Source organism: Ceratotherium simum, chromosome 18, assembly GCF_057802395.1.
Source record: "Ceratotherium simum simum isolate JZ-2026a chromosome 18, ASM5780239v1, whole genome shotgun sequence".
Taxonomy (NCBI): domain Eukaryota; kingdom Metazoa; phylum Chordata; class Mammalia; order Perissodactyla; family Rhinocerotidae; genus Ceratotherium; species Ceratotherium simum.
Window position 1 is genome coordinate 30,012,258 of NC_141917.1, and position 213,414 is coordinate 30,225,671.

At 41.1% G+C, this 213,414-nt stretch overlaps 1 protein-coding gene and 1 pseudogene across 3 annotated transcripts; one reads left to right on the top strand and one right to left on the bottom strand.

The window, feature by feature from the left end:
* The first annotated feature begins 14,997 nt into the window (after window positions 1-14,997).
* SLC1A3 (solute carrier family 1 member 3) lies at window positions 14,998-92,424 on the top strand. 3 transcript variants are annotated; one of them, XM_004422742.3, is made up of 10 exons: window positions 14,998-15,088; window positions 16,648-16,919; window positions 37,629-37,766; window positions 75,080-75,284; window positions 78,089-78,131; window positions 81,167-81,459; window positions 83,813-84,046; window positions 84,599-84,793; window positions 88,144-88,278; window positions 90,085-92,423. In XM_004422742.3, the coding sequence occupies exons 2-10, from the start codon at window positions 16,739-16,741 to the stop codon at window positions 90,287-90,289; spliced, it is 1,629 nt and encodes a 542-aa protein (XP_004422799.1). In that variant the 5' UTR covers window positions 14,998-15,088; window positions 16,648-16,738; the 3' UTR covers window positions 90,290-92,423. The 3 variants fall into 3 exon arrangements, with proteins under 3 accessions (XP_004422799.1, XP_087299327.1, XP_087299328.1); XM_087443201.1 differs by lacking the exons at window positions 14,998-15,088; window positions 16,648-16,919; window positions 37,629-37,766 and adding an exon at window positions 38,158-38,209 and having other exon boundaries at window positions 90,085-92,424; XM_087443202.1 differs by lacking the exons at window positions 14,998-15,088; window positions 16,648-16,919; window positions 37,629-37,766 and adding an exon at window positions 49,727-50,313 and having other exon boundaries at window positions 90,085-92,424.
* Window positions 92,425-97,599: 5,175 nt separating this feature from the next.
* On the bottom strand, window positions 97,600-164,222 carry LOC147914603 (uncharacterized; annotated as a pseudogene).
* Window positions 164,223-213,414: the final 49,192 nt, after the last annotated feature.

A 213,414-nucleotide genomic window follows, 5' to 3' on the forward strand; every position in this document is an offset into this window, starting at 1 on the left:
TCTCCTGCTACTTCCTGGGTAAACCAAGTCAGTGGAACATCAGTTAACCTTTTCATTTTTATTTTTTTCCAGTTTTATTGAGATATAATTGACATATAATGTTATCTAAGTTTAAGGTGTACAACATAATGATTTGATATATGTATAGATAGTGAAATGATTGTCACAATAAGCTTAGTTAACATTCCTCACCTCACATAGTTACAATTTTTTTTCTTGCAATGAGAACTTTTAAGATCTACTCTCTTAGTCACGTTCAAATAAACAATACAGTACTCGTAACTATAGTCATCATGCTACCCCCTGCCTGTGACTCAGGGGGGCATATCTGCCCAGGTCTGAGGTTCAGCTCACAAGTCCATTTGGAGGTCGTACTTAGCTATCCAACTCAGCCTTGGTCTTTAATAAAGGTTATACAGTATTTTGATTTCCCATATGCTTAATTCTTTACCTTTTTTCTCAGTTTGTTCAGAGCCTGGACAGAGAAAAGAAATACTATATATTAGGTGCCCTGGGAAATCCCAACAAAATATTAGGATTATGAGATATTAGAGTGTATAAGCTGATTTTAAAGTATAGAAGCAAGCAAGAATAGCTAAGATAATTGTGAAAAACAAGAGTAGTAAAATAAGGTCTTTATATTATAAAGCTATAATAATTAAAACTGTGATATTAGCACATTGAATATGCAGACAGATCAATGGATCAGAGTAGAAAGTCAAGAAATAGACCTAAATATATGTGGAAATTTAGTAGTTATTAAGATGGCATTTAAAATCAAAGGAGAGGGGGCCGGCCCTGTGGCTTAGCAGTTAAGTGCACGCGCTCCACTGCTGGCAGCCCGGGGTTCGGATCCCAGGCGCACACCAACGCACTGCTTCTCCGGCCATGCTGAGGCCGCGTCCCCCATACAGCAACTAGAAGGATGTGCAGCTATGACATACAACTATCTACTGGGGCTTTGGGGGGAAAAACAAATAAATAAATAAAATTATAAAAAAAAAGAAAGAAAAAACATGTAAATAATGCTCCAATGAACTGTCTTCTTTTGCATATTCAATTGGCAAAAGTAAAAAACCTGCACTGAGCAAAGCATGGAGGAACCAGTACTATCAATACATTGTTGCTGGAAGGACAAATTGATACATCCTCTACCAAGAATAAGTTGACCATATCAATTACAAATGTACATACCTTTTGTCTCAGAAATTCCTCTTCTAGAATTGTATTCTACCAATATATTGGCATACGTGAAAAATAACATATATAATGTATTCACTGTAGCACTGTTTATAATAGAAAAAGATTGAAAACCATCTAAATATGCTTTATAAGGGAAATGGTTAAATAAATTACGATAAATCTCATTAGACTATAAGCTCTATGAGGGAAACGATTTTTGTTTGTTTTGGTCACTGATACATGAGAGCTTAGAAAAGTGCTTCACAGTTAGTATGTTTTCAATAAATATTTGTTGAGTATATGCATACAACAGAATTCTAGTTAGAAGTAAAAGAGAATGAAGAATCTTTTTAAATACCGATATGGGATGATGTCCAAAATATATTAGTAAGAGAAAAAAAGGAAGGTGAAGAACAATGTGTATAATATGCTATTCTGTATCTGTGTGTGTGTGTGTACAGTACATGTATATACTTATATATGCATAAATATGTCTATTTTGAATAGTCGATCTTTTCCTCATTTATCATATTTTAGCAGCTTTGCTGAGGTATAATTTATATATAAAAATAAATATTTACATAAATAAATATCTCTGTAAGGATACAAAAGAAACTAATCACATTGATTGCCTCTAGAGAGGGAAATGAGCAATTGGGGCTCAGATTGGGTATGAGCAACAAAGAAACTTTTTACAGCATAACATTTTGTGACTTTAAATTTTGAATGATATGATTGTATTAACTATTCAAAGATAAATAAATAAAATTTATGATATTAAGTAAAAATAGCTCACTATCTTGATTGTGGTGATGGTTTCATGTATATATACATGTGTGAAAACTTATCAAACTGTACACTTTAAATATGTAGAGTTTACTGTATATTAAAGCTGTTTAAAAAAATATGGTAAATTAGGAAAAGATTGACTATCCAATAAATGATGTTGGAATATTTGGCAACCATTTCAGGAGAACAAATTAAAAAGTTAGATCCTTACATCACAGCAGACATAAAAACAAATTCCAATTGGATTAAAGAGCTGGATGAAAAACAAAACAAATCTAAAACCCTATAAAAATGTTGGAAGAAGACATTGGAGAGTACAGTATTTTTATAACTTTGGAGTGGAGAAGGTCTTTCCAAGAAATACTCAAAACCTGAAAGCCATGGAGAAACAAGTAACAATAGCAGACTTCACTACCTAAAATTTAAAACCTCAGATGAGAAAAGACCTAATGAACAAAGACAATGTCATTGACCAAACCCTCAAGATATCCAGTAGATTATTATCACACTATCTGTAAGAGTGGTTTGCTGCCAAGAAGTGGGAAGTATATGGAAAGAACACAGGACACAAGTTCAGCGACAGAAGGGGTTCTCCACCTTTCTGAACCATTGTCCTCTTTGGCAGTCTAATGAAGTCCCTTCTCAGAATAAAATAAAAAATATAAGTACACAAAATAAAATGCAAAAGATTACAAAGGGAACCAATTATATTGAAATAGTTGTATGTATATGTGCTTCTTTACTAACACAATAAAAAAGATATAGCATCAGGTCTAATAACTACTGCAATTTTGAAGTCTTGAGGAGCATAGATGACATTTTGAGATATCTGAAACAAAGGTAAGGCGGTATGATAATAACTGTGATTTCTATTGATGACAAAGTCCAGGTCCTGCTAATACTAATGGAGTTTGTTGCCTACATTCATAATTGAAGAAATTGCTGAATTTCAATTAAAAGCTAATGAAAATAAAATCATAATGTTTTCTCCATCCAAATTCACAGATCACTGGGTTCTATCCACAGAAGACCCTTTGGAGGGCTCCTCCAACCCCAGATTCAGAATCCCAGGGAAAGATCTTGACACAACCTCAGAAGATAAAGAAATGACAAGTCCAGTCTTGTGCTGTAGCTCCCCTGTGGTTACTCAAAGACTCCAACCTGACTTGAATGGTAGGTAAAGAAACTCAACCCCCTGGGGGTTATATTATGTGACCATTCCACCCTCTCCCCTTCGGATTCCTGGTGCAGAGACTCTAAAGAGCACCTCAGCAACTCAGTCAGGGATTGAGAAGCCATGTTCTGATGTCTGCAACTTCTCATGTCACACCCAGCCAAAATCTCTGGTCAGTGTGCAACGCTGATTAGCTGGAAATGTATGGCTGGAAACATAATTCCAAAATATTCCTTTGGGAAAGCAACCTCCAAATTATTTGGATGACATAATCATTTTCTTAGCAGGCAAGTATCTATAATCCTGCGGAGATTAAGAACTAAAGACAGAGATGATGTAAATCAAATCTATGGTACTCTACGCTTGTGTTAAGTTTAAAAAGAATCTGCGACTGTTTGATATTTTAAGTAGTTGTAATGTTTAAGATAATTTGGCATATTAGACAACACTTCTGCTTTTTCCTCCCTTACCTCACTGTCTCTCTTCCAATTCCTCCATCTCTAGACATTGGAGAACCCCCCCAGGCCAGTCCTTGATTATCTTTTCTTGATTATCTATTCTCTGGCCACACTCACCCCCTGTGGAGATGACATTCATGTCTTTAATATTAAACTATACAATAGCTTTAAACATTATCTAGATGTTGAAAACACCAAATCTAATCTCAAACCAGACCTCTCCCCTAAATTCCTTCTCCCATATCTAACATCCTAGTCAGCATCTCCACTTGATTATCTCAAGTTTTGATTTCCTGCCCTGACCACACCCCACACAAGTCTGTTCCCGGTCTTCCCCAAATTGGTAAATTACAACTACAGTCTTCCAGTTTCTCTGGCCAAAAACCTTGGTGTCCTCCTTTTTGAGCCAATAAACGCTTATAAAAATTTGGCTAACAATATGAGGCAGAATAATAGAGATTCCATTAGATATCATTCCAGTCTTTGTAATAGTGCTTGGTGTACTAGCATGTATAATGTTCAACAAAATAACTTTGACTATTTAATTTTTAGTTATTCCATTCCATTCCAGTTATGAATCTTCTCCTTTGTCTTCGTGCACTCTCATGCACTCCCTTGGCACACACATGCAGAGCTGTAGCTTTTAATTCCATGTGTGTGTGACAAATCCCAGATGTGGAATTCTAGCTTCCCCTCTCTTGAATGCCTTTGCCACCTGGACATCTCCATGCAGATATCTGAGAGGATCCACAACAGAACTTTCTGGTCACCTACGTCTAACCTAAACCTGAGCTCTCCACCTCATTTCAGTTACACTCTATTTACCCAGTTGCTCAAGCCTAAAACCTTAGTTCCCTCCTTCACTACTCTCTTTCTTTCATACCCTTCGTCCAGTTTATCATCAAATCCTGACAATTCTTTCAAAATACATCCCCAAATGGAACCACTTCTGACCACCTCTCTGGTGAGTCACCTTAATCAAGCCACCATCATCTCTCACTGGGGCTCTTCCAGTAACCTTCTAACTAGTCTCCAAGCAGCAGCCAGAGTTGGCCTTTTAAAAAGGCCATTTCACTCCTCTGCACCAAGCTAAGCCCTACTATGTCACCTTATCCCACTCAGAGTGAGACCCAAAGCCCTTTCCTGAAGCAACGAGCATTCATTTGTTTAGGGTCTGTCTCTGCTCGACTAGAATGAAGCTCCATGAGAGGCAGAACACCCTCTCCTTTCTTCACCACTTTACTCACACAGCACCTGAAACAGTACCGGGCACGGAGTCAGGATTCAGTATACATTTGCTGTATGAAGAGTAAATAAACTGCTGACTGTGGACTGAAGGTTGGGAGTGTGAAGGAGTGCAGAAGAGCAACACTAACATTTTACTTTATATTTTTTACTCTTTTGCGATGAGAAAACATTTTGGAGACCTAAGTCTTCAAACATTTTAAAACGAAAAAATTTTCTTAACTATGTCATCAAGTCTAAGCCCTGTATATATATAAGGACTGAAGGGACACTAGAATAAGATAGAAAAATCTGTAGAGCTCATGCTGGTGGAGCTGAGGGATCTGAAAATGTTCAATCAACCTTAAGAGAAAGATCAGAAAGGAGCCTTCCTCTAGTCTACACTGGCTTTGTAAGGAGAATCAAAATCCCAACTTTGGTCAGACCCTGTTTTTTCCTTTTGAAGATTATTTGTGCCCTTGCCCACTGTCATGTTTGTTCTTTTCCCTTTTCTCACCCTAATCACACCAATTTCAGTTCATGCAGTCAATGGGCATTTTTAATTCTCCAGGAAGCTCTCAGCAACTCAAGACAAGTCTGAAGGGAGAACCTTCTTCCATAAAGCCCCAATATCTCAAAGATTGCGATCTCATCGAGAAGACCCAAGGAAACAGTTCTAAAAGGCCAGCAAGGAAGTAATGAATTCTTGTGGTAAGAAGTTGGAAAAACTAGATAGTCCTGGTAGATAAAAGGCATGCCAGAGGGGTAGCTCCAGGATTAACAGTAAGTGCCTCCTGGAATAGGGCTAGTTCCGGAAGGAGTAGGATTCACTCAGTGCTGGGTTATGATAATGAGTTTGTAGTAAAAGGTGCAAAGGGTAGTTAACCTGGGGTAAATTTACCCCTCAACATGCATCCTTTCCTTAATCCCATCCCCCTCACACACACATTTTAACCTCGAGGCAAACCCTGGGCTGGGATTAGATTGCGACCACATTTTAATCAATAAACTTCTCCCAGAACAATAGGCTTCATCTGGTGGCTCCAATTTCCCAGAAGAATTTGAAAACAGAACAAGCAGTGAAAGTTCTGAGTCCTATTGGATTTGGCGGAGGAAAGACAAGTATAATCAGCCCTAGAGAAAGGGGAGCTCCAGCTACTGTGTCAAGGGCGTGAGTGAGTTCTGTCTTAAACATTTGAAAAACACAGCAAACACCTAAAAAGGGATTCCAACACATTATCGAATAAAATTGTTCACTCTCTTCTACATCTGGTGAAAGCTGCTTTTTCCAGTCTTTTCTGCCTGCCTCGTAAATGTTAGCAATTGTTATTCTTTGGTGAATCTATTGCCCTAGAGACAGGCCTTCCTCTAATGGAATAGAAGAAAACTAGGATTTTGACCAGAGTGTGGATTGGGGTTGGGGATGACAAGGCACTCTGTTTCTGCTGATAGAGATCCTGGAATATGGAAGAATGTTGGCCACCAAGGGATCAGTCCCAGGGTGTCTTTGTTATATTTGGATATATTCCTTTTGGCTTATGAAGATTGGGTAGTTCTTGGAAGGTCTTAGGGGCTGATTTTGTTGTGATTGGTATTCTTGCTTATTATGCTAGATTCTAGAAAAAAGACTTTAGTATTCTACAAAGTGCATTAATACAAAGCTACCTTTGGTTTTGAAAGTTGCACCTAAAGACTGTTTCTCAACCCAAGAAATGCTGTTACCACATTGTCGAGAAAGCAAGGTATATAAGTCGTTTCTACTTTCTTACTTCTCACTCCTCTACTTGTCCAAAACATGGTATGCTCTATCTCTTCAGTCCTTCCTTTCCCCTTTTGCCATGTATTAATAGCCCATCTGGAGTCCTTGCTGGTCTCCTCACAAAGCTCTGTGCCTTTGCTCCTGCCGCTTCTTCCACTTGGAATGACTCTCCCTAGCTATTTCCAACTGTGGAAAAAACTTCCTCATCTCTAGAGTTCCTTCTGAAATGCTGCCTCTTCCATGAAACCCTCCCTTATTCCCCACAACTGGAATTAATCTCTCTCCTGTCTAGAGAAATTCATTTTTTAATCTCTCATCAGGTCTTATTTTGTCATATATTTCATTGCGCATGTGTTTTCCTGGCTCAATTGTAAGATCCTTGAGGACTGCAATCATTTTCCCCCTCTCTCTGTATCCCACCGTCCCTCCAGTGCCTTCGAACATAGTGGGAATTTGTAGAATTCTGAGGGCAGTATTTTCGTTGGGAGTGTTAGTTCCGCCAAAGCAGAATTGTGTGGCACACAAGCGCCTGAGCTTTGAAGGCAAGTGGCCTGGGGTGGCATCCCAGTCCAAACACTTAACCAGCTCGTGACCTTGGCTGGTTGCTGATTCTCTCAGAACCACAATTCCTTCATTGGTAAAGCGGAAATAATAATAATAGGGTTGTTGTGACAAGTAAATGAGGCAAATGTAAAGCACTTGGCACAATGCTGGCACATAGAAAAGACAATAAATGGTGGCTGTTTTTGTTATTATTACTATTGCCGTTAGCATTAAACCTCTGAGCATAGACCACAATATCCTCACCACGTTAATCTATTTAAATAAATTGGGAGAGAATGGGCTGGAGAGGGGATTGCTAGCTCTGTCAGTTCCAAGGACTCCTTTATCAAGCACAAGGATTCCTCTATAAAGAGAAATCACTAGGGCCGGCCTCGTGGCTTGGCGGTTGGGTGTGCGCGCTCCACTGCTGGCGGCCCGGGTTCAGATCCTGGGCGCGCACCGATGCACCACTTCTCCGGCCATGCTGAGGCTGCATCCCACATACAGCAACTAGAAGGATGTGCAGCTATGACATACAACTATCTACTGGGGCTTTGGGGGAAAAATAAATAAATAAAATTATTAAAAAAAAAAAAGAGAGAAATCACTATATGACAGTGTTCTCCAATGGAAATATATGTGAGTCACATATGTAGTTTAAAATTTTTTACTGATCTCATTAAAAGAAACAAAAAGAACAGATGAAACTGATTTTAATATATTTTATTTAACGCAATATCTAAAATATTACATGTAATCAATATAAATAATTATTAATGAGATACTTTACATTTATTGGATTAAATTTTCAAAATCCAATGTATAGTTTACACTCACAGCACATCTCAGTTTGCACTAGCCACATGCCAGTGCTTCATAGCTACATGTGGCTAGTGGCTACCATATTGGACAGCATAGCTTTATAACATTGGATTTGAAAACCTTTGCCTCATAAATGAATCAAATCATACCAGACTTTCAATGTAATTGGTATCATAGGACAATATGTTTCTCTGAAAATGATTAGGGCTGGGAGCGAGCACTGGGTTCTGGTCTTGACTTTAACACTCACTTGGTTGACTTTGGGCAAACCATTAACTTGGCTGTGCTTCATTTCCCACATCTGTCCTGGAGCTTAGCTAGGTCACAGGCCATAAAAAATATGACCAGTCCCTCAGTCTAGTCTGTCTCATCACCACCCACCCCCCTAGGCCTAGGCCTGAGAGCTGAAACACATGACCCCACACATTTTAACTGTTTTGAATTTACTAGAACAAGTCATGCCTCCATACAATTTATTAATTGAGGCGTCACTAATACTATGGGGTTCTTAGGGTTTACTTTATGCCTTTTACCTTTTCCTCAGAGGTTATTCCAGCCTAGGAGAATATTATTCTTAGAATTTGAGTTCTTCAGGTGACCTGATACAGTCATTTCCATATCTTGCCCTGAGAACCCACTCAGGGTCCAGATACTGACAGTGGGGGCAAGGGAAGAGGGAGGGGGAGGGGAAGCCAGAAGAAGGGCAAATTTAGTGACCCTCACATTGGGCTTATCCTTGATGTGCCATATTACTGATCATTTCATCATGAGATTTTATTTGAACAAAGAGTTTTTAAAAAGTCTGAACCCCAGTTCTTGTTTTACCTTTCATTTGGAGGAGAGGACCACAATATTTGCACAAGCTTACAATCTAACCACAGTCTCAGTGTATTTTTCCCCAATGCCATATCATCTCCCCTAGTTTCACCTTTGATGTTAAGAGACTTTGAAGAACTAACTGGACTTATGCAATGCTAATAGAAATACCCTTTTACAACCGAGGCCTGTTGACAGGAATGAACTGGTCACCCTGAGGTAATTTCATTCTGCAGGTGTGATCTTGTGTGGGGAGGCAGCTGGGTGAGGAAGGAGGATCGCCGTTGCCTCTTCTGTGACCCAGAGGTGAACTGCCTCAAGAGGCAACAGCAATTCTGCGCGGCCAAGGAAAATGGGATCAGTAAGCATTCGGGAGGCTTTCTTCCCTGGTCTTTCTACTTAGAATCAATCCGTAGACACAGCATTAGCAGAAGATGGACTTTGACTCAAGAGCACAGCACAAATCTTGAATGTATGTTTTAAAGCATAAAATAACTTTATTCTGACCTTACACCAGATTACTGTAACAGCATCCAATGACCAAAAATTATTTCAGCCGCCAAGGTTGATTTGTGTTCAAGGCCCAGACAGTTTCCACCATTCACCCTGTTTTCTCAACTCAAAGCTGCATTTTCTCTTGCTCAAAAAATTTGCATATTTTCTCAGTGCCTGTTTCTGACTCACAATAAACAATGCCCAGACCTCCTGCCAAAAAAATGTCCAAAAGCGAAATAGTTGCTATAATAGTCGTTTTTGTGATGGCAACTTTGAGCTGTGTGCTTTTAAATTACAATTACTTTCTTTCCTTACAAAAGATGTGTATCTGTCTTGATTGCTGTAATTATGATTCTATACCACCAAACACTTATAAAAGATTCATGTTATCCCTCTGCTTCATAAAACCCTTGCCCTTCAATAAGCTCCCTTTGGTGACTGTTTATATGTTTGTGTTTAATCTGTGGCAGAGAGATCTAATGAGAAGCCATTAATCATTGAGCTCATATAAAATTTGTGTCCTTAGCTAAATAGACCAAAGTGGATAGGGCAAGCCCATTATTGGCATGACATGATTTACAACCATAGAATGTTAATAGGGAAAGCGACTTGAGAAAAATAATCTAGTCTAACCTCATTTTACAGAAGACATTCAAAATTGGGAGGGGAGGAAGATATGATTTAGTGATTGAAACATGATGGGAGCAGGACTGGGGGGACCCAAGTTCTAAACCTGGACCTGGCACTAAGGAATCATGGCACAAGCAGATTTGACTTCCTCATTCATCCCTGTTTTCAAGAATGATAGGTGGAATCCATGATTGATGAGGTGCCTCAGGGGCCTACTTGGCAGAGGGAAGAGGGGGACACTGAGGTAGGTTCTGACCCCTACCCCCCATCAGTTCAATTAGAGCAGCCCCACTTGGATCTATTTTATATTGTAATGAGTGAAAGAGGAACTCATTGGCTTTTTTTTTTTAAGTTTGATTTTTACTGATGTCCTTTCTCTAAATCTTAGAATTGGAGAAGGATTGATGAAATCTCTCATATTTGTGGCTGTGTTGTGTCCATTTATTCATGCCGCAACTCTTCACTGAGCACCTTCTGTACTGGTTACTGAGTACGCAGCAGTCACAAACACAGGCTCTGCTTTCAAACAGCCCACAGTCTAGAAAGGGAGAGTTGCAGCACAGGGTGGTGATCGCTCTGGAAATTTAAGCCCCAGGAGCCTTGGGAGCACATAGGAGGGGCAATGAACACTGTCAGGGATTTGAGGAAGAGGAGAAGTTTAGGATTGACTTCCCAGAAGAAATAACAGACGGTAGGCCTTCCTTTTCATGTTCTTTACTTTCTTTTCTATCTGTCTTTAATAAAAGCTGTCAGGGACTTCTTTTGGAGAAAGATGAGAAAACAAAGTTCCCAGAAATGTTAAGAACTCTTGTCACTCACTGACTGTAATCTGGGCAAATTGCTTAATCCCTGTGAAACTCCGTGTCAACATCTGGATATTGGACCAGTAATAATAGAATGTACCTCAAAGCATTGTCACAAAGATTAAGTTTGATAATGTGTGTAAAAGTGCTTATAAAACTATAAAGTCCTATAAAAATGTTGACTGTTATTGTTGCTAACACTCTGCTGAAGGCTTTAATTCCAATTAACCTACAAAATCTTTCCCAACTAAACCAATATTCTGGTCCTTCAGAGATTTGGCTCATGCTGAGCAACTGGGAAAAATGCCATTCCACAACATAAGTCATAATTAATAGCAATAATACTTATGAAATCTTCATTAAAAAGCAGACTCTCTTTAGTTTTAGGATGGAGAAAATGTGTTAGATTTCTTTAAACCACCGTTATGTCCTGCTCTTAGCTAACTTGTGATAAAATGGTTGGTATACCTTCTCATCATTTTCAGATCTATTTAGCGGGCCCCTCTTACTCTACTTCCTCCTTATGTTGGAGTTCCCTGGGCCTGTGCCCTTGGCTCAGACCACTTCTTAAACCCCTTCAAAACATTAGAACGTCCTAGAGGAACACACTGGTAACTAAACCACGTGAAGTGGGCAGGCCAAGTGACTTGGACAGTACACACTTCATCTAATGGAAGAGTCTCGACTCAATGCCAACCTATCCCTTGAAGGGCCTCGATACTGTGAGATTGTATTTTTCAACAAAATCTATTTTTTTAAATGTGTGTGAACTATCCCAGTGTGTATATGCCCCCTCTCCCCCTCAGCTTCCTAACTCATCTTACTCACTTAAAGGCTTTTCATCAATCTAAAATTAAAATTAATTTTTTAATTTATTGCGCTTAAATCCCGTGGCTCTCTCTTGCCTAGGAGTAGAATTCAAGTTCTTTAATTTCGCGTTTGGGGTCCTCTGTACATACAATGTTGAGCCAGGCACAGCTCCTTCAAGGAGCTCTCAGTCTCGTAGGGAGACCTAGTAAATAGGCCTCAACACAGAGTTCCCCTAACTCTTCGTGGGGCCCTCCCATTGCCCACTGCATAATAATTATGGATGTGTGCTTGTGGGCTCTTTGAGGAAAGGGACTAGGATTTGGAGCATAGTACTTGCTAAAGGTTTGTTGAATGAATGAATGAATGAATGAATATGATAAAGGTTAATTACAGTTCACCTCTATAGTTGGGCTTTTCAGGTTTCACGTGGGTTTAGGATAAATCCAGTTAGTTAAAAATCCAACTAACCAGAATTCACCACAGATTTTTTGTTGTTTTGCTTTTTACATTCAAACCTAAGAAAGAAAAACTTTAAGACAAAACACCAACTACCACAAGTATTGCTTCTACTTCTACCACCTCTAACACTTCCACTAAACCAAATCACGTCCCATTCATTGTCTTAACATTCTACAATTTCCAAATTGTAAAAGGAGAATTGACACTCCTTATGTGATCCTAACATGCAAGCTATTTGAACAAAGAATGACAAAATCCTTCATGAAATTAAAAATAAAGCAGAAAACATTTAAAAGTTTAAAAGTTTTTCTAATCCATTTTCTTCCTCAAATTCCAGAATTACCTTATCTTAAATGCTAAAATTTGACTGTTCTGTACTATGTTACAGTGCTTACTTGTTAATCATGACCCCTCTACTTCAAACTAATGAATGGCAACAGGCCATTCAAGGATAGAGTGGATTTGGTTGTTTCTTGTTATAGTGACATTTTTTCTCAAAAAAAAGAATTTACCTACAACATACTTTATAATAGTATGTTCAAAGAAAGTTCTTGGGAGATTTTTCAAAAGGAGCAGCATTTGCCATGTGTGGGTTTTTTTTCACTCTGGAATACCAAAATTAATAGGATTCTCTGGCTCTGCATCTCCTACCCAGAGCAGCTTTAAATGAAATACAGCATACAGAGGCTTGTTCATAATTTCTTGATCTTTCACTTATTTAGTATTTTTATGAAGGAAAAAAATGTTTAACACTCAAGGGTCTTATTTATAAGGTCAGGGAAAAAGCAGAAATATGTGTTGAGTAAACCTACATTGCCCCAAGGGCATTATTCCTATTGCTTTCCAAAAGAGAAAGTGGTTCTTAAAAGAAGCAATTCCCAATATTCCCCCCAGACTAAAACCTTATAATTCAGGTGAACTCTGAACTGAGACTCTTTGCATCTCATTTTCTCATTAGGTTTTATTACAGCCAACAAAACTTTCAGTGGTGAATTACTTCCCTTACCAAGGGTACACCAGACTCCCATAATGTCTGTGCAAGCTAAAATAATAAAATGGTTTTTAACCAAGCTTTAGGGATTATAAAAAAGGAAAAAAGAAGGGACACTAGGGCCTTCTCATCTCTGTGCTAACCAAAGTGTGGTTTTTCTAGTCCTTTTCTTGCCTACGAAAACACAGAATTAAAAAACAGACATCCATTTGGCTTGAAACTCCATTTAAAATCATTTAACGATTTCTTTTTTAAGTTCTCTCGAAATACAAGTCACTTGCACAAATGTGGACAAATTGGTCTTAAACCCATGGCTCAGCTAGGACTTAGTGTAGTAAATAAATACTTTAAAACGTATTCAGGGTATTGAGAAATGACATCTGCTCCATCCACCTAGGCCAGAAGCACCAACATAAAAACAAGTAGTTTTGTTTTCACACAGAAAGTTGAAAAGCATTTTGTTTCATATCCTTGTATTACGCCATCCATTTATAAGAGTTATTTCATTGTACTATGTCTCAGGCATAAGATCTGTTCTTGCCCTCAAAGAACTTAAAATTTAGTTGAGAAGCCAAAATTTAACTTGACTTTAAAAAGAAAGGAACAGTAGAAGACAGTATAAATTAAGTGTTAAACAATGTGGTACAGATGCTAATGACCTAGGAGATCAGAGGAAGAGAAAGATTGCTGAGAGTTAGGACTGTCAAGAGTATATATTTCCAATAAACTCTTAAAATAATGCCAAATTTTAAAGTTGTTATAATTGCTGCTAATTTGTAATTTTAAAGCATTTACATCATTCACCATTGCTTTCCAACTAGTATCTGTTCAAAAGGGCGTACCTGGAACAGTTGAAGCTGGCAGGAGACATGTCTTTAGAATCTCCCTGGATTTGCTAATGAGCAGAAAAGATATACTTTCATGTTGGATAACAGACACAAGAATTAAGCAGATTTTGCCTGGGGAATATGAGATTTAAGGAACAGGAATACAGAACTCTGGCTGTAATTTTTGGTATGGGTTTTTGTTTCTCTTAAACTTTTTTCTTCATGCTAAACAAATTCTAAGTTTTGGAGCTGAGTCAGGCTCAAAAATTTTTTCTAAATTTTTAAAAATCTATTTTCACAATCTATTTTCCTTCTTAAAAGACGGAAAGTGGACTAGAAGCACAAGTTATATTCTCAAGGCAATGAGAATTTTCTAATTCCCAAAAATGATAGGGTCGGGGGGAGAGTGGGAGACATTTAGCATCTTTTAAAATTGAGACATCTATCTGCACAGTGACTTTGCTTTTACAAGTCACAAAACTTCAAGTGTGCACTTACACTCTTAGTCTTACAATGCTTTTTACTGTATAGTTTAGCAGACATCCTGCTCTCTTTGTGTTTCTTACCTTTTTAGTCTTTGCAATGCAGGCAGTTTGAGCTCAATTAGATTTGTTATAATAGAGTTAAACTGCTAAAATACAGACACGTCTCATCTTGTATTTTGAGTAACTTTGGGCAAGTTTGGAGAATTATAGTAAGCAATTCTTTTTCTGCATACTTGATTGTGTTCCGAGTCTTCCCAAGAAATGTTAGTTATTTCCCCAATTCTAAAAAGAGGGACTCTTTCATAACAGTTGTACAACCAGGCAAAAGAGCACACTGTCGTGTTTCTTTAAGGGGGGGAAACCTGCAATAATGTGAGATAATTAAATTTAGCCTTAGAACAGTCTGCTTTGAAACGTTCTAATCAAGACTTCCAGCTTTCTGAGTGTGTGTGCGCTTTATTCTTCAATTCTTCCCGACCCCGGTTTTGCATTGCTAATGAAAGTGAACTGACAAAGCGTGAGAGTGGTCTAAAGAGGAAAAAAAAAAAGCCAGCAAGCACGCTTCTGGTGCGCCAAGATTCATCAATATTCCAGAAACCTCGGGTTTCCCCCCGCCTTCCCCGTGGTGTTTTCATTTTTCCCCACTCCCCTTTTCCCGGGCACAGACTCCTCCCCTTTTCTTAAGTTGCCCTGATAGTAACTTGCAGTTTCAGAGCACATGCATGCGTCGCTCGCTGCGTTTAGTTACTCCGCTGTACCTGCCGGGGAATTAACCTTGTCATTGCCTGGGGTATCTGCCACCCGTTACAAAATCAAAAAAGGTAAGCCTAACGTCCTGTATTCCCGCTGGGTTTAAGTTCTCGTTGCACTTCTCTGCCACTGTATGTTGTTTCCCAGGCAGAGGAGTAGCGAGAGTAAAAGCTAGCCATTTTGGTAGATAAAGTCCACGTTAGTAATTTAATATAATGAGCGTGTGGTGTCTATTTATGCCGTGTCCTCTCTTAATTTGGAGTTGAGTCATTCAGAGTGGATTGAGGGCAGATTGTGGTTCCAGATCTAGAAAAGAATCAAGGCTGAGCTGGTCTGTTTAAAAGTGACTGGTAAAGGGAATCAGAGATTAGCGTAAAAAAAAAAAAAAAAAAAAAATCTAGTCTCTCGCGTCTCCCCTTCTTCACTTCTCCCTAAACTTTTAATCTGCTGTGAAGTCTTAAACACGTTGTAGGTCTTATTATCACTGACCCTAACCTGCAATTTTATTTAAAAGTCAAAACTGCTAAGTCTTTTTTTCCACACTTGGATCCAGTTACCACCCCCACGGAGGCACACGCTGGCTGCTTGCGTTGCCAGATACGTCCACAGGCATGACCGTTTTTTAGTTGGATTGATCATGGGTAAGATTATGCATTAGAAATCTTGTAAAGCAGCAGGAGGAATCCCTTAATTTTTCAGACAGCTGATTTCCACCGAGGAGAGATTTACTTAGATATATTTGAATAACCTAAGAGCACTCTAAAGAAACTAGAAACCCCACACTGTAACGTTTGGAATGAAAATTCGATTCATAGCCTCATCTGTTCTAGAAATCCTAAATTGTAAAATGCTTAGAAGTAAGTGAGAGTTTCCTCAGAAGACTCCAGTATGTTTGCCACAAAGACAAATGCTATTTTGTACTTGTACTTGTAATAAAAATGAAAATGAATTATGATTTCAGATCATTTATAGATGTGCCCAGAATACTTTGCTTATTTCATGGAAAAAATTAAAAAGTTACCCTGTAAAATAGTCAAATGTATTTCCCAATTCCTGTGGGTACTTGTGTTCTTTTTATTACCATATTTACTGGTTGATATTATCATGGTTTTTTTCTTAATGAAGAAAATAGTTACTTACAGAAAGATTCAATGTGAAATATCAATGTCTTAATTCATTTTATTGACCTGTTTATGCCTTCACCATGTACAGCATAAGTCTTTAAGTAATTATTCAGCACTTCCTGTGCATTCAATTCAATTGGACATTTATTGAGGGCGTACATTGTGCAAAGCACTCGCTAGGTTCCGGCGGCGGGTAGGGTTGAGGTAGGGGTGCTCAGTCACACTCAGCTCTGATGAACCCTTTTATAGCCTCATTGGAGGGGGAAGGACAACTTTTTAAAAATAGAACACAAGTTTCTGCTCATCTGTTCTGAATTTATGCCCATTTTTCACACGTGGTCCAGTAAAATATGTACATTCTAGCCTTGAAACCTGGCATTGAGCTTCTTCCAGCCCTTGCTTGCTACTGAGATTATGCAGTTTGCTAACAGCTTGCTCTAGTGTGGAGCTCACTGATTTCTCATTCCTGCAGGCTGAAACTCTTGTCTCTTTCTCTCCCATTCTAGTTGTGTTCTCTAACACCAGAGGTCTGGCTTTCTGGGGGTGGTTCCAAGACATCGAAGTACAAAGAAGAGACAACTCCTGGAGAAGTAAAATATGACTAAAAATAATGGAGAAGAGCCCAGGATGGGGGGCAGGATGGAGAGATTCCAGCAAGGAGTCCGTAAACGCACGCTCTTGGCCAAGAAGAAAGTACAGAACATCACAAAGGAAGATGTTAAAAGCTACCTATTTCGGAATGCTTTTGTGCTGCTCACTGTCACCGCTGTCATTGTGGGTAAGTCATTTGATAACAACCAAAAAAAAAACTGGATCTTGTTTCTCTGGGGCATCTGGCTGCCTGGGAATATTATCAGATGGACTGATTGTTGGTATTCAAAATGATAGCCCAGGCTTTTCTCTGAATTTCAAGATTTTTTTCCCATTAAATGACAGTTTGTTGGCATGTTTGGAGCAATATATGGTAAACACATGGGAGTCTGAAAGAAGCATCATTAGGCATTATGCAAATAAGTTGATTATGTGGAGAAGGGAAATAAATCAAATGTTTTCCCATCTTATGTAAGGATAAAAGAATGATCATTTAATCATTAGGCCTGAGCAGTTAAATAGCAATAAAAACAAGCAAGCACGCTAGACGTGGCCAAAATGTAATCATTATACAATGTCACTTTTCACGTAAAACTAGTTTATATAATTAGTATATCCAGAATGAGATACAGGTCCCTAATAGTAATTCTTTCCTTACTGATGCTGACTTGAAGCTGAGTATCAACACTTAGACGCAGAGGCTGAATCTTTTATGTATTTGCACTCTCTCATCCAGTGACTGGGAAAGGTAAATTGGGGAAAATGTTAACACAGATCTCTTTCATTCATTGCTTCAAAGCCCCTGCCATGAATAGCTATACCTTTTTTGAAACATTTCAGTCTCTTACTAATTTAGCATTGTTGAAAGTCATCTATACTAATAAAACATTATCGTTTTGTTGGATTTATTGGTATCTGAAATTATAGTTTATAACTTATGGGTGGCATTGATCCTACTTTAAAATACAGCTGAAAAAACTACTTATTTGGAATCTTTGATTGAACCAATATAGAAATCCTTAGGCTGGAAACAGATAAGCTAATGTCATGTTGTAAAAAACACTCTAACTTTAATATCTACTAATCTGCCACCAAAAAAAAGGCATTCATGTACAGTTTTAATCTCTGCCTTGGAGTTTGCCAAGATCTCGATCAAATATAAAGAGCTAATGACAAGAAAAACTAAGAAAATTCTGCAGCATATAAATATAAATATAACTTTATCCAAAAAAATAGGATTTGTAAATTGCAGACAACTAGGAATACAGCAGAAGAGTATAGTTTGTCACAGAACTTTAGATATATTCCATTTTAACATCTTTGGCTCCTTTTAGTAATTGTTGGTGATTAATGACTATTTGATTAAGTTTAGAGGTGTTCAAAGAGAAATTATCCTGATAGACTCACAGAAGTAATGGCTTTCTTTAGTAGGTTCCCAGGTTTGAATACATTCCTGGAAGAAGTATTTCAGTACTATGTCATTGTCTTGGAAGTCAGTGTAAAATGCAGTATGCTCACCTCATTTTTTTCTTTGAATTACAGTCATTGTCAAGCCAAGCAATAGCAACGAATAATGAGCATTTGTATAGTACTATTTCAGCTACTTTCTAGGTCTTTTGCATATATTAGCTCACTTGATCCTTAAACAGGCCTATGAAGTGAGTGAGCAGGTATGATTACTATGCTCTTCATTTGATACATGAGGAGACTGAGCATGGAGAGATCAAGCAACTTAAAGTCATGCAGCTAGTAAATGCTAGAGCTGGAAGTCAGACTCAGGCTGTCTAGTGCTAGAGGCCATTCTCTTAACCTCTCTGCCATCCTGCCTTTAGTTGACATCTTGTGAGAAATGCCAGGAAGAGGAATGCTGCTATGTCTTGGTAGAAGCCAATTAGCAACCAATGCTAGATGCGTTCACATAGTGTTGCTATTTTACTATATGATTTACCCAATTAAACTCAGCAGAAAACTTATAATTCTCCTACAAATGATTAAGCCATGTCCCTCTCATTTATTTAACAAATATCCATTTATTTTGCAATCTTATACGTGTAATAATAGAGCTCAGTGATACTAGAGTATGTTTGGAAAGGATGCAGAAACACTTACTCAAAATGGTGTTCAAAACACAAGAGTTCAATTTCTAGGACAGAAATATTTCAGTTAAAGAATAATGAAATGGAAAGTAATAAAGCCTGAACATGGACAGCAGATGGATGAAAGAATATAAATATTGCAAAGAAATAACATCTCTAATAGAAGGAAGATAATGCCAGGATTTAAGAGTCCATGTTCTCTATGAGTTCTGGGATCATTTCCTAGCCCAATGATGACTTTCCTAAGATTTGTGAGAACTGCAGTGAGTTGGCTGAGCTGGAGTAAATAACTTGGCAGGATGCCCTTGTGGTTGGCTTTACTAATGGAAACTGAGGAGGTAGAAATAACAAGAAGAAGGCACTAACAAAGAAACAAATAAAAAGAGCTCATTGACAGTCAGAGAGACCACTGAGTCTGCATCAAGGACTTGGAATTGCAAATAGACAACTTAGTAGCAAACAGATTTAGAAGAGAAGGAAGAACCCTTCAGTTATCTCTTGGTACGTCCTCCATTGAGGGTCCAGTGGAAAAAAAGACTCCATTTAGCTTGTCACTGGGTACCATGTCTACATCAGCCCTAAAAGAAATAATAGGGAAAGAACATGTCTGGACATCAACTCTCTAATTCATATACTGCAGCATAGGAAAAAACTGGAAAGATGCTAGCAAGCAAGAAGAAAATAGCTATTTTCCCCAAAGATGAGATGAGAAGAACTATAGCTATTACTTAGTTTTCAAATTCTTAGGTTTTGATCGCTTTTAGTGAAAAAAAGACTGGGAAAATCTGTATATTGGGGTGAATTTTTTGTTCAGTCTGTTTTCTTTTGTCTTTTTGAAATAAAATGAAATGCACATTTAATGTGTGGAAGTGGAAACTAGTAAAATATTATGGAGGAGGAGTAGAGACACGTGAATCCATATATTTCGAATAAAGCAGAGAATTGTAACTATTTCAATACCACTTCCTCTACAAGCACAGGCATAGAACCACTTGTGCAATTTTATGTCATTTCTAAGCAATGACATTTCTTTTTTTTTTTTTTTTGTGAGGAAGATCAGCCCTGAGCTAACATCCATGCCAACCCTCCTCTTTTTGCTGAGGAAAACTGGCCCTGAGCTAACATCCGTGCCCATCTTCCTCCACTTTATGTGGGATGCCGCTACAGCATGGCCTGACAAGCGGTGTGTTGGTGCACACCCGGGATCCAAACCTGCAAACCCCTGGCCGCCAGCAGCGGAGTGCGCGCACTTAACCTCTACGCCACGGGGCCGGCCCAGTAATGACATTTCTAATGTCATTTCTAAGCGATGTCAAAGTCTGAATGTGCCATGCTATGATGAAGTCCATGTAACAGGAGCAGGTTAGCAACTTGAGAAATGTGCTAAGTCCCTTTAAGAGAGTTCATTATTAGATAATGCATTAGATAAAGTGTCTTCCAGGGTTCTTGTAGACATCTGTCTGACAAAAGCCACACTGAGAAGAATGGTTACTGTCTCTTCCTCCAGGAAGCAGTTTCTCATTTCAAAATGTGGTAAGTTGTGTTAGAGTGACCTCAGCCATCTCCCTGAAAGAAAGGGAAAGCCCTTTGTCATGTTCATGCCACTGAATGCCACTGTTTCCATGTCTAGGGAATGAATAGCATGATAAAAATGAAATCTCAGGCCATAGAATTATGAAGAAATAGATCATAAGATCAGCTTCAAGGCGAGGGAATCTGTCAATAGAATTGCATAGGATTAGACAGTGGTTTTACCTAATGGAGTTCACAAGCACCTTTCTCTGCTGTTAGTCTTAACACACACACACAGTTTATGTTTAGCTAGTCCTTTATATGGGTTGGAGAGAAACTGGTGACTTTTCAGGAAAGAAAACTTACTGGCTAAATGTGTATAAAGCATTTCCCAGCATTCCCTAATACTCTTTGGCAATAAATTTAATTTGCACTAAAATTCAATGCAATTCAATAATATCTCTGGAAAGATATACAAGAAACTGGTCACCATGGCAGCCTTTTGGGATCGGAGCTGGATATCTGGGGAATGGGATGGAAGGAATATTACTTTCCTCTAAATAAGTTTTTACATAGTTTGAATGCTTTTTACCACATTCATATATTATCTACAGTTATCTATTATCTGCTAAATAAATAAGTTAATTATTTTTTTTAAAAAAAAGATTTGATGCTATTCAGCAGTTTAACTAATACTGCATGTTGTGTATTTGGCCTTGTACTATGCAATGGGGAATCTCTGCCCTCAGGTAGTTTAGTAGGAGAGATGGATGAAAAATGAGATGACAAAGGAGTATGCAAGATTCAGAGGTAGTAATAGAGAAGTTTGTAATTAATTCTAAACATTTTTTTAAATAAGATCATATTATGCATACTGTTCTATATAATATATGATGTCTTTCTCTATTGGTACTTTAGAGGTTCCACTTTCTTATTAACAACCACAATGGGAGCCCTAGATGTGCCATGTGGAAAAAAAAGAGTATGGCTTTTGATGAAGAATAGACCTGGATTCATATGCCAGCTGTATTATTTAATATCAGTGTGATCCTAAAGGAGGCAACTTATCTGCTCTGAGTCTTGGTTTTGTCATCTGTGGTACATGTATAATATTTATTGTGAACGCTTACACTGTGCCAAGTGCTGTTGTAAGTGTTCTTAGCATATTAGCCTTATTTAGTCCTCACAAGCCAGGGAGGGAGGTATTTTTATTCTCATTCTATAGATGAGGAAACTGAAGCTCAGGTACTTATCACACAGTTGATGCATATTGACTGGGACTCAAATCCACCATTCTGGCTCCAAGTTCATGCTCTTATCCACTATGCTGTTCTGGGTGCTGGTCCCTGCCCTCGTAGAATGTCTGTTCTTGTTTTATTACAGCAGCTAGCTACGGGGTGCACTGACCATCCACAGGAGGGATGGAAAGGAGAGATTGAATTGAGATCTCATTACAAGGGTCAGTCCTGAGTCCTGGTGATTGATTGCGTGAGAGAATTGACAGAAAAGGTGGACTGCGGGTCAGTGGTCCCATTTCTGGCTTGGGTGACCGAGTGGTGATGGTACCACCAGTAAAGGTAGAATACAGGAAGGAGATTGGGGAGGGGGTGTAATAAGTTCAGTTTGGGATATGTTGGGTTTGAGATGTGGAATGCCACTACAGTGGAGACACAGGGCAAGAGGCTCAGTGTAAATAGAGATTTGGAAAATATTATCTCCAGACTGAACGAGGACATGTTCTGTCTTTGAATGTTAAATGAATAATGATCAATGACTTTGTAAGTGAGTCTATTCTCAGAACAGTAATTCATTCTAAGGCCCTTCTTTATGACTAAAAGCAATCATCTCCAAGAAATACCGCAGTGGTATTCTGTGCCTCAGACACATATGCACTATCTAGCTGAGTCAGTTAGTTCAGCCAAACTGGTTCATCCATGTGGTTAACTATCAGCTACTGCACTGAAGTGAGTGGCAGTGGGACCAAACTAGCCAACTGCTTGAGTTAGTGGTGTGAGCACACTCTGGCACCCATGCTGACATCCTCACAGCTTACAAGAGAAAGGCATCTTCACACAGGTTGAACAACAGGAATTCAAAGAATGGTGAACAGATTTCTTCAACACTTCCTGGAAATGGGAAAGGAGGGAGGGAGCTTCAGGAAGCTGGGGGGAGGGTGGCTCCTGAGGCGGCCTTCCCCCGCCGTGTTACCAGAGTTCAGCTATTTGCTGTCACTCACACAGGCTCCCCAGGCAGAGGGCTGGGAGGGAAGGGTTAGGCCTTCCGAGAAGATGAAGCAGAGAAAAATCAGACTCTAGTCTGCTAGGGTCTCTAGGGAGCAGAAATACAGAAAAATTGTCAGGGACAGTAATAGCAAATACCTGACTCACGGCACATTTGATCGCAGCCCTCTCTTCCACCTTCTCAAAAAGCATTTCAGGGAGCTGGGTCCTATCATGGGGGAATAGTCCAGTATGGTATACGGGAGTGGATCAGAGCTACGGATTCTGGAGTCAGACACTTAGGCTTATGTCTCAGTTCTGGAACTGAGCCTTTGTTTCTTCATGTGTAAAACAGAATAATTATAACACCTCTCCGCCAAGATTTATATCACAGTTCTGCCACGTATAACCATGTGGCCTTAAATAATTTCCTTAAATGCTTGGCAGATAAAGTGTGCATAGAAACTGTAAACCCCTCGTCTTTTGCTTCCATCTTTGCTATGGCATCAAGTGAAAATACATACTGATTTGATGATGCTGATCTGCTAGAGAACTGAGACCCAGGGATGTGGGGAGGACAAGGAGTGGGAAGGGGAGAAAGTGGTCACCTGGTTTAGGTCTAAGAGAAGTGGCTTCTCTTTCCCCAGCTAGAGAAGAGAGTCAAGAGAGCTGTAGGAAGAGATTTAATGGTTGTAAAGGGCTTTGAAAGGCAGAGATGAAAGCCTCAGAGTTAAGTGATACTGTCCTTATCTGTTCCTTACCTGCCTGGCCTCTTGAGCCGAAGCAGAAAGTAATCCCCAGACAGCTGTTATCACAATACAGACTGCTCAATGGAGGGAGTGCCTGACAGTAGATATCTCTCTCTGGAAAATGGGAAGTTGCTGAGAAAATGTTTTCAATAAATGTTTTAACATATTCAATAGTGCGTTTTTGTGCATACCTGTTGGGATCCATCTGAGAGTTCACCGCCTTCCTGGTTTTTCCTTTTCTCCAGCATTTCCGTGTCTACTGCTCATTAACTGCCACCCCCGTCAGAGGGAGGGCAGGCAAGATGAGGGGTTCTGAAAACTTGGAAGAAATGTTGCTAGTTTCTAACAGAGTTGGTAAAGGTTATTCTGAAGTAGGAGGTAGAAGGCTTAACGTTCTAAGATTGTCTCTAGATTTTATTTTGCTCTATTTTCTTCCTGCTAATTCAGATAATGAGAAAACTGAGCAGACAATTTTAAATTTGTTTCTCTTTCAAGTAGGTAATCAAACAAGCAGGTGTGTTCAGAACAATTACCTGCAATAATAATACCTTCCATTGTTGCGGTGTTAGTTTACAAAGTGCTTTCCCATTGCACTCTATAGCAGGCCATGGCCAGTCGATCCCCCTTCTAATTAGTAACTGCAAATGTCTGGAATGCAGCTGAGAAAGCACCGAGAGTCTAAAGGTCCTGGTTACAGACCCCGCTCTGCCATCAGCTAACTCACTTTATGATTTAAGACAAATCTCTAGGCCTCATATTTCCTCATCAGCAAAGTACATTTGGACTAATGTCTGCTTCCAACTCCAAAATTCTATCATTTTAAGTCTAATTGCCCTCCTCTAAAGCATCAGAATATATGGAATAAGATACGCAAGTGATTCTTTCCAGTCCATGAAACTGTACAATTCCAAGGATCTTTTCCCCATAGTGATATCTCCCAACCCATTCTAACCCATTCTTCCCCATCTAACAAGCAACCTCCTTCTCTTGCTTTGAATCCTTGAGGACTGTCAAGTTCCTGACTCTGGGTGTGATGATCAATGTTTCCTAATCAACATTTGAGGACACAAGTGAGGTACACCTCTGCAGAAGCCACTCTGCCCTTCAGTCTTCTACTCATCTCATAAATCAGAGGAGGAAAATTGTGGGCGTTTGTTTTTGCTTTAGAGTAAACAAGGTTGTGAAGAGCCTACACTGTTTGGAAGAGGCAACTGGAATGTAAGCTCCGTCTTTTCCAAGCTGTACATTCCAGGTGTTGGAGTACTTGATATTTATGGAACACTGGGGTGGTATCATTCATCAAGTATTTGGTCTGGCAGCTAGGTGAGCTGTATCATTGCTGTAAGATGAGGAAACACACAGAACACTTCAGGGCACAGAATGTAGCCATTGTGCTCACTGAATATAAAAATTATGAGTTTGATGTCAAGCTTCAGTGCTATCAAAATTGCCCAGAGTTTACTCCCTAGACCGAGAATATTCCCATCACTATGCCCAATCAAGAGATGTGCTCAAGCAGTTTTGCAACCAAAAAGAGAAGAATAAAAACCCCAAAACTAGATAAAGGAATATATACCCTGGATGAATTAAGACAAGGTAGGGAAAGGCACTCCTTTTTTTTTCTCTGTGTATCATATCAAAGATCAAAGGTAGACTTAGGAGCAATAAGTTGAAAGCCAACTTAAGTTTTGAATTTCAAGACTGAGTTCCTGTCTCCAGAGAAGGCAACTCCATTCTTCTTGTCCCCGGCGAGACTTCTCCAGTTCTCCAACAGCGATTCCAGGCGACAGACTGCCGCTGCTTCTCAGAGAGAAAACAATGACCTATTAGTGAGAGCCTTTCTATTCAGAATCCTGTAAGATGAAGCTCATTTACCCCTAATGAGAGTAGAGATGGACAATTGCTGCCCTTCTCACCCTGAAAAGATGGCCCTTGCTGTTAGACACATTACAACACTTGAAATTCCATCTTTAAAGTAAGTAAGGCAAAACCTCAGGGTTACATGTGCTTGGTTGTGTCTTCAGCTTGTTGATGGATGTGAAGGTAAAGCCATCAAGAAGGGAATTATGAGTCTTTTAAGAGACTGCCTATGATCAAAATTGTCTTCTTTTTTATTTATTTATTTTTGTCTTCGATTTGCTTTCTTAAGGCAAATGAAGTAGTCATGTAAACAAAGCTGAAATTCAGTGAACGTCCCAGGGCTGTGTAAGTTCTGGCATTGCAATGCTTTACACAATACAATGCATGATGAAAGAGCATACTACCTTTGCCAAGTGGTTTACAATGTGAGTTTTCGGCTTTGGTACACTTGTAACTCCAACGGCTCGTTGGTGGAAGCAGCACATGAGCCTATAGCAATTGAGTTCAAAGTTTTTTCAGATTCACTTCCTTGTCTCCAAAAAAAGAGCTGTTTGATCAGAAAGTGATCCACTCACTATAAATCTGAGCACAACTAGTGACTTTCCTTTCCATGGTCCAAATTAAGTAAACTCATTATTATAGCACATTAAAGCAGGACTGAGGAGAAACCAGCCAGATCCGAAGTGACTTTTTGGAAAGATGCAGGCGTCTAACAGAAATGATGTAGAATAGAATTCAGTCAGTAAGAAAAAAATCGTGGGCCATTTTTTTTACTTATTTTGTTATTTTACTTGTGAAATAAATAAATGTATATTGCCGCAAATCAAAAAGTACAAAAGAATATAAAATGAAAGTATCCCACCCACTGGCGTCCCCCAGGGATCCACTTGACCTTGTTATTAGTTTCTTATGTGCCTTTAGAGTTATTTTATGAGTATAAAAATAAGTACAGATTTATTCTTTTTTTGCTTTTGGTATACAAATGGTAGCATAGTATATATAGCCCACTTTACACTTTACTTTTTTCACTTTATCATTCACTTTATCAAATAAGGTGTCATTCCTTATTAGCACATAAAGAGCCTCCTCATTCTATCTTGGGGCTGAATTGTATGAGTGTACCATAATTTATTTAAGCAATTCCCAATTGATCACTTAAGTTGTTTCCAACCTTTAGATATTATTTTTAAATGCTTAATGAATAATCTTGTACAAAAGTTATTTCACCCAGGTAAAGTACTGGGAAATACATGGGATATAGAAATGAAACTGCTGAGACTAAGGGTATACACATTTGGGATACTGATAAGTATTGCTAATTTGTACCCCGTAGAGGTTGTAGTAATTTGCTCTCCTAAATTGTGGGATTTATAAAAGAGTTAGCCCCACTGCTGCCCCTGCCAGGGGTAAGGATGAGTGGGCTTTGCAATTTGTGTGGCCTGACACATGAGCAAAAGGCAGAGGGGAAAGTTGGAAATTTTAAATGTTTCATTTCATTTCTGGTTTCTACTCACTCATAACAATATTTTCTTTTACCAGAAAGCAAGGAAACAGGTTTTGATGATTTTAGTTGCTGTTTCTAAAATAGAATATTTTTTTTTTATGACAATGGATTGGACATTTAACAGACTTGTAAGATTATTTCTAAATTAAATTACCATTTCACAAAGCTTATGTTGGTGCAGTTTTAGGAAGAAAGCACCAGGCTTTTCAGAACTGCAAGGTTCTTCTGATCCAGTTATCTGTCAGAGTTGCAGGCCATGTGAACTTGAGGTACATCTGCACCCTGCTTGGTCATCAGTGACCCAGGGCTGGTTCCTCTGGGCATCACTGGTGGAACAAGGCTGGAGCAGGTATTTCCCACCTTCAGCAACAGGAAATACCAAAGGACAAAAGAATGAGCCAAGCCAGGGCCCAAATCTCTGGAGGATGTGGGAACAGAGGAGTGGGGGAGGGTTAAAAGGTTGCCTCAACCACAGAGTAGCTTCTCACCAGGAAATGCCTGGAAGTTAGGGCTGAAACAAAAGACTAGGAACCAGCAGACCTCTTGGGAAGGTAAATTCACCCTTATGCCCTTGCCCTCTTTGTAAAAAATAGACTAATAGAACGTTATGTCCACCAGCTTCATCAGGCTGGCATGAGACAAGCTTACAATATCTCCAGATTGGGCCACAATCTAGCCAAGTTCTGAAATAAAAACTTTCCTATGATCTCTCAAATAGTTATTTATTGCATACTTGCTGTTGACACAAATAATCCATAATCAATTTATAATCAAAACTGGGGTGAAGTTATTATGAGCCAGATCTGAGGATTAGCCCGGGGTCTTCCTTCCCCAAGGAAAGAAGGGCACTGAAGAAGTGGGGTGTACAGAGTGGTTCTATAGCATCCTGGAACAAAGAGCATACATCACATATAATAGGAATGTCCTTTTTACAGTAGTCATGAGATTGCTTTGCTGGCACAGCAGATTGGTGATTACAGCAGGTGTGGTCACAAGGTGAGTGGTCACAAGGTAAGCACAGCAGGTCAGTAATTAATCCTTAGTTTAGGGAGAGATGTTTACCCTTAAAGAAATGCTGATATGGGGGGAAGTTACATCCCTATTTTTAGGGGCATCATTCTTGTTTGGGACATAGTAAATATTTAAAGCAGATATACAATGCATGCTCAACAGACCACGTTAGGCCCTTTTAGAAAAACAAGGTCAGGCCAAATTAGTTTTAACCAGATGGCTTCCTCATATACCCCAATATATCCTATTGCTTTTCATTTATTTGTCACTGCTATAATAACTGTAATGGCCAAATTGATAAAGCATTTTTTGACTTATTAAATGCTTTTATAAGCACTATCAAGGACTTTAGAATTCATTAGAAGAAACAAGATAAATTCATAATAAAGCAGCTAAGATTTATAATGCTTTGGTTTACATGGTTCTTTTAAACTCAGAACATTTAGCTAAGAATATTAAAACTTAAGAGGATCTTAGATACTGCCTGTTCCCATCTATCCCTCACCCCCCATTTTTCAAATTAAAAAAAAAAAAGAGTCCCAAAGAGATTTTGTGATTTGAAGACATGGGCTGTGGAAACAGACAGATCTAAGTTTGAAACCCCATTCTGTCGACATCATTTATTGGCCATGTCACCTTGGACAATGTCTTATTCTTTCTAGGGTTCAGTCTCCTCATCTATCAGCTGGTGGTATTAAACCCTGTAGGTCTTATATGAAGATTAAATCATTTAAGTAAGGTATCCACAAGCATAATTTACTGGCAGTATCAGGCCGAGAACCCTCATCTCTGACTCTCAGCCCATGATCTTTCTACAGCATCACACCTGCTTTCCTTCATATTAAAAAAACCTGCCTTGTGAGAGAAATAGGGATCAGAAGCTCCTGGTTTGTGAATCCAGAAACCTAAACACAAGAGAAACTGCAGTTCAGTCAAGACCCAGTTCCACACACCATGAGAGAGAAATCACCGTTTGGAAGAGAGGGGATGTTCCTTAGGGTCTGCTACTATTGTTACCACACAAAATTGGGGTTCTCTTGCCTGATGCACATTTAAAAAGCCAATTATTATGGCGTCAGCTTTTGGGAAAAGAGATGTAGCTTTATTTCGCAAGATTGATCTGCAAGGAGACAGGGGGCATGTGCCCTCAGATCTGTCTCCCTGATCCAGGGCTTGAGGCACAATTTGTGGGATGAAGGGCAGGGCAGTCTAAAGTGTGGAGACAGATGATTGGAGGTAAGAAGTGAGGTAATTGATGATCTGTGCAAGCGTCGTCAAGCTTCATGGCTCTTCATAGGACACGGCATCACCATGATCTGAGGGTGGTGTTTTTAGCTCCTTGACATCAAAAAGGTCCCTTATCGTGCATTTGTGCAGGCCCAGTTGATGGGTTGGTAATCTCAACTGGCCTGAACTGGACAAGGGGTTTCCCAAAAGACAACTCTTAATTACTCTGTTGATAGGGTGTGGTCTGTTGAACTGGTCCTGGGGGGCCTGTGGTTACATTGCTCACAGAGTGCCATGGGGAATAGGATTTACTGTGGAGCAGAGAGCAGTGATTCCTCCATTCAGGAAACATGTTCTACACCAGCTGGTTATCTGAAAGAGAATAAGTCATGCTGTTTGTTCATTCATTCCACAATATTTTGAGCACCTACTATGTGCCAGGAACTGTTTTAGGGGTTTAATATACATCAGTGAACAAAACAGAAAAACAAAAAAACCTGATTTCATGGAAATTTATATTTCAACAGGCAGAGACAGCAATAAACAAGTATAATAAATTGGAAAATCATACTGTATTTTGGAAGGTGATAATAACTACTGAAACAAATAAAGCCAGCTAAGGGAGAAGAAAATTCAGGGAGGCCTCATTAAGAAGATGACATTTGAATTAAGTCTTAAAGGAAGTAAACCTTGTGAATATCTGGGAAGAGTGTTATAGGCAAAGGGAAGAGCCAGTACAAGGGTCTTAAAGTGGGATCGTGTCTAAGGTGATAGAGGAACAACAAGGAGGCAAATGTTGAAACGGAGGTGAGGGAGGGGAAGAGTAGGGGCTGAGTTCTGAGGATGGTGGAGTTGGGGAAGCAGGCCAGGTGCGGCCATCGCATGGCCTTAGGCTTTCACTCCACAGGAGATGGGGAGCCAGTGGAGGGAGCAGAGAGGAGTGACATTCTGACCTAGGTTTTGAAAGGGTCCTTCTGGTATTATGTTGGAAATAGACTGTAATTGGGGGGGCAGGGGGCAAAGTGGAAGCAGGGAAACCAGTTAGAAGGCTACTGCAGTAGTCCAGGCAAGAAAGAGGATGATGTTTAAATCTTGGAGCCTTCTTCATTAATAAGTTAGAAAAGAAAAAAAATGAGGCATAGGGAAGGTCCCCTGGAGAGTTAAAGGCAGGGCTAGGACTAGAATCCTAGCATCATTCATTCACCTTATATCTGCAGAGCATCTTCTCTGTGAGTATGTCTACCCCACACTAGAAGCAGCTAGGTGAGGAGGCCTAGAGACCTTTTCAGGTTAGACAGACCCCATACTGCCATATGCAGCTCACTTGTTGAGTGTCGGCGGGATCTGTGGCCTTGCTTCTAAACAATAGAATATGGCAAAGATGATGGATGTCACTCCTGTGATTTTGTTACATCATACATTAAATTGTTGTAACCGTGAGACAAAGTAGTGCTAGGTTTGTTTTTTTGGTACATAAATGAAAAAATCGTACCTGGGAAATAGTAGCACTTTGTCACATAAAACCAGTGATGTGTTATCAACAAAAATATTTGATATTTGGGCCGGCCCCGTGGCTTAGCGGTTAAGTGCGTGCGCTCCGATGCAGGCGGCCCGGGTTCGGATCCCGGGCGCGCACCGACGCACTGCTTCTCCGGCCATGCTGAGGCCGCGTCCCACATACAGCAACTAGAAGGATGTGCAACTATGACATACAACTATCGCCTGGGGCTTTAGGGGAAAAATAAATAAAAAAAAAAAAATAAAAAAAAAAAAAAATATTTGATATTTTATTTACCTTGAGCCATCTTGCATACAAGTGGACAGCATGGTCCCCTTTCTGGTTAAAGATCTGAAGGTCAAGCTTTTTCTGGGTATGACTTTGAATGTCCTTCTGACTGGTTTGCGGTGTAAGTGCTAGAAGAGCTAGTTGGCTCATCCTGGGTGGGCATTTGGTGGTTTTCTTATGGTGGCCTCAGAACGTGAGGTCTTTCTCTCATGATCAGTGCCACTATTACTTTTAGATTCTCTTTTGGCATGTGAGCTCTTTGGGGGCATCATCTCTTTTTCTGAGAATTTTGCATTGTGAAAATTCTAGAAGGCTTTGGTCTGCCAATATGTTCATGACAGACTTTGGAGATAGAGTGAAAACGTTAGTAAAATTTTACTATTTCAAACTCCAACGTTTACCAAAAGTGAAGTGGTGATTTGGTCCAAATTTTAGTTCAAATTGTGCTTCATGGGGCCGGCTCCGTGGCTTAGCGGTTAAGTGTGCGCGCTCTGATGCTGGCGGCCCGGGTTCGGATCCCGGGCACGCCCCAAGGCACCACTTCTCCGTCCAACGCGAGGCCGAGTCCCACGTACAGCAACTAGAAGGATGTGAACCTATGACATACAACTATCTACTGGGGCTTTGGGGGGAAAAAAATGAATAAATAAAATCTTAAAAAACAAAAAATTGTGCTTCATTCTTTTACTCTGAAATATTTTCTGGCTTCTTAATATTTTCAATAATTTTATCAGATTAAATATTGACCAAATTCTTAAAATAGGTCTAGGTTTTAACTTGTTTGGGTGTTTGGCCTTCAAAAGCAAGCCCATGGTGTGTTCTTTCTGAGGCTCCAGTGTGCACATTGTTTCTTAGTTTAGAAAGCCAAGTGATATTTAATCTTCCAAAGAAGTGTTTGTTGTGTAGACTCCCCAGGGGAAACGGTGAATCCCTGAAGGACTCCCTTCTTGAGCTTTCCACGTTAGGGCGAGAGAAAGTATTTAAATAACAACGCATCTTTGTTCATAGCATCCAACTAGCACAGTTCATTTTGATCGCTATAAACATTCTAGTTAAGGTATTTCCTGGATTCTTGTTAAAATACTAAAGCAGGAATGATATAAGACGGTTTACAGAGAGTGAGCGATCTGGGTATTGCTTGTGACGTCTGTGTATTATACAATGTCACCGAGATGCGAACTTTGCAAAGTTTGCTTCAGCTCTAACAAATCCTGCTGGAAAGTTATTCTGATTTTTATTGTTATTTTTGCAGAGTAATCAATAATAAAGGATCTGTTCTTTTGCATTAAAGATCTGGTAGCCATAAGGTTTTTATTAGCTCTGGGAACATCAATCAATGTGCTTCAAATAAGTGCCCACTAACGGAGCTCAGCTCTGCAGAGGCAGTGAGCTGCTGTACCAAAGGGAAACAGGACTCACTCGCCCGGCTACCTCTAATTGGTTAGAAGGGCAGAGGGTAGAGGGCTCTGAGAAGTCTGTGCATCAGGCTGTAAGAACATGTTTCAGGGAAGGCTTTTTTTATTGCTGGGCTAGAATGTAATCAGAAACCTGAACTGCTTACCCAAAAAAGCAATTTTCTCATTCAGAGCAATTCTTCCTAATTTGATGCTGATAGCTGGCTGACCTTATCACACTGGCTTCACCTCTAACGCTGCCTGTTTGTTGGAGCAGAAAGATGAAGAAAAACGTCTTTTGTTTATTTATTCAACAAATGAATTGAAAAGAGCTAGATGTTGACTTTGTTAAGTAAAAGCAACAAAACCTTTCCCCAACTCAAGCTCTATGTTTAGTTAGCCTAATTCAAAATAGAACAAAAAGAGGCAAAATATTGTGTACTAACATAGGCTCTTTAAATTAGTAGTGAGACTTTTGAGAGGTTGTGAGTACAGCATAGTGGGGAGAGTCTGGGCCTGGAACTGGACAGCCAGGTGTGACATCCACCTCAGCCATTCACCTGGCCTTGGAGAAGCAGCTTGACGCCTCTCTGCATCAACCATGGCTCCGACCTGTACCAGCTGTGTGGTTTTGGCAGCTTACCTATCCTCTCAATGACTCTGGTTCTTCATGTGTGAGTTGTGGGTATTACTAGCCCTGGCCTCCATGGCATCTGTGAGGTAATGTGCTTGTGAGGACTTAGCATCTTGCATGTGCTGGAGACTGTTAGCTGTTGTCGTTAAGCACGGGAACCTGAAGCATGTTGTTATGTACTATCCTTTCCACCTTTGTTACTGATGGTTTCCAAGAGTTAGAGTGTGCTGTGGAGGGAAAAGGCAGGCGATTTTAATTAATAAATTTAAATGTTTAGTTAAAGCATTCCATAAAAAGGGGTTTAGCGTAACCATTTTAAACAGTGACCTGGTACTAATAACCCTATTTTGAGGTCCTCAACAAGTAAGAAGACCTATGATGGGTTCCAAGACGTGCTGGGTACCTCCAGGACATGACTAGCAGATCCAAGATTATTATTCAAGTGCTTCCATGATTTAGGGGTTAGAGATGCTGAAGACTCAGGAGCCAGGCTCTTTTGAGAACTGTCCTCAGGCCCAGGCTACAAGGATGTGTTTGTGTTTGAGAGGCATTAAAGTGTAATAGAAAGAGCACTGGGCTTTGTTTAGAATCCCCCAGGTCAACCACTTACTAGCTCTGTAACCTTGAGCAAGTTAACTAACTTCTGAGCATTCCTGTATTCATCTTTAAAATAGACATGATAATATCTACCCCATAAAGTTGTGATGAGGATCACGCCACCATTGACACATAGTAAGGGCTCAGTAAATCCACTTCCCCAACATAATCTCCTCTTTCCCAAGAGCAGAGATGGCTCACTTGGTAAACCCAGAGATAGTAAACAGACCAAAGCATAGTCAGGGACAAAACTGATTCAAAGTATATTTGCAATGTGCTATCACTCTAAATAACTCCTCTCTTCAAACCGTTTGACCTAAAACTATCCCTTATAAATAGATGATGTCGGGCTGGCCCTGTGGCTTAGCGGTTAAGTGCGTGCGGTCTGCTACTGGCGGCCCAGGTTCGGATCCCGGGCGCGCACAGACGCACCGCTTCTCCGGCCACGCTGAGGCCGCATCCCACATACAGCAACTAGAAGGATGTGCAACTATGACATACAACTATCTACTGGGGCTTTGGGGGAAAAAAAGGAGGAGGATTGGCAATAGATGTTAGCTCAGAGCTGGTCTTCCTCAGCAAAAAGAGGAGGATTAGCATGGATGTTAGCTCAGGGCTTATCTTCCTCACACACACAAAAAAAAAAAAGTAAAAAAAAAATAGATGATGTCTCCTCTCTGCTGTTCCTACTATAAAGAAGAGCTTTTAGAAAATATGGGTTCTGTATTGGAGACTATAAAAAACCTGAGACATCCTAGAATAGCTGATGCCAGGGCTACACTTCCAAGCAAGACTTGCTAATTGACTGGAAGAAGACAGAAGAAAAATATCACAACCTCTTGAGATTTTGCCTCCCCAACTGTCTTGCTGTTGCTCTGTTGGATACCTATTTGGCAGGTTGGAGAGTTAAAAGACTTTCTCATTCACACATTGCCCAGAATTCATTCACTGAACTGGCTTACTTTCCCTCCTAACACCTAGATGAAAATTGGTTGCACTGAGTAAATGCAGGGTTTGATGGAGGAAGAGAAGAAAAGGTACCAAGAACACCCAAGGAGAGAAAGAGGCTGGCTACAGCTGGTGTGATTGTAGAGAGGAGGGTAGAGCCAGTGTTGGCACAGGTTAGACTTTGGGAGATGGGATCAAGTGCACCTACTATTTAGAAAGAATAATCCCTTCATTCATCTACATTGACTTATCTCTTGCTCTTAGAACCTGTATCATTAGTAGAGCAGCTAGTCTTCAGTTTTTTCTAAATTATAACTTAAATAGGTTTTCTGGACTTGCCAGGATCCTACCCACCCTTGGAAATATTGTTGTATATGAGTAAATACATTTCTAATAGCAGCCAATTTAGAAATGAGCTTGTAAAAGCAAACCTGGTCTTAAATTGTCACTTGAGGGATATCTAAAATTCCTAATAGCTTGATACATTCAAGTTCCAGATGACCAAAATGAGTTTCTTGTGTTTACTGTGCATATTTTTTGTTACAATCGAATGAAATATATTAAAATGCATTTAAATAAGGATCAGAAAACATAATCAATTCCAGTGAAATTACATTTGCTTGGAACTAAAATTTATAAATATTTATTTATTTACTTACTCATTATAAGATGAAGCACTTATCTCAGTGTGACTTGGCCTTTATATGAACAAGCAGGACAGAACCACATACAACCAGAGCCTTTTATAATTCATATGTGCTGTTGATGCACACTGAAAATCGGAGTTAAATGCATTCCCCAAACCAAGTTCCAGGAAGGTTAAAGTTTCAATATTTTAAGACAAAGTAAGCAAACAATCAAAAAAGGAAAAATCAATGAAAGATTTATCAAACTTGGGAGAGAGAGGGAAGTTAAAGTTTATAACTCTTGAAGAAATCACCTAATAAAAAGGTATGTAAACGTTATTTTATAAAAATGCAAAACACCTGTACATTTTAACATAATAACATATGCCACGCAAATTAGAAAAATAGTTATAAAAATATTATTTTATACATAGGCAAAGGGTAATTACCTTTATTATATAAAGAATCTATACCAAATCCATACACATACACACATATAAACTCTTAAACTATTAGGATTTAATAAATGCTTAGAGAAAATACAATTAAGAGAAATGATCATCATTAGATATTAAATAAATTCAAAAGAAAAGAGAAATACATACTATTTAGTCATCACATTCACAGATTTTGCTTTTTATAGCAATTCTTTATGATAATACTCTCTGCTCCTGGAGGGATAGGAAATAAAGCCTTCTCATTCGCTGATGGAGCATTAAACTGCTGGGCCAATCCATTGGGAAAGCAATTTGATAGCATGACTTGAGGTAGTCATATTCTTTAATGTTCTGGTTCCCTTTCTCTAATCTATACTAAAAAAAATTCCTAAGTATCAAACAGCTTTCATATATTCATCATGGTGTTTCATAAAAGTGAAAAATGCTAAACAATCTAAATGTTCAACAGTAAAGGCTGTATTAGGTAAATTTTGATGCAGTCGTTGGATCTGACATCATGAGGCCTAAAAGTGGAGTTTATGGTGACCATATATGGAAAAGTATATTCTGTGTGATTTCCATATATTTAACTCTGTATGGGAACATTCTGTAAAGAAACTCACTGAATCACTAGCTGTGGTTGTCTCTGCTCTACTGGAGAGGCAGGAAGTGTGTGAAGTGGTCAGGAATGTAAAATCTGAAAGCAAACTGCCTAAGTTTAAATCCCAGCTCTGCCACTTGAGTAGCTGTTTGACTTTGATATTGAGTAGCTATTGGAATTGGGCAAGTTTTAGGTGCATTGTGATTAGATTTCTCCATCAGTGGATTGGTGGTAAAATAGTACCTACCTCCCGGGGTTTTTGTGAGGATTAAATTTACTATCACAAGTAGGACACTGACAACAATGCCTGGCACGTGGTAAGAGCTCAGTAAGCATTAGCTATTTGCTATTTATGTGGTAAAACCTATATGGGCAGGCTTTTGCCTCCACTTTTCTACATTTTCCAAATCAATTTTTCTCTCCTGAATATATTACCATTACATTGGAAAAAAACAATAAATATTTTCCTGAAGGCCCTGAAAACTGAATCAGCTGGATTTTCTAGTCAAATAGATTCAGACTCTTAATTGGAATATCACAGTATGTAATTAAAGAATGGATGCTTCTTGGTGGCTGAGACCCAAGAATTGACATTGGAGTTGCAATGACACTTGAAATGAACTTTGTGCCCCATTTCACAAGAGAAGAAGCCCATTTCGTAAGAAGTTAGGATGATTCCGTTTCCTCAAAGGACTGCTTCCTTCCTTTGGAAAACCTTGTGTCTACCCAGTCTTCTCTTCCCCTCCTCCAACCTCTAGCTTCTAGAGAACTCAGTACTTCTCTATAACTCACATAACTTTTAGTAAGAGTAGGGCAAAAATTATGAAAATGTCTACAATAATGGAATAAGTAAATTTCCTTTGGCAAGAAAAGTAAATTAAGGAAAGGGGAGAGGGAGTAAATTTATTCAATACCTTTGTGAATTTCCTAACATTTCAAAAGGTATCATGCATAATTTGATTTACATAGAAAGTCATCATTTTAAAAATATATTTTAAAGTTCCAGGAGCAGAAGGGAAATTGCTTTCTCTTCCCCCTATTCTCCCCTAAGTTTTCAAGGAAAACTTTTGGAAAAAAAGTCTCTGCTCATTTTGGAGTCTTCTCTCGCCAGCAACTAACAAGTCTGTACAATATGGTTGCCAAGGCGATATCAAGACTGTGTAGACACAATTGTGTGCAGACCAGGAGATGATGAAAATGTATTAACAATGTGAACAAGAGTTTTGTTAATTAGAAAAAAATAAAATTACACTACCCTTTATTGGTAGTTATGCTAGCAGTTCTAACATCTCTTGTTACAAAGGAATTTCATTATAGTAAGGCTTTTTGTCCCTATATTGCCTTGTTCATGTATACATGAATTGTCTCCTAGTTATGCCCCAATCTTTGTAACTCTGTACAGAACCATGTCAAAGTTGGTTCCACTGCATTTAAGTTAGACAAAGAAATTTTTCATTTGCTAAAACCAGGAAAATTTTTTCTATAAGTTCTACGTAAAACCCTGGATTCAGCCAGATCCTACGACTGAAAAGATAGGCACACCCCTTGGTCCCAAAGCAGCACAAATATTTGCTGCTTAAATAAATTTACTCTTGTCAGACAGGAGTGATTACCAGCCAAATACTTGCTCATTTTTCTAGAACGTTACTTCAGTTTCAAAAAAGACTCAATTTTTCTCCTTTTTTTTTCCTTCAGGTACAATCCTTGGATTTACCCTCCGACCATATAAAATGAGCTACCGGGAAGTCAAGTACTTCTCCTTTCCTGGGGAACTTCTGATGAGGATGTTACAGATGCTGGTGTTACCACTTATCATCTCCAGTCTCGTCACAGGTACCATATGCAGTTTTTTTTTTTTTAAGTGTGCTTATTGCAAAAGATCGCTTAGAAAAACCAACGCTTTAGGTTTCTGCTGGATGCATGCTCTGTTCTAGAAAAAAAAAACTTCCTTCAAAATGATGGAAAGGAGGCTTTAGTAATGCATGAATGATTATAACTCTCGTATTTTACCAATCACAAGAGGAAACGGATTTAAACAGCCACGTAGTCTGGTCTGCCTCACTACGAATGAGGTGCTCTGCTAAACACTACACAACCAGCCTTCTCTGACCACAGCGATGTAGTTGACAACAGCGTACAACAGGTCTGTTTTCTCACCCTCTTATCCCACCCAGATAACATCTGGTTGGACAGCCTATTAGCTATTGATGCAAGAATGCTTGTTCTCAGAGCCACCAGGACTTGAGCGGGAGCCTTCTTGGAAGCCTCATCAAGAGGTAATGCCCACAACACACTCACCAACTCTGCTGCCACCAACACTTTATCTTTTCCTGGTGAACCCGCATGATTTCATTTCCTTCTCCAGTTGTCCTCCACCCCTGTGGCCTTTTACTCTGGTGGGAGAATGGGGAGGGGGTGGGAGACTTCCCCATCCAGGTATTTTGTCAGTTGACATTTGGATTTTCCACGAGTGGAAGCTTTGCAGGATAGGATTCTATTTTCTATGACAGCAAGATAACAATTTACTCCTACATGGGAAATGGTTAGAGTCATTTGTACATGTGATTGGTAAAAACAAACAGAGCCAAGAAGTTGCAGAAAAATGTTACTGTACATTCCTTCCTGCCCACTCTTCTCTTTCCCCACAGCACATCTCTGACTTGGAGAAGGAATGTCCATAGACACTGCCCCAGCAGGATGGTTTCTGGGTTTGTAGCTAAAGCCCAGAACTCAGGTATTACTGACCCTGTTCTCTCTTCCACCGTTAGCTCACTGTCCCCCCTTAGGCAGATCACTCGGCCTTTATGTGAGCTGGCTCTGAGCATCTTTTCCCCTCCCAGGGAGTTCTCAAGGATATTTATAATCTCCTTGCAAGATCTCTGTGTAATAAGAACTTCATAGTACAACTCAAAAGTCATGGGGCGAGATTCTGACTACTACATACCTTGGAGGGCTGGCCATTACTTGGACAGAAACTATGTCAGATTTTTCCTCAATGCGTTGCAGATCTCTGCTGGCTTCCACTTGTCCAGGTCTTTAAACAAGTGATTGCATGTACAGGAAGCTCCATTGGAGGAATGAATTGCCCATAAAACAATCATGTAGACAGGATGATTTGGGGTACTTGTTTTTGAAACTGGCCTGGCCCATTGTTGACCAGGAGTAATCATAACAGCCACAGTTCTTATCACAGAAGCTAGATTAATGCTGATGTGAGGGCACATCCTCATTTTATTATCCATGTGCTGCCATTTTTCTGGGAAACAAGTTCTTCGCGGTAAGCATTTAGAGGACAGAACTCATATCCGCCATTTTATTTAGTGAAGCAAGGAGTCTCTCTTCACTGTCCCTACTGACTGGCATCTGAATTGAGTACCTGCAGTTTTCCTGGGTGCAAACTGAGGGGTCCTGCATCCTTTTATACTATCTCTTTAAGGGTGGGACCAGTTTTTAGAGATTTCTGCTTTCTGGTAATTGTGCTAAAAACCCACTGTGTTACCCTTTATAAGAGGAAAGCCCTCCTTAGGTACAATTAGGGAAAATATTACTTCCCCTTAGTAGCAATTCTAGTTGACAGTTGCCTTGAAGCAGCATTTCCTGGTATTTTCTAATACTTAATACGTCAACTTTATTGAAGGAATAAGAGCTTTTGTTGAGTAATTTTGCAGGAAAAAACACTATGATGCAATCCCTTTTGCGTGGTTAAAAAGAAATTTGTGGGTAAACCTTGGAGAAATCATCAACATTTATAATATTGTTGTTAAAGAGAAAGGAATTATAAGCTGCAAGAAACCAATATAAAATGAACTTTTAAAATGTAGCCTAGTTGCAAGTTGGGAATGCTGCCACTTGGGACCATTAAGAGAGTCTCAGTTCTTTTCCAGGACTGTGTTAAGACAAGGGGCATAATTTAGTTTGCCAAAGATCTTTTTGAGGTGTTAGGCCTTTTCAAAGGAGTAATTTCCAAGCTACACGGTAATTTAGATACTTATGATCAATTGGAATGAATGATTGATTCAATAAGAATTTCCTTCAGAGTTTTAAGTACAATGATTCTAAACCAAAGTGGGGTATGACTCAGTGGGAATGGGAGGGAGGGGGGACTTTTGCAAATTACACACATCCCTGGAGGACCTCTGTGTGTGTTGGGAGATGTTAGTAGAGAATGCGTTGCCTAGGGAGGGAACAAAGTCAGGCTCCACTATTTTAGAATGGAAAAGCAAACTCATATGCCACCAGTGGCCAAGCAGATGACGTATATATATGAAGCTGCCCTTTCAGGCTACATTTTTTTTTACTTTTTATCAAAGTTTTGCTACTTTGATAGAGTCATGGATACAGAGAACTACTTCTCTTCGAAAAGAGAAGTAACAGGGACAAGTGTGATGATAAGTGGAAAGTGATCCAGCTGCAGCATAGTGTAGACAGAGGGAGGCAAGGAGACCATTGTGACCTGAAAAGTATCAGCTCTAGCCATTTGTTACCATGTGTCAAGGGCCAAATCTTCCAATTTTCAAGAGAATCCAGAAATCCAAAAATTTTAAGAACCTCTAGATTTTTTAATGGTGATGCAATTAACAGAACAAAACACTGCAAGCCAAAGCAGATTTGGAAGCCCCATCCAACCCTTGGGCTACCAGTATCAGAACTCAGGTTTGAATGTGGGTGCTATTAATTATAAGAAATGCACTGCTAAGCTCGTGCGTCCATTGGGCTATCACTGGGTTTTGTATGTTGCCTTATTCCACTGTTGACAGTTCTGTACCAAAGCTTAACTCAACATGGAATCAGCTACTAAACACCACATTTATTGCCAGCTAAACAAATAGCTAATGAAAACTTTTCCTCTCCATCTTCTAGGTATAACCATGTTGTGTCATAGCTGTACTGGTCTTTTCTGCACCTGACAGGAACACCAGAATAAGAACTCTGAGGTCATGTTCCCATAGAAAGTATTTCCCAATGGGAAAATGCTTGACAGACTTAGTGCTCTTAAGTTCAAAAGTCTCTGGGTCTGTGCAGACAGAAGTTGAAATGCTTGAAACCCTTATTGCATTTCCTGGAAGAGATGTTTTCTTTTAGAAAATTCTGTACACTTAGTTGTATAGAAGTCACATTTAAACTCTGAAAAATCTGAGCTAAGTTTTTGTACTTGAAACATCGTGTTTGTGAGTTGTAGCCCTAAAACCCCTGTAAGCCATGTTCTTCTTTTCCTGAATTTGAAATTCCAATCTTTCCAAACATCCCTGGTGTGTATTAGCATTCCAGAATGGCAGAATAATGCTGACAGAGGGATGCTGGGACAAAGTCTAATGGCTACATTTGTACTCAAGTACCTATTTTTTTGAACAAGAAGAAGATGTCTCTGCCAACACACCGCACAATAAAATTTAGGATTTTGATGCCAGTTTCTATTAATTTGGTCAGGATAGACAGCCAAACTAGATATTTCGTGCCAGAAATATGAGTTGGTTTGGCTGGCTTAGCCTGCCAAATTAAATTTACTGGATAACAATTAAGCTCCTTTTCAGGTTGTGCTGTGTAGACGTTAAGTATCGCCTCCTCCTTACATTGGAATCGTTTTAGAAAATTAGTGCTTTCTTCTTTTCTCATTCTAAGTATGCATTCTTCCTCAATCACTTAGCTCAAAAGGTATCTTTCATGTTTCCAGTTTTCTGGAAATGGGGAGCATAACTTTTGACAACCAATCTCTGTGGAGTTGGGCATATAAAAGGGGTTGATGTGGGGTGTCAACAGCAACAAAGTAGCAACAGTGTCTGAGGCCCACAGTAGGGCACACTGAAGGTAAGATTAAAAAAATGAATGAAGTTTATCTTTTAATGTTCATTCGTTCATTAACAGCTGTATATTGAGCTCTCACTATGTCAGACACTGAGCGAGGCACAGGGCATATGTACATACAAACATATAGTCCCCAAGATGTATATAGGGTGGAGAGGGCAGAGCTTCCCTGCATCCCTTAAATCATGCAACATACCTGGGCAAATTCCAATTCTAACCTTGAGGGAGTAAGGCTGGTCCTCTGTACTCCCAACAAGAAAGAAACAATCTGATTGATTTTAAGAACATGATCCCAAATCTGGTTTTTGGAGTCGTGGACATTTGCAGTCCATTTGTCCTTGGAAAACTCTAACAATTCTTTCCTGTATCCAAAATGAAACAAACAAATAAAAAACAGAAAAACAAAACAAAACACCTGCCTGCCTGTAATCCCTCCTCCATGTGACAAGCTGTGACATGACGTGTCACATATTTTTTAGGCAGCTTCCTTCCAAATCTATAGACCAATGAATTCAGTGGAATGTGCGGCTTAACTATAGTCGAGGCCAAGAAGCTGCAGTCACCAGCAAAGGGCTCTTTTCCCTGAGTAAATGAAAGTAGAAACAATCACTGTTGTACCTCAAAGTAGGGCCCTTTGGCTTCAGAGGAATGGCAGTTACAATAAGAGTAATCTAAAGTTTTGTCTTTCATTTAACATGAGAGGGCAAAAAATGAACTAGACAATTCTTAATTCTTGGACATGGGACGGGTTTGTTAAGGGCTTGCAAAAATGAGAGCCAAAATCACTTAAGAAAAAATTAATACTTTAAACTATTCATCGCCATGGCTCTGGTGTATAGCTGAGGCCTGTTTGAAATAATCCAGGCACTTATGTACAAGGAAAAGGACTGTAGATTTATCCTCTTTCCCTCACACATACATTTTATTGAAGAAAAAGAAAGTATCTATCTCTGGTGGGGAGGAATTTCTTTGCGCTTCCCTTTGATTAGAGAATGAAGGTGATAACAGTACTTGTGTCATGGCGTATTGTGAGAATTTACACTTGGCACAGTAAGAGCAGCAGCAGTAAGAGTGTCCTGGTGGTTCACGTCGTATAAATGAAAATTCTAGAGCAAGAGGAGATAGCTTCAGTTCAGGGACATGGAATTAAGCCTCCAGATTCCACGTGTCCCATTTGTCTGTGATCCTTGCAGCAATTGCTTTCCTATTAAAGGTAAATTAAAGAAACCATGAAGTTAATCGGATAACAACATGGGAGCCAGAGAGAATTCCTTCCTCACCACTGGAGGGGGTTGATATCTGCCCAGCGGCCCAGGATATGATTACCTTATCACAGCTGCATAATTCTAAATATTATCATTCATTATACAACTGCCCAGTCTTTCCTGAGAAACTCAGCCCCAGTGTGTGGCACCCTGGAATCCACCCGGCAGCAAATCCACACGCTGCTGACTTGCTGTGAGCAGAGCCTTTCTGGCTAACCAAAACTCAAGACAACCAAGTCGCTGTCTTAACACACAAACATACTTCATGGCGGCCTGGAAACAAGCCAGCCAGAAGGAAGCTTCAACCCAGCTCATTTGAAGCCAACAGGCTGGTTCCTCTTTGTTTTCTCTCCAGGTCTGTTCACAAACATGGGAGGGGAGGTAAGTCATGTCCATCTAGAGAGGAAGGTTGTAGGATAACGTGGGAAGACCCATCTGAGAGGTCACTGGGCTTTTTTGCATCATATAGAAAGGAAATCTGGGCAATTAATTTTTTTTTTAGTGGATTTGGGTTTTGGTAAAGTCATTTAAGTCTAGCCATTCCAGAAAATGTCTACCTTTCCACTGCAGACAGTTTCATTCAATAAGCATTTGTTGAGGTTTTTTTATGTACCAGCCACTTTTCTAGGACGTGAGGATATCAAAATGAAGAAGACAAGGTCCTTGACCTCAGGGAGTTCAAAGTCTGGTCAGGAGATAGACCTGTGATTGTGATATCACAGGGTAACAGTGAACCAGGGAGGATGAGCCCAGCTAGGAAACAAAGAAGGGAATGAGGAATGCGACCATTCCTTTTCCTGACTCTCCAGTTTTCAGGCTCTCTTGTCAGGGAACAACTCTACCACCAGGGAAGAAGGAGCATTTTTTTTTTTTGTCCAGCATTGTTTTCCTCACACCTGACCCTTTCAATATTAAATGCAATAAGAGCCAGAGGTGGGGCCCTGTAAGGTTCCCAGCAAAGTAACCCCTGGGAATGTGGTGTCACAGATGGAAAGTCAGAGAGAAGAGGCTCCTGACAGGGTTTCAACGACAGAAACTTTCCCTTTCAGAGGGGAGCCACTCAGCTCAGGAGGGGAGCCGGGAGACTTGAGGCTCTCCAAGCTGGAAGACACGTAGAGGTAATACTGTGCAACCTGACTCCCAGAGCGGGAATCCCCTCTTCAGCACCCCTGGAAGATGGCCGTCAGCTGCCGCCTGGATGTTCCATTCTCAGATGGTCCAGACTGTTGAGCTGATGTCTGTCTGCCATAAGGTCCACCTTGTGGTCCTAATTGTGCCATATGGAGTAATAGAGGACAATGGTTCTTCAGAGGGTTTCATGAGAGCACCTGAGCACAGCCTCGGTGTCCCAATTCTTCTCATGTGCCCAATTCTTCTAGGCCCTTCACCATCCTGGTTTCCTCTCCCAATCCCTATTGTGTTCCCAGAATTGAACCCAGTGCTCCAGATGTCACATGACTGGGTAGGGACAGTCACCAGGACCCACCCCTCTGCAATACCAGCTGAGGTTGTGTCAGCTGTTGTATCAGCTGCAACAAACCATTGGCTTAAAGGAGGTCAGCCTGTGGTCACCTAACCCCTCAGAATTGAATATTTGTGGAAAAATTTTTGTGGTAAAAATGGACAGATCTTGAGTTGAAAGATCAGAGGCCCTAGACTCAAAGTTCTGTGTGAGACGTGACATTCCAGAGGGCTTGGGCCTATTCGAGTTGGGAATTCTTATCTGTGAATTTCAGCAGCTTCAAGTAGACCTATGGTTTTGCTCAGTTCTGGTTTGTAAGACATTTTTGAAAGTTTCTTTAAAAAAATAAAAAAGAAAGAACATTTAAAATCTTTCTTTAGGGCCAGCCCCATGGCTTAGCAGTTAAGTGCGCGCACTCTGCTGCTGGCGGCCTGGGTTCGGATTCTGGGTGCGAACCGACGCACTGCTTCTCTGGCCATGCTGAGGCCGTGTCCCACATACAGCAACTAGAAGGATGTGCAACTATGGCATACAACTATCTACTGGGGCTTTGAGGAAACAAAAAAGGAGGAGGATTGGCAATGGATGTTAGCTCAGAGCCGGTCTTCCTCAGCAAAAAGAGGAGGGTTAGCATGGATGTTAGCTCAGGGCTGATCTACCTCACAAAAATAAAAATCTTTCTTTAAAAAAATGAAATAAAATCTTTCTTTAAAATTAAACTATTCTTTAAGAAAAATAAGATTTTTTCCCCCTTATGCTACCAATTTGATAATTTCCTTCAAACCACTGTGGAACTGCAGGTCTGTGGGAGGCGTTGGAAAGAGATGCTTTTCTTCTGTTGATACGGTAATGGTTTCCAGGAGAGCAAGTTGCCTGATGAATTCTGATTGAAGATTTGTGCTTAAGGACTAGAAGTAGTGAGTGGGGGCTGGGGCAGGGGTGGGGTGCTTCTGCAGTGGGATACCATCCTGTGCACTTCTAACTTCTGGAGTTCACATTCTGAGAGTCTTTACTGTCCCATTCAGATTAATTACGCAACATGGGATATAATGCCCAGATGCCACCTCCTCCCTCTCTGCCCCTCAAATTCTTCAATCAATTAGCCTAAAATGGGGCTTGGGAATTGATGTTTCTTTATAGTTCTCCAGGTGATTCTACTGTGCACCCAGGGTGGGAACCACCACTTTACACTTTTTCTAGAATTGGTCTTTGGAGATGTCACCATTTAGTTCAGATCCTTATGAGTTCTCACACACCCTCTTCCAGGAAGCCTTCCCTGGCTTTCCCCTGGGCCCTACTAATACATGCCCCTGGAGGCCTAGGTTCATTATTTATTCCATACAATTTTATTTAAAGTCATTTAAATAAAATGAATGCCTACTATTTGTACGAGTAAAACAATGTAGAAATATACACAGCAAAACACGAAAGTGCCGCCCCCCCCACACACACACACACGCACACAGACACCCAGTCTATTGACTTTGATTTGAATGGACTTGTGCCAGGAGAACTGCTTACCCTGGAAATGACTGGGAACCTGCATTCCATTATAAAAGACTTCTCTTTTATATGGAGAATACTTTACATAAAGTATTTACATAAAATGCGAAAGCCAAGTAAAAAGATGCTGGAGTTTTTACCAGAAGGAGACAGATGTAGAGAGAGAGACATATATATAGAGAGAGAGAGAGAAGGAGAGAAAGGTTCTACAGCCAGACAAGACTTTCTGTGAAGAACTCTTTGGGAAGAGTTCTATAGGAAGAACAAAATAGTTGTGCGTCTCTTAGATCCAGCCTATTAAAATGGCATCCATATTACCAGGACTTGTCAGTACCGTTGGGAAAAAAAAAAATCTGCCTATATACACACACACTCTTGTCTCATCTATAATACCCCTGGGCCCCCTACCCCACCTACACTCCCTCCCACCACTGGATTATTTTGAAGCAAATACCAGATATTTCGTTACATTTCTAAAAACAAAGGAAACATAAGACAGGTATAATATTTTAAGATGATTTAAACATCTTTTATGTTTCTTTAATGTCCTACCACCATAAACACACACACACACCAAGAGTTGTCAGTCACTTGAAGAAAGTGTTGCTAACCAAGCTCTTTACTTTCTTTCCATCTATGAAACAAACTTCTGTACCAGTGCTTTATATTAGTTACCTAAACCCTCCTGCAGCCAGAGTATGATATGTCTTCAGTGGGAGATAATGCAATAAAATGTTCATGCTATGAAATTTTGGAACACAATTTTTCAATATAACACAATATGAGTGTGTCTGTGTGCATGCATAGCTTTGTATGTTTGTTTTTTCCAAAGTCCTTCCAACTCTGAAAAGTACTGTAGTCTGACCATGACTCTACTGTTGGTAACTCGTTTTTAATTTACAACTTTTCCAGAATTTGTTTCTGTACTTTAAGGTTTCTTAACCAGATTTCTAGTTAACCTGTAATTTGAATGCATTGTTCTCAAAGGCGCTTGTGCTAAGTGCTAAAGTTTCATTATTTTAAAGCTAATTTCCTAAAAGTATATCACAAAACCTTACCAAATTGTAATATAGTGACACATACAAAAAAATCCTTAATAGCGGCATACCTAACCTACACACTAAATACTTAAGAAAAAAATGGAAACATTAGTAGCTTCTATACTGGAATCTTGGGCCTATGCTTAATAACATATCTGGAAGCATTTCTTTGGCATGGACCCGAAGATAGTCTTAGAGCCAGACATTAATGTAGTAGTTCTTAAACATACTTAGGAATAACAAACTGAAAATTCATAACACTCTTATGGGTACATTCAAAAATGTTTAAATATTGAATTTTATAGTATGATACAGGAACACATTTACTATAAAAAAATATGGCTCTTACACTGTACAAGAGCAAAACTATAAGCATATTTCCATTAACAGTATAAGCTGTTACATCTAAGCATGATTGACAACTTGAAATTTTCTAATATCATTTAGGTATAATATTTCGTAGTTTTCAAACCCTTTTTCTGCTAGCATTCAGACAAGTGGAAGGCAAAAAAGGCTTAAGAAAAATTTATAGTGAAAAATCTTAAAATTGAGAGAATTCAATCTATTAACTTTAATCTATTCATTTTTTTCCCTCTGAATTGGGCACATGGCATCATTATTTGATTTTAGAAGAAAACATTTGAGTTATCTTACAGAACACAGATGTTCTATGGGAACATGGCTTGAAGTCACTATATAATTTCCCGTTAGATAAACATCTGAACACTAACTTAACAACTACCAAGTGAGGTCAAGCGCCTGAAAAATGCTGTATCCATCACATAAGTACATGTTCCTAATGTGAGACGTGGGTATATAGCATTGTGGAGCAGACCTTCTACTGCTAGAGAGATACTTGTTGCCATGCACCACTGACCTTCTCTTGTTCATTAGAATGATAGAAACCTATTTTTACAATAGAGAGAGAGGTTCTTTCATTTATATGAAGTCCCTAAAATTATTTCTTGGTACTGGGAGACTATCTTATTTCAAGATGACACTTATTTTTTAGCAGCTTTACTGAGATAAAATTCACCTGTATACAATTAGCCGTATTAAGTGTATAATTCACTGGCTTTTAGTGTCTTCAAAGACTTGTACTTCCATCATCACGATCAATTTTAGAACATTTTCATTACCCCGAAAAATCCTCACACTCCTTAGCCATCACCCCCCAGTTACCCCATTCTCCCAGCCCTAGGCAAACATCAATCTATTTTCTTTCTCTATAGATCTGCCTATTCTGGGCATTTCTTATAAATGGAGTCAGACAATATATGGCCCTTTGTGACTGGCTTCTTTCACTTAGCATAATGTTTTCAAGGTTCATCCCTATTGTCACATGTATTAGTATTTTATTCCTGTTTATGGCCAGATAATATTCCATTGTATGGACATACCACATTTTGTTTATACATTCATTAGTTGGTGGACATTTAGGCTGTTCACTTTTTTTTTTTTTTTGGCTATTAAAAAAATGGGTATTTTGACTAATGCTGCTTTGAACATTCATGGATATATGTTTTCATTTCTCTTGGGTATATACCTTGGAGCAGAATTGCTATGTCATAGGGTAACTCTATTTAACCTTTTGAAGAACTGCCAGACTGTTTTCCAAAGTAGTTGCACTATTTTACATCCCCACCAGCAGTGTATGCGGGTTCTAATTTCTTCACATTCACATTCTTGCCAACACTGGTTATTATGTCTTCTTTTCTTTTTCTTTTTTTTTTGGCTTTTATCTGTAAAAGATTCATGTTTTAGCTTAAACTTTTGTGGTCATAAGATATATAGTCTGGGGAATTTCAGTTGCGCATATTACATTTCAAAAATGATAAAAGTTAGGGGCCAGCCCGGTGGTGCAAGCGGTTAAGTGCGCACGCTCTGCTGCAGTGGCCCGGGGTTTGCCAGTTCGGATCCCGGGTGCGCACCGACACACTGCTTGGCAAGCCATGCTGTGGCGGCGTCCCATATAAAGTGGAGGAAGATGAGCATGGATGTTAGCCCAGGGACAGTCTTCCTCAGGAAAAAGAGGAGGATTGGCAGATGTTAGCTCAGGGCCCATCTTCCTCACAAAAAAAAAAAAAGATAAAAGTCAAATATTAAATCTTTGGCTATACTAAAATGATTATTGAAATCTCTTAAAATGTATGTAGACTTATCAATTATAACTTTTTGTTACATTAAAATGCATGTTAATTTCTTCAGTTATAGTGAATTAAAATAAAGTTAATTAAAAAATTAAGAGATTATACAACAATGTGAATATACTTAACACTTCTGAACTGTACATTTAAAAATGGTTAACATGGTAAATTTTACATTATATGATTTTTAACACAATTATACATTTTTAAAAATAAGGTAAGTGTAACATTTTAATGTCAGTTCTTTTGAAAGGGGCATTCTAAATGGTTATTTCCTTATCAGTCTAACCTACCGCAGTTAGAGTTTTTACACAAAGCTTTCCAAGGACATCATCCTCTGCTTGAGTCGGTTTTCTCTCTGTGCCTGGATTTCACTTTTGGAAGCGTGTGGTACAGATACTTGGGTTATCCAGAATGTTAGTTCTTGAGGGCAGAGATAATCTCTCCAAATGGAGACATTCTTTGGCTGCCCCTGTGGTTTGGGGGTGAGGGTGGGGGTGGGAGAAGAGACAGACTGAAGCAAGAGGACCTCTGGATTACATACTCAGTTCCCTCCAAGGAATGTGGATGCTAAGACTGGAGAGTTGATACAAATCTCATTGGTGTGAAGTGGATTTTATGAGTTACTTCAGTTGTCTGGTACATCTCAGTTTACAGAATGGTCCTGTTGCTGGAAGTTCTGTTCAGGTCTTTTACAATACTATCGAATTATATATTCATTATAATTCTCTTTATTATGAGCTGTAATTCCAGGTCAGTTATTTTCAATTCAGAAAGAAGGTCAATGTTTGTTTTCCTTAGGTGTCAGCATTTGTGTGATCGCAAGAGCCCCTCAAGTCATATTCTTTTAGGACACTCCCCTTTTTAGAGCACTAGTAAAACCTCTTATCCAAATCTTGAACTCTGCGTCTTTGAAGAATGACTTCTGCTGCCTGTTGGCCATCAGTAAGAGTCAAAGTGAAGCTTGCCAACTGACCATTCTCAGTAATTTTAGGGTTGTTTCATTCACCTTCCATCTCATGTCTTGAATTCCCAGCATAGTTTTACTTTTACTTGATGAACTAGTTTCTCGAGGAACTGATTATTGCTAATTTTTATGCCTAAATAGAGCTACAGCCCAAGGAACTTCTTGCGTTGGTGTTGACATCCTCTTACAGATATGTAAGTAACGTACAGACTAATTACAAGTCATTTCTTTGTGTTCATTAAAGAAAACTCCCCAAGAGTCCTTAGTGTAAGCTCGTTTTAAGCTACTGAACACTCTTTAAAGAAACAAAACTATATTGTTAAGGGAAAACTAAGGATGGTTGGATCTTTTGAAGTTGATGTCAAGGAGGGCAGCATTGGTGCTACTGCCAGAGACAGGATGGATTACTGGTCTGACCAAGTGAACTCTGGAATTTTAAAGAACACTGGTAGAGTATTCCATGGACTATCCTTGATAACAAGGGCTAGCTTCTTTTTGCTAACAATTGGTTTCCTCTGTTTATTCTGCTGTTTCTGTGTTGAAATCCACACAAGGGGAATAAAATTAAAACCCTCAAAAAATAAACAAAATATCCCAAGCTTTTTGGAAATCTAAATGTTAGACATTGTTCAGTAAAGTCTGCCCCCTGTGGTTGGACAAAACCACACTCTGGTATGTATGTGTGTCGGCTTTGTTCTTCGGCCCTGGGAGTTGCTTTTGGTGGCTCAGGGCCAGCGTTTCCTCTCGAGGTGCAAGCTACATGAAGGCAGACAGTGCGTCTCCGCTTTGATTAAGCTGTACGGTCAAGCTCTTCAGTAGCTGCCACACTGGCACAGCGCTGTGCGGACTGTTTGTTCATGTTGCTAATGACAATTTAACCCCCCTAATGGGAAATGGAATTTGAGTATTAGAAGGAAAACAATTTGTGGCCTTGTATTTGTGGTCTCTTTAAGGAGAAAATTCCACTGAGTAGTTCCGAAGTCTTTGAAAACTTTCTATTTCAATATTTCTATTTCGAGAATACTCACAAATAATGCCCAAAGGGATGTTTTTGAGAAAAAAGAATCCTTGAAATTTTGCAGGTACAAGTAATTGCTGCCTCAGTGGAGTACAAGTAGTGCTATGTGAGGGAAGTAGAGGTGTGGGCAGGAGTTTAAAAGTACACCATATCCACCCCATGTTCATTGTGCTATTGGGATCTGAGGCTCAGGGGTAGAATTGGTCCCATGGGATGTTCCTCATTGAAATCATCTCTGTCCACAGCCCTGGTGTCACTAGCCAAAATGTGTCTATTCTAATAAAATATAGGTCCCATATGACACCCAATGTAAAATACATATTTGCGAGTTGTAATGGACTTAGATCTACCCACCTCATACTCACACACACCTCATACTCACACACAGGAGATGCAGAGGAAGTCTCCTGATTCTGCATGACTCTTAGGTTTTCATTTGTTTTCTTTAATTACCCTGTAGGAAATGTGTAGTTCTTCTTTTGTAGTTTCAAGTAAGAATCTCAATTGATCATTTTCCTCTTAAAATACTTTCTGAGTCCTGGGAGTACTCAACAAACACTCACTGTTAACCAATTTCTATTTTCAGCCACATGCCGGTCATGATGTAACTTACTAAGAGGACTTGAATGAAATAATTTAATTATTTTCAATGTACAAAAGGCAAAATTAGCTGCCATGAATTTCCTTGGAGCAAAGCACACTTGATCCTTCCAAATAAATGTTTTCGCTTTTGACATTCAATCAGGATACACTCAAATTCAAATATATCTTTTGTTAAGTAGACCATTCTCTTTGGCATTCAAAATGATTTCAAACTTTGCTTGGGAAAGAAAGAGAGATCAAATGTATTAAAGCAAATTTAATCAATTTTACTTTGGCACATTATTCCTGCCAATCTACCCGTCAGTCTACTCACACCAAAGAGTACATACAAAAATTAAGATAAAATCAGTGATTCTTTCATGGAAAGAGATTTTTGTCAGCACCAGAAAAAAGGCAGATTTTGGTCAAATTTTGACTGAAATGCTGTTTCCTTAACAAACATCCCGACTCCAGTCATCCATTTTCTTCTATTTTTATAACTGAAATCAGTGTTTGAGAAAAGGCAGCAGTCGCAACAATTATTATACTTTAAAAGAGAACAGTTTCTTTTGGCACCGTTTATCACAGTAACTCCATGGCTTTTTTGTTTCTTGTTTTTAATTTATCCCAACCTTTATGTGGAGGAAGCTAAAATGGGCTTTGATTGCTATGAGTTTGTAGTGAGCATAGCAGGACAGTGAGGGTCCTGTTATTTGAATCATCCATAATTTTCTATAGCATTATAGACTTAGGGTTAATGAAAGCTATTCTGCATTTCTATGTGATCATTTAGAATATTCTTTCAATTAAGGCATTAATCAGCATTTTTAGTATATGTGCTGCCGAAGCGAGCACTAATCAGCATTAAACTTACCATTCTGTTTGTTTTTATCCTTTATTTTGAGGACCAAGCACATAGATGTGCAAGAAGTAGTGTTTCATTCTGCTAAATACGTTTCCATTATTAAGTCTTTAATAACAATTGCAGGGGCCAGCCTGGTGGTGCACGCGGTTAAGTGTGCACGCTCCGCTGCAGTGGCCCGGGGTTCGCCTGTGCGGATCCTAGGCGCGCACCGATGCACCGCTTGGCAAGCCATGCTGTGGCGGTGTCCCATATAAAGTGGAGGAAGATGGGCATGGATGTTAGCCCAGGGCCAGTCTTCCTCAGCAAAAAGAGGAGGATTGGCAGATGTTAGCTCAGGGCCGATTTTCCTCACAAAAATAAAAAATAAAAAAAATAATGATTGCACTGTCTCAATGTTGAAAGGAGATTTTAAAAGGTTTGTGTGTTCAATTATTTTACCTACAGACAGGACTATGCCACTCTGAGCAAGAAACATAAGTTTCAAAAGTTTAACTTAGAAACTTTACAAGGAAATTTGAGATGTGTGTCAAGAAACCTTCTTTACTGGTGACTAATATAATTTGGAACACAGTTCTTAAATTAATCTACCATTTTTTGCCCCCATAATTAGATCTTTGGACAACCTCCAAATGCATTCTGTGCCACACCTCAAAGTCGCTCCTCCTCTGTATAGTTGAGAGTTTGACTTTTACAAGCTTTTGCCTTTGGAAGGTATTTATGGCTTTGATGGGCTTTGTTCACAATCGCAATGTTTTTGTAGGATAAACCCCCTGGCCTTCTTGTGACACTGAGCGACTGATACCAACTTCCCACATGTACAGATAGTTGAAATCCTCTCTCAGAAAGTGCAGCCTCATCAGGGAGAGACTTGAAAAGGACTTCTTTAGTCATGAACAGGCCCAGTGTGTGACTGGTCATTAGAAAGAACGATTCTCTTTATTTTTCCTTTAAACCACACACATTGTGAAAAGATTCAATGGAGGAAAGTATAGGATTTGATCTCTCATGACTCTAACTGCATTAATGACCTGTGGTTCAAGGCTTAGTAAGATTTCAATAGAAGAAAAAAATATGAAAACGAAAAAAAACATTCAAAAGAAACACCACAAATATATACTTTTATACTACTTATAATGAACAGTCCTACCTGTACAGTTCAATTATTATATTCCTTGTATATGTTTAATTATAAAAATCATAAGTCAATCCTAGCTGAATGAATTTATCTGATTGGTTCATGGGTAAAAGTTTCTCTGAGAATTTCCTTATCTCAATCATGAAAATGGACAATTGGCTTAAATTCCTATTTTTTAGGCTTCCCAAAGAAAAAACACAATCCTATCTTCTGTTGGTTGACAAGATCAAGATTGAAAAGTGACATAATGAGCAAAGCTTTAGCCTTTCTGCAGCTTGTTATCTGTCTGTTAAAAGGAAAAATATTCTTGTCTCTTCATTCCAACAGATTTGTTCTAAAACAATTCCTATGTTGAAAGATCAAGGTACAGTTCACTTTGAGAAAATACCCTAAAGAAAAGTGCAGATCAATGGTTCTCAAAATTTTTCCAGTCCCAACATACTTGAGGGATAAAAATCACTCTTAATAATTAATAGTAGCTAATGTAATCTCTTATTTTGTTTTTATTGGTGTGGGGGGAGCAGAAGAAGCTATGTAAACTTGCGTGGTTTAAAAGGACTCTAAAGATTATTCTGATACCAATGCTCGCTTCCTTCAATCCAGCCCTTGAGGGAGCTGTGCATTCCCAATTGAGAATAATTGTGTCAGTTTTCCAAAAATAATGAATTGTAAAACGCTCCACCATAGATTATTTTAGTGCATTTAAAATTTGACTCAAACTTTTAGGAACATTGATTTCACTTTCAGTTCACTTTCAGAAATAAATAGCTGGGTAAATGTGAACGTAGACTTTGGGAATGTCAGCCTACCTTACTGTTTTTCTCTGAGCATCTAACTCTTATGTAGAGGCAGGTTGCGAAAATAGATTAAATGTTGGGCGAACTTGTCCACTGTTTCTACTGTGACCTGTAGTTCTGGGATGAGGGTAAAGGCCTTGTCTCCTGGATACAAGATAAGGACTTTCTGTAGTCTGAGGGAAAGGCTGGTTTCTGTTAGAGTCATTTATGTCTAAAAAGAGAAGGATTCTTTTCCCTAAACACAACTGTAATGCCCATTATCACTTGTTTAAAAATTAACAATAATCCCTTAATAATATTATCCAGTGAGTTTGCAACAATCCCCGTGTCCTTTCTCCCTCTCTTTTCATAGTTTGCTTGAGTCAAGCCACGTTTATATGTTGAATTTGTTTTCCATATCCTTTAAATCTCTTAATCTTAGGTTCTTTCCTCTCTCTCTACCTCTTTCTTTCTTTCTCTCTCTTTTTCCCACCTTTTTCTTTTGCAAATTGTTTCATGAAGAGACCAGATTGTTTGTCATGTAAAATTAGTTGTCCACAATCTGGATTTTTGCTGATTACATCTCCCTACTGTGTTTTAATGTCTTCTTCTGTCCCTCAGACCTTGGTTCTTGGTCAAGAGCTTCACAGATAGATTGTGAAAATTTGGAAATTGAGTTTACACTTCCACAAGCACTGGAAGTCTATAGCTGAAAGATGCTTTGGAGAGCCTTAGTAAGCATAGCTGTTAGGAACTGATAAAACTCAGTTGGCCAAAGAATATTGAGTTAGTTAAGCTTAAAGACACAGTAAAGACTATAATTCTGAGCCTTCCTCCTTGCCTAGGAAGAAGCCACTGGCCCCTTTTAAGTTACCAAGATTTTATGGAGCTGGTTCATTATTATGAAGATGGTGAGTGCATGTAGAATAAATTTATTCTTGGTGAAAGGACGTAAACATGGAGGGGAATTCAGCTATTTTAGATTTAGAAAGAAAGAGTAGGAAAACTATTGAAAAGTTTTATTTAAAAAAATCAGGGCCGGCCCTGTGGCTTGGTGGTTAAGTGCGCGCGCTGCGATGCTGGTGGCCCGGGTTCGGATCCCGGGTGTGCATCGAGGCACCGCTTCTCCGTCCATCCTGAGGCCGAGTCCCACATACAGCAACTAGAAGGATGTGCAGCTATGACATACAACTATCTACTGGGGCTTTGGGGGGAAAAAATAAAATAAATAAAATCTTTAAAAAAATCAAAGGAAATGTAGAAACTAGGGGCTAAGTCAGAAATTTAGCCCCCTCCTGCGACTCCTTCCCCAGTCCCAGACTTGTTGGTTCTACCTCCTTAACTCTGATTTATGACTGTGGCCACAACCCACACCCTAGTCCAGACAACACCAACTCACTCCTAATCTATAGCAACAACTCCATGTCTATCTAGTCTCCCTGCCTTCCCCCACTCCCCATAGGAACTTGCCCTTTTCTGACCTGCTTTTTCACACAAAGACAGTACGATCTTCCAAAAACTCACCTTTGAGCTTATCTCCCACATTGCTTTTGGAGTAAAGGTCAAACTTTGAGCATGTCTTGTATGGCTCCTGCTTAGCTCTTTCCATATCATTTCTTACCACCTCCCCACCCCCACCCCCGTATCTGCCTGGACTGTTTTCTCCTACCTTTCACCAGAAGCCCCTCCTTACCCTCCGGTTTTATCTCAGATGTCACTTTCCTGCCAGGGCAGTGTAATCAGGTGACCTCATTGTCATTCTCCACCTCCTCCAGCAAACTGTAAGTTTCATGAAAGCAGGGACCCTTTTGTTTGGCACTCCAGCCCCAGGGGCTGGCAACGTCATTTTCTTAGATCCCAGAGAGTCTTCAGTTATTTTAGAAAGTGTCATGAAAGTCTCCACTTTCATGTAAAAAAGTATTAGACACTGCATAACATTTTTGGGACGGGTTAATATAAGAGAGAAGAGGGGTCAAAGTTCCAAGGTGACCCAGCTCCTCCTGAAAGTATTCCATTGCTTCCTTGAACAGTAACAGACCAGAAAATCCACCATTTGGACTCTTGACTTAGAGAAATATTGCACCAATTTATGTGGTTGACTTTTTTTTTTTTTCTTTTTAAACAAGCAAAGAGAGCTTTGCCATGCTTTTCCTGGAAAGATTCACTGATTCAATCTTTCAGTTAATTTTTGGTGGAGTGCCTACTGAAGGCATGGCATGCAATTCTGCCCTAGGACATGAGAGTGTGTGCCGTTTAAAACAGTGAGCGTTATGTGGGAGTTTTCTGATTGCCAGCTAGTTCACTTCCCTGATAGGCATTTCCGGATGTAAGGAAAGATTTATTTTGGCACCCCCAGCTCTAGCTGGTATGTGTGTACACACACACACACACACTTCATACTTTCTCCCTCAGTACTTAGGATCATCTGTCTTCAAAGTTTGGAAATTGAGTTTACACTACAGCAGAATAGCTGGCTCTTGGTAACTTTCAAGGAGAGAAAGGGCATACTTCCCTCCCCTGGAACTGAGTACAACAGCTTAAAAATAGAACAATGTGTGTTTGGTGTTTTCTTTTCATCCTCTGCATCAATAATAGGTGTACAGTTGCAGACACAAAGAGCTAGATTCACGTCTTCTGTATGCCTCCGGAGAATTCCCAGAGTTACCCAGGGAGCAAGAACTGGGCCTAAAATCTTGAGTAAAAACAAAGTAACCCAATATAGCTATGTGTTACTAACACTGCTGTATCACATGGCTTTATTATTCTCCTCCCACAGTGACTCTGTGATGTAAATGCACAGTGGAAGAAAATTTCACCAAGAACGATTCTTAGGCACCAGAAAAAAAAAATAAAGTTTAAACCTCTAAAAGTTGAATTCGAGAAGCTGACGTGGCTGCTGTAAATTGCAGGCTTTGCTATGGTTAGGGTGAGGGTCCTGAAGATTGAAATGCTTCCACTGGAGAGCATAAGTACAGCTTCGTAAACAAAAAGTGAGAAGTCAGATTGATTTGCTGGCTCGTTTTTAAATGCATTTTCTGACTTTCTAAAAGTCAGTCACATAAATTGGTGCAATATTTCTCTAGAGTCCAAATGTTGGATTTTCTGGTCTGTTACTGCTCAAGGAGGCAGTGGAATAGTTTCAGGAGGAGCTAGGTCACCTTGGAACTTTGACCCTTCTTCTCTCTTATATTAACCTCTCTAAAAAATGTTATGCAGTGTCTAATACTTTTTTACATGAAAGTGGAGACTTTCCACTTTTACATGAAAGTGGAGACTAAGATGTACTTCTTAAATTGTCTTATGACCTCTTAGAAGCATTGACATCACATGTGCTTTGTGATTAAATTCCTTGTCCATTTTGCAGCATCCCCTGATCAGTAATGGTATTACTAATGAATAAGTTCGCACATAAATTTGCAGTGTGGAAGCGGCATCCCCTGCTAGCACACTTCTGGACAGCTGCTTGCAATTCTTTCACATTCCCTTCCCGAGGAAATGGTTCATAATAGATTTGAACAGATGCTAGGTGTTTGGCAGCATTGTGAGGGGTACTAGCTTTCAAAATTTGGGTTATTTCATGTCTCATAATTAGAATTTCAACAGCCTTTATGCCTTCGATGTGTTCCAGTGTTCACATAAATACCTAACCTCTGACTCCACGTTTACCCTTCACGAGTTCTCCTAACCTATTTATTGGTTCTGACAACATCACTACTAAATCCTTGGCTCTCAACATGCAATCGGGTAAACATGCACAGGCAGATCTGATTTGGCACTAAAATGGCTCCTTTTTTCCAAAAGTGCTTTTCCAATTGTGCCCAACAGCAGAGTCAAGTGTTGTCAGAAATCCAGCTTATAGGTTATTGTAGTTCCCCAGGGCCCCTCTCATCTGTGACACACTCTTCCCTTCTTTCCCAACCTCTGGTATGAGGCTCACCCAACCCTGCCCCGCCTGCCGGAATGCTACGCTCCCCCATGGGCCTGGGAGCATTGAGAACAAGCGTGAGGTGGTACTTCTATCTATAGCTCTCGCCTGGCATAAAATAAGTGCTCAATAAATTTATCTCAAATGAACCAAGGGTGATTAAGAAAAAAGGAAAATGTTCATGTTTTCTTATTAACATCAGAAGACAGAATCCACTTCTGAGGGGGTTCTTAGCCCCTCCAGGGGCTGTTAGGGAGCATACAGAAAATTGTTTATGCATATGGAAAATCGGCAGTGAGTGGGATAAGCCGGTGGGAATGTGCTCATGCTTCAGAGCACTCCGTGGTAGATGAAGGGGCGTGTTTGTGCATCTTGCGTACTGATTCCCCGTGGGTGGTTATCCCATTCACCACACTCCTTTACAGTTTATCTCCCTACTTGAAATATTTTACATTTCTACTTATTTGGAAGTTATTCCACAGGCATTCATGAGGCATTTTCACATGCTGTGGCCTTGGTGAGACTGTCGGTACACTTCTCAGGGGGCACAGACTGCCCTGTTTCCTTTATTTTCCCTGTCAAACCTTGTATGGCTCTGTGCTTTCACTGGCTACGCAGTAAATAGTCCTGACAGCATCTCCATATGTTTTCATGCTTCATTCCCTTCCTTGTCCTCATTGCATTTGTGCTCTGAGTCATGCACAGCAGCTATTGTCCAGTTGAGGTTGTTAATTCATTCAGTATTGAGCTCCTCCAGTCAGCTGTGCTAGGTGCTGAAGAAGGAAGTCACAGAGCGTTAAACAGACTCCAGGCCCTGGATCCTCCTCCTCTGCAAAGGCAAGATGTTTACATCTGAAAAGTTGAAGAGGGCCCAGCTGAGTAGTGCAGAGGATCAAAGAAGAGGAGACTCACCCGGGCTGCATTTTTCTGTGACTATCTCTGTTTTCTGTTTAAGAACACAAACTTGGGAGCAACCAGACTAATTTCTATACCAGTCACAGCACTGACTAGCTGTGGGGAAAGTCGCTTCAGCATTCAAGGCTTATTATGGAGTGGAAATAATAGTTGTGATAGTAATAGACATACTTCTCATCCATGCCACATGGAGGACCCCAAGGTGAGCTCGGTGAGATCATGGCTATGAGCACGCTTTGTGTGAATTTTAGGCACTGGACTAATGTGAGTGATTATTACCACTCTTAGATTCTGCTTCAATACTATGAACATCAACTTCAAAGGCCCTTTTGGCTCCCTTGCTGGAGGATATCAGGTGTAAGGCCCTTCCTTGCCTGTGCACCTAGGATCTGCCCAGAGAGGATCATTTCCTCAGTGCTGGGCCAGGGCATCTGATGGCGTTCTCATTGACCACGCCTCGGCTTTGTCGCTGAGTGGTAGCCAGGTTCAGAGATTGTGTTGTGTGTTCCCTCACCTTCTTTCAGCTGACTTGCTGTTTCCTAAGTCATGCTCACTGCAGCTTGTCCATGTTTCTGAATGAGAAAACTGCTTGTGGGTAACCCTGAGTAAGAAATTGAAGTCACTATCTTTTCTGCGTTAGAATTAAAAACCCACTTGCCAAGAAAGCTCATGACCTTCCAAGATTGGAAAAACTTCATTTGTTTTAGATGTAACCAGTTTCAAGTTGGTGTGCTAAAGCAAAGCTTTAAACCACTTTGCAAAAGGCCGTGGTGAAGCTGTTATTCTGTCCCAGCCTCACCACTAACTAGTGGTGTCTTTTTGTACATCATTGAGCCTCTTGGTTTCTTGGCCTCATTCTCCAAACCTGGAGGTCCTCAGCCATGACTCAGCCCCAATTTTAGGCATTTAATTTTGGCTTTTTGATGATAGACTTGGTTTCTAGGGGTGTTTGCAATTTCCTGTGGGATTATGTTCTGTACAATCAAGTTTCCATAGCATTAAAATGTGTGCAAATTAGAGACAATGCTATATGGTTTACTCAGCCTGGGACAGAGCCTGGAACATGGTAACTCCTCAATAATTAGCTAAATAATGTGAGATTTACATCCAAAGCTGAAAACATATGAGAACATTGATATTGCCATTCAGATTGTGTTTACTCTCTTCCAACTTAAAGTGGTAAAATGATCATCTTGATTGCAGATTTATTCTTTGATTGGTCAGTGACATTTTTTATTTTACCTGCATAATAATTGCTAGTCATTAAGTATAAAAGACGTGCCGGGCATCAAACATACATACTTGTTATCCCTGCTGCATTGTTTTTATTATTATCTTCATTTTACAGATGAGGAAAGTTCCCAAAGTCTTCCCTGCTAGCAAGTGGCGGAGCCTGGGTTCAGTCTCAGATCTGTTTGTGACTAAAGCCCCCTCTCTGTGGTGCCACGAAACCCCTGATGTAGTGTGGCCTCTAGATTTGTACTGGATCAATTTATAATGATAACATGCATCTGTTGCCTTAATTTACTGCCTGTGATAAAGTCTATTCTCCACATGAGCTAAATATTTTCCAATACTTGTGCACTTAACTCTTTATGTCATGTGTGGTTGAACATTTGATTATTTGGTGAGAACATGACTTGTCTGTTGGTTGATGAGAGTATGATTGTCTACTCAACAAAAGAACTCCTTGTGAGTAGGAATTACTCTTTGTATATTTGCATCCCAGCACTAGTTGCAGTAATGAGCTCTTGTTATAGGAGATGTTACATAAATAACTCATTGATTTGCGGGTTGAGTACAGTTGCTTAATTATTCTCACCTGCTGAATTTGCAGACTTTGTCATTCATCATTCATTCAACAGATATCTATTGAGTCCCTACCGTGATAGCCACTGGGCATATAGCAGTAAATACAGACCATCGTATGTATTTATAATTGAAGGACTATAACCTGGAAAATCACGAGCTGATATGTTATTGTGGAAAGAGTAAAAATGAAGATGAATAAAAATGAAGATGAATTAAAGGCATATACCTTTAAATAATGGACTTTTTAATGATCATTGTAGCACATCCAGAATTTTTTGCCAATGAGTTATCCAGTGAACTTTCTTGAGGCCTAAAATAATTATGTTATTTCTTTGTCATATGAATAATTTATGTTTGTATTAATCCTTGATGTATTTACACCTCTACCCAAATGATATTACAATTCCTATTTAGTAGAGAAAGATATTTATCAGCATACACTTTTCTAGATTGATACTAATGATTCTGTTAGGAAAAGAGAGTTGTTTCCTCAAATTACAAAGTCAAGCTTACTGTATTCTCACAAAACATCTTGTAATAGCTCCATGTACTACAAGGAATTTTTTTTTATTTTAAAAATACTCCCTTCCTATAATAATGTTTGGCTATGGAATTCCTAACACAATTTGTTTTGGTTATTCTGAACATTTTTGAGTCTTCCATAATACCTCTGACAATAAAATAGAACCTAATAAAACAGTGAAGTAGGTTTGAAACTGGCTGAACCTTTAGATCTAAAGAGTGTTTAGGACTCCCTGTCAACCTGGAAAGATACCTAGTGAAGTACCCTAATGTACTTTTTAAAAACCCTGTCCTGTTCCATGTTTTTATCAACAACTTAAAGACCTAGAAGGCACCTACATTGTGTTTTCAGGTGATGTAAGCCCAAAAAGAATGGCTTCTACCAAATATCCCTATGATTACAATTCAAAATGACTTCAATAGGCTGCAATGCTGGATGGATACCAACAAGATGAAGTTGAGTGGGGGACAAATGTACATTTCTGCTTTTAGATTCAAAAAGCAGTTGTGCAACTGCAGGATGGCGAAAGACTGAGCTTGGCAGCAGTTCGTGTGACTAAAAGCTTAATATGAACCAACAGTAGGATGTGGTGGCTAAAAAAGAATGAATACAGTCGTGTGCTTCCTCTGTAGAATTATTAATAGTTCACTGTACTCTAAGCTGGTCACACTGCATCAGGAGTAATTTGTTTATTTCCAAGCACATTCAAGAGTGACTTTGACAAAGCAGAGTAGCTACTAAGAGGGTATTGATCCAATCCAAGACACATTTATTGGACACCTGTTTTGGACAGGCAATGTGCTAATCGGTGTGGGGAATAAAGATATGAAGAGACATTGCCAGTCTCTGGCGTCAAGGAATTGAAAATTTAAATGGAGAGCTCGACAGGTACATACATGTCTGTAAAACAAAGCAGACTCTGAAGCCAAGAAGCACAAAGAAAGTGCTGTGGGAATTCAGGGGCTGGACTACCAGTAGAATTTCCACAGGAAATGAGGACGAGGGCAGAGGAAGCCTTAAAAGCAAAGACGCAGCGACAGGAAAACTCAAGGCATGTCTAGGGAATACTGAGTAGTCTAGGTTGCCTGGAAGAATAGGGTAGGCCTTACTAGGAAATTAAGCTGAGAAAAGAAAGTATGGACCAGAGCATGAGGGCACTGACTGGTAGGCAGTGGGAAGGATTACAGGTTGGTGAGCATCTGGAAATAATGACACATGAGGATCAATGGAGAAATGATGGGTATTTAGTCTGGAGAAAAGAAGACCAAGGTCCCTCTGATAAATGTGAACCAGATTTGCTCTGTGTTCCTCCAGAAGCAAAAATTTATCTCAGGGGGAAAAGTATTATAAGGAGCCAGAATTCAGTTCTTTCTAAGTACCATTTTTTAAAAATCAAAGCTGCCCAACCATGAAGAGCTAGCCTAGGTGATGGTGAGCGCCATCATGGATGGACTCAGAGGAAGTTTGATAACTGATACTCTAAAAAGAATTGGGGGGAGGGGATGCTGCAGCTTCACCAAGAGACCTGGAAGTTCTAGGAATTACCCAAGGCCTTTACAATGTGTAATTATCCGTGGTTGAGTTTTCTATCTTTCTTCTTTGATGTAGGATGTCCATTAGTATATCACCTTCTAAATAAAGCCGGCATGTTATGAACTCTCCAGTTCAGTGAGATGTCAGACTAATTTCAGTGCAGGCTGCTCAGTGCCTTGCCAGTAGCCACTCATCTTCATTGCTTTACTTTTCAACACATGCACCATCCTTTTTTACTATGATATATGGCATGCTTTCAAATATGAATTTAACAGATTTTTGTCAGAATTTCCTATGAGTTGAATCAAATGCAAATCAATAATTGATACAAGTCCAATGCAAAGAAGACTATTTTACAAAGATTCTCCAGGGCAGTGAGTGTAGGGATGAAATAGTAGGTTCTGGAGGCGGAAAGACTTGAGTTCAGATGCCAGCAATGCCACTTACCAACTGTGTGATCCTGAGCAAAGACTTTAACCCCCCTGTTTCCTAATCTGTAAATGGGGATTGACCGTTGTTAGTCCCAACCTCGCAGGTTGTTTGGGAGGATTAAATGAGATAAAGCACTTAATGTGTGCCTGGCAGTGTAGAGTCTAATTTTTCTTACGGAGTTTTCGCATTTTACAGTGGTGTTCCAAGGAGCCCTTCAGAGCTAAAAGTATCTTCAAAAAGCAAAAACAAAAACATCACTATCGTCGCGGCTAACTTTATGTGCCAGATGTTGTTGTAAAGCGTCACACGTTGAACTCATTTAATCCTCAGAACAAGCCTATGAAATAAATAATATTGTTATCCCTCATTTACTGAGACACGGAGAGGTTATGTATCTTGACCAGTCACCAGCTAATAAGTGAGGGAGCCAGGATTCAAAGCAAGCAAACTGTAGAGTTTATTACAACCATTTCCTTTCAATACATACCAACCCATTTCCCTAGTTTCCTCCCAATTTCATTCCAAATCTCTCTGCTAGATAATTTCATTTGTTTCACAATAATATATTTTGTCTTACTTATACTAAATACATGAGGGCCCTAATGATCATGTCTTTGGCCAGCATATTGAGAAGGTCCTTAATAAAAGCTGAATGAATGCATGAATAAGTGAAAAATTTTTAATTCTAGAAACAGTTAATATACCCATTTTTAAAAGAAGCAAGTTACCCTTAATATAACTTCACTACATTACCGCCTCTTTGCATTATTTGTGATGGGACAGTCATGGACATTTGACTCATTCATTTGAAATCAGTGCTTTGCACCCTGCTTTCCTTTGCCTTATTTATAAATCTTTTATCCCATATTCCTTTTTAACAACAATGTCTCCAGTTCTTTCCCTCTCTCCCTCTCTCTCTTTTTTGCCATTTAGTATTACCAGATTTTACTCGAAGATACCCATCCACTAGTTGTGTTTTTTCCAAACACTGGTGACTGCATTGTTACCCACCCTGTTCCTAAATTCCAAGTTAAAGAACCAGTTCAATCCATGCAACATCAGTCTCAAATCAACCAAATGCCATTTCCACATATTTTCTTTGACACACTGCTGGATCCCTGAAGTCTATTCAAGATAAGTGAAATCTGATGTAAGGAGCTGCCCATAATTTTCTTTGGAGAATTTTTGGGAATTCCTAAATACCGCTTGAAAAAAACATCAAAATATAAAACTGAGAAGCACATAGAAACTATGTACATAGATTTTATAAAACTAAAGTAGAATACACAGAAACATCTCTCTTCGGTAGATGGAAAAAAGCTGTGAAAGTGTTGTGTCACTACTTGTGGAATCTATCAGTAATAATTCAATTCCATGGCTCTGGGGGCAAAAATGCAGCTTTTCATGTTCCAATGAGAGAATGTTCTCTTACTATGCATAAAGCAGAGATGAGGGAAGCCAACCAATTCCAAAGTTTACAACAGTCTTTTTGACTCTGTGAAGTGATACTGCTTTATTGTTTGGGTCAGGTAGCTGGAAGCATAGTCTCCCACTCCCTGGGTGCAACTATTCCTTTATAGATTAGATAAGAACAATTGATGAACTTTTAAACGCTGAGAAAACTAATCAGAACTGAAAAGGGTGTGTTGGCCACAGCCCAAGAAATATGCTGACTGAGATAAAAGCACCTACTGAACTTTTTCTCCGTAGTTCTCTGCTTTTTAGTCTCCTTTCTTTCCCTTTCTCTTTTCTCTCTTCTCCTGTCGTTCTCTCAACTCTCGTATCTCCACAATCTTCTCTTCCTCCTCGCTTCAACCCAACTCTATCCCCAAAGACTGAATTTTACACACTCTCTTAACTGGCCAAAAGGTGGACTTGAATTTTTAAAAATTTATTCTTTTATATAGTGTATAAGATTCTACATTCTGGATTTAGTTTAGAAAATAGCTGAGGTGAACATGTTTTATTCTCAAATATTTCCTTTTTTAGTAAGATATATATCTTTTAAAATGATCTTAATTTTAGTTTCAAGAAACAAACTTAACATCAGTTCATTTCAGAGTTCTCAGGCTGGGTTACAGTTCCAGAATCTTTTGATGGCAAGAAATGGGGCAGGAGGGAGGGGTGGGAGGGGACACTGGGTCACACAGTGTGGCCCCAGGAATACTCGCTGCTTCCCAGCCTCCTTTCTTTTTTTTTTTTCTTTTTTTTTTTTTTTTTTTAATTTTTTGTTTATTGCAGTAACATTGGTTTATAACATTGTAAAAACCAGCCTCCTTTCAAGGCCTAGAGTCAACTTTTCTTCTAGGAATCAGGGCCAGGTTGAATTGGTTTTTAATGTCTATATGTTGCCTTCAATTTCTATGAGGCTTTCAATTCCTTTTCTTCTGTGAGGGACAGGCTTCCCTTGGGAAGAAAGGGCACCCCTTGAGTCTGACATGTTCTGCAGTCAACTTGAGATGTCTTTTGATTAACTTCGGACAAGTCTGCCCCAGTTGTGGAATTTGGTCCCATTCAGCATTCTGCCAGCTAGGAAACATGCTGTCTTGATCATCGCCTTCCTGAGAAAGTTACTGGGGGCCCAGAACATAAAGGTCTTTTCCACAACAAGTAACACAATCCAAAGTAAGAAGGCTGTTTGGAAACCACTCATCCAGTGGTTGGTTGTAAATCATGATTCTTCTGGGAAAAAAGGCAGAGGGGGCTGGAGCTCTGGCCCTCAAAGAACTTCCTCTGTTTAAACCAAAGCAATTTGCTGCTCTCTGCATGCTCTTTCTACTGTGGGTGAAGTCACCTACTTTCCCCATTCACATCAGTGCTCCTGGTGGGTGCTTATTGGTGGCCCATCGTGTGTTGGCGCATCGTCTCACGTGATAGAGGTTTCTTGTCAAGGCCAGGCTTCATAGGTATAACCAAGGCAGGGTCTGATCAGCCCCTTTCCCCTACTGTCCAACCCACGTATTTTCTTTTAGCTGCTAGTTTCTGTGGTCCTGGGTTTCTAAATCTTGGCGAGAGGACAGTCATTCCTTTGTGCTTGGCTGTTACAATGAGGTAACCAAAGAAAGGGTCTTGGTCTGAGGCTGTCAGCTGTTACTAATCACTACTCCTCAGCTCATCATGGGTCCCGCTTGCCTCTCCCTCTTGCTCTGCTTAGCACACATAAAGAAGATGAATTACTCCTTGGTTCCTCTTCAAAAAAGCATATTGTGTGGCGCATTCCAATACCGTGAGCAAAGGATGGGCTAATGTGAAGGGTAAATGGGTATCTGAATCACCTCTCAGTGGGTCTTGCGCCAGCAGCTGTGGGCCTGTGAGAAGTGAATTTCAGAGCTGGCCCATCTGACAGTTTCCTGAGACCTTGCTGGGAGTGGAAGTCCCTGTGGCGGGTCCTCTGGCAGACCACATTACTGAAGGATTGCAAGACTATGTTCTTCGGCTGTAATCGGAGTCTATTGGATGGTTAAGACTAGCGAGGAGAAAAGCAAAGCTTGACCACTCAGAGGACCTCACCAGCTGGTTACCCAGGAGAAGCAGTCTCCACCCCAAAGGTTAAGGAGAAGGCTGCTGGAAGCTCTGATATTAGAGGTAGCAGCAGTTGAAGATGGGCCTCAGTTGCTCCTCACTGGTGAAGGAGAAACTGTATGAAAAGGATGAAAGGATGACTCTAGCCAGGGAAAAGGGATTGTCCGCTTAGTCCTACCAGACTGAGGATAAAAGGTGATTTATGTGACTTTTTCTGCCACTAATATTGTCTGCTCCACTGATTTTTCTATTTAAATCTTTCAAAAGAGAACATTTCTCTTTTTCCTTTCCACACTTCATTTTCATAGCGAACACTGGAGCTTAAAGAAAGACTTTTGTTGACAAATTTTAAGAGTGAAATCAAAAAATCAGTTTGCCTGACAAATTATACGCCACCACAAGCAGTAAATTTGAAAGGAAGCTTCCTTGTTATTCTCATGCAATATAACCTCATAAAACTAAGTGGTGTTATAGGCAAATGAAATGTCAAATTTTGTGATATTATGAACAGCCGTAATGGGAAGGAAACTTTGGCCAGGATGAAAACCCATGTGAAAATACTTGTGATTTAATTGACTGTGAATTCCACAAAATCGCTCTCAGCTCTCTGTGGAGATGGTCTGACTTTCTTCACTAAGAATCACTGATTAAAGTAAAAGCCTTTTTTGCTTAAAATTCCATGAAGCAAACCTTTTCTAAAACTTTTTCCCTTGTTACAATATCTGTAGAATTTTTGTTCACATAAATTGACCAGATACCAGAGATCAGCACCCTCATTCCCTTGGTCTCCACTAGGGAGACGAAACAAGTTCTTGGGTGTGGTGGACAGCCCAAGGTCCTAGGAAGCGAAGATGATAGAAAGAGAAGACCACAGCTCATAGTTCCTTTTTAAAGTCTCTGCCATTAACTGAATGGGGTATATACCTGCATTTGCAAACTTTTTGGTTTTTTTGCCAGAACTTACAAATAAAATAGAAATGTATTTTACATTGTAACCTGGCCACACACAGCTGAAAAAAGTTTCACAAAATAATACTTACCTTTACCACAGGTGATGTACTCTAATATTTCCTAGTCTATTCTCTTTCATTAATAGATAAAAATACTAGTCATGGGGCCAGCCCAGTGGCATAGCGGTTAAATGCGCGCGCTCCGCTTAGCTGGCCCAGGGTTCACAGGTTCGGATCCCGGGCGCGCACTGATGCACTGCTCATCAAGCCATGCTGTGGTGGTGTCCCATATAAAATAGAGGATGTTAGCCCAGGGCCAATCTTCCTCAGCAAAAAGAGGAGGATTGGCATCGGATGTTAGCTCAGGGCTGATCTTTCTCATAAATAAATAAGTAAATAAATAAAAAATACTAATCATGACCCCCTACATTGATTTCATGACCTGTGTCATCAGCACTTAGACCCCACTGCCTCTTCCATTCCCTTCTCAGAGTTTCTTTTTTCATGTATTCACTCATTCTTCTGTTAACATGTGGACAGATAGGACTATAGCAATTACTTATATAGGCTCATCTGCAAGAGTGAATCATGTCAGCAAAAGAGGGAAAATAAAATAGGAGTGGGAGAGGGAGAGGGAAGGGAAAGAGGGTGGGTGCTCCTGCTGGGGCTCAGCAGAGTGATTCCAGCCTCCTGCCCCTCCTGACCAGCAGTGACACCGTGCTGTGAAGGGCCTCCCAGATCCAAGTGATTCTGGACCACTCGTCCCCCACTGTCTCTCGTTCTGCAAGAGAGAATGACCCTCACTATTTTGGGTTAATTGGGGGAAGAGCAACCAAAATTGGTGAGTCAGAATTTCAGAGTATTTTAAACAAAGGCAACTTTTTAGTACTTGTCGTTCATACAGCAACCTAATATAAATGTTAAAAAATGTTAACCTTTTTTTAAATGTTAAAAAAAAGTGTGTGACCTCTACCAGCATAACAATAATAATGGTGATAAGAATGACTATTCAACAAATAATTATTGGGTGCCTTCCTGTGCAAGCACTGTTGTAGGAACTGAGGCTACATTAATGAATAAAACAGGTGGTTCTGCTCTCTTTGCACTAAAATTCCAGTAGAGGGAGGCATATAATGATCTTAACTAGCATTTATCAAGGGCCTACTTTGTACAGATTCTTTATGTAAGTTTTCCCTAAGCTTGCAATGTCGGTATTATTAGCTTCTTGTCTAGATGAAATGGAGGCTTAGAGAGGTCAAATAACACTTAGTGAGGAGCTCGTTTATTATTTGTCTGCTTAATTAATAATAATAGCTAACATTTGTTGAATGCCTACTATGTGCCAAGTACTATGCTAAGTGCCTTCTGTATGGAAGACCCTTTAATGCCGGTGAAAACCCTATGAGGGAGCTTCCGTTATTCCCATTCTACAGATGAAGAAACTGAGGCTTACAGAGGTCATATGGTACCAGAGCCAAAAATTGAATCCAGGTATTCTAACCTCAGAGCCCAAACTCTTAATCACTGTGCCATAATTTAAAAAAAGAATGTGCTTCTAAAAATGCCTGAGGTTGGCCTTAAGTAGTTTGAAATACTGTCTTTTAGATTAAGTTCTGAGGCTATAACCTGCTTATCCTTGTGACTCAAAATTGTGATACAATCATTCATTACTGACAATTTCTAACCTAACTTTTAAAGATTTGCTTTCTGTTCCAGAACCCATAGAATCATAGAACTTTACTTTTTTTTTTACAATCTAGTCTATAAAGGGGCCAAAAGAAAATATTTTAGTGAAAAAAAATTAATATAGTTTTAGACAGAAATTTAAAGTGATTTGCTTCATGCTCACCCCCCACCCCACCCCCGCCTTTCCCCTGAGCTTTCTGGCACTCTCGCTCCCTCTCCTTTATGAGGGCTCCACTGTGCCCTGGCTCCAGCAGTGGGCAGCTGCCTTAGGACACGAGAGCCCATTTTTCAATCTGCACATATGAAGTATATTGTATTTTTTACAGTTTGTTTCTTATTAAAAAAATCATCACTTTGTATTCAAATGAATACGGTACATATTAGACCTCATCCTTGATTTCCTTGTTGTAAATTTGCCCATCTTGAAATTCTAGGAGGGCTGAGAACAGGCGGCTTTCATTAGATGAGATTTTGTGAAGCCCATTGGAAAATGAGTACATCTAAAATAAAATAAAAGCTGAAACAGAACAATATTCTTGAATCAGCAGTTGCCATCACTCCTTTCCTTTTCTTTCTGGGCCTGGTCCAGTGGTCCTGGAAAAACAATGAAGCAACATGAGGATGAGTGGAAAGACAATTTGTAACAGAAGACTTCTTCTTTAGAGTTCTTGTTGCAAAACCAGAGATGGGAATTATTGGGAGAAGTATACTGTGAGACACATTAATGTATAAGACATAGATTTTTAGCAGATGGGAGAATAAAATCCATGCAAATAATAGAGCCTTGGGAACTTGACATTATTTATATGTTATCCTTTAATACTTGGCTGAATACATATTTCTTTTATTCAAGAAGTCATACCAAATATTATACCAAAAGAAATCTAATTTACAATACAGACTTACAGAGTTCCACATACATATTTATGAAACACTCCCTCCCCCACCCCTAAAAAAAAAAAAAACATGAATTTGGTGCATATTTGTTGTGCTAAACTGATTACCAAAAGACTGTTTTCGTAAATAAAAAGGTAAATGCATATTTACCCATTTGCATCGAGAAACTCTCTTTTGCTTCTTTCCTCTCTCTTCAGAGTGACTGCTGCCAGCTATTTGGAGCAAAATATTAATCTTTTACATTCTAGAAAACATCTTGTTCAGTCTCCTATAGATGCTTAACTAATTGGTGAATATGTGATAGGTTTGCAGAAATGATTGATGGGTTGCTTTCTTGATGACTGGTTATTGATGGATTGATTTTAGAAAGGAAAATAAGGCTTATGTGCCCACAGCCAGCAAGTATCCATGGCCCTCCACACTCCATTAGAACATGCTCTGGGCTGTTTTTCTAGGAATGATGAGGAATTTGTAATGATTGATCAGTTTTCCAACTAGTCCTTCTGGTGACCAATGTTACCCACTTCCCCTTAGGGTGGGGAATGCTGAGGAAAGTGTCAGAGTTTTTCCACAGTTCCCTCTCTCCATAGAATTTTCCTCCAGCCAGATGGCTCATCTCAATATTACACTCCAATGCAAGAAAGTTAGAGAAAGCTAGTGTAGATAACAATCAAATGAAATGTGGGTGACTCCTAGCTTGTCCATAAGAGAGATATGGTAGAAAGGGTACTCCCTTGAGAGTGTGGGTTCTAATCCTGCCACTGCCATTTACTAGCTATGCAATACTGGACAAGTTACTTAACTTCTCTGGCATCTTGTATCTTCACCTTTAGAATGGTATCAACAATATCTACAACATACAGTTGTCATGAAATTAGATGAATATGTGTCATTGATCAGAGGTAGGATTTGGTGAGTGAGTTAGTGGACCAGCACAAAAGTTAACTCAAAATATATAAAACATAAAAGCTTAAAAACCTGTCATTGTAATTGGAAGAACCATCACGGTACCTGTAATGATACTACAATATAGTATTTCTTTTGGTTTCAGGAGGGTCTCGATTCTGATGGTAGATTGTTTTCATAATAAAGATGTCAGGATGTCTTGAATGGGGCTGTTTAGCTAAGCCCAGATCAAATGAAGGAAAAGAGACCAGGCAAGATCATTATCTGTACTACTTGCTCTGGAATGTTTTTTTCAATTATGTATTTTGATGAATGCGTAGTTGTAACACACTCCCACAAGGCCCTGCAGACCCAAGTAACCTCCTATCTCCCTATTACCCCAAGGCCCTTTTATTCCACATATTTTAAAGTGAAAGCCTCAATGCAAATTTTCCCCTTCCCAAACATTTAGGGCACTTCCTGCTAAAGTTCCCTTTTCTACAAACTGATTTAGTACTTTACCCTTGCCCCCGGATACTCTGACACTTATGTGTAGTCTCTGGCGTAGAGCTTTGTCTCAGATTTCATGAAGCTGGGGAAAGGAGATGGTCAGAGTCTGGTTTGCCCTGATGACAGTGTGTGGCCTTGTTTCTGGTGGTCCTTTTGGTTTTACAAGCCTGTCTCAGTGAAAAGGGGAGTGGTTAGAGTTGGAAGGAGGCGGGAGGGGAATGCTGGAGTACTGAGAGCAGAGGTGGACACCAGACCCCTTTTAGTGGAAGGACCTACATGGAGAATTGTTTCATGAAGATACTCCCACCCCTCCCTTCGCTGAAATAATAGCAACTGTTGCTTACTTCTCTTTCAGAGGAAAATGAGATGTTGGTGAGGCCTCTCATTTCACTATTGATTCTCCTTCTGGGCACATTGCTAAAAAAATGCCTCAATGGTTGTCTTCAGCTATTTCAGAGTTAGAAAGTGTGGAGAAAATATTTTCAGATTGGTTTTCATTAGAAACACACACACACCTATAAACTTTGTTTCCTAGAGTTGATTGCCTGTAGCTGTTGATTCTGGGGCAACTTCCCTCCTCTCTCCCCGGTGGTGGGAGGGAGGGAGATTGAAGCCTCCTTCTTTGTTTGCCACTTTGGTTTCAGTGCTCTGCCTTGACCACTTAGCGCTCTCTCTGAATAGCTATAGGTCGAGAATAGTGGGCAGGAACGTCAGAGAAGAGTTGGCGTGAGAACGGAACAGCACCACAGAATAGAAGGCGAGAGGGAAAGAAAGCATCTCGGAGGAAGAAAATACTGCTGCCTGGTACCCCCTAGCAGAGATATCCGGCCTGTTGTGCCCACACCACTCACCGGCCGAAGAATTGCAGGCTTCAGTGGTGACGAGCTCAGGCAATGATGGGAAAGAGAGTGGGCCCCTTCTGAGAGAAATTATGTCAAGCACTGGAAAGCCAAGATATTTTAAGATGTGATTCAGATCTGAGGATGAAAATGGGGGGATGGGACACTGATTGAGAACAGATTAGCCCATTTTTAATGTTGGTGAAGCGTTGAAGTGGCACCATCCCAATAAATGGATACTTAACCCTGGGTTTCAAGAAACCCAGGGCAAGGATAAAAGAAGCTAATTTCATGCATTAAAGCCAAAGTTGGCCTCCTCCTTTGTGCGGGCTGCAGTTGGTTTTCTCAGGGGCAGAAGGTGCACTAAAATGGTCACTGTTTCACTATTGTGAAATTAATGTACTAAAATAAAAGTACACTAAAATTAGTTAATAAGATCTGAGTTTAAGTTCCCACTCCCTTTTACTTGCTGTTAACTGAAACCTTACACCGTTACTTAAGTGTTTTGAAATCTGCCTTATAGGTGGTTGTTAAAAATAAGAACATAACAGGTACTAAGTATGTGCTTATTATGAAAATTATGAATGATATGATTCAGATACAAATGAAATTATAAATTGAATGTCCTGGCTTCAGTTCCCATCTAAGCTCATTACCATCGAATCAAGATTTTTGGGCAAACACAGCCAGTTATCTGGCAATCGTGGGCACTGTTTTTTTTCAATACCTTACTTTGCTCTAAATATGTTGGTATGAACAGGGTCACTACCCAAATATTAAACCACTATTAGAATCTGATACAGATCATTGATACAATGTAACCTTTGAATACATTTATAGAAGCACAATTTTAAATAGAAAATAGTCCAATTAACTATAATTGGATTATACTATGATTGGATTTTAGTTTTAGTGAGATTAGGGAGGAGAAAAAAGGAAGAAAAGTGAAGAAATAGGGCCGGCCCTGTGGATTAGTGGTTAAGTTCACATGCTCCACTCTGGCAGCCCGGGGTTCGCAGGTTTGAATCCTGGGTGCAGGCCCACACACTGCTCATCAAGCCATGCTGTGGCGGTGTCCCACATACAAAATAGAGGAAGATGAGCACAGATGTTAGCTCAGGGCCAATCTTCCTCACCAAAAAAAAAAAAAAAGTGAAAAAATAGCTAATGAAACAGAAGAGTCCATATTAACATAGATAATCTGATCTTTTGAGAGTTTTGTGTCATTTCTGATTTTTTTCCATCCCAAGAGGCTCTGAGATGTGTTCCCTTTGCTAGAGCAATTAGGGAAATCTTCAAAGCCGTGCCTCCTTTCTTACCTAAGATAACACCTTGCCTGAGGTAGACTGTGAAGCTGTCCTGAAAATGAAGGGAAGAAGAATGTTTAACATGAGATGAGGTACTCCAGGCCTGTGGGAAAAGGTGGAGGAAAGCAGGGTGCAAAAAGGGGAAGAACCCCACCAAAATAATTCTTTCTTAAAAATTTTGATCAGGTGAGATGAAATGAAACAGCAGAGAAGCTATGTGAGAACTTTGGCCTTATAACCCAATGTCTACCTTAAATGCAAATTGAAGATAAATCCGTAAGTGATCAGAACAATAGCTTAAATTTTACATAAAAACATCAAAAAAAGATTCCCAAGAACATGTATAAAATAATAATTCTTTTGAAAGAATTTAATGGCAGTTAATCTGTGAGTCACCACTGTGCTTGAACTTGAGACATGCTTCGATTATCTTGCTAGAAATTTTTTTAAAGTATCTCTTTATACACACACGCGCGCACACACACACAAAACTCACTATTCGCACTCGTAGCTTCTCAAACTAGTAGTAAGCTAGGAAAGAATTTGATTGCCCTTTCAAACCAATAGAGAGTCACGTGAAATTAACTCTTGGGACAGAAAAGGGTGATCACATGTTCACTGACACAGCTGATGCTTAGCCATTCTATGGCTTTTTCTCTTCACTTCTCATCATCTTTTGTGATGCCCTGATTAAATTTGGTGCCAAGTTCTCATAACGTGTATAAAATCCCATTGCTGGGTGGGCTAGGGGTAAGGGAGTGTAGACGGAAATACTATTCCCATTACCTTCCACTGGAGAATTCCCTGGACTGACTTCCTGAAAATCTCCTTCTGTTTACCTTCACCAGGAATGGCGGCCCTAGATAGTAAGGCATCAGGGAAGATGGGAATGCGAGCTGTAGTCTATTACATGACTACGACCATCATTGCCGTGGTGATTGGCATAATCATTGTCATCATCATCCATCCTGGGAAGGGCTCAAAGGAAAATATGCACAGAGAAGGCAAAATTGTACAAGTGACAGCTGCAGACGCCTTCCTGGACTTGATCAGGTATGTCCTTGCAAGCCCATCCTTTGGGTATATTTTGAACACCCAACCCCTCTTATTTTGAGGAGCTAATCAAACCCGGAAGAGGTGTCCTACTGAACCAGGCTTGCCAAGCTTGAAATGAAGGTCACATCTTTACTTCTTTCTGACAGAAATTAAAGTAAGGATCCGTTTTCTGACCTCATGTGAAAGAGGTGAGAAGAGCAAGGAGAGGATATAGATTTTGAGAGCCTTGCTTTTAGGATTCAGAATCTGATTACTCAGTTGTCCTCTCAACTGTGCAGCTCACATTGGAATATTAATAATTCTTAACTGACTTTTCTCAAATCTTTCTCTTTACAGCTAGTTTTTATTCAAGTATAGCCTGTTCATTGGATCCTTCTAATTTAGAACTTGCGATCTGTATCATCATCCATTATACACAACAGTTTATTTCCAGAAGGGACTTTAGACATTGTCTGGTCATACCTGGTCCAAGGTTTTCCTTTTGTACTATTTCTGAAGAAAGGTTTTGGCAGATCAGTAATAAAATATTAAAAGTTGGCTTCTTTAGCATTGTTTTATGTACAAACCATACACTGATTACAAATGAGTTTTATCTAATGCTTGAAACAGACTTGGTGATAGGGTTGGTCTTAAACAGAACTGTGGAGTAAGCTAAAGTTCAATCCTGGCACCTTCCTGCTTGCTCTCTCTACACCCCTGCCCTTGCATCAGTCAGGTCCTGGCAGGAAGCATATTGCATTTTCAAAAGGATCATTGAAAAGGGTTTGCAAAGGTACGAGTAGGGTTAAGGGAACCTACGAAGGATGGTGAGGCACCAGGGGACTAACAGCAATAGGAGGCTGTTTTGTTGCCACCCCTAGCTCTGAGGGGCAAAGGAATGGGCTGTTACAGGAACTCCGGAAGAGCTACAGCCTTGGGAAAGGGCCCTGAGGTTAGGAGATATAGCTCTAATTTGGAGGGAGGGAGCTGCTGTCCAACCTGTCAAAGAGAGAGCTGGAAGAATATATACATCCACTCTCTCTTCTTTCAGCACATCCTACTGAACAAACCCAACAGAAGCCAAAAGGCAAGAGAACCCACAGGCTACATTCCAAGGGGTCAGCCTCCCAGGTTGCAGAGCAGGATCTAGAAGAACAAATGGAAACTATCCCAGCTCAGGCCTCTAGAATCCCCTCCTGCTTAGCATTCTCCCACCATTTAGCCCCACCCATCCTGTCCTCCTCAAACCTAGCCCTTTCCTCCCTTCTTTACAACTTACTTGCAAAATGACTGGTTTGCCAAATCGAGATACCTACTCTAAAGGGTTCCCCATTGATCCTCTGAAAGAAACTCCTCCTAGGTACTTGATTTCACATGCCATCTCAAGAAATGGGTCTGTGGCAAGTAGATTCAAGAGAGATTTGGGCACAAAGGGTCTCTTCAGCAGCACTTCTCAATTCCCCCCATGGGTGACTTTGTACCCTTTGTATGTAAGCGTAGCGCAGCCCCACAGGGCCTCTTCTTGAAAGCCTTTTTCAGGGAGTTAATCACATTTACCTGAAGATAACAAGCCACCCTATAACATTATTTCATACCAAGTTGTCACCCAATAACTATGATTTTATTTAGTTCATACAATTAAGGCTTTTCACCATTTTTTCGTGAACTTTACCCTCAGGTAGTTTGGATTAGGAGTATTTTATTATATTCTTTCTTTATAATTTCTACTCCTTGTTTGAAGAATTGGGATCTTGTCATTCCCTGTCTGGTTGATCCATCAGAGCGCTGTGTGTTTCTGCTCCCCCTTGCCCCAGTGACCTGTATGATTAACCTGTCGCCACCCAGTCACTTGGCTTAAGCATTTATCCTAGAATCTCCTGAACTCAGGAGTTTATAGAAACAGACCCATAGAGCATAGATGGGAAGGAAAAGGAAACAGGATGGTCTAGGCAGTAGGAAGAAAGGGACAAGAGTTTATAACCTTAAAATATGACTTTGATAGAGTACAACTGCTGGACTCTCAGGCTGTACAACTGCCTGGGTCCTGTCTCCCTCTCCCGCAGTCTTCAATCTTGGAGCCCTAATGATAGTTGAATCGAAACTCATCTTTAACAGATGAGTCGTCTGAGACATAAATGGGTGCCATGACTTGGCCAAGGTCACATAGCTGGTTAGAGACTCCCCAACTAGAGTGTTGCCACTTATCCCCCTCAACTCCATAAACTCAAATACTGCTCTAAGGAAATGACAAACACTGCCACATGGGCCTCAAGTTCAAATTTTGTGGGCCATCTCCCCCTCGGTCACCAAAGAGCCTCAAAAGCTCAAGCAATTCAGAGTCAAGATCCCATCCCCCAGAGGGCCTTTGAGAGGACTTTGTGAAGAACAAAATTCCACAGTCCTACTGTGACATTAGGTTCATAACATTTGGTCCCTAGACACATGGCACAATACCAAAATGCCCACTATTGAATAATACCTCAGTTAACCAGAATACTTTTGACAAAAGGTATTTCTGTTCTCACTTTGATTCTTCCTAGGAGCAGGGTTGATGATATAACGTCTGAACAAAAAATTCCATCGTCTGACGAGAGGACAGATGAGTTGAATTTGGGACTTCCCAAAAAAATCTGAACTACATGGGCCACACTTGGGGATGACCATATGTCCCATTTCAAGTTATAAAATCCACCAAAATCTTTCTCTTTTTTCATTTGCTGCTTAGTTCAATGCAATCTTTACCTTAGACACAATGAAAAAGTATTTAAGGAGCAAACTTATTATTTGGGAAATTTTTCAAGTGACCGTCATTTTCTTTGCAGGAATATGTTCCCTCCAAATCTGGTGGAAGCCTGCTTTAAACAGGTAAACACTCCACAGCCACTAATTCACCTTTGAAATTCTTCTTTGGAATACCAAACAATGTGGAACCCCTTTTTTATTTTGTTTCATTTTTTTCCATTTCTCTGCAGTAAGAAACTGCAACCTATCTTGCCAACCAGATAGAAAGCGCTAGGGTTTTCTGGGGAATTTAGGGCAGGGAGGGGAAGGGTGGCGCTTAACTTGTATTGAGGGCTTATTAGTTGCCAGACACTGTATGTCTTGCATACGAATAGCTCACTGAGTCTGTGTTAATTATTAAGAAGGCTAATCAGGAGACTCCCTCCCTCTTCCTGCCCTTACATCCCACACACAAAACCCACCAATCAAGCAAACTCCAATATCAGATACATTTACAACTTGCTTTAAAGATTAGGGAGATTATTCAAGTTTCTGGGTTTGATTTTAAGAATCAATGGGCTGTTTTTTAGAAGTCTGCAAGGGGTCTTGTGGATTCTAAAGGAGTAACCATATCAGAAAGGAATGGCATCATCATTTATTGAATGCCTGCTATGTGCCAAGCACTAATGTTATATGTAGTTCTCACCTAAATGTGATGGGTACCATTATCCTCATTTCATTGATGAGGCAACTCATCTGTGATAATTCAGAGAGACTAGGTAACAGGCACAAGATCTCACAAGCAGTAAATGGCAGACTCAGAATTCAAATCCGTTGTGTTGACTCCAAATTCTATCCGCTTTCTGCTCCAACATTCTGCCTCCTGGAAAGGGGTATCCAGGGGGAAGAGACACCTACCTGGAGGCTACAGTGAGGTCCAGTTCCTTTTAGTCCCATATCCAAGCAACTCTTGGCTCCTGTGTTGTGAATATAAATACATTTTACTATTAGGGGATAAAATTAGTAAAATTCATTCTAACCTCCCTTGAATAAAAAGACGTTGTTGCCTAATATATTAAAAGAGAAACAAACATTCTGGGTTAAATAATAGTTCCCCAACATTTCTCCAGCTGGTGCCACTTCACCCTTGTCATAAGTCCCTAACCCTTCAGTTTAGGATCCATAAAACAAATAAAACAATACCTCGACCTCGTGGAGGACCAAGTTTTATATATATGTCACCCTTTTTTTTCCCTTTTTAAAAATTTTATTGACTATTTTTAATAGATAATGCAGCACACACTGCAAAATTCAAACAGAATCCTTTCTTTAAAAAAAAAAAAAAGCTTAAGATGCCAAAATCTAACTTTCTTTATTCAAAAACAACTGTAACCGTAAATAATAAGCCCCTTTCAATCTGACCAGCCAACCCCAGCACCATAGTGCTGACTATTCCAGTTAGTCAGCTGGCACTGGACAACATCAAAAATGCTGATTTCTAGCAGCACTATGAAAAGTGCTGACTTGAGCAGATTTATTGTATTTGGTTTTGGATTGCATTTACAGGATTTTGAAGGAGAAGCTAATGTATCTTCCCAGATCTATTTGTCTTAGATCAGAGTGCAAATGAGGTTGCAATTTCTGTGTAGGCTACAAACTGTGTCTAAGGGGAAAGGTGAGGAGGCATAGGAAAAGCTAATCAGGATTGAAAATCTACCCTAGATAATCCATAAAATGCATGAGCACTGCAATGGAATAGAGATTGGAGAGTTGACTGAATTAGGACACAAAGAGGGGCCAGTTTCTTTGTTACTTAAAATTACCGGCAGTAGCCCTGATTATTCAGGGATGTGTCCACAGTATTGACAGCTGGCTGAGTCCTTGTTTGGGAATAGTTGTTTCCCACTGCACAAGAAAGTCTCCCATTTACTCTTGGTAGAGAAACGACCCAGCACTTCACGTACAGCTGTGCTTTCTTCCCCTAGACTCCAGATCCAGTCAACATCCATACATTATTATTCTCTTTGATGCTTTACTACCACCAACATGAAGACCAGGAATGCTGCTCTCGTTAAAATCATAGAGGGGGAAGGGGCCGGCCCGGTGGCGTAAGCGATTAAGTGCGCGCACTCCGCTGTGGCGGCCTGGGGATCGCCGGTTCGAATCCCGGGCGCGCACCAACGCACCGCTTGGCAAGCCATGCTGTGGTGGCATCCCTTATAAAGTGGAGGAAGATGGGCATGGATGTTAGCCCAGGGCCAGTCTTCCTCAGCAAAAAGAGGAGGATTAGCAGATGTTAGCTCAGGGCTGATCTTCCTCACACACACACAAAAAAAAAAATCATAGAGGCATGGGCTTAATTGTTTCATATGGCCACAGTAATATACTCTGCATCTTCTGTCTGGGGCGTCCATGCAGGAGCTATGGGGAAAAGACCATTTCTTGAGTAAGAAGAGAAACTTTTCTATAGATTTGAGACATGGGTTGTTATCATCAACTATTAATCAAGCACCTATTCTTAAGAATTGATATTATCAGGAATGCCTTGAAGACTGTTGTTTGGGGATTTTTCATTTTTAATATCTATTGAAACTCCAACTAAGTCTAGTCCCTGAAGGGCTTTGTTACTGAGCACCCTTATCCAACCTTAGTATATAGTACTTTAAAATTTACAGTATGTTCTCATGTATTCTGTTTAATTTGATTGTCACAACAACCCTAAGGTAGAACCAGCACAGTTATCCCTGTTTCTCAGCTGTGGAATATGAGAAGAAGGAAGTTAGGTGATTTGTCCTTGATACTATAGCATGATCCCATAGAGAATAAATGGACTATTGTGAATATAGTTTTTTTAAGGCTCATTATAGTCATTTTATTGGAGGTTTCAGAAGAAAGCAGAAGCACTTGTATATGTTTAGTCCAGCATCTTCAACCAGATAGCACTTTTCTATTGTGATTTGTTATGTATTTCAGTGTGTATGTGTGTCTGTGCTGAGTTAAGTGGTAGGGGTTTGTCAGAGATTAGATAGATGGTAGATAGATAGACAGACAGATACTTTCTACAACACTATTCTCTCACTATTATAATGTATATCATTATAATAAATTGGAACAACAGGAAAGTACAAAGAAGAAAACAAAAATCACCTTTAATCCCTGTCGTGCCTTTTCCTTTTAAGTTTAAAACCAACTATGAGAAGAGAAGCTTTACAGTGCCCATCCAGTCCAACGAAACGCTCCTGGGTGCTGTGATAAACAATGTGTCAGAGGCCATGGAGACCCTTACAAGGATCACAGAAGAGTTGGTCCCAGTTCCAGGGTCTGTGAATGGGGTCAATGCCCTGGGACTAGTTGTCTTCTCCATGTGCTTCGGTTTTGTGATTGGAAACATGAAGGAGCAGGGGCAAGCCCTGAGAGAGTTCTTTGATTCTCTTAACGAAGCCATCATGAGATTGGTAGCAGTGATAATGTGGTATGTATTTCCGTTTGCTATGTATGCTATATACAAGATGCTTATTGCCATCAGCATGTGTTCTGTACTGAGGAAGATGCCACCAGGCAGGATGGCCAATTGCAATGCTCTCAGGTGGGTAAGCACAAGAAAATCAATGACTTCCTGGGCCTGTAGTGGCCTTGAACCTATCTACTAGCCTCTCTTAATAAGTTTGCTTTCTTGTTTTTGAAAAGTATCAACTCCTTTACCCCAGTGCTAATGGGATCCCGTTCCTCATTCCTCCATTTTATATCTGTTTAGTTATTTATTCAATACATATTTATTGACTGTCTGCCATAACCAAGCATATAGTACCAGGCACTATGGATATAGCAATGAAGAAAACATACAAGGATGTCCTGGATCTTACATTCTTTTAAAGGAGACATAAAATAAACAAATCAACCATATGTGTTAGTCACAAGTGCTGTGAAAAAAAATAAAACAGATGGTGCACAAAGGCCTCTGAGGAGGTGACATTTTTTGCTAAGATCTGAATGTCTAGGAGAAGGCAGCCATACAAAATGCCAAAAGAAGAGTGTTTCTAGTAGAGAGAAAAACAAACATAGAGGCCCCTAGATGGTCAGAAAAACTGAGATCTCTTCTCTTCCACTTCAGCCCTAAGAAAAATATGTAAAAGGCATTTCTGCTGCATGTCTAAAGGACTCATGGGAAGTATCAAGCCACAATTTATAACAAAACTTCCTTCAAATAAAGTTGAGAGCAAGAGACAAAGGAAAAGACTAAATCCAAAGAGGAACATTGACCTTGGAAAGTAAACTCCCCCCAGCAGAGAGAGAACCCTTTGATTGGTTTAGGCCTCATGTGGGATTTGCTTTCCCTTTCTCCTTTATTCTTAATCCCGACTCCTTCTTGGCACCTGAGGCAGGAAATCATCCATTTCTAAGAAAAACACTCACCAACATGATTAAAAATATCCTTTGTCTTTATTGCCACTAAAGCCCAGAGAAATCCATTTTCCAGGAGTTTGTACAAGATGGATATGAACTTGGGCGCAAAGACTGATCAGAACGTGGTCTCCACGGGGGTCCCCAGTTGAAATCCTGAGGGCCCTCCTTTGAAATCCTGGCAGGGCTGAAAGTGGACATTTATCTTCATATTATTAAAATGCCTCCACCTTTCACCCCTTTTATGAAAGAAGCCCATTCAGGGCCGCTGAATGAACCTCACATGTAGCTTTTCTAGCTGTACCTTCAACATTGAGTTATTACATTTCTGAAAACAGGTACTCTTATAATTTCCTGGCCTCTGTTTTTAAAGGACTTTTAAAAGAAGCATTGTATTTTTCAATTTGAAATAAATCCTCCACAGTTCCCAGCAGACCCTTCTCCTTAAGGGGGATTGGCCTCTCTGTTTTTGGCCGCATGAGTTAGGTTGTAGTTTACAGCAGACATCAGACAAAGCGAGTTGAAAGCCGGCAGCCCGGCCTTTAAGCAACTGAGGTTGTTTCAATATGTACAAGTCATTTTGTGTCTCAGTAGTTCATTCTTACCGAGTCCACAGGGGAAAGATCACAAATGGCGGTAGCAGTAGTAATTAATGGCGGTAGTAATAACTTAATTAGAACCCCTATGTCCTGGTTGTGGTAGTACATACATGTACCTTGTTAACTTTAATAGCTCTCAATTTATTTTATGGTTGCCTTCTGTTTATGGCAAATGGTACTAGTTTTCCATTTGCACTATAACATAAAATTTCCTCAGAGTAAATTAAGTAAAAGCGTTTATTTGAAGACTAACACTAAGTAATATTGTAAGTGGTATGTAATATGGGAAAAAATAATAAAACCGGCCGTTCAGTAAGAGAGCTGACTGCACATCTAAAACACTGAAATGGCATTGTGTGCATCTTGCTTTAACATGGGAACCAGCTTTGATGTGGGAAATGCTCCCAGAAGTCTGGATGATGGTTTAGTGGATTCTGGCAGTTCAAAGCACTTAGCAGGGGAGCAAGAAGCAGGGGGAGTAGGTGGCATCTGAGGACCAGAAAAGAGACCCAGGTGTGGTGAAAGGAGAGTTATCTAGGAAAAAGGAGGTGGGTAACAATCTCTGTACATGCCTTTTTTCACAGGTTTAGGAGAAAAAAATTGAGACCCAGAGAAATTCTGAGTAAGAGTGAAGCCTAATTCTGCCATATTTATATTTAAAAAAGAAAAGAAAAAGTCTTACAGTTTCTACAAGTCCTGATAGTATCCTGGGCAGAAAAGTTTGGAAATCAACTCTCTGTCACTTTTTCTTATCACTTGATAATTCCTGTGGAATAGCTTGTTGGAAATCAGACTTCCAATTGTGCGTGTGTTGCTTCTACATAGGTACGCCCCTCTGGGCATCCTCTTCCTGATTGCAGGGAAAATTGTTGAGATGGAAGACATGGGTGTGATTGGGGGACAGCTTGCCATGTACACAGTGACAGTCATCGTGGGTTTACTCATTCACGCAGTCATTGTCCTGCCCCTCCTCTACTTCTTGGTAACACGCAAAAACCCTTGGGTTTTTATCGGCGGGTTGCTACAAGCACTCATCACGGCTCTAGGAACCTCGTCCAGGTATGTACGTATGTGTGGTTTACTCCTGTCGGAAAAATGTATCTCAGACTTTGCTTTGAACCAGAACCCTCAGGTTGGGAATAGGGAGAGGCATTTTTTCTGAGTTTTAAACTTCCAGGCATATGAATTGGCTTTTTCACTTCTGATGCTAATCAGACCTATTTGGGATTCAGGGAATACCTGGCTATGCACCTTTTTAGGGGACAAAATGGAAATCTGCTATCCTTTCCTGTCCTTTCTAATCTCCCTCTTCCAGTTGACTTTTGCCTGAGGGAGAGATGGCACAGTGACTCAGCACAGGCTGTGTGATGGGGAAATAATCACAAGTGATGCCTCACGAAGGAACCCAGAAGCAGGAGAGGTGCCAAATGACCCAGTGAAGGGACCCATACTGTCCCTAACCCTGATCTCCTATTTATATAAGTGCTGACTTAGTTCCCTTTAAATTGGGACAGGGAAGAGGAAGGAACTCTCTGTCCGAAGTACCAAACTCACAGATGCTGTCTGAACTATCAGGATGTCAGCTGACCTGCCCTGTTTTACTGTTCTCAGTTCTGCCACCCTACCCATCACCTTCAAGTGCCTGGAAGAGAACAATGGTGTGGACAAACGCGTCACCAGATTCGTGCTCCCAGTAGGGGCCACCATTAACATGGATGGGACTGCCCTCTATGAGGCTTTGGCCGCCATTTTCATTGCTCAAGTTAACAACTTTGACCTGAACTTTGGACAGATTATTACCATCAGGTACAAGGAAAGTTCTACACAACTTTTTCTTAAGAATGACTTTAGGGCCGCCCCGTGGCTTAGCGGTTAAGTGCGCGCGCTCCGCTACTGGCGGCCCGGGTTGGGATCCCAGGCGCACACCGACGCACCGCTTCTCCGGCCATGCTGAGGCCGCGTCCCACATACAGCAACTAGAAGGATGTGCAACTATGACACCCAACTATCTACTGGGGCTTTGGGGAAAAAAAAAGGAGGAGGATTGGCAATAGATGTTAGCTCAGAGCCGGTCTTCCTCAGCAAAAAGAGGAGGGTTAGCATGGATGTTAGCTCAGGGCTGATCTTCCTCACAAAAAAAAAGAAAAAAGAATGACTTTAAACAATGAGATAGTGATCAGGGATTGGGTGAAGCAACTGGTTGGGAAGGGGATCACACACAAACAGGAGGTTGGGGTTTGTGGGAATAGTTTTATTTTTGATATTTAGATATTTTTATTGGTTTTTTAAAAATACAGATGTGTACATTCATTAATAAATGAAAGTGTGTAAAGTAAAAAGTGAAACGTGTCTACCACCATCACTCCCATCTTTCTATAGGTGACCACTGTTAATTTTGGTGTATAAAGACCTTTTCCCATGCATACACACACACACACTTTTTTTTTGTAATTAATGAAATCATACCATACATACTGCTTGCCACTTGATTGATTTGCTTATTTATCAATATACCATCTAAAAGTATAACTAACTCATTCTTTTTAAAATCTGCAGAATACATAGTATGGATATTTCTCTTTTTAACAAATGTTAGACTGTACTTCAATTTTAAAAGGCATTAAAATATGTTAGCTTTTATTGACAGTATTAGAAAATAAAAATACACTTGAAAAACTGGATTAACATTTTCTCTTGGGTTAATTTTTAGGCAGTATAAAATAAATGAAAGACCACACTGATAAATAGGCTGAGAATTTGATTTTTGTGGACTATTTTTTGTGTGTGTGAACTATTTTTTTAACTATTATATTTGAGGTGTCTAGTGAAAAGTAATTTTCCCTCCCATACCTTCCCCTAATCTCTTAGTTTCCTTCTCCCAGAGGCAACCACTGTTACTTGCTAGTTTCTTTTATGTCTTTCTAGAGATAGTCGATGCATATCCATGTGCATATGTGAATAGAATTCCCTCTTTTTACTTACTACAAGTCAGTATGCACAACAGACCAATAAATAAGTGTAATGTAAAGTTGAAACCTCACGTCCAGATCAGACCCTGCTCTTCATTGTGTGCATGTATGTGTTTTAATTATTATTAGCAATTTATTTTCGAGATCAAAATAAGTTGGATTTTTTTTTGTTCTTTCAAAACTTTTTATTATAAAAATTGTCTTACATATAGGAAAGTTGAAAGAATATTATAACAAACATCCTCTACCTAGATCCAACAATTGTTAACTTTTTGCCATTTTTGTTTCCCCTTTCTCTTCCTCTGCCTTCGTGACATTTCACTTGTACATGATTCAGCATGCATCTCCTAAGAATAAGGGTACTTTTCTACATAACTACAATAGTAAGAATCTTAAAAATACTTCCAAACTGTCCAGCCTATATTCAAATTCCCCAGTTGTCCCAAAAATATCTTTCATAGCTTTTTCCCCAGACCAAGATCAAATCCAGACTTATGGCTTGCATTTGGTTTTGATGTCACTTTAGTCATTTTTAATCTCTATCAGCTTCCCCACATTTTTTTGTATGTGTATATATGTTTATTTAGAAATAAGCTATGTTAGACTATATATGTTTTGTGTTATTGGAAAATGATAATAGTTGTAGAATGCATTGGGATAAAAAAGATGAGGCCAATCATGGCCAGAGACAACTGGTCTGGGAGTTCTAGGGGCCCCAGGCCCAGTCTGGCTATACTGGGGCTGGGAGATTAGTACCTCAGCTCACTTGTAACCCATTCATGGGCATACCTTGGCATACTGCTTGAAAACCCCTGAGGTATGAAAAAGGTTCAGTTGCATGTGATAGAATTAAAAAATATTAATAACAATAACACTGACTTAACCAAGATAGAACTATACTTCTCTCATGTGGAGCAGCCTGCTCCACAAATCCTCAAGGCTGTAGGTGTTCTACGGTGTGAGGGACCAAGGCTTGCAGTTCCATCATCCCTGGGGTGTTGCCCTCATCCACGTGGTCCAGGATGGCTCATCATCACCTCCAAATTTTAGCCAGTGGGAAGAAGAGGAGTGGCACAGCCTACAAGTTGCTTGATCACTTTCATCCATGTCTCATTGGCCAGAACTTAGTCTAAGCTCCAAGGGAGGCTGGGAAATGTAGTCTTCATTCTGGGCAGCCACATACCAGCTAAAAATTCTAGTACCAGAGAATGGGAACAACATGGGGGAGCCAGGAACAGTCTCTGCCACAGACTTAGGACTTTATTAATGCCACTTTATATCTAGGTAATATTTTACTATTTTTAAAACATTCTCACATCCCCCTATCAAATAGGTATTTAACAAACTGAGTCCCAGACAGATTATGTGTCTTACAAACCAGGTCCACACAGCCTCCAGAAAAAATATTTATAGTGCTAGAGAACTTCGTTCATCAATCATTTTGTTTCTGAATTAATACATTTGATTTCATTTCTGATCACATTAATCATACAAGTTCAGTGTCTGGACAATCCTCCACTTGGATAGAGAAATTATTAGAGACAAATTATTATTGTAACTATACAGCATTTTATTTTTATTTTATTTTATTTTTTGTGTGTGAGGAAGATCAGCCCTGAGCTTAACATCCATGCCAATCCTCCTCTTTTTTGCCGAGGAAGACTGGCCCTGAGCTAACATCCATGTCCATCTTCCTCCACTTTATGTGGGACGCCGCCACAGCATGGCCTAACGAGCAGTGTGTTGGTGCGCGCCCGGGATCCAAACCCCAGCTGCCAGCAGCGGAGCATGTGCACTTAACCGCTACACCATGGGGCTGGCCCCTATACAGCATTTTAGACCTTATAAAATACTTTCAAGTACATGGAAAAGTATGTAGCCACCAATTTCTTCATTCAAAAATGGTTAAAATAATAGGACCAACTTCCTAAGGGTTGTTGTGAGGATCAAATGAGATAAGCCATGCTTAGCATATCATATGGCACAGAATATGCGCTTGATATATATCAGTTAATATGATTATTAGCTCAATGGGTGTTTTACAATCACATTTACATTTATCTAAAGCACATCTTCTTCTGTTAACTTGGCAAGTCAGGCATTGCCGCCAGGCATGTTTTGTAGGGTATACTGTGTATTTGGGGAGATTTCTACAAATGTTTTCTGTTCCGGGACTTCTTTTAACAGCATCACAGCCACGGCTGCCAGTATTGGGGCAGCTGGGATTCCTCAGGCCGGTCTCGTCACCATGGTCATCGTGCTGACATCTGTGGGCCTGCCCACCGACGACATCACGCTCATCATCGCAGTGGACTGGTTCCTGTGAGTATGCTCAGCTGCGTCCCGGCTCGCTGTTACAGGGGCCCCCATTGTCATTCTAGGGCACCAGGCAGCCTGGCACACCTGCCAAAAGAGCTCCGCCAGGAGGGGCAGCTTAGACTGTAATTAAATTGTCTTCATTGCTTGGTCTTTGCCGTTATCTAGAGACCAAGCCCCAGATATCATCACACTCACTTCCTTATCAGCCCGTGGGGCACATCTGGCTGCTACACTTCTCACTCCATAAAGCCATTCAAGGATTGGGAAACCCCTGTCTGCACAGTCAACCTAAATCAGCAAGGCCATTTCTGAATTGCACAACACAACCCCACGGCAGCTGAACAGAACAGCAGGCCTCACACGATGGCTCAGGCCCTTCCTCCTTGTGCTTCCCATTCCAATGGCGTAATGCAGCCCAGATGTTCCCATCTGAACCCAACAAGGAGAGGGGCGGCCATGCAGACTGTAGGAAGAAAGCTAGTGTCACTGTCTGGGAATTGATTTTTGGCTCTGGGGAAAGTTCCAAGAAAAGTACCTCTGACCTCTAGGGCCCGTCCCTCTGCCCTTTTCCCTCACCCTTCCAGCTGATAGTCTCTGCCTCTTTGCTCTCACAAGTTTCCTTCCACTTTCAAAAAATTTCTCCCCGGGATGCCCAAAGCCAGTGCCTAGAAAGACACAGAAGGTGCTGGAGTCAACACATGTTGACTTCACTAGATCTAATGGCCATGAGGAGTCCAACAGTATGCTCAAGGCATGATACGTAGGGGGAGGGTAATCAGTGGAGAGCAGGAGTTCCACAGTCGCTTGAATCTGTGTTTGTGTCCCTTCCCTGTGTGACAGTGGGCAGGTTACCCAACCACTCGATTTCCTCTTCTGTAAAACGGGGATGACAATGTCATCTACCTCCTGGTGGTGCTGTGAGGATTAAATACAATGATGCATGGAGAGCATTCAGCCCACTGTCTGGCCCCTGGTCAACACTCAACTGATGTGAGCACTTTATAGTATAAAGCTGTGGTTCTTAAAGGTTTTAGTCTCAGGACCCCTTTACACTCGAAAATTATTGAAGATTCAAAAAGCTTTTATCTATGTGGGTTATATCTGTCAATATTTATCACATGGGAAAAACTTAGAAATGTTTAATATTTCCATTTCATTTAAAGGTTACAATATTAAATTCACTACATGTTAATATAAATACCATTTTTATGAAAAAATATCATTTTCCAAACCAAAAATTTTGGGAAAAGAATCACATCATTTTACATGTTTGCAAATCTCCTTAATGTCTGGTTTAATACAAGACGGCTGGAGTCTGCTGACTGCTTCTGCTTTCAATCTGTCACGATATCTTTTGTGTTCTGTTTTAATCTTTGCAAAACTCCACTGTACATTCATGAGAAAATGAGAGTGAAAAGGGCAGATAGCATCTTAGCATTGTTATGAAAATAGTTTTGACCTCAGGGAACCCCCAGGGGTCCCTGGACCACACTTTGAGAACTGCTGGTATAAAGGAAGGTAAGTGATAGGAAAGAGAAATTTTAAATAGAAAGAGAAAAGGAAGGGTCATTCCCCACTGTTGGTACTCTAACTAGTAACCGAAAATTCATAATCTACATATGTCCTTATAACCTTTAATAACTACTATTACAAACGTTATATGTCTATTATGTAATCATGCAGTTGGTGGATACACCAAGCAAAATTTTAAGAGATGCCTCCAAAGATTTAGCCGGTGGTTCAAAATCTGAGCTGAAATCACATGATGTTCACAGGATTTTTTTTCCTTCCTCCCCACCCTTCCCGCAGGGACCGCCTCCGCACCACCACCAATGTGCTAGGAGACTCCCTTGGAGCCGGCATTGTTGAGCACTTGTCACGACATGAACTGAAGAACCGAGATGTCGAAATGGGTAACTCAGTGATTGAAGAGAACGAAATGAAGAAACCATATCAGCTGATTGCCCAGGAAAGCGAAACTGAGAAACCCATCGACAGTGAAACCAAGATGTAGACTAACAGAAAGAGATGCTGTCTTGAGTACCAGGTGTTTGAAAACCATTATGAAATGTTTCCATCTTGTTACAACTCATTCTCTCCAGTAAACCCCTTACCTCCCTTTTCCTCCCTACTCTGATAGGATTGGGAAGTAGTCATACAAAAACAAGGGAAGATCTTGCAGCAGCCAAAAAGTATAGTCTTCATCCCACATTTGAAATTTTTAAGTCATGTCATGTTAGTCTTATCTAATAAGGTACGGAGATCAAAAATAGTCTTGATCAGATCTTACAAGTTTATGGGGCACACAGTCCTATAAATGTGATTTTTTTTAAATAAGTTAAAGAGTCAAATGAAGAGTAAGCTAAAAACATGCTTTTAAATCAACTTTCAAAATTTAAAAATCCTTCGGAATACAATTCAGTTTTAGTATCCAAATCAAACAACTTGATAAGCTACAATCGGTTATCGGTTGGACAGGAGAAGGGTTTTTTCCCTTTCTCCTCTGATTTGTGCCTTTATTTTATTAGTAGCAGGACAAGATGAATACACACCTAGCACAGCTGTGAGGAGGCGCATAAAGTGAAATTTCCACGTGGCCACGGGCAAGTTACGTCTCATCTCTAGGCCTCAGTGTTCTCATCTATAAAATGAGTAAGTTCCCTGGGTGCCTACATAGCCTCTTCTAGCCCAGACATACTATGGCATCATGGAAGAGCCTGCCCTCTATTTCCCTCGGAATATCCTGTAGGAAGTATCATTCCAGGGAGTGTGGGACTTTCAGAAAGGACATTTATTGGGAGTGAACATTTCCAAGTAGGAGCAGGATGGCTGTGTGGTTTACCAGGTCCTGTGTCCAAAATGTCAGTTATACGAGTCACCAGGCTGGAAGCCCTTCCAGCAGTGGAATTATTCACGAAACTCTGCTCGGTTCTTCCCAACAGATGAAGTATTCCCTTCTTTCCTACTCTTCCCAAACTGAAGGGACTGCACTGGGAAGGATGTCTCCCACCACTCCTCAGCTGGTGATAGACTTTTAGAAAATAAAACGTAAGACTAGCTACTAGCAAGGGTGCTCAAGGTCTTACTCTGGAACACTAGAGAGCCAGCGAGGAAAGAATGGAGCATGTTTAACATTATAAAGAAAGGATTTTACAACACCAAGATTATAGGTCATCTTTAAGGAAGAAGAAAAAAGGAGAGGTTCATTGTTTTTAAACCAGAAACATTTTTTTCTCTTCAGTTCAAAATTATTCCCCAAGGAAGTCTGCATATCAAAATATAAGGTTATGTCTTATATGTTTTAAACAAGTCAGATAAATGAGCTCTCTCTCTAATAGAGGTCTGTGAGCTGGGTGGGGTGGTCTCTTATTTGAAAAGGTTTTTGACTATACTCAAAAGTTCTTAGAATGAGAGAAACAAGATACTTCTTTGTGTTGAAATTCCACTTACCAAATCATTCAAAACCTTCAGCTGGAGTGGGGTTTGGTTTTGTTTTGTTTATGTCCCTGAGAGAAATGGTAGAAGATGAATCAGTATGAAGACATTGGCAGTGTGGTTCCAAGAAAGGAACAGCAGGGGCATTAGTTTCCGGCGAGGCAGCTCCCAAATTTAGAGAAGATTAATTTTTTACCTCCTAAGGAGTATCCAGTCAAAGACGTGAAGTGGGAGCTGTCAGACAGTACCAGCTACGGTTTGAGTTTCTGACTAAAAATGGTGAAGAATGAACTTAATTATGCTAACAGACTGAAAATCTAGATGACGTCCTCTGATATACAATTAGGGATATTTTTATAGGGATCCTGAGCATTATGTGTGTACAAAAGTTAACAGTAGGCTGTGGTGGAGTAACCATTTAATGTCAAGGCTCTGTTTGGGAAATACACTACAAGTTAATGTACATGGCTGTCATCTTATGACGCCAGTAGATCAAAAATTAATCATGTCAAATTAATTCTGTTACACGATGTGATCTTTTTTTATACTAACCATTTCTCATGGAAAGCAGGCCTTGTAGGATGATCCTCTCGCCAGCCCATCACGGGTTCTGCATATGTATGCACCCAGTGTGGACTGAGAAGCATTACTTTGTAGATGTATTTTCAATAAAGAAAAAAATTAGTTTTACATTATACCTTTGCATGTTGTTGTTATTCTTCTCCCTGAAGGAAAATTAATTTTCCATTCATAAAGTTATTGCACTGAGCTCAGGGCAATGCTCAAGAAGAATACCATGCAGATTTTTTTGGATTTTACTAGGTAAAATTTTGGAAGGACAGGATGGAGGAGCCAGCCACAAGAAAATAAGTAAGGACAAGCTCTCCCTGCCCAACTCCCAGGACTGGAGCTAGAAACAGGAGTTGGTGAGGGAAGCATTTTACTGTAACAGCCTGCACTTACCTGTCCACATCAGATTCAAATTGCTCAGATAAATTGAATCATTTCCATGTTGGGGTTAGAAAAGTATAATGCCTCCATTGGTTCTTCCAAAAAAGTAATTTCCTGTCTGACCTTCAAATTAGGTAGATTTATCTATGTGATTACTACTGCCATTTGTGAAAAGAGCTGACTGAGATCTCAAGGGATAGTTCTGAAACAGCCATTGTGCTAGTGAACCATTCTGTTCATGAAGAACAACTTACTCCATCATGCTTATTAATAAAGAATTGGCAGGCAATATCAAGGAATGCCCAGATTGAAGTTGTGTCTGGAGACCCTTTAATCTGACCCTCTACCTGCAGGTGGCAGCCACTGGGCGGGGAGGCTCTTAAGTGGGATCCACAAACCCCTACGTGATCCATGTGAAGACTCCAGTGAGTTCATATAGCCCTTTAAATTGTGGGGAAAGTTTTGTGCATTTGCCTTTTTCCAGAGTACAAAACTTTAATTTCCATCTTTTGACCAAAAGATTTTACAAATCACTGTTTGATCAATCCATCCTAACTTTTTTCAAGGCGTCTATGATATTCGAATGGCTGATTGGGGAAATGGCAGGAGGCTGCTCACAGCCTGAGGGAACCAAACCAGCCAGCTCTGGCCACCCTGAGGGGATCTATATCTGCACATCTGTGGGACATTCTGGACACTGAAGCATTCAAGGAAGTGCCACAAAAGATCTATCCACTGCTAGGAAGGGCTTCCTTTCGCAGTCACCAGTTTCCTTTCCTTCTGCAGCCTACGCTGGACTTTGCCTCCCTCCACAGTGCAGGCCTGAGAAGCTGGTCATCAGCCGGTGGAAGATCTGTGGAGATGCCATTGCATTATGGTTGAGGGACATGACAGTTTTGCCAGGGTGTGACTAAGATGATGGGGAAGGGAGCATAGATCCCTATGTGTGGTAGTCACAGATCCGTTCACAAATGGAACTATGAAAATTTTTCAGTATAATATTTCTTTAAATGTTTCTAAGTAAGTACATTCCTAACAAATTTTTTAAATCCTACACTTTGAGAAGTTGGGGGTCTATGTGCTCCCCTTCCATATTTATCCCTTCAGCACCACTGTCCCACCCCGAGCAGGATTCCCTTTCCCAAGCTGGAGTCGCACTTTCTCAGTAAAATCCTTTCTTGTAAGCCCTTATTCATATACATCACGCTGAAAACAGAGATTTTAGTGCTGTTAATTGCATGGGTCTGAAGGTGAAGGGAACTTGGAGGAAGGGCTCGTTTCCGCTGGATGGGAGCGGAGTGAGGAGGATCCTGCGGGAGGCGGGGAGCCTAGCTCTCTTTCCAGGCAGCCAGCTGGGCACTTGACCCGAGGCTGCTGTCAGTCATCCGGCCTCCCCGGCGATGCGCTGCCCCTTCTCCCACCCGGGTGGTCCCTGAACTGCGGCAACAATGACCAGCTCCATGTGGCCTGCTACCAAGGGCCAGAGCAGCTGGGAGGTGTCTCGCCGAAGGCAGGCTCTGAATAATAAGCCAACAGAAAAAGAGCAAGGAAGGAAGAGCGAAGGAAGTTGATGGGCAGTATTTTAAGCGAAAAAGTAGGCGATGAGAAACCTTCTGTATACAAGAGGCAGGGTCTGGGAGAGCGATACCCACAATAGCCACCAGAGGGACCCCGGGGCTCTTCGCGGGGAGGGACTGAATTTCCCCTTAAAGAAAATTCTCTTGGATAAGCATTTACGGAATTCCAAGGCCTGCAGAACAGAGGGAGGATCAGTATCTGAAAGTCATCAAGCAGTTTAAAATTCTTCAGTTACCCCATTTGTCTTTTCCCTCTGGTCATTCTGTTTCTCCAGTAATATTTCCCAGGAGCCCCTTCCTTTCTGGGTATTCTATTTTGTGCCCCGAGTGCCCTCCCTCTCCCTGCTCCCACCTCCTTTTTTGCCATCCTGTTCTGGATTTTCACCTTCCCATTCCATCGCTTATGTTTCCCAGGCACAGACAGGTACTCAGAAAGCGGCACGGTAACATTTTCCAGCTGATCTTCCCTCATTATGCCCACAAAACTGCCGTCTCACCCTTCAATTTGGAAACAGTCACATTTTACTGAATCTACACATACAAGAAAGGGTGCCAGATAAAAGACAAGACACATAATTAAATTTGAATTTCAGATAAGTAACAAATAATGTTTTAGTATATGTATTAAATAACAAATAGTGTTTTAGTGCAAGTATGTCCCAAAATATCTCAAGAGGCAACCTTTATTTTTATTTGTTAATCTGACAACCCTACATACAAGTGAAATGAAGAATTCAAGACAATTTATGTTTGCCTCCCATGAAGTAGATATTATAGGTGAAAGAGTTTGTGTGATTAAAAATAATCATCCTAAAAATTAATTTCTCTCTGCAGACAAAAACGTGCTGTAAAAGGCAGTCCAGATCTGGGACATTTCCTAGTATTTATTTGCTCTGGGGACGTTATCACTCATTACGTGCTTTTAAATCTTGCGGCTAAATTTTAAAAGCCTGATCAATCACTTTCAAGACTTCATAGAACAGTCTTTAACAAATTAAACAGCATTTCACTTATCCATGCTTGAAATATTTTAAGATTCACATCTGTTTTTCTTTTCTTCTCTTCTATTTTTTCTCTCTTCCTTTTCTCACTCCTTACTCCTGCCCTCCCTCCCCACTCCAAACATAAAATATTTTCTGTAATGCATTACAGGGCTGAAAAATTTGGCATTCACATATTGTTTTCCAATGATGAACACATTTTTTTCATTTGGGTGCTCCTTTTAGAAAAGCACCCATATTTTTTTCATATCGTGCTATTCAAAAAACATCCTTTTCCAGTCGTCATAAAGTTGGGAATGAGGCATTTTTCAAAGTCTCCTCAAGGAACTCCGGTCTCCATGGATGGGCATCATTCCCACAAAAGCCTCTTCTTTAAGCCAAGACTGAAGGATATGAACAGCCGGGCCCAATTGTTACCACAAAAGGAGTACAAAATATGCCCCTTAAAATCATAAACTCTTTCCCAATAATTGCATACATACAGTCATGTTAAAGAGAGCAGTGAGTTTCATAGAAGATGGTGTCAGTTGACAACTATTGGATTTCTTTTCCAACTCTGCAGGTTCAGAGGATCAGAAAAAGGCCTGAAGGCAGCCAGCCAGAGGTTGCAGATAGAGCAGGAGAAAATAAAGACCATCTAGGAGTCAGCTCAGCCACAAAAGGAACTGATGATGGGTCTGCCCTGGAGAGAACTTAGCACTCAAAGATTCTGTCAGCAACACGAGTCTGAAAACTGTCACCAAATTCCAGTGCCTTGGCACTACAGTGCCTCTGTGAGGCATTGTTTCATTTAAGCTGATGATGAGCTGTTAGCCAAAGAAGTAGAAAACAAATTCGAGAAAGTCTACACACGAGGTAGAAAACTAACACAGCTAGACTAAAAATAGCTTCACGCTTCCTGAAACCTAGAGGCCCTCAGCTTCAGAGTGGCGGGTGAATCCAAACTTGGACACAGTGCTGGGCTGAATCCACACCTATTCTACCTGAATTCCTTTTTTTTTTTTTTTAATAATTTTATTTATTTATTTTTTCCCCCAAAGCCCCAGTAGATAGTTGTATGTCATAGCTGCACATCTTTCTAGTTGCTGTATGTGGGACGCAGCCTCAGCATGGCCGGAGAAGCGGTGTGTCGGTGCACGCCCGGGATCCGAACCCGGGTCGCCAGTAGCGGAGCGTGAGCTCTTAACTGCTAAGCCACAGGCCGGCCCTCCACCTGAATTCTTGACAATTTCATCAGGGGTCCCTGGACCATCTTGGTTAACCCTAGAACTTAATCTATTGACTTCGTGGTGATGGTAGTTTGAACACAGCTCCACTGGGCAGGTAGAGTGGAAAGCAGACCTAGACAAGGAAGATGAGCTGTCGTCTCTCACTTGGTTTTAACCAACTGTGGTACCTTGGCTTAATCACTCAGCTTCCCTGGACCTCAGAGTCCTCATCTGTACATGTAGGGGTTGATGAAGCCCACAATCTCCAAACCAATTTTCACATCAGGTGTCCATATATTGGAGGAGGTGTTAAAGTGGGGCTCTGTGGTCAACTAAGCTTGGCAAATGATGGATTAAACTTCAATTTCCTCATCATAAATGAATATAATGATATCTTCTTCATGAGGGTGTAATGAGAATTAAAGAGATGATAATGTAAAATTTTCAGCACGGTTCCTGGCACTGAGGAAGATTCTTAAGATATTTAGAACAAAACCAGCTCAATGAAGGAGGAAGGGGTGTGAGGGTGATGCTGGAGGAGGGGAGAGCGGTTCCCAGCTCCCTCTGGGCCCACTGTGAGCAGGACGGAACTCCCCGAGGAGGCCACAGACCTACATCTTCTGGGAGGGAGGCTTTGCAGAGGCCCGTCACCCCCGGAAACGGGCATCATGAGAAACTGCCAGGCCTCTTCACTGAGGGGCCCAGGCCTCTGCGCCCGGGGCGGACCGGCAGCCCCTGCCAGTCTTCTCCGGGGCCTTTTGTCCGGCTCGGCTCTCCCAGCAGCCCTGCACTGCATGGTGGTTTTGTGAAGGGCACAATTCGACACTCTGAGGAGACCACCCAGTTTACTCCCTCGTCTCCCAGAGAACAAAACTGCCCCTCTGTGTGCCAACGACCTCCGCCTCCGCCAGGCCCCCTTCCGCCATCCTCCTCGCTGCCAAGGGGAAAGGGAGAGGCAGTCAGGCCCTTGCTCTGTGGGAACCCAGGCGATGGTGTGCTAATGAGCTGTCCCCAGCGCGAGGCCAAACACTCTGTACCTGGGATGCTGCTGCCACCCTGTGGCAAAGGTCTTTCTCCAGGCTCTTGACAGCCACACTGGACCAGACTGCATGGAAACACAGAGCATTTACTGGAAACTGGTTACTGATGGACTCAAGCAAAAGCTATAGAGACAGAAAATAGTTCAGAAGTCTGAAGGAAAAAGGAACTTGAAACGTACAGCAGTAATTCTCAAAGTGTGGTCCCTGGACCAGCAGGGTCAGCATCCTCAGGTAACTTATTGGAAATGCAAATTTTCAGATCCCACCCTAGACCTACCAAATCAGAAACTGGGAGAGTAGAGCCCAGCAATCTGTTTAACAAGCCCTCTCACTGATTTAAGGGGAAAAGAGAAGACCACAAATAGGAAAAATTATCTATTTCCATGATAAGAGGGCAATGGATACAAATGCACAAAAAAGAGGTTAGATATGATATCAAAAACATAAAATGAGGGAGGAGGGGAGTTAAAGAGTAGAGCTTTCAGACAGAGGTCAAACTAAAGAGACAATCAATTCTGTATAGAAGGAGAAAGGAACAGAGAAGGACTACTAAAACACTGAGAAAAAAAGTTAAAAAATGGCAGTAGGTACATACTTATCAATAGCTACTTTAAACGTCAATGAACTAAATGCCCCAATTAAAAGGCATAGGGTGGCTATTGGATAAAACACCAAGACCCATATATACGCTGCATAAAAGAGAAACGCTTCAGACCTAAAGACACTCACAAACTGAAAGTGAAGGGATGGAAAAAGATACTCCATGCAAATGGCAATGAAAAGAAAGCTGGGGTAGCAGTACTCACATCAGACAAAATAGACTTCAAAACAAAAACTGTAAAAAGAGACAAAGAAGGGCATTGCATAATGATCAAGGGAACAATCCAACAAGAGGATATAACACTTGTAAATATCTACGCACCCAATGTAGGTGCACCTAAATATATAAAGCAATTATTAACAGACATAAAAAGAGAAATAGACAGTAACACAATAATAGTAGGGGACTTTAACACTCCACTTTCACCAATGGATAGATCATCCAAACAGAAGATAAATAAGGAAACATTGGCCTTAAATAACACACTAGAACAGATGGACCTAGTAGATATATACAGAGCATTCCATCCAAAAACCGAAGAATACACGTTCTTTCAAATGCACATGGAACATTCTCCAGGATTGATCACATATTAGGCCACAAAACGAGTCTCCATAAATTTAAGAAGGTTGAAATAATACCAAGCATCTTTTCTGACCACAACGGTATGAAACTGGAAATCAACTATAGGAAGAAAATCCGAAAAGCCACAAATACGTGGAGATTAAACAAAATGCTACTGAACAACGACTGGGTCAACGAAGAAATCAAAGAAGAAATCAAAAAACACCTGGAGACAAATGAAAATGAAAATACGACATGCCAGAATTTATGGGATACAGCAAAAGCGGTTCTAAGAGGGAAGTTTGTAGCAATACAGGCCTGTCTCAACAAACAAGAAAAATCTCAAATAAACAATCTAACAATGCACCTAAAGGAACTGGAAAAAGAACAAACAAAGCCCAAAATCAGTAGAAGAAGGGAAATAATAAAAATCAGAGCAGAAATAAATGAAATAGAGACTAAAAAAACCAATAGAAAAAATTAATAAAACCAAGAGCTGGTTCTTTGAAAAGATCAACAAAATTGACAAACCTTTAGCTAGACTCACCAAGAAAAAAAGAGAGAAGGCACAAATAAGTAAAATCAGAAATGAAAGAGGAGAAATTACAACAGACACCTCAGAAATACAAAAGACTATAAGAGAATACTATGAAAAGCTATATGCCAACCAATTCTACAATCTGGAAGAAATGGATAAATTCTTAGAATCATACCACCTTCCAAAACTGGATCAAGAAGAAGTAGAGAATTTGAATAGACCAATCACCAGTAAGGAGATCGAAACAGTAATCACAAAAGTCCCCAAAAATAAAAGTCCAGAACCCGACGGCTTCCCTGGTGAATTCTACCAAACATTCAAAGAAGACTTAATACCTATCCTTCTCAAACTCTTCCAAAAAATTGAGGAGGGGGGGAAGCTTCCTAACTCATTCTATGAAGCCGACATTACCCTGATACCAAAACCAGACAAGGACAACACAAAAAAAGAAAATTACAGGCCAATATCTCTGATGAACATCGATGCGAAAATCCTTGACAAAATACTAACAAATCTCATACAACAATACGTTAAAAAGATTATACACCATGATCAAGTGGGATTTATTCCAGGTATGCAGGATGGTTCAACATTCGCGAATCAATCAACATAATACACCACATTAATAAAATCAAGAATACAAATCACATGATTATCTCAATAGATGCAGAGAAAGCATTTGACAAGATACAGCATCCATTTATGATAAAAACTCTAAATAAAATGGGGATAGAAGAAAGTACCTCAACATAATAAAGGCCATATATGAGAAACCCACAGCTAATATCATCCTCAATGGTGAAAAACTGTAAGCTATCCCTCTAAGAACAGGAACCAGACAAGGATGCCCACTGTCACCACTCCTATTTAACATGGTACTGGCAGTCCTAGCCAGAGCAATCAGGCAAGAAAAAGAAATAAAAGGGATCCAAATTGGAAAGGAAGAAGTGAAACTGTTACTATTTGCAGATGACATGATTTTATCTATAGAAAACCCTAAAGAATCCACCAGAAAACTTTTAGAAGGAATAAATGAATACAGTAAAGTTGCAGGATACAAAATCAACATACAAAAATCAGTTGCATTTCTATACACTAACAACGAAGTAGCAGAAAGAGAAATTAAGAATACCATCCCATTTACAATTGCAACAAAAAGAATAAAATACCTAGGAATAAACTTAACCAAAGAGGTGAAAGATCTGTACACCGAAAACTATAAAACATTGCTGAAAGAAATTGAAGAAGACACAAAGAAATGGAAAGATATTCTATGCTCTTGGATTGGAAGAATTAACATAGTTAAGATGTCCATACTTCCTAAAGCAATCTATAGATTCAATGCAATCCCTATCAAAGTTCCAACAACATTTTTCACAGAAATAGAGCAAAGAATCCTAAAATTTATATGGAACAACAAAAGACCCCGAATAGCTAAAGGAATCCTGAGAAAAAAGAACAAAGCTGGAGGTATCACACTCCCTGATTTCAAAATATACTACAAAGCTATAGTAACCAAAACAGCATGGTACTGCCACAAAAACAGACACACAGATCAATGGAATAGAATCGAAAGCCCAGAAATAAACCCACACATCTATGGACAGCTAGTCTTTGACAAAGGAGCCAAGAACATAAAATGGAGAAAAGAAAGTCTCTTCAACAAATGGTGCTGGGAAAACTGGATAGCCATATGCAAAAAAATGAAAGTAGACCCTTACCTTACACCATACACAAAAATTAACTCAAAATGGATTAAAGACTTGAATGTAAGACCTGAAACTATGAAACTTCTAGAAGAAAACATAGGCAGTACGCTCTTCGACATCTGTCTTAGCAACATATTTTCAAGCACCATGTCTGACCAGGCAAGAGAAACAATAGAAAAAATAAAAATGGGACTACATCAAACTAAAAAGCTTCTGCACAGCAAAGGAAACCATCAACAAAACGAAAAGACAACCTAACAATTGGGAGAAGATATTTGCAAACCATACATCTGATAAGGGCTTAATCTCCAAAATCTATAAAGAACTCATGCATCTCAACAACAAAAAAACTAACAACCCAATTAAAAAATGGGCAAAAGACCTGAACAGACATTTCTCCAAAGAAGATATACAGATGGCCAACAGACACATGAAAAGATGTTCAAAATCATTAACTATCAGGGAAATGCAAATCAAAACTACAATGAGATATCACCTCACGCCCGTCAGAATGGCTATCATTAACAAGACAGGAAACAACATGTGTTGGAGAGGATGTGGAGAGAAGGGAACTCTCATACACTGCTGGTGGGAGTGCAAACTGGTGCAGCCACTATGGAAAACAGTATGGAGATTCCTCAAAAAATCAAGGATAGAACTACCATATGATCCAGCTATTCCACTGCTGGGTATTTACCCAAAGAACTTGTAAACACCAATGCATAAAGATACATGCACCCCTGTGTCCATTGCAGCGTTATTCACAATAGCCAAGACTTGGAAGCAACCTAAGTGCCCATCAAGGGACAAATGGATAAAGAAGATGTGGTATATATACACAATGGAATACTACTCAGTCATAAGAAACGATGAAATCCAGCCATTTTGTGACACCATGGATGGACATTGAGGGTATTATGCAAAGTGAAATAAGTCAGAGGGAGAAGGTCAAATACCGTATGATTTCCTTCATTAAGTAGTAGATAATAACAACAATAAACAAACACATAGAGACAGAGATTGGATTGGTGGTTACCAGAGGGGAAGTGGGGAGGGAGGAGGGTGAAAGGGATAATGCGGCACATGTGTGTGGTGAAGGGTTGTAATTAGTATTTGGGTGGTGAACATGATATAATCTATGCAGAAATAGAAGTATAATGATGTACACCTGAAATTTATACAATGTTACAAACCAATGTTACTGCAATAAAAAAAAATTAAAAAAAAAAAAAAAGCCCTCTCCAGGTGGTTCTGATGCCCACCAAAGTCTGAGAACCACTGATTTAGGGTCTAAAAAGAAACGGACTTTGGAGTTGACAGACTGGTGTCCTAATCTTGGCTTTGCCTACGAGCTGTGTGACCTTGGATGAGTTACTTAACCTCTCCATGTTTCAATTTGTTCATCCCCATCTTGATGATAATCATTCCTATTTTCTAGGATTGTTGAGGCTTTGATCAGAAACAGAGGTAAAGTCACTGACATATGTACCTGCTTGACAAATGGTGCTTGTTTGGGGTGTTATTATAACAGGGTCATAAATTTGTTCACAGTACCACTAGAATATACAGAGAAAATGCAGTTCTTTCCTCTATTTAGTTAACAGATATTTGTGGAGTGCCTACTGTGTGCCAGGCACAGTAATGGATAATGTAGACTTAGCAATGTAGAGATAAAGTCCCTCCCTTCATGGAGCTACATGCCAATAACTGTGTATTCCAAGGGTGCTATGGACTGAATATTTATTGTGTCCCCTCCAAAATTCATATGTTGAAGCCCTAACCTCCAACATGACTGTATTTGGAGACAGAGCTTTAGGAGGTAATTAAGGTTAAATGAGGTCATAAAGGTAGGGACTTAATTCAACAGGATTGGCGGCCTTCTCTCTCTCCATGCACACATACCAAGGAAAGGCCCCATGAAGACATAGGGAGAAGGCTGCAGTATTCAAGCCAGGAAGAGAGCTCTACCAGAACCTGACCATGCTAGCACCCTGATCTCAGACTTCCAGCCTCCAAAACTGTGATAAAATAAATCTCTGTTGTTTAAGCCACCCAGTCTGGTACTTTGTTATGGCAGCCTCAGATGACTAAGACATAGGGTCAAGTTGTAATCATTGTTATGAAGAATAATAAAGCCAGTAAGAGTCTGGAGAGAGATTACAGTACTGTTTAAATAGGGTAGTCATGGAAGGCTTCCTGAGGAGGCTCTGCATGAGGAGAGACCTGAATGGAGTGAGAGATCAAGGCTGTGGATTAGAAGGGAAGAAAAAGCCAGTGGAAAGACCACCCCCCCAGGTTCAGGAGCGAACTGCATGATAGGAACAGCCAGGAGGCCAGGGTGGCTGGAGAAGGCGAGTGATTCAGAGAGGTGCTGAGGGAAGGTTCTCAGGTAGGATTTTGCAGACCACGGTGAGGACTGTGGATTTTTTTCTAGGTGTGATAGGATGCCGCTGGGGGCCTGTGAGGCAGGAGATCCTTTAGTTTATCTCTGACTTCTCTGTTCATCCTCCAGGTTGACAATCCCAACCTTTGCCCATCTAAATAGTTTCCTTTGGGTAACTCACTAATTTCCATATCAAAGCTCGGCATCCTTCAGTGTAATCCCATATACTTTCTGCCCCCGCCCCTCTTCTCCACATTCTTCATCCAGCCCTGGAACTCACTCCCACCGAGGCAGGGCTCCTGTCAGACCTGCTGGCTCTCAACCTGATGTCCGTACCACACAGGAAATGAGAGAGGTCTCAGTCATGCAAACCTCACCCTCTGCTGGTACAGGGCAGCCACACACAATAAAGGAGAGGGTCAGAGCTCTCTGCCTGTGGGGTTCTCCCAGCTTATGAAACACCTGCCCTCTTGAACGAAAACTTGTCTCATGGCCTCCCTTCTTTTTCCAGCCACCTCATGGATGGAAGGAATGGGTTTTCTACCACCCACTTCTCTTCCTGCGTGAATCTCCCAATGAAAATCGTAGGGTCTGGTTCACCTGGCCCAGGTCTTGATAAGCTGAGGAAGGAAATGAGAGAATTTAGAAAATCTTCGCTCTTCACAATGCCTGCTTTCAAGTCTATTTTCTTGAAATAAGATCCTATTTTGAGAATCAGAAGATAAATACTATCAATTTCTTTCTGCTGTAATTATCCCAGTTTCTTGAGGCAGATGAGGGCCCTTGGCAGAAAGTACATTCAGAGAAGCAAAAGAGAAAATCATGTCAACTTTTTCCACCAGAATATTATGTAATTATTATAATAAATATTATTATTATAGAAAAATGAGGCCTAGTGGCAGGGAAACCTTCACTGTGGTTCTTTTTCATTCAATGGATTTTTCCAGTGTCTTTTAAAGACTGATTTTTCACTTCTACTTAAGAAGTCCTTATTTCTCCCTTTGAGATGTATTCATTTATGAAATTCAAACTATTTGGGGCTTTTATGTCTGGCGTAGGCTTTTCTCCCCTCAATTTCCTCCATTTGTCCCTCCTGTGAGGTTGTGACTTGCCCCAGTTCACGCTGCCAGGTCACGCTGGACCTCTTCGCTGCACTTTGAGGCCCATGAGAGAAAAGACTCAGGACCCCCATTGGAGAAAGGGCTGAGGAGACGTAGAGCTCAGATACTGGAAAAGAACCCAGGCCAGGGCCTCTAGCCCTGAAGGTCATGTCTGGGTCCAGTCCAGCCATTCTGCTCAAGTAAGAGTCTTCTTGAAGTGGAGAGAAGGCTTGAAGTAAAAATAATGAAAATGTTTTTCAAATCCACTCTCAAAAAGATCAAGGAAAACCCTGACATAGGAAAGATCACCATTTACTATGCGTTGTCTGCCCTAAGGGGAATCAGAGACCAGGATGGCCATAACCATCTCTCAGAGGAGGAAATCAAGGAGTTGATCTAAACAGAACAGAAAAGACTCCCTTACCCACATGTCTCAAACTCTCAGACCCCAAGCAGGTGCTTCCTGGTTCCCGCCTTGTCCCAGCTATGTGCTTATGAGACAGTGAGTCACCCCAGAGTGGTTAAGCCTGAGCATGAGCTTTGCCATCAGGTGCTCCCAGCCTAACATTTCCTCCTCTGGTGAAGTATCATTGGGATCACAGAGTTTTACGAGGATTTCGTTAGCTAATACTTATCTCATGCCCAGCACATACACATGCTCAATAAGCTGTAGCTATTCCCAGGGCTGAAAACCAGTGCGACAGTACAGCACACCAGTTGTTTACTGCTGTGTCATTTCTGATTAGTCAGCATCCATGCTTTAGCAATTGTAAAGTATTTTTACTCTCACCTCTGGCTATTGTGAGTATTGATGTTATTTTCACTTTTGTTTTCACACTATGTGTCCAGGGTGGCTTTGACTGGAAAGAGACAGATCTTGCCACAGGATGGCAGCAAATAATCTCTAAAGTCCTTCCCAGCTCTAAAGTTTCACACGTCTATGAAGATGATCTATAGCTGAAATGGAGTCAGGCCAAATTGGATTGAGTTGTAACACAAGCAGTTGTTGGAGCCAGGAGGAGCATCCTTCCCTGCTCCTTCCCATCCTGGTGGGAATTTGCAGGTGTCCTTTAGGAAGTCTAGGGCTGTTCCTGAGGTTCAGAGGGTTTCTCCACTTCCCTGCCTTCTTTCTCTTCTATCCTCCGCTCTCTCTTGATTGCATGTAATCTCTCTCTCTCTCTTCCTTTCTCTCCCATTCTCTCTCTCTCTGTCTCCCTAGCCCTCAGACTGAGGACTCAGATAGCCTACTGGCTTTCCATTTCCACTCCCCCTAAGGCGTCATCACTTGCACCACTAACCCCCTAGCTCTCTGCTCTGAAGCAATGCCCCTGCAGGCCAGGCCCAGGATGCTATTCCACTCAATTCCACTCAATTCCACTCAATTGCAACACTCAATTCCAACACTCAATTCCAACGTGGACATGGCAATTCAGACTCCTACTTGTCTGTGGGGAATCACACTGCAAATTTCTGGGTCTGTCAACCGACCAACCTTCAATATGTATTTATTGAGTGCTGCAAACATGCCGAGCACTGAGTTAGCAGCTGTCTGGGCCATGAAGGGAGGTGCCATGAGTGCTGTGGGTATGCCCCAGCTCTGGCATTAGAGGGGTGAGTTTGAATCCTGATTCTACTGTTTGTGAACTGTGTGACCTTGGGCAAGTTTTATACCCTCTCTGAGCTGCAGTCCCCTTATCTGTAAAATGGAGACACAACAGCACCTACCGTGCCATAATAGCTGCGATGGTAGGTGCTTATGCACACATACAGCAGGTAATGACAAACAACGGGCATTACTGTCATAAATCAGGTTCACGGGCGTTACAATCTAATGGGGAGGAGACATATAAATACCTCACAAGAAAACAATGCCAACAGTGGTATGGATTATTATGCCAGGAGCCCAGAGGAGCTAAAGTGCTAGGAAATCAATCTCCTCCTCAGGTAACGTAAGTATGAAGCTCTCGTAGACTGAAAAAAACGTATATAAGCAGCTCCATTATAAAACAAATTACAGTACCCCAACGATCAGTATTCATTACCTTGAAAATTTTAAAGTCGGTTTTCCCTGTCCCTCCTGCAGCACCTCACAGGGCTCCTTGGCTAGAATTCTCCATATGGGATGTCTGACCCACTAGTCCCAAGTTCATTCACAATTGTGCATAATTACACAGTATTTTGAGCACCTACTGTTTACCAGCCAAGCATAGATCTTAGCAGGGAAAATCATTAAATGAGTAATAATGTTTATGTGATAAGAACTAGGAAAGGGTCAGACAGGGGAATTCCAGTGAAAGCACGGCTGTAAACTGGACACGTCTCCCTCTCCCCACACCTCGAAGAGACATTATTCCAGCACTCTGCCTCTGAGTAAGATTACCCCTGAACTACACACACAGGATTACTCTATTCCTGAGGATTTCCAGTCACTGGTTTAGTATTAATCCCCCTTCCACATCAGAATGCCCTCATTTAGTTAAATTGTGAAGTTGTCTAACCACATATACTATAGAACCCTTCAAGAACAGAAAGGGAAGGCATATGCTGAAAGCCTGTTATCCAGGCACCGTACAACAGTCCCTTGAGGAGGCATTATTATATCCATTTTATATACGAGAAAGTTGAGCTTCAGACAATAGGTAGCTTATTCAGGTTCACACCCACAGCAACAGTTTTCCCCTTAGACTATTCTAACCCTGGAAATGAACTCTGATTAAGCATTACAAACCCAGGACCTCATCTAAAACACACTATGGGATAACCTCCTGGGTCAGTGCTGTTCAAACTGTTGGTCGTCAGTTTGGTGGGTCCCAACTAGCATTTTTTAATGAAAAAATAGAATAGAATAGAAAACATCAGAGTGCCTCACCTATAGTAAAGTATTGCTTCAGGAAATTTTTATTTTAAGTGTGTGTGTGTATAGGCTTGCATTGTGAGTAAATTACATTTCATGATTAAAAAGTTTAAAGCTACAGTTCCAAACATTTGCTGATCAATAACCAATAATCAATCAATGACTTTTTTGCCTCGCGAATCCAAGGGTTTGAGTGCCTTTTGGTTTCCCCAGCTGACCACCCTCAAGGAACTTTCATCTTCCAAATACAAATTGTTCCATAGGAAATGATGACTTGGACTTTTACCTTAAAGAGCCAAGTGTTCTACCACCACACGTTGTCCAAGTTCAGTTCTGGGCTCCACTAACGTGTGTTCCTCTGACCCAGCCTCCAAAATCACTCCACTTGGGTAAATTTGAAGGTGGGCTCCACAACCAGGTTAGACTTCTCTTAGCTGTATCTGCCTGTGTTGCTTGCCTAATGAAGAAGTAAGTGCACTCTGGCTCTTAGCTCTGGAAACAGAACCAAGGGGAGAAAGTCCTTGTTAGCAGTGACATCTGGTGGTCGTCAAGAGGCCGGCACCCCAGTATCTTGAACTTAAAGGAAAGCATCAACCTGGGGACAGGTACCAACCTGACTGCAGCTGAATTGATTCCTCATGTCCCCACACCCTTCCTGGATCACCTCCCTTCTCCTTGCAGCTGGACGCAGCAAGGTGGAGGGAAAGAACAGGGACTTAGAATCAAACAGAGCCAGGGTCCATCACCTATCATGAGATCCTGGGCAAACTGCTTAAACTCTGGAAGACTCAGCTGCAAAATCAGGATAAGAAAACAACAATGTACAGCGGACATGAAGGTATCTTATTTTATTTAACCCTCAAGACAACTCCTTTGATGTTAAGTTCCAGACACTTATTAAGCATGCAAAAAATATTGGTTCTCTTCCTCCTTCCATCATTTTATATAACACACTCACTAGTTGTCCTTCAAAGCCTAGAGTCCTACTTCCTTCCCATCATGGCTTGCCTGGCTTACTCTATTAAAATAATAATGAAGGGGCTGGCCCCGTGGCCTAGTGGTTAAGTTCGGGGTGCTGCGCTTCTGCGGCCCAGGTTCGGTTTCCCGGCCCTGACCTACACCACTCATCAGTGGCCATGTTGTGGCAGCGATCCACATACAAAATAGAGGAAGATTGGCACAGATGTTAGCTCAGGGCCACTCTTCCTCAGCAAAATAATAATAATAATAATACTAACGAAGATTTATGGAGAGCTTTCTATACACCAGGAGATTTCTAAGAAAAATCTAAGAGTGTTCTAGTAAATTAGAAATCTAAGAGTGTTCTAAGAGACTTGCGTGGTTAAAATCGTCATATCAGCCCTCTGAAATAGGGACTATTATCATCACCCATTTTACTGAAAAGGGGAAAATGAGATGCAATGAGTTTAAGTAGGTTGCCAAGGCCACAAGTCATGGGACTAAATTTTTAAACTCAATAGTTTGTGTGGGTCCACTGGACACACTCTTAACCTATGAGCTAAATTTGCCCCTTTGCCTCCCATTATAACAATAGCTAACACTCATAAAGTGCTGAGCTCTTTCTATACATTGTCTCATCTAATCTATATTAAAACCCCATAAGATAGTTATCATTATCCTCATTCTACAGATGAGAAAACTGAGGTTAAATAACTTGCCTGAGGTCACAAAACTAACAAATGGTAAAGTTGGAATTCCAACTCAGATAGTTTGATTCTAGAGTCTTTGGTCATAAGCGCTCCTCCACACAGTGCCAGCCTCCCAGACTAGCCTGTGATCTCGAAGGCAGAGCAGCCTCTGCTCACAGAAGGCACTCCGTCACCAGGTGGTTGATGATGGTGGTAGTGATCATGGCCAAGTGGGTGAGGGAGCATTTGTGACTGTACAGGAGTGCAACCACAAGGAGAGAGAAACAGATAAAGCCCAGGTAACTCTCAGTGGATTTCCTGTCCAGTGTCTGAAGACAGGTGACAGAAGAACTGACACTAACAAAGGTCTCAATTCAATGGCGCCATCCCTGACTTGGGGTGTCATTCCCTTGATTTAGACTCTCCAATGGCTTCTCACGACCCCAGGATAAAGTCCAAACTTCAAAAAAGAGTTTCAGGACTCTTCATTATCAGACCCCTGCTTCCCTCTCCAGACTCGTGTCTCAGTCCTCCCCCAGATCAGAATCGAGGTGGCCAGCAGATTGAACTTCTTGTGTTACCCCAATGCACTGTGCTCTTTAACTCCAGGTCTTAGTTACACTTGCTGCTCCTCGCCTGGAACCTCATCTCTTTACCCCGCTGTCCCCCAGAACCCCAAACTACTCTGCCCACCTTCTCCTTGCTGATTCCAACTTTGACTTCGAGGGAGGCAGCATGTTCTTCAGGAAGCCTTCCTGGAACTCTGCGTTGTTCCCCTTGTTCCTGGGTTATTGCTGTCATGGCAGAATGTGATCTGTCCCCCACCAAACTATATGCTTCTTGAGGGGGGCAAAAAGTGTTTCTTTTCCACCATTGTACCCAGTACCTGGCACAGAGTAAACACTATATATGTATATATCTGATGAAGTCCAAATGGCCAGTGTTACCATCTATTTGAGTACTATCCCCTCCCTTGCAGTGTCTCTCAGTAGAGGTGTTACAGTCATTTTGGGTGAGACGGTTCATCAGGTGGAGCTGCCCTGAGAAATATAGGCATTGGGTATCCCTGACCCCTGGACGTTAAGTGCTGGCTGCTCCCCACTCCTCTACCTTCCCCACCACCTCTCCTCATTTCCAACCCTCTCATCCCTGTTGCTGTGGCAACAAAAAATACCTTCACACATTTCAAAACGGCCCCTAGGAAGTACCTTCCCCTTCCTACACTGGTTGAGAACCAGTGTAGCTGAAAGGTGGTTTTCCTCTAGATGCAATATACTTTCCCTGAATCAGGCATTCACAATGTTTATGGAATTCTGATATTCTCTCTCTAACACCTTTGCTTGTCAGCTATCCGTCATTGTAAGCTCCTCCCAGCCTGGCACTGTGTTCTGTTTTATAAGATACATGATATTGTGCAACATACTGTTTTCATTTATGAAATCACAGAAACCAAACTCTCTTAATTTTGTACTACCTTCTGGGTCTTTCAGCAGTGCAGTTGATATTGTGTGTATATATTTGTATACACATATTATATATATACACATACATGTATATACAATCTAAACAAACATATTTAATACAAGAACAAGTCAATAACTTTTTAAAAATTGAGGACTTCAGGACACTTTTGATATAAGAGGCGCTCCTGGGGTGTTGTGCAAAAAAAAAGGGCAGGAATCATTGTTTCCAATGAATGAGGACAGCAATTGGCCAACTCAATCTTTGGGTGACTGTTTTTTGGTTTTTGTTTTTTGGTGAGGAAGATTGGCCCTGAACTAACACCTGTTGCCAATCTTCCTCTTTTTTGCTTGAGGAAGAGTGGCCCTGAGCTAACATCTGTGCCCATCTTCCTCTATTTTGTATGTGGGATGCCACCACAGCATGGCTTGATGAATGGTGTAGGTCTGCGCCCAGGATCCAAACTGGCGAGCCCGGGCCACCAGAGCAGAGCACTCTGAACTTAACCACTATGCAACCAGGCCAGCCCTAGGTGACTGTCTTCTTTTTGTTAATAAGCTATATTATTTTCCTATTGCTGCTGCAACAAATTACCACAAACTTAGTGGCTTAAAACAACACAAATTTATTCTTTTACAATTTTTATTCTCTTACAGTTCTAGAGGTCAGAAGTCTAAAATCAAGGTGTTGGCTGGGTTGCATTCCTTCTGGGGGTTTCCAGAGAGAATCTATCTCCTTGCTTTTTTCAGTTTCTAGATGCCATCCACATCCTTTGGCTGATGGCCCATCCTCCCATCACTGCAATCGCTTGCTTCCATTGTCACATCTCCTACCACTAACTCCAATCCTCCTGCCTCCCCCTTATAAGGACCCTTATGATTACATTGAGTCAACCCAGATAATCGAGCATAATTTCCCCACCTCAAGATCATTACAAAGTCCCTTTTACCATGTCAGGTAACATAATCACAGGTTCCAGGGATTGGACATGGTCATTGTTGGGTGACCATGATTCAGCCTACCACATAAGCCTAGGCCAGGTTTCCTCCCACACAGGGTTTTCCAGGTTAGGGTTCTGCTTCTCTAACAGGATGGTACTTGGAATCTCCATGAGGCCTGGGCTCCACACCCATGAAGTGAGCCTTTATTCTCTACAGTAAAGCAGCATGGTGTGGTGCTTTAGAATCAAAGGACAGGACTTCTGAGCTCAGCTCTTATCACCTTTTATCAGTTGGATCACACGCTACTCACTGCATCCCACTAAGCCTGTTTCCTTGTCTGCGAAATGGAAATGCCACCTGCTATCAGGGTTGACAAGAGGATTTAAGATCAGCTCTGGAAAGTGCCTGGTCCATAGTAGGAGCTCCAGGAGACCCTCTTGGGTGACAGTGCACTTGAGCTGCCCAGTAATAGCGTTGTCATGATGAGGCTGCCCATGATACGGATGAAAGGTGAGGAGAGGAGGAAGAATCCAGAGAGAAGAAAATGTTGGTCACGTTGCCAAGGCAAGGATGAGGTAGTATTCTTCTTTTTCTACTTGACCTACTTCGTGCAGACAATAAACATCTCTTTCTGCTTTCTCATTATCTATTGTTCACATCACATATACAAGCAGTAGACTTCAGGTCTGTGTTGGGAGCAAATGGCCAGCCTGAAGAGATGCCTGTGTGCTTTGAAGATGGGGCTGGGATTTAGGAGACTTAAAAGTTATGTTGAATATTCAACGTTGCTGATACCCAGTTGGATTGGGAAAGCAAAAATCCTTAATTTCCTCAGTTTCCTTCTTTGCAAATGAAGATTTAAAAAAATGCCTGTCTTTCTAACTGGGTAGAGTATGGAGGAACCTCAAAGAATTTTATTAATGAATGTGCCATTCATCTTTCTATTTTGAAGGATAATCATTGCTGAAGTCAGGACTTGTGTTTTAGTTATTGGTGTCAGCACATGAAAGGGTTAAGGATGGAACTCTGTTATGAAAAAGACTTGTGAAACTCTACTATTGTTTCTTTTGTGCTCATGGGCACTGATCACTTGAATCAAAGACAAGACACCTTCCTTAAAACAATTAGCCTTGACAATACATGTGTAAGCAGAACATTAAATTGTAAATGTGTTCATTTTCTTCTTCCGTGCCACATATACTAGATAACAGAGACAAGAAAAGTAGGTGGAAGATGATTCCAAGTAATTTCAGGGCATTATTATAAAGTGAGGCTGGTGAGATTTTTGTCTTTTTGACAAATTGAAGGTAGCCGGCAGAATAAATCTTGTTTCAGAAGTGCATTTTCACTTAGCTATACTCTAAGTGGAAATGCATTGCCCCTAGAAAGAAAAATCAAAGTTCTGCCACTGCCAAAGATGAAATGACAAATTTGGCTCCCAGCAATACATTTTTGACAGCTACTAGAGTTCCAGGAAGAGAAAACAAGAAAATTAAATTTGACGGAAATGAAAAGGAGGAAGAAAGAAGGAATTTTTTCCAGTTAGCATCTCAATGCCTTTCAAGGGATTTTAGGGCAATTCAATAACAGACCACTTATGAATCCCCCCCATTTTACCCTACAGACAGGAGTGTTATTTTAATGGAGCTGCCACCCTATAGACAACAGACAATGTGGTGTCTACACATTTAGTCCATGGATTGATTGCATGATAACTTGCTCAAGACAACCTGAGAACAGACGTGAGCAACAACCTGCCTGGAGATGAATTGTATAGCTTTCCATCAGCCCTCACTTCTGTACTCAAGACACACTTCCATGGAATGCTTGCAAAAGACTGTTCTCCAGTCTGAGCTTGGGATTGAGAAGCTTGTTTGTTCCATGTTTGGAGACCTGTGCTATCAATATGGTGGTGGCTATTTAAAATTAAATTAATTTAAATAAGTTAAGTCAATTATTGAAATTAATTAGTGGACTTTATTTAAAGTTAAATGAAATTAAGAATTCAATTCTTCAGTTGCACTAGCCACATTTCAAGTGCTCAATAGCGACTTGTGGCTAGTGGCTACCATGTTGGACAGCACAAATACAGGACATGGCCATCATGGCAGTTTGAGTTAACTCTGAGCTCGGGACACCGTAGGTTGATAGTGAAGAGTGGGAACTGGGAGAGGTGGTACAAAAGGAATGAAGTTGGCGAGGAGGCATTGCAGTGGACTCTATGAGCAACCAGTGGGGAAGTCAAGCCAAACAAATACACATTACAAAACCACTTTAATACAAGTTACAGTGCCAAAGAGACATATCATGAGAGAGCTATGGGGGTGCTCAAGGAGTTACTAATGGAAATTAAAAACAAGAATATTTGAATGGCTGAAGAGTGGAAGAAAAAAGAGACCACAGGGTAGGAAAGGACCCCAGCAGGGAAATAACAGGGATTGGAGGGAAATGTCAGAGTGGAATTGTTGACAAACACAAGCCCAATATGGAGTTAGACTAGCAGAGGCTGTAGATTCCCAGCATCGGCAAACACCATTTTTTATTAGTCTCCCACCACTATGTTTTGAAAGATATTTATCATTATTACCTGAAATGATAGAACAGGCATGTGCTTTGGAGTCAGAAAGACTTGGGTTCAAATCCTAGTTCTACTACTTACCAGCTGTGTGACCTTAGGCAACTTACCTAATCTCTCTGAGCCTGTTTTCGTCTTCATCTACAGAACTGTGGATTATAACAGCTATTTCTAAGTATTCTCTTGAGGATTAAATGAAATACTGTATGCGAAAGTGCTTAACAGAGTGCCTGGCACTCTGTTAGTAGAGTTACTCTGTTAGTAGTAGATACTCAACAGGAGTTAGTTTCCCTTCCCTTTCCTGAAGGCAGTGGCTAAGCCTACAGGCTTTGAGGGCAGACTGCTTGGTTCAACTCCTGACTCTGCCTCGTACTGGCTGTGTGATATCGGGCACGTCGCATCCCAAGAAAGGCATTCCCAAATGACAGGTGAGTGTGGACATGTTACAGCCCAAGCCTGAGCATACCACTTTTTGCAGCAGAAATGGGAACTATTGGCAAAATCACTTGGTAGGAATCTGTTCACACTTCTTATGTTAAAGATAAACACTTGCCAGTTAATTTCATAGTAACAATTTGAAAATGGTGGTAACGAACATTGAAGCAACCACTCAGAACAATCAGGGGAGTAAAAAGAGTTGAGTACAGTTCTGCTTTATTTCCACTTGTGTGGTCAGCTCTGTTTTAATCTGCATCGGTAGTGACACCTCGTAACATTCCCTATGGGTTTACGCTTTTAGAACTTAATCACATACATATTGGGCTTATAGTGTTATCTTTTATATAACAGCTCATCTGCTTCCTTTTCATTTATTTTATTTCCCAAGCCAATATGTAAGTTTTTTGAAAGCAGGAGCTGAGTTTATGTTGTTTATATCCCACGTGGTACCTAGTACAGTCCTGCACTTGTTGCAGAAGGAAGGGAGGGAGGAAGGAAGGAAAGAAGGGAGGAGCTTGTATTAGTGTTAGAAATCTGAAATAAACGTGTATTTGACAATAAAATGGCCATCCTGGTGATAAATTAATGGCAAGCAGTAGGATATATTGGAGCACATGAGGAAGCCATTTGGGGTAAAACTAATTCGGCCTGGGTTTGTTTTTCCAAAACGGCCTGTCGCCTGCATTGTGTATCTGCTTTCCTGTGTCCCAAAGAGAAGAGTAAATGCTCTTAAGATAAGGATGTAACTTCCCCCACATTGACATTTCCTTAAGGATAAGCATTTCTCCCTAGGCTAGGATTTGACTGCTGTACTCATCCTGTGACCACCCAGCTCGAGACAACAGACCTGACACCAGCCATGCCCATCGAGACAGCAGACCTGCTCTCCACTGTGTCCATCAATAGCTATTCTGGCAGGACAATCTGGCAGGAAAATCTTGTGGCTATTGTAAAAGGGACATTGCAATCCAATGTGATACATGCTCTTTGACGGTATACAGCTGCTCAGTACACCCCACTTCTTCTGTGCCCTTCCTTCCTTACAGAAGGAAGGCCCGGGCCATGGTCCTCAAAAGTTGGCTCATAATAAACTCACCCCAACTTTGATTTATAGATTGATTATGGTTTATTTACGTCGACACTGGGTAAGACCCACACGGTCCATTATAGTCTAATATTGGGTGTCTGATGATGGTATCATGACATCAAGTGCTGTGTTGTGGAAGACTCTGGTCCTTCATGTCAATCTCAAATAATCAAAACTATATCCTATAAATATGCTAGAAAAACTCTTTTGGGTTCTGCAGCCATTACTTGTTCTAAATTATTTTAAAGAGATATATTAAATTCTTTCTCACATTTTACATGTTTTTTTAAAATAGTACATGAATGCACTCTCTTGTAAAAGATTTGAATGATAGGGAAACGTACAGAGTAAACCATGGAAATTGCCTTCACTTCCTTATCTCATTCCCCACCCCGCTGACAGCACTGTTATAACTATATGTGCATTTCCCTAAAGCAATTTATGTTTCAAGCCTGTACCATGCTTTGGGCTGCTGAATTCCTTCTAGATCAAAGATTTCATGATTTTATAATTAAGAAGGGGCCATTAGATATAGTCATTCATCTAATAAATATTTACTGGGAATCTACTCTTGGCTAGGGGAATGCAATGGTGGATTAAACATACAGTGCTGCCTTCTCTTGCTATTGACATAGAGACTCCAAGAACTCTCCTTTGAAGGGCATTTGGAAGATAGATGACAGGAAGTTGGGGGGTGGTTGGGAAGGAGGGCTGAAAATTTTACTGCTGTGGTTTTGTGAAATTTGGCTGTGAAAGAAAGGCTTGTGATGTGGTAGCTGCTTACGGAAGTAGCAGGGGCAAGGAAAGATTCCTTTCAACATGGGAAGAGCCTGTAAACTCACGTAAGAAGTATTTTTGTACACCTACCATGACCAGGCACTGGGCTTACATACCACAGGAGTATGTGTCACTTAAGTTCATTCAACAAGTGTGCGATGAGTTCCTTCACTCTTGGCTGGACACCATGGAGTGTGTCAATGTGTGTAAAATAACCACTGCCCATTTACGAGCGCCACTATCAGGTTTGAAGGCAAAAGTGAGGGGAAAAATCACACCTAGTATGACAAGAGTTGATTAAGTTGGCCAGTTCCAGGGAGATGCTGGGAGGATGACTTAGGGGACCAGGTGGGAAGATTTATTTTGGACCAACTGGAGGACGCCTTTCCTTTTCATAGAAGAGAATGGCCAGTTGGTACAAATTTTCTATAAAGTAACTGGGAAAAATACATCAAAAGCCTTAAAAATGTCCAAACCCTTTGACCCAGTGATTCCTCTTCTAGAAATCTTCTCTAAGAAAATCATCAGTACCTGGTCAAAGATGACAAGCATATTGTGGTAGTTATAGAATATGGACTCTAGGTTCAAATCCTCTGCACTCCGATTGTATTACCTTGAGCAAATTTCTTAACTTCACTTCCCTCAAGTCAAAATAGGGATAATATTATTTTTCTATAAGCTTATTGTGAGGCTTAAATGATCTAATATGTAAAACATCTGACACTTGGTAAACACAAAAACATTAAAGATTTATCATTAAAGCAAAAGAAAATGGTAGCAACAGTACGTGGTTTATATAAGTGGAAGACAGCCATACAAAGTGTGGCAGAAACTGCTAGCTGACACTCAATATCTGTCTTCTCCTTCTAAAGTACTAGTAGGAACCCTGGTTTTAGCTAGAGTAAATACTACATTTCCCATCCTTCCTTGCAGCTAGTTATGGCCACATGACTAGGTATGGGCAATGGAACGTGAACAGAAATGATGGGTGTACTACCTGGGTTGTGTCCTTAAAGATTAGGGGTGTGCCTTCCCCACCTTCTTTTCCCCCTTTCTGATTTTCACACAAACATGGTGATGAGACATCTTGGACCCTGCAGATGAGGGCCACACCTGGGGATGGCAGAACAATACAAGAAAGGAACCTGAGCCTCGGCAACCTCACCAGGTAGAGCCATCACACTGGCTCAGACTGCCAAAGCAGAGAAACAAATTTCTATCTTGTTTAAGCCACTATCATTTTGTGTCTCTTTCACAACATCCAAACCTATTTCCTGTTAGCACAAGGAAATATTATGCCACTCTTTTAAATGATTCTTTAAGAAGCAGTTTGAATGTCATGAAAGAATGTTTATGATATATTAGGTGGAAAAACACTGGTACTAAATTGTATATATAATATAATCTCAGCAATTTTTTTTTAAAAAATCACAGTTAAAGGCAACAGAAGGAACTATACCAAAATAGAATTATGTTTGAATATTTTCCTTCTACTTATCTAGACTTTTCCAAATTTTCTGCAGAGTGCATCCAATATATTGATAATCAAGAGAAGATAAAGTATAAAAATTCTAGCCACCTATTTCAAGACAAATCTGCCCCAGCTGCCAGGAATACCCCTTCCTCTTCTTCGCTTATGAGTCATTTTGTTTCTGCCCCTGCTATAGTGTAAGCAAGCACGGTGTCTTGTATAACTCTGTGTTGCACAGAATTTCACCTCTAGTAGACACTAAGTAAGTATTTGATGGATAAATCATTACCATTAGAAAGGCAGAGATGTTGATAAATACACTAACTTAAAGCAATAACTTGGCTGCTTTATTTGTACACTACCTGTATTACAAGCAAATTAGTCACAATCCATTGTTTTTAGTTTATCTTCCAATCTTCACCTTAAGAACAATACAAAATTTATTGTAGCTGCATTTGAGTTTTACACATATTTTCTTTCTTCATATTCACCAGCACCCTATTAAGCAGGTGTTATTATCCCTATTTTACAGATTTCAAAACTGAGGCTCAGAGAGGTTATTTGCCCCAGATCACAGAACTAGCAAGTGATGAGGCTGAGATTGTAACCTAGATCTTTCTGACTTCACCACATTATCCTACCTAACATCTTTTCATCCAAACATTTATTTTAGTGTTTGCTTTTAACCTTTTAACCTCATAACCTCATAATAGCAGTAGTAGTAATAGATAACATTTATGCAGCGTGTACTAAACACTAAACAATTTCTAAATTTTGTATATATATATACACACACATATACTCTTTTAATCCTCACAATAATCTACATAAGTATGTTTAGTGTACTAATAACATATTTGCTTTTCTATTAACTAGTTTTTAATTGAAAAAGGAATACATGCCCCAGTTTAATCATGAGAAAAACATCAGACGAATCCCAATTAAGAGACATTCTACCGACTAGTAGTCAGTAGTGACCAATACTCCTCGGAGCAGTCAAGATCATCAAAAACAAGGAAAGTCTGAGAAACTGTCACAGCCAAGAGGAGCCTAAAGAGACATGACAACTAAATGTAATGTGGTGTCCTGGGTGGGATCTTAGAACAGAAAAAGGACATTAAAAAAAAAACTAAGGAAATTCGAATGAAATATGGACTTTAGTTAATAATAATATATCAATATTGGTTCATTGTGACAAATTGTGAAAAATGTACCATACTAATATAAGATGCTAAAAATAGAGGAAACTGGGTGTAGGTATATGGGAACCTTCTGTACTATCTGTACAATTTTTCTGTAAATCTAAAACTATCCTAAAATTAAAAGCTTATTTTTTAGAAAAAAGAAACACATGCATTTGAAAAAATTTCAAGTGAAATCAGAGTGTATAAAATGAACAGTAAGTCTGCCTCTTACTTTAGACTCTTATTCTCTTGGTGCTCCTTCCAAGAGGCAACCATGGCTGCCAATTTCTTGTGTCTCCTTCTCTACAAGCACATATAGGTACTGACATATTTTTCAGTAGAGAGATCAATACTCACGACTTAAGAATCTAACTCACTAGGTTCAAGTTAAGTAAGTGTATCAGTTTCCTACAGCAGCTGTAACAAATTACCACAAACTTGGAGGCTTAAAACAATGAAATTTATATTCTCTTACTCTTCTGGATGTGAGGAGCCCAAAATCAGTACGGCTGGGCCAATATCAAGGTGTTAGCAGGACCATGCTCCCTCCAGAGGCTCTAGGGGAGATCCTGTTCTTTCCTCTTCCAGCTTCTGGTGGCTGCTAGCATTTCTTGGCTTGTGACCACATCCCTCCAATCTCTGCCTCTGTGGTCACATTGTCTTCTCCTCTTCTATGTATTTCAAGTTTCCCTCTCAAAAGGATTATACTGTGATTACGTAGGGCCTGCTGGATAACCTGGGATAATCCTTCCATTTCAAGATCCTTAACTCAATCATATCTCCAAAGAATTTTTCAAAATAAGGAAACATTCACAGGTTCCAAGGATTAGGACCTGATATCTTTGGGGGCTATGATTTAGCCCACTACAGTAAGTTGTGTTTTTTTAACATTAAAGATTTCATTCACAAATTAATGACAAGAACAAGAATAAAACTGCTGTCCAGACTTTATTCATGTTAATGAAACTTAGAAAGGCTAACATTCTGATGAATCTCTAACATCCCTCATCACTTTCTCTCTAAGTGACATAACTATATTCCCTTTAAGGTCATCTTAAAAGATGTGGGATGGTCTCAGGTAACATGCAGCTGGTAATTTAAATTCAGCACCTCAAGATATTGTTTTTAATTTTCCTTTCCGTCTTGTCTTTCGCAAGGGTAACAACTCCCAGTGCTACCAGCCGCTTCCGTCCTGTTGCATCAGTTTTCAACTGTGGCTGTTCCAGCCTCATTGTCAGAGCAATGTGATGAAAGACCTTCGGCATCTGATGCAAGACTGTGCTCCCTCGGTGTCCTCATGCCCCAACAAGTTGGCTCTGTGCCCCAGTGTGAGAACCGGACTGCCCTACTGGGGAACATCTGCACGTCCCTGGAGCCCCAGATTCTGACTTTGAAAGCAACCTATTGGGCTTTACCTGGGAAGCCGAAGAACCCTGGAGAACAGTGCACACAGGTGGGTTCACTAAGACAGTGAGGACGGTAGGAAGGTGCTGTATACTCCAGGAGGTGGGGGAAAAAAAAAAAAATCCCAGCCTTCACTGACCTGCCATCTTCTCCTGATTCATTTGCTCCAACCCCAAAGCTCAGACCTTTCTGAGACAGCCTGGAATGCCTTGCCTGCAGAATATGCAGTACAGAGACTTGGTATTTGTTTTCTCATATGGTTAAGCATTGAAAATGATGGTTAATATTGAGCCTATCGGGAGAAGTTAAGTTCAAAACTTAGTACTTTCTTACATTTTAGGCTCTTAATCCTTGCTCAATCTCACCAGTATTTGTTTTACTGCAGGGAAGGAAGCAGTTAAATTAATACGAAATAAGGGCTCCCAGTATTTTCATTTACCACCAGTAGTTGCTGCTCAGGGAAAGGATTAAAAAAACATATAAAGCATAATTCCAATTCCCCATAGTCTGCCTGCTAGTTCCTTTCTGTAGCCAGCATCATATTTACCAATACATTCTAAGCCAAGCAGGAAAATCAAGAATACCAATAACTTTGTTATTTGGCACGCTGACAAAGGACATAATGGAGCTATTAAACACCATGTATGACCGAGCTCATTACACAAATATGCCCATTCTCCTGGAGGGCTATTGGGAGGAACAAGTGAGGTAATGTATCCAGGGTGCTTCGCACAGAGCCTGGCAAGTGGTAAAGGCTTGATAAATAGCAGCTTTCGCTATTATTAGCACAACAGTGGGGCCCCCATGGAAACTCCATCAGGTATTAGGCAAAGGCAGGAGAAGAAATGAGGAGGAATGCACAGTAAGAGGCGGGGAGGGAGAGAGAAAGAGAGACCAAGAATCAGACAGACAAGTTTTACAAGTCTTCCTCAGGATAACTTTTATTCTAGATGCACAATCCAAAATGACCTTTTTATCTGATTATTAGATGCTGCCAATTGAGCTAAAATTGTATACTTTTTATGTCAGAAAACATTTTCCAAGATTAGAAATTCAGTTAGCTATATTTAGTTTCTTTCTTTCTTTTTTTTTTTTTCAAAAATGAAAGACCCTGGTGATAATTTTTTCCACCTACTCAGTCCTGAGATTAAATACTGGCGTGTTATAGTTTCATAGACCACTTGCCTATCTGGAATATCTGGAAAATGTGCCTGATTGGGTAAAGCTCCTGTCTTCTGAGCCAGGCAACCAAGACCTCCCTTGATCCACATAGTGAAATAGGCGACATTTGTACCATCCCCCCAGCCCTTTCGATGTAGAGGAGTAAAATGCACTGCTGACATTCATCACTAATCTCTCGATGGGGAGAGGGACGTCAGAGTTAATATTTTACATACTTATTTGTGTCCTGTATTAGTCCACGGAGGATTTGAAGAGCTTTTCAACAAGAACACCTACAATAATATTATGACATAATATAAACTACAAATAAAGAATCAGCACAGGGACAATATAAATAAAAATAGAAAGTCGAGACTGAGGAAAGCCCATGACAAAGCTTACATAAGGCCTATAATTGTCCCTCAAACTTAGCTACAGAGAGAAATTTCCAAGCAGCCAGAGCAACAACCTAGGAACCAGAGCCCAGGAGGCCAACCTCAGGCCCAGAGAGGAGGGAACGGCAGGAGCCACTGGCCTCACACGGAGGACTGTAGGGCAACAGCACACTAAAGGTGAGGCTGAACGCCTGAGCGTCTGGACCACGGGAGCCAGTGAGCCAGAGATCCCCTACTTTGCTCCTGTTATTGCAACCTAACTCCACCCCCATCCCCATTTAGTGTGGCCCCAGGAAGACACACATCACTAGTTTCCAGTCAAGGCCCCGGTGTGTAGATAGTGTGAGATGCTGGTCAAGAGTGGATCCAGATGCCTTTGGGATCAGATGAGCAAGTGGCAAAGCGAGCATCTGCAGGGTCCCCGTGGACCAAGCCAGGAATTTTCTCGAGATACAGGGTCCAATCTAGCATGGCAACAGATAAATGCTAAGGTTGTGGAATTCTATGCCATGGATCATGGCTCTGATACACTTGGCATGGACTATGCTTAAAGCAGCCATTACCAATCATTCAACAAGGTCAAAAAACAAAATCTCAGAAATACCCTCATAAGCACCAGCTTCCCAGTGACCCTGCCTGGATGAAGCAGCTGCACCAGGTGCCCCTAGAGGAACTGGGTGAATTAGCCTGCAGCAGCAGTTACTAGAGATGAAGCAATAAATTTTGGAGGACATCTGCCAAAAGAATAATTTTCACTTTAGAATAGTTACTATCAAATGGCTCTTAAAAAGAGGAAAATATTTAGCTAGCAGGACCATCTGTTTGTGGTAGGCCCCTCCTGGTTCCTAACAAGGGGCCACATATGAGCAAATTGAAAGGTTTGCATGTATGTATTCTCCTGTTATCTACAGCCAGGCTTCCAGGTAGTTGCAAAGAAGTTTCAAATCATTTAAATATAATTTTGCAAATAGGTAAGAAGTGGCAAGACTAAACAGTCTCAAATTATTACCTAACTTCTTAGCAATCCATTCTGGCTAACTCTGGTTCTTACAGAAGTATGAGTATACGATGTACCGGGCTTCTTCTCAGGTCTGAATTATTAGTCTACCAGTTTTTGAGTGCCTTGGCCTCTCCAATTGCCTCTTCTTATTCAAAAAGTATGGAGAAGGAATCCCTAGGGTGTCTTCTCCCAGGGCCCTCATCCCTTATTTCCTTATGATAAGTAGAGTAATGGCCTCCAAAGATATCCACATTCTAACCTTCAGAACCTGTGACTATGTTAGGCTACACAGCAAGGAGGAATTAAAGTTGAATGTGGAATTAAGTTGCTAATAAATTGACCTTGAGATGGGAAGATTAACCTGGATTATCCTAGTGGGCCCAGTGTAATAAGAGGGTAGTTAAAAGTGGAAGAGGGAGGCAGAAGAGTCAAAACCAGGGAGATGGCATCATGAGAAAGACTCGACCAGCCTTTGCTGGCTTTGAAGGTGGAAGAGAAACAAGAATCAAGGAATGCTGGCAACCTCTAGAAGCTGGAAAAGTCAAGAAAACAGATTCTCCCCTAGAGTCTCCAGGAAGGAACCCAGCCCCACGGACACCTTGATTTTAGCCCAGGGAGCCCATTTTGGATTTCTGACTGTGCGATGGTAAATTTGCTACTTTACTAGTACAGGCATGCGTCGCTTAACGATAGGGATACATTGTGAGATATGCAGTGTTAGGTATTTCATCATGCAAACGTCACAGAGTACACTTACACAAACCTAGGTGGCATAGCCTACTACACACCTAGGCTATATGGTACTAATCTTATGAGACCACCATTGTATATGCGGTCCATATTTACTGAAACGTCCTTACACAGTGCATAACTGTATTTTATTTCTCCCCAACTGCAACTCATGTGTAACCTGAGAATTCACCTCTCTTCCCAGGCTGCAGTGGTTCTCCAACCTCGGATACACATTGGAATCACCTGGGGAGCTTTCAAAATACTGAATCCTGGATCCCACATCCAGAGATTCTGATTTAATTGGTCTAGGGCCAGCCCAGGAATCAGGAATTTTTACAACTCCCCAGATGATTCTAATGTGCAGGTGAGTTTGAGAGCCACTGACGTAGAAGGTGTGACATACGTCCTCATTAACTCCTCAATGTCTTGACAGTTTTTGGTCTCATACTCTTCAGACCACAACTGTTTCCTATCAGAATCAAAAGCTGATGAAAGAGCAATAAAAGACATAAACTGGCATGTAATTTTTTTGCTTTTTGTGTGTGTGTGTGAGGAAGCTTGGCCATGAGCTAACATCCGTTGCCAATCTTCCTCTTTTTGCTGAGGAAGCTTAGCCCTGAGCTAACATCTGTGCCCATCTTCCTCTATTTTGTATATGGGATGCCTCCACAGCATGGCTTGATGAGTGGTGCATATGTCCAAGCCCGGGATCCGAATCTGCAAACCCTGGGCTGCTGAAGTGGAACACGCGAACTTAACCACTACACCACGTGGTTGGCCCCTGGCATGTAATTTTTGACAGATTTCTCTCCAGAATAAACAGAGAGCATAACAAGCAGTGGTAGAGAAGCCACACCTGCACCTTGCTTGCTCCTCATGTAATATTGTCACAGGACAGTGGGCTCCTAACCCTCTACATTGATCAGGGCTTACTTACAAAGGGCAGGACCCACTGTAGCTAGTTTAAGCAGAAAAAATACTTATTACAGGCTTACTGTAAAGGCTTCCTGAATCATTGGGAAAGCTGAAGAAATAGCCTCTAAGTCAAGCTTTCAGGAACAAAAAGCAACTATGTAGAAATGGGTCACCAAAGGAGATTTGCCTCTTCTGTGATCAGGAAGCAGCTGGCCCCAGCATCACACTACACCACTGTGATCAGGAAGCTGCCACATCAGGAAATTGCACCATGCCTGCTCTGACACACACCCGCAGAAGGGAGGCCCCACACTTGGCCTCTTAGTACTCAAACCAACTGAGTTTAGACACTGGTATCTATGTTAATGCTGCCACAGAAAAAAAAAATCACTCCATGACTTCTTTCTAGAAGAAAGCCAGAGCAGCAGATGTACAGCCTCCATTCCACTTCTGCCTTTGAAATCTTGCACAAGTGTGTTTGACTGGCTCAGCCTAAATGACATCCAAAATCTTAGCTGCAAGAGAGTCTGGGTAAAATAATTTTTTTTACTTTCTAACTTCTACAGATCAGGAAAGTTCACAGAAGAAAGCTTGAATGGATATTGAGCACCAATCTGCCATAAATGCCATAGACTGTTTCTCCAGCTATTCAACATCCATATTTACCTTCTCTCTGTATTTAAACTTCCAAACAATATTAACATAATTGTCCCTGTACCAAAAGAAATATACTTACCTGCCCTCAAAAGGGGAGACCCAAGGTTCCATAAGTCTCTGCATTTTATCTTTGGGTGATATTCATTCCTTCTCTAGTTCAGTCACAATTCTACCATGATATTCCATAATATATAAATTAACTTAAAAAATTAACTACCATCAGTAAATTATTCATAAAATTGTAAGGACAAGGGAAAGGGAGGAAGGAAAATGGTTAATATATATAAAATATACCTAACAGAGCAAGGAAGAAATCATTCGTGGTTATGATAGTTCTAGTTTCAGTTGCATGTCAATAGTTGGTATTTACGACTTTTTTCCTCCACAGCCTGTTCCAGGTTACTTTTGCCCTTAGTCAGCATCACAGCAGGGCCAAGTTATTTAGCTGGTTGAGTCACCCAGATCTTTATTCCTTTATTCCTGGTATAATCTGATTATACCAGATTTCTGTGGTCTTCCATTAAAAGTTAATGTTACATATATAAATTAAATAAATATACACATTAAATATATAATTTAATATAACTTTTACCGCTGCACATGGCACTACCATGAAATGCCCCAGAGGATCCCCTGGGTTCCGAGAATACTTCTCCTTGCTCCCATCATACAACAACAATCCTATTTCCTCTTGATAACTGAGCTTAATCACCCAGTTGACATAGTAATAACCTCTCTTTGGCCCGTTGGTTCATTTGCGTGAGGTGCCCAAAATGGTGAATGGCAATCTCAAATTCCAATTGAATGGGACAAATTGATATCATGTGCCTCCTGATGTTCTGATTGAGAAGGACACAACATTAGTTATGTGGTTTTCCTGCCAAAAGTGCATAATTGGAATCTAATCATGAGAAAACGATCTGTCAGACTGGAAAGAGAGGCTTACAGACATCCACAAAACAGGTCAATGTGTCCAATTTATTTTTCAGCAACTTCTCCTCAAAACATGCCCACGCTGAACAAACACACGAGTCACACATATCCTCATATTATGTGCCCATCCTAAGAGTTCTGTTCACACATCTCTTCCCCAGTTCTTCTTGACACCAGTCCTCCAATCTTTTTCCTTTCAAATCTCTGACCACCCAGCTAATCCAGTGCCCATTAGCCATTACCAACAAATCTGTGTTGACCTGGACCTCTGAACATCTTTATTTTCAAGCAACATTGACAAGTTCTTCCCTTTGAGAGGTTTTCTTTTCCTGCTGTCCTTCAAGATCACCACTGAGTGGTCTGTAATGCTACAGAAGTTGACTTCCAGCTGACTCAAGCATATCATATGGACACATCCATAAACCAGGCTTGATTTTTTTCCTTCTCAGGTAACTCGTTCGTTGGGTCCCAAGAATCTATAGGTATTGGTTGAGGGAGAGGGCAATGCAGCAATAGGTAATGCCCTGGGAGTGTGAGAACTCTGTTCATGCAACATACTTGTGCCTTCAAGACCACTTAATGATGAAGTATTGAAGAATGGAGAAGGAGAAGACCCATTCTTACAGCATGGTGAATCAGATAACATCCAGCCCAGGATGGACAGCTCAGGTCACATGGTCATTTGGTGTTTCATGAGAAGCAAGCCAGGCCTATTTCTCAAAGGGAGAGTAATCAACTGACATATAGGGCATGACTTCACTCCAAAACCCTAGGGACATGTAATGTAGTACTCCTATAAACGTTTACTACAGGCTCCATGCACCATCCTTATCTGATAAAGACACTCCAGTTATGTGAGATAATAGAAAATATATATATTGGTCTCTGCCCTAGTTCCTGTCACAGAGTTTCTAAAACCCTTGTCAATTCCTAAGTGAGAAGAGCACTAGGAGTATCTTTTGTTCTAATGAGGTGATTCTGGATGGGCTCCTGGATGGATCCTGGCTAGGGGCTGGTCATCAGAAAGACCAAGCCATGATTAGAAGCTTGGAATTTTCTGCATCCCCAACTTCTCCAAAGAGGGGAGAAGGGCTGGAAATGGAGTTAATACTTGATCGTGGCTATGTGAGGAAGCCTCCATAAAAATCCCAATAGTACAGGATTTGGAGAGCTTCCAGGCTGATGAACACATACACACCAGGAGGGTGACACACCCCAACTCCACAGGGACATAAGCTCCTTCACTCAGGACCCTCCCAGACTTCACCCTATGTATCTCTTCACCAGGCTCTCCATCTGTGTCCCTCATCATATCCTTTAATAAACTGTTCAGCATAAATAAACGTTTCCCTGAGTTCTGTGAGCCACTCTAGCAAATTAATCGAACCTAAGGAAGGGGTCGTTGGAATCTCCCATCTATAGCCAGTTGGTCAGAAGCAGAGATGACAACCCGGGCTTGCGACTGACATCTGAAGTGGGTGTTTGGGGGCAGTCTTGTGGGATCGAGCTGTCAATCTGTGGGACCTGATGTTATCTCTGGGTAGATAGTGTCAGAATTGACTTAAATTGTAGAACACGCAGCTGGTGTCACAGAGAATTGCTTGCTGTGGTAAAAAACCTCCCCACATTTGGTAACCAGAAGTGTCAGAAGTGAAGTGTCCATGTAAAAGCAAAGGAGACTCACAAGGAAGAAACACATAGTTGGCAAGAACGGGGTTTTTTCCTACGCCCAGTCACCACTTCACAAGTCACCACTAGATCAGCTGTGTTATTAGCGCCAAGTGGCAGCCCTGCTTGTACCGCAGCCTGAACCATCTGAAAAGCCTTTTCATGCTCTGGGCCCCACAAAAAACTGGCAGCCTGACAGGTTACTCAGTAAATGTGTCTGAGCGGCACACGCAAGTGTGGTACATGCTGTCTCCAAAAGAAACCTGCCAAGCTTGTGCTTGTTTCTTAGCAGAAAGTGCAACAACTAGTCTTTCACTGTGGATGAGATACCCCAAAATGCCCGAGACCATTGGCCTTCCATAAACTTTACTGTGGGGACAGACCCTTATATTTTTATGATTTTTAAAATATCCTCTGTCATGTATGCATCTTACCAAGAACTCACGCTACTTCTTTTTCACCAGGCCCAGTTGAATGATGTCATCAATACAGTGGAGCAGGATGATGTTGTATAGCATGATGAGATGATCAATGCCCCTGAAAACTGAAAGATGACAGAGAATCTGATAGTTGACATAGGCCAGAGATAAGATAGGGAAGTATCTTACTATCTCCATGAGGTAAAGACAACTAATTCTTGTGGTCTGTACTTACTAGAAAGAAAAAAAGAGTATTTACCAAATGTATAGGTCCATACCAGGTGCTAGAAACTGTGTTAATTTGACTTTTGGAACTGCAAATATAATTGGAGTCACCAACTGATTAAGTTTACAGTAATCCACTGTCATTCTCCAAGACCCATAGTTTTTCTGTAGAGGCCAAATAGGTGAGTTAAATGTAGATATGAGAAGAATCACCATCCCGGCACTTTTTTTAAGCCATCTGTGATGGAACTACTCTCTGTGATTTCCTCAGGGTTACAGAATTGTTTTTGGTTTACTATTTTTGATAGGCAGGGGTAGTTCCAGCTTCCACTTGACCCTTCATGGTTAATAGACTTTACTACACAAAGCCAATGTGGCAATTCTCTAGTTGCTGAAATGCCTGCTCCAACTGTGCATTTAACAGTAAGGGAAATCATTACAAGAGGGCTTCACAAACCCGCTGGGACCACTGAGAGATAAACTCAGACCCAAATTCCATTTATCACCCCTAGAGAACCACAGTAGTATTCTGAGTCTTAGGAGATTAACGTTAATGAAAGCTAGAACCCAATAAGCCCTCAAAAGTCTTGGTGGTTCTCTTTTCCCAGTGCAGAGTTCAATTATTAAATAGCTACAGGTTTCTCTGAGGAAGGCTAGGAGGAAGATTTATAGTCGTTTTCTTGATAGGATCTCAGGATCCTGGTCTCCCCCTCTTTTGATGGCTCTAGGTTTATAATCTGGTCTGGAAATTGAGTGAAGGCCTTTGACTTTCCACCATTGTGACTCAAGTTGGGCCTGTGTTTTCCAGATATACGGTATTTTTTCTTATGTATCTATCAAGTGGATATAGACCAGCCATCTATTCATTCGTATAAGACTCATGATCAATTAACTACCAGCAATGATCAGATTGCCATCTGGCTCTCCTGCCAGAAGCTGCTTCCACCTTGCTTCTGGCGTTTAAGTATTGCTACCTGTTCTCTGCCACTCCAGGATCTTAAGAGACCCATTGCAATCAAAATGTCCATTCCAAAAGCAGCATCTCTTACCTTCACCTCTGACTTACAGAGGACTCCACTGCAATGTTTTTCAAGGATGTACTTCTCAAAATTTTATTTCTCAATCCTGTGGGCCCCCTTAGTGTGTTACTGGGTCATATGTGACATACCTACTTCAATAGTCCTTTTCCTTAATTGTTTGGATTCCTCCCCCTACCTTATATTATGAATTTCTGACACTGCAGTTTCCTTCCACTAGGTTACCATTAAGTACCATTTCAAGTCAATCAGCCAGGCCAAGAGTTACAACCATTCCCAGCTGCATCAACTGAAACAATGAATCTAGAATCTTTAGAAAATGCACCACACCAATAAATTAAGATTTAAAATTAAATTTCTTCCTCTCTGGCCTAGATTTTGTAATCCATTCCCACACCTATTCCCTATGTTTTTGCTAATGTAAATAAGAAAACTCTTGCAATTCCTTAGGTGTGTAAACCTTTGCCTAATAAGATAGACATTGTACTTGTCCTTCTGTTATAGATCTAGAACAATAAGTGGTGGGAAATGGAGACAGGAGAAAAACTGGCATCCCCTTGCAAGGAAACTCTCTCAGCAAGGTCATTACAGAGTCTCTAAGCAAGGCTGGACCAGCCTTATCAGACAGGAGGAGGAGATGCTTCTACCAGCAACGGAGGTTCAATGGAGTTGTGGGCATCTTGGTACTTAGGTTCAACTGAACCCACCCAAACGGTCCCGGTTCTCAGGGTTCCACTCTTCCCCAATCAACACTCAAACTTTCGCATAAGACAACTAGTGATTTTATGAGCTCAGATTATCTTTTAATCATCAACCCACAGGATGAGATGGCATTTAATGTTAGAAGGTATCAGCCCTGCAGCTACACGAAATAAATGATTCTTCTAGAAATTCATAGGAGCTCTTTGATCATCTGATCGTGCCTCATGCCAGTAATTTTACAATCCTGAGCATATTATTTTCTTTCTTTAAGTTCTCTAATATAGGTAGAAACAGCCACCCAGCTCCACAGGGCTTGTATTCTTTATTTCACCATAATGGGCAGCAGGCACTCAGTCCACCAAAGCCTTGCCTTCACTGGGCACTTCATTCCAAGTGACCAATATTTTAAGTAACTATTTCACCACTCATGTCATGTACTGCCAGTACTCCACATACTAATGCTAGCATAATCATTGCTCCTTTCAAATATAATCAAGTCCAGGGTCCAGCCCCGTGGCCTAGTGTTTAAGTTTGGCACTCTCCACTTTGGCAGCCTAGGTTTGGTTCTCAGGTGCAGACCTACACCACTTGGCAGCAGCCATGCTGTGGCAGCAACCCACGTACAAAATAGAGAAAGATTGCCACAGATATTAGCTCAGTGCAAATCTTCCTCAAGCAAAAATAGGAAGACTGGCAACAGATGTTAGCTCAGGGCCAATCTTCCTCAGCAAAAAAAATAAAATCTAATCAAGTCAGAAAAAACAAATCCAGACTTCCAATTTCGTTAGAGTCTGTTGCCTATAACTCTCCTGTACCAATCACAGTCATGGACAGGGTTCAATTGCAGAGAACATAAGCATTTCTAGCAAGTTGAAGCATGAACGGATTTATTATAGGGTATTCAAAAGCTCACTGAATCATTAGGAGAACCAGGGAAACAGACTTAGGTTAAGATTTCAGAAATAACTCCCAAAGCCACATGGTAGACCTGGGTCACCAAGGGAGCTCTTGGTTATCCCAATATTAGGAAACTGCCACCTCCTAAACACACAACTGCCAAAGTCAAGAAGCCACCACGGTGTGGAGGCGCTCACGGACAGGAAGCTGGCTCCACACCAAACCACCTGCTTTAATCCCCACCTGCAGGATGGCCTCCCTGTGACCTGCCTTTCAACACCCACCAACTTCTGCTAATGCTGCCACAGAAAATGCAAATACCTCCACGACCAAACTTTTAAAGAAAAAGCAGAAGCAGCAAGAGCATGGCCTCTGCCTCGTATCTGCCTTCCGAACCTTGCACCAGCACAATGTAACAGCTGGACTTAAATCACATCCAGAGCCCTGACAGCAGGGGAGTCTGGGAAATGCGGTATTTGGCTTTCCAGCCACTACAGTGCAGGAAGGCATGTTAGAAGGTAGGTGGAGTGGACAGTGGGGGCAGATCTACCAAACCCACCACAAACCCCCAATACTGGGTTCTAGTCTTAAGAATCTATGTAGACGTAACTCTGTTTGCAACCAATAAGTCCACCGCTTACACATCTTTATACTCCCCACATACCTATGTAATCTCTTGACAGTTACAGGTAAACTATAAATACCAACTGATTGAATGATTGGTTTAGAATATGTTATAACAGAGAAAGGTATTTATTTTTATTTTTCTGACTCATTGCTAGAAGTCACTGGGAAATGGCTTCTCCACACAGCTGCAATGCAAAATATTAGCTTTTTATCTTGATGAGATCCCAGAGGGTCTTCTGAATCATCTGAGTAACAGTAAGTTATACGAGGTAGCATTGTAGATTGAAGTACACTGTACAACTTACTCATTTCTGGAAACTGATATAAGGAACCAAAACACCCCTTTTTTTCCATTCACTTAAGAAAACAGAGAGTTCACTGTCTCAAGGAAAGGCACACTTTCATGGCTTCTTGCCTTGAAGTCAACAATGTGCCTTACAGAAGACTCCCAGTAGGGATGAACAGTCTATCTTCTCTAAGATTTCCCCTTTCCTATCTTGCAGTCAGTTGTCTTGAAATTCCTAAAGTCTCTGGAGTAATCGTTCTACCTGAAACAGAGAACATTTTTGTGAGTGTTTCTCAGAGGAACAACTGACCCAGAGAACTACAACCCCCTCCTTCAAATACTGCTCTCAGCACCAAGACCTATTGATTTTGGGTATATAAATACCCAGTTCACAGTGTGCCAAGTATTGGCCAGAACCTACCCCTTGCACAGCCCACCAGCCTGCTCAGAATTGGGGAGAGCAAAGACCATCCTGTCCATCCCCCTGTCTTCAATCAGAACTTTGCAAAATCAGTCTCAACCCACAAGAAGCTGATTGTGACTTGAGAATGGCAGGCACTAAATAGCTATTTTCGGGCCGGCCCCGTGGCTTAACGGTTAAGTGAGTGCGCTCGGCTGCCGGCGGCCCAGGTTCGGATCCCGGGTGTGAACCGATGCACCGCTCCTCCGGCCACGCTGAGGCCGCGTCCCACATACAGCAACTAGAATGATGTGCAGCTATGACAGACAACTATCTACTGGGGCTTTGGGGGAAAAATAAATAAATAAAATCTTTAAAAAAAAAATAGCTATTTTCTCCTATTTTCGTCGTTTTCCCTGTTACTTCCTAAGCCACTGATTGAAAGAAAAAAGTAGCTAATGAAAGGTAAAAAGTTTCAGTTTCAGAAGTACCAAGGAGATCTTGCCAAGGCCCACATGGGCCCCCAAAAATGATATTTTAATCATCACTGTGTTTTACTAAAAAGTTAAGGATAGGAAGCAGCCCCCACCCAGCAATGCCGCACGCATTAACGTGAGCAGACCAGATCTCTCTCCGCAAACAAAAAAGGGAAGAAAAAAACGGAGATAATTATTCTAGTAATTCAATATCCCCCTTCCTCCTGAATTACTGGAATAATTGCCTCAATCTTTAGTGGAGACTGAATTACAGCTGAATAGCTGCTCCGGGCTTGCACCTTAAGAGTATTCTTCAGGGTGGAATAGTTGTCCATTCCCACATTCCTACCGCAAATTTTATGCTCCTTGGCAATGTACGGATAAGCGCCCTCCACCTTCTTTTCTTAAATGCACTCAAATTCAAACTTTCCTGTCTAACCCTAAATACTCAAAGCTTGTCTATCAAGTAGCACCAGGCCCCAGGGGGTACTGGCTAGGATGGAGATTTATGGCTCCAAAGGAAGGTATTTAATACGGCATTATTTTTAAAAGGAACCAAGGACAATTAGATGCCATTTCTACTCCTTTTTAAGAAGTCAGAGAAGAAGTGAGTAAGAGAAACCCCTCAGGATCTCATGCCAGAATCCTCTCTGGCCCTCAAGGCAAGCCCAGCTGTGTCTTATTACTTTGTGACATCTATCTGTCTTTGTCTTCCAACTACCTCCCCCAACACACACCAATGGAGCTTTCTGCATATTCTTGCCTTTCTGACCTAATTTGTGCCTTGCATTCTCCCTTTTATAACTGTCCTACCCCCAACACACACACAGACACACACACACATACACGCAATGATCCTTTGTCATGACCCCAACATAGTCGTAAAGAGCAATGGCTTCATTGCTAAATTGGGAAGGTTCCAATTGTGGCTCTGCCATATACAAACTGTTGAGCAAGTTCCATGCCTCAATTTCTCAACCTGTAAAGTGAAGATAATAATATCATCTACCACACAAAGTTGTTTTTGAAAGTTAAATTATGACTGCTAGTCAAGTGCTTAGAAAAATGTCTGGCATAAGGTGGTACCCAATACATATTAGCTCTCATTATTATGGGACATGGCATCTGGATGGTGCATTGAATAATTACAGCCCTTTCCTGTCCTAACAAACAATGAAGCACTAGATGCTGGCCATGCCTACAACTCCCTTCAGAGGAAAGTGCTCATGGGTAGTTCTCTCTTCATTAAGACACCATAGCTGCTGGTCATTGAACCAAAAATGAGTGCCCAGGCCAAAGGCAATACATGTGTACGTAAGATGAACATGAGCAAGACCTGTTGCCAAGGAGATAACTTGACTTGAGATGCTACCTAAATGCAGCACTCCATATTAGGTGGTGACAACCCAGCCTGATCAGGACTTCTCTCTGGGGAAGCTGGAATGTAAAAACACACAGAAAAGAAAGCAATAGAGGGCTGTTTGGAAGGAGATGAAAAGATGATCAGATCACCAGCAGGGCTGTTATACTCTGAATAGCAAAGATTCACTGAGTTATCCATGAAGCCAGCTGAACAGCTAAGCCTAAGAAGCAGAGGATCCAGTGACGGCACAGGTGCTAAGATAATTTCCCACATTTTTTTCTTTCTGGTGTATGCTTATCTTAAAACCTATCTCCTAATCAGTGATTTTAAAACTTTAGTTTTAATAGGAATCAGTGAAATTTGGTAAAAGACAGATTCCTGGTCCCCCTCCCTAGGGATTCTGATTCAGTAGAACTGGAATGGGGCCTCAGATAGGGCCACTATTAGTGGCCACACAGGTTATTCACCACACACCCCCAGGGACACATTCATATTGACTATGATGGAATGCCTCCTGAGAGTTGTGCAGTGCACAACCTGCCCAGCTAAATGTGGCAACCATGAATACTTCTCATGTAAGTGGCTCCAAGTTCATACTAAGAAATACTGAAGATATGTTCCTTTTTAGATATGTTCCTTTTTTTTGCCATCTAAAAGAATCCAACAAATACTCGTTCCCTACTGATCCACTCCAGATCCTAGTCACAGTTCATACCCAGCTCAGGATCTGTAGCTGGGAAGGGCTAAAGCAGAGAGGGAAAAGGATAGGCAGAGAAAGGACCAGTGCATTTGTGTTTCATTATATACAGAAAGCTTCAACAAGAGGCTGAAGTCTAGTCTAAATATATGTCCCTTCTGAGTGCTACTGGCTGTGAAGCAATTGGAATGAAACCAAATACAAAGAGTGCAGAATGAATTGCTGATGAAAACCTTACAACACCCGGAGGCACTGCCATCGTGCTTCCAGCTCCCTGCCCCTCGTTAAAGATGTTGCTTTCCAAGCCCCATTAATTGGTGAGGATCTCAATATAGTCAGGGAGTGGAAGACTTCACAGGCCTCTGAAAACATAATTGTGCTTCTAGAGAAAGGATTTATCATCTGTAAAGTGAGTTCAAGTCAACAGGTTTTTCCTGAGCAGTTAGGTGCTGATAGGATAAAAAAGAATTAGAAGACTCAATCCCCAGCTACCCTAGGAGACAAATGTCTCTTGTGGGGAAGAGGGACATGATTAAAACATATAAAGAAATTGGAGGACAAGGAAGAGAATATGTCATCAAGTGCTAAGTTACTGAGACTACATGCAATTAGAGTTCAGGAAACCAAGAGACCAGTGAGGCTACCCAATGCCACACAGAAGCAATTGAAGAATACTCCAGTGGTTACTTGTGCAAACAGGGAAGATATCTGAGGTTTGAAGGGAGAAGCAGACTTGCCCATTTTTCTGTCGACTGGCATTTCTTTTGATTCCAGTATTGGACTTGGTCGTGTCCACTTTACATACTCTGGACCTAACCTTTTACTCCAATTTTCCTGAGTGTATCTCACCTCTACTGCATCTTGCCTGAGCTTCTCAGACATGGCCTGGGACCCTTGTGGGAACCACCCAGCACTTGTGCAAACCTGGCAGTGGGAGGGAGTTAACATCTGGGGGCAGTCAAGGAGGGGAGCTTGTGGACGCCTGCCCAACTTGTGTCCCTTGAGTGGACAATTCTGAGATGCATTCTTCATGGCTCTCAGATGGTCCCAAAAGGATCAGGCCCCAGTTTGCCACAGCTGTGACCAAACGTGATAACAAACTTTGTATAAATTGACTTCCTCTCTTCCCAGGCCCCCCGCTCCAGTTACCTGTGCACAAACTACCTGCCCACAAACCCTGGTCTCAGGCTCTACTTTCTAGAAAGAATCCTGCCTAAGACAAGCTCCTAGAGAGATGACGATTTCTTTTTTAGAATTTGAATATTTTATGCTCAATTTGCAGACAACTCTGACACAGGGCTTCTCCCCCAAGCACACTCATCTCAGGACAGTTCAAACCAAAACGTAATATCTGCTTGATTTGAGGTTTTGCAAAAACTGAGATTATAGTTCATGAAGGCCCAGGATACGAGGACAAGGAGCAGAAAGGAGCATTTTATATTTCCAAAGTCCCTATTATGTGCCAGCACTATGCTATATGTATTCGTGTATTACTAGTGGTAACATAAACCTAATGAAGTAGGTGGAATCATTCCTAGTTTAAAGATGAGAAAACTGTGGCTCAGAGAGAGCAGAAAGTGACAGAATCAGGATTTGATTTCAAGTCTAGGGCCCCCAAAGTCCATATCTTGCCAATTTACCTGATGCTTTCTCCCACACACTGTTTAATGCACGGGGTTAGGTGCTTCTCTCTGAAGTAGGTCAATGTCTTCACTAACATTTTTCAGGTTTGGAACTAGAAATCAGTGATCTGCAGCAATTAGTTCGCATTTTAATCTCTCCAGGTTGAGGGATGGAGTTGGCCCCTTAAGCAAGAATGAAAGCCCAGAACACTAGAAAGCTGCTTATGTCTATGTGCTACACCAAGAATTGAAAGCCAGCCTCAGTTTGGCTCTGAGGAATGCAAGGCAGCTGTCTGGCTGGTCGTGATCACAGAGCACGAGTCAGACTTATTGGGGCTCTGGGCTCAATGCTGAGCACACAGTAGGAACACAGAAACATTTGCCAAATTACCTGTAAGTTCTGAGAGCCAAGGCTCCATTTCTCTCCAAGTGCCCAGGGTAAACATAACATGTTTCTGTGCTATCTACACTGTGCCCCACCTGTACCTTTTACATGTGAGTCCTCAGAATAATAAGAATCTAAATACATTTATTAAAACCACACAATAGCATGTTGAGACTGGGAACCCCCCTTGTGCTCACATGGCTTCTGGAGCATTATAACTCCCAGCTCTTTGAGCTGTCGCTCTTTATATTCCTTCTACAGGATTAACTAGAGCTCCGTTACTTTACGTCATCCTCTGTGCTTTTCCTGATTTTGCGTTTATTTACTAATTGGCTGACTCTGGTTGTTCTTATTGATTTACAAGTCAACTCAGAAAAAGTGATTCAAGTGCAGGGTATTGAAAGTTTGGATCTATATTCTCACACTGTTTCTTTGGTCACTGTGATCATGTCACATCTCTGGGAATATCCACCCTCATCTTGCATCTCCCAACCTTGGTGAAAAAGGAATCAGAAGCATTAAACCTCCTAGAGTAGACAATGCCACATTCATGTATTTATACTTACTGAGACAGAACTACATTATTTCTACACAAAGAAAAGTAAGGACTTTAATAGCTGTAATCAATTTTCTTGAGCACTAGGGTGCCATGGAGTTAAGACTCTCTCTGCAGGGTCTCTCAGATTGTGGTCCTTCAACCAGCTGCATCAGAATTCCCTGGAATAATTGTTAAGAATATAGATTCCTGGACTCCATCCCAGACTTACTGTATCAGAATTTGTTTTTTGTTTTTTACAAGGTAATTGCTAACCAAGAGATTGTCATCACATTAGAGTTTGAGATCCTCTATCTATAGAGATCTACATGGTCCTAAGCTGCCAAGTAAAGATTTCATTGGTGCATATCACCTCTACCTTGTCCAATTCAGAGCTCTCAGCCCGGTTCTGGCACTGGGTCACCTAATCCTCCTTCATTATACAAATTTGAGTCAATGTATTGGTAGGGATGAAAAGAAACAGAGAAGAGAAGAAAAATCAAGGAATTACAATCCAATAAGTTCACTGATGAACCCTACAGAGGAAATTGACCCAAGAGTAGACCACGACAGTTAAGTCACTGCAAACACATACGTCTTTTAGCTATTTCCCACATCTGTGTACGGCACACGGTATCCTCCCTGCAGGTATCCTGTTTTGGTTCCAAAACCAGAGTTATCCAATGAATACTCTGGAAGCAGGGAAGAGTTCATCTAATTGCCTAATTTCCATTGGGAATGTAGGAGAAATTTGGCTTTGTATCAAAGTTGTGTGTTGTAATACTAACACTACCTCCTTACATTTGCAAAGTAATTAATGGTTTCAAACAGCCTTTCAGGACAATATCTCACGTAAACTTTGCATTGTTGGAGATACCGAAATTACAGTTCATGGACTAATAAGATTAACAGCAAACCAGGATTTGGTTATCTCCTCCAAATAATTTTTAAACACACTAAGATCATTAAAACCAGATCAGATGACATTCTTCAGCTAGGTTATGAGAAACATGCAAACTCTGACTCACAGACTGAGTTTTCCGAGACAATCCTAATCACCAGGTAGTAGTCAACGGCCAAAAAAAAAAAAAATTCATGATTCGAATGAAAATTAGTTCCTCTGATTCACTGGATTTGAGTGTATAAATTTTGTTAATAAAAGTACCTGCCGTGGATCAGGTTCTAAAAGACATACCATGTCTTAAATCACTTCCTGAATTTATTCAAATCTGCCTGTCGAAGAAAGGTTCACTCTCATACATAATGCCTCTGACCACAAATAAAGTCTCTGCCATCTGTTTTCACACTAGGAAAACACTATTGGATTCAGTGATGAAATAAAAAAATCCTATTCACATAAATCCAAGTCTTGTTCTCTTACCCTGGGATACCTCCTGCTGAAATTACAAGAAAAAGAACTTTGTTAATTAAAATGATGAAGTGTGAACATATTCAAGCTTATCGATACCTCCATCTACATCTCCAAATTATTAATATTCACATACCTCTTAGTTTTTATTTGTTTATTGGCAATAACAGCTTTTTAAAATCAGGGCTTCAGATATCATCATCTTATCAGGCATCGCAATACTTTGCATGGGGGAGTCCTTTATTTTTATAGCTCCTTTTAGCTCTTTGCACCAAATATTTCAAGAATAGTCATCACCACTGAGTATCCTGCTGAAATGGGAAGACATAGGCAGGTTAGAACATTAAAGAACTAGAGAGGGGGAATTTAAGCTGATGAGACAAAAAAATCATTATCATGGTTGATAAAGATGGATTCTGAATCTTTAAATCCCACCCCATCGATGACTTCTGCTCTGGATTACAAGGACATTGCTTGACGACAAATGCATAGTCTTCAATACAGCCTAGGGTTTCAACCCCAAACTCCTGGCCCTGCCCTGGGGAGCTGAGCTTTGAGGACCCCTTTTTTATGCCCCTTAATACTAGACCTAGAATAAGGGCAGGTTAAATAGCCTGTTACTTGGCTAATTTCTCCCTGGCCCTCACACCATTCTTGACTCTCACATCTTACCATTTTTCCTACAGAGAAGAAAGTAAGAGGATATGTGAAAATGTGAGCATGCCCTTCCCCTGAGCTAGCCCTCCATGCTCCTTTTCCCTGGGCCCACCCACAAGGACTTCCAAGGAGGCTGGGGGCATACCCAGACCAGGAGGTACCTGGAATCTGACTTTCCTTTATTCTGGGGAAAACAAGGGATGAAGGGTGGTTCTGTTTATAATCTCTTCACTTCTCCCAGCAGGAGCCCCACCCTCTAGCATGCTGGTCCCCTTGAACGTAACCCATCCACAGCAGCATCCCTCCTTTGGGGGATAGAGAATGAGGAGGCGAGAGGAGGCTTCATTTCTGCATCTTGGAAACCTTATCAACCCAATATCTGAGGACCACACATGAGTCAGAGGCTTTTTCTGCCACCTCTACTTCTGACCATGGCCCCACCATTCTCTCAGGCTGAACATTCCGAACTATGCTCTTCCCTCTATGTCCCAAATTAGTTCAAATAAGTCCTTCACACCATCTCTCACATCTATAGCTTTTCATATTCACTGCTTCCACTCTAATTCAGATTTTAATATTCATATACCAGGATTTATTACAAGAGACTTACTGGATTCCTTCCTTCATCCATCAATCACTCATCTCTCTGCTTCCAAATGTCTCCTCCTGAGCATCACTGTCTTCATGTCATGCTTACTCACCAACCTCCTGGAGTTCCCTATTACCTACAGAGTGTCATGTAGGGAAATACTGAGAGCACAGATTCTGGAGCCAGTCTGCCTGGGCTCCAATCCTGATTCTTCCACTTATTAACTATGTTACTTAGGGCAAGTTACTTAGACTTTCTGTGCCTCAGTGTCCTCTTAAAACAGGGATACTATAGTACATATTTCATAGGATTAATTTCATAGGATTCAATAAACTAATATAGAACAGGGTCTGGTATTTAGTGAGCATCCAGTAACAATAGCTATTATTGCTACTGTTACACAATGTGGTCCAAGCTTCTTGGCCCAGCATCCATTGGCCTATGCAATCTGTACCCTGGAACTGCCTTGGTAAGATGATAGATGCTATCCTGGAGTCTTCTAGTAGCTTCCAAAACAAATTAGAAACCCACATAAGGTGATAGGCATACTCTCTGCTCTAACAGAGTAAATATTTAATTTGAGCCAAGAACCTAGAAGAAGTGCAGAAAGTTGACGAGGAGAAGTGGTTTTTCTCCCCTCTGCTGCTCCTGGGGACACATGTTATGCTCAAGGAAGATCTGAGCTGATTATAATCTAATGAGGCTGCCAAATCAGTTTTACTTCCCAATGCAGCATAATGACTGGTGAGTCCCGTGGGCTCTGAGCTGGGATTATTTTAACTGCTGGCATTATGTGGGTCAGACCGGTCAGCCTCTGCGGGAAATACTCTGGGAAATGTCATCTTCCAAGCCAGAGTGGGAGAAGCCCTTGCCACTGAATAGTTAGTGACACCCATGGTATTTGGAGGGCAATTTCTGAGTTCATGAGATGTAGCAGGGGAGCACAGAATGGGAAAAATGAAAGGGACAGGAGAAGGAAGAAGAGCAAAGACACAGTATAACACGGGGAAAAAAGAACAATACAGGTGGAACAGGAGTTAAGGGGGAGGGGAAAATGATTTAAAAAAAAAAAAAAGATTAGAGCTTAAAGAACTGTGCGTCTGGAAAGAGAACTAGAACTGCCAAGAAGCTTGACTGCCTGAAGGATTCTGAAGACTTGACATACACAAGACCAAAAAAAAAAAAGAAAAAATACACAAAACAAGGATACCTTTTGTATTCTAAGCAATGTCACTTGTAAATATTTGTTAATATGCTTAGTGAAGTCCTAAATGGAAAAATGATCTGGCAAATTGGAACCAAATGCCCCAGCCAGTTGGATTCTTGAAGCCTCAGAGCCCTCTTCTTTAGCCAAAGCAGGTGGCACGGGCTGCAGTTACTTGGGAGATCCCCCCACACTCTAGTTCCTTCTACTGCTTGGAAACAAGTCTGGTTCAACATGGTTAGTATCCCCAGACAAACCCATCGCTGTTGCCCAGAGGAAGTGCGATCAGTGCGCGGTTTGCCCGAAGGTTGGCAGCAGAGGGGTGGGGCACATGGGCAACGCCTACACTTACACTTGAGGCCTGCATGAACGGAGGAGGCCTCGCAGCATCAAATACGCTTTGGCGTAATGATTTAGCCACCCCCAAAATCCTGGGTCTACACAAACTAGTCACCATCTGTGTGGAGAGACCGTGAAAGAGCTTCTATTTCTGAGCTATCTTTTTCTCATATGTGAATAATTCATGAAAAATACACGTGAAAACAGCCGCTCTCTATCACCTACAGCATCAGGAATAGAGATCAGATCCATAGATCAAATTATCCTCTAGAGCACCCCCACCCCCAAGGAATAAAAATAATGGAAATATGGGGAAACGCTGAAGTGTAACATTTATTTAGGCAATATTTTTCCAAAGCCAAGAAACCCTTTCCAAACAGGAGATGGATGCATTTATTGAAAATAAAGCCTGGGCAGTAGTAAATAATAAAATGAATCTTTAGGCTAGAGGGCACCACTAAGGTTTCTTTTGCTTCTCCTAAAGTTTGCTAATGTTAGCGAAGTGCAGTGTAGCTTTTCTTGTTTTGATTAGTTGGTTTTTAGTCTGTTTTCTCATTTACCCTCGGGCACTGACAGGGACTTGGCGAGTATGAGGCCCATGTTCCACTGCAGTAGGTTAGGTCTCTAGAGGAGTCTTGAGTTTTTTCCACTTCGCTCCAACTCCAGGGCCACTGCTCTAATCAAGCTACCATCACCTCTCACCTGCTCTCCTGCCATGGCTTCTGCTCGCGAACTCTTTACTGCCAACTCTCCTCACTGCAGCAGTGAGCCGGCGCTGCCTGTGACATGCCCCTCCCACTTACTGCACCTTGTGCTTTTCCTTCATAGCACTGTCCACAGTTTGTGGGGGAGGGGATTACCTGACTAACGGCTTTCTCCTGCTTGACTGTAAGCCCAGGAGGACAGGGACGGTGCTCACTATAGCATCCTTAGTGCCTGGTACAATGCCCCTCACGTAATGGGCTGGAGCTCTGCCAGCTGTCTAGATCAGATCATGTGGGTGTGGGGGAGGGAGTAGGAATGCAGGAGAAGTTGCCAGTCAAAGGCCCCAGGGGTGGGCATGTGACCTTAGCTGGCCAACCAGAATCCTTTCCTGAGTTGAACTCTGAGGCTGTGAGATACCTTCTGTCTTGGGTTGGGTTCTCCCAAAAGCAGATCCTGAGTTAATGATTCAGGTGAAAGCGGTTTTTTCACGCAAGGCTCCCAGAAGAAACCAGTAAGGGAGGGGGGAAGCAGGATAGGGAAGAAGCCAAGCAATGCAGCAGGCATGGGATCAGGAAGAGCAGTGGGAGGCTACCCTGGAGCCCTTTTCTGGGCTGTTGAGGAGGTGAGGTTAGTACCGACAGGAAGGTTGGCACAGGTAGCCCTAAGCTCCTTTCTCCCATCTCCTTGTCTCTACCTGCGGTCGTGGGCTCTAGATACAAAGCTGCCACAACCACCTGCCCGGGCTTTGGTTCTGGCCCACTTTTCATCTGCTGATTTCTCAAACGCTTTCTGTCTTCCCTTCCCTCTGCTGAACCCACAGATTTTGCACTTTGCTCTTTTCCATCTGCACTGGTAACCTGGCTCCAGATCTTGGGACCGCGTGAATTCTCTGCTTGGCTCCACACCCTGCATTCCAGGCACCAGATGCCTCCGTGGTTCTGCGTACCTTCCTGGAAGGGAGATCCGAGGCACAAAGACACTCCCCTACTCCAAGACCCTGTGCTTATTTGGGCTTTTAGAAAATAATTTATCTTATTGAAGGAAAAACCTGGAATCTACTAAAATCTCTTGATATTTTTAAATTCACTAGAAAGTTGGGGGATTTCCCCCAATATTTTCATCTAAGGCAGCTTAAATGACTACCAGGAGGGAAACTGCCTTTTTAAAATGCGTTGCTCCGTTTCTTTCATCCATCTCCGTCATTGATGATATGAGCTACCACTTATTAATGGCCACTGTGTCACGCTTCGTGCATTCACACACACATTTCATTCTCAGGCTTAGAGAAGATAATTTCCCTAAAGTCGCACAGCTGGTATGTGGAAAGGTTTGTAGTCCAACCTGGGTCTGTGACTCCAAACACATCCTTTTAACTGCTTTGCTCAACTTTCATCAGTGATCATATCTCCTGGGCTGAATGCCAGGACCTAAATCCATAGGTATCTTAGAGTGTAAAAAGGAGAAACAGAGTAGGTCTTTGGAAATGCTTCAGAAATGGTTTCTATGTATCTGGGCAGCATTCCATGTGCAAAGGATCCCAAGCTCTTTACTACTTGTACTGCAGTTCATTCATTCAACAAATACTTACAGAATATTCCTTGTGTTAGGCATTGGGTGTTTGTCAATGAACAAAACAGGCCGAAAAAACACCTCTATGCTTGCTCATAGAGTTTACATTCTGGGATGCAGGAAGGAGGCTGAGAAAGGAGGTAGGCAATAAAAATTAATTATTAAATTTTGTAGTGATCACTATGCGGGGGAGAACAAAGTAAGGGAAACTTGGAGCACAGTTTAAAATAGCATGGTCAGGTTAGACCTCCCTGAGAAGGTGACTTTTGAGCAGACTTGCAGGTGAGGGTGTGAGGCATGTAGCTCTCTTAAGGAAGAGTGGTCCAGGCAGAGAGAAGAGTCAGTGCCAAGGCCCTGAGGCATCTCCCAGGAACAGTGATAAAGCCAGTGTGGCTGGAGGCGAGGGTGATTGGAGATGATGACAGAGAAGAAACAGTAGCCAGAAAGTTTGGAAGTTAGGGGCACTATTTTGTAAAGCGGTCCCTTGAAGTACCAGTAATGTGGTAGTTTTTCCAACACCTGCTAAGCCTTCAAGGTCTTTATATACTCACCATTTTTGGGCTTCCAAATGAAAAGAATAATGTAGTCCTGATGGTAGCAGTGTGGCAGCTTCAGTTGCTCATTAAGCTCTTCCTGTCCCACCCACCCCCACCCCAACACCCACACTCAACAGTTCTTCAATAAGCTGGGGTGACTGGAAACCAGAAGAGGCAAATTCCCCCACCTCTCAGGCCATCTGCAGCTGCCACCTCTTCATGCCGTCTCTCCTTACAGAGCCTGAGGCCCTCATCTCTTCCCGACATACTCAGGGCCAACCCCAACCCCGGGACTTACTGATGCTGACCTTCTATAAGAAGACTTTTCGAGAACTTCTGCTTTGTTCTTAAGACTTTTCTTCACTCTGTGGCCCATTCTGGGTCACTTTATTCCTTGTACCTAACTTTTGGCTATTGACCTGGTACCCCATACCCTCTAGGACTCAGATCATGCCTTGGTATTGTCAGCCTCCAGCCTGGCACGTGCTCAACATGTCCCAGATGCCCCTTGCCAGCCTGCTTGGAAACCAGAGTGATCTGTCCACCTATGGGGACCAGCCTTTTTCTAGGACTGGGGCTCCAACCTGAGGTCTAGAGAACTTTCCAGATGCTTCTTCCAGATTGCAGGACTGGACTTTCTTCCACTATGCCTCCTAATTTATTACTGCACTTAACTGGACCATGTCACCTTCCTTCTCCACTATGAATTCCTATTCATGATGATATTCCCAAAAGGCCAACAACAGAGTTGGGGGGAGGGGTGTGAAGCATGGCAAAGAGAGAGGCTACTTGCCAACACTGACCACTGTCTAGCTTTCACGGACTTTGGTGTTCAGGACCACCTGAGGCAAGCCCGAGGGGCACTGGCCAAGGAAAAATCTGAGACACGTAAGTGGAACAGGGGGTCCTGGGAATACTTGACAAAATGGACCCGAAATGCTATGTCACCTACATCCTTGGCAGAATTCTGTTTCAAATATTTTTGCTGCAGTTAATATACAAAAGCATTAATTTTTTAATTCCAAAACTCACACATCCTTCTTATTTTTACAAATTCAAATAATCCTGAATTTTATAAGTAGAAAATAGAAGCTCCCCCCACCGTATCGTACTCCTTCCTCATCCCAAACCCACTCCTGAGGAATTACCCTCTGTTAACAGTTTGATGTATGTCATTACAGATATTTTTCCTATGAAATAATCATATAATTTTTCTGCTATATACACTGTTCTGCAACTTGTCTTTGTTTTTTAAATTGAACAATATATTGTAGAACCTTTTCCAGCCATATATTGTGGGAATATTAACATATATATCCATGTCATTGTTTTTTCAATAGCTGCTTGATTCTATAGTATCATGGAATCAGGCACCATTAATTTGTTTAATTAATATCCTACTGATGGATATTAGAGGGATTTTCTTTTTTCTTATTTTTTTTATTTTTTGCTATTACACACAATGCTGCAATGAATATTCTTATAAATGTATCTTTGAACATACGCAGGAGTAGTTATATAGAATAAATTCCTGGAAGCGAAACAGCAAAATAGCCATTGCCAAATTGCCCTTCGAAGAGCCTATTTACCCTCCTGCCAACAATGTATTAGTGAGGGAGAAGATTAGGATTGTAAATATTTTTACAAAGTACTTTTTCTAAGAAAGGGAGGCAGAACTGCCACTGGGAGCTAACGTCATTAATCCAGACAGCACCAGAGTGTATCAAATCTCAGGGACAGGTTAGCCCATGATGAGCAAATGAGTAGCAAAGTTGGGGCCAAGAGAGATACGGAGTGAGGTGCAATTTTGCATTGTGTCTAGTTTCTTGAAGGCAGTGTCCCCTTTGGGAATTCTAACTTGTGCCATAGAGGTGACTCATGTGTTTAAAGGAGCTGTGCCAGGTGTGGCTTTGTGCAAATCTCACCGTCATAAGTAGAAGTCATCAGTATTTTTGATCTTGATTTATTAGTAGGGAGCAAAGCAGAGCTTTCTGTTTCCTATGGTTCTGTAGAGGCGACATTGCCACGTGTCAGCCAAGACTACTTACACAAACACATTAGCCCCCGCTGCTATTCTCCTCTGAGGGAACGTAACACACAGCAGAGCTCATGGTTGCAGTTTGGGATTTGAGCTGCATGTGAACACGACCCAGCACTTGGAGTCCTCCACAGGAAGAAGGCAAAGCCATAAACTGCGAAATCAGAGACTCGAGGTTGAATCCCAGGTCTGCCACTTAACAGCTGGGTGGCAAGTTACTTAAGCTCTCTGAGTCTGTTTCTTATAGAAAATGAGGCTATAATCAGACTTAAAAGGATTGTCATGAAAATTAAACAGGATATAAAACACCTGACACAATGGCTGGCCCATTGCACCTGCTCATATAACCCCTCTTAGAGGAACACCATTCAAGATATCCTGTGGACCGCAGAATTAGATGCCACATTTGAGAACCTGAGAGAAAATGGAAATTTCAATGATACTCTCTTCAGAAACACACAATTTACTTTTAACTCCTCCCTTAGATTCCATTGCATCCAAGGGAAGTGGAATCCAGCCTTCAACCAAGGGCTTTGGAACCATGACTCCAAACAAATCCTAGCAAGATCCCACTTGGATGTCTTTTTTCTTTTAAGTGTATTTTATGGAGAAATAGATATAAATAAATGAAAAGTGTATTCCAATGCAACATTTTCTAAAATCACCCTGTGGAAAAGGCATCAAGTAAAAATCTTTAGGCTATATTTACTTTCCTTGACAGTAATTCACATAGCATGAAATCGTTGATTTCAAAATATTTCCCACCCCAAACCATTAAAGGCAAATGCAACCAATATTTGTGTAAAAAGTCACCTCTTTCTTACAGTTTTGGACCTTTATAAAGATATTTTTAGAAAATACATAAGGATACCAGGGTTGCCAGTTAATATTGTAGCAAGAGATATCAGAAAGATCTTGGTAAATTCAAGATCTTTTTCTTCTTCAGTTCTTACACTCCGTGAGAAGTAAATGATTTCCAAGATTTACCACCAGAGGGCACTGGCGCCAAATTGAGTCCCAAAGTCACATACAGTATATTTGGCCTTGCTATCACCGAAATGCTCCCCTTTAAACAAAATGCCCCTTTTATCTGAGCAAAACTTTGAGTACAAATACCTCACAACAGCATTGACTGAAAGCAAAATGGCTAACTCATGCAAATACTGATATAAACACAAATTATTCTGGAATAGTCTACTTAAGTGTTGTTTTCGCGTTAAAAGCAGAAGTGCATAGGGGCCAGCCTGCTGGCATAGTGGTTTCAGTTATGCGTGCTCCGCTTCGGCAGGCTGAGTCAGGGGGTTCCGATCCCAGGAGCAGACCCACGCCACTTGGCAGCCAAGCTAAGGTGGCAACCCACATACAAAGTGGAGGAAGATTGGCACAGATGTTACTCAGGGCTAATCTTCCTCAAGCAAAAAATGAAGAAGATTGGCAGCAGATGTTAGCTCAGGGTGACTCTTCCTCAGAAAAAAGGAAAAGTAGAAGTGCATAAAATTAAAAATAAGTGGAACCAACAACATGTTCAGAATAACCAGGCACTCATCTCTTGGGCTCCCTTCTCTGCGTTCCTCCAGTTCTCGCTGTTTGTACCTTCCTGTGGGTTTATAATCTAATAGGCTCCAGCGAGGCTGTACTGCAAAGACCAGGTATCTAGAGAAGGGCTGGGTTTGAATCCCAACTTTCCCACATAATAGCTTCGTGACCTTAAGAAAGTCTCTAGGCCTCAGTTTCCTCCCCTGTAAGATGGGAGCAGTAATAGTCACCACGCAGAGCTGTAGTAAGGTGTTGGAGATTATGCTTACAAAGTCGCTAACACGTTCTGGGTGCCTAATTCAATGCTGACACTTACTAGGATTGTACGTGGGATTCATGCACATAAAGATCCTAAGAAAGAAGTGCCGTTATTATTCCTATATTACAGACGTGGAAACTGAGGTTAAATAACATGCCAGATGTCACAGAGCTACTGAGTAGTAGGGAAGTTTACGAAGTTCACATTACTTTTACTTTCCACACTGCTTCCCCTTAAAGGGTGGAGGGTAGCTGGATGGGCATTGTCAATTATACTTCTTTGCACCTCCAAGGCTGATAAACATGGTTGGTACTCAGTAAATGCCTGGTGGAGATGATGAATATGCATATATAGCGGCTTCTGGAAAAAAATGAGATAAAAATACAATTTGTTCTGAAAAATCAAAAGAACTTTACCAAAGCAGTGTACTGTTATCATTAGTATTATTATCATTATGATTAAATGCATCACTGATTTGGCAGATTGCAGGGTAGTGATACACTGCAACTGAAATTCAGTCTGAAAGGTGCTAAATTTCCAGGAAAGAGAAAGAAAGGGAGGCCAAGCTGGGGTCCAGGTAGGTCAGAGTTTCTGAGCGGGAAGAAGAGCTAGGCCTGTGCCGGGAGAGGGGCCAAGGGGAGCACTACACCACTCATAGGTAAGCTGGTCCAGGACCCAGTAGGTAGCCTCACCTGGATAAGCCACACCTCCCCAGCAAGACCCAAAGAACAGTCTGAACCTGAAGTGGCTTCAGCCCTGGAGCCAGCGAGCGAGATGAAATCCTTGTTTGCTTCCTGGCCTCTGTGGCCTATCCCGCCCCTGCCCCCATCACAGTTCCTAGTGACCAGAGACTATGCCTACCCCATCTTCCTATTCCCATTGCTAAGCCTAATAGCATGGTCAATACCTCTCTACAGCCTGAAAAATTAAAGGCCCACACTCCCCACCACCACCACAGGAAGTGGCTTTTGCCAGCATCTGTCCTGAAGCATCAACGTCAAGTGCTGTCAGCCGCAGCACCCTCAGAGCCCTGGGACCAGCTTTTTCTTGCAGTAAGAAGCACAGGCCCGCCGCTGCTACACAGGCCAGACAGAAGCTAATTACAGCAACCTGAACCTGCCACGACTAACGTGCTTATTTAATTTCAAATATTTGTTTGTTGACCTACAAAAAATCGAATACAGCGGCCTCACGGGCCAGGCTGCCACCAGGGCCCTGGGAGCGTTGTCTGGGTGCAAAGGCCCTGTCCAGGCAGAGATTGGGTTGCATGGTGATACCTGGAATAGAATCCACTCTGGAAAGATGTCAATTCTGTGGGGAATGTGGTTCAACTTGGGCAGCAAATGAAAAGCATGAAGCTGGCCACAGAAGGCCCTTGGCCGGAGACAGCTCTCCAGCATGAAGGCTAATTTGTGGAAATAATAAAATAGCTCCCTTCGTCGAGAATCTGCTATGCATCACGTTCTTTATGTACATTATTATATCTATTCCTCCCACCTTTATGAGACATATAACTATTCCAACTTTACAGATGAAAAAAATTGAGCCTCAGAGATTAAATAACTTACCCAGGGTCATGTTGTAATAGTAAGAACAGTAATAAATATTTATTGGCTACTTACTATAATTCTGAGCTGAGCACTTAATATAATACCATTTAGTCCTTATGCCAATCCTATGAGGTAAAGATTATCATTAATCCCATTTTCCAGATGAGGAAAATGAGGCTTGGGGAGGTTAAGTAACTTGCCCAAGATCACAAACAGCTACTATGTGGCAAGGGTTCCTACGAACAGTCGGTACCTGAAGTGGCTTCAGCTCTGGAGCTAGTGAGAAAGATGTAATCCTTGCTTGCTTCCCGGCCTCTGTGGTCCATCCCTGCTCCTGCCCCCATCACAGTTCCTGGCTATTAATTAGGGCAGGTACATTGCTCCATGCCTTTTGTCATTTCCATCCTCACAACAACTTGTGAAGTGGGGATCAGTACCCCCATTTTACAGATGAGGAAACTGAGGCTCAGGGAGATTAAGTCATTTCTCTAGGGAATAAGGATTTCAACACAGAGTCTTACCGCAGCACTCAAGCCTGAAATCACTGTGCTATGCTGGCTCCCTGGACTGGACCGCCTCAGATCATAAGATGTGAAACTAAGATTCAAACCCAGGCTATCTGGCTTCAAGGTCAGTGCTGCTTTCTGGCTCCAGATTATACAATTCTCCAAAGGATGCTCTTGTCTAAGAAATGGCAACTGCCCTTAAAATCCAAGCATATAAGTACAGGCTACTCTGATCCAAGGGCAAAGAGAATTGAAAGTGCATGGAGCTACAAGGAGACTGGAATAAGAAGGGAAGGACTGACGCCAGAAATTAAAGCCCATTGCCCAAATCAGCAGCCAAGCATCCCTGACCTGGCCAGGGGCAGGTGCAGGCAACATCACCAGCGAGATTCCACCCAAGCGTGGGAATTTGGAGCAGACTTATTATTAATAATAATGATGCTAATGGCCACTAACATTTACTGAGTGCCAATTATGTATGAGATACAGTTCTACTGCCCCTACACACATTCTCATCTATTATGTCCTCATTTTACATATGAGGTAACTGAGGCTCAGAAACCTAGAAGACCTGACCAAGGTGACTCACACAGGACGAGGCAAAATCCGGATCCAGATTTCACCCGAGAGCCCCAGGCTGAGCTCTGCTGCCACTAATGTCGCTAGGCCGTGAGCTAACATAATGCCTCCGTTAATTAGATTTCATCATTTACAAAGTGAGCTCATAAGTTCCTTTCTTCTTTTAATAGGGAGGGAATGTATTAATGCAGTTCTTTAAAAAAAAAAAAAAAAAAAAAACTCTGCCAAAGGCTTTAAAATTTTTCAAGCTGTCACTAAATAAATATTCCTGTCACTGGAAGGAGGCAGGACCCTGAAAGAAGGCAGCCACAACATCAAAACAAGATACCTCTCCATTGTTTATTGTAATCAGTTAAACCCACAAAACATGAAATGGAACTATATCACGTGAAAATATGCTCGTTACACACACACACAAACACACACACACACCCCTTCACTACCCTGTAATTCATGGAGATTCCTCTCTGCAAGGAAGTGGACAGGTCTGTACGGATTGGGTAGTGTGACGTTAAATTCCAAGGTGTGTAGAATGCATTATAACTTTCAGGCCCTCCATAAGCTCTTTCTGCCCAAAAGTATCAGAGAGTTCCTGGGAAAATTCCTAAAAGATGCAACAGAACTAGAGCAGATCTCACTGCCTTGTTGACTATCTCCTACATCATCATGACTTATGAGTCACAGAACACAAGCTAGAAGTTGTCCCAGAAGTTCCCCATCACGAGACAGAAAGGGCTCTTCTCCGCAGCCTCTCTCCCAATAGTAAGAAAAACCGAAAAGGTTCATGCTGATTTGAAACCTTCCCTTGAACTCAAGAAACCCATTTTAATTCGCATTTGCCTAACTCGCAGTCACAAGACAAAAAATGCTAGCAAATATTTCTTCAAAACTATTCATTTCTGCATGTTTTTATATACCACTAGAATCTTATTATGATTTGGACTAAAGCCCCCAAATTTAGTCATTCTGTGTGACGGGTTTATTCTTCTATATACTAAGTCCCCGGAGATCGTCACTTAATTAAATGCAGAGAAGTCTTCATGGATAGATTTCTCATTTACCGTTTCTATGCCAAGAGTCTCAGAGGTCTCATTTCCGTTCAGAAAATTCTACTGCCACAAAAAGAAGGTTAATGAAATCAAATGGCTACTATCTCTTCTAAGACTGAGACCTGCTCATATCTGAACTCTGGATTTAGGGCAAAGGTCAAAAGAGCACCCTATCAAAAGGGAAACCCCTTTCCTCCTGACTGGAGCACCTCTCACATGCCAGCATGTGTCCAACCGGTAGCATTCTTTGATTTTAAAATTCCACACAGATATTGCAGGGCCATTGGAACTGCAGTACTTAAAATTCTTACCAACATATTCCTCCACCCCATCCACCATCTTGGCAGAAATTCTTGTAAAACTGATGAAAAAAGTCAGTGTCAAGTCTCCTGGAAACGTTAAGGCTTGTCCTGAAAGAATGTGTGTGGTGTTGTTAAGTCCTGGGGACAGTTCCAGCTTCTGGTCCTCCTCTCAGGTTTCTGCATCTTTCTAACAAGCTGACAAGAATTTCTAACCTCTGGGGTGCAGTGTTGGACAGCTTAAAACAGAATATGAGCCCCATTCCCCATCTTGCCCACATCTATCCTGCCCCAGACGTAGCTTACTTTAGTCTGAAAGAATGAAAGACTTAGCTTTTGAACAGGCATCTTTAAAAGCGCAAAAGTTTGTCTATTGAGCATTCTACCTATCAGAGTGCTTTATCATAACTGGCCTGCCTACAAATGCATAATGGTTATTATTGTTTAAAATGAAAATTTTGAAGTCCTATGATCCTGTTTCATCACCCAGCAGCCACTCAGCATCCGTGCCCTGTGGATTCTGTTTCCACAGTAACTCTGGCTTATATGTCCCCTTGGTTTTCACTGCCCTTCCTCAGATAAGGACTTCATCCTCTCTCACCCAATCTGCCTTCATCATCTCCTAACTGATGTTCTCGCCAATCTATCCCACACATCTCACACTGCCATATTATTCATCCTAAAGAACGGGTCCAGGTTTTCATTCCTCTGCTCAAAAACCCTCAGTAGCCCCCCATTGCCCCACACACTCTTTGATCTGCCATTGAGTCCTCTCTACCAGATGATCCCCAACATCTGCCTTTCCAAACTCATCCTCCAGTGTTCCCCTTTACACATCTTCCTGTGATTTCCTACCTTCCACTCTTTACTCCTGAGACTTCAAATCACCTTCCTGCCCCCATCTCTGCCTGTCAGAATTCTACCCCCATCTTTTCAAATGCTACCTCCTCCACGAAGGTTTTTCTGACTCCAAACCCAGACACCCCTCCCAACAAACACACACTTCACCCTCTTCTGAATCCCTATTGCACTTTGCACTTTTCTGAAGATGCCATACTTGCCCAGTAGGAGAGCCAGTTGTGACTTAAACCAACCACAAATACCTGTGGTGTCACATGCAAATTTGTATTCTTACGATGCTTAGTACAATGTGCTTAGCATATACCAAATACTCTGGAAATATTACTGGGCACTATGGACTGAATGTGTCCCCCTTAAAATCCATATGTTGAAGCCCTAGTCCCCAAAGTGATGGTACTTGCAGGTGGGACCTTTGTGAGGTGATTAGATCATGAGAGTGAAGACTTCATGAATGGGATTAGTGCCCTTATAAGAAGAGACACTACAAGAGAGATGATCTCTCTCTTGGCCATGTGAGGACACAGTGAGAAGGCAGATCAGGAAGAGAATCCTCACCAGACACCAAATCAGCTGGCACCTTGATCTTGGACTTCCAGCCTCCCGAACTGTGAGAAATAAATTTCTGTTGTTTAAGCCACTCAGCCTATAGTATTCTGTTATAGCAACATGAACTGACTGAGACAGTGGGTATATCCATGCAGTCAAACAATATACATTTGTTTTGCTTTCAAAAATATTTAGAAGTTTTTGTAAATTTTCATACTTGTTAACAAAGAATTTTTTTAAAAAAAGCATTGTGCTGAAAGGTTAATAGTATATGATATCATGCAAAATAAATAAAATATTTTAATCAACGGAGTCACCTCACCCATAAGTGAGCAAGATCCTCTGAATCTGACAGTTCTAATATGTAATATTGTGAACGCTTCTATTTAATATATCCCAAAGATCTGAAGCCAGCCTTAATGTCTCCATTCCCAATCCTTGTCGCTTTCCTCTGTGGAGTTTCTTTCTAGGCTTTTTTCTTTTTTTCACTCAAGTCGGTACTGAATTTTTGGCACTTACAAACCTATCACTTTAAAAGAGAGCTCAAAAAGTAATAAGCAGGCCCAGATTTGGGTTCAGTGCCCAAAATAAAATGCAATTTCTCCATTTTAATCGGATCCAGCAAATGGCCAGTCCAATATGCAACATATGTCCAGCCAACTGGTTGGAGTCCATGCATTTGGTTCCTTCTGTAGATTAATGAGATTACGGCATTGTTAAAAAGAGGCAGAAAATGCTAATTTGACATCTACCATGATATACTTTACAGTTTGGGGGGTTTCTGCATTTTAAGACATTTTTAATTACTTTGGTATGCTGTGCCAATGAGGACCATATGCCCGTTCTTGTCCCTCCACGGCTGTCTCTGTAGTCACCTGCACATTCCCAGGCAGTGCAGACTGTCAAGAACTTGCTTATCACAGCCTCTGTCTAGAAGAATCTAAGGGCAGGCTTCTTCTTCCACTTATGCATGCATCTTCTGGTTAAAGCTGTTTCAGAAGAAAGTAAAACTCACTTACATTCTCAGAGATAAAGAATTAACTGACTGGTAACAAAAACTTAGTTCAAAATATAGGAGTTCACCTGGTTCTAAGAGAAAACCAGCCACAAAATGATAGAGGCACTCACTAAAGGTACATTCCTCTGGGACTTGGAAAAAATTGGAATTTTACTCATATGATGTTCATTATCTACATTTTAAAAAACTCATTTGTGGTCCTGCAATTTGTCACTGGGCTGTGTGCTATATGCTGCACCAAAAGGTTGCTGGGGATGATTGCTCTGACATACATTAACATATAGGATGTTATTTCGCCCTTTGCAAATGCTTCTGAACCCTCTCAGAAACTTGAGCAAAGCAGAGTTGTACCCCCTCCTATGATCCTCAGGAAAGCCTCGTCCCATAGTCGTCTCCTTGTGTGGTGATGGACTTTGCATGGAAAGGGGGCTCGGGGTGAAGGTCAGCACAACTTATCTCTCCAAGGCCTTTCCTAAAAGCATATTTGGAGCTGAGGACTAGAATCTAAAAAATAAATAAATAAAATATGCAAGGGGGCCAGCCGGGTGGCGCAGCGGGTAAGTATGCACGCTCCACTTCCGCAACCCGGGGTTCACAGGTTCAGATCCTGGGCGCAGACCAACGCATCGCTTGTCAAGCCACGCTGTGGCGTGTGCCATATAAAGTAGAGGAAGATGGGCTCAGATGTTAGCCCAGGGCCAGTCTTCCTCAGCAAAAAGAGGAGGATTGGCAATGGATGTTAGCTCGGGGCTGATATTCCTCACCAAAAAATTATATATACATATGCAAGCTAAATCATGAATAATAATGGTAGCTTGACATTCATGAAGTACCTACAATGTGCCACATGTCATTCTAATTAACTCAGTTAATTCTCATAATAACACTAGGAGACAGATACTATTATTATCTCTTTCTTATAGATAAAGAAACGGTAGCACAGAAATGTTAAGTAATTTTCACAAGGTGACCCAGCTAGAAAGTGTCAGAGTCAGGATTTGAACTCAGATAGTTTGGGAGAGACTGCACCCTTCCCCACTACACTATACTAAAAGAAAAAAATGAAGAAAGACAATGATCCAGCTGAAAATATAAAGATGAAGAGAACAAGCTTATTTTTCCAAATTCTATTGAGCAATTCTTGAAAACATTTTGTTTACCATGGAAGTGTTTTAACATTTTGGGGTTCCAAAATATGAAATAATGGCGTATAGATGTAGGTAAACATCGGCATGATGGCAGCCCTCTGGTGAGGAGGTGTACAGGAGAACAATGCAAAACAACACACAGCAGGTACATGGTGAATCCACCCAGCGAGAACACAAATGGCAGTGAAGAGAACAGGAGCGTCTCCTCCCCACCCAACACCTGCTCCTCTCACAAGGTGGGAACCGGGTTCTTCTTCTTCTCATGTTTTAGGGAGGCAGTAAAAGGCTGCCAGATGCAGTTGGAGCCAGCAGCTTCCCTACCACCTGGAGGCAGCCAGGTTGTCTCTTGCACAGATGTGGAGTGGATGGAAATGTCAACCCCAGGAAAAGGGGCAGAAAGCAGTCAGGAGGCAGGAGTGCTGTCATAGAACTGCTCCTTGGTGCCAGCATCCCCCAACTCAGTCCCCAGACTGAGACACACCCTCTTCTGGGGCTGCTGCAGGCCCAGGGAAATAGAAAATGGAAAGCCCACGGGGGCTGATTCGGGCTGTGGAGATTGGCAGGAAAACACAAGTGAGTCTCCACCTTTTCTTCTCCGGTTATAGCATGTCTCCTGGCCGTGTGGGCCAGTGGCCATAGGATAAGCTTTAGAGTTAGACTGAACCTCAGTTCCAATCCCAGTGTATTTTCTGGTCATGAGACCTTGGACAAGTCACCTAATCTGCTTCTACTTTGTTTAGGCCACTGCTACCTTCATCCTCTGCCTAATTGCCTTGAGATCAAGTCCAACCTTTTTTTTTTTTTTTTGTGAGGAAGATCAGCCCTGAGCTAACATCCATGCCAATACTCCTCTTTCTGCTGAGGAAGACTGGCCCTGGGCTAACATCCGTGCCCATCTTCCTCCACTTTATATGGGACACCGCCACAGCACGGCCTGACAAGCGGTACATCGGTGCGCGCCTGGGATCCAAACCCAGGCCGCGAGCAGCGGAGCGTGCACACGTAACCGCTACACCACGGGGCCTGCCCCAAGTCCAACCTTTTTATGACAATCCTTAGGATCTGGGCCCTGCTTACCTCTCCAACCTCATTTCTCACTCAAAATCTATATTCCAGCCAGAATTAACTTTCAAGGGTCCTGCTTGTTCTCATCTCTGGGCTTTTGCATATTCTGTTCCCTAGAAACATTTTCCCTCCCTCTCCCTTTCTTTTAACCTAGCCAACTCCTACTCACCTTTCAGGTCTCAGCTGGATGTCACTTCTTCCAAGAAGCCTCCCTGACTGCCTCCTGTGTGCTCCCATAGCACCTAGTGCTTACTCTCATGGAGCACTTATAACCAAGCAGTGCAAGTAGATACAGGCTGTTTGCTCCTCAGCATCTCATCATACTGTGAGCTTTAAATGGGCGCCCTCCTGCTATAAACTTCAACAGCACCTGTTCAACCATCTCTCTCATCTCTTTTGTGTTCCTCTTTCCTGCTAGATCATAAATTCCATGAGAGCAAGGGCTGAGTCTTTTTTCTTTTTTTCCCCAAAGCCCCAGTAGATAGTTATATGTCATAGTTGCACATCCTTCTAGTTGCTGTATGTGGGACATGGCCTCAGCATGGCCGGAGAAGCGGTGCCTCGGTGCGCGCCCAGGATCCGAACCCGGACCGCCAGTAGCGGAGCGCGCACACCCAACTGCCAAGCCATGGGGCCGGCCCGGACTGAGTCTTGTCATTGTTGCATCCCTAGAGCCCAGCACAGCGTCCAGCACATAGCATGAATAAATATGGTTGGCTTAATGAATAAACAAACCTCTCTAAACCTCTGTTTCCCCATCTGTAAAATGGGGGGAAACAATATTCATCTCAAGAAGTATGCGAGAATTAAATGAAATAACATGTACAAAGCACCTGACACGTGGTCGGAGTCAATAAGTGGCAGCTACACCAACCATCCAGTATACAGATCCGTGGTTCCAATCGCCGTTTAAATCTAGGGAAAATCTGCATTCAGCAGGTTGCTCACACCTCATCTCAGAAATAGCACTATCACTTGCCCTCAAAATCTCTGGAGAGGAAGCTACACACCTCTCCCTCTAGCAAATGCCTGTGTTCCCCAACCCTCTGTTAGTCAGTCAGCCAATAATTACGTCTTAAACATCCACATGCAGTAGATATTCGACTACACTGTTCACGCACTTATTTGATATCCAAAGTACCAAAATCATCCAAGTCATAAGAGTCATTTATTAATGGTCTTCTTCACCTACACACTCTCCCCCACCCCCCCAGCCCCCGCCTCTCTCTTGGTCTCTCTCTCCCTCCCCTTCTCTCTCTCTCCCTGTCTCTTTCTCCTGTCCTCTCTTTGTCTCTCTCTCCCCTCCTCCCCTCCTCTGTCTCTCTCCCTCTCCCTCTCTTTCTCTGTCTCTCCCTCTCTCCGTCTCTCTCCCTCTGTCTCTCTCTCCATCTCTCCCCCTCCCTCTCTCTCACTCGCTCTCTCTGTCTCGCTGTTTCTCTCTCTCCATCTCTCACCCTCTCTCTCTCTCTCCATCCTTCTCTGTCTCTCTGTCTCTCTGTCTCTCTCTCTCTCACACTCACACACACACTCACACACACACATGTACAGTCTCCAGGACACTAAAGTTTTCAAATAACAGAGTCAGTCAGTCACCATCCACTGAAGGCTCACCCAGTGCCAGCTAGAGGCTGAGACAGAGGAACATAGATAGATGAGACATGAGCCATGCCCTTTGGCAGTTGGCAGTCTATTGGCAGGAACCAGCACATAAACAAATAATGCCACAATGTAGCAGATGGAACAACTGGGGAAAATTCAGGGTAGTACCGTGGGATCCCAGAGGAGGGAGCTAGAGCACAACCTCGGCAGACCTTAAAATGGCCTTAGAAGCAGGCTCCCTGTTTCTGACATGATTCTGTTGGCTATACCTTCAGCCCACTGGCTCTCATTCTGTCCTCTGTGAAGATGGAGAACAGTTCATCAGCATCTTCCTCATAACAAAGGCCTCAATCCATCATAAAGCCCAGCTCTAATGAACGCAGAAGTCACCAAGGACACGGTCCTGGTCTGAATATTTCACTGTCACAGAAGCCTACAAGACAGGACTTGGAATCTGTCCAGTCAAGCTAACAGGAGCTTTCTGAACACTAGCCATTCTACCCTTTCATAGATAAGCTCTCTGTAGGTGGTTGTGCGAATATATCACCCTGTTTCCTCTGAGGGCTACTTTAAGCCCTGACTTGGTCTTCAACCCTCATGGCACTTTATTTTTTATTTTGAAAAACAGAGCCCAACTGAGATTCAGAATCATTACTAAATTTTAAAAAAATATATGAATTGTAAGTGCAGTAAAATCTCATTTTTCTGTCTTACTAATGAGGAAGGACACATTTATTTCTGTTCTGAGCATGCTTTCAGAGGAAGGCACATGGAGGAATCCATTGCCAGAGACAGCCTTAGGAACAGGTGGCAGAACAGTCCTCGAACAGCTGTGAGCTGGGTGCTCAGAAAGGCGTCTTTGACCAAGCGCCTCTCCCACAAGCCCTGGTCTGGACACCAGAGTCCCCACCATAGGGAGTCTCCTGAGACACAGAGCACTGTTATCAGGGAAGAATAACCTCATTTTCAGTTCACAAGGCACAACATTTCTCATGACTACTAAATGCCACCCACAACACATCCAGATAATGAGGGGCCGGGACACAGACCTGGTAAAATGTAAGCAGGGGGAGATGTTGTCAGCATAGAGTGCCCTCAGCTCAGATGGAGTAGTGGTATAAGGCACTGGTCCCTGGAGGACTATATTAGCTTGCTAGTGCTGCCATAACAGGATACCACAGACTGGGTGGCTTAAACAACAGAACTTTATTTTCTCACTGTTCTGGAGGCTAGAAGTCCGAGATCAAGGTGTCTGCAGGGTTTCTTCTAAGGCCTCTCTCTTTGACCTGTAGATGCCCATCTTCTCCCTCATGTTGTCTTCCCTCTGTGTGTGTCTTTGTCCTAATCTCCTCTTCTTATAAGGACACCAGTCATATGGGAGTAGGGCTCACCCCACTGACCTCATTTAACCTTAATAACCTCTATAAAGACCCTACCTCCAAATACAGTCACTTTCTGAGGTACTGGGGGATAGGACTTCAACATATGAATTTTGGGGAGATGCAATTCAGCCCATAACAAGGAGTGAAAAGGGAAACATGGAATGAGGAAAAGAGGGATGAGGCTAGGAATCAACCAGTGTGGGCACTGAAATGGGTTTGATCATGAAAGGCTGGGGGGCAGGAGTGAAGAATTTCAGCCACCACCTCTCTGCTGATGACTTCCAAACCTAATTGTCCAGCTATGACCTCTCTCTCATGTTCCAGTTCCACATTGCCAAAGGCCTACTGGACATGTGCCACCTGGATGACCTGCCAACATCTTAAACAAACACAGGAAAACAAATTGAACTCATTCCCGATTTCTATTATTGCCATTACCAAACTTCCAGGAATTTTTGATCCTTCCCATCTATATCACCAAGGCCCTTTGCTCTTGCTTTGTTTTGTCTCTTGCATCTATTCCTTTTCTTGAGGCCAATTACTATCACATCTCCTCCAGCCACTATTATCTGGACCACTGAAAACATCTCCCAACAGGTCTCCCTACCTCCAGGCTCTCCTTCTACCAATCCATCTACACATAATACTTTCAGATTAATCTTTCTAAACACGGCTTTTACCATGAGTCTACCTCTGCTCTAAAACTTTCCATGGCTCCCTGCTACCAGGAAAAATATTAACTATACAACCTAGCATTCGAGGCCTTCCTAAGTCCAGCCCATTTAAGTCTGATAGTCCACTCCTCCCCTAAACATTCTGGAAAAAACTGGAAATTAATGAATGTATGAACAAAACCCCTCCATTCTGTAAGATAAGTAAATCATCTTATTTACTGTCACCTTGTAATATGCCAGGTATATGCTCATGTGCCCAACATTTCCTCCTACCCGTCTAAATCCGACCTTTCTTCTAGTTCCAGCATCAGTCTTGCCTCCTCCATTCCTACCTTTCCTGGTTACTGAAAATATCTTATCTTACTTCACTCAACAGCACTTACTGTCTGTAGTACCCCATTTAGCACCTAAGTATGATATCTTTCACTATCTATTTCTGTCTGTTGTCTTACCCCACAACTACAGCTGCAGATACTATGCATTATACTTCTTTGCAATCCCCGTGACACATAATAATAACCAAAAACATTCACTGAGTGTTTACCACATGCCAGGCACTGTGCTACGTGTTTTCTAGCATTGTCTCATTTAATTCAAACAACAATCCAATAAGGTAAGTACTATTATTATCCCTATTTTACAGATGAAGAGACTGAGGGTTAGAAAGTTTAAGTAACTGGTCCAAAGTAGCATAACTAGTAAGTGGCAGAGCTAGGACTCTAACACAGGTCTGTGTGACTCAGAAGTCCCTGCTAATAGTACTTTCCACAGAGTAAGCGTTGAGCATATGCTTATGAATTAATTAAGGCCATGCCTGCCATCAAAGCAATTGGGTTGTGTAACAAGCAGAATAATGGCTCCCAGAGATGTCCATGTCTTGATCCTCAGAGCCTGTGAATATGTTATATTATATGGCAAAGGGGAATTAAGGGTGAAAATGGAATTAGGTTGCTAATCAGAGGACCTTTAAAGAGGGAGATTGTCCTGGATTATCTGGGTGGGCCCAATGTAATCATAAGGGTCCTTAAAAGTGGAAGGAAGAGGGAAGCAGAAGAGAGAGTCAGGAGTGATGCAAGGTAAGAAGAGTTTGACCCGCCATTGCCAGCTTTGAAGGTGGATGAATGGGCCATAAGCCAAGGAATACTGGCAGTCTCTAGAAGCTAGAAAAGGCAAGGAAACAGATTCTCCCCTAGAGTGTCCTAGGGATACAAATCCTGCTGACACTTTGATTTTCACACAGGGACTTGTGTCAGATTTCTAACCTACAGAACAGTTAAATGATGAATTTGGTTGTTTTAAGCCACCAAATTTGTAGTAATTTGTCACAGCAGCAATAAGACACTAATTCAGGCTGTGTAGATTCCCAGCTGGCCCTAACTTGTCCTGATGAATGGGCAATGCCCAGGGGAAAGGTAAATAGGCTACTCTCTACAGAACCCGAATATCTGCTTTCCACCTCCACAATTCTTCATAGGCAGAAATTGTACCACTCCCAGCATCACCTGTTTCCTGGAATGACCCTTTCCCACCCTGTCCGTGCCCTATTCTGAAAATGGCCTTACCGAGGACATGAAACTGACTGAAAGCCACGTGTAGGTGACAGAACTCTCTCAGGAAGATTATTATTACGATCAAAACATGTACGGTATCCTTTTAAAATATCATTACCTACTGCTTTTATTCGGAAGCAGTTCCCATATATTATCTCAGGCGTCTATGCCAGCCCTTAAGTGTGCATAAATGGCAGTTTCGAGTGCACACCATGGCTTTTGGATTGCAGTTTTTGAGTCAATTCCAAGAATTTTACTCTTAAGAGGCCCAAATAGCAGTGTAGGAAAATGTATTTTTCGAAATGGCAGGAAAACCAACAGTTTGGTAGTTTTTGCACTGTTTTAAGTAAGTGATATGCAGCCGGTAGGTGAGGGAGACTTTAGTGTAGACTCACAGACTCACACCCCTTTTCGCCGAGCCATCCTGACCCTGTGGCTTCACCTAATAGGTTTTCTAAAGTCTTGAACCATGTCTAGGCTGTGGACACACCCGGCAAGGTGGTGGCGTGGACACCTTGATGGTGTTGGAGCCGAGACTCACATTCCTATTCCCCATCCCGTTTGATGGATTTCCTGTAACCAGCTGGACCCTCCCCCTCTCTGCCACTTCCCCTGCGAATCAGTCTAGTACATCTCAGCTAGGATCAGTTTGACGTTTATGTGCCTAGAGTAACCGAAACAATAATAGCTACCACTCGCTATTTTCCAAGACTCTACATACACATTATCATTTAACATGCAGTTTAGCACCATGTTAGAGCATGGACTTTGCAGCTAGACCACCTTGTTTCCAATCCTAGCCCTACAGTTCCCCAGCTGTGGCACATTCCTTAACATCTCTAGGACTCAGTATTCCCATCTGTGAAATGGTAACTTAAAAAGTACTTCTTTACCAGGTTGTTGTGAAGATTGAATGTTCAGAATAGTCTTGGAGTATAGTCAATACCACTTAAGTGTGTTAGCGCTTCACGACCTGGTGAGGTAAGTATGAGAACACCGCAGCTCAGAAAAGCATCAACTTGCCCAAGGTCACATAACTTGAATGAGGGGCAGAGACAGGATTTGGTGCCAGGTCATTTTGTCTGTAAGGCCGTGTACTTTCCACTCTGCTGCACTATCTCACTTTTGTCCCCTACCCGCGCCCAACCTCATCCTGCCCATCTAAAGACAAACAGGCGGTTTCCCGCGCCCCACCTCCACTCCGGGAGCTCCCAGGAACGCCAGAGAAAACCAGGAAAATTTAAAAGTACGCCCTCCCTCCCGCCGCAGCCGTGCTCTCAGGGGAAGCCAACAGGTCTGCCCTTCGTCCTCCTCTCCGCCCCGGCACCGGCCTTGAGTGCAGTGAGTCTCCCTTCCTGAGCTGCGCCCAGAAGCCCGAGGGGAGCCTCGCCGGGTTGCGCGGCGCACAGGGCGCGCTCGGTGGGGCAGCCTCGCCGACTACTGCCCGAGAGCTGCCTGCTGGGAATCCCTCCCCAGCTGGGGAGGAAGGCAGTTGTTTTTCTCCTGGTGGAACGTTCCACTTGAAATCGTTCCACAAGGGCTGTTCTCGCCTCCGACTCCGGGAAGAACTGTAATTAACACAGCAACAAACGCCCACGACGCTAACTGGCAAAGGGAGTGTAACACGAGCCGCTTCTCCAACCGAACTGGGCCAATTGCTTTCCCTTCTTGCCTCCCCATTTGGTCTGTTTCGGTTTCGCAGTCATCCAACTGTGGCGTTTCTTAAAACATGTCAGTGGCTGGTGTTTGTGTTTTGGGTTGAACAGTTTCACACACGTCGCTGGAGACGGTGCTCGACCAGCTGCTGTGCTGGGTCCTTGCTGTCTGCGGGTTCGGGAGTGTCAGGTAGAAAAATGACGTGACTAGAAGAGGGGGAGGGAGGATGAGGAAGATGCCTGCCTCCTCGATTGTCTGGAGTTGGCCGGCAGCCTCCTCCGGACGAGGACAGGTAAAACCGGTCCGCCGGGACTCCAGGGGGAGCGGTTGGAGATGTCCCACGTGAGTCGCGCTGGCGGCTGGCGGCGGCGCTCCCCTGGCGGCTGCGCTCCGACTCTGGCCCTGACGCCCGGGGCAGGGGCAATGAGTGAAGGGAGAGGAGCCGGGGCCTCGCGGGTCCTGCGAACAGCACTCAGAGCCCAGCCACGCGCGACCCTAGGCGGGCTAGCTTGGGGTGGCGGTGGGGGAGCGCTCTGACTCCCGTTTATTTAGTGTTATAAGGGTCTGACCTCTGATGCGGCCATTACTACAACCTTGCTCCGGCCAAGTGTGGTCCAGCAAGAGTGGACCAGCAGCCCTGGCATCACGTGGGAGCTTGTTAACATGCAGGATCTCAGGCCCTGCCCCAGGCCTATTGATTCACAATCTACTCTTTAAACAAGATCTCTAGGTGATTTCTAGGCACACGAAAGTTTGTATAATGTATATACCTCTCTCTAACGTCTTTCCATCGAGTCCTGCAGTGTCAACACATTACCTTCAAAATTTGTGGGAAAGGCATGGCCTTTGGAGAAATATAATCCTTCCCTCAGCTAAACGTCTGCACTTGTTTGATGCTTAGCAGCAGCTCCCTCCTAATTAACGCCTAGGGGTAATGAGTGGAGGGAAGGCAGACTCTGCTATACAGTCCAACCCAGAAAAGCTCAGAGACTAGATGCGGACCCAAAACCCAAACAAGAAGAACTCAATAGCTACATGCGATAATAATTCAAGAGGTTACACAAGGCAGAATAACTCTCATAGGAGCAGCTTAAACAGTGTGTGCTACATGTTTAGTAAATTCACTGTACTAAGTAGCTACCACCAATTTTGTATGCATGTTCTCTATATATACAGATTCAGGGGCCTGCCTGGGGGTTAAGTGGTTAAGTTTTCGCACTCTGCCTTGGTGGCCCAGGGTTCCCAGGTTCCCGGTCGGGGACATAAGCACCACTTACCAAGCCGTGCTGTGGCAGGCGTCCCACATATAAAGTAGAGGAAGATGGGCACGGATGTTAGCCCAGGGCCAATCTTCCTCAGCAAAAAGAGGAGGATTGGCAACAGATGTTAGCTCAGGGCCAATCTTCCTTACCAAAAAAATAAATGAATAAATAAATAATGTATATATACAGATTCATATATATATAAACATATGTATGTAGATGTGTGTATTATTTAAAGGGAGACAGAGACAGAGAGACAGAGTTTATATTCTAACATAGTGCCTTACACATAGTAGGTGATCAGTATTTATTGAATCAATAGCTGGAAAGAGAAGAATTTTGTGTTTTAAACCAAACCAGCATAGATCTGTTCCAAAATAAAAATATATTACCAATAGCTAACCGTCCATTTAATGTCTTTTAAAACATTAATTATACACATATCCACCACAGATACATGGGACCCGTTTGAACACGATGGATTGTAGGAGCCCAGAGAGGCCCAGGAGAGCTTCTACAAGAATCCTGCTAAGTCCTCCCAGTCAGAATTACCCAACATGCTATATGTCCATTAAGGCCTCCCAGGTCGCAATACCCTCATAGATCATAGACTGTAACTTTTTTCAGAGCCGTTTAGGTCTTAAGAGTTATTGATCTGCAAGCCAAACATTTTCAAACTGAAGCTTCACTGAATGGCCTGTAATAGCTCCAATTTATTCTGTCAAATACTCAAAGTTTCCTAACTAGGCACTTAATCTTGTGAATTGTGCACAGTGAGGATCAGTGAGAAGCAGGAGTGGAGCATCCCTCATCTCTTGGTGCTTAGGATGGTCTTTACAGTTTTAAAAGTTCATTTATTTTTTTTTCTCTGCAATGTTTTGTTGGCATTAGCCTACCAAATTGGAGCTATTACAGGCCATTCAGTGAGATCTCCTTGAGATATAGGTAAAGAAGGGAAAGGATGATTCTACCTAGCACAGTTAGAGCAGCAATTGGAAAAAAAGTGATCGTTAATATTTATACCCCAACCAAATTAGGGTTTTCAGTTTTACAAGTTACACTTGTTTCATGATGAGAGTTCAGCACAGCCTATCTGGGTATACTATCTAACAAATAATATTGGATAAAGATGAATTGTCAAATGCTGATGAATAATGAAAAATCATTAGGAAGCAGTTGACATGTACAGTGTTGACATTCTGAAAGCTTTCTTTGTCTCCACCATTACATTAAAACAAAACCAAAATTTCTTCCCAAAACTTCCAGGAGAGCTGAGCAGCAAATATCCAAACTGGAAGAAAGTAATCCATTTTTGATGGCAGTCCACATGGCTACTTTGCCAAGTATCATTTATTTTAAAACTTTGGAAATCTTAACATTGAAAGAATTCAAAGTCTGTTTCAAATGAGAACTCTGGAAACTGAGATTTGAAGAAATTGCCTGAGGGAATATTGTTGGTAAACTTGACAAGTAGCATTATTGGTTTACAAAAGTCACCAACATGTTGTCATGGTTTTGGTAGAGCCAGGCACTGTATCCCGAAAAAAAGAAAAGGAAAAAAAAAGCTTTCATCATCAGCAATGTTGAGAACCATAAAATCAATAATTAGATTTAGAGAAAAAGCCAGTGGGAGTTAAAACCATGGTGATGCCATCAGCTAATCTGGAGCTGGTTAAAATTCTGGCGTAGCATGGGCACCAATTGTTATCTTTTGCTGATACAAACCAAAGGAATAAAAAGACAAACACAAACGACAATTAATAATAATAAAGATGTCCATTGTTCCTCCCTCCTGGCTTTTCTGATAATTATTTTCCAAATATGCCAACGAGGATTTTTAATGCTATATTAAAAGGAAATATTTTATAGAAAATGTGTAGGAAAAAAATCTGTGAGGACATTCATTAAAGAGCTTTGAGATTAATAATGGGATTTTTTATCCCAAGCAGAATTTAATTTTTGTAAGCAGAAAAAGTAAAGAAGATACATCTTTAAATTTAAAAACATCTAAATATCTATTCCAGGAGGAAGTATTAGGAATCCAACGCACATATTTATAGAATATAGTTCTGTTATTGTCGTGGATGGACATTTGTCATTCTGTTTGGCCACCCAGCATCTGAACCTCTTTCCAGTGTGTGAAGAACATCCCTCCCGGGTCCCATCTCCACTCCTGAGGCAGAACCCATTTCTCCTTATAGAAGCTGGAATTGCCAGGTCCTGTAATTTCTCAGCCTTCCTGTGGCTCCATTCATTAGATGCATCCCCCTCAAACTTTAATTAAAAGAGGAAAGACTGCCCAAATTTATTGTGGAGATGGGTGTTGGTGGTGGCAGCAGCAATATCTGATTTTCAGAGGCAGCAATGAGAACAGTTATGGTGGCAGCTGGTGGCACAAATGTCAGGGATATGAGCAGTGCAAGCTGTAGGATCTGGTGTCCAGAGGAGGCACTTCCACGACATGATTTGGGCGTTGTTCTTGGCCTGTAGCTTCCTCACAGATTCTGTGAGCTGCCCAATATCCTTTAAATGAATTCTTCAGCTTCTGAAATCATCTAGGTTTTTTGACTGGCACACTTATCACTTACAATATATGGGAAAACTGCAGAATGATTTGGAGCAATTATATCCATTAGAAAGAAGTGAAAATGAACTTTCATCAAATCTCCTTTGAGTTGAGGATATTCTAAAGGCAGTCTTTGCCACCAAGAAAATTAAGGGAATAAACCAGGAGAGTAAGCCTGCATATCTACGAATTTAAGTATGGAAAAGAGAAGTGACAACTATTATTTTTAAGCAAATCTTCATTCTCAACAAGTTTTTAAGGTGAAGATTTAAATTTTTTTTTCAAAATCTTCTTGATCAAGAATTTTTTTGGTACTTGGTGAAAAAAAAATGGTAAGAGAGATAGAGGAGGAGTTAGAGAATTCTGAATACATCACTAAATACAATATTTCAAGCAGACCATGAAAGAGGCTTGAGTAAGAACATCTAGGAAGCTGTGAGTGACAGGATGAAATAAGCAAAGGTCAGTTTAGTTGGATGACATTGGATGAGATGCTTTACAATATGAAATCCACTTTATCTCTCAAAGAAAAATTATCAAAATTATGTCTAGAAACAGTTAAAAACCAGCCAAATGTGACACGATCCAATAAATTATAGCACAAAATAATAGTTAACACAAAAATAGCAACAGGAGAAACACTTTTCATTAGAGGATCAAGGTTTAAGCAAACATTCCCTAATTAATCCTTTCAACAGCATCAGGAAGCTATTATTTAGCCTTTTCGTAGATAGCACTTAATGTTTTCAAAGTGTTTTACCAACAATAATTAGTTGTTCTTCTCATCCACCTTTTGAAGTGGGTCAATATCATTATCCCCATTTTAAAGAAAAGCAAGACACTAAATAAATATGTCCAGAGTGTGGCGACCACTAACATAATCCTCATGTTAATCAATTCCCATTTTTCTACCACTCCCATCTTAAACACACGTAAAAGCACCTTTTTGAAATTGCCTCATTTTAACCCCCATCAAAAACCCAGTGAAGTAGGCAGTATTACCTTCATTTTGCAGATGAAAAAACTAAGGTTCACACATACATATACAGACTCCTCCCATCAGAGAGGTGGTTGCCTACTTTGTCTCTATGTATGTAAGTCCTAACTCATTCATGGTCCCAGAGTCCAAGAGGCCTGAAGCTGCCCAGACAGACAACCTCCAATTTCTAAGACAATTCCGTTTCAAAGGGAAAGAAGTTCCCAAGCATCTGTGCCGCACAGTATAATGGGTTTTGCAAGATCTGTTCTTACCATGAACAATTCGGAGCTTATTTTATGAGTAGCAGACCTATGGACCACCAATCCCCTCAGACAACTTTGAGGACCATTTTGAACAGAAAGATGGCACCTGTTACATATGGAAAAACAAAACAAAACTACAAGATTCCCTGATGGCTTTAGGAAAAGCAGTCTTGTTGAGAAGAATATGAGCTGATTGGTCTTTGAGAAGAGTAATTCAAAACTGGGCAATCAGATTTAAGAAAATAGTTTTGACCGAAACAGAATCAATTTAAACCTAGGTTTTCATCATATATGGTATTTCTTCACAGAAAATACAAAAATTAACCATACAAGTATGTCTTTTTTAATTCTCTGTAATTATACTGGACTTCACATTTTCCTTTTATGAAAAGAAATGTCAACCATGTATTTTATTTGTGATTTGGTTGGACTGATTGCTAAATGTTAGCAATTATAGCAAAATATGAATAATAAAAAAGGAAAAGTTGTCAGATCATAGTCTGACCTCCTTTTTTTCCCCACTGCATGAATTTTGACTATATCAAAGCAAAATAAATTGGAATTAGTAACATGCTATTTTCCATTCATCTAACTGACAATTAAGCTAAGTGAAGCAAATTTAGCCTTGAAGTATATAGAATTATTCCACATTAAACAAAAAAGAGCTAAAGCCAGTCAGTGTATCTTCAGTCACTACTCTGCAAATGATGTTTTGTTATCTTGGAAAAGCTACTTTAGGAAATTTAAGTTTTAATACGCACTATTTTTAAAACCTGTCCATTCATTACAAGCACATTATAGTAATTCTGGCCAAATGTTTATTTTCTTTAGTTATATCTTACTGAACGCTTCATCTAAGGAAAGTACCAGTTGGAGAAGCCAAACATGAGCTATGACAGAATTCTACAAATAGAAAATGACTTAAAAGTTTACATTGGGGAAATTCCAAATGCAAGGACATGCCAAAACCCAACGAATCAACAATACAGGAATTTCCCTTTAATACCTTCCATGAGTTCTTGTTACTTAGCTTCCCTTAAGAATCGAAGCCCAAGCCTTCCATGATCCCTTTTTTAATGATTTCTTTTTCTAATTCAAGCACTCCAACTTGAAGCAGAGAGTTATAACCAGAAATTCCTCCCTTTGAGGGAGTTCTGAGAGCAATGCCCCTCTGTCCTCATCAAATTACCTTCTCTGAGCAGCTCAGTATGTTGGGCACCATTTGGGATACCATGAAAGAATTTGGGAAGAGTCACAAACCCCAGGAATGGTGAACAGTAGAAATCAACAAGAGTGAGGGGTCGTGACCAAGCCAAAAGTAGCTGGATCTGTCCCATTTCCACTGCGTCACCCAGGGGAGCGGCTGCATGTGCAGCCAGTTAATCATATGCTTAACCTTGCCTTTCTTCTCATTAAACTGTCTACACTCTGCAGACCAAGGTTTCTAGAAGCAGGTGCTAAGTCAAGGTTCAAGGTTCATCTAACTCACAGAGTTGGTAAAGACAATGTGATAACATGAGGCCCTCCGAAAAGGATAAAGAGCTGCTTGTGTTAAGGCACCACCATCAAGATCTTGACATTCAGGGCCATTTACTCTGCTCCAGCTTGTCGTGGGTACAAAGTAATAATAATAGTTGAGTGTGTAATGTGTCTAGTGCTACATAAATCTCACTTAACACTTATAACAACACCCTAAAGTAGGCATTGTTCCACTTTTTACAGACCATAAAACTGAGGCATGAAGAGGTTAACTACCTTGCTAGGATTGAACCTCATTTCTCTGACGTCAGAGCCCATCCATTTAACCATCTCCTAACTAAATATGCATATTGTCTTGGTCTGGGTTCCTCAGAAAGCAGAGCATAAGGCAGAAGGCTATGTGATGCTATTTTGTTAGGAGGCACAATCCCATGCAGCAGGGGTAGGGGAAAGGGGGAAGAGGGCAGGGAAGTAAGGAGAACCGAAACAAGGCTGCATTATGGAACTAGCCACTGCTAACTGCTCTTGATTGCTGTCTACAGAATTTTGTCCCCAAGAAGTCATATCAACTGCAGCTCATGATGAGAAAAAGGGAAAATTTTATCCACTGGCTCCTATCCTCTGTTGGTCAAAAGTTCACCACATAGGGCATTAGCTTCCCCACACCTCCAGGTTGCTCTTAGGTGGGCATGAACTCAGAGTTAGATCCCTTGGTGGAATCAACAAGAGAGCCCAGGGCTGGAAGTGAGAGGTGTGTGCATGAGCTGAAGGTGAGGCGCTGTCAGCTTGCACCTGAAATCGGAATCTGTGCAGAGAGAGAGGATCTGAAGCAGTCTGTAAAATGGATCACATACACATATATTCTATATATTCTACTGTGAGATTGGATTTCCAAATGGAGCAAAAGTCAGAAACCACTCACATGAAAACCATCGAGCCATCTACAACTTGGAAATCATTGATTGCTTCTGGAAGAACCATCCCAACTCTACCACAGGATCTAGAGTGATATAGGGCTACATATACTCACACTGAGATGAAATCATCTCATATAGTGATAAAATACACAATTTTACCCAATAATATTCAACTATGAAAACAGCTCAGAAATCACTCCGTCTGGGAAGTCTTCCCTAATTCCCCACTTATTACATATGGAAACAAACAAACAAACAAAACCCCCCAAACTACCAGGTTCCCTGATGGCTTTAGAAAAACCAGTTTTGTGGAGAACTGATTGGTCTTTGAGAAGAGTAATTCAAAACTGAGCAATCAGATTTAAGAAAAAGTTTTAACTGAAACAGAATCACCTTAACCCTATTTACAAAGGTTTTCTAAGTTCTGATAATGTCCTTTGCAAAGAGCTCTGCCAGTGCTCTTTTCATCTTGTATGATAATTATCTGTTTACATGTTAGTCTTCCCCACTAGAGTGTGAGATCCTTAGTGGGAGGGACTGGTCTCATAGATCTTTGAATCCCCAGCAGTGCATTGTGTACTCTAGCATGAGTTAGGTACTCAAAGAATACTGTGTAAGGAAGGCAAAGTGGGAGGTGTGAAGACAGTGAAGGCCTAACAGAGCCATTGTGGGGAGTGGGAAAGTGAGCAGGCCAGAGAATCAGGGAAGAGTGTTCAGGCAGTGCTGGGGGCCCACCTGGGGTTGGAAACTATCTACCTGTGTGATTTTCTCCACCAGCACCTAACTGGAGTGGAGAGGGAGACTGGGAGCCAGGTGTCATAGATTCTGATGAGTGCCATGACCAGGAGTTCAGAAGATAATAATTTAACAGGATGTTCAATGGTATTTTCAGTTGTCTCAGAATTTCAGCTGAGACCCCAATCTAGGGATAACAGCTTATAAATGTTTACAGATTCAAAAGAGAGATGGTATCAGGCGCCTATATTGAAGACTTGTAAAGATGCAGGCCAAAACTAGTCCTTAATCTATTACCCATCTCTAGGCTATAAAAGAAAAAGCGAAGTATTTTTCAGAGAAAAATTCTTTAAAGAAAGTTGTCCTCTGGCGGAAAGCATCATGGCCTTTCACCTCACCTTTCCAGGGAAGAAGGGAGGTTGGCGGTCACTACCCTCAAGCCAAATGAGGGGTCTCTCTTGGCCCAGTAGCCCCACTGGGCTTGTGATTGTCAGGATTCTAAGATGACCCACACTGACCCATAGCCTTGTATAATCTCCCCTTGAGTGTGGGTGAGACATGTAGATATGATGGGATCTCACTCCCATGATTATATTACATTGTATGACAACAGGGATTTTTGCAGATGTGATTAAAGTCTCGAGCGTCAGTTGAGTTCATCAAAGGGAGGATTATCCTGAGTGGGCCTGACCTAAGCAAGTAAACTCTTAAAAAGGGGTCTATGGTCTCAGATGTGCTCTTGCTGCTTTGGAATAAAGCAAACAGCCGTGTTGTGAACTGCCCATGGGAGCCACATGGCAAGGAACTGTATGTGGCCTCTAGAAGCTGAAAGCAGTCCCCAGTCGACAGCTAGCAAGAAAATGGGGACCTCAGTCATACAGATGCAAGGAAATGAATTCTGCCAACAAGCGGTGAGCTGGAAAGAGGGTCCTGAATCTCCGATGAGAATCACAGCCCCTGCCAACACCTTGATTTCAACCTGTGAGACCCTAAGCAGAGGACTCAGCTAACTCCTACCTGGACTCCTGACCCATGGTAACTGTGAGATAAGAAATTTGTGTTGTTTTAAGCTGCTGAACTTGTGGTGATCTGTTACATAGCAATAGGAAGTGAATACAGAGCATAAGTAAAGTGTGGAAAGAATTCTTGGGAGTTATTCACGCCTGTCCCCTAGAGTTGGAAAATGACAAAGGCTGGTACCTAATTCTAACGTGGAGAAGTGTGAGAGTAAACGTTTGTCTGAAACAGTTGTCTCAAAGGCATGGTGAGGAGAAGCCAGCACGGTGCAGGTTTATTCTGGGCAAAGTTGTCCCTACAGAAGTAACTGGGAGTGAGACTTCTCAGCAGGACTCCACCCAAGACAGCTGCCTGCTAGGGAAAGGCAACCCAGCAGCACAGGGTTGAAGATGTCCATCAGAGGAAGGGGTAGGGGGGTCAGTGATCAACCAGACAAGGCATTCCTTGGGAAGGATTATGCAGTAGGAGGCCTGCTGACATGTGAGATTCTGATCTTGCAGAATCTCAGAGCAGTCCCATGAAGTCCCGTGATGGGAGACAAGGGCAGCTTTGAACGGAATGAGAGATGTAAATATTGATGGGACTTTTTAATACCCAAAAATGAGACCTCTCTGTTAACACATGTGATCAAAAAAACTGTGGGAGTCTTAGATTCCATGAAGGGAAGGTCAGGGAAATACAACCAAGTGTGTTTAAAGGCAGTTGGTAGAGAAACAATTAAGGGATTTTCTGAGTGCTTTCCACTGGGTTCAGCTAGTTTAATAAAGCTGTTACAATAGTAACAGGTTCAGAGAGAAGATGGTATAGCTGAATGGCACCAGCCTCAAAGGAGCAGGGTGTTTTGCAAGAAGGTGGAAGTCCCAGTGAGGAATAAGGAAAATTCCCATTGCCTTGGGTCAGGTTCCCTAGAAGTAGAGCCTGAGGCAGGGATTCTTGCACAAGCGGGTCAGGAAGGGAGTATGCTTAGATGAAACCCCTTCTAGTAGTTTCCCGGAGCTCCCATAACAAAGTACCACAAACTGGATGGCTTGAAACAAGAGAAATTTTTCTCTCATAGTTCTGGAGGCTAGAATCTGAACTCAAGATGTTGGCCGGGTTGGTTTCTTCTGAGAGCTCTAAGGGAAAATTTGTTCCATGCCTCTTTCCCAGCTTCTGGTGATGGTCCACAATCCTTGGCATTCCTTGGCTTATAGATGCATCACTTCAATCTCCCCTCCATCTTCACATGGCACTCTCCCTGTGTCCCTGTGTCTTCACCAGTCATATTGGATTAAGGACCCACCCTCCTCCGGTATGACCTCATCTTAATTGATTACATCTGCAATGACCCTGTTTCCAAATAAGGTCACATTTTGAGCCACTGTGGGTTAGGACTTCATCATTTCTCTTTCAGGAGGACACAATTCAACTCATAACACCTCTTAAGAAAATGAGCATGCAGAATAGGGCAGGGAAGAAGTTTGGCCAAGGTATAGGTTCAGCTCAGTTCCAGCCTCAGTCTGATGCCACAAGGATCTCTGAAGCCTGAATGGCATCATGAAGTTTTTCCCTATCAAGGAAGTAGCTAGCAGCCTTTTCTTCTCCCTGAATCAGTCAGCCATTGGCTACAGACAGCCCCTGAATGGAAAATGTATCATCCTGGGCATTTCTGAGTTGGGTTTCCATTCACCCTAAGGCAGTAGTTATCAAACTTATCTGTGCATCAGAAGCATAGATGGTTGGACTGCAATCCCAGGCTCCTTACTCGGTAGGTCAGGGGTAGGGCCTGAGAATTTGAATTTTTAACAAATAATCAGGTGATGCTGATGGTGCTGGTCCAGATGGTTCTATGCTTTGAGACCCATTGATGTAGAGCAATTCTCAGAAGGGAGCAGCCATGAGCGGTCAGCAGCCCACACTTAGAGCAGGGGGTGGGATGAGCGCATGAAGGGGAAGGGGAATCTGGGCAGGGCAGCAACTCTGTAGGAATTGTACCGTCCTTTTTCACAAACTCAGGATATGCGGGAAGTGGGAAAATAAACCTGAAAGGGTTGCAGGGAAATACAGTGTTCTTAGAAGAGAGCTAGATTTTTGCAATAGCAAAGAAGGGAAGAAATGCCTCAGAAAAGAGGTTGTAGAAAGAGGGATGATACCACTGTAGACTGCCAAGTTGCTGGATAAAAAGTCAGAGAAAAAAGTTTCTATTTTTTAAACAATCAGTGAGACAAGTAGGGTGTTCAGTAATGATGTGGGTGATTTTAAAGATACGGAATCATTCTTGGATCTCTCCTGTGTGTCTTGTGACCAATTGGCTGCCATGGCCAATTCACTCCTTTTTTCAATTTCTCTGAATCATTGCATGGCCGTCAACTATGCAGCAATACCACTCAGTCATTCAGAGGACCTGAAGAATCCCATCACTACAGTCTAGTTATTTAACTGGTAGAGACCAAGCTTTATGGCAGCTTTAAGCTGTGGCTGAAGCTTACTATATGGCTCTTCTAGTAAGAGAGTTATCTAAGATTGTATAAAATTACAGCAATTTTACTGAACCCAAGAAAATGTTCTGTGGTTAGAAAGGGAAAAGAAATTATTTCAAATGCATTATGTGGAAAAAAAAATTAAAATAGGCAATTTAAAGAATTGGCCTAAAAATAAGTAAATGGAGCGCAGAATCAATTAGCCTTGATATCCATAGAGGCTTCTGGAAAAAGAATCTGGGAATAAACTATGTATTAATTTAACAGCATCAGGCTGAATTATGAAAATAGATGTTTATAAAATAGCAGAATATCTTCTAGTTAAAAGCAAAGAAGAGAAAGGTTTTCTTTTTTTATTTATTTATTTTTTTCCCCCAAGCCCCAGTAGATAGTTGTATGTCATAGATGCACATTCTTCTAGTTGCTGTACGTGGAACGCGGCCTCAGCATGGCCGGAGAAGCAGTGTGTCGGTGCGCGCCCAGGATCCGAACCCGGGCCACCAGCAGCAGAGCGCACGCACTTAACCACTAAGCCATGGGGCCGGCCCGGGAAAGGTTTTCTAAGAACTCCTCGTTTCAAGCTGAATGGAAAGTAGATGGAAGCCCATATGAAACAAGAGGGGAGCTTCCTTTGGAGAAGCATATTTGTCCACAGGCTCAGAATGTGGGACCCACATCTTTATTAGGTAGCCCCCCAAAGAAGCCTTATGGGACAAAAAGTTGGAATTTTCAAACGTCTTTAATGTTGTATTGGAAGGTTAACTATTTTTTCTATATATAAAAAAATGCATCTTAGTCAAGTTATTAACCTCTCTGCACCTCAGCTTATGGCTTTAAATGAGTTAATATAAGCAATTAGAAAAGCATCTGGCATGTAGAGAGTCTATATACCAGTTAGCTATTATTATTTATCTTAAGCAAATTCAACCCTGGGTGAGAAAGAAAGGACAATTTGAATCACATGAGCAAATCAATTTTGCCCATTATTCCATTCAAAAGAGCACATGCCTTGATTGAGAACGAGATGGGGGATAAGAATCTGCAGTTCCCTCAGTGGGACTTGGTCCCCACGTACTTTTGTGAAGAGTCTAATGTTTAAAGATAAATATTTTTCCTACAATGTAGCCTCTATAAACACAAGCCAACTACTTCACCTGGCATCTCAACTGAAGAAACAGTACCCTGTTACCATGTTGGGGGAAAAGTTTGCTATATTGTTCACCAATGCGGAATATTCTTAAGTGATTTTCAGGGGTCAACGTATCTATATATGATTTTTGCCTTAAATGCTGATAGCTAAGATGTCACTCTACTATATATCTGTATTTATGTTCTTTTGCTGCTATAATAAATTGCTACCAACTTGGTGGCTTAAAACAACAGAAATTTAGAGGCTGGCCCAATGGCATAGCGGTTAAGTTCACGCACTCCGCTTCGGTGGCCTGGGGTTCACAGGTTCGGATGCCGGGTGCAGACCAATGCACCGCTTATCAAGCCATGCTGTGGCAGTGTCCTGTATAAAGTAGAGGAAGATGGGCACGGATGTTAGCCCAGGGCCAATCTTCCTCAGCAAAAAGAGGAGGATTGGCAACAGATGTTAGCTCAGGGCTAATCTTCCTCACAAAACAAAACAAAACAGAAATTTATTCCCTCACAATTCTGGAGGTTAAAAGTCCAAAATCAGTTTCACAGGGACAAAGCCAGGGTGTCAGCAGTCCTGACTTAGGCCTAGGGCTCTAAGGGAGAATCGAATCCTTGCCTCTTCCAGTTTCTGGTAGCTGCCAGCATGCCTTGGCTTGTAGGTGCATCACTACAATCTCTGCCCCCATGGTCACCTTGCCTTCTACTATTAGGTCCAAATCTCCCTCTGCCTCCCCCTTATAATGACATTTACGATTGCATTTAGGCCCTCCCTCCCCACAGATAATTCAGAATAATCTCCCCATCTCAAGATCTTTACATTAATCACATCTGCAAAGTCTCTTTTGCTATGTAAGGTAACACTCAAGGGTTTCAAGAATTAGAATATAAACATATTTGGGGCCATTATTTAACCTACCAAAATACTCATTCCCATTAAAACTTTTCGTGTGTGTGTGTGCATGAGAGAGAGAGAGAAAATGAGTGAGAGAGAGAGAGAAAATGAGTGAGAGAGACATTATAGGTGAGAACAAAACTATGGTTTGATTTGGGAACCATGAGCCAACCCAGCTCTGTTCATAGGTGCAAACTGATCTCCTGAGAAGAGAAATTAGTTGCTGCTCACAGTCTTTTATAATTTGTTTTGAACACACCAGGTGAATTTTCAATTACAATATTTCCCAAGCTTTAGCTTAACAAAGCAAGTTCTAGCTCCCCATCCTCTCCATGTGTTGTTTTCAGTAAATACACATTTGGTCTTGCATGAATAAAGAAGATTTCTCAAGCCCTGTTTCAGGATCCATATATCCTATCCTATTTGTCTGATTCCGCATCCCCCACCCCGCTCTCGCTGATTTTTCTAATGCTTTAAGGAACAATCAGTTTTGCTGACACATGAAATCCAATTTTCCAAATTTTCTAATGAGATTAAACCCAGCCAGTAGAAGCCAGAGACTGCCTTTCATCAGAAGACAAGGATCGCATGTCTCTATGCATATTGTCAAATTTTCTTGAAAAAGAAAATGGAAAGGTGGAAAACTGACTATCATGCATATAATAATCAACCCATTTTTTAATTCCCCACTAAATTAAAAAGAATAAATGCTTAAGAATTGGTGCTAAATAAATAAAATAATAATAGTACATTTGGAGGATCATATCCAGAATACCTGTGTGGAAAAGATCAGAGGGTGCTAAAACTTCCTTATTAATACAAGACAGTTATACTAGTTGGACAAAGTTCAAGTGAATTCAGATTATATCCCCATTTTCTTTCACTGGTATGAACAATAATATGAAAGAATGCAGATCTTGCAAAACTTCTGATTAACATTCATTTGAATTCAGAATTTTAGAAGCAGTTAGATAAAGATGACACGTAGAGGGCCAGCCCCCGGGGCTTAGCGGTTAAGTGCGCGTGCTCTGCTACTGGCAGCCAGGTTCCGATCAGGGCGCGCACCCACGCACGGCTTCTCCGGCCATGCTGAGGGCGCGTCCCACATACAGCAACTAGAAGGATGTGCAACTACGACATACAACTATCTACTGGGGCTTTGGGGAATAAAAGGAGGAGGAATGGCAATAGATGTTAGCTCAGAGCCAGTCTTCCTCAACACAAAGAGGAGGATTAGCATGGATGTTAGCTCAGGGCTGGTCTTCCTCACAAAAAAAAAAAAAAAGATCACATGTAGAAACTGAGTAGAGGAAAAGAATGGTTGAATACGGGTAAATCAAGTTATTTCTAAGAAGCCCATGACAATAACCATAATAACCAGCACAAGCAGAAAAGCTTAAAATAATATGGATAGATTAATCATGGATTTATCTAAACTACTTATAAACTTGGTAATATGATTATACTCCCTCCACTGACCAGCCCTAACCTATCTATCCATCCATGTCTCCTATTTATACCTAGCTTGAAACATATTAATACTAAACACCCCTCACCCAGGAACGCCCACTCCCTTTTTTCTCTCCGTTGGCCGAAACCTACCTATAGTTTTAATTCTGTTTTTTTTTTTAATTTTATTTATTTATTTTTTCCCCCAAAGCCCCAGTAGATAGTTGTATGTTATAGCTGCACATCCTTCTAGTTGCTGTACGTGGAACCCGGCCTCAGCATGGCCAGAGAAGCAGTGCGTCGGTGCGCGACCGGTATCCAAACCCGGTCCGCCAGTAGTGGAGCGCGCGCACTTAACCGCTAAGCCACGGGCCGGCCCTATAGTTTTAATTCTATTTCTTGCTTAAAGTCTTCCCGGATCTTCCAGCTTATGTTGACAAGTACACACGCACACACAGACACACACACACACACGCAAATTGCACTTGATAGAATTCTATTGATTATTTTTATATTTACCATACATTCTTTTGTATTATTTACTTACAAGGATCCCTAAATAGGTGATGAAGAAAAGGAAGTAAACCTTTTGCCACCATCTCATGGTTGAGATCCCATTCCTAGGCCAATAGCTTAAGAGCGGCTTCTTTTTTCAGAAACTGCCAGGAGGAGTGGATGGATAGAGTAAATCCATGATCCCTAGCTGTATCTTGAACCTAAGACTTTAGAAACGCTGACAGGGAGTATGGAAGCTGGAAAACTGCCATTTCAGAGCATCTAGCAGTTTGGTGTTGTGCAAAAAGTCAAGTTGCACACATTTTTCTTTGTTCTGGAAAAACTGCCAGGATGGTATATTTACAAATGAAAAGTAAAGACGTTCTGAAAAAAAAAGGTTGCACACATTTTTGTTTGTCCTGGTAAAACTACCTGGATGGTATATTTACAAATGAAAAGTAAAGACAATCTGAAAAAAAAAAAAAAAGATATTTGAGACTGGCTCCAAGGGATCAGGGCCTAAAGCTACAGTGGATAATGTCCATGTGGTCAGCAGTTACAGCTCAGTAGAATGATGTTCCCTTGAGAGAAGTTTTTTTTCAAGTACACATTTGAAACTGCTCTGTTGCTGGAAGGCTGAGGCTCATTGTCATGAAAGGATGTGAGCATGCCTTAAGGAGATGCTGTCAAGGGCTCGGAAACTGTTAGAGGCTAAAGCAGCTCTTTGCGTGAGAGAAACTGTGAGACTCTGGATCTGGGTGGAGCTGCTTTGCAGCCTAGGTCTCTTTACTATCATTAGCACTGCTCTGTCACTCCAAGAAAGATGGCTTTGGGGAGGCAGAATCCCTGGAAAATACAGCGGACTAACTACACAACAGAACTCCCCTCTTCTTCTCCGCCAACAGAACCCTGATCTAATTTGGGGCATCAATGAGTGGAGCCCAAGGGGATGAATCCTGATTGACAAAGCCAGCTATATTTATCCTGTTCCCCTTTACCAGATGACCACTTTTGCAGACTTCCTTGAAGGTAGGGCTGCTCATGAGACCTAGTTCTGACCAATGAGATGAAACAGGAAATCTGGGTGTGTGTAGTAGAGGGGAGGGGGTAAAATCTGCTGCTTCTGGAAAAGGTTTCTTCTCTGAATAAAAGAAAAGAAACCACCTGCTTTAGACCACGATGTCTAGAGTTGTGACAGACCTTTATAGCCACTAGGTGACTTGTACAAGGACAAAAAGCCAACACGTGAGGATGGCACAGTGGAAAGATGTGAAGAGCCTGAGCTACGGGTAACTGTCGAGCCAGTTTTAAACCTAGAACTGCTTTCCTCCAGACTTTCTGTTATGTGAAAAAATTAAATGTCTTTATTACAAAGATATTACAAGGTGGGTATTCTGTTACTTGTAGCCAAATGTGTCCTAAATAATAGAGCACTTCACTTTCGTCACTGAGCATATCAGCAGCGGAAGCCATGCTGGGATGACTTGGCTAGGAGACCAGAGGAAAAGAACTTGAGTGAATTTTTCCTGAACAAATATAAGACAATTTTCCAGGGACTCTCAGAAGCATGGCCAAGTTCTTATGCAGATAGTTGGGGCTCAAAGTCACCACAGTCTGGACCTAATATAAATCTGATTTTAATTGGACCCACAGCCTGGTGAGTTATGAGCAGACACTGATAGTTGTATCCCCCACAATGATTAGCTGATTATACCTAATCGAGTTGTCTATCTCAGTGCTACTCAAAGTGCCAACCTACAATGAGATATGGAGATTACATCAGAATGTAAACCAACATACTGCCTCCTTCATCAAGAAGTCTTGCCACCAAAAAAAAAAAGGGTTTAAGCTGAACTAAATAGTGTGCTTAGCGATGTAGTTGATTTACATTCGGTGACAAGTTCCTTATCTCCGTATCTCATTGCTAATTGGTAACAAACAGTTTGCAGACCCATAGCTGGTCCACAGACCACACAAGCTAATGTGTTAGAGGTCAGGCACCTGAGTCGCCTGCATATGATAATTTACAAGGAAAGAAATCCCATGATTCTACCCTGAAACCAACTCCAATGACCACAGTGGAAGATTTCTTTACATCTAAATGTTCAGGCTACCAAATTGTGGTTTCTTTGAAATTTTCTTGAATAGTGCTGAATAAGTGTATTTGTAGGCATCATCGCCCACTTTAAAAAAAAAGGTCTGTATCTCTCTAATTTAACTAATTTGAAATTTGTTCGCAAATGAGAAGGTGGTAACTGTCTAGCCAAGCAGATGGTTGGAAGTAAAGAAATATCATGTTCTGTGCGGCTTCCGATTAGATCTTTCAACTATACCCAATATAGCACAGTTCTCTTTTTCATGAGGTTAAAAAAATTTACTAAATATCTAAGGTATCATTTAGAAATTACATTCAGCTTGAGAAACAGAAACTTGAAGGAAAAAAGAAAAAATAGTGGCTAAACAAGTTAAGGGTTTTATTTTTCTCACAAAAAGGAATCTCATAAAAGAAACTGGAGTTAGATGGTTCCGGGTTGGTATAGTGACTCTATGATGCCATCAGGTCCCAGGTCTTCTGTCTTTCCACTTGGCCATCCTAGGCTATTGCTTCATGGTCTCAAGTTGACTACTCTACTGTCAGATTCCTATTCCAGGCAGGAAGAAAGGCAAGGGCAAAGAGCAAAAGGCACGTGGTAGCTAATTCTGACCTCTTTTAGAGATGTTTAGCAAATGGTCCACCAAGGAACTTCCACTTTTATATCTCCTTGGCCTGAACGCAGAGGCATGGCCGCCATGGTTGCAAGGAAACTGGAAAAAAAAAAACAAAACGTTTTTTGTTTACCCCTTATATTAGTTTGCTAGGGATGCCATAACGAAGTACCACAGACTGGATGGTTTAAACAACAGATATTAATTTTCTCACAATTCTGGAGGCTGGAAGTTCGAGATCAAGGTATCAGCAAGGTTGGTTTCTTCTGAGGTCTCTCTCCTTGGTTTATAGATGGCTATGTTCTCTCTGTGTCTTCATATGATCTTTCCTCCGTATATATCTATATCGTAATTTCCTCTTCTTATAAGGACCCCAGTCATATTGGATTAGGGCCCACTCTAGGGAACTCATTTAACCTTAATTATGTCTTTACCCTATTTCCAAATACAGTTACGTTATGAGGTATTAGGGGTTAGGATTTCAACATATGAGTTTTAGAGGGACACAATTCAGCCCACAACACACTTCCAAACATAATCAAGTTTCTGTTAGTAAGAAAGAAGGAGGAAATTGATATCGTTTGGACACTGCAATGACTGACAAACCTACCACGTTGTTTGATTTTCTTTAAACAAACAAAAAAGATTGAAAATTGTCCCCGATTTAGTTTAGATATTTATAAACACGGTGCATGATAAGGGTTACCTAGCTATAACAAAAGGCCTGCTTGTTTATTTAAAGTATTTAATTTTTCTTATAATGAAAGACTTTCCCCAGTTGCTATGAGCTATGTTAAGAATGCGCTGAAAGACACCAGCAGGTGTCCGTTATGTTGAATAGTAATAATCACTAATAAAGGAGAATTTACTTCCTTGAGGAACACTATTCCTAATGTTTACTGAGGCCTTTATAATTCAATTTATAATTAAGCAGGGCCAATTGTTTCTCCCTAACCTTTTAGTGTCAGAAGATTTTTATCTCTCCTGATCATTAATTGAATTAAGTACAAACCCTTGATTTTGTTGGTGATATTTTTCCTTTTATTTTTGTTAGATTATCTATCATATTAATTAAATGAATACAAAGCTGCCTGTAATGTTAGTACATATGTCTGTCCTTCAAAGGCTTGGAGAAATGCTACATCTTATAAAAACTTTGAGAAATGATTCGTTAGGCAAAATTCTTTTGATATCTTGCTTTGATTTTTTTTTATATAACAGCTCTGTTGAGATATAATTCCACCTATCAAAAAATTCAGACTTTTAAAGTGTAAACTCAGTGATTTTTACTATATTTACAGAGTTGTGCAACCATCACCACTATCTAATTCCAGAACATTTTTATCAGTCCAAAACAAGCTCCATTCTCATTAGTAATCACCCCCAGTGCCCTCCTCCAGCCTTGGCAACCACTAATCTACTTTCTCTCTATATATAGCTGCCTATCTTGGACTTCATACAATACGTGGTCTTTTGTGTCTGGATTTTTTTCACTTAACATAATGTTTTCAAGATTTTTCCATGTTGTCACATGTATTGGTACTTCATTCCTTTTTGTGGCTGGAAGATGTTCCATTATACAAATCTTGCTTTGATTTTAAGATTTCATTACTATCAAGGATTTTGTATTAATTCTCTAATTCCCTGGAGAGGCAAAAAAACAATCTTGGAATTCTAGTCCCAGCTTTATTGAATCCTTATGGACTTCAGTTGTGCCATCTACAAAATGAAATATTTTTCCCTATATCCTTTAAGGACCCAGCTTCTAGGAATCTCCATTGAGCCCTATGATTATTATTATTATTATTTTGCTGCATTAAAAGAAAATCTGCAGCCATGTGCTTCAATTTTATCTAAACTAGATTTTTCTTCCTACAAGATGTAGAAAATTTTTGAATCTTCTTTTATTTTTCAACTGTTTTCGAAGAACTAAGTTTTAAGAAGCATCTAAATTCATATATGGATAGATTTGTAAATAACTAGGCTTGGAGACAAATAAATAAAACCAGAATAGCTGTGAAAAATTTTAGTTCTCTGAGAAATTATCCATTGAAGGATAAATACTCACATCACCTAGTTGTGCCCGTCAAATGAAGAAAGAGGATACTGTTTTGAGTATTTCAATTTTCAGCTTTTAATGAGGGCAGAATTTATTCATGCAAACATACATGCAGTAAATGTGTGCCACTTCTATTTGTGAGCACATCTGGCTCAGGAATAGAAGAATCTAGTAGTCAGACCCACCTGCAAATTCCCCAATCTACACAAAAAAAGACAAACCACACCCACTGCGCCTAATAACAAATTCTTTTTCCATCTGGTTTAACTGAGCTTGAAATAGGATTTCTGTTATCATATTGTGTATTCTCATTCCAGAATGTCTCTCTTTCATTCAATTCACAGGGGACTCTGTGGGTGGGGGTTGAGAGTGTAGACATCAGAATTGATTAACCCACCACTGTATATTTTATTGTGAGAAAAAGATGAAGAACAGCTGAGTGAGAAGTAAATAAGTGTGCAATATCTGTGTATATATAAATTAAAATAAAAGGGTTTGAAAAAATATATAACAAATGGTTAATAGGACTGGAATGCTTTAGTAAGGCACACATGTGGCAGATAAATTCAGGGACCAGCTACTTCAGTAAAGTTTCTGGGAGTCCTGTAGACTGGAACGTCTCAGAATATCTCCTCAAAAAAGTGAAAGAAAAGGTGTTACAAGGGGCACAATACTTAATGGCCTCCTGGGATTTGGAGACAGCATACACCACATTCAAGTACAGTGTTCCCGTTCATTTACTAAGTGACCTTCCAGGCAGCCTGCTTTGAACGGAGCGGAGAGAAAGAGAAGCTCTCCAGCTAGTCTAAGCTAACATATGCCCCTTACAACAACACATCCAGTAAAGTTTAAAATGTCTATGGCAGATCTGAAAAGCTGCATTCAAATAATCATCGCTCACTCTCCTAGGGTTTCATAGATAAAGCTATGACCTCCTTAAAAATAACTATTTTCCTTCTGAGAAACAGCTTTTGGCTTGCTACTGTGTCTTAGTAGAGACTTAATACCTATCTGTATTAGTTGCTGCTGTAACAAATGACCACAAACTTAGTGGTTGTAGTAGGCTGCATAACGGCCACCCAAAGATATCAAGTCCTAATTCTGGAACCTGTGAATGTTACCTTATAAGGAAAAAGAGTCTTTGCAAATGTGATTAAGTTAAAGCCCTTAAGATGGGTTGATTATCCTGGATTATCTAGGTGGACCTTAAATGCAATCACAAATGTCCTCATAAGAGAGAGGTAGAGGGAGATTTGATAGAAGAGGAGGAGACACACACAGAGGAGAGGACAATGTGAAGACTAAAGCAGAGATTGGAGGGATGTGGTCACAAGCTTAAGGGATGCGAGCAGCCGCCAGAAGCTGGAAGAGGCAAGGGACGGATTCTCCCCTAGAGTCTCCAGAAGGAGCACAGCCATGCCAACAACACCTTGATTGTAGGCCAGTGAAATTGATTTGAGACTTATGGCCTCCAGAACTATGAGAGTATAAATTTCTGCTCTTTTAAACCACAATGTTTGTGGTAATTTGTTATAGTAGCCACAGGAAACTAATATAGTGGCTTAAAACAATGCAAATTTATTCTCTCACAATTCTAGAGGTCAGAAGACTGAAATCAGTTTCTCTGGGCTAAAGTCAACGTGTTGGCAGGAGGACTGGTTCCTTCTAGAAGCTCTGAGGGGAGAATCCATTCTCTTGCCTTTCTTTGGCTTCTAGTGGCTGTAGCCCTTGGCTTCTGGCTCCTTTCTCCTTCTCCAGAGAGCATCGCTCCAATCTCTGCTTCCATCATCAGATTGCCCTTTCCTCTGACTCTGACTCCTCTTGGTTCTTCTTATAAGGAATGTTGTGATTACATTGGATCCACCCAGATAATCTAGAGTAATCTCCCCATCTCAAGATTCTCAACAACATACTCAAAGTCCCCTTTGCCATATAAAATAACATTCACAGGTTCTGGAGATTAGGATGTGGACATATTAAAGAGCCATTATTTAGCCTACTATTCTATCTAACCATTGGATTTCAAGTGACTATGCAACCTGATCTTCCCATCATGAGCTGAGGTGTTATCCGATCCAGCAAACCCTAAATTTGTGTGCAGCTGCACTCCATCCTCAAGGAAAAAGATTAAGCTCAAGCAGGTTCTAAAGACACCAGGATTTTTCACAAACATGTGGCTTACATTCTCAATATTCCTACTCTTGAGGTACTGCGGTATCCTCCTCATCTCACTACTAATCACTTATGACAATTGCCTGGGGAATAAAAAAAAATTAAAGGTTTTCAGATGATTCTGCATAATGTGTTGGCACCTTCTGTGAGTGTCCTGCCACAGCATTACAGTGCCACTTACATGGGCTATGAAAGATGATGCATTCTCTCATTGAGAAGAACTTTGAGCAGTACATGTGTTTATCCTCTGCTTGGAAATAGAGATCCCCGAAAGTATAGATCAATATCAATTCATGGGCAAGAGCTACCAATTTGGCTAGATGGTCCAGGTCTTGGAAGGAACCAGAATGAAAAATTAATGATGAGGGAGTCTGAGGAAGAGGTATATGATGGGGGGCATAATTTTATTTTTCAAAAATGGTCACACCAATATATCCTATACTATATACACTCCTTACAACACGACACTGACACTCCTCCACTGAGAGACGAGGTCTATGTTCCCTCTCCATGAATCTAGGCAGGTCTATGACAATGGCAGAAGCAATGTCATGTGACTTCTAAGGCTGTCGTAAAAGGCAATACAGCTTTCTTCCAGTTCCCTTGGTATGCTCACCTTTGGAACCCAATGACCATGCTGTGAGGAAGCCAAGCAGCCACATGGAAAAGCCACATGTAGATGCTCCAGTCTCAGCCCCAGCTGAAGACCCAGCTGACAGTAGTGTCAACCTCCAGATATATGAGTGAGCAAGAATTTAGAATAATCCAGCCTCCAGCATTCAAGTGACTCATGATGATGCTAAATAGAACAGAGATGTTCTGTCTTTGAGACCTGGCTAAACAGTAGATTCATGAGCAAAATAAATGTTGTCTTCAGCCGTTAATTTTGAGGTGATTTGTTACACGGTAATAGATAACAGATAGATAACCTCTCAGAATTAGCTCAAAGTATAAAATTATTTGTGCCCTTGTGAATGCTAACCAAAGTCAACCACTGCAAATGAGGCTCTCAAAACTCTGGTAGACAAGTAAAACTGTTGATAGATGTCAGTCAGACTCTTTCTTTAGCTACCCAGTACTTGTTCAATGGGCTCATGGACAGATGGCCATGGTGGGAGGGATGGACTTTCTCTCACCAAAGCTGATCTGGCTACCCACTGCTGAGTACTCAATCTGCCGACAGCAAAAACCAGCAATAAGCCCATGATGTAGTATCATGAACTAGTACCTGGTGGCAGGTTGACTACATTAGAAACCTTCCATCATAGGGAAGCAGAGATGGTCCTAATGGAATAGAGATGTATTCTGGATATAGATTACCTTTCCTATCTGTTGTATTTCTGCCAGTACTACCATCTATAGACTTACTAAATGACTTGTAAACTCAACTACTGACCAAAGAACTAAATGTACAGAAAAATAAGGTGTGTGATGAATCAATGCCTATGGCAATCACTGATATTACCATATATCCCATCACCCAGAAGCAATCAGTCTTATAAAACAGTGGACTGACTTACTGAAGACTCACTTATGGTGTCACCTGGGAAATAATACCATGTTAGGTTGGAATGCTTTCCTACAGGGTGTGATATAGGCTGTTATCAAAAAATCAATAAGGGGCCAAGATGGAATAACAGGGATCAGATTTATGCTCCCATCTGTAACAACAGCAACAAAAGGACAAAGTATTTGAAAAAACAGTTTGAAGACACTAGACATCAGGTAAGGAAGGACAGTGATCCCTGAGAAACAGGAAACAAATGAGGTAAACCCTATGATTACCCTAGCTTACTGGCTTGGGAGAGTTTCCAGGCAGGGAAGAGAAAACCAAGTGGAGCCAGATGGACTCCCTGAGTTAAGAAGAAGGAACTAAGAGTCCAGGGAGACCGAGGTGACAGAATTCACGTGGCAGAATAGCAGATAGAAGAGAGCTGCACTTGTGAAAGAACCCCAGAGATCTACAGAGGCTACTCCTTGACTATTCAGCAGAGTAGTGATCAGCCCATATGTGAGGGAAATACCTTGGGCAAAGAAAAGGATTAGGAGGAATGGTGCCTGGTGCCTGCACAACAGGGTCTGAAGTGGTTCCCACCCACCAGACTGGAACACCTCATAATCCACAGGCCATTGGGTAGAGTACTTGGAAGGCTCTTGCCTCAGTAGTGGGAAATAACTAGCCCTAGACTAACCAAAGTTGAACAAATCCTATAAGCAAGACTAAAAAGAATCAAAATGTGTTCAAGTAACTTACCTTGTTGAACGACAAAGCTCAGGAATATTTACAGAAACACAAAAATATCCGGCACCTGACAAGTATGCCTTCAAGTATGTTCCCGCAGAGGCTAGAAACCTATGAACAACATTTCTCAGGTTCCCTAATGGCTAGGGTTCTGGAGGCAAGTTTTTATTCAGTTTTTATTTTGTGTTATTTTTTTGCCAACCAGATATATTTTCATGTGACTCAGAAGGCAGAAGTAAAGCAGAGGCATTTTTCCTGATGCTTTGGTTGATTCTGCAGATACACATCCTGGTTTTATTCTGCAGCCACATTCCTCTATCCAGGTAGGAACTTTGTGGATATTATAGCAGCATCAATAGTGGCAGGGGCTTCCTGATTCCTTTAGCAGAGCTCATTGAAATCAGCAGTTCCAGGGAGAGCTTCTTAATTTTTCACTTTCCTAATAGTGGCAGAGGTAGCAGCTCTCCTTGCAGGCAAGTATTATTGGTATTATTCTGCAAATATGGCCTAAATACCATTCCCGCAGTCCTTCCAGCTCCTTATATTAGACCTCTTTTAGATTAAAACAGCTGGATTTTTTTTTTTTTGAGGAAGATTAGCCCTGAGCTAACATCCATTGCTAATCCTCCTCTTTTAGCTGAGGAAGATTGGCCCTGGGCTAACATCCGTGCCCATCTTCCTCTACTTTATACAGGACACTGGCACAGCATGGCTTGACAAGCAGTGCATAGGTCTGCACCTGGGATCCAAACCTGTAAATCCTGGGCTGCCGAAGCGGAGCATGCCAAACTTAACCACTACACCACTGGGCTGGCCCCTTAGTTCTATTTCTTGAAAATAAATCCTATTATAGGAATTTGTATTCATTATCTATTACTGTGTAACAAACTACTCTTCAAAACTTAGTGGCTTAAGATAATAAACATTTATTATCTCACAGTTTCTGTGAGCCAGGAATTTGGCAGCAGATTCACTTGGTGCTTCTGGCTCAGAGCCTCTCCTCTGGTTGCAGTCAAGATATCAGCCAGGGCTGCAATCATCTGAAGGCTTGACTGGGGTGGAAGGATCCACTTCCAAGATAGCTTGCTGACAAGGCTGATGACAGGATTCCTCAGTTCCTCACTTGCTACTGGTGGAAGGCCTCACTTCCTCCCTGCATGGGTCTCTCCACAGGGCTGCCTGGGTGTCCTAGAAACATAGCAGCTAGCTTCCACCCCAGAACAAGCAATCCAAGGCAGAGAAGGAAGATGAAGCCACAGTGCCTTTTATGACCTTGTCTCCTGAGTTGCACGCTGTCCCTTCCACCTCATTCTGTTCATTAGAAGCAAATCGCTAAGTCCAGGCAGCACTCAAGGAGAGAGAATTTAGGCTTCACTCTTTGAAGAGAGGAATGTCAAAGAATTTGTGGACATATTTTAAACCACCACATAATTGTCTGCAGGTGTGAAAGTATATTTTTTTGCATAATTTTCTATGCAGTTTTCATATAATATCTAACATTAATAAAATACCTCTCATCATTAGTAATAATTCCAACGATCCCAAATAACATTATCTATTCTCTTATTGCAACTGCAGAATTTCTTTAATCTTTCTTCTATAATCCTAATTTTTCTTCTTTAAAGGCAAGGTTTCATGAAGGTCAATTTGCTTCTCCTTACTCAGGCTAATGTAGAGATTTGTCCCCATAGTCGCTATAGATATCATGGTTTTTCATATTAAATAATTATCAATGACCACAGACCTATCTTTTTTATGAGTGCAAAATAAAAGTCTACAATTGTTTCATGGCAGGACTCCCCAAGAGTAATTAAAATTAGGTAGGTCACTTTAAAAGTGTCAGGGTAAGGGAGTAAGACGGGCTTGAATTATCTTACTGAATTAATTGGAGAAGTGAATCAGAACATTTAGGAATCATTTCAATGCATTACATATTTTTTAAAGAAACAGTGAAATTATTTTTAAAGGGGTCCCACCAAAAGAAGAAGTGTACTCTCCCTTTTATGAACAGAGACCACCCTTATGCAACAGTAACATTTAGCAAGATATTTCAGAACCACTTTGATAGTGCAAAAGAAAAATTCCTAATGAAACTATACTTATGTCACAGAAATGCAGAAATTGCATCAACTGTTCATATTTGTTTTAATGTCTCAGATCATAATTTTAAAATTTAAAAATTTTAAATGCTATATATGTTCCATAAACCCTTTCCACAGGTCCCCATATCAGTAAAGGTGATATAGCACTTAGTGTACTGTCCAGCAGTGAGTGCAGTTATTGATGTAAAGTGCCCATTAAATTTCCTTGTATTAATTAATGAATTAATGTAGCTAATGAGAGTGAGATCTGGTCACCTGAAGAAGAGTAGTATCACCCTGACTGGCAATCATTTCAAAGTTAATTAAAAATCTTCCAGCTCATTTAGCTTGATGTGACTGGTCCTCCTTTATGCCCTAGATGTGTGAGTCCATAAAAATTTTCAGGACTAATATGCAAGATACCACAAGATACAGCCACAACCCCACCCCCAACCTGCCTAATACATGGAAAAAACTAGAACATGAAAAATAATAGCAAACAGAGTAGGGATGCTAAATTCTAAAGATATATTCTCAGCGCAGGCTTCATCAAATTCTTATTACTGATTGGTCTTTTCAAAGTACTTCATGCTGGTTTGCCTGTATTTGATTGGCTTCCTATCAGGCTGTTCTTGACTCTTCCTTACTCTGAATACATATATGTAGTTTTCATTTTAAAAGCTGTCTAAGATAAATTGTGCTATAATGAAAAGCACTGTATGAAATATGAGTGCATCAGACATGGGCTTTAAAGGATAGAAATGACCTCAACAAATACATGGGGACAACAGATGGCATTCACTATAGAGGGTGAGGATAAGCCAAGGTATGGAGACTAGAAAGTGCAAAGCATTTTCAGCACCTAGAGACTCTTTGATCCTAAGTAAATAATGCTACCAGCTGTGACAGGAGGTATATTAAAACACAATATGTAGGTACACACCTGTTAATTTTGGAGAATGAAATAGCCTTGACTTACGTAAGCCACCCATCAACCAAAAAAGGAAACACCCAAGAAAATATGAGTCATGACTTTTTCTTGACCATTTAGCTGTTACATTATTGGTCAAGTGTATTGTTTAACACACACCCCAATAATAAAAAGGAGTCATTTGCTTTTTTGACAGAAGGCTATTGTCAGGACTTGGATATGAAATCTGAGGAATCTCTAATAATCATATTATGAATAGTATCAATTCCTAGGGAAAATATGGCAACTGCACCCACAATGTCCTCTTCAAATGGCATCCAGTGTTCCCAATAGGATGTGGCAAAATGATACACTTGACCCTAACTATAAGGAAGCTTGGAAACTGTCTAGCCTCCAAGAACATCTGGGACAGCAATTCCTCTGGTAGCATTAGATAATGACTGTAGTACACTCCTCTAATTACGTGTATAGTTCCTCAGAAAAATGGAAAATGTGTTTGGAATTTTGGAAAAATTTTGGAAAAATGGAAAATCTGACAATCTCAATAAAGGATATCTGTAAATCAGATTGAAGTGTTTATTCAGCTTACACATTAAATATGCATGTTGATTTCTTCAAAAAATATTTACACACCTACTATGTGCCAGTCACTGTGCTAGGTGATAGGGGCAGAAACGAGAATAAAAAGATGGATAAGACAGAATTCCTCCCTTCAAAGAAATTTACAATCTTACAAGGGAAAAACAAGGGAGGAAGAAAGCATGGGGGGAAAGCTTACATTGTCCTCTCTGTCGCTCTTTAAATATATATTTTTTATCATTCTCAAACACATATATTTGATTTTTTGAAAAAGCAGTTCTGCAAGGCTTTCCCTATCTCCTTTCACTTTCCATTTAACAAAGGCAAACGTGTCATTCTTCAAGAAGGCTCATGGAAGAAGCAGCACAGATTTCTAACATGAGGTTGGTATGGAAAGAGACGGTCTGTTTATAGACTCTCCTAAATAGGAGGATTTGCTTGGGAATCACCATCTGGTCTAGAATTCACTAACAGAAAAAAAACTTTAATTTGCACAATACCAAACAGCAGAGTCTTGTTTTCTGAACAGCATCTGGAAGGCACTGATAATCAAACATGCAGAAAATCTCCACGTAGATAGTCAAGAATCAGCTGTAAATGTAGTGACATATTTCCTACAGATGACTGTAATTTCTCCTGATTCTCCCAACTCACCTAAAAAGATCATAATTTAGGAAGTAAATTAGGGGTCAATCTTAACTTCATGACCTAAGCATGGTACTTGTTTTGGATGTTTGAATTATAATGTGCCCTTTGTTAGTAATAAAAGTATTAGTATTTTTTAAAGTATTAGAAATATGGATATATCTTGAGGGGGAGATTTGTAAATGATGTATACATTTCATATTTTATAGTATATATAAAGATGCTACTATAGTTATTCATTTTATTTATTTTTTTCAGCTTTATTGGTATACTTGACAACTAATTCATTTTATTTAAATTAAACGCATTCCATCAACTACCGCCTACCTTCTTCACACCAAATACTGTGCTAGGCACTTTGCAAACATCAATCCATTTTATCATCATAACAACTCTTTGAATTAGGTATACTTGGGTCCATTTTATTCCGCAAAAAACTGAGGCTCAGACTTCTGGGATAAGATGGGAGATTGAAACATCTTTAAAGAACTTCTAGGGCCGGCCCTGTGGCTTAGCGGTTGGGTGTGCGCGCTCTGCTGCTGGCGGCCCGGGTTCGGATCCCGGGCGCGCGCGCCAACGCACCGCTTCTCCAGCCGTGCTGAGGCCGCGTCCCACATACAGCAACTAAGAGGGATGTGCAGCTGTGACATGCAACTGTCTACTGGGGCTTTGGGGGAAAAAATAAATAAATAAAAATTATTTAAAGAACTTCTATCCTACTTCCTAACAGAACGATCAAAAAAATTTAACAAGCAACCACCAAACAAGAAAAGGTGTTTAAGCTAATGCTACAAACCTCAAAAACAGGTGTCCAAAGAAAGAAACAGGAGATTCTGGAGCTGAGCAGCGGAGCAACTCGCTCAGCTCCTAACACCACCTCCACCATCCAGACACTGTAATGAATCCTGAAAATTCTCACTAATCCCAAGTCTGGAGAAAAGCAAACTGAGCAACCACCCTTGTCTTTCTCGTCTTCTCTTTTTTAATAGTTCGTTTCACTAAGAAGTAATGGAAACTGGAAAAGAAGAGGATAAAACAAGGGAAGTGAATAGCAAGGCTGGTTTTCCTTAACAGAAGTGAAGGCTTCAATGCTGTGTGACCCGTTGGAACAGTATCACACCCTAAAGAGGTGGAGTGAAACTTCATATTCAACAAAATCTAGATGACAGAACAAAGACACTCCCAGTACAGACACATTCACACTTCAGGCTACATTTCCTCAGGCTATAGAAGAGTAAGTGGAGAAAAAAACTCCCAGCCCGACATTACAACTCAGAGGGAAAAAGTAGTCTCAGATACAGCAGAAAGAGTCAAGAAATCGCTTGCCCTATTTCAGAGCAAATAGAGTGTATGCCTGGACGGAGTCAAGCATCAAAAAGAATAGCACGATAACCATGAAAACCTAATCTGGAAAATTTTTAAAAGGAAGAAGGAAAGAATGAAAATCAAAAGAAAGAGAGGGAGGAAGGAAACTCTGAAGAAACAGACAAAAAGCTCAAACCAGAAGAAAACTTAGTTCAAGGAACAGAAGGAAATTTCTTGAACTTGCATCATTGTATAAAAAATAAATAAGAATATAAACTAAAGAAAGCAAAAGATCAAATAAAAGATCAAAATGAAATAAAAAGAGGGCTTGAGTATCTAAGGAAAACTGAGGACTAAAATAACATCAGAAAACAAATATATAAGAAACAAAATAGTCTGAACTAAAAAACTGAATTACTGACATAGAGGAAAACCCTGAGATTGCCAGTGGTGGGGAAGTGTCACAATATATATTGATGAAAACGAAAAGAAATTAACACAAACAGAGAGAAACTGAGATGGAAAATAAAGACAATCAAATACAAGGATAATTATTCTCTCTTAATTAGAAAACCAATGCAGAATCCATGAAAATGAACCACTCACATCTCCCACGGTGGGGAGTGTAACTTTTAACATTTTTCCCTCTGCTATAAATGTAGGCAACAAAGCATAGTTGTATTTGCTTTACCTGTAACTTTGTCACCAAAGGAAATTAGACATGTTCACGTGACTTTACAATTAGTGTAAATATGTGAAATATTATTAATGTTCATTACTACTTCGAAATTATGGTAATAAGTCCCATCACTAGATTTTATCATTTAATGCCTTAATAAAGAAGCACATATATTTATGTATCACAAATTTTTTAAATTTTTTGATAATTGATCTTTAATATAACTGGTTTCCTTTGTAATCCTATGTATTTTAGTTTAAGCTTTTAGAAACCATTATTCTGAGAAGGGGTCCATAGGCTTCACTAAACCGCCAAAGGGACCCCTGCAGTCATATCCCAGGAAAGCTTGCAGCTCCTCCAACATTATATCACACGTGGAAAGGACCCACAAAAGTGAAGGATCCTGAAGCTGAATCTTCATTAGTTTTACAATAAATTGATCACCGGTTGTAGCTGAAAGAGCCATTTCAACCAAGGGATAGAACCTGAGTGTTGATGATGTCAGAGTTAACAAGAAAGGACTCCTGACACTGACACCATGGAGAGGTCATACTGTCACTAGAATGCCTCTCCAGACTTCTGTGTGAGAGAGAAATTAGCTTGCTTAAGCTACTGCATTTTGGGGTCTCTTTTTTACGGCAGCCTAATCTGTTCCATAACTAATACCTTACTTTTTCAAATATAACTCCCAAGAGATAGAATAACAATTCCCCACCACTGGCAATAGAGAGATGGATAAAGAAAGAGAAAGGAGCAGGCTTTGGGGCCAAAAAGGACCTTACTGCCTATAATAACCCAGAATTAAACCCAACCCACAGAGTCCTAATAAATGGTAGAACTAAGGAAAGAGTTACATATTCATTATTATTATTTTACTTTACAGTATCTAATCTCCTACAAATATCTAATCTCTTGCAAATACAAATATTCAAGTGAAAATTTTTTTCATATTAACAATAAGTACAATGAAAAGTATCCCCAAATTTTTAAAACCTTTCCATCAAGAAAAAAAATGAGGGGCCGGCCTGGTGGCATAGCGGTTAAGTGTGCGTGCTCCGCTGCGGCGGCCCGAGGTTCTGATCCTGGGCACCCACTGACGCACCACTTGTCAAGCCATGCTGTGGTGGCATCCCATATAAAGTGGAGGAAGATGGGCACAGATGTTAGCCCAGGGCCAGTCTTCCTCAGCAAAAAGAGGAGGATTGGTGACAGATGTTAGCTCAGGGCTAATCTTTCTCACAAATAAAAAAAAAAGAAAGAAAATGAAAGGGCCGGCCCTGTGGCCTGCTTGTTAAGTTCAGTGCGTTCTGCCTCAGTGGCCCGGGTTTGCAGGGCCAGATTCTGGAGGCAGACCTACGCCACTTGTCAGCGGCCATGCTGTGGTGGCGACCCACATACAAAATAGAGGAAGATTGCCACAGATGTTAGCTCAGGGCTAATTTTCCTCAAGCAAAACAAGAGGAAGATTGGCAACAGATGTTAGCTCAGAGCAACTCTTCTTCAGCAAAAAAAAAAAGAAAATGAAAAGGGTCTTCAATCTATGTGTAGCCCCACAACAAAAGTAACCTCATCACTCTCTACTTAAAACTCTCCAAAATCTTCATTTTATAATGATACTTTAAGAGAGGAAAAGACTTTACAGAAAATCAGGGATTTTTTAGATGAAAAATCAGGGCCTGAATTCATACCTTGCCCAAACTTGTTTGATAATTGCTTTTGAAATTTGAACTCTAGGTATTCTGTTCCTTTAATCAAAAAGAAATATACGCATCAAGTTGACTTTGTACTTGTGCTCTGACCTCCATTAATGTTTCCTGTGAGTCTTACTCTCAAATTATGTAGCTTATCCATTGAAGTTTTCAATTCATAAGAAATAAATGCCCACATTTTTAGAAGCTACACATCAGAGATGGTTTCTCAAAGAGGAGTAAACTTTTAAAAAAATTTTTTCCAAAATACTAACTTTTCAAATGGATTCTCTTTCCCCAACAGCTGTCAAGGAACTCATGTGGAGTCTTTTCAGGTTCACTACCAGCCCAACAATGTTTGCTTGCCTAAAAATGAAGATACCAAGAATTACAACTAGGCAGAGAAGACATGGCGGTCCTTCTGCCTGAAATATCTCTGCTGTACCTCTGGCTTGGAAATCTCCTGTTTATCTATCAGGGCCTTTTTGTTCATCCATCTTCAATGCCCCAAGGTAGAATTAGCTGCTTTGCCTTCTGTTTCCATGGCACTTCAGTTACGTCCCTATTTTAGCACTTGCTATCTACTATTTGAATCTGTTTGTATGGCTGTCTCCTCCACTGGATTATGACTCCTCAAGATTAGGGCCAGGGCTGTCAGTCCTCTCAGTGTTGCAGAGATAATGTGAATATGGAATCAACAAGACAGAAACCAGGACAAACAAAGTTTGATAGGGAGACTAGGAGGTAGAGCCCAGAGTTATTCCTCGAGCCAACCTTCACCTGCAGTGACTTTTCGTTTTAGTGTATTCATTTTTAATACAGAAGGTGAAAGGAGTAGGGTTCAGGGCCAAAAAGAATCGTACCAACTGTAGTAAGATAATTTTCTTGTAAGAAAGTCAAGGTCATTTAAGGTTTCTCTCCAACTGTGCCTTTAACCCAGGCTGACTCATCACACGTTGTGTAACCAACATAAGCACTCAAAGAAAGTGAAAGCTGGGTCCCATGTTTCCTCTTCTAGCAATTGTCTTCCACCCTTTTGCTTTGCTTTTCCCACATTCGTTCTTTGCTCCCACCACCTACCCAACACCCATCTCAGTTTGTCACAATAGAACTTCTTGACTTTTTCTGCTGGGAATCACTGGGAGGGAATCCAGGTCCATTTTCAGGCTTTATAATGCAGCTCTGGAACTCAAATCCTGGATCCCAGTGATTTGGAGGAAAGCTGAAGAGGCAGCAGTGCTCTTCTACAGAATAGGTTAGGCAGCAAGGGATGTCCTCACATGAAACATTGAGCCTCACCAGGAAGGCTCCATGAGTTTCCTGGTCTCATTATGTGGTATGTATATTACCCTCACCCGGGTGGACATGGTCATCCCTCTGTTCAGTTGGGGAGGCAGGTACTATGACTCCGGTGCCAGGAACTTACAGAAGACCTAAGGAACAAAGCTCCCACTGTGGCTTCATTGGAGTTCTCCCAGAAGTAGACTAGAGACAAGGATTTGAGTGCAACTAGTTTATTTACAAAGTGAAGATAACACAGGTAAAGAAATGGAGAAGTGACATAAAGAAGGGAAGGGAAGGCAGCCTATAGAAGGAATACTATTAGGCTGGCTGCCACAGTGGGAGCTGGAGCTCCATCCCCATGGGGTGGAAACCCTTGGAAATAGTGCAAAATGTATGTCTCAGAATTACCCCAGCTTCAAGGTGTGGGAGCTGGAGTATTTATACATAAACAACGGATGAGAACTACACAAGTAAGGGGGCAGAATGTTAACTCCTCTTTGCACTTCTAGCCTTTTGTATTTGGGCAATATGGTTTTCCACAGTTGTAGTTGGGGAGTGAAAGGAAGAGCCCTCAGGCAAAGACACAGATACTGGCAACTGGAAGTCCAGGAAAGCACACTAAAAACTCCAAGGACATTGGTAGGACACTGACAGCATGTGCTACACATTATCTACTGCGGGCTAAACTAATCCCTCCTCTTTGCATAGGGGGAAGATGCAGCCATTTTGTGCTGGTGCCTTATTCAGGCTATTACACAGATAGTAATGCGGGAAACAACAGGCTTAGCCCTACACCCTGTTATCCTGACCCCAAAATGAGCCAGAGGGTGGAGGGTAGGCAGAGTACACCTACAGATTCACATAAATGACAAATTCCAGGCACTCAAGGAACTTCCTGAACCAGGCTCTGGGCCAAGACTGCATCAATCTGGGTAGAGTCAGTGGGGTAAATGAACTGAGTTCCAGCCACCTTCCAAATGGAGAGAGATCCAGGCATCAGAAAGAACCTAACTGTAGGTTGGCTACCCTTCCTGGAAGTCTCAGAGCCACTCCTTGGGGTGGGCTTTGTAACGTAAACAGGGTCAGGAGGAGTCCTGTGAACAAGTGAAATGTGCTGTGCTGATATAAACCCAGACTATGTTGTATGCTTTCTAGGTGAGATGTGTTTGCTTCTTAGGTAACTGATGAAGAAATCATCCACTGTTCTTACACGTGGGGAGCCTCATATGGAATGTAGTTTAACCACCACAAAGCCACCACAGAGAGATCTGGCAGAGGTGGGAGGGGTACCAGTTATCCCTGTGAATTACTAGGTGGAGTAACCAGTAGGTATCACCTACTAAAGAAGAGCATCTTCTATGTCCTCCACTCAGGTGAACAGATACCATTTCTTCCTCTTCACAGCAGAGCAACTATCAGCATCTAGTGAAACCTGAGGCCCTGGAGTTTGCACGTCAGAGTAATTGATGGACTCTCTGAACTGCTCCCTTCTGTGGGGAGAAATAGTGAACATCACCTCAGGGTCTTAAAGGAGGGGCTTGTGAAAAGAAGACTAAGGATTTGAGTAAGAAGCGAAAGTGAGAAGGAGAGAGGGCTTGGCAGAGCAGGAGCATTTGTGTGATAGCCTCCTTCTGAAGGCCCAAGCCTGTGAGGCCTCCTGCCCCTTGTGGTAAAAAGGAAAAGGAACATTTTAAAAAGTCATAACCCCTGGTTCTCCCTCACCATTCTATTCTGGGAGGTCTGCCTTCATCTCCATCATCATACAACATGTGTCCATTTGGGCAAGGCACGAGCCACTCAGGAAAGGGCCATTTACTGTTTCCTGACCATCTTGCAGGGTGTGTTAGTCAGGGTTCAACCAGTGAAGCAGAACTAGTATGATGTATATATATAAGCAAGCCAGAACTCCACAGGCGTGGGCCATCTCTCTCTCTCTCTCTCTCTCTCTCTTCCCCTCTCTCTTCCTCCCTCCCCAAGGAATCTCTATGCCCTCTTTTAAATCCTTCCAACTAGCTAGGTCAGATTCACCCAGAATAATCCCCCTTTCAACTGATTAAGTCAGGCCCACACGGGCTAATCTCCCAAACTTAAAGTCAACTGATCAGGGATGTTAATTACACCTGCAAAAGTCCTTCACAGAAGCACCTAGATCTGTGTTTGATTGAACAGCTGAAAGAAGGTTTGTGTATGCTACAAAGCGACTGTGGCTTCCCTTCATCCTCCAACTCTCATAAGAGAATATCTCTTGTAGCCCACCCTATCTGGTACCATACTAGAAAGGCAATACTGGGAAATGTAGTTTAACCACCACAAAGCCATCACAGAGAGATTTGGCAGAGGTGGGAGGGGTACCATTTATCCCTGTGAATTACTAGGTTGAGTAACCAGTAGGTAACACCCACTAAAAAAGTTCCTTCTAGGGAGAACAACTGCAGATATGGGAGACTATAAGACTGAATTCTCTAATTTCTATTCCTCACTCAGATTAGGAAGAAACACCCCTTCATGATCAAAAAGAGGGCCCCTACTACAACCTTGGTTAGGCACCCTCTACTGGTGGCCAGGTGGAATGTCATTCATGACATCAAAGGCAGAGGCCCAGTTTGGGAATCATTCTGAATGATTGATATGGCCCTTCCCAGTGGTCTTTGCTTTCATCTGGTGAATCATTCAGGTTTTAGTACAGAAAACTAAACCTCTCTAGTTATTTTTTTATTTTAAAATTATTTTTAATTGTGGTAAAATACATCTAACATAAAATTTACCATCTTAACCATTTTTAAGTGTACAATTCAGTGCTATTAAGTCACATTGTCATATAACCACCACCACCATCCATCTTCAGAACTCTTTATTTTGCAAAACAAACTCTGTACCCATTAAACAATAATTCCCCATCCTCCCTCTCTTCAGTCACTGGAAACCACCATTCTACTTTCTGTCTCTATAAATTTGATTACTCTAGGTATCTTACATAAATTGAATCATAAAGTATCTGTCTTTTTGTGTCTGGCTTATTTCACTTAACATAATGTCCTCTAGGTTCATCCATGTTGTAGCATGTGTCAGAATTTCCTTCCTTTTTAAGGCTGAATAATATTCCAGTGTATGTATATATCACAGTTTATCCATTCATGTGTTGATGGACACTTAGCTTGTTTCCACCCCTTAGCTATTGTGAATAATGCTTCCATGAACATGGGTGTACAAATATCTCTTCAAGCCCCTGCTTTCAATTCTTTGCGTATATACCCAGAAGTAGAATTGCTGGATCATATGGTAATTCTATTTTTAATTTTTTGAGGAACTGCCATACTATTTTCCATAGCAGCTACACCATTTTACACTCCCACCAACAGTGAAAAAGTGTTTCAATATCTCCACATCTTTTTTTTTTTTTAAAGATTTTATTTATTTATTTTTTTCCCCCCAAAGCCCCAGTAGATAGTGGTATGTCATAGCTGCACATCCTTCTAGTTGCTGTATGTGGGACGCGGCCTCAGCATGGCCGGAGAAACGGTGCGTCGGTGCGCGCCCGGGATCCGAACCCGGGCCGCCAGCAGCGGAGCGCGAGCACTTAACCGCTAAGCCACAGGGCCGGCCCTCAATATCTCCACATCTTAACAACACTTGTTATTTCTGTTTGTTTGTTTTTCTGTAGCAGCCATCCTAATGCATGTGAGGTGGTACAGTTATTTTAAGCAGAAAGGAAATTAGATACTTAAAAATTGTGTGAAGCACTGGAGCAGCAAAGTCTAGACTGGGCTTCCGGAATGATTCCCAGAGTAACATAAACTAATCCACTAGGGGAGCTATTACATTTGTCACAATCACAAAACAGAATCAAAAGGCTGTTATTGGAATACTGAGTTTGATAATAAACTACCATTACTGTTGTATCACGTACTGGCTACAACAATGACGCCTAACAAACAACTACAAATCTTCATTAGCCTTACAACAATAGATACTGATTTAGCTCATGAGCTTGTGGTTGGCTGATCTAGGCTGGGCTTGTTAGGGGCAGCTCAACTGAGGCAGCTCTGCTCCATGTGTCTCTCATCCACCTCCTGGGATCAACCAGCTTAAGGAGCACGTTTATCTCATGATGATGTCAGAAGTGATGTCAGAAGAGTGAATGAAACTTAAAAAAAGGGAAAGTGACAGAACTTAAAAAACAGATCTGGACAAAAATGCAATGCAAAGCAATAAATATTAGTACAGTAGCTGTTATGGTTAAAGGGTCCAATAGGACCAATTTTTAAAAATTATTTTGTTTTATTTTAAAACATTTAACTATAAAATGCATAAAACACCTGCATTTTTTAGAAAGCTTTTCTGGTACTAATTTTACATTGTATTATTTAAGCATTCAATAGAAAGCTAAATTATTAATAAATTAATTTATCAAAATCAGGTTTCATAAAAGTGGCTTCTATAAATGACCTTTTTATAAGAAGTATGATTCTGTACAAGAAACAGGTCTAGAAATCTGGAATGAGTCTTGTTTCTGATAATGACTTCTGATTGTTTCTGATAACATAAAAGATAATATTCTATATCTTAATTTGAATATTTGACCATTTTATAATAGCAATCAAATATGCATAACATATAAATGATTGTTAATATCATCTAATATTTGGAGTGGGGAGAAACGCTCGTGCTTTCTCACATAGGCTATATGATCTCTAAAGTGAATGCCAGCTCAAATTATATAGTTGAAGATATTAAAAAATACACGACTGTCTGTGATCAAAAAGTTCATTAAGATATATGTTGCTCTTTGACAACAAATGGATTTGTGTTATCAGCTAAAACACAGTATAGTACACACAAATATTGTGTCCAGAAACTATTCTTTGTTTAAAAGAAACAACTCCCAGACAAATTCCAGATATTGGTGAAGTTGACCAATATCTTTTAAAACTTGGTAACTGGGACTTTCCTCTGGCAGCATATTTCACATTTCCATCCAAGTACCTTCTTGGTTACATTTCACATTGAAATCGAAAAACAGATTCTAGCCTGTTTATTTATTTATTTTCTTTAATTTATTTATTTTTCCCCCAAAGCCCCAGTAGATAGTTGTATATCATAGTTGCACATCCTTCTAGTTGCTGTATGTGGGACACGGCCTCAGCATGGCCAGAGAAGCCGTGCGAGGGTGCGCACCCGGGGTCTGAACCGGGGCTGCCAGCAGCGGAGCGCGCGCACTTAACTGCTAAGCCACGGGGCCGGCCCTCTAGCCTGTTTTAGAATGTAACCAGTTGATCAACACAGGAATGGCATTCGTTCGTATCAGTAGCAAGATTCTTCTGGGCAGGGAATGAATGACTGCAAAACACCTAACAGCAAAACAAACCAACATACAAAAACTGTGCTGTGTCTGGTAGTTAAGATCCATTAGGTGCTCTGAGAGAGTTTCAAAACTTTATCTTCAGGAAATTACAAATAGGATAGTTTCCAGAGAAAGCCCTTCTTCACTGTATTTCTTCATGACCCTATTTTGCAAAAACCTGGTGGTATGACCTTCAGGGCATGGAGGAAACATGCTGCCTATAAATCTAGTTTTTAATACATTTTAATGTAATATTCACTGCTGCTCTGTTTTGAATGTTATAATTACAATGTTATTTTATATTTATAATGTTATTTTAAAGCTGGCTTCAGGGAACACCAATGTTATTAGCTAACTATATAGAGTAAAGGCTATAAAATTCTAACTATATTTAACTTAAAAACAATTTCGCCTGAACCTCTAAGACATCTTGATAAACTCTAGATTAGTTAAAACAAGCAGAGCAGTCAACGACATGTTGTAGTGTCTCGTCTCTCTCATCCACAAGCTTTTGCTCATGTTGTTCATCCTAAATAGAATTCCATATAACTGTCTCTTAGCCCAATCACAAGCTAACTTTTTTTGAAGGCAGCTCAAAGTGTGAAGTGCGTGTGTGCATGTGTGTGTGTGTGTGTACATGGACGCACATAGTGTTCTAGTTAAGACTCAAAAACACAGTTATCCAAATAAGCTAGACGCAGTGAAGACACATTTATGGAAAGTATATAAAAGAATCTCGTGAAATATGAGGGTAGGAACACCAAGCCTGTACCAAACTGGTACTGGAGACTGGAAAGTTAATTGGAACCAAGTCTACACTCTCTACTTCTCAGGAGCCATGTGACCTACTCCTGGGTCCTCTCTCTCTTAACTAGATTCTCCTACTTATCAGAACATGGTCATCAGCCATGACTTCATAGCTTGGTTTCTCAGCTTCAGTGACCACCACCAGCTAGAATGTCCCTCTGTGTTTCTTAGTCCAGTTTCTGAGAGAGGGATGTGATTAGGTCAACAGCGTGACCTGTGATGGGCCCTTTGGAATAATCAATTAAATCAAAGAAGACATATCACAAACATGGTCATGTGGGCATTGTGGGCAGGACAGGGAAAGACAGAGATGTGCAGTATGACACTTCTGTGTTTGTTTATAATGTGCCATATAAGTTATTACTTGTATGGCACATTATAGCTTCACAATATTACATTTTAAAATTTACTCTGTCTTAGTCAAAATTCAACCAGAAAACAGAAAATATATTTACAATAGAAGGAATTTAACACAGGAAATTGAAAACATGGAAGATGTTGGAAGAGTTGAAAGCAAAACAGGAGACAGTGAGGCAACCCAGAGATTAGTAACAGCAGAAAGCTACTAGCACCCCTAGGCTTGAAAGACAAAAGGAGGAGGAGATGGTGTTACTGGAACTCAGGGCCATACTTCCCCAGAGAAAGTAGAAGCAGTCAGCCTCAATTATGGGAGCTAAGGTCATGAAAGAGGCATAATTGCTACTGGAGATACTAATGAGGCAGAAAGAAGGAGAGAAATACACCGGCTTTTTCCCTCCTCCCGCGTTTCAGTCTCCTCCTGTACCTACCACTGGCCTGACCCTCCTGACATGGGAAACTGGTGCCTTAGTCACCTCAGGTTGCCATAATAAAATACCATAGACTGGGTGACTTAAACAACAGAAATGTGTTAGTCACAGTTCTGGAGACTGGGAAATCCAAGATTAAGGAGCCAGCATGGTCAGTTTCTGGTAAGAGCTCTCTTTCTGGCTTGTAGACAGCTGCTTTCTTGCCATGTCCTCACATGGAGGGGAGAGAGAGATAAAGAGAGACAGAGAGGCTACAGTCCTATTGGATTAGGGCCCCACCCTTATGACTTCATTTAACATTAATTACCTCCGAAAGATCCTATCTCCAGATACAGTAACATTAGGGGGTAGGGCTTCAACATATGAACTTGGTGGGACACAATTCAGTCCATAACACCCGGGAACTCCACCCTCACTTCACTCTGATACAGAAAGGGCAAGAAATAGATCTGAGGGCAATAGGACAAAGACTGACACCTTCACAACACTGCAGGGTAGATGTTATCATTCTTACTTTACAAATTAAGAAGCAGAGGCAAGTTAAATAAACTTGTTCAAGGTCAAAAGCTAGTAAACAACAGCACCAGATTCTCACCCAAGTCTTCTAATTTCAAATCCAGCTCACTATAACTTCCATTGAGCCTTCACCATATAGTTCAACTACCCTGAGCTAACCTTTCTCTGAATTTCTATATCACTTTTATTCTTTACCTTTCGATTCATCAGTGATTACTATCTTGATTTAGTAAATGATTGAAGTAATAAATGATTACTTTATTTCCATCATTCTTGTGAGGAATATTCCATCATTCCAAGTATCTCCAAATGAACAAAAAGTACCTTAAGATCAGGGATCATGTAGCTCTCCAAACAGCATCCATTCCATTGCGTAGGCACACAGTAGGTGCTAAATAACTACTTTGATTACTTTTCTCTCAAAACATTTGCTACAGTATTATTGAGAAAAGTTCTATTATTTCATGTTAATAAAACCCTTCATCTATTTTCTAAAATGCCATAGTTCTCTAGACTCCAAGAAAAATTTTCAGTGACTCAAGGAAATTATCTATATAAATAGAGTTTATTATTTTAGGTGTAATCCCATAGAATGGCCTATTGGTATGAATCAGGATCTTTAAATACTTTCCAATTTCCCTCTTAACTGAGTTATCTGTCAAGGGTATCTTTTATTGTCTCCACTATTCATAACTGTCTGCAAATATCCAGCTTGGTCACTATTGATCAGCAATATGTCGTACCATCCTTTGCAGCTAAAATTTATAGAAAAATCAGAAATTTCTTTGCAAAAGCTCCTGAGGGGAACGTGATAAAGATTTCTTTCATCGTCGCCATCTATGTTATGAAATATGCCATGTATTCGGAAATCACTCAGAATATTATAAGCATAATGAGATATAAAACAAGACCAAATTTTATAGCCCTTGTATTAAAATATCAAAATCATGCTATCTTTTACTTTACCCTACTTCAGCTGCCAGTTCCTGTCGTAACTAGCAAATCTTTTCTTCAAGTATCTAACTCCCTGGTCACCAGCAATTATTCTTCCACATTACTTCCTCTGGCACCACTGCAAAAACTCTTCACCCCTTCAAGACCTCCGGTGCAATGACGCCACCACTTTCTCCCCATCCACCACCACACACCCTACTCCCTCTTATCTTGACTGCCTTCCTTGCCCAAAAGGTTTTTTTCTGTATCTTTATTCAAGCTGCTGAACATTGTTGGAGAAAATAACATAATCAGCCTAAATGAATTCTGTGTTTTTGTCTTTTTTGTGGGGAGGGAGGTTATTTTGTCTTTTGTTTTTGTTCTTGTTTTGAGGGGGATGAGGGCTGTAGCTTCTCATTAGTTTTAGGAAAGGTTGATGGTTCCTGTCAGACCCAAACTATACTTAATTTTTAAAAAATTTTGCACACTCCTAGATTAAAAATTCAAGTAATATGAAAGGTATAGAGGGCAAAATAAGTCTCCCTCCAACCCCCAACCTTTGGTCCCCCAGGTCTCCTCCTCAGGAGCAAACAGAGTTTTCATTTTTCTTCATCTCTTTTGCATATTATACTAGTCAAGATAGGCTGGGTTATGCTGCCGGAGCAAATTTAACCCAAAATCTCAGTGCCTAGACACAACAAAGTTTTTTTGTTTCCACATCAAACTACGTGTTTAAGCTGCATCACTTTGTGATGCTTCCATCTCAGCATGTGGCTTCCAGGAGGAGAGAGCTGGAAGGTTGCACAGGGACTTTTCTCTCCTCCTTGGACTCACACTGAACAGCCAATCACGTGGGCCACTTAACTGCAAAGAGCAATCTTCTGTGTGCCCAGGAAGCAGAGGGGAACCAGCTATCACTAAACACTAATAATCTCTATTGCATGCGTACTTACATGTGCATTTTGCACAAATGAGAACATACTAGGCACACTTTTCTCCACTTTGCTTTTTCCACTTTAAAACACATGTTGCATATGATGGTTCCCTATGTCTGGCCATACTATAATTTCTTCACCTAGTATTTAATTAATGAATATTTACGTTGTTTCTCGTCTTTTATTACTACAAACAGTGGCTTTAATAAATATCCCTTTAAGAGTAATAGTAATAATAACTGACATGCATTGAGACCTTACTATGTTCAAGGCACTGTTCAAAGCCTATTGCATGTTTTAACTCATTTAATGCTCTTAGCAGCCCTATGTGAGACATGACATAATTTGACATGACAGGTGCCTCATTTATAGTGACAAAGCCTGGCCTTAAACCCAGGCAGCTGGCCCCAGAGCCTATCAAACACATATAGATATTTGCACCAATAAGCACAAATTTCTGTAGTATAAATTTCTGTAAGTAAAATTTGTGGATCACAAAGTGTTTACATTTCAAATTCACCAGATATTTCCAGAAGTACTAGATACATTTTGTGGGCCTTTTCAATTCCACTCTGCTCTGAGGTAACCTGTTCCATACTGGCTTCTACAAGCCTCATACAGATGCAACCTAACAGCACCTTTTCTTGGCATTCTCAGCACGCATGCATGGGAAACCCAGAAGCACAGGGATGTTTAACGCCCACGGCACCACCGTTGACCAATGGGAGCCAATTGATAAATGCTTCCCTCTTTTTTCCCCAGGTGGAAACTTCTGCAATGCATTTCCAAAGGCTCCTCAGATCTCACAGAACTGAGCAGCAGTCTTCCGGAGCAGCAACCAACTGAAGGGCATATCTTCGCACAGGCTTTCCTTCCTCCTTTTTCACTTCCCTGTCCCTCAGTCTTGCTCCTTGCGATCACTTCTCCAGGAGAGTATCTGCAGCAAAGCATTTGTCTCAACTCCACTTTATCTTTAAATGTAGTAAATGCAGTGGTGCCCCACTCAGATCTCCCCTTCAGGCCCACAGCACGCATTCCCTCTGCTGCTGGGACTGTTGCCTGCTGATGGTTCACAGCTGAGTACCTTTCAGGTCATTGCTCTGGCTAAAGGGAGCTGCTTCAGCCAAGCTGACAGCCCATCCCACAGCCTAACTGGTAGATTCAGGGATAAAGTCACCTTGCCTCAATTTGAGACACCTCCGACAGGCAAGGTCAGCTCCAGAGATGTCCATGGGATCTGCCAAACCCTTTGTTGCAGCTCCATCGCTGTTCAACATCTCCCTCTGCTCGCTCCTGCTTTCCTTACTTACTCCCTTACGGGTGTTGTTCTTGAGAACACTCCACAATACACTCCCTGCATGTAAATATCCACATCAGAGTATATGTCCTGGGAAATATGATCTAAGACACTTAACCAAGACAATTGGTACCAGTAGTAGCCCTAGAAAACAGACCCTTAGGATGAGATTTTGGAACTGGATCACTCATAGACAGCAATAAGACCCCACTACAATTCCTGAGACTCGCAGTGAGAGATTAAGATGAAGTGCAGGTGGAACGTGAAGTGCTGGGATGTGCAGTAGCCATGGTAGTTAATGGTGGTCATGTTAATTATAATGACTGTAGTAGTGGCCTGAAATATTTTTGATCTGAGAGGTTTCATAGGGACTAAACAGGTGGATTGTGCAGATATGATGGGGATCTCTACTCCTGAATTCTTGAAGTATTGATGGAGGTGCTAGTCACTGCATTTTCTCCAGACTGTGGGACTACTTCTGATTCATTATCTTGACTGAGGGGTGAGGGGGATAGTTTCAGAGGCTTATAGAATGACTGGTCCATCAGCACCACAACCAACACAACCTTACCCCTAACAAGGGGACCTGTTTTTCAGCAAGAGTGGTGTGACAGTGGGCACATGAGCACAAGATACACTAGTTTTATCACATACCTCTTTACCCCAAAGCATCTAGCTTATTAGACAGTTAAATGACCTTTTACAGGCTCAGGTATCTCTCCAACTCAAGGAGAATATTCTGGGAACAAGAGAGAGAGCACAGTCCCATGTATATATATAGATATATAGATAATGGAATATTATTTAGCCTTAAAAAAGAATGAAATTCTGATACATGCTACAACATGGATGAGCCTAGAAAGGATTATGCTAAGTGAAATAAGCCAGACAAAAAAGGACAAATATTGTATTATTCCAGTTATATGAGATACTTAGAACAGACAAGTTCATACTGACAGAAAGCATAATAGAGGTTACCAGGGGTGAAGGGCAGGGGGAAATGGGGAGTTATTATTTTAATGGATGTAAAATATAAAGTTTCTGTTTGGAATGATGAAAAAGTTCTGGAAATGGATAGTAATGATGCTTGTACAACTGTAATTATACTTAATGCCACTGAATTGTGTACTTCAAAATAGTTTAAATGGTGACTTTTGTTATGTATATTCTACCACAATAAAAAAGTTTTAAAAAAGTAATATATCTAGGGGCCGGCCCCGTGGCATAGCAGTTAAGTGCGCGCGACCCGCTGCAGCAGTCCGTGGTTCGTAGGTTCGGATCCTGGGCACACAGCGACACACCGCTTGTCAAGCCATGCTGTGGCAGCCTCCCATATAAAGTAGAGGAAGATGGGCACGGATGTTAGCCCAGGGCTAATCTTCCTCAGCAAAAAGAGGAGGATTGACAACAGATGTTAGCTCAGGGCCAATCTTCCTCACCAAAAAAAAAAAAAAATTAATATATCTAGATAAAAATTTCACTATACTGATGCTTTATCTACTTGTCATCAAGGATACAATTATATATGAAATTAGATAAAACATAAAGACAATTTACTGAAGTTTTCCATTTTTGTTCAATTTTTGAGTGGCATAGTCTTCTAGAATACCAGCTAGAATATGGTTAAAAGGTTTCCCCTTACCTTGCTTTCCCCTTACATGCTCTTCATGTGAACACACTCCTTACTATTAGAATAAGTAATCATACAAATAAGGTAGAAAGTGATGGCAACATTATTCACTGAACCAGTGTATATTTTATTACTCACTAATCCAGCGATGGAAATTATATATGCCAGATAAATATGTATTTTACCAATTTTGCATCTTTTAGGGCATAAGCAATCTTGTAAGAAATTCCCATGAGTAGTTAGTTCCATTCTGTATTCATATACAATATAATAAGTTCTTAGTCTAAGTGCATCATTATGTTTCCTGGAAATCCCCTCAGAGATTGATAAAAATGATATATTAGCTGTTGATGCAAGATCTGTTATTGTTCTTTTATGTAATTCCACAGGAAATTTCAAGATAAAACTCTACCGTATAACCCGAAATAGTAGAAAATATCCAAATGGACTCATAAATTGGAGAAGAGGATGTATAACTAGATAAAGTGGAAGAATTGATAAACAATATAAAAAGCAAGTTTTGTGTTTATTACTTAACTGAAATATCCACAGTGACACAATCATTGCTTTTGTAATACATGAAAGTTACTGTTTCTGTATTTAGAGTTAGTATTTTAGGGCCCGGAATATTGATTATTATTTCCCCTGAGATCATATAAAACATTTTAATATGCTGATATGTTTAATATTTCACTAAGGTAATACTTATTTCTTACACAATTATAACTCAAATAAATCATTCTCTTTAGCATGTGGCTTTGTTGTCTTATTCTGCGCAATTTTACTTTAAAATTGCCATCCTTTGTTTTTTCTGTGATTACACTATCTTTTCTTTTGACTTTCCTTTTTTATGTAAAATACATGGAGTATAAAATGAAAGTGTTTCAAATGAATTCTCCAAAAAATAGCTTAAAAGTAAAACATATTGACTGATGCCCACAAAGCTCTGAATGTTCAAGGCTGGGACACCTGGGAACTTCTGCTTCTACATTTGAGCTTTATGCTAACCAAGAGTCAGTTGTTTATCCCCAAGTATGTTGATGCCAGTTGTACTAGTTATCATAATTACATGATTTAATTAAATGTTACACAAAACGAGAAATATGAGTGTAAAAAAGTTAGGCTTTGATTCTATGAAGACTAAGTCAAACGCCTGAAAATGCTTTAAAAGTGAGTTACTAAAACATATTATTACATGCAAGTGAGGCAATTGCAAAAAGAAATTTTTTAATTGTAAAATTTCAGAAAGATTCTACACTCAGACTGCTCCACAATGTCTTTATATTCTATCTCCATATTAATGAAATGGAAGCCATAAAATTGAAGATAATGTAAATGAGAGTGTGACTTATGAAAAAAAATTCAAAACTCCAATCAGTGGCCAAAATTCAAAAGAGAGGACTTGGATCCATTGAACATTTGGTGAATGAATTCACAATATACAAAATTTAATTTTAAAACATGTTATATATATTTTTGTATTATATTTCCCTTTCAACCACTTCTTTGATTAACCAACTAACCCCTAGCAACTAATGCATCAGCAAAGTGTCTGCTCTATGTCATTCTTATGATGGGTGTCCTTATAAAAAGGAGAAATTTTGAGATGTACACACACACAGAGAAGGCAACGTATACGTGGGGGAGGGAGATGGGACAATGGAAGAGTATACAGGTAGATATAAATTATTTGTAGTATTTTGGTTCTGGCTTGGGTGGGTATTCACCATACTTATTTTGGGAGGGGTAGTAGATAAAAACAAATTTAAAAAATAAAATAAAAAGTAAAATAAGGACAATAAAGAAGGATCATTCTCAGAATGGTCAAGATGGTGGCATAGGTGGACTCTGAACTCCTCCCACGGACACAACAAATTTATAGCTACTCTTGGAACAATTACCCCTGAGAGAGAACTGAAAACCGGATAAAAAGAACCCCCACAACAAGAGACAGTCCTGACTGAGGTGGAAGAGGCAGAAATTCCTTTCTGGAGAGGAAAAAAGCCATCTTTGCAAGCCTCAGCACTTCATGGCCACCCAGGAGCAATCCAAAGGTACACAGCCTTCCCTGGAGGAGTGAGGGACATGAGCAGGGGAATGTTACTGCTATAAGCATCTTTTGGTCCCAGTGCAACCGAGAGAAGTGTCATAATATCTGGCTTTGCTGGCTACTAACAACAACAGGGAATATCCCCAGAAAAGCTATCAGATATAAGGGAAAAAAAAGCCAGCTCTTAAAGACTCCATGCACATATTCACCCATTTCAGAAAGCAACCTAAAATCACCAGAAAGAAAGATGCACAGTCCTTTGGTGCAAAGAGACTCACCTGATAGGCTCTGGGTGCATCTTGGTGAAAGGTGAGACCTCTCCAGGGACTGGGACATTGGCAGCACAATTGTGACCTGGTATGGGTGTGCTGACACAGACACTGACAGACGCCATTGGAGTTCTTCCCCTGGCCTGCTAGCCCAGGGCCTGTCCCACCCATTAGAGCACCAACTTAATCCAGCTCAGCCAGAGCAGGCAGCCTGCCCTAAGGACTGGCCCTACCCAGCAGCAAGCCCTCTGGCAACTGGTGGGCCTGCATAGGCTATGTGCCTGGATACTCTGAAGCCCGGCAAGTGGGTCTGCCTCTGCAGGGCAGGGCATGTGCAAGGAGTGGGTGGAGTATGTGGGGCCTCTGCAGTGGGATGACTGGGTCTGCTTCAGGGGGTCAAGGCACACACATGGGGCAGGACAGTGTTGACAGAGTGTGTAGCCCTGTGGGCCATGGGGCTTGTCAGCTGCAGAAGACTTTTGCTTCTCAAACAGCCACATAGGGGATCGGCCCCACCTTCCAAAGCCTAAAGCAATTGGGTGCTCCCGTGCCTGGTGCCAGCCCCACTCAGCTGCAATCCTGAGAAGGCTGACAAGAGCCTTGTAGGCTGGAGGCCTATAGCAATTGTAAGCCCCTAAGCCTAACAACCAGCCACGCTGGGGGCCTACTCACTTAACAGAAAAACCGCAACAGGAATATGCTATTAGACCTTGCAGCCAACTCTGCTGGGGCCCCCCACACCTGATAAAGTGACTGAAGGGTCCATAGCAGCCACACGCAGCTGAGCAATACAACCAGCCAGCCAAGGGGACGGCCCAGCCTCCCTGGGCACCTGCAACAAGAGCAACTGTTCCACAATGGAAGGACACACGTAGCCCACACAGAGGTCACTCCTGGAATATTTGGAACTGGTGAGAAGAGGGAAGCATGCTGCTGGGCCTCATAAGGCATCTCTTACATAAGGCCATCTCTCCAAGATCAGGAGACATAGCTGACCTACCTGATACATAGATATAAGCATAGAGAAAGAGTCAAAATGAGGAGGCAAAGGAATACGTTCCAAATAAGGGAACACAACAAAACCCCAGAAAAAGAACTACATGAAACAGAAATGAGCAATCTACCTGACAAAGAGTTCAAACAAAAAGTCATAAGGATGCTCACTGATCTTGAGAGAAGAATG

Coding starts and splice junctions, on each gene's coding strand:
- SLC1A3 (XM_004422742.3), top strand. CDS start 16,739: ATGACTAAAAATAATGGAGAAGAGCCCAGGATGGGGGGCAGGATGGAG. Junction 78,132..81,166: donor TGGAAGCCTGCTTTAAACAG/GTAAACACTCCA, acceptor TTTCCTTTTAAG/TTTAAAACCAACTATGAGAA. Junction 84,047..84,598: donor GCTCTAGGAACCTCGTCCAG/GTATGTACGTAT, acceptor TACTGTTCTCAG/TTCTGCCACCCTACCCATCA.